This window comes from Dermacentor silvarum, chromosome 1 (assembly GCF_013339745.2).
Source record: "Dermacentor silvarum isolate Dsil-2018 chromosome 1, BIME_Dsil_1.4, whole genome shotgun sequence".
In the NCBI taxonomy this organism is placed as follows: Eukaryota; Metazoa; Arthropoda; class Arachnida; order Ixodida; family Ixodidae; genus Dermacentor; species Dermacentor silvarum.
The window spans coordinates 327,859,419-328,147,776 of NC_051154.1; the positions used below are offsets into that span (position 1 = coordinate 327,859,419).

Here is a 288,358-nt window from a genome sequence, read left to right on the forward strand (position 1 = left end):
ATGGTGTGCGAAGTATCTAACCTTATTACTTCGGAAATGATTGACTCGTGCGGAACTTCCGGACGATTGGAGATTCGATAGAACTACTCCCATACCCGGAACGGACGACCATTCATCATCTTCTTCATACAGGCCTATATCGATTCTATGTACTTCAGTGAAATTGCTTGAACATATTATATTTAAGCACATATCCTCCTTTATTGAGAACAATAACCTACTTGACCATCGGCAACATAGATTTCGTAGAGGAGAATACATGTAAGAATACATGACATTGCTATAGCGTTAGACAGACATAATCTGGTAGACATAATATTTTTGGATATTGAGAATGCCTTCGGCAGGGTATCTCATTCTAAGCTAGTACTAAATTTGAAGCCCATTCTTAAAAACGATCGCCTTCCGGCATGGATCGCGGCATACCTCTCGTCTAGGCGCCAGTGAGTAGTCATTGATGGTATAGCTTCCTCTTCAGCTTCTGTGGCGTCTGGTCTTCCGAAGGGCTCCGTTCTCGGCCCTCTTTTCTTTCTTTTGTTCAATAATGATATTGTCCAGGATGTAGGTGTCCAAATACAACTGTTCGCGGACTACTGCGCATATAGCAGGAAATATCTAGCCCTAATGATCAGGTCTTATTGAACGAAGCATTAAGCACAATGGCGAACTGGTGTGGCACATGGCTGATCACAAGAAATGACCATAACCCGTAAAAATCAACCACTTGAATTCACCTATTACATCAGTTACCAACCTTTAAGCATAGTGGATAGCTACAAGTATTTGGGAGTGATGATAACCTCTGACAGTGCTGGAATGAACATGTGACATTCATTACAAAAGAAAGCGTTCAGAAAATTGCGACACCTCCGGCGCTCGCTGGGTCACACAACAACAGAAATAAAACTTTTTGCGTACAAGACGTTTATTACGCCCATACTGGAGTACGCTGCAGTGGCCTTGGATCGCTGGACAGAAGCAAAGAAACTAAAACTAGATAGCATCCAAAGAAAATCTATTAGGTTCATGTTCAACAGTTATGGCTGGAAAGTATCCCCATCTAACCTCCTACAAAAAGCAGAACTAGAAAAACTTGAAACGAGGTGTTATCATGACAGGTTAAAACTTTTTTATTCGCTATATCACATCCGCTATGAGAGTGAGAGAGAGAGACGCATTCATGGAGCGGGTCTCCTGGAACGCAGTGTCGGTCTTGCAAGCTGCGCTATGGAACGCGCAGTGACGGCCGTAAGTCCAAGACGCGCGAAAAGAAATTATCATCATCATGAGTAATCAGATGCAAAGTTCGCACGCACTTCTGGAAAATGCTGGGCTACGATCGCCCAGTTTCGCTGCTTCAAGCGTTGCGCAGCCGAGTGCTAGGTTTTTTGTGCTTTGCTTGGAGGCATTGACGCGTGTGTGTCCTTTGATGTTTTCTTTTCTTTTGTTATGTGATTTTCTTTTGCTTTAGTGCACTGAGCTTGTATTGAATTGTGTTCCCGTTCCCACTCCTGCCGAAGGCCTCAAAAATGGTCGGCAGTATGTAACAAATACATGAATAAACAAATAAAATAAATAAATCTGCCGTGGTTTATACCATAGAGTTTCTGACTATATTTCCTCGAGAGAAATCTCGAGCTGCTGCGCTGTGGTATCCATGGGAATGCCGGTAAATTGTGACTTCGGATTGGCATCGTTCGTTCTTGGAGAGCCAGGACGCCTTGAAGACGCGCCTAGCTAGCATCGTTCTGCCTGTCGCAATTATTCATTTCCTGCCTAAATAGCACGCAAAAAGCTGTTTTAGCTTTATCATTAAAGAAAGACATGTCTCGTTTTTATTTGAGGACTTATTACTGGATGTATAATATATGAAACGTAAAAAGTATCAGATGGCCGCAAAAGTTGGAGGACAGACGGCAAAATTCTCGCACGCTTTGGAAGAAATTGTCTGTTCTTGCTTTTCTTCGCTTGATTCTGCATTGTAGGTGAGTAAACGTTATTGAGAGATGTAATATGGCTGATTTAAAGCCTTTTATGTAGATTTCATTTTAAGAATGCATTGTTTGTGTTGCCATATCCACGTTTTAGACGAAGCCTCGTAGAACACCAGCCAACACAAGCCTCACCGACACACGTATCCCGTCATTCAAAGGAGGAAAGAAACAAAACAGGAGAGGCCCGGACGTCACGTTTTTGAAGCCTCAAGTGCAGCCATGTTGGTGGGGCATTTTCCTTTGCGCCTCCAATCAGGGGTTCTGCAGCTCGTCGGAGCAGACGGGCGCGAACTTTGAACTTGCATTGTTACGAGCCGCCAAAAGTGTGTGCTTCCGACGTTCGTCAAAACAAAGCCCACGAAACTTCTGTAGTAGTTTTAGTGAAGCAGACGCGCTCCTGTGTTTTTCCGTGGCATGTTCAAGACGACGACGAAGACCCGCGCCGTGACTGCTTGAGTGTATCTGTTGCTGGCTGGCACTCACACTCAAAGACCAAAAACACAACTTTCAAGCCTACACACCACACTCCAAAGCCATGTGTTCTCGCGAACAAAAGGTGCTGCGAGAAAGACACCGGCGGAAAAAATCCAATATCACTTTTCAGAGACCGAGCAGCAGCGAGAGCTTCAGGAGCGTTGTTGCTATGGCAACGTTGACATTTAGGGTACCCGTCTCAGTGCTCCTTTGCGAAATACAGCACCTGACTTCCGCCACACTTTCACCAATACGTCCGTGTTGGCCGGGGCCTCTCCTGGGTTTCCTTCCTCCATGCGTAATCCCATGACGGTACACAGCGCCCTTATGGTGGCTAGATTGATAGGTGTGCCGACCGAGCGTAGTTCACCACTTCTCCGCATCATGACGCAGAAATAGCGCTGCGGACAGTATAACGGTTCAGCTGCACGCAACGTGGGCTGCCCTGTGTAGACAAGCAGCGTGTTTGATTTTAGCTTTGAAGTATGCGTTATAATACCGTTCTGAGCGATGTAGGTCAACAAGCAAGAATGAGGAATTTGTTGTCGTCTAGTCAGAAATACGAAATGCTGAAGTCAGTTTTCTAGCTTCGCGATTGGTCACATTTATTGGTATAAAAGCGGCGTTCCTGCCCATAGCATTAAAGACGTAGAAGCATTTTTTCCATGCATAAATCAATACTGCAGTGGTTTTATACGGTATATGGAAACGTGTTCAAGCGATATTTAGCGAGTGCTAATGTTCCAATTTCAAGAAATTGTGTTTTATTGCTTGGCATGGTAGCATTGATGCATGGCTTCACTGCTTGGCAGGGCAGCATTTTGTCTACTTCCACAAGCAGGGAGCTCACATCTGCAGATTTAATTAACAGTCGTTGCACTACCGTTCCCTGGACAGAAGCATTTGCTTGCACATATGATCACACGCTCTCAGGACAATAAATTATGTGAACGTGATGCTGTGTCTGTTTTTCACGCAAACGGAAAACGCGGCAGCCGTTATAACTTACACTGAATGGCGTGTCCAGCGGCCGTGAGGCAGGACACAAGAGCTTACGATCTAAGCAAGCATAGGGGTAGAAAACTTAAACATGTCGTCGCCATTTACACGGGCTTCATTAACATCTTGTTCCTGAGATCTCTCCGCATTCTCAGAACAGCTTGCTGTCTTAATCACCTGTTGTGATCGCAGTCCCTAAGAATTATTTGTTTTCTTTTTTTGGGGTATCGCTTTTGAGACGTAGGCAGAGCACCTGGCAGAATTGATAGCACTGCATCGCTGGAAAGCCATGAACTCTCCCTTGGAACCAGGTCAACCTCTCCGTTGATCACATGGGTGAAATCGCGCTGAATGGAATGTTCTTTAAAGTGTCGCTCGCACACAGTTGATGTGCACTGCACTTGCTTGATGAAGGGCCATTTGCCATTACCTAAAAAGATCAGGGTCTTTTGGCATCGAAAGCAAGGCTATTTTTATGCCTCTTTCACAGAGATTTGGGAACCGACTCACAGTTCGGAGTGAAGCAGTAAGTGTCCTTGGTGCTCTTCTTTGGTGGAGCAATACCGCCGCTGATCTCGTCGGTCATTTTTCCGACCAGAAACATTCGACATCTCTTAGTAACCTTCAAAAGGTAAGAGAGACCCGGAGCTCTTCACCTTTCAAGCTGACACGAACATACGACATACAACTATTCCAATACGGGCTTTATGTTTGGCGCGCCGTCTGCCACCTGTAGCAGACGACGCGCGCAGCGGGACCGTTATACTCACCGCAGCGCCAGTTTTGCGTCGTGACGCGGAGAATCATCTAGGCACCGTCGCGAGCTGAAAACAAAAGTTGAAAGTCCCACCGGCGCTCCGGTTCTGATTAAGTGGGGATGTTTTCCCGCCTCAGGTGTCTGCTGGACAACACTTGAAAGCAATGTAATAGGTAGTGGCTGCCTTTGAAGGCATCCAAAATGGTAGGCTACTGCCTGGTGCCGCAGCGCCGGACGTACGCAGCGGCGCCCGGTGTCAGCCTTCACACGTAGCCGCAGGCGAAGAAGCTTCGTGTAGCTTGGATTGCGAAAGTTATACCCAGCAAGCAGCCATCGGCTACAACTCGGGTGAGTAGCAAGCCTTCCGCGAGGGAGATTTCTGCTACGGCGTTGGGGCTGCAATATTCGGTGATTAGCAGAAAACGCGCACTGAGAAGCTCGCCCCGCGCGCTGCCTGGTTAATGTCATGAAGACTTCGTCTATGAACCTGGCAATGCTAGATAATTGCAAAGTCACAAGAATGGAATAGGAACGGTAAGAAGCACATTAAAAAAAGGCATGGCATATGCTAATGTTTGTGTTACCACCAAACAATGAATGTACTGGATTAACAAAAAGAAGCACCGGGAAATTCCTCGCTGAGAAGACCGTCAAACATACAGCGTGACGCAACTTGAGAAATAACGATAATGGGATATTGAAACGTCCAAGAATTTAGAATAAAAAATGATTGAATCATCGCGATGGCACATCACGAGTCGCCGTATAGCGTCGAAGTCCCTAGATATAACGAAATTATTTTTGAACAGCTCTTATAGCGTCCACGCAACAATGGTTGCTTATGTTCTGCCAAATGTTCATATTGACACATGTACTTGTTTATCGTTCACTGGTGACCGCATTTCACCGGCGAACAAATGTTAAACTTTATTGCTCGGCGCAGGACGTGCCTGCATGTATCGGAAGTTTCTCGAACGTTATCGGTGCTTCTATCCGTTGTCTGTTGTCATCGACGCTTGTTTAATCTGATTGTATGAGCGACTCGAGCTGTCTAGTACTTTCTGGAAGACACGCGGGAACCGGGGATTACTCTGGAACCTTCGATTACTCATGCATAAAAGCCGATGCCTTTCGCCGCTGATCAGATTTCGACGATCGCCGACTGTGTTCGCCACTATCGTTGTGCTTCGAGTGCTGCAACTTGCTTTTGTGGGCGCCGGTTCGCCTAATAAAAGATCAGTTTCGTAATTCACAGATTTACTACTGTATTCTTCACCGTCACTACTACGTGACATCTGGTGGAGGTACTTTTGTGTTCATGCACCGGACGCCCCCGAAATCCGTCATCCAAGCCCGAACCAGCCCGAACCCCCAAGACTCAACGAATCCCCAAGACAGTGCCAACGCTGTCCCGGACCTTCGAGCTAGCCTCAAGCTACGAAACCAGCCCCCGGAGTGTGGAATTCTTCCAGTGAAGACCAGGAAGTGCACGGCCATGGCCGCATCAATAATGACAGCACCAGTGCCGCCTACACCGATCGTGTTACAGCACCCCCGGGAGCCATCGACATTCCACGGATCAAGATTTCAGGATCCGCAAAGCTGGCTGGAGACGTATCAAAGGGTCGCTGTATTTAACAACTGGAACAGCGACAAAAAGCTGCGCCATGTCTTCTTCTCATTGGAAGATGCCGCCAGCTATAGACGTGGTTCAAAAATCGGGAGTCGACCTTGACTCGCCTGTTCAAGCCTGTTCCGCCACGGCGTGCTGCAGATCTTTACAATCGTCATGCGCAATGAAAGGGCAGAAGTTCTCCTAGAAGCCCGGGTGCAACTGCCCAACGGGAACATCGCGATTTTCACAGAGGAGAGGACTCACCTGTTCAACCACGCCGACCCCAACATGCACCTCATCAACATACCCCTCATCAAGAAGCGAAAGAAGTTCGCTTCTTGATGAGGGGTGTAAAGCAAGAGCTCTTCACCGGATTGATACGCAACCCACCCAAGAGTGTTGCTTCATTTGTTTCCGAGGCCACAACCATTGAGAAGGCGCTCGACATGCGGACAAGGCAATATAACTGCCGGACACTGGCCACGAAAAACACTGACGTTTAAGCATTTTACAGCGACGACCAGCGCGAGACCATCAGAGCAGTCGTTCGCGAGGAACTGCAGGAGCTCTTTCCCAGGTCGCAGCCTAGAGTGGCATCTATGGCCGACATCGTCAAAGAAGGAGTTCAGCGCTCGTTTAGAGGTCCCGATGTGCAGCCACAATCGCTGCAACCCCAGCCGGAATCAATGACATATGGCCCCGTCGCCAGCCATCAAGTCGCCCCTCCGCGCTCGCACCAGGGTGCCCGCACTATTCAGTCTTCAGTGGCCCGTTCGCCGCCAAGTTGAAGAAGGTGAAGACGGCCTCGCCTGATATCCGCACGGCGAGAGGCCACCTAATAACGCCGGCTGGAATATGCACAGCGCGAGTCACGGGTAACAACCGCACTTACCCGGCGAGCTTCGTAATCCTTCAGCACTGCTCCAGGGTTGTCATCCTAGGCATGGACTTTTGAAAATACCATAGTGCAGTCATCGACTTAGGGTCCAAGTCAATAACTCTTTCAACGAACAAAGTGATACCGCCGGAAACAGACATAAGTTACCATGCCTTGAATGTTCTTGAAGAACAAGTCACCGTTTCGCCTCGCTCAAGCGTAATGATATCCGTTGGTGCCGAAGTGCCTGTAGACATGGAAGGCGTCGTCGTGGGCGACCATCACTTCATGACCGTGAGATTTGCGTCGTTAGAGACATAGCTGAGCTACGGGAAGGGAAAGCAAGAGCGATGCTCACAAACTTCAGCCACGAATACAAGCCCATTAACAAAAGGCACCATGGTTGCCTACATCGATCAAATGTAGGCAACCAAGCCGTGTTTTCTCCTTCACGTGCTCTAGAGAACCTGCAGTGACGACTGTAGTACCTGAACCAGCTTTCGACGTCAATCACAACCTTCTCAGGCATAAGAAAGGACAGCTGAAAGCCCTGCTCCTCCAATACAAGGACTACTTCTCGTCGAAATGAAAAAATCGGCAAACCCCTGTTGCCATGCACCACACTCTAACCGACGAATATGTCCGCCCACTCCGCCAGAGCCCGTACCGAGTTCGGGCGCCAAACGCGAGGCAATAAAGCAAAAAATCGACGCAATGCTACGCGACGACATCCTCTAGCCGTCCAAGAGTCCGTGGGCGTCCCCCGTGCTGCTAGTGAAGAAGGATAGAACCCTACGTTTCTGCTTCGATTATTGTCGCCTCAACAAAATCACAAAGAAGGACTATACCCTCTCCCGCGGATAGACGATGCCTTGGATCGACTCTACAACGCAAAGTATTTTTCGTCGATGGACCTCAAAACCGGCTACTTGCAAGTTGAAGTCGACGAGATGAGACCTGGAGAAGACTGCCTTTATAACTTGGTTGCACCAGGACTAGTATAGCCCCACTAGGTCTCGGCAATTTTTTTTTTTGCACCACTCCATGGCTGAAAATGTAGTGGACTGGAGGAGAATTCGAACTTACGACCTTCAGATTAGAGGCCGGGTGCTCTACTTAAAACATGCAAAGCTTTATGTTTCTTTTATTTTGCGCCAAAACATCAAGGCCTGGACGTCAGCTTGACGTCATGTACACCAATGTATTTTTTTCACATTTAGGCTGTTGTGATTCAGCAAAAGATTTTGAAACTTCCAGAGTTCAGTTTTTGGCTATTTTATAATATAATGCAGTCCATTTTCACGGATAATATATTAACTAGGCCTAAGCAGGTGACGGCAAACTCCATGACGACACAGCGAGCTGGTGAGTGAATTTAATCACCAGCCGTCTCTCGTTCTTGCGTCTTTTCCGGCGTACCAAATGTCTTCTCGCCATAACAGTGGATTTTTCGGTATTCTGGAAGAGTCATTTACTAACGCAGCTCAAATAACTTGTATCTTTAGTGTCTCCTTTTGATGTATTAACGAACTGCACCGAACAGCACAAATCCACGCGCCAGCTGAGATTCCTGCGATGGTCGAGCGACTGCTGTGTCAGATTATCCCTAGTAATGTTACCATGAAATTCTAGGGCGCTTCTGTCCTGTTGATTCCACTAAAACGATAACACTAAAACAATATACCGGCTGAAGCTCTCCAACCGAGGTGCACACAGCCCTGGCTTGCAACACGGTGACAACAAGCGCCACTAAGTGTGATATATATATATATATATATATATATATATATGAATGAGAAGAAAGGGAACCGAGGGGCCCGATTTTGAATACGCATATCATAAGAAGCCAACGCAAACGGTTCCGCGGTAGCTCAATGGTGAGAGCATCGCACGGGTAACGCGAAGACGTGGGTTCGTTCCCCACCTGCGGACAGTTGTTTTTTCATCCATTTTCATTTTCCATTAATTGATCATTTCTTTCATTCAATTAATAAGTACAAGTATTTTCCCCTATGTGGTCATCGCTGTTATTATTTGTTGGCTTCTTATGATATGCTTATATATATATATATATATATATATATATATATATATATATATATATATGCAGAATCATTAGTTTATTTACCCAACATTTGCGGTCTGCGGACCCACATTTTTCAGGGGATACAGTAACTTCTCGCGACAGTCTCTTTATATATTTAGGCAGTGCAGTAAAACGCAAAAAGATTGAAGACAAAAGAGAGAGAGAAAAGACGATGCAAGAAGAAAAAGGGGACAATGGAGACAGCCAAAGGCTATATAGAATACTCGTAGGTAACTGGGTTATGCACGGTGCATTCGCGGAGTGACTCCACTGATCAGTGGCAGTGTTCAGGTGTTTTTTTTTAAATAATGGGATTTTACGTGCCAAAACCAGTTCTGATTATGAGGCACGCCGTAGTGGAGGACTCCGGAAATTTGGACCACCTGGGGTTCTTTAACGTGCACCTAAATCTAAGTACACGGGTGTTTTCGCATTTCGCCCCCATCGAAATGCGGCCGCCGTGGCCAGGATTCGATCCCGCGACCTCGTGCTCAGCAGCCCAACACCATAGCCACTGAGCAACCACGGCGGGTGTTCAGGTCTTTGACCCGCTCCCCAGGGCGAGTGTCAAACTGTCAGGGAGTGCGAGTCGATGCGAAAGGGGGAATCCGTTACGCGTTTTTACATGGTCGGTGAACACGCAAACGATTTTGTGGCGTCCTGATCAAACAGAGGCGTTTCGGAATGATTAAAATGTGTACAGGAAAAACAATGTGTCGAGGGCTACAGAGCTTCCTCGTTGGTAACGGTGTTATTCACGGCGCATTCGCGGAATCACTGCCCTAATCATTGGCAGTGTTCAAGCGTTTGACCCGCTCCACAGGGCGAGTGTCAAATGGTCAGGTAGAGAAAGGCGATGGGAAAGGAATTCGTTATGCGTACTTTTACACGGTACACAACCACGCAAGCCATTTTGTGCTGTCCATGATCAAACAAAAGCGTTGCAAAATGAGTAGAATGTGTAGAAAAAAAATCGCAGTTTCGCCCGAAAGGCGAAAGCATCGATTGCAATTGCAAATTAGTAGAGAGCTATACCAACCAAGGATAGTAGTTTAATGGGCCGTATAAAGTTGTAAACATTCGCTTACTAACTGAAACGACAAGCACGGTGTCGCGCACAAAGGTAAACATTAACACATCTCGCTCGATCACCGCGGAAACTCGCTGTGAAATCGTCGGAGTGAGTAAGTGCGCCAGCAGCAGCTGGCAAATTGGCCTTCGCGCTGTTTCTCGCCTCGCTTCAAAGCAAACTAAGCGTCGAAAGCACAGCGCGTACGAAGCTACCGGCATTCGGCGCATGCACTTTGTCCCCATCACGAATTGCATTGAAGATGAGGGCCACGCGGGCGCGCACTCCTCCAACACCGCAGATCGCTTTCAAGATACGGCACCTGCGCGGCCATGCTGTGAGCAGCAGCCGACGAGCGGAATGAACCCCCCCCCCCTCCCTCGCGCGCGAGAGACCCCGCGCTTCCGGCCTGCCTTCCTCCCTCGCGTGCGGTTCATTGAGCCGCGATTGCAGGCTCACCCTCGTACGCTTTCACTCGTACCCACAGCGTATTGCGCGTGGCGACGATTTTACCGCCGTTGGACACTATCTGGCGTCGTCGTCGCCGTTGGCGACGGCGACGACGACGCCAGAAATGCGCTTGGAGTGTCATTACAATTGCTAGTGCAATAAAATTTTATTAATAAATACATTAGTTGAACGTTCTTGCAGGATAGTTGGTTCATACTTGATGGAAGGTTATATTTGCGCGAAAAAATGAGGACAAGCGGAAGAAACGGGATGTATTCTTTGTTCTTTCCGCTTGTCCTCGTATTTTGGCGCTGTTTGAACCTTCGGTTATTAATACAAGTCTATTTTTCACTAAAAATACTAAAATAATATTAAAACACAAAAAGAAAAATAAAGGGACGAGGCAGGGGGCAGAGCCAGTTCCGGGCAATACTAAGAACTGATCGTGGAAGAAAAAAAGAAAAATACGCTAGAAAAAAAGGAATATGGGAGAAAAAAAATGAAATAAGGATAATGTGGCGAAACAAAAATGAAGAGTAAGTCACAGGCCTGCGCGGCACACGCGACACAGTCACAGCGTAAGCTGGTGTAGCCGCTCAAGAGTAACTCTAATTTGGTCACCACGGCACAACAGGGTCTTCGCGGCAGTCTGCTCGCCTCTTTTTGACCAGAACGATCTGAACTGTCCGCCCAGCGTCGACGGCGAGCTGCGGCTTGTAATTCTCTCTGCAGAGCAGTCTGCTGAGCCCGATCAAGCCTTACAACTGCAACTTACATGTCGGGCACGCTGCGTTTGCAGGCACCTTAACTAGATGGCGCAATCATTCTTGCGAGACTGGGGATCGCGTTTTTTTTATTGCGCACTGCGTCTCAATCGCATCTCGTCATCTGCGCCTGCACACGCTGCGTTTGCAGGCGCCTTACCTAGATGGCGCATCATACTGGCGGAGGCTCGGGTCTTCTGCCCCTGCGCGCTTGCCTTCTAGGCCATTTTTCCGCTGCCCGCTAGCAAGCGCTTGCGTGGCTCAGCGGTAGAGTATCTGGCTCCCACGCAGCAGGCGCGGGTTCGATCTCGGCGGGAATCGGGTACTTTCTTCGCATTTCCGGCGATAGCGGTTACGGCGGCGTGCACCGTCGGAGTCGGCATCATCGTGAACCGAAGCCGTTATTGGAATGAGCCCATAACAGTTTACGCTCCAAAACAAGGTACAGTATGTGGACGGGTTGGTCCGCTCCCCCAGAGGAGTAGTGCGCATTCTTTCAGCATCACGCACGTATTGTATTTGCATATGTGGTGACTGACGTATTATTCAGTTACTCTAACCTATGTATTAAGAAGCGAGAGGCTTCCCATGTGTGCGTTTATGCCGTGCGTGATTGTTCTAAATTTGTGAATAAAGTATGACTCTCTTTGTTCCTGTTCACGAGAGGAGCAGAAACCTGACTGGAATAGGGTGACACGTATTTTGTGACATGAATGCTCTCGCAGACTGAGATGTTTTGAAAACGGGAGATGTGATAGCACGCGCACGTGACCTCCGTGGTTATTTAGACGGCGTCTGAAGGCGGTTCTAGTCTGACCCAGTTGGTCTCGGACATCACAATGGAGCATGTAGACCACGTTGGTACTGTCACAATTAAGAGCTTGCTTAATTTTGATTGTAATGTCAGAGAAGGTAGCCTTAGCAAGGCAGGTTGAAATCATATGCTTGCAGACCTTGTGGCATTGTTTACCACATGGTTTGCAGCCTGATTCCACGTTTTGAACCATCGTAGTTCTATCTCTGACGAGGATATCTCTTAGGTTCCTTGTCCGGCGATAGACAATTCGGGGGGACTCTGGGTAAACTGAATACAAACGTGTGCTCTGCTGAATAACATTAAAGTGTTTGGCTAGGACGTTGTTGACGTGTGGTAGTGTGGATGAGTAAGTGAGGACAAGGTTGGTTTGATTTTTAGGATGGCGCGGCTTGGAGCCCGACAAAATTTCATTTCTCTCTAAGGCTTGTGCCCGGCTTATAGCATCACCAGCAATACTTTCCTGGTAGTCCTTCACCACCAGGGCCGTTTTGAGTTACTTTGCGTGACTTTCGAAATCTGTCTCGTCAGAGCAAATGCGGCGGATCAATGAGTTTGTGAAAACCGGTTGGCTTTCTTGCAGTGTCGCGGATTGCTATTTTTGAAATGAAGGTATTGGTGGTGGTCTGTTGGCTTTTTATGTAAGGTTGTGAATATGCGATTATCTTTAATTTGTAGTCTTTTTTTCTCTTTGCTTATTATTTCTCTACCTAAATATATAAACGGACTGTCGCGAGAATTTACTGTATTTCTTGAAGAAGTACGGTCCACCGACCGCAACTGTTGGGTAAATAAACCTAAGATAACCTCAAAGTTGTGCTTCTCATCTTTGTATTGCAACCAGGTCACGAGCTGCGGCGAGCGCGAGCCAGTATTCAGGCAAGGAGAGAAGAAGTTTTTCGTTTTGGGGTCAGCTTGGCTAGTGCTTGTCTCTGCCGGTGCAGTACTTCTTGCTATAAAGGCCTTCTGTTGCACGTGACAAACTGGTGGAAGTGCTGGGTAGTCCCAGCTAATGTCCTACACGCCTCCTGGTAGCCTTGTCCCTGCAGTGACAACACCTGTTCACTGGGCCAGCCGACGAGTCCGAGGATTGCCCCCTGAGCCTGGACTTCTTCCCGAGCGGCATGGAAAGCTCTACTACTGCTGCTCACTATACGCTACAGAAAGTGCAAAAAGTCTTCCATGGTTCCATCCTTGAGGACGTTGAAGACTGCTTGGCTCAGTTCAAACGCGTCGCTGAATACAATGGGTGGACCGATGCGAACAAGCTGAAGAATGTGTACTTTAGCCTGGAGGATGGCGCTCGCACCTGGTACGAGAACCGTGAAACCTTCTCGTTGTGGAGCGACTTTTGTCGTCATCTGCGGGCCAGTTACGCCAATGCTGATGGCTGTTAACTCGCCGAGCGGGCCATTCAGTCGCGCATCCAAATGCCCAACGAAAGAGTGATGATGTACGTGGAGGACATGACGCGCCTCTTTCGACGAGCTGACCCGGACATGGCAGAAGATAGGAAGCTCCACCACTTAATGCGAGGGGTTAAGGAGCAGCTTTTCGCTGGCCTCATTCAGAGTCCCCCGATGACTGTGGCCCAGTTCTTAACGGAAGCCACGACAATGGAAAAAGTGTTTCAGCAGCGGTCAGCAGTGTACGACCGGCAAATCAGCATCGTGTCCTCGATGGATCAGATCGGAGCTGCCCGAGGTAGCATCAACATCGACTCCCTCGGCGACCTCATCCGAGCTGCAAAGAATTCACTGCCCACCTCAATCTACTTCAGGATCTATATCCAGCCTCATCAGGAACGAGGTACAACATGTTCTGAAAGTCCCGCTTGCCAGTGAGGTCACACCACCTGTGCCGACGGAGCTTCGGCGCGCATCATATGCGGAAGCTGCGAGCCGGTATATTCCTGCTTCTCCGCGCTTCGTGCGCCCCACGCCTCACGATACACTTCCATCAGTGCAACCGATCCAGCACTTGGAGAACCGCCAACCACTTCAAAGAAAATCGGACATCTGGCGCACACCGGACAGGCGACCCCTGTGCTATCACTGTGGCGAAGCCGGGCATGTATACCGTGAATGCCCGTATCGCCGTCTTGGACTTCAGGGGTTTGCCGTTGACTCTCCAAGGCCAAGATTCGGCGAAAGACTAAGAGCCATTGAAGAATACCTGTCTCAACAGCGCTTGCCACTTCCCTTGCGACGGCAGTCACGGTCACCATCGCCGAGACGATTTTCTCCAAATTCCCGTAGCTCCCCAGTGGCGGCGCAGGGGCGTTCGCCAAGCCCTAGACGGGAAAACTAAAGACAGCGACCTTCGGGGGCGAGGCCGCTGATAATCGACGCGAGCAAGGCCTCCCAGCGACGCGACCAGGTACAGGCAGTGATTCGACGACAACAACTGAACTCGGAAGCCCACTGTCTTTAGATATACCTGTGGTTCTCGATGGTCAGCGTGAAGTCAGTGCGTTATTGGACACAGGAGCTGATTGCTCGACCGTGAGCGTAAAACTAGCGACACACCTGAAGAAAGTAGTTGCGCCTTGGTACGGAACACAAATTCGTACTGCCGGCGGACATGTAGTCCCCCCACTTGGTATATGCACACTCAAAGTTAGCATTCGTGGACGTACGTTTCTCTCCAGTTGCCTTGTACTTCGTGAATGTTCCCGAGACATCATCCTGGGAATCGACTTTCTACGGGAATATGGCGCTATTATCGACCTGCGGGAGCGCACCGTGACCTTCTCGACAGAGAGAGCAGCAGACAAAACCGACGACAGCCATCTCAGCACGTTTCGCGTTTATGCCGACAACGTCGCGTTACCCCCGCGTTCGAGTGTCCTCATTGATGTCGTGTGCGACGAGTTATGCGGCGGTGAGGCAATCGCTGACGGCAACTTGTCGCTCTTGCTCACACTAGGTCTCTGCGCCGCTCGCAGCCTCGTCACGCTTCGTGACGGACGTTCTACGCTGCTTGTGACGAATTTTAGTAATGAGTACCGTCACCTTTTTTGTCGCACTGCCGTCACTCTCGCCTACCCCATAATGGAGATTGCTGAATGTTTTATGTATGCATCACTGCACCGTTGCTCTCCAATCGAAACCGGGGGCCGCGACTGCATCACTTGGCAAAGTAGACATTAGTTTGACTCTACCGGAGGAACAACGAATAGCGCTGCATAAATTGCTGCTTCTATTCCAAGAATGTTTCGCCTCGTCCTTTAAGGTCCGTCAGACGCCCATCTCGAAACGCCGAATCATTACGTATACCGACGTCTCGCCCATAAAACAACAGCCTTACCGAGTTTCGGCCAAAGAACGGGACGCGATACATACGCAAGTCGAAGAGATGCTTCAGGACGATGTTATAAAGCCTTCGAAAAGTCCCTGGTGATCGCAGGTCGTCCTCGTGAAGACGAAGGACGGAACGCTACGTTTCTGCTTTGACTACAGGCGGCTAAACAGCGTGACTAAAAAAGACGTCTATTCACTGCTCTGCATCGATGATTCACTCGACAGACTGCGAAACGCCAAGTATTTTTCATCTATAGATTTGAAAAGCGGATGCTGGCAGATTGAAGTTGATGAACGAGATCGCGAGAAAACTGCCTTTCTTACACCAGATGGCCTGTATGAATTCAAAGTGCTCCCTTTCGGCTTGTGTTCTGCACCTGCGACATTGCAATGAATGATGGACACTGTTCTCACCGGTCTGAAGTGGCATACTTGCCTCGTTTATCTTGATGACGTCGTCGTATTTTTGGCGATCTTTGAGGAACACCTAATTCGTCTGAAGACTGTGCTGGACGCTCTCCGCGCCGCTAACCTCACGCTGAAACCAGAGAAATGCCACTTCGGTTATGAAGAACTTAAGTTTCTCGGCCTTGTTGTGAGCGCGGATGGCGTTCGGCCTGACCCTGACAAGACCACCACCGTAGCCTTGTTTCCTGTTCCCCATGACAAGAAAGCAGTCCTTCGCTTTCTGGGGCTTTGCGCATAATATCGCCGCTTCATCGCCAATTTTTCTAGGATTGCCGAACCTCTGACTCGCCTCACACGAGAAGATGTACCATTTGTCTGGAATTGAAAGTGAGTAAAAAGATTAGAGGCTGTTAGTATACAGAAGGAGGTCCCGAAGTCAGAGACTGCAATGGGACCAACTGCTTGAAGAGCAGAATGAAGAGCAAGACGCGGCTTTCACCAAGCTGCGGGAGCGTTTGTAGACACCACCAGTTCTTGCTCACTTTGACGAGGACGCTGATACTGAAGTCCATAGCGACGCCAGCAACGTGGGTCTTGGCGCCATCCTGGTCCAACACCAAGAGGGCACAGAGCGCGTGATGGCTTACGCCAGCCGTACTCCTTCGCGCGCAGAAGCAAACTATTCCACCTCAGAGAAAAAGTGCCTTGCAGTTGTATGGGTGACCATGAAGTTTCGGCCTCACCTCTACGGTCGCCCCTTCAAAGTAGTGACCGACCACCATTCATTGTGCTGGTTGACCAATATACGAATCACCGCTGTGCGACTCGCACGATGGAGCCTTCGTCTGCACGAATTCGATCTGACCATCGCATACAAATCAGGCTGCAAGCACGAAGATGCTGATTCGTTGTGGCGTGCAACCAGCGATGTTTGTGATCCGGCCGCTGGGACGACAGCAGATTCCTTGGGGCCCTCACCGCAACGGACTTGACCATACGACAGCGCGAAGATGCCGAAATTCGCGCAATCATCGAAAACCTCGAAGGACGCAACTCTCCCATACCTCGACGCCTTTCTCGCAGTCTCTCGTCCTTCTGCCTTCGAAGTGGTGTCTTGTATAAGAAAAACTCGAACAGCAACGGCAAACGCTACCTTGTCGTCATACCTGCTGACATGCGCGACGACATTCTTCTTGCCTGCCATGACGAGCCCACATCTGGTCACTTAGGCTCCTCACGAACTCTCACCAGAGTTCGACAGGCGTACTACTGGCCCAAATTTTCTACATCTGTAAAGCGCTACGTCAAGAGTTGTCGTAAATGTCAATGCCGCAAATCCCCGCCACTGAAGCCCGTGGGGCTGCTGCAACCGATCGCACCACACAGGGCACCATTCGATCAAATAGGAATGAATTTACCCGGGCCTTTTCCATTATCATCCACGGGGAACAAGTGGATCGCAGTCGCCACAGACTACTTAACCAGATACGCAGAGACAAGGGCTCTACAACGCGCTACGGCTGCCGATGTTGCCCAGTTTTTTATAGACCAGATTGTTCTTCGACATGGAGCCCCGTCGTACGTGATAACTGACAGAGGCACAGCTTTCACGCCCCAGATGATTGACGACGTATTCAAGCTAAGCTACACGAGCCATCGCAAGACCACTGCGTATCATCCGCAGACCAACGGTTTGACGGAACGATTGAACAAAACCATCGCCGACATGTTATCCATGTACGCCGGTGTACAACACAAGACGTGGGATCAGGTTCTACCGTACGTAACATTTGCGCACAACTCCAGGAGACAACGCCGTCCAGGAGACAACGCGATTCACGCCGTTTCGTCTTGTCTATGGACGCGAGGTTCAGACCATGCTGGATGCGATGCTTCCACACGATTACGACGCGTTGCTCACCCCTGACGCTAAGCAATTTACGCAGTACGCCGAAGAAGCTCGCCAATTGGCACGCCTACACATCACGCAACAGCAGAGTGTTGATGCACGCCGCTACAATCTTCGCCATCGCCAAGTGGAATACCACCCTGGCGATAAAGTTTGGGTGTGGACGCCGGTGCGCCGCCAGGGGTTGTCAGAGAAACTGCTCAGTCGCTACTTTGGACCCTACAAAGTGCTGCGGCGCGTTAGTGACGTGAACTACGAGGTTCTCCCGGATAGTGCCATATCGCTCCAGCGTCGAAGGCACCACTCGGAGATTGTGCACGTTGTACGACTCAAACATTATTTCGCGCGATAGTGCGACAACGTCTCAACTTTATGACACCTTTTTTTTCTCTCCCTCACCCCCACTTGTACATACTTTATGTTCGTTCCCTCTTTTTTTCCCCTCTACCTACGTCGACTAGCACAAGAATCGGGACTGCCCGTTTTTTTCACAGGGGGAAAATGCCATCAGGGGCCGTATTCTGTAACGCTTCGGTTTTCGAAGGCTTCGGTTTGCGTGCAGCGATTCGTCGCCGCCTGGGTGACGCCATCGCCTCAGGGCGTGAGACGCATTTTTTGATGACGTCATGCACATGTCAATCACGGGGAAACTGAATTTGTCGTCTGCTACAAAGCGAAGCCGCGCGCGCTGCTTCGGTCTGATCCGAAGCGCGCTGTGCCGTGTGCAGAACCTGTGCGTGCCGTGTGCACGGGCGAGATCGCGGCACTCAGAGCAAAATGGCAGCGTGTCCGGTGTCTGTGGCGCCTGTTCTCGCGCTTTTAGCGAGCCTGTGTGAGAGACAGCGACGACGTCGACACCGACAAGAGGCCTTTGAGATGACGGACGAGGAATTCAGGCGACAATTCCGACTCTCGAAAGAGACAGTGCTCCGCCTGTGCGAGGAACTTGAATGTGTGTTGGGGCCGCAACGCGCTAGTGGCATTGACACTGTGACAAAAGTGCTCTGTGCGTTGCGTTTTTTTGCGACTGGAAGTTTCCAGCAGTCCGTGGCCAACGAGGAAACTGTCGCCCTGTCCCAGCCCTCAGTTAGCCGCATAATTTTTTCCGTTGCTGAAGCCATTTCAACGGTCGGCAAAGCAAAGGGATGGGTGAAGTTTCCGACGGACACAGAAAAGGTGGCGGTCAAGCAACGCTTCCTTGAACGTGGCAAGCTCCCTGGTGTCGTCGGCTGTGTTGACGGAACACTAATTGCCATCGTCCGGCCGCGAAAAATGAGCCCCGCGGAAACGGAGGCGTACTGGAGCCGCAAGGGATTTTACGCTTTGAATTGCATGGTGGTAAGTAAACAATTTCAAACACAGTCCTTGGTCTGAATCGTTAGCGGGTCCATTTAAAGTATACAAAGAGCACCTGTGACGCGAAATTAGTTGCGTGGTGTCGAGTCCCCATGGATGGTGCGAGACGAACGATGTTTCTTAGGCTTGAAAAAGGCGCGGGGAAAATAACCCCCTGTCGCATAGCTAGAAATGTAGCATACCCGAACTTGTTTGCGGTTCAAATGTTGCTGAGATTACGGTCAATGCTATCTAAATAATGCGTTTATGGTCGTGTACGGACGTCAATTCCTGACGAGTAGCTGTGTAGCTTCCGTGGTAGCAGTGTGTAGCCTGTGTGGTATCAGTAACTACATAGTGAAGTGGCATGTGATGCGGCTTGTGCACGTTAATGTGAAAATGATGGATACATGCTTTAGCGTATCTTTACGAATGCGTAGGAATTCCACACAGGCTAGCATATCTGATCACTAGTGTATTTCGGCATTTACTTTGAAATGAACATATCCGTGCAAGCAGCGTTCTCTAAAGCACTCTGTTTATACGTGTTATCATCCTTAAGCAATGGGCAACAGAAGGTGAACGCTGAAGAGACCGTTTGACTCCCTCTCACAGGTGTGTGATGCGGACCTAAGGATCGTAGCCATAGACCCTCGCATGCCAGGATCATGCCACGATTCCTTCGTCTGGAGGCACTCAGCATTGCGCCGCCGCCTGACGTGTGGCCTCCTGAATGACGAGGAGTTTTTGCTTGGTAAGTGTAGCAATGATAGTTCACATTTCCCTTATGTGTTGTGTAGGTTCAATACGAACAGGATTTTTCATATTAATCTACAAATAGGAACTTTATGCCGTGCGGAAGACACACTATTAGTTAGCAATGCGTTTGTTTACCTTTCATTTATACCCTGCATCAGGCAGGCATTTCTGTGCTGCAATACATTTTTTTTCTGTTTGCAGCGGTTCCTATCAAAATTTCGCACAATGAATCATTGACATCTCAAAACATTTTTTGTAAATGCAGGAGATTCGGGGTACCCTCTGGAGCCCTGGCTTCTCACTCCTGTGCCCGGACACCCGACACGGCTGACAGCAGAGGGGCGCTACAATGAAGCACACGCCGTCGTCAGGAATGCGGCTGAAAGATGCATAGGCATCCTAAAAAGCCGTTTTAGGTGCCTGCAGAGGTACCGTACGCTGCACTACTCACCCCGCAAAGCAGCCACCATTGTGGCGGCGTGTGCGGCGCTTCACAACCTCTGTCTCCAGGCAGGGGATCCGCTGCCAGATGATCCTGAAGATGACGACACAAGCTGTACGAGTGATGCAGCAACAAGACAAGTGCAGCCACCACAGGCCCCATCGCTGCCCTTGGCACAATTGGTGCCGCCTCCACGCGCTTTGTTCGAGAGCGCCAAGCAGGCTCGCTCTGCAATAATTAACATGTTCAGGTTGCCTCGCAATCTTCACATTGCATATTTGCAGAGCGTGCGAAGACGGATGCGCCGGCAAATGAGGCGGCGGCAAACATGAATGCACATATTGTTCACGTCTCCAACGGGGTGTGTGCCAATTAGCAATAATATTCCCCCGAGTTTTCTAGGCTTTGTGTTAGCCTTTTGGCAAACATTCATTGACAACATGTGCCACTGGAGAATAATGGAAAGTCTGCGAAATTCAATGTGCTTCGACAATCTCTTTAGCTCTTGTAGATGGTGCCGCTTGCATTGATGTTAGCGAAGAACACTATCCATGCAGGCAACATTTTGCAAATAGAGGTTACATGGCACAGTTGGAGACATTTTTCCTTGGAACTGCCTCGCTCAACATAAACTTGACGCACTCGATCGTGCACATGCCATGTGTTACGACGGAACAACCCTTATGGCATGAAGGTGACTGCGTGACGATGATTGAATAAAGACGAAGGCGTAACAAACAGTAAAATCACTACGACGAAATCAACAGTACCGCGGAGAAGGCACGACGGTGATTCATTGACGATGCAAACGTGGCAGTGGTAGCAAGATGACTCAGTGAATGTTTGTGCATAGCTAACTTTCTCAAAGTCGTGGGCATGACGACAGTGGAATCACTACGAGAGACCGTCACGACAAGACAATGCAGAAATGACCTAAGCGCGTCCTGCAGGACCTAAATAAAGTTTTTCCAGTCTATTCCAAGTCCAATGAAGTGTTTGCTCATCTTGACAACAGACATCGCTCCGAAGACCTGACTAAATCATTCAGTTGGCAGTAGTGACATGCGGTGTCTACGAAGGGCAGGAACGTAATCAACGCGAGCTTATGACTCTCGCTTACTGGGGATACCTCGTTCAAGGGGATCAATTAATTGGAAGACCGTTTGCCAATCACGAAAGAAGTTCCACGGGTTACCCCATCTTTTCAGTTGGATGAAGACGCGTATGTGTCCCCGGACATCTAAAGGCATCACATACCTATTAGTACTGTTTCATGCAGCTTGGGGCGGCTTGTCTAAGAAGGTTGCAAGGTGCCGGTAACCTCACACCTATTTAATAGGCAGCAAGAGTCTCGTAATCGGAATTAACCAGACAAATCGCTCCACCAACTAAGAATGGTCCATGCACCACTACCCACAGAATCAAGGCAACACAGCCAGCAGCACTGGCAGAAAAGTTGAAGGAACCCTCGCTTTAATAACTGGTTCCCGTTTGGCAGGCTCTGCCCACTCGCAATATGCAACAAGTGCTCCCAGTGAATTGCGAACCTAACTCAATTGCATAACTGTCCCCAACTGGCTTGTTGGGTTATGTGGTCACTGACCACCGTGCTACCGTAAGTGGTGGCCGCTGCTGTACTTTCGATGTGTCTGAAGTACACTGAAAGAGATTGAGCATTGTGAAAATATATTGAAGAGCATGGAATGTTGTTCTGTAAACTTTATTGCTTCTTTATTGTACATATAATGGCATAAGACTGATGTATTACAAATAAATTTGCTCTGTTGCAACCACAGCACAGGCCATGGACTGAATACATTATACTCCCACATGAAGCACCCTTGTATTAAGAGTTGGTAAAGCTATAAATCCACATCACAGTCGAGTATGCATCATGTCGTAGGATACCTTGGCAAGAGATATTGAAGTCGTTTCACAGTTGAGTATGAAGCATGCAGTGGGATACTGCAGCAATAGATACTGAAGTCTTATCACAGTCAGATGTAAAACATGAGGTAGGATACCGCAGCAATACATGTCCACGTCGCATCACAGTTGAGTATGAAGCATGCAATGGGATACTGCAGCAATAGATACTGAAGTCTTATCACAGTCAGATGTAAAACATGAGGTAGGATACCGCAGCAATACATGTCCACGTCGCATCACAGTTGAGTATGAAGCATGCAGTGGGATACTGCAGCAATAGATACTGAAGTCTTATCACAGTCAGATGTAAAACATGAGGTAGGATACCGCAGCAATACATGTCCACGTCGCATCACAGTTGAGTATGAAGCATGCAGTGGGATACTGCAGCAATAGATACTGAAGTCTTATCACAGTCAGATGTAAAACATGAGGTAGGATACCGCAGCAACAGTAAGCCCTACACGTCGTCATTGCGAGTTTAAACCTTTGTGACCCCATTACTGTGTGCGGCACATGTTCTCGGCCAACAAAACAATGCAGCTTCGCTTGCACACACTGTCAAGACTAGATGAAAACAAGTTTCCTTTAGGAACAAAAAACTGCTTGGCACACTACATGCCAATGGTACAAAGGCAATGGTACAAGCGAAGAAAGCCATGTGGCTTTACATATTTATGGCGCATTTCTCTCACTGCTGACCACATTTCCAAGCGACTGATGCAACAGTACTAACAATGCTGGGGCCATCCTAGTCAAGGTGCGGAGTTCCTGCAGCATCATGTCATTCTGCTGCACTTGTCGCTCTCCAGCAGTAGCCAGGCGTTCCTGGGCCAGAGTTTGGCGGAGCAAGGTGTCTCCCACCTGAGCGATGTCAGCAGCCTGCTGAGCTATAGCATCGGTGAGCGCCCGGACACCAGTCGCGAGGTCCTGCAGAACCTTTAGTGTAAAAGGTGCAAAGAGTTAAAATATTTGTGAAACAAAAGCCTCACGAATAAATTTTAACGTTTTCTTCACTAAAGTACACATCACATGCACCCATGTGCAGCTACACAATAGCAATACCATGCAAAGCTTAACAAAAAAGTGCTCAAAGATATGCGTAGTTAGACTAAGGCTTGCCTCAACGTTTAAGCGTTCATGTAATGTGGACACACATTTGCGCAATGCAATTTTTGTTTTGAACAGGGCCATTACATTTACTTTCAATGCTCGAAGATCAAGGTTTCCCACGACGTACACCCACGAGCAAAAGTGTACAGGCCAGGGATTCCGCGACACAGCCCGTTTCCTCCTTGTTAGGTTATGCAGGTTAATCAGAGAGAAATTGTAGTTGCTTTCATCGACCGTGTGGTATGTATACTGATGCTAACGGGTCTACGTGCATAATTTGTTTCCCCTGGATGTAATATACAAGGCTGCAGTGCAATGGTCCAGTGCATACATTCGCGCCTAATCATTGCTACACAACCTAGTCGCCCTCTCTGCAATAAAAAAGTTAATAAGGTTTTTTTTCAGTGTAACTGTGAGCATTAAAGTCATATCCACAGTGGAACCGTTATAAGAAAGTTATATGAAATGAATGAAGCATTATTGTTACATTGTTGCCAAAGGTGTTACTGAATTTCGACACCACTGTTAAGTGGAGCAATCACTGCAATAACACAATGCTGTGCATTTTGGAATGTGTATCAGCAGTTCAAATGCAAAGAATGTTTGCACTTTTATCTCTCTACATAAGGTGATCAGTGTGGCAACACATATCAGAAATTGTTCTTACAGTTAGGTTCTGGTCATACAGGTCAACTGAATGACCGTAACTCGCAGACAGATCTGCCACCACCTCATCCATTCTGGGGGACCTGCTTCTGCTTGGGACACCCTGCCGTGGGCCTGTAAAAAAAGTTTGCGGTGACGTCACCAAACTGTACAGTAAAAAAATGGTGTCGCGTAGCCAAAACCATTTACTTTTTCGCTCGTGTGTCTACTTTCCATGAGGCCCATCCTCATTTTAAAGAAATCCTGCTAGCAGTGTCAGCACCTCTTAAGAAGGAATGTGCATTCAATGTCCAAATAAGAAGGAACATAGTCTCTTTCACACGTAAAGGAAAACTCGGAGCACCTTGCAAGGCGCTCCGAGTTTTCCCCTTAGTGTGAAACAGACTGTACATGTTTAAACAAAGCATTAAAGGAGCCCCATAACTAAGACAGAATCCGACATGTTCCAAGCTGTGTGAAAATAAAAGAACGAAGACGGTGTATGGAACCCTCACACTGCACTTCCATACTGCGCCTCTCCACCCCTTCACTTTCGAATCCTGCTGCTATCGCTGCCTGCCGCATGGGACGAATCACATCTCGGGTGGCATGGTTAAACGCATAATTTTAAAATTATTTCAGTAAATTTCTACTATTTCTACTAATCACAAATACAATTTCCTCTGGTATAAATTGGTAACATTTGCATTCCTGTGTCATCAGTACTGAGCTGCACATATTGTACACAAGTGTCATCAGCATGGTGACTTTTAAATTGTGATGTTATTGTAATGCAGGCTGCACGCACCAATTAAGTGTGCCATAAATTATGCACACATAGAGGTTTCACTCACGTTTCCTACTACCGCCATCTTCGCCTTCCGAAGGCGCGGGTCGCTTCACGGGCTGCTGAGGCTGCTGCTGCAGGCGTGCTAGGAAGAACCAAAAGACATTGCGACATAAGGACATCAAAATTAACGCTCAGCATCAAGTACAAACTTGTACAACCATTGTCACGCTAGTTAATTGTACTAAATTCTCTTAACAAATTATTTTACCTTGAATCCCACTCGTACCCGGTTGTTCACCAACGGACACACTACCGCTGGGCCGGCTCTCGGCAGCTCTTGGCTCTTCGCTGACCTGTGCAGATAGCATTGTTTACTTCTCATTGGTGGAAAAAAGCATTAAAACGCATTTCATATGGCTGAAAATGTTGGCTTTACTAAAGCTCCTTTGGCTGCCTGGTACACAGCTTTTCGCCGCACCGATAATTATAACTTCTCACTGTTTTCATGAGCTGTCTGATGTCGCCTAGGGAAAGCGCGTTCAATGTCATTGCTACAATAGTGAAAGCGCGTTCTCGCTTATACAACAATATCAAAATCTTTAAAAATCATAATTAAAACGAATATCACTCGCAATGAACACACTGCTTGATGGCGAAAACGTGCATTGCACCCCTGAATTAAGTGATTACAACGCCTCCGGTGCAATTCTATGCGGCATCTCGCGAACTGTACGGAATTTACTCGGTAAAAGGTCCGAAACAAATGCAACACATTACCTACCTCTTCGGCGTCTTCAAAAAAATTGGGGCATACTCCAATTGCACTGGCTACCCCTACCAGCGAAAGGATACGCCCGCGCAGTCCAGGCAACTTGCCACCCCCAGTGCCCCTGCAAGAAAAGTCGTTAGCGCATTCACTGCTGACCACATTACCCGACCTCACCTGTGCTCTGCGGCGTGAACAGCGGCGTCGTGGCGGGCGTCGTGCGTCTCCTTGTTCCAGAAGGCGCGCCACTGGTGCACAGTTTTCACGGCTGGGCCTTCATTGTTCAGGAGCGAGACGAGTTCCTTCCACAACTCTTCTTTGCGCGCTGCCGTGAGCTCCGGGTTCAGAGCACACGACGGTTTGACGAGGTAGGGGTGACGTTCCATGAACTCCACCAATATCTCCCGCTGGCGAGCAGACACACGTGGTCCGAGGCGGCTGCCTTTGTGCGAGGACATCCCGCTTCAAAGGCCACACGAACGGCGGAAGAAAAAGAAAAAGCCTCACTCCGTCAACACTACGTAGTATACGGCAAACACGCAGTTCGTTTCGAGGCACTCTTATAGTCGCTAGCACGCAGCAAGCAAAAGAAAACGGGGGCACAAAGCTCTTCGTTAAACCACGACGAAAATCATTGACGAAAATGGCTTCTCCGATGGCTCAAAACTTCTGGGAGCAGCGGAACGACAAGTTAGCGTACGACGTCCCACCTAGCGGCAGAAATGGTTAACCGAAGTAAACAAAATTTGCTAAGTCGTTCGCCGCCAGTACAACTCACACACGTTTCATAATGAAAAATGTAAACCTCATCAATACCATCAACAAAACATTTTTTATTTACCACGAAGCGTACGTAATTTGCTATATTTTCCCTCGGTTTGTGACGTTCACTCTCACAAAAAAACCTGCGCGCCGATTGGCGTCTGTCCTTCCACACGTTTTCAGTACGTCAACGGACCGCCCCAATGTGACGCCACCGCCAAACCGAAGCCTTCGAAAACCGAAGCGTTACAGAATACGGCCCCAGGTCACGAGCTGCGGCGAGCGCGAGCCAGCATTCAGGCAAGGAGAGAAGAAGAAGAAGTTTCTCGTTTTGGGGTCAGCCATCATCTTGGCTAGGACAGCGCGCTTCCGTCCATTCGAACGCGTCCATTTTGCTCGCGTTCGAACGCGTCCAGGAATTCTTCTCTCCTTGGCTTGCACTCAGGGCCGGGTTGGTTAAGTACCAGGTAGTTTTCATTAATTTTAGTTGATATCTGTGTTTATTTCTCTTCTTTTCAGTTAGGTTGAAGCAGCCCATTTTCTTCTTTGTGATATGTTTGCGACTGCACTGATGTCCAGGAATTCTCCTGGACAGGGGAGTTCCCCTTGTTCAGCTTCTCTACAGAATGATGATCTACCTTTAGACCTCTTTCTCCGCAGCGGCGTGAGCAGCATTCCAGTCACGTTGGTGCCCTTGGGTGGGGCCTCTATCAGATTGAACAACCCTAACGCTACCCAAGAACAACTACATGCTGTGACTGCCAACTACCAGAGCATCACTGATGTCCGGCAGTTCGGTCGAGGAGGGATAGTATGCAGGTCACCAGACCAGGCATGTGTAGCAGACCTGCTTAAGTGTTCCTCATTTGCTTCCGTCCCGGTGAGTGCGTATATTCCTCCACATCTTGCATGCACAAAGGGCATCCTACGTGGAGTCGACTCGCAACTAAGTCCATCCGAGACCTTGGAGAAGCTCTCTATGGCAGGCGTGGTAGCTGTTTACCGCTGCAATCGCGTTGTGGACAATAGAGTCCCCACTCCAGTGATTGCGACTTTTGCAGGCACTTCTTACCCATTGGAAATTAAAGCGTGGCCTTTAGTATTCAGAGTCGATGCGCTGGCGTCACGTCCTCTACAATGCCGGAATTGCTGGCGATATGGCCATAGTGCTGGTGGATGTAAATCTGGTCTACGATGCTGCACATGTGGTGAGGGTCACTCTAACAGTGATTGTACGTCCCAAGATCAGAAGTGTTGCCTTTGTGATGAATCACACCCTGCTGACTATTCAGACTGTCCAGCTTGAGTGGAAGAAACGCAGGTGTTGGAAATAATTGATAAAAGGAGGTGTTCTAAGAGAGAAGCTATTGCCACTATTAAGGAGAGGACTCACGGGTATGCTGGTGTTACTGCTCGTCATCCTGCTTTCACAGACGCGACTCTTACGCAGGCAATTAACGCCGCAGTTGAAAAAGCAATGGCCAACGCAATGGAGCGATTAGTAGTCAGCATCTCTGAATGCATATCTCAAGTATACAATACCCAGATCGCTAATATTCTGCAGTTAACAACAGCAATGACTCCTGACACCTCTAAACTTCTATCTATTAGAGAAAGGAGAGATATAAATAACGTTGGCGCTCTTCCCTCTGAAAACAGCTATGAAAACTCTGCATCTTCCTCGAATCCTGACCAACATACTCTAGACTTGCACGTCTCTACAGACGTTGACCTGGATGCACGGGCTCAAAAACGCAGCCGGTCCCCGTTGAACCGAGCTTCTATGTCCCCTCAGAACAAGTCCAAAAAGTCTCCGCCCAGTACAGTTCTCAAGGAGAACATTTTGGAGAAGGTTCTTGCTTTTGCAATACTATCTTCAAAATAGGATCCTTGAGAGTATTACAGTGGAACTGTCGTTCGATATTTGCTGCTTATACAGATTTAGATTGTCTTACCGTTCAGTTAAATCCTGATATTATCTTATTGCAAGAAACTTGGCTTACACCAGATAGAAATTTTCATTAAAAATTATCGTTCATTCCGATTAGATCGATCTTCGAGAGGAGGTGGTTTACTGACACTGATATCTTCCAAAGTTTGCCATAAGGCGAAGATAGCTCTAAAGCTACTGTCCTCCGAGTACGAAATACTAGTGTTAGACATAAGCCTTCCATCCTGTCGGCCATTTTTTATAGCCAATGCATATTTTCCCTCAGGTGTTCAGGACACGCGCCCTTTGGATACTTTCATTACTACTTGCGGAAAAGATGTTTTACTAGCTGGGGACATTAACTCCCACCATATTACATGGGGATTAAAAACAGATCAGAGTGGCAATCGCTTATGGAACTAGTCCCAGGACAATAATCTTACGTGCGCAAATTCCGGAAGACCTACTTTCGTCAGAGGACAGGCTGCTTCTGCCTTAGACTTGACTTTTGCAAGCTCAAGCATTTCCCTGGCCGCCTGGTCGACTGTTGATCATGCCACAAATAGCGACCACATACCGATAATTTTTGATATTTTACGTCCAGTTACCTCCTGCCTTTCTAATACGCGTACTTTCATAAACTACAGTAAATTTCAAAATCCCTTGCGATCCGCATTGGCTTCTCTGACTGATGTTAATCTCAAATCGAAAGCGCTGAGCATTTCTTCTGTGTTAAAAGATTCGCGGGAAAAATCTCAATTTGTTATACAATCAGTTAAAACGAATTCTTCCCCTTGGTGGAATGATGACTGTTCGCGTGACTACAGGCGAAGGAAGGCAGCTTGGAAAAAACTGTTACATAATCAATGCCCTCAAAACGGGCTGGATTACAAATTCTATGCAGGTACTTTTAGACGGACAGTCTTGAAGGCTAAAGATGAGTATGACACCCAGCATTTTGCATTTCTTTCTAAATCAAACAATAAATGCGCGCTGTTTAGCTTTCTACGCGCCAAGAAAATGATTCAGCGACCAATAAATGCAGAATCCGCAGTTTTGTCTCCAGAAGAAATAAAGAATTCGTTGGAGGTAATCGCTAGAGGGCTAGAACGTCGCTTTTCTTCCCAACAACCATTAGCTCCATTGCTATCCCCATCTGAGGAAGATTTCACGGAAATTTCGAAGACTGAATTATCAGATGTCTTACAAAGCTTTCGATCAGCGACTCCGGGCCCCGATGGAATCACTTCGACCATGTTAAAAATTTTATATAAAGAATCACAAGAATGTTTATTATACATAATCAATTATTCCGCCAGAAGGGCATGGGTTCCATTGGAGTGAAAAATTGCCAAGGTCATTCCCTTGCTTAAAAATCCGGGTGACGGCTATATATTAGACAATATCAGGCCAATCGCGTTAACTTCAAATTTAGTAAAATTGATTGAAAGAGTTATCAATATTCGTGTCATAAATTTTCTTAATGAACGATCGATTCTGAGTCCGAAACAAATTGGTTTCAGATCACAGTGCTCTATATGGGAGGCCCATATTGACCTTGAAAGCCGTATTCAGTTGTCACGGCGCCAAAGACAGTATGCGGCATTAGTCACTCTAGATATCTCAAAAGCATATGACAGTGTTGAACATGTGATATCGATCAATCAGCTTTAGAAGATTAACCTTGCAAAATACCTTCAAGTATGGATTTCAGAAGTTTTAAGGAACAGAGAATTTTATTGCTTCCAAAGCGGCATTTCTTCGGCTAGGTACGCGCAGTCAAGAGGCGTTCCACAATGGGCAGTAGTTTCTCCAGTCTTATTTAATATTCTAATGAGTTCCATCCCACGTCATGAAGATATACGTACTTATGTGTACGCTGATGACATAGCGTTTTTTTCATCGGCAAATGAAATCCAAAAACTTTATCAAGTATTACAGACATACTTGTCTGCTATAGAGAGATGGCTTGATGCGATGCATCTCTGTCTCAACGTTAACAAATGCTCAGTGCTAGCGTTTCCATTAACGGACCTCATATATATTTCACTCTCTTATCATCTAAATATTATCCCACAAGTAGAGACAGTCAAGTATCTTGGCGTTATATATGACGGTGCACTGTCTTGGAAGGCACACATTGACTATATTGCAACAAAAGGTGTTCGTGCGGTTGGCTTGCTGCGTAGGCTGAGCAATAGTCGATCAGGAGTGCGAAGAGCAACGCTTTTAACAATATACCGCATGTATGTTCGACCGGTATTGAAATTTGGATGCGTACTGTACTCTGGAGCTCCTGCATATAAACTTCGCCCCCTTGTTCTTCAGGAGAGGCAGGCCTTGCGACCATGTTTAGGGCTACCTAAATTTGTAGCAAATGAAGTTTTACATCTGGAAGCTAGGATGCCACCTCTTGTTACGAGGTTTCGATTATTAGCTGTGCAGTCATATTTAAGACTATATGAATCCCCTATAAGGCGTTCACAAATAGTTTTCATCTCCCAGCCGGACTTGTTTTTCGGCTTGTACTGGCCGCGATTCCACACACCCCAACTTATTTTCATTCAAACTCTCCTAGATCAATTAAACATACAAATTCGTGAGGTGAGTCCTGTTGTTTACAATACCAATTCCATTAAAATTTGGTATGATGATATTTTTCCTAAAAATACAAAGGCATTATCTTACCGCATGCTAAGCTCAATATTAAATAATTACTTTTTGCACGTTCCGATCGAGACAGTTATTGCCACTGACGCTTCTCAAAATGAAGAAAAGTGTGGTATTGGAATATTTTCTCCTATTCTTGATTGTTCGTTCTCTCTTCGCCTCCCAGACTTGATACCGATCTTTCTAGCGGAATTTTTAGCTGTCGTTCTAGCCCTCCGTAAACTCAATACATCAACACGTTCCACAGTGATCGTGACAGATTCTTATCTCTGTGCTCCTCCCTCACAGCTTCCGATAATTCCCCGGTTTTGCGAGCTTTCAGATCGTTAGTGCCCCCTCACTTAGCTTTGATTAGATTGGTGTAGGTAACAGGGCATAAGGGCCTATTTCTAAACGAAATGGCAGATTCGTTGGCGAAAGCGTCCCTGAATGGCCCGGTAATTCATATCCTACCGATTTCAGCTTTCATCATAGGGGCTAGATTGCAGAGAAAAATGATGCTGCGTGAATTTCACGCCCATTCTTTAACAAACGCCTCAGATTTTCAGCACTTGTCACATTATTGGAATAGCAAACTCTGTCAAACGCGATCACTTGAAGTCGAACTCACTAGACTACGCTGCAGAATTCCATTTTTAAATTTTTACCTACACAGAGCTGCTCTGGTTCCCTCACCCAACTGTCCCTATTGTGGACAACATGAAACATTAGATCACTTTCTCATTGTCTGTCACAGATATTCTGAATTGCGAAAAAGAACCTTAGAAACACCGTTGCGCCTTCTTAGATTAGAATTAAATGTTCAAAATTTACTATCATTGGGGGCCTCTACCCTTGGGCACAGCGACGGGAAGGTTGTCGATGCCATTCAGTATTACATTACAGGGTCAGAAAGATTTAGATAACAAAATCAGGGCTTAGGGTTACGAAATATTTTTACAAATTTGATGACTAGCTGTCTACTTCTTTTTTTAGTCATCATTTATTCCTTTATTCTATTCAAGTCATTTGATATATTTTAATTATTCATTCTCAGATGCGTATATATTCCCAAATTTACGTTTGTACTGTTTTATACATCTCCTTTCTGATTGTTATTTCAAACTACGCGGTTCTTGGCCAATCCCCCAGAGTGGGTATGTGCCAGTAACTCCAAGGCTCTACCTCTACCTCTATCTTGGGTAGTGCTTGTCTCTGCCGGTGCAGTACTTCTTGCTATAAAGGCCTTCTGTTGCACGTGACAATATATATGGTGGTGTGGAGCGTGCATGACAAATTCCGACACTATCTATTCGGGTGCAGACTCACCGTAGTAACTGATAATTCTGCGTTAACATGGATGTTTTCCAAGCAACAGCTCAAGCACAAATTAGCCCGGTGGATTAGCACGCTTCAAGAATATGATTTCGACGTCCGTCATCGTGCCGGGGTCTTGAATAACAACGCCGATGCCGTATCACGCAACCCCTTCGAACGCTTGGAACGAAACATGCAAACTCACCTCTTTTTTTGCCCAAGTAGACTTGACCAAAGCGCAACAAGGGTACAAAGACTTAGCGACAATTATGGCCTCTATAACGGGCACAAAAACAAACTCGATGTTTGCAACACGTAATGGTGTATTGTACCATCGTCAGTGGCAGAAGGACAGCTCGGAACAACGTTACTTCCTGCCGGTTCCGAAATGTTTTCGCTCAGAGGTACTGCGGGCCATTCATGACACCCCCGAATGAGGGCACATCGGCCAACGATCCACGCTCCGCAAGCTATAAGAACGCTTCTGGTGGCCCCAGATGCAAAGAAATGTGCGCTCCTACGTCGCGTCGCTAGCCGCGAAGCTTGTCAGCAGTTTAGGCGACTGCCGGGGTGCCAGCCTGGACTGTTAGCACCTGTTGAGATACCCGAAGACATCTTTAATACGGTTGGCATCGACTACATAGGGCCGCTACCCACCTCCACTGCTGGAAACCGCTACATCATTGTAGCTGTGCACTATCTGTCCAAATACGTGGAAGTGGCAGCCGTACCATCCCTGGCATCCGCTCATTTAGTCGATTTTCTGTAGCATAGGTTTGAATGGAAGCATGGCTTGCCAAAGAAATTGATATCAGCTCGTGCCACAACATTTCGCAGCTGGGGACTACGAAAGTACCTTTCCACGGCGGGGGTGCAGCATCATTACGCATCCGCATTTCATCCCCAGGCAAACGGCGTTACTGAGTGAACAAACCAGAGCACTCAGGCAAGGCTCGCTCAATATACAAAAGTAGGACAGAAAGAGACTGATTGGGATGTCCACCTTTCGGCAGCTGTCTATGCGGTTAATAAAGCGCTGCATACCTCTGCTGGTGTGACGCCGTATGAAATCGTATGTGGGAAGCTGCCCCAGCTGAAAGCGGTCCTCAGGCGAGATGCTCCCGTTAGTGTCACGCACTCTGACGGTCGCACAGTCGTCTGCCAAAAGATCAGAGCTGTGGCGAAGGAAAAACCCATCTAAGCGCAATAAAAACAGAAGCGGTATTATGACCGCCGCCGTCGACCTGCCCCTGCGTACAACATCGGAGACGAGGTGTGGGTGCAAAGAGGTGGCAACTGTCCGGGCAAGAAACTACTCGCAAACTTTGAGGGGTCCTTTACCATTACCCAGCGCGTAGGAGATGGTGCGTTAGCACCTCGGATCCAAGCTTTGGACTGGACCGGCGGAAAAGAAATAACTTCGCCGTGCATGTGTCGCGCCTCACGAAAAGATGACGCTGAGTGGACTAAACTGTCGTTTGGTTTTTTATTTGCCAGGTCCGCAGTGTGGCCGAGTGTAATGTGGAAGAACGGCACCCGGGCTCGGGGGCTGCTTGCGCGAGGAGTGAAGTATAGGAAGAGGAGGTGGGCAGATAATAGAACAGGTGGGCCAGGGATGGGTGCTGACTCTGTGTCTGCTTGATTTCGGTACAATGTATATATATATATATATTTGTGAATAGGTAAGCCGGTTATGCTCGAAGGTGTTTGTGTGCTATGACTCCAGTGACATGCGATGCCACAGTGAGGAACCCAGGCTGCTAGGAACAGCTATAGAGTGCGGGTATTTACATTCGCCGGCCCACACGTTAACACTGGCGCCAAGGTCGACTTCGTTCAACTCGCGCTATCGTCGCACATTGTGCATGCGGAGACGAGCACGCAAATGTAAACACGCTGCGCCGTTTATGTGACACACGACGCGGGCATGACTTCACCGTGAGGAAGCCACGCCGGTGAGAACCCTTGTGGGCAAGTGTTCTGTGGTATCGCTGACGTCAACGCTGAGCGGGACGTCGCTAAACTGAAGCTTTTGTCCGACTCACACCCAACTCGCCAAACTCGCACGTTGCAGTCTAGGTTGTAGCTGTACAGCGTTAATGTATTTGCATCAAAAGCATAAATAGGGTACGACACAGCGGAAGCCAAGGGCACAAATGAAAGCGCGTCGAAAGCGTCATCCACAAAAACGTGTGCGTCGTCGAGGACTGCTGAAGGGGTGGATCGAAGCGCAGTTTGCAGCATATGCGGCATGTATTCCGCATACGTGAGAGATGGTTGTGGCACAGGTGTCGTTTGAGGTATGTGCGCGTGTTTCACTGCGGTCGTCGCATTAGGCTGATGCTGGAGTATTTAGAGTACACTACTGCGTGAGCTTCCTTCACCTTTTCGGCGGCGTAAATGTTCGCTTACGGCCTGCTGTAAATGTTGCCTACAGCCTGCTGTGAATCCGCTGTTATGGGATATACAGCATGTATGTGGAACATTGTTCAATTATCGCCATGGCGACGTAGCTTCTCACGACGTTTCCTGAATGGGAATCCAATTGTTGCCTACGCGCTTCTCCGAGTAACGATTGTGGACCGTGTTTGCCGCTATCATTGTCCCCTACATTTACTCCCCTGTCTCTGGTTTAATTTAGGGGGATGAATAAACAGTTATATTATCACAAACAGTTATCACCTCGTTCATTGCGGCCTACCTGCGGTTCTCTATACGTTCGTTCTCTTACCTAACAAAAAATTGTCATCCGGCTGGAAATGTCATGATAAAAGGCCATCAGTGCCGTTATGAGCTCGTCCATGCGCATTTTCTGTGCTCATGTATCTGCGTACTTTTCGCCTAGCTCTCATTTGGGCAACGATGGAATATCTAACGACACATCTTGTAGATGTGGACAACGGGCACGCAACGATGCTCTCGACATTTCTTTTTGCAACGTTGCTCTCTCGACATCGAATAGGGCTTGCGCCTGATCTACGCAGCAGACGTTGTGGTTTCGGAATTAGATGGCATGGATCCCGCAGATATTATTGCGCGGCACTGCCCCGGCGCGATGTCCGTAACGTGAAAATCACAAATGGGATGCTTCAGCGATGACTCTATCGAATAAGTTAAACCGAATGGGATAAGCGAGAAAATGATAAATATTTTTCAGGCAAAGTTCCTAGCCATCGATGACATCAGCATCAATTGTGCGTAAAACCAGACTTGCGTCTAGCGAAATATATGAAAGTAATTACTTCTAATCAATCACAATTATTAGTAGTTTTGTAATTGATTGATTGTCAGTACATTTTTTACTCGGCAACGCTCACTGTAATTCAGTTACCTTTTTCGGTAACCAGCTGAATTTAACCAGTTACCTTATTGACGATACAAGCTGTAACAGGCGATGACGCAGCTTTCAGCTGCGGAAGGCTTGAGCTGAAGAAACTGAAAACCCGTGGTCATGTAATGCAGCAGCCTTGCGGATGCACATGTTCAGACAGGCAAATTCGGGTGCTGAATATTCCTCGTCTTAACGCTCCACCAAATGCTGGCCGATGATTTGAACTGGTGCAGCTACGGCTCAATTGAGAAGACCACATCTAACGTTGATGCCAGGAAATCCACTACGGTGATTTCTTTTCGCAGCTTTTCAGTGGACCTACCGAAAGTGTACTCTCCTAATCCCAGCTAAAATGAAGTACTGCGCTTCATAAAGCACCGAGACGGGAGCGTCGCGACAACGAGTGACCGTCATATTGTGCTCAAGGTTACTCGTGCGTTACAAAACCGCCCTTCTCTCCATCGCACCCATCGAGTGAGCTTTCAGTGTCGTTGCCCGGCAGTCTTGAGAATAAAACAAGGGAACCTGATAGAAATAAATATTGAATTTCAGCTTTCATTGAAGATAAACAACGTGTGAAGGGTTACCAAGTACGCACTGAAAGAGCCAGGCCAGCTTGTTCTATTTAGTGTATTCGTATTGTATGCCAGCTATCATGCATTGCTTTAAAAAAGGGGGAAAATGAGCCATTTTACGCGAAGATAACCAAGTGCATATTGTTCACAGTCGAGTAGAGCAGCGGTCAGTAATTTCTTTTTTGAAGCATTCAATTTAAAAATAATTTCTAATAACCCATATTTTATTTACTGCTCTGAATGGCGTGCTTTCAGTGAAGAACTTGTAGACAATTGAGCAAAGTTAAACTTGCATCTTTTCAGCTAGGTACTTTTCGCCCGTTTATTTTTGCCGGGTGATAAACAAAGTCGGCGAATTATAAAAAAAATATTACGTCACTAACCCTCCGCCCACATTAGAGTTACTGTATATGCTCCCTACGGGAGCAGAGTTGCGCATAGGTCTGCCATCTTGCCCGCCGACGCATCCGTGTTAAGCAGGAAAGCCGCTCCTCTTGAATGCAGGATACGGTGCGGCTCAGCTGCCGAGTGTGCTTGCTCTTTCATTTCGCGAAGGCCAGGTGGTGCAGCGGGCGGCACTGCTGGCCATAGAAACTCTATGGTGCAGGCGCTGCTTTCGCTCTAAATGATGTTTTATTGCGATAGCAATTATATGGACACTTCCACCGGATTTATGCCGTCGGCGTCGCCGTCGCCGTGAGGTTCCGTATAGATACAATCTTCGCCGCGCGCCGTATGCCCGAGCGGAAGCGTGCGGGGACGCACGCTGTCACGGTAAGCAAACGCACTCAATCTTCCACGCGCAAGCAAGGAAGCGGGACGCGAGCGCCGGAGGGAGCGTGGGGGGGGGGGGGGGGGGGGGGGGGGGCGCATTTCTACTCTGCCAACAACCGCGCTCGTCGCTCGCTCGCACCGTCTCTTATCTCCACACGGCTCTGACCTTTATGCGCTGTGCATTCGCCGCTCAGTTTCCGTTGATGCGATAGACCGCACGTACCTTCGCCTGCTGCGGCGTATATGCGCTTGCTGCCAGCGTTTTGACAGTCGTTGTCTGCAGTCATTCAGTGTGATCTATTCATGTTTGTTTGTGCGCGCTCACACCACAGTTAGTAATATTCGGGCCACATTTTCCAACGCACGCTACGCATGCAATGCTGCCCGGATCGGCAGTGCAGCGCTACAGGTGTGTCCCTTCGCACGCGCTGCCCACGGGCAGCGCTTCTCAGCAACACCACCGCTTCACACGCGCCTTCTCGTGGTCATCGAGTCTCTCTTCATGTCGGTCTACTTACGCCGCAGCACACCTGCTTACTTAATCAGCTCATGTTTACTACAATTCATATTGCTACCAAAGCCGCTCACCTTACTTCGTATGACATTGCTGTGTTGCTATCGCATTCATTGCTTCGCCCTTAGGGCGAAACCGTGACATTTTTTTTACAGCGAAGCTGTATACCTCTACCAGCCAAGTAAATTTTCGTGTCGGCGTAAGCAAGGAACGCCAGGCTAAAAATTGAATAAAAACTGCCTATCTCCTTTGAAATCAGACGTACAGCATACAGCTAAGCAATCGTTTTCAAAAGAAAAACCACAAAACAAGCATCAAAACCACACGATGGATGATAAGGTGCGTGGGAACAATGGGAACAACCTCCGTCGCGGTCCGGTAAATATTAGGTTTGCAGCTGCTTCGAAAGGGGTTGACGTCATTCAAAACACTCGTGAAACCAGTGTCTCTGGTGTCACTCTTTGTAGAGCCACGTGTCTGAATACAAGTGACCTCACAATGGGTAATTGTTGTGGGTGTCGTTTACAGCGTTCCTTCTCCCGCGTGTGTTTCCCGGTAAAATTTATGGTTGCGTAAGCTACTCCGATGGGAAAAGTACCCAACAGCATAGAAATCATGTAGGGACGTCACCATGGTCGAGCAACTCATTCAGTTCATTCCAGGCTACCATAGGTAGACCACGGAAAGTAAAGACGCCAGAAGAACAGCGTGCATATAATGTCATTGTGAAGCATTAAAGGAAAAGGTTTCGGGTAAGTACATTTCACTTGTCTCTGGTTTCACTCTTTGTAGAGCCACATGTGTGAATTCAAGTCACGTGACAATGGATAATCGTTCAGGGTGTCGTTTACAGCTTCGTTGTCCAACGCTGTCACAGCGTGGATTGGTCCCCACAGCTTTTTTTTGCGCATGTTACAAGATGGCGAATAGGGGCGCGAGCGGCGAGTTCAATCGGACGCGCAACTCTGCTCCCCAAGGGGAGCATATTGACCCTTTTTCCGGCGCTCCCTTGGGCGGTGCAATATTTAATCACGTGGTCACGCTTCCATTGCTTGCCCCAGCTTCCTCCGTGTTTACAATGCAAGCGCGTGACGCCGGTGCGTCGCAGCAAACCTCCGTTTCGACGCATATCGTAGACGGTGACACGAAGCATTGGCCATAGCTTTAGAGGGCATGTAAGTGCTTTCACAGCTCATTACGCTTTGTCCAAGCGGCGCGAGCAGCGTACACGGTGCTTACACTAAAAGCGTGGCTAGAAATGTATTCCAAGTTGTCCAAACTTTCCGCTTATGAATTAAATCTGCATCATTGTGCTCTATTTGGCAAACATTTTGAAGCAGCGGCTTCTCGTGTTTCTGACTCAGTAAAGTTCCTCGGTTCCTCGGTGCGGCCACTATTTGTTTGTTTATTTTCAGCCTAATCGCTCGCGGGTGTGCTCTGCTGCGATAGATTTGTTCTTGCTGCACACAAAGCTTGGAATGAAAATGTTCTGCACTTTGTGATAGCTTGTAGCAAGGACGTATTATCGCTAGTCCCTCGCTTATACTGTGGACCGTCAAGAAACTTTCAGCTTCCAACATTCGCGTCCTGTCGGTGTAGTCGCCGTCACTCATGCATCGGCACATTGATTCAAGTGAGAGACCATTCACTTATTATTAATATGTTGGCGATAGGGTGGGCGTATGTTTGCGTGCGAGTAGGGGTTGATGTGTGTAGATAACGTGCGATAAACTTACCATGCCAGTAAGTTTCGCTGCTTCCTTTTGCAACGAGCAGTACTCACTCTTAAGCGCCGTCGTTCCGGAGTTGAAGTCCTTTCTTTGGAGATTAGCTATACATTGCTGGCGGATGAATTATATTTTGTTTATCCTCGAGGAAAGAAGTGCATTGCGAAGGGTGGGCAATGCAGGCAGTCCTTATGTAGCAGCGGCGACAAAGGTTGATTCCGTTCCTTATATATTCCTTGTATTCGCATTCTTATATGCGAATTACTATTTTGCAGCTACCTACCGCACACGTCTTCTCTTTATCGTTACAAATTTTTCAGCACGAATTGGGCACAGTGTATTAGCGAACACCCAGTTGCATTTCCGACAGCAAAGTAGCACGGAAGAAGCAGTAATGGTTTCGTATTCGTGCGCATTCTCTAAGGCAACTTAGCGTGCGCCGCCGAAAGCGCCATCGCATTCTTCTAGAGCAAACTCCTTTGCGAAAAGGGTCAATACAGTAACTCTAGCCCGCATCAAAAATCAGCGCCCTCAAACACTCTCCACAGGAGTTAGTGGGCGATGTCCCGCGCGGGGAAGTCACGGGCGGGGCGTGCCTGATAAAGCGCCAGCTCAGCCACGACAGCCCCTGTGAGGGCAACTATTTTAGTTAGAAATTCATGCGATGGGGACTACGGCTGTATATAGAACGCACTTACAGATTTTTAGCGTTCTAACTATGTTAGCGACTAAAAGATAATTTCGCAAACCAAATGAAAAACACCTCAAGGTTAATCCGGCGCACATTTCTTGACTCCCACACATGGTGTCCGACGCCGTTTCTTTCCTACTGCATGCCCCTCTTCCTGCGCAAAAATTTATTTTTTGATACTATAAAGAAGAAATGTCTGTCTTCGAATCCGTTTCTGTGCCACGCTTTCGTTCTGTTTTCTTGTTGGTTAGTCTGTCACGACGGAATTGCTATATCATTTAGTAGGGAGCGCACCCATATGCGTGAAATGTCAGATGGCAGCTCAGAATTGACGACGAGAGATAACGATGATGCTTAGTACTACAACTACTTTGGCCTGCTTATCACTTGCCACTAGATAGCGAAGTTACCTGAAATTCACCACGTCTGCAGGACATATACTTAAGCTCGTGCTTTATTTTATAGCCAGACTAATCGTTCTGGTGCCTTGCTGCAGTTTTTTTTTTTTTTTTTTTTGCTTAGGAGAGGAGAAGGTCTTTCCGAACTTTAACAAATGATTGGATTTGAGGACACCTAAACACTTATGTGTTGTGAATGCGAAAGCATTAGTGTCCAATGGAAAACAGCTGAGCGGTCCTTCGAGTTGTGCGCGGGAAGTAATGTATACCATAGCGGTACGTGCAGCTCGAGCCAGAGAGACCGAGGAAGCAGCAGCGGCCATCAAGGCGGGCAGGCGCGCGCAAGCAGCTCAGCCCAGTGGGGATGAGAGAGAGAGAGATACGGAGCCCGCCGGCTTCTGAAAGCTCGAGACGGCGGTACTCACACGCGCGCGTCACGCGACTGCCTCGCCGAAGACAACCTGTCTCGCCCCGCGGCGTCGCATCGCCGTAACTGCTCTGTTCAGCCGCGCTGGTGAGGTGGCGTCGCGGCGATACCCTCTGCCCTCACGCAACACATGGTGCGTTATGGAGGCAGCAGGTGTTCCGATTCGCCCGCTGTGCTCCGCCGAGGTGACGCAGTCAGTGAAAATTTAGGTGCTGTTTTGCTGCTATACAGACGCCGGCTTTTTCGCTCAATGGGTCATTTGATGGTTGCGCATCAAAACGATGGCAGCAGTTAATATGTTGGCGACGATTTTTAGGCCGTGTGACATTCGGCGCACATAAGGCATCACCAAGAAACCTCTTTTCTTTTTTCTTTTGTCATAAGCTAGGGTTCTCATTGTCTCGGTTGACTCATTTAATCAGCTTTTAAGTAGCATATGGCGCGTGTATCTAGGGACACACAATAGTTTAAACGTCCCTTAATCCTTTCTTGTACCGCATGAAGGCAATGCTTTGTCAGCCCTCCGCGGAAAACAGACAAGACTGTGCCAATCTTAATAAGCTTGCAGTTGCCTGACGTGCGGCGCATTGTATGGGTTGAAGCCAACACGCTTGGTGCGGGGTGAACGACAATTTAATGTCGAGGCACGGCCAGTGAATGTTGTCCATGACCGATGTTGAGAAGAGCAAACTATGAAAAGATTAGAGATTTTTGGAGCCTTTTGACTGTCATTTAGCTGCAGTTAGCTGTGGTACATTAAAATCCCCAGGGTATCGTCAGCGTAACTAGAATTGTACAAAAGCAAGTCATAAAAATTTTGCGGAAGTGCTCTATCAGCCTTAGTTAAGTGGAAGACATAGCTTCGATATCCCTATTCAAATAAAAGTTAACACAAAAATTATTTTATGATAAAAGTTTGGCCAATTTGAATTATTTATTGTGCTTAAAAGAAAAAAGGTAAACGTATTTTTTTATTTTGGGCTTGGAGCGTATTGTGAAAGTTCCCCAACACTGCTGACCTAAAAAAATTGTAAGAAGCTTATATACAAGCAAATCTGTATCAAACAAATATTGCAGTTCTGTAAACTACGTGTCTGTTTTAGTATCTTAAGCAGACACATTTTATGTATTAACTTATAGTTTACGTAAGACTGTTACATGCCCATGAGGATTTTGCGAAAGTCGTACTCAGGAATTAGGGTACGTTCAGTTGTGTGTATAATACATACGTTTTGTGCGCTTTAGATGCATTAGTGTGATGACAGGTTCGTTTCTTTAATGGTTTCAGACAAATCTCTGAGGCGGAGCCTCCGAAAACAGTCCTCAATTTGTCCTCAATTCTGTTTCGGCTTTGTCCTCAATTCTGTTTTCGGAGGCTTCGCCTCCGAAAGCAGAATTGAGGACAAAGCCGTTTGTGGGAGAACACACAAACTTTTGATAAAACTAAAAGGAAAAGTAACCCATAAAATAAGCCCTTAAAGAAATATCCCTGCAAAAAAACACAGAGCACACTTATTATATTATTAGCACGTGAGTCCGGGATGAGGTCATGTGTGAGGGCGTGTACTAGTTCGTAGAGGATGGGAAGCGGCGAAACAACAAAAGACGTGTCATTCATCTCACCAAAGGTCGGTGTATTCGACCGTTTGGCAGGCTACCGAGCGCGGCAGCTCTGGCTTGGAGAGAGAAGGCAAGCGTCTTGGCGGCACGGGCAGACGGCGGCGGCGTTATGGCCAGGCAGCTGGGCGTGGAACTCGGGCCCGTAGCCCGACTGGACCCGTTCTGCCCACGGGCGCAGAAGTTCGCCGGCCTCGGGCAGCAATTCACGATCGGGTGGAGTGGCGACGCCCATGGAGCCCGTTCGCAGGAGGCCCCGGTCGGGTGAAGTCCTGGTGGCTCGGGTCTGGAACACGACGGCCCGTCTTCCACTCCCGGTCCGGTGGCCGACCTTCTCCTGGCGTCGCTTCCTGGAACTCTCCCACTTCTGCCAGCACGGCACCTCGCTTTTCTGTCGCTCTGGCCGATTCGTCGTTTGCTCATTGGCCACTCGAAGCTTCGTGTTCTCTTGCGATTGGATGCCTTTTTTGTTTTTGTTTTCCTTCTTGCGCCGTGCGTTCACGTGCCGAACGGTCTTAGACGTTGTCGTCCTTCAACCAGCACGGAATTCGCCTCCGCGCTCGCCCCCTTGTCATCTGCTTCTTGTTGATATCCATTCACCGCACCGTGTCGCGCACTACACACACCACAATAAGTGTTATTTACAGAATTGGGATATCGTTTTTACAAGCGAAGCTTGTCTATGTCAAGCCTGAATGTCCGTGTCTGTTCGCAGAAACTATCATCATCAGCAATGGCTCGAGCGTCGTCGTCTTCCACAGCTTGCACGTTGCTCGTGCCACTGCTCCCGCGTTCGTCGTCGCCGTCTTCCACAACTGGTTCCGTTGCCGCTCATCATTCCAGTGTAGAATTTCACTTCTCTTCTGTCGTCGTAATGGGGACTCCCCGTTTATGGTGGTATGAGGCATTTCTTAAGGGGGTATGAGCTATTCATTGTCTTTCGTGACGGACAGATGTAATTTTGAAGAATCGCAAGCGGCAATGTCAGGAGGATGCTGCTAACCACGCCGCCGAGCAAACTCGAGATATCGAAAGCAAGTGTTTGTGGTTGGACAACAACTTGTTCTCATCAGTGTGATCCGCTCCGACGAACAGCGACACAATGGCTTGGAAGTGTTGAATGAACACTACGTTACTAGTGGGGAAGACCTTGGTGAATTTACAGTTTGACGTATCTGTAAGGAATCTTTAATCAAGGGAAACTACCGGTGTCCAGCACTGTGAACGGGTATATACGTATACTCTCCAGTTATTGTGAGGGTGATAAGTTTCGCTTATCATCCATCTTCATGGAGTGGAAGGGCCGACAAATTTTTTGGTTGCAAACTTCATACTTGTTTGTATTTTGCAATTCTTCAATCATCAACAATTACTACAAATTAAATGCCTAAATATTGTTTTGCCTCCTATAGTCAGCAGACATTAGGTTTTACCTTTAAATGCAAGAAACCTCATCACATTTGCTGCAATGGCTGCGGAGAAAAACTGTTTCTTCATTTATATTTGTTTAGAGAGGTGCCCCTTAGCTAGACCTTCCTCTTAAGATATTGCTGAGCAACGGAGTAATCTCTAGGCCTATTCAGACTGCGATTTGCTGGACGGGAAGTTGGCAGCCATGCGCATAATACTGCATTTGTCAGATTGCGTTTAAATTAAAGGGCCATCAAATGTCTCATAGATGAAAAAAACCCAAATCGGTGGACAAATGTGTCCCTATTCAAAAGATGCAAGTAAGAAATCGCGAAAGCCCTCTCGAAGGGTAGTACGTGCTGAGGAATGCTGCCAGTTCAGAACGTTGAGGAAAGGTCCCGAATTGCGTGCGCCCAACATGCGCACATGGAAACATTTTTCTTACTTAGTAACATTGTTTGCTCATAGCTGCGTTCAATTTATATTTGGAAAGAGACGTATAACAGGGTTCACGGGGAAATCTGGCAGATTATGCGTGAGCAGTTCTTTATTCTTCAATGTATACTACCAGCATAGAAGTTGTTCGTTTTCTATTAAATATTTGTACAAACTATAATAAGTAGTAATTTTTCTAGTACTCACGAGAACAATGAAAGCTTTATTCCATTTACTTCGTCTCACCATCTCTTTTTATTTTCGCTCGTAATATTTATAAGTCATCTGTTTTTATGATATGACAAAATAGTAGTGGAAAGCAAGCTCATGAACTCTCGATGATTACTAAATCAAGTTATATTTTACAATATCAAAGTGGCGTCATGGGTATTATTCACGCGATTTTTTTCATTAAAAAGAGCGATACGCTCTCTGTATACAAGTGACTACGGACGAAGAAATGATAAGTATGTATCTGATAGTAGCGGAAGATATTGAACTTGATCACGCAAATCTTTCATCTGCCCGCAATGGTTTCAATTCAGTGGTTGTCACATTGCACTCTCGCCCGTTGACTACGACGCACACAGCATCCTGCAAAAGAAGTATTAGCACTGAAATACCAAAAAAAACTAATTTGCTTATAAGTCCTAGCAACAGAAAATTCTTTAAAGCCTTTTTTTGTTTTTCCACAAGTGGTCTTTATACCGCCATTCCGGAAAATGCGATCAACATTGCTTAAAATAAAGGTCATGTGATAATGAAGCAGTTGCAACAGCGGCATGCATAGCCTACAGTAATTGCCAGCGTAAGCTTGTTCTACGTCTAAAAATCGTTAAGAACTCCTCGGAGGACGTGCTGAAAGTCAGGCATTCAGACCACTCATGTATTTTAGTTAAACAGCGAATTGGTCGAACTTTCCTGACTAATTGTCTAATTTACACTCCAAGTCATTTTAAATTACATGTCGCTGTGGTAGAAGCACTCCTTAGGAAATTGCCTAATTCTCCCATCTTTAATATTCTTAAGGAATTCCTAACCCATTTTCTGAAACACCCTGTTTGTGTCGTGCGAGTAAGGTAGAATGGTTAGCCAAATAAAAGATAGAATTCATGAGTGCTCACCTGAGTCAAAGGAGGCATAAGGCCCACTTTGCGCCAAAATTTCAACATCAGTGGACTCGTAAGGCGAAGTGTCTCCTTGACGTTACTGTCCGGTCGAGCTGGGTGTAAAATTTAACGTTTTACTGCGCTGCAACTTTATCGTAAAACATCTACATTTTTCTGACATCTATTTGGCCTTCATCGACAAAAGCCACTACAAAGGGTAGCAGTGACCACAGGACCAGTAAACAAGAAAATGCAAGAATTTGGAGTTCAGCGTGAACGTGAAAGATCTGGATCCCATCCAAGTAGGGGGCAGCTTCGCGCGTTTTGTAATAATATCTCGAATTCTTTAAGAATTGCTCATTATTGTTCAACATCTCGCAAAATAATTATATTTAGTGTCTGTGTTGTGCTAAACAAATGCCTGCCTTTGCGTTTTATATATTTTTTTAAAATAGTGTCTTACTTGCGCTAGGAAGGCACCACAAACATTTGCCTCAGCGCACATTATCAACAGTATGTCATGCTTCTTCATGTTAATGCGAGCCATATCAAGTTTGGACATTGACGAGTGGCATGTCCTGTCGCATAGGTCACTATTAGTAAAGCAGTATGCCCAAAAAAGGAAAGTACAGATGGGTAGCTTTTGTTTGCAATAACATTTGTGGATCTGAAACCACCATGCACCATCGATGTTGTTTTCAGGTTATTCATGTAGTTTCAACTGCCGAGGTCATAACAATTGCTTGGTATCTATTCGCGGCTCTACTGTCATTGATCAGTACTGATTTATTGGTAAGAACTGATTCAACTGTTATTGATCAGTATTGATCGATTCACAATGACTGGCATTAACAGATTGGCTATTAATTGATTCGTTGAGTTTGTAGTCCCGAAGCAGCACATCACCTGCGAGAGATGCCCTGTCGGAGGTCCCGGTTTTATTGTGACCATTGGGACTGAATGTGCACCGTAATCTTGATAACCAGGCCTTTTTAAAATGTTGCCTCAAAATAAATCAACACGGCCGCCGCGACCTGCAATTTAATGGAGGAGGCTCATGCGTAGCAGCAGTAGGAAGACAGCCACTTCGAGTGTACCGGTATACAGGTGCATTTGCTGGTCGAGCAGCTGAGAGCACTGGGTGGGATGGGGGCGCAAGAGGGGTTTGGGAGGGTAAGACATACACTAGCAACCCGGTTTCAATTAGAGAAGCGTTGTCCAACATGCCACACCTTTAGGCCACAAGATGTTCGGCGAAGTGGCTGCAACCATGGCCTTCCTAAAGAAATACCGCAGGTTTGTGCAAGTAGGCACACGCTGTTGTGGGTAACCAGACATGGAAGTATCGTGAACGGTACAACACACGATGTTTCTTTTAGGATCACTGGTGCGGTATTGCCTTTGGGAGCGGTTGTGAAAATAAGGCACGTTGGTGGTTATATATAAGCATAGTTTAAGAAAACCACTGGTGATACTTAAAAAAGGATAAGCTGTCCTTCACTACTAAGCCACTCGCAGCCTTGTTTTTCCTTCTGGTCTTGAATAACTTATTCAGTGAATGCACGGTACAACAGCAAGAAATAAAAAAGTAATGATACACACTGGTGTGCTTTCGAAGGCCTCGGAGAAGCAGTTTGTTGACTTACCACACCAAAGGCTTAGTGTCAAACCAAGTAGTACGGTACAACACATGGAGAAGAGGCAGCACCAGTACGGCGACAGGCGGTACAAAAGGAAAACATCCGGCCTATAGATGTGCATCGGGACCATGCGCACAATGGAGCCGGTTGAGTATGAGGAGAGGGAAATAAAGAGAGATTAGACAGCGCATAGACCGGTCGGCTACACTCTGTCGGAGTAAGGGGATAAAGCGAAGTAAAGAATATATAAAGATACACAAGCAAACGAAAAAGAGACAAAAAACAAGCACCTGAAAAAAAGTGCAATTGTGTGCGCTGTAGTGCACGACACTTCCCATAGTCCACGTGATCTCAAGAAGCGCAATAAAGTGTTCCAATCTCGATAAGTCTCAGTTATTCTCGCTTCCGGCAATTGTGGCTTGTCCAGTCCGCCTAATGTGGTTGAGAGTTCTATTTTAGGCGCACTGAAGTGAGGACATTCACAAAGATGCACAATCGTCTCCTCGCAGTCACAGTTGTAGAACGTAAAGTTGTCTGCCATTACGATGAGAAATGAATGGGTTTTTGCGAAGGCCAAGCCAAGCCACAGGCAGCACAGAAGCATTTCTTCAGCTGACGATGTCCCTGGTGGAAGAGGGAGCACTAGATGAGGATCATTATTATGGAGACGAGGGTTTGTATATTTCGTCAAGTTTCGTATATTTCGCCATTTAAGTTCGCACGCTATCGAGGAGAGCGTTGTAGTTGCATTGGTGGGCAGATTGGGTTGCCTCATCCGGACGCTCGGTACCATAGATGCTACAATGGCCAAGTATTCACTGATAAGCTATGTTGTGTTCATCTCTTGCTTGTTGATAGAGTGATCTTATGTTAGTCCCTAATTGTACATTAAGTACGTGATGCAACGGTGACCGAAGACCCTGCGTGATTAGCTGACTTGGAGTTAATATGGACCATGTCTGCGTCGCTTCTTGAATTATGAACTCCAGAGCAGCACGGAAGGTTACCGGTTCTGCCAGCGTCGATAACGCCCAAGGACGTCTCTTCAACTTGATGGTGATGGATCTCGCGGCAATGACCGCTGCACCTGCTGAACTTGCAGAAACCTAACATCCTTGTAAACGTGACGGCGTCAACTGTGTTGTAATGCGATTAGCATTATTAGGGCACTTAACGTATTTTTCGGGGTTTTATTTTTCTGTCTGTCTCTCTCACGTAGTTTTGCCGTCAATTTGGGTTACTGCGGAGTCTATGGTCTAATAGAGTATCGGGGCTGCTGTGATGAGAAAACCGGGTTTGAAAGCTGTCGTCGGACCAACTTGGGTTGCTGTGTATGTGGCACAGTGTACATACGTGCCACTCTTCAACGAACGTATTTGACGCCGACACGGACACTGGGAATGCGGTACTGGGCCTGTGGCCCTGGCTATGTAGCGCTCTTCAATGAACCTCTCTGGCGCCGACTTGGAGCCCAGAGTATGTGGCCTTCGGTCTGGGCTGCCCTTCAATTAATCTCTTTGATGTGAATTTGGGTCACTAGGTATGTTTAACTGGGTATGTGCCATTCTTCAGTGAAACTTTTAAACACCAACTTGGGTCACTGGGCATGTGCCACTGGGTATGTGCCACTGTTCAATGACAAAAATTATTTACATTTCTCAGGTGTTGAGCGGAATCGAACTCATGCCATAAATATTCAGACACTTGTCTGAAGATAGTGTCGCACACGCGCCACGCGGGCGCACGCGCGTGCAGGTGGCACAGCATGTCCTGAAGCAAGCGCGAGATGTCATTATGGCAGCATGCGCGCCTCATACCTGACGTGTTCCAGCGGTAGCAGCAATAGGGTGTGTCGGTACATTACTTCAACGCTAATCGCAGAAACGTTGACATTCATTGTGAGATGGCTTCTGTCGGATTTTCTTACACGGGATAGCTAATGTGGCCTGTGGCAGGGCTAAAGATGACAACTTGCTTTTCTTTTTTACGCCAGGAATGCAAGGGCTTGCAGAGGGCACAGACACATGAGCGATACTCATGTAGATCAGGCAAACAGGCAAGAAAGGTAGGCTGGTTAACATATGGTAAACATGCTAACAAGTCGTGAAGTTCAACGGCAGAGTTGCATGATTTGCTACAGTAATATCGCTCAATGCAGTACGTGGTCTTGCCGCATGAAGCGAGACTAGATGGTGTAATGATTGCCGAGCAAAGTGGCTGGCTTCATCCTTAAAGCGTTGACGCGAATGTGTGTTGTAAATGGGCAAGCATACCACAGTCGCCACCGAAGAAGCACATCGCGGAAGGCGAGGACATATTCGCAGAGCTGGAAATTGCACTGTCTGGAGGTCACTGATGTTCGTTTTACAAGTCCTACGCAGCACAGATAAGCTGTAATGCAGAGAAACCAGGAAATGTGTGGTGTAGACTTGAAGAAGTGATCGCACAGATGCACCTCACAGCTTTCTCATTAAAAATCTTAGGACGTGCGTGATCCATATGTACAAACATTGTCTTCGGCAAGCCTGGCTTGTGTCTGGCCGGCTCTAGTTCTGACTGAATTCTGAAATGCACTGCGGTGAATAAAACTGTCTATTTCAGCAATTTGCTGATGTAGTTTCGACAAAAAAAGTATTGAAAAGCCCGAGAATCAATGTTACAAAAGACATCTTTTTCGTTTTTATTTTATTTCGCGCAGTCAGTAGTTCAAATTGAGGAGGCTGTGACGTTGCCCCATAAAACGTGAACAAAACAATCTCAGAATGAAATGCTCAATTCCATAAATGCCTGTAGGTCCCATACTCATCTCCTTATTAGAAGATATTGCGATCCCTTTAAATGGCGCTAAGTTGTTACTGCGGTAACAACGCCCATTTTAGAAGGTCGACCCTGAACATTTCTTCCATGAAACGCTGATAAATTCCTCTACAACACGCACATAGCTCTGCAGTAGCATTACGATTATGTTTGGAGGTAGATACATTTTTGTGGAAATGATATCGATGACGCATCTAAAATGCTTTTGTCGTAATAATCAGCTTTTATGCGAAATAGTGATAATAAGCGCAGGTGAACTGGCAACGAAAGGCTACTTTACAGCTGAACTTTGTACCATACAAATTGTGCCGAAGGAAAAAAAAGCTTATAGTAAGTATTCGCCGAGAACATAGGAGTTAAAAGGATTCACACTTCAGCTGAAATGGCCACTTCAATGTGAGCGCAAAATAATGAAACAAAATCAAGATCAATGTACTGTGCGCTAGCATCAGTTTAAGAAACACGGGTGCTCAAATGTTAACACAGGTTCTTCTACTAAATATTCATGAGATGTCGTTGTGCTGACATTCCAATTTTCAGAGCTCTATTGCAACAAACTAATTCTTGTTGGGCTCTTCGATGCTTTTCAAGAATATCTGAATGGCAGGCCTAGCATCAGACTTATAAGTAAATAAATTTTGAGGTTTTACACGCCAGAAGTCACGATGTGATTATGAGGCACGCCGTAGTGGGGGACTGTGGATTCATTTTGACCACCTGGGGTTCTTTAACGTGCACTGAATGCACGGTACACATGCGCTTTTGCATACGGCTCCCATCGAAATGCGGCGGCCATGGCCGGGATTTGATCCCGTCCCCTCGGCCTTAGCAGCGCAACACAAAAGCCACTACGTCACCACGGCCGGGTAGTAGATGTTTTCAAGCTGAGGCATTGCACAATAATTATGAACATTCTTGTAACCGAGGGCGTTCCCCCCCCCCCTCAGTCTGGGGACTTGTCTTTTGTTTTCTACGACACCAATTTAATAAGAGAACCAACGGTACCATCCCACATACATGCCTTTGTTGTATTCTTATTCGGTTGTATTTAGGCATCTGGGCCTTACCATTCCATCTAGCCGATTCACGCAAGCTATAACCGCTGCTTACGTGAACACTGTAAATCTCTGTTCTGCAAAAAAATACCGTCAGTAGCCGTCTAAAGCTGCACAGTAGGCGATATGCTGTTTACAATGGCACCCTTTGTTGCTTCACGCTTACAAATTTTTTTCAAAGTATCTTCCCCAACACCTTGAGAACACTTTTTATCCAGAGTAATAGTAATATTCATTGTATTCGTTTTATATGACTACTAAAATGAAGATATATATAAAATAAGTGTTAGGGTCACTGAACTGGCTTTCGCATTCTCGTGTGAGCTCGAGGCAGACATGTCTAATGAGTGTTTAAACCGTTATTCTCGTTTGTGCATGCAAATTCTTCGATGAGTGCCCTGTTTGATGGTGATGCAGAAACGGCGGTACTGCTTTACATGAAGCCTTGCTAATCAAAATGCTTCTTTAGCGCCTCCCGTGCTTGCCACGTGCAGTATTGCTTTTGATTGAAGGAGATTTCTGAAACATAACCTGGTTTTCTTTCACTGAACTAGGGAACCCTATAGACATTATAGTCTTCTAACGCAATCTTCCTTGAATTTAGTAGCGCCAAAATGTTAAAAGTGTGACAGTCGTTTCCCTTCGGGCGACTGCGGACAGCAAGCTTGAATGCGCAGTCAAGTCTAGTCTGCAACCAGCGTCGCATACGCGGAGAAAACCGAGCTAGGTTGCTGTTATGAACAGTGCCCTTAGAATTAATGTGCACTGGCATCCCACTCTCTCTAATTCCCTTTCCACGTATTTGTTTGCTTATTAAGAGTGTAACGCATCATAGCAGTTATTTCATCTGACCAGCTTGACGTGGCGTTGAGGTCACCTAATTGTCCGAAACCAGTCATTACTGACCGTATTCGGAGTGTTGTGCAGTCTCCTCAAAAAGGCACTCGAGACATTGCGATCCTAACTGATCTTATTCTAACAGTGTCGATGTCTGCTCGTATGAAAACTGATCACCTTACCTGCCACCCTCTGCAAGTAGCGTCAATGAGGTGCCGTTGAATGTTGATTTGTTGGAACATCTGTCCAAGCTGTACTGCATCGAGGCAGGTACAATTTTGGACACGAATCGACCAGCGGTTTGCCATATTTGGACAAGGAAGACACCCACTGCCGCCAAAGTCGTGCCCTGTGGAGAGGTCGTGGTTAACAAATCTCTTAGCACAAAAACACTTTTTGAACACGGTAAACAACGTTCCTTTTCTGCAGACTGCAGACTGTTCCTGTTCTCTAACTGTATACAATAAGAATCCAGCAAAAGATGGCTACAAATACTAGTTAGTGGTGTTAGTAATATAAAAGGCTAAAAATATAAAGGTGTATATAAACAGCGCTTCTCTAAGAACAGTACATACATTAAGATGAGCCAATATGTGCTTTGTATATGTGAGCGGAGAAGCGGATCGTGTCACTTATATATAGTCTTTTCATGGTCCGCAGGTACTGCTTGCTGCAGATCCTGCGGAGGACACAATCGTTCCCTGGGTCCCAGGTGCTAAGGCACCCAACCAGAACAGCGTCCACCGTCAGCCGCTGGAACCGCCGGAGGAGATGTTGTATGGGAGCGTACTTCTCCTCCTTGGCCTGGAACGCCTGCAACCGGTTTTCGAATGGACAGCAGACGTCAAGGATGAGCGCTTCTTCACGGGCCAGTACAAGGTCGGGCTTGAGAGAGGTGCTGCCGACGACCTGGTTTTCCGCTATCATGGTGAACTTCACCACGGCAGCCTTTTTCACTCGGTCAACGATGGTGTAATGGCGCTCCGTCATAGCCCGGCTTTGTCTCATCCAATGTCAGAGGACATGTGGTAGTGTCTCCTCCCCATACCCGCAGCGCCTACATCGCTTGTCTGCTGCGGGGGCCCATATTCGTGTAGCACTCAGGGGGAGGAGATTGAGCCGGGCTCGATGATCGGATGATACGATCGGATCTTACCCCAAAAGGCCGACCCGCGTCGGCCATGTCTACGTTCGCACCGCCCTCTCTTTGTTGGCGTTCGAAGCGCTTGCGTGCCTAGTTTCCTGCCGCTCTCCCGAGGCGGCGCCACCGTCGCGCGTGTATATAAGACAAAGTGCCGTTCTCCACTTTGCATTTCACTAGTCTCGTCATAATGGGGATGCCGCGTATAGTGCACACTCCCGGCGACGATTGCATTCTGAGCTCCGTTCCTGCCGTCGATCGTCGTAGGCACGTTGCTCCTCGGGAATCCGGACTATTCGCGGCGTCCCCGTTCCGTGTCACCTCTATGTCGTGTGCTAAACAGCGTCGCTGTCATCCACTTTCACCGAGTGGAATGGCTCATGATTTTTTTTTCAGATGAATACCTCGAAGGATAATCATTGCGCACCGCAGAAAAAAAAAGTTGCAGTGGCTTAGCTCGGCTATGCCAGGATATACGTAGCGTTAGCAAAGGTTCAGCTGATTATTCTTAGCTTTCCTGGTTGTCTAGATTGTCAAGGATTAGCTTGAGTGTCATGCTTACTGCTGCTCCAATGACACACACGCGGTATACATATTATGTGGCACATGTATATAGCCTTCTTCTGTTCATTCCTCCTACGCTCAACCGCTAATTGCCAGGCAACTACTTCGGGATCCGATGAGTCAAGCTTCTCCGTTCTTCTGCGCTGTTGAGCAGCATTTGCGCTCTCCTTCTCCATGGCTATACCACACTGGCAAACGCCAGTCAGAAGCGCAGCGGCTCCAGCGCAGTGTCAGACGGCGACTGCACAGCGAGCGCGCGCCGGCGCCAGTGCGTCTACCCCGGCTACGACGTCACTCCTCTGGAATGCGCAGACCGGCGGCGGTGAGTCGCGCGCGGCGGCGGCGGCGGAGTGCGCGAGAGGTGCCGGCTCCGGTGGCTCCGGTGCGCAAGCCGTGTGACATCACTGATCCTTGCGCATGCGCAGCACGGCTCTTGATGTGCCGCGCGAAACGGGCTTGGCTAGGCCAGTGTAGCTAACGCTACAGAAGGAGCGGTAGGCAGGTGACTGCTATCGTCGCGGCGCCAGTGATTACAGCCCATGAGCTGATGCATAATGAGGAAAGCAAACATTGCGCTCATTATATCATTCTTCATACTAGGCATTTTTCAAAATTTCCTTCATATTATATTCATTGAAAAGCCATCGCATTCGTACAGCGTATTTTTGAGGTTATGAAATAAAGCCCTTCAGTGCCCCATGGATGACAGCAGTCATGTCTGCTTAAAAGAAAGCAACCTGTCGAATAAATTGCACGGCCGGAGCTTCGACCAAGCTGTTTTGCTTCGCACAAAAGCTGGCTCAGATGAATATGTTGCAAAATGAACAAACATGCCTCAGCGGCACTTATAATGAGCTTAGTTCCCGGGTTTCGGACTTAAAGTTATTCGTCTAAGAAACAAAGCTGCATCTATGAGAACGAAGATTTCGATAGCAACGCTATCGCATCCTGATAGTGCAACGCTTTGCACACTGTGCACTAGATTTTATAGGAGGAGTAAAAACATTTATTTAAAAAAACAAGCAGGCGTCTTCCTGCTTGTGTTGGGAGGTGCCCTCAGTCCAAGGCTCCTGCGGCTCTTGCTGTCTCCCGGGCCCGCCGCACCAGTAGCTGGTCACGAGGGTCCGAGCTAGTCAGCACGGCCTCCCACTGCTCGGGTGTGGGGTTGGGTATATGCGGGGCTACCTGTATTTTGGGGCATGCCCATGTGGTGTGATATAGGGAAGCGTAGTCGTCACAAAGGGGGCATTTGTACGAGTACAGTGCAGGGTTTATTGCTTGTAATCTGCTTAAATAGGGGTAGGTGTTGGTTTGTAAATGTCATCATGCTACTGCGTCTTGGCGTGAGAGGGTCTTGTGTGGGGGTGGGTATTGTCGTCTGTTCAATCTCTGGTGTTGTAACATGGCGCTGTATTGTAAAGGTACAGGCTCCATAGATGCGGCCGTATCCCTCTTTTGTGGCACCCGGGTGGCATGAGATCGGGCTACAGCGTGCGCACGCTGATTTCCATGGAGGGACTCGTGTCCTGTAGTCCATACTATTTCAACGTCGGGTAATTGAGAGGCTTGTTTGAGGAGTAGGGCGGCGATGGAAGATATTCTGCCTCTGGTATAGCTACGGCAAGCTGCTTGGGAGTCGGTAATAATTGTAACGTGTTCTTTGGTTTGACTAGAGGTGATGGCTAAGGTGATGGCTGTCTCCCCCGCTTCGAGGGCGTTGGCAGTGCGGACCGTCATCGAGACCACCTCTTCAAGGTTATGGTGAACAACGCTGACTGCCATGGCTGCTTTTCGGGGGTACTGTGCGGCATCTGTGTATAGTATGGTGGGGAGGTTACCGTATCTTGTTTGAAGAGTCTTTGCACGAGCTTTGCGACGACCGGCATGATGTTCCGGGTGCATGCTTCTGGGGATGGCGGCTACCTTGATATGCTCCCGGATGTTGGGGGCCAGATAGATTAATTTTTCGTGGCCTCGGCCCTGTGTTGGGTAGCCTAGGTGCGCTAGGAGCTTATTGCCTCTTGGAGTGAGGGCTAGGCGTTGTCGTTGGCTTGTTAGGTGGGCGTCTATGATTTTTCTAACTGTGTTATGGAGTCCTAGGGCTTCGAGCTTGAGTGTGGCTATTCCCGGTGGTAGGCCGAGTGCTTGCTTGTATGCTTTCCGCAGAAGTATGTCTAGTTGATCTTTCTCTTTGAGAGTGAGGGGAAGGTACGGGGCAGCGTAGGCGATGCGGCTGATTATCAGGGCCTGGACGAGCTGGGTCACGTCTTCTTTCAAGCCGTGTTGTATGGTAGTGATGCGGCTGACCATCCGCATGACTTGGAAAGTGGTCTGCTTGAGACGTTGGATGGTGTATGTGCCTCCGCCGTCCTGTTGTATGCGCAGACCGAGGATGCGGACGCGATTTGCTGTGGGTATTTCTTTGCCGTCGAGGGTGAGTGTAATGTGGGGTATTTCATTGAGTTTTCTACGGGATTTCTGTCGAACGACTAATAGTTCCGACTTCTCGGGGGAGCATCAGAGACCGCTGCTTCTTGCATAATGCTGGACGACGTCGGTCGCTTGTTGGAGTGCGTCTTGTTTTAGATGGGAAGCAGCTTATGGTCGGGGCTATGTCACTCCCTCCCTCCATCCATGCATCCGCCGTGTGGCGTCCACACCCGCACTGCTCATGCGCATCCTCCTCCCCTCCTCTCACGTCCACACCCGCACTGCGCATGCGCATTCTCCTCCCCGTTCTCTCCTTGTCTCATCTCCTCTCCTCTCGGCATTCCTCCTCTCCTCTCCGACGCTCCTCTCCTCTCCGGATTGCGCAACGAATGGCAAAAATGCGAAGCACGCGCGATAATGCGAAGCAGCTTAGGTTAGAGGCGCGACGGTAGGCGCTGCATACTCCGCTGTGGGGCGCCACTGTAGCTCGCGGTATAATGACGCGAGCGCGCGCTCCGCTCCTCTCATTCTCCTGCCGCAACGACGCGATGAGTGCCACGGACAGCGCCAGCGTCTACACCAGTGTCAGCGCCGTGGACAGCGCTGCGGAGAAGAGGGCTCGATCCGCTGCCACGAAACGGAAGCGGGGACAGGCCGATCCCGAACTTCGGGCTCGCGAAGCCGGTAGCTACGTATCTCAACCTAACGGAAACGACCAACTGAAAACTAATGGGAATTTGAGTCGACCCCATGGCTGCTTCGCATATTACTCAGGGTTCTCTTACGGGAAGATGGTGTAATTTTTTCTCCTTCAGAACCAGTGGTGGTCCAGATAGTGATATCATCGGCGTATACTGCGTGCCTGATTCCTGGTATTGCATTGAGTTTATCAGGTAGCTGCATCATAGCAACGTTAAAAAGGGTGGCTGATAGAACGGCACCTTGTGGGGTTCCTTTGTTGCGAATAGGTAACGTCGGGTTTCTGAGTGAGCCAATGCCTACTGTGGCTGTGCGGTTGGTTAGAAAGGCGCCTCCGTATTTGTAAGTATTACGACCACAGTTGGTAAGGCTTAGGTTTGTAAGGATGGTATTGTGAGAAACATTGTCGAAAGCGCCTTTAAGGTGGTCGCTCCAGTGCTGTGTGGTGAAATGTGTTCAAGCACTTTTTCCTTCAGCTGGGGGAGAATGTCGTGGATAGAAAGGTGGGGCCGGAATCCGAACATCGTTTCGGGCCGCAAGTCGCTGGATTCTAGGTAAGGTTGAAGTCGGTTCAGAATGACGTGCTACAGAAGCTTACCTAGACATGAAGTCAGTGATATTGGTCTAAGAGTTTCTAAGCTGGAGGGTTTGCCTGACTTTGGAATGAGGATGATGTCCGCGTGCTTCCAATCCGCTGGTAGCGTACCCGCCTCCCAATGATGATTAAATAAGTCAGTAAGAGATTGAATGTGGCGTCATCCAGATTGCGCAGGAGCTTGTTATTTATTTTGTCCTTGCCTGGGGTGGTGTTTCGTGTGAGTGCATGGATTGCTTGTTGCACCTCAGAGATGGTGACCGGCATGTACAGGTCGTGGTTGTCGCCTCCGCTGTACGTGGGAGGTTGTCTCTGTGTGGATTTGAAATCTCCTATGTACCGCACCCTCAACTCTTCCAGGATGTCGTCGTCAGAACCCGGATGGTTGTGGAGGAGACGTTTAATTGTTTGCTGGCTGACTGCTTTGCTTTGCGTGAGGTCAAGAAGATGGCGTAGTAGCGACCATGTTTTGGCAGTGCAAAGAGTGCCCTGCTTGTTCGACGCTGGCTGAGGGACTCCAAGGCAAAGTCGAATACCTTTTCTGTGGATGGCTTCTAAGCGCTCGAATTGGCTATCTGAGGGTGACATCAGGGGTAGCTGGTATAGGATCCGACTGGTAACGAACGCTGTATGTAGCCGTAGCATCGACGGCGGGTGGTTGCCCCAGCGTATGCCAGCGAATCGCTTGAGCCCATGTAGCCTCTGTGACGATGATGCCACAACGTGGTCAACAGTGCGGCGCCAGAGTAGCCTGTGGTCCAAGGTAACGCCAAGAAATCGGACGTTGGTGACTTGTCGAATGTGGTATCCATCCATATTCAGCTTCAAGCATGTAGATTTTCTTTTAACTCCAGGAAATAGTACGAATGATGATTTCTCTGCTGATAGTGATAGTCCAAGCGTTGCCAAGTGGCCCTGAATGGCATTTACTGCTCCCTGGGCTATTCGTGCGAGGAGCCGATGCTGGTAGCCGGAGACCCATATCCAGATATCATCGGCATATACAGATATCTTCACTGGTGTTCGATGGTTTAGTACTCTTGGGAGGCTAGCCATGGCGATTTTAAACAATAAGGGAGATAAAACACTCCCCTGTGGCACGCCGCGAAATATATCTATTTCATCGCTCAAAGTGTTACCAAGACGGACTCTGATGCGGCGATCATTGAGAAAAGTATGTATGAAGTGCAAGAGATGACCCGTGACACCTATAACTTGTAACTGGCTGATGATGGCTGTTGGAGACGCGTAGTCGTAAGCCTTGGAAATATCCATAAAAACAGCAAGTGTCGACAGGCCATCCGCACTGTAATGTTCTATGTGGCTTAGCAGGTCTAGCACATTGTCTTGAGCACTTAGACACTGGCGAAACCCAGTCATGCACGGCGGTAGTTTTCGACCCTGCTTGACAAACCAAGTGAGTCTTGTGCACGCCATCTTCTCCATTAGCTTCGCTGCACAGGAGGTCAGCGATACCGGTCTGTATGAGTCCAGAGCTGCAGGATTCTTTCCAGGCTTCAGAGTCGGTACCACCCATGCTACCTTCCATAAAAGTGGTATATCCCCTCTAGCCCACACTTTGTTAAAAAATGCCAGCAAGTCACGTCGTTGCTCAATCGGTAGGTTCGTCAGCATCTGATTACTGATGCGGTCAGGTCCCACCGCACAGCGACGTCGGAGGCTGCTCATAGCTAGTTCCATCTCTCTCAGTGTAAAAGGAGCATCCATCGAAGACAATGATAGCGGCGGAGGCGGGTTGGTTGTGCCGGTTGACCTTCCAGAAGAGTATACTTGGGCAAAGGCATTCCCAAGACAATCGAGCGTCTTGCCTAACTTCAATGCTAGGGCTTCAAATGTCTTGTTTGGTCGAAAGTTTCCAGCAAGGTTATTAACGACCCACCATATCCTTGGAACTGGCGTGAAGACCGATAGGCTTGCACAAAATGCTGCCCATTGATCTCTTCTTAGTTTCTCCGCGTTAATTCTGTTGTATACTGTCTTCATTGCTGGGTCGCCCTTCGTCCTCATCAGCCTCAGTTCTGCTCTTCTACGAGCAGCGCACAGATTTTTTAGCTTTAGATCCGGAGCGGGAAAGTGGTCGGGTAGCTTCAGCTCAGCGGTAGCTAATCTCTTGCTACGTAGCATGTCGGCGAACAAGTCTCCAGATGATTCACTTAGCCCGTCCCTGTATGTATCCCAATGCGTCACAGGACAGGATTTTCGGCCGTTGGTTCTATATCCAGCAATGTTGACGAAGATAGGAAAATGGTCACTACCCATTCTATCTTTACTCGTCGTTGACGATGCGAGGATGTCTGCTGAGTATAATGTCAACTCAATGACATTGTAAAAGGCCGGTGGTCGAAAAAACGTTGGTTGTTTGTCATTCGCCACGCAGAGTCCCTCAGTGTCTAATGCACTAACAATTTGCTTCCCACGTGCATCAGTCACCTTGTCGCCCCAAAGAGTATGGTGTGCGTTAAAGTCCCCACATATAATCCTCTGAGCCGGGCAGCGGCTGCAGAGGTCTCTTATGATTTCTCCCATCGAGACCTTCTGGCGAGAGCTCACATATACGGACGCCACGCTGAGGCTTCGGTTTCCCAGCCGCACTTGTACAGCAGTGACCTCCAAAGCACTGCTGCAAAGGTCTTTAACTGGGAGAACGTAATGCGGTACTTCACGTCTGACATATAGCGTGGTGCTTCCATTCGGAAATGTCGGAATACTTTGGTTTCCATGAGCGACATAACCAGCAATTGATCTGGAACTTGGAAGACCAGCCTCGGACAGGGCCAATATTGGCACAGGCATGTTGCGTAAGAAAAGCGACAGTTCAGGTAAATGGCACGCAAGACCCGCACAGTTCCATTGCATAATAAGTGGCACCTTTGGGCTAGATGGGGAATGTTGTGTCCTGACCACATCCATATTGTTAGGTGCTTTAAGAAGAGGCAGAGCTTAGAATCACCGACTCGAGAGCCAGGACTACTTCGAGCATGTCCTTCATCGAGCTCGCCGGCATCTTCTGTATGTGTGATCGCAGGGCGTTGAAGAGAGCACGTAGCACCTGTTGGCAGTCCTCCTGTGGTGTTTTTTCATCGAAACGCGATTGGGGTCACTGCCGTGCAGACACATAGCTTCAGTGTTCCGGTTGTTCAGCAGTCTTCTCTTCTATGGGGTCTCTGTTCACTGATTTGACTGCTTTAGCCGGTCCGCTGCGCGATGGCACCACTGTGTCCTGGGTTCCTGAAGGAGGCTTCAGGCTTGGGAAATCAGTTTCACTCCATTTGATGTCGTCTGACTCTCCGCGACTCTCCGTCTTTTTCTTCGTCTTATTCTTCTCATCCTTTGCTGTTGGCCCCAAGATAAACGTTTTCTTTCGCTTTATTCCCGCTGCCCGCGTAAGACACTTGCTATAACTACCTGGATGACCACCACTACAGTTTGCACAAAGAAAGTTCTCCCTGCAGGTGCATGTTTTGAAATCATGCGGTCCTCCACATCTCTTGCACCGCTGATCACCACGGCAGTACTTGGCCACATGTCCATAGCGCTGACACTTGAAGCACCGCGGTGGTGTCTCAACGTAGTCAATGGTCTCGTGTCTCGTGAAGCCCAAGTTGATCTCCTCTGGGCGGTCTGTGTTTGAAGCGAACGTTAGAACCACGGTGCTGGTTTGCCTGGACTCCCATTCGGATTCGGAAGTTTGGACGCGTCACGTGACTCTCCTTGCATGATAAACACCTTGTGGTTTTAGGTAGTTCAACAGTTCCTCGTCAGTCTACCACTTCGGCACTGCTCAATATTACAAGTGTTTTGTAGGTACGAATTGGGCACTCGTGCTGAGATTGCAGTCCCTGAGATTGACTTGCAACTGAGAAGGGCGTTCACATGTTCTTCTGTCTGTACATCTAGGAGTAGCGCCCCTTGAGCAGTAAATCGGCTCCTAACTGGCGATGCGCCAAGAATTTCTTCAATTTCCGTAGACAGAGCAATGGGATTCACCTTTTTCAGGTCGGCTCCTTCTGTGACAGGTGTAATAATCACTGGGATTCCGACGGTCCTCTCCTTGCGTTGACGCACAAGCCTGAAGCCTTCATTGTCCAGATCTTCATAGTCCATCGCAGTCCAGATCTGCGATGTCAGCTATGTCACAGTCATCAATAAGCGTAGACTCGTCGTCTGTTTCTGTAGCCTTATATCTCTTACATTCACGGTTGCTCTCAGGGTCAGTTGGTTGCCACTGTCCCGGTGTCAGGTCAGGCGTAGTCATGACGGAGCTCACGTTGCTACCAGATCGGGCTCTTCTGCAGGCTCCTATCGAAGCGGCGGGAGGCGAAGGCGCCGCCGGCTCCGGTAGAGAAGGTATCTTGGCGAGTCGTCCGGCGTCATCGACAATTCTGGTTGACGAAACGTCGAAAAAATGCAAAAACACTAGGGAGCGAGACAGCAGTGCAACTGTGTCGAACCAAACTTCTTCCTCCTCCTGTCTCATCCTAAATACATATTCTCGCCTTCCTTGCTTCTTTTTGGTAGGGGTGCTGGGTAACGCCATGGCAGCACGGAACTCCGCAGTGGACTCCTCATGCGTCCTATCGCAACTGGACTACTAAATAATCAACCTGAGTCATCTGCTGTTGCTTCGCCGACTGCAACACCATCGGACATCTTAGCGTAAGTTTGTGACCCCGGTACATTTAGCGGAACTGGCAGTGTCGGCGTAGAAGACTGGTTGAACTGGTACGAACGCGTCAGTGCCTCCATCCGCTGGAACCCGACATTGATGCAGGCAAACCCTATATTCTACCTGCAAGGCACTGCGCGTGTGAGGTACGACACGCACGAAGCGGAGCTCACAAGCTCGGACCTTTGCAAGCAGAAGCTTCGGGATCTTTTCGGGCAGCCAGATGGTTGTCAAGGTGCCGCGAAACAAGAACTCGTCACTCCGGTGCTGACAACTACCGAGTCCTACATCGCTACATTCAGGACATTTTGGCCCTTTGTCGGAAGATCGATGACAAGAAGTCGGAATCGGACAAGGTTGGTCACATATGGAAAGGTATCGCTGACGATGCTTTTAACTTACTCGTCTTTGAGAACTGCACCACAGTAGCTGACGTTACTGTAAAGTGTCGGTGGTTTGAGCAAGCGAAGAGTCGCCGAATCCAGTCGAGGTTCGTCCGATTGCCTGACACCGCCGCTACTTCTTCTTGCAAGGATCTCCCGCGGCCTCGCCAAGGTTCTCCAACAGAAGACTTTATGCGCATCGTGCGACGCGAGATAGAAGCCGCTTCACCTATTGCATTTTATAGCCGCAACCACGAATCTCGAGCAAGCATTGCGCTAATTCAAGCGCTTGTGCGCCAGGAGTTGGAGGACGCTTGGGTTAGGCCTGTTTGCACACTCAGTCGTGCGGTTGTGGCCCCGTCGCCCATTCGACCACGGGAGCCCACATGCGGCCGATATCGCGGCCCGGCAGAGTGGCGTATACATGATGACAGGCCGATCTACTTCAACTTCAGAGGGATTGGCCACATTGCTAGCCACTGCCGCAATCGGGCACATCCGCTGTATCAGTCCTTCTTGAACACCACTGCCAGAAGTCCCAATACCCAACATTTAGGAAGAGATCTCAATTGCATCATAATTGACTAATTGCACGAGTTCCAGTCGTTCCCCGTCACCACGTAATCGCCGATCATGCTCCCCAATTATTCGTCGGCCCTGGTCGCCCAATTCTTCCGGACACTTCACGGAAAACTAAAAGGTCGAGCACCCGGAGGTGCCGCTGCAACGCCTGCCCTACCCGAAAATCCTATTATGGCCGTGCCCACAGCTGGAAACATCATATGAGTAATGAGTCCGAACCTTCGTCATTGTCTCCGCAAAGTGCTCACGCCTGCTACTTCGATTGCCGTACGAGTCGCCGACTGCAGTACACCTCCCGTCGTTAGAATGTGCACCGCCGATGTGAGCATCGCTGGACACAATGCTAGTTTTGTTCGCCGTCTTGGACCAGTGTCATTAATAACTAATCCTTGGAAATGATTTCCTGTCATCCCACTCAGCCCTCATCGACTGTCCCACCTGATTCCTACAGTTGGAACTCCTTCTGCTCCAAGATGCAGCCAATAAACCAGTCGCACACTTGTGTTCCGTCGAATTTGTTCGGCTCACGCTGACAGCCTCTACGTACGTTATTTTGCCACCGAACCCTCGGGTGCCTGACGGCGACAATACGGGCTATCACCGACGCTATGCGTGATCCTTACGCGCAACGTAGCCCTGCCGCATACAGTTGCGACGGTTGCTCTTTTGAACTTTCTTACCATTTCACAAATCTTACCACAAGGCATCAGACTGGCCAGTGTATCCACCCTTAAAGAACCCACCCAGTTACCCAATTTGCTATTGTTATTAATTCCGCCTTGCCGTTTCCTTGCACCAAGACACCGGCCAAGCCAACCGACAACATAGATAGAATGATAGCACCTGACCTTAATATGTCGAAATTTCAGGATCTACGCCACTTGCTAACGTCATACCGCGACATATTGATTTTGACGGCAGACCATTGGGCCAAACCTCTCTAGTAGCACACCGGACAACACTGGTGATGCTAGCCCAATTCATCGGTGTCCTTATCGAGTGTCCATGACAGAATGTCACGTCGTTCAGAAAGAAGTCGACAAGATGCTCAAAAAAGAGATCATTGACCCTTCGTGCAGCCCTTGGGCTTCCCCTGTTGTCCTCGTAAGAAAGAACGATAACCGTTGGTGTTTCTGCATCGACTATCGCCACCTTAACATGGTCACTAAAATGATGTTTATTCATTGCTACGAATTGGCGACCTGCTTGACAGTCCCCACGGAGCTACGTAATTTTACTCGATTGTCCTCTGTTCGGGCTTTTGGCAAAATGCAGTGGACGACAATGATCGGGAAAAGACCGCGTTCGTAACACCAGATGGTCTGTGCAATGTCCTAGCGACATTCGAACACATGATGGCCTCCCTTCATCGGGGCTTGAAATGGTCAACTTGCCTATGCTACCTCAACAATGCCGTCGTGTTTTCCCCTACTTTTTCAAGTCACTTGCAGCATCTGTAAGTGGTTCTCGGTGTGTTTCGGAGAGCTGGCCTGCACTTGAATTCCTCTAAATGCAATATTGGTCGCCATGAAATTACAATTCTTGGGCACCTTGTTGACGTTGCAGGTATCAGGGCATACCCCGACAAGGTTCGGGTAGTGGTCGATTTCCCCCTACCACGGTTAATCGAAGACGTTCGCAACTTTGTTTGCCTCTGCTCCTGTTTTCGTCGTTTCGTGAAATCTTTTGCCACTATCGCCCAGCCACTTGCCGACCTTCTTAGGAAAGACTTGCATTTCTCCTGGGGTCCATCACAAGCTTCAGCTTTTACCACGCTGATCACCCTGCTTACGAACTGCTTATTCTGACTCACTTTGATCACTCAGCCCCTATAGCGGTCCGCACCGATGCAAGGCCATGGCATAGACGCTCTTTTAGCACAACAGCAGCATGGACACGACCAAGTGATAGTTTACGGTAGCCGTCTTTCGAGATACAAGCAGAACTTCTCGCGTCGGCTTGCTTGGTCATTTCCCAGTGCCTTACTCTGGGAACAAATAGGTCGCCGTAGCAACAGATTACGTCACATTGTACGCGCTCACGCTCGCCCTCCCTACAAGCTGTGCAACTGACGTCGCCAACTTTTTTGTTGCGCGATGTTATACTTCATCACGGTGCACCTAAACAACTTCTTATAGACAGCGACCCACATTTCCTCTCAAAAGTAATCGCCGACATTTTTACATTGTGCGCTATCCGACATAAGCTCACCACAGCTTATCATCCTCACACTAATGGTCTAACAGAACGTTTAAATCGCACGCTCACGGACATGTTGTCGATGTACGTTTCCTCGAATCACAGCGATTGGGACTTTAACCTTCCAATCGTGACGTTCGTTAACAATCATGCCATGATGTCACCGTGTTCTCTCCATTTTATTTGCTGCTCGGCCGGGGTCCAGTTTTACCCATGGATACCCTGGTGCCATCTGATCAGCCTACCACCACTGAATATGCCCACGACGCCCTTCTCGGAAAGAGAAGGTGCTCTTCTCGGAAAGGCAAGGTGGTCCTGGGAATCTACATATGATAAAGTCTACGCAGAGCTCACTGCACAAACCAGAAGAGCGCCGACAAAGAAACCACAATCAGCACTTGACATGCTGAAAATATCGACAATTCAACTCCTTTCCCCTTGGGTTCTTAGCTTTCATAATCAAACAAGATCCGTTCCAGGGACCAATTCAAACGTTTATCAAGCGCTTGTGCCTTACGGAAAAATTCTTTTAGCCAGGTATTCAATTTCCTGGTCAGCTGCCTTTGATGAGACGCCGCGTTTTGTGAAGGCATTCGCGGCACATAATATGGACGGGCTTATGACAGCACACATTAAAAATATAAAGTTGATTGTGCTTCATGCTTGCTTCAGAAAACAAGTCTACTACACTCTTGGGACCACAACAAGATACCAAGTGCAGTCAGAAAGGCTCCATTCTGCTGAGTAACCAATTTCTGCAAACCAATAAGGTGCTCCTTAAAGTGTTGCTTCATACACCGCCCTAATCACCGCCCCAGAGTGATTACCCCAGCAGTCCAATCCGCCACCTGTGAATTCATAGAAAACCGCCCAGCCTTGCTAGCGCGCAAGCAAGCATCGCGGTAAGAGGTTATTGAATGCAACGCAAGTAACGAAGCGATTTTGTCAGATAGCACTCACCTTAGCATTTGCCCAGGGTAAAAGAAATGCAAGAATGATGATTCCTGCAAATGGTCCCGAAGCAGCGGCATACAGTGCAATAAAAAACTGTGTCGAAGAAAAATGGGAAAAAAACAAAGCAATGAATAAGTCTAATTTTCGGAATAAACAAAAATACTCAGCATATGAGTGAAAGAGAAACAACGGACCATTAATAAAATGGAAGCGTTCTTGCGTATAGTGAATTAACTTAACAGTCGACACACACTACGTTCTCTTCGCAACAGTAAAGCACTGTTTCGCATGAATAACTACGGTAAAAAATGTCACAGTTTCGCCCTAAGGGCGAAGCAATGAATGCGATAGCAACACACCAATGTCATACGAAGTAAGGTGAGCGGCTTTGGTAGCAATATGAATTGTAGTAAACATGAGCTGATTAAGGAAGCAGGTGTGCTGCGGCGTAAGTAGACCGACATGAAGAGAGACTCGATGACCACGAGAAGGCGCGTGTGAAACGGTGGTGTTGATGAGAAGCGCTTCCCGTGGGCAGCGCGTGCGAAGGGACACACCTGTAGCGCTGCACTGCCGATCCGGGCAGAATTGCATGTGTAGCGTGCGTTGGAAAATGTGGCCCGACTATTACTAACTGAATGAACAAGCGTGGTGTGAGCGCGAACAAACAAACATGAATAGATCACACTGAATGACTGCAGACAACGACCGTCAAAAGTCTGGCAGCAAGCGGATACGCCGCAGCGGCGAAGGTACGTGCGGTCTATCGCATCAACGGAAACTGAGCGGCGAATGCACGGCGCATAAAGGTCAGAGCCGTGTGGAGATAAGAGACGGTGCGGCGAGTGACGAGCGCGGTTGTTGGCAGAGTAAAAGTGCGCCCCCCCCTCCCTCCGGCGCTCGCTTCCCGCTTCCTTGCTTGCGCGTGGGAGAGATAAGAGACGGTGCGGTCGAGCGACGAGCGCGGTTGTTGGCAGAGTATAAATGTGTCCCCCCCCCCACTCCCTCCGGCGCTGGCTTCCCGCTTCCTTGCTTGCGCGTGGAAGATTGAGTGTGTTCGCTCTCCGTGGTAGCGCGCGTCCCCGCACGCTTCCGCTCGGGCATACGGCGCGCGGTGAAGATTTTATCTATACGGAACCTCACGGCGACGGCGACGCCGACGGCAGAAATCCGGTTGAAGTGTCCATATAATTGCTATCGCAATAAAATTTATCGTCGAGGCGTTAGTACGTGGATTAGCTGTACGCTAACGGGAAAGTCCACGTGCTATCAACACGCCTTGCTCAAGGTATAAACTTCTAACAATAAGTAAATTTCTTCAACAAGCAGCAACAAGAGGACTGCAAAGAATGCCGGGGACTGACACGAAGGGTATAAGTTCAGTAGTAAAGGAAGTAGTTTTGGCAGCTGAGGCCATTTTTTCTTTTTTTCTTCTTTCTTTTTTGTGCTGGAGAAGTGCTGCGTTCACCGTGGATGTCCACGAGCTGCTTTTTGTTTTTTACGTATGTCGAGTCATCCTTGAAATATGGAAGCAGCCTGGCTGTGTCAGCGTGTTCAATGCGAATATACAGAGATGCGCTGATACCATCATTGCTGCCGAAATGTCAGTGTCATGAATTCGGTTTCGCATTATCTCTCTAGGAAAAGGTAAGTGCGGATGCAGCCAGTTGCTGTTCGAGCTATGAACCTAAGCGCCTTGTCTGTAATACTTATAGTATAGACAAAATGTGCTGTTTGAGGCGCATCAGGCATTTTCTAATCCAGGTTCACGATGATAACAGTAGTAAGACTGTCATAGTTACTATAGAAGCCTCGCAGGCCACAGAAAGAAACGTGCAGACTGCTAAGGCGAAATCTCCGCTTTACGCGTCCAAGGTACGGTTTCGCTTTGGTCCGCCATGGTCAACCTACCCTGTAAAGTGTTTAAACTCTTACAAGGGAACAACAGTGTAAACGTGTCTAACTCACACCTTCACGCCCTTTTTAGGTGTGAGGATGTGAGTTATGGGTCGACTGACACCATTATTAGTGTTTAATAATGTAAATTACTTTACAGTACACACGTGTAATACCGTGTTCATTGACCCATATGCCTTTCATTAGCTCGAAGGCACTGCTATGACAGTGACAGCTGTCACTGCCGAGCCACAGCTCGTAACTGTACAGAGACCCTGTCATTAAAAATTGATTGCAGCGTCAAATGCTCCTCAACAATTCACACACCGTGCACAAGCATTGTGACAATAAGCCTGTCCATTTACATGTCCCGTAGGGTTAAAACGGAGATACGAGAATGACAGAGCAGCGTCTGTAGGTAAATAGTGATCGTGAGGGGAGAGGCGGCTGTAGCTTTCTCACAGCACCCTCAGAAGTTCCTGACACAATTCACTCACAGCTTGATCTCATTAGACTTACGTGGGGAACGGCGCGTGCCTGTTATATCGCTGGTACGTGCAGTTCATGCCCAACGGGGTGAACTCCATGGCCTAAAGCTCCTGCCCTTGCGCCCTAGTATACACTATCGTAAATGAAACGTATGGTCGCACATTCAGTATAGCAATGAGGCTCGTTGTCTAAATTAGCCATGGTAGCAACATGGCGAAGTTCAAATGAATGCTGTTGAAACTTGCATCCTCCAAGCTCTGTCATATACAACACTGCCTCTCATGACACTGCTGGCGATCAGGGAAGTTCCAGCGTTTCTTACGCTAAATTAGTAGTAGTAGTATTCTTGAATACGCAAATAATGAGGCCGCGAGACCGTGTGAGCACGTTTGGCATGCGCTCGAATTGTTCGTAAGCTTTTGCTCTTGACTGCAATCTAATGAGTAGATTGGGCACACCATATGGCATAACTCTACCACCACGGCACACACTCAGTTTGCGGCACCAGGGGGGGGGGGGGGGGGGGGTCTAATCACGGGAATTATAACGCAGTGCTCAGCCATGCTCAAGAAATACGAGGGCCGCTATAATGTAAGGACTCCTTTCGCTCGTTTCTATTCCTTCCTTAACGTTCACGGCCGAGTTATCCCGGTGATGAGGTGGGTGGAAAAGCGCTCGGTTTACCACTGGGGAAGCACAAGAAGGATGGCATTGGCATAAAATGAATCATTACTATATATCGCCCAAGTTTACTAAATGCTTGGCCATCTCCGTGTCACATTTTTTTCGCTTGCAGCACAGCCTGAGAATATCAGTTTGGCAGAAGTACTGAGATACAGGCTTCTGCTATTAGACAGTTTTAGCAGAGCGTTCACGGTCCGCTCCGCTCAGAGCGTCGTGTCCGAACGATTCGCGCAGAGCGGCTCAGCGGAACGCTAGCGGGAAACGCTAATGCGCGTGCGCACAACGCTCATATCGGCAGCGGAACGAAGAACGCTGCCCACGGTCCGCTACGAAGCCATTTGAGCGGAGCGTTATGGTGCGTCTACTGGTTGCTTTGCCGTTTTACAGCCGCGCTTAGCGCGCGTTGCCGGCGTCTCTGGCAGACGCGCTTGTCAAAGAAGCCAAATCAACGCAGTTTATGCAGCCAGCCGTGTGCGTGAAACGTTAGCGGAGCGGAGCGTAAGCAATGTTTCTGCACGTGAACTCGGAAAACGCGCTACACTCTTAAAAATAGTTCGGAGAAGTTGCTACCTAGTGTAGCACCATTTCCTACCTTACCATAACTGTAGTTGGTAACGATAGAGTTAGTAACATAACTGATTAAACAAGGTAGTTGCCGGTACCAATGGGCCTCAGCTACAATATTCCGAACGCAGTTAGTACTAGAGCACTGCACGGGCTGATTTTTTTCTACCCGGGCCCGGCCCGGGCCCGTTTTTCCGTTGGGCTGCCCGCCTAAGCCCGACCAAAAGTTTTATGGTGAGACATAATCTACGTTACCCGCCCGGCCCGGCCCGCCACCCCTTTACCTTAGGCCCAGCCCGGCCTGAGCCCGGCTCGAAGCCGGCCCGAACCCGACTGGAGACCTACAAAGGCATTGAGCGTCAAGAATTGCTACGTGATGTGCGAAACTGCGCTCTACTGGGAACACTAATATATTTCCAATATACGAGGCGACCCGGGGCTCCGGAAACGAGGGGGGGGGGGGGGGGGGGGGGCTTTGAGCGCATCCTGGTCTTGTAACGGTTAGACAAGTCATGGCTAAAAAAACAAACGCTGACTGTAGTTGTCCAGAGCTCAAGGCTCAATGCATTTGAGTCGTTTTGCCCGAGCACATGTGCCGCCTGCCAAGGCTATTCGTTATTTATTTCCTTGCTACGGACACCTTACGATCATTGGAGTTTTGCTGTTTCTGTATGGGGAGTAAATGATTTCCTTGAATTTACTTCCCATAATTTTATTCACGACGTCGATTATATAACACGTGAAGGCGCTTGCAAGTGAATTTCGAGTGCCACGCAGAGAGTACCATTTCTCTTCCCCAACCCAAAAAATATTAGCCCTAATTATTTCATTATGTCGGATGTTTGAAGTGGTCAAAAAGCAGTTACCTAAATCTTTAATCATTGATTAAGATTCAGTTGTAATCTGTGGCAACGATGACCTTGTCGATAACAAATATTTACAACTCTGCACACACATAGATGTATTGAATTCCAGATCAAACAACAAAACTCAACATAATGAGCAATTATATAAGGATAAAAGCTAGAAAGATAAAGAAGTTTTAAACCATATACATATGGCTTAAAACGGGAGCAACATTGAACAACAGGGGATCCAGCATAGGCGTTTTCCGTAAGCTATGCAAATCAATTAGGAAAAAAATGACTACATGTTTTTAAGGAGGAAAACAAGGTTATCCAGTGAATCGGGATTTAAACATGTTCTTCTTTCGGTCATGATGTAGCCAACAGCGTTAAATTTTCGTTCACTGCTTGCACTTGTTGCGGGAATGCACAAGACTTTTCGCCAGGAAAGCAAGACGTGGCAACGTCTTGCTCTGAGAGTTCCAGCATTGTAGCACATGCATTCCATCACCGTCGGATAGAGCCTCCAGATTGAAGATACGTGTCCAGCTCGTCGAATTCAACCACTACCTCGTCATCATCATACCACTCCTGGAAATCAAGAAGCCTTCGCTTCGCTGGCTGGGCACTGGTCGTTTCTCCAAGGTCGCAGTTTTCTTGAGGTGGCACCACGAGCATGGCCACCATCGTCTCGCGCACAGTGCTGTGAAATGAACGTCTTTCTGCCTCAGTGAGGGCTCTGAGGTGCCGGAAAGGCGGCCTCAAAAACGTGGCGACGTAGTGCAAACCTTCAATTTGCTGCTTGTTCTCCAAAAACAGAGCTGCTCTTTTCTGCAATTTTGTAATCAACGATGTGCCTCCAGGAGTAACAGTTAGATGTCCCTTCAGCCGCCGGTAGTAGAGCAGTGCCAGTGGCAGTGTCGGCAGCTTCTCTTGTTGAAGCTTGTCACTGGCCCCCCTGAACGGTTCCAGGAAATTCACGATATCCTTGAGAGTGGCACTGTCAACGCTCTCCATAAGCGTGCCTGGTTTTAAGAACATATTCAATCTCATCGTACTGCCCTACTAGGGACCTTATCATGACTAGCCATGAATTCCATCTCATGCTTACTTCTTGGCACACGCCATGTGGTAGCTGGTTGGAGAGTCCACTCTGCTTTAGGAACGTCACAATCGTTTTTAGCTTATTAAGTTGTTTGGATAACTCCGGAAGGTGCTGAAAGAGGAACACGTTGTCAAAAGTGGGCCAGAGGATGGTGTTCAGTATGTGGGCCGTGCAATTCATTCTGGGGAAAGTACGTAAAGCACTAATAACGTTCGCCCCTTGGTCAGCTACGAACACTACCTTTTTCAACATGGCCTCCTCGTATCCTAGCTTTGCACACCTGAGTACGATCTCTTTTCTCATGTTCTCTCCAGTTTTCTTCTCGGGAGGGAAATCAGAGGCGAAAAGGACAGAAAAGGACAAGGCTGATCAGCCGCCACTTTTTGTTAATGTAGTGAACAGTGACCCTTGCGTACGCCACCTTCTTATAATCGTCAGTCCACATGTCCACCGTTCAAGCACAACGCCTTGCTTCCATTGCCTGATGTACGCGTATATCTGGCTTCAACGATTCCCTGAGCGCACCAGCCACCTTGCGAAGAACTGTTGTAGGGTGTGGAAAGACATCTTTCGCGGGTACGGTCCAATCAGTTCGTCCAATAAGCCTAGCCAACCAACAGCAATCAGTTCGTCGGCTAGGCTCAAGAACCCTGTGTCGCATACAACGTCTAAAGGCCTCATATCCTTCGCGCCCCGACGAACGCAAGCAGTACCAATAGTTTCCTTCACGCTAGCAGTTGCACTGGGTTTCTTCAGTTGAAAAAACTACATTATGGCAGCGCAGTCGGGAGCCAATCTTACATTTGTGGCGTCTCAGATGGGATGGACCCGTCTTGACACTATCATAGGTGAGGAAGCTTTTGCAGTTCCTACACTGCACGTGTGCTACAGGCGTTAGTGTTTCGGAGTCAACAAGTTCAAAAAATCTTTTCCACACATCACTTTTTCCACTCTATTTCGAGATGAGCGCCAGCTTCCCGGATTCGATGTCTTTCTTTAAGCTCGCGACGTCCATTGTAGCAGATGACACTTAGGCATCGCAGCAGCGGTCTGAAATGAAACAGCAATTGTCAGGCTTCAGCAGAGGAAAGTTGAATAACGGACGCAGCACAGGGTGTCTAACAAGTTGACATTTTCAAGTTCCCCGAGATTTACATGTTCTCCCTGAGTCTTTTGCTAAATTCCCTGAATGACACACAACTTTCTTTTATGGCAAGACGGGCAGACACCATGTCACAGGATGATGTCACTCTCTAACAAGCATGTTAAAAAATGGCGATATAATACAGTTTGAATTGTACGGCGTAATGTTTATTTCATTCAAAACGAAAACAGTAGAGATTATTAAAACGCACAGCGAATTAAATATCTTCCAAAAAAGTGGTAAAACCCATTTCGCAGCGAGTCATATTTTCACATACGAATAATAAAAAGAAGGTACATACAGAAGAAAATATTTTCCAATGCGAGATATTTCAATCTCCTAATAGCAAACTTATTAATTTAGGGTCAAAACTTTGTCACGAATTCGAAACATGCCGTCTTCCTGGAGTTGGTATAGACACCCTGGCAGCGGCATTACCTTCGCAGGCCTTCTTCGACGATTCGGTGTAGGTACGGCGCACACCACAGGGCCCACACAGGAGTTGGAGCCTGGCCGCGGTGGCTGGATGAATGGTTACTGGATGGCCTACGCTCGAGGTTTACGATGATGCTGGTACTGCCCAGGCTTTGGTCGTTGATGCTCTTGAAGAACAGGCGTCCAACGCGAACTTCGCGCTAGCGTTGGCCGCTTGTGACTCGCAAGTCGCCTCGCAGGGAAAAAGAAAAAAAAATCAAAGCCTCCGGCGGCGGCAAGACTCGACCATTTTTATTGGTAGATTTTAAGAGTTGAAACTTTCCATATGTCGCGGGGCCCGCCGAGTGTCGCTGCGATTCTGCGCAGCGTAAAGTCCCTATATAAGAAAAGTACCGCCATCCTTTGATCAACGCCGCTTCGCTTTCTCCTGTACCTCTGATTGGACGATGATAGCGCGCGCTTTGAATTCTTTATTTTTTTTTTCGCCTCAGAGCCATGTTGAAAGTCACTCTGCGCAGCCGCCGTCTAAGCGGGTGGTGGAGCGCGCCCGGCCTGAAAGTTTCAACGTGGACTTTCTAGGGCCGCCACCGTCGACTTGCTTTCGCAAGCAAAAAATGAAGAAAAAAAGCAAGCGCTTTAGGAGAAGGGGCGGCGGGGAAAAAAGCAGATGGCGGTACTTTTACTATTTAGGGACATTAGCGCAGCGAAACGGTGAAACTGAAGTAGAGTGTATTGGACAATGGCCGAGTGGGCACTGGGCCGAACGGCGCTCTCCCTCTGAGGCGCCGGATGTGGAAAAATCGTGCGAGGGAGCTGCCAGCGAACTGAGATTAGGTCGAAGACGCGCTCCGCGGCATATTCAACGTACTTTCGCTGCCGGCGCCGTGGCCGATTGCGCATCGTACGCGCTTAGAATAGTGCTTTACTTCAACTGAAAATATAAAATTACACCATTTTGCCAAAGATATATATTTGAGGCACGGATTATACAACGCGATTATAAAGCGCGTCGTCTGCTAGCGAGCGCGCGTTCGCTACGCGGACGCTGGCGGACGCCCAGATTTTCTTGCAGAACGCCTGTGCAGTACATTTTTTTCATATTTTAGTTGCTTTGGTGCGCCCATGACTCTTGACGGCCGGTACCAAATGTAGTTTTAGCCAGGTGAACTGCTGTTTTTACCACTGTCTTCTAAAAGTAATTGGTATCGCTGAAACATTAAGCTACGTAAGAAAAATTATTATTGATATCGTGTCATTTTACACGCGCTTCTTGTTGGATATTGATCAGGGACAATGATCGAAGAAAACAATATTACACTGAAACAAACCCAGTTTATTACTGCGTGGCGTGAAGAATGACCAATGTATTTCTAGGTAATTAAATCAAAGGGTACATAGACATATATATTCAAGATATATATGTAAGGGAAAAAATAAAAAAATATATCCTAAATGCACTAATTGAGAAAGTGAAAACTTCTGACCGGAATAAGGGCACGTGCTTGCAATAACACACTTATAGCTGAATACTGCACATAGAGCATTAATTGCATTGGTTTCGGTAAGGAATACAATGGCATCCTTTGATTTAAGGCGACTTCGGTCTTTCTGGACTTTTACATTCTGTTCAAACAGCGCAAAATACGACGGAAGAAGAAAAGGGAAGTACACAGGAGTAGCCGCGCCGGGGCAACAGGTTTTTCAGAGTCGAGACGCGTGAGGATAACTCGCTGCACGTTACGTGCACCACCAGAAAGTCGGAGCCCGGCCTGGGCCTACGTGAAAAAACCCGAGCCCGGCCCGGGTCTGGGTCAAAAAGCACATGCCGTGCCCGAGCCCGTGAAAAATTGCCCTACCCGACCCGGCCCGGCCCAACCCATGCAGCGCTCTAGTTAGCACCACCAGATTCCAAATTTCTATAATGTAAGACATATATCGGACCCATCGTGGAATACGTCGCAGCTGGTCCTATATATGCAACAGAGGTGAGAATCTTTGCATCAGGTGTTGCTAACTGCGTTTGGAAATGGCAGCTGAGACCCATTAGCAACAATGACTACCTTGTTTAGTCAGTTATGTTACTAACTTTACCGTTGTGAACTGCAGTTATACTAAGGTAGCAAATGGGGTGACACTAGGTAGTAACTACTATGACCTTTTTTTAGTAGTGTACTGCTCTTGGAAGAGAGGTCCTTCGGTATCTGGGAGACGATTGCCTTTTCTCTGTGCGGTGCATAAAAATTCACATTGCTGCCATTGCATGAGCATAAAAACAAACGCAGTATTATGCGACGCATTAATATAAATAGAATTTACTTGACCACTTCGCTAAAGCTTCGCCTGTCATCGATTCCAACATGGTTACTTTTGTTTTTGTGTGTTTGTTTCTTTATATACGAAGTGTAGAATTGTGTCCTTTAAAATATTTTCGGTCACTTTCAATGCGCACAAAAATTGATATTCATTGGCTTGACATTGAAGCTGGTGCCTACTTACAAAAAATAGGCATTAAGCTGCGGCCCTACGTCTGCCTGTCTGCGCATGGCATTCCTCTGTTCTGTGTAGCTTTATAAAGAATATGAGGTTTGTTCTGCAAGAAGCACAAACATTAAGACGTAGAATCATTTGTATTCTACGGAATACTTTGCCAGATATTTTGAATGACGCAATAGCTGGGGCTGCACCATTAGAGAGTCGCCGGCGCCGGATAGAGGGACCGCGTGGTGCTGTATCTATATGTATATGGCGTTCTTTTGCTGAGCACAAGGTTGCACGATTGATTCCCCGCTGCGGATCCCACATTCCTATGAGAGTGCAATGCAGAGGGGCTCGTGTACGGTGTTTTTGGTGCTCGTTCAAAACTCGAGGTGGTCCAAAATTTATCTGGAGCACACCCCAAGCCCACTATGTACGGCGCCTCCCATAGCCTGTGTGCCACTTATGGGGTGCTAAAAAACAATCACTTTTTATAAAGGCAACACCACGCCACCAAGCTGCCTCACCAAATAACAATTCAAAAATAGATAGGACTCGGAGCCTGTGATACTTGCCTTTGCAGCAGAGCTGACGTAAGGAAGCAAGAGACCACTCAAGGTCATGATGGTGCCACTTCCTGCTGCTATGGAGAGAATGTGCAATGGCGAAGTATATTAAGAAGGCTAGCAGAGTAGCATTCCGCCGAGGAGAGATGCAGTTTATTTTAACTAATTTCATACAAATTGCAGATAGTTGAGTTAAATGTGCCTAAATTATTATTATTATTATTATTATTATTATTATTATTATTATTATTATTATTATTATTATTATTAGTATTATTCGACGCGAAAACAGACATAAAAAAGACAGAGCGAAATAGGAAGAGAGTAGGCTGACAACTGATACCGATAGGTGCACAACGCCTGCCTACTCTTTAGGAAGGAGGTGATGAAAACAAAAGTTAGAGATGTAAATAGGAAGAAGGAAGTGACGAAAGTACAAAACAATAAACAAGGCAAGGCTTACCTAGAGCAACTATCACAAGGGCAGATTTATTTTCCGGTATGCGGAAGTTCGGTGACAGGACGTCAATATACAGAACAGCTGCATTGGAGTTTACTACGGAGGATACTGTGCTGAAATAATAAGATCAATGACCTATGAAGCAACGATGAACACCGGATGTAAATTTGCAACAAAGTTCACTTGCAGACTCCGCTTTCAAAACATTAATTATGCGCACTGTCAAAAATTGCAAAGTGAGATCAGCGATAAGCACTGATTATTTCCTTCATCACCCCATATCTCTAACCTTTTTTTATTTTTTTAACCGCAGAAGATTTTCCTGGCTACGCACCCCACAGTTTCCTATTCGGTGGAAACTACGTCATCGCCCGACATGGGGGTGTCCAGCCTGCCGGCTTCAGCCAAGCAGGTAGTTATTTCTGACTCACGGAAAGTTAACGGTGTTTTATACTTTCGCTACATTTGATCTCACATCAGCAGCAAAGTTCGGGCGTTTCCGTGGCGGTATTCTTGAAATTGTTTTGATGGTACGGTATGAAAGCCTAGCGTGCAATAACACCCAGCCCATTATGTCACTGGCTTTGATATGCAGGGCTTCAAGCGGCATGCGCTCTTCTTTCTTCGCGGTAGCTCGCTACATGAAAAGATGGAAACGTTCAATGACGTACACAAACGTACGAAGGCCTCAGAACGGCTAATTTAGTAGATGCTATGGGGAAAAGTACACCATAAATAGATGTCTCCCATTCTACGCGCTATAAATAAATACTAACTAACCGAATCAGCACTATTGCAAAAAGCCTAAAGATTTAGACACGGAACCCATGAACAATTCTGTCGTTTTTGGATCTCATTTGGTAGCAGAAGCTCACGTATCGAGACTGTTGAAACGCTCATCCATCGGCACGAATGCATCAGTGTGTTCCAGCTCCTCCATACATCTCTCTCGACTTCTAAACGCACCCTTGTTGATCGGCTCTGATCACGTGAAAGCTGAAGCTCGGGTCTCAGAGTTTCAGTTCCGATTCGTGATTTCGAAGTCGCTAACGGGCACATGGCCTGGTAGCGTTTCAAGGCAACACGCCATGCATCCATGGCGAGTAAGTGCAGCATCAATGGCAAACGCACCGAGTTATGTAACACTGGCCCTTCGAGACGAGTGATAAACGCTTTGATGACTGCCCGAGTTGCGCAGGCTGGGACTATATCACTAACCACGTGCTCTACTTGCATAGCTCTTGGTTCACTTCACTTGTTCATCCAGCGTTCCCTCGGCATCAACCTCTGCGGTAACCTACCTTGGCTGCGAAGTCCGAATTGCCCCGATTTTTTTAGCATCCAAAAACCGTCGTAGACTTACAGATTACATCACAGCTGAGAGTTTAAAGAGTCGACGCAGTATGACAGACGGCAAAAACCGACGGTAAATTAGAAACACAGCTTTCTACAGACATCAATTCGCCATAATCAGTATTTAGAATAAATGGCTGCCATAAACCAGCGCAATACACAGTAAAAATTTTTACACCCAAAAGGGTGTAACAAGGGTGTATTCTTATTTTCACGCCCTTGGGTACACTCTTTAACACCCTTCTCCCATTATTTTACAATACTACACCCGATCAGTAGGGTGCATACATCTTTAGCACCCTCCGATTGACACCAAGGGTGTTTCTTTACGCTCAAGAAGGTTGTAAGTGACACACAAATACGTATATGTACACATATGTGTAGGCATGGGTCTTTTACAAAGGCTGTATACAACATGCCCAGAGCATTGGTGATAATAAAGGCGCTTTATTTCGTAATACAGTATTCAAGGCAATTCATCTCAAGTGTATCTATCCTATAGCACTCAATACGTACTCCATATGTACTTATCGCAATCGGCTAGCTTTTATTTTCAATTTAAAGAGCATGCGGTAATTCCAAATTCAAGTCAGCCTGTACGCAAAATGTACCCAGTAAATGCGAATTTGGTGAGCGACACGTTTTTAAGATATTCCTTCAGAAAGAGCTTGCTATGATGTTTTCCTTTCTATCTTTCGAGAAAAACTTTCTGGTGGATGTATCTGGAACAATAATGCATGAAGCCACACTATTTCGGTGTATATTTTGCTAGGCTGCCGCCGCTGACAGCATTTATGTGAGATGGCTAAACTTCACATATTGTCTGGCTTCAATTTTGAAATAACAATATGCCCTATCAAAATCTCAATGAAAAGTAATTGTTTTATTGAATAGTCTTCCTAAAATATACGTTTCATGGCCGCGACCATTAATTATTTATGGTCGTGGCCTTGAACTGTATCACTTGTTATCTTCACGGTGCTGTTTTTTTTTTCTCTTTATATCACTGGCAAAATGCCTGATATATACAGAGTAAGTTCGACAGATATTCCCTTTTAAGAATCGTGTTAGCCAACATGAACATGATTCTACAAGAGCCCACCAGCTGTTCTAGCTTTTAGCCACCGAACTATGCAAATTACCAGTAAGTTGAATACATTTTTATTCCTTTTTCACTCTTTACTTTCTTGAGTACACTGCGAACGAAGATCAACAAATTATTGAAGAATTGCACTACAATAGAGAATTTGTTTTCACTAGTATCATTTGATCACAATAAATAAATACGCAATCCAATTACAAAACACAGACACCACCAGTAATCCCACTGAACAGACACATCGCACGACAACCACGCAATTTTAAGATAGTTCTGGGTGAGAAAAACCAAGCTTGCCATTTGACATGAATAAATGAGAATTAGTAAGCCAAACGCAGTCAATTTATCTTTAGAACAAGGAATGGCGTGCGCTTATAACACGGCGCCCCATGTGCTTATGTATGTACAGTGGCTCTGTTGCAAATTCTGAAAATGAGGTTATAACTATGTACTTGTCAGTTGTGCTCACAACAAACACATGGAAGTGTTCATCGAAGCGAACAGTCTCAAGTAGCTCAAGCATGTTCAAAAGAACTTTGTCCACATAAAACAGTCCGCAAACATGCACAAACTAAGGCAAGCTGTCATCTGGAACAATAAGCTGCATCCTATGCGGCATATATGATCTTCCATAAGTTCGCGAACATGCATCGATATGCACGGTGTGCCGACTACGCGATGGTGACCGAAGATGAGGGACCTAGTACTGTGGGTACTAAAAAGAAAAAAAAAGAAAAGAAAAAACGCCCAATGCCGTGTTGACCTAGCGATTCAACCTTTATTTCTGTTTTTACCCTACATGCAACACCATTTCTTGCATGAGCTTTATTCTAACATTGAGAAAAATTTATGACACAACTCATTATTTACCCGTTCATTACATGCACCAACCAACCCAAATTAGCAATACACTAAACGCATTGCCGTCCACAGCATTGCAACACTGGCGCACTGGGGTTTGCCATCCCCAGTAGGAAATCGGACGCTCGTCTGATTGACCTGCCTGCCTTTCCTATCCTTGCTTTCTCTATCTCTTTCTACAAACTGCGCTCCCTTGTTGAAGAGGAAGCGTTATCCTCTTTCAGAGTTAAATTATTTGTCGAGCTATAATTTTACTGTTCCAGCAACTACAGCATAAACTGGAAAACGGAACCGATTCCGATTTGTTCTCCGTGCTCACAGCGCGCGGCACCAGGTGGCACAATGCGCAGCGCTTCCGATCTCGAAGGATCCAAGAAGCGGTTGATGCAGCTGCAAATGTGTAGTCAGTCGGCTTTTACCGTTTTATGTTGTCCAGATTGCTAGTTCACCGTAAATATGTTTTGATTTGTACTCAAGAGTGGAGCAAGGCCCCAAGGAACAGAAATTGACGCATCGGGAGCGAAGAACGGAAGCGATGGATGGTTACGCTGCTTGACTCTCGGCATGTTCAAAATGGCGAAATTCCGAATTTGTCGCTGTGTGATGTGCGCGTGTGTGCTCGTGATGTGCCATCATAGCGCGGAAATATTTGTGCTGAATGTGTTTCACTTCGTCTACAAAACTCTGCACGCAATGGCATCGAAGACGTCGTGTGTTCAGGTGCACGTATGTGCTTGGATGCGGATAGCCTGCCCTCAACGGTAGCGCTGAGCTCAGCCATGTTGGCTCAGCGGAGTCACCGCTACCCCCTCAACGGATGTTCAACAGTCTACGCGCTCGTAACTTGCTCACGAGGTAAGCCCGTTGTCATTTTATTTGTTTTCTTTGCGTAGCGTAGGACCGTAGGTGTTAAAATGATATGTGGTGAGCCGGCGTCGCGATCAGAAATATTTTTTTCGAAAATGCCAATAAACGGCGTCTTACGGCAAAAAGGACGCGTGAATGGGAAAAAGGATTACGTTCGAGGTAGATTACTCGTTGGCGTAACCTGTTCTCGCACGGGCGTGGTACGTCGCATGGACATACTCACGCCTGCGACGCTCGTGCTGTATCAGTCATGCCGGATTATACCTTTCTCGCGCCTCTACCTTCAAAATAACATCACTGATTTTCCCGGGGGAGCCGTAGGGGCCGTAGTGGAGACCGGGGCTGCTGTCCTGGAGCAGTATTTTCGCTCATGCCCGGCTTTTCGTGTGCTGCTCGCTGTGACTTTTCAAAATATACTAACTCAAAGAAAATGCTCAAACAAAATGCCCCTACTGCTCCCCCGGGAAACTCAGTGATGGCATTTTGAAGGTAGAGCGCCTTAAGTCTTGAGAAAGGTATAATCTGGCATGGCTGACCCACAGCCGAGACAATGTCTGTCTGACATACCGCGGCTGTGCTCAAAAAATAGGTTACGCCAACGAGGCATTTATCACGTTTGATCTACATGGTAGTGCGGTCGGCTCGATCGCGATCGAAATTTTCCGTGTGATGATTATAACCTCTTATTGTGATTGTGATTTTCAACCATTTCAGAAAACGGATATTGTTGAATCAAAGGTAAACAAAGCTATTACAAGCAAGAAATAACGAGAATTTTGTACAAGTGTATTGCACATGTCTGTCTGATCATTGAAGCTAACACGAATTGTAATCCTTTTACAGACCTCCTTGCTGTTGCAACTCAAGATAATTGCTTCAATTGGGAAGGAAAAAACAGCAGTGCCAGCGCTATTTGTGCTTGAGAACGTAAGTTCTTTCACATATTCATTAATGAAATTGGATCTAAACAATGCCGTAATTCCTCAAATGGCTTTGATTGTGGAAACAGTGTAGCTACTGTATAAAGACCCAGATGCTTTTTGTTTAATGTGAACTGCGGTCCTACTTCATTTCACCAGCTATTTATTCGTTTTTATTTATTCTTGTTGCCCTAAAGGCCCTCACAGGGAGGGTATTACATAGGGGGGGGGGGGTGATACAATCATTAATAAGTGCTGTACGTATTAGGAAGAACAACAATACATGTAGCAATAATGGGAAAACAATTAAATCATAAATCAATATACAAAAGGTAAGGGTGAACAAACGAGCAATCTTTAACTGCTCTTGCACTCAATGTGAGGAGCATCTATGCTGCAAAAATGACCTTGCTTGCATTACACAGGTTATTAGAATAATGCTGGGTTGTGTTAAGCTTCTCTACAGCCTAAATTGTTTGCAGTTGAGGCTGCATTACTACATTATACTGGCTTGCTTAAGCATAGCAACCCCTTTATAACGTGCTTACACATGCAAAAGCATGAATATACTTTCATGATCAGTAAGCTTTCTTTGTTGTCATTGCAGGACGTGAGGGTTCCGCACTCCCCCTGTGTGGTGTATTCTGGCCACAACCTGGAACACGCAGAGTTTCTCCACCTCTGTGTCAAAAAGGAGCGGCTGTTCATGGTCAGAAATGCGAAGGAAGGGGTCGTCGCAATCATGAGTGTATTTTTTGTACTGAACATAGTACATGGGCCTAAATCCTTCAACACCAGTGCAGTACTGGAACGATTGTTTTTTGGTTTGAATATAACAATGCCAAGAGTGGTTGTTACAAAGTTTGTGAACAGAGTTGTGCAGGCAATGAGACGCCGAGGTTCATGTACAGAGGGGTCCGCTGTTAAAGGGAACACCGGAACGTGTGGCGTCTGATCGGCGACACCGCCGGTCGGCGGCCGTAACGAGTGTCGCGCAAGCGCAGTGACGGCTGTGGGCGGTGCTCTTTCGGCGTCTGCTACGGTGAGCTGCCGCGCTTCGTATCGTCGCGAAGCAACCAGCTCGCGTAATTCGTGTTTGAACGCAGCCACTTTCCTTCCAGTGGAAAGGAAAGTGGCTGGATTGATGCATAATCAGATAAATGCCCTTATCATCAGCAGCAATGACCGTGCCATCTTTTGTTCGCCTTATCATTTCATAAAGATTTTTGCCCACCTCAAAAATGTTTAGTGTGCACGTCGATACCCATGATTCAACGATAACTCGTGTGATACCTTTTTACAAATTAATATGTTCGTTAAAGGCGCTTGTGCATTCTTTGTGCAGCCTATGCACTGCAGCGACTCGAATATGCAGTAGTAGAAATGAGATGGGCACTACACACGGAGAAGTATTCTCTAATATAGCCGTGTCACAAAGAGACATCCGTAAAAAAAAGATCAAACTTGTCTTGTAAGCTGAAACGGCAAAAATATCTGCTTGTTCATATTTTGCATCGTCCAATTTTCCTTCAGCTTTGCAATGGCTGGCTATCAGTGTTTGGCCATGCACTCACCGACCACCATTAAAAAGGCGTGATCGGCCTGCTTCTCTACTATCCGAAGTGCGGCAGCAGACGGTAGCAGACGACAAAAGAACACCGCCCACAGCGCTCACTGCGCCTGCGCGAAACTTGGTGCAGCCACCGGCCAGTGGTGGCACCGAGCTCCACCGCCCGGTGGAGCTCAGTGTTCCCTTTAACAGTGGACCCCTCTGTACATTAACATATGAATGCTAGCCTGACAATTTTGTGCATTAGCTTGAGCAATAGTTTTGTGCAATTTTAATGTAACATTTTCTTTCTTTTTTATCACGATAATAGCATCATCCTGTAACTTTCTTCCGCTGCCTCTGTGCCAACCACATTATCTATAGACTGCACCTTTTTTTAATGACTTGGCAGACAATGTAATAGTGCCCAGATGTATAGGTCAGCTAAAAAGAAACGTAGTGTGCTGTAGTCTGCACGGATTTATCAAAAACGTTGCTGGGTGTGGCTATGTACTGATCAGAAGAGCACTATACGTCTCGTTCTTATTAGGTCTGCCTTAACATTAATGTGTGTGAAACAATTGTCAGCAGTATTGTACAAATATTATAGCTTGCTTGCTCGTCCGAAACATAGTTTGTTTATGAAACTTATTTGCCAGCCAGGAGCCACGGAACAATGTCCCATCTTAAATGCACTGCATAGTACAACTGTAACGTGTGTATTCACTTATAGGGCACATGAACGCTGGTAGCCAGTGCTTAACGTTCGTAGCACACTGCTTGGTTAATAGTTTGTATTTTGCGGATGTGTTTCATAGTGCAACCTGCCCAATACAAGTGAAAGTTTTTGTGGTTTGACTGTCCTTTTATGAACAAAGTTTTATGTTGTGTATCACTTTATTTAGCAGCTGAGAGCTGACATACTAGTCGAAACGTAACAGAATATCCAGTTTTTGCAAGGTTTTCCAAGGTTTTTACAAAGTTTGGATGAAAAATATTGCGTGGAACAATTATCAGGCTGAAGTACTGTTACACTGTCATGGATATCGGCAGCCTTTGGTTAACTTTTATGAATCTGCTGACAGGCTGCAGTATCTTTAGCTCGTTTATTTTTTGTGCATGTGTTGCCAAATGCCTCATCCGAGTGAAAGCAAGTCTCTTTATATACTATATATACTGATGTTGCTACAATGAATTTACGTAATAATTAAAAATAGCCATTCTGAAGTATAAGGACGTTTTTTTAGAAGACATGCTGTCAGCGGTACCGACCATGGGTGGATGGGTGATATGTGGTAATTAGTTGCTAATTAACAAAAATCAAATATGTTTTACTTTTAGTTTCAGCGGACTCATTGTAACTGGGAGATTACAGCAAGCTCTCTGCACACGACATGTCAACTTTTGGTTCTGGAAAAATGTGATTACCCGCAGGAACTGTGGCATGATGAATTTTTGCTGTTGGAGCATGCAAAACTGAAACTGAGATGCTGCTCAAACTAAAGGTAACATTCTGCGTACGTCGCCCAGCAGCAGGCAACCAGTGCGCTGCACGGAGCCCCATTGCTGCCCACTGTTGGGTGATGTCAGCAGAACGTCACCTCGAAGGGCGTGTCTTTGTGCTCAGTGCAGCCTTGGGTACAGTTTTGCGTGCTGTGATAGCGGAAGTTCATCGTGCCACAATTGTGCGGGTAATTGCACTTTTTTCCGGATTCTAAAGTCTATGTGTCTTGTGCAGAGAGCTTGTTTCAATTTCCCAATTACGGCGAGTCCACTCAAACTAAAATATATTTTATTTTTGTTAATTAGGAACTAATTCTCATTTATCACCCATCACCTCATGGTCCACACTGTTGACGGCATGCCTCCGAAGGAACCATTGTTTTATTTCGGAACGGCTGTTTTTACATATCAGCATAAGTCTTTGTAGAAACACCCTTATAGAGTTGTGTGATATTACTGTTGAACAAATCTTATTGTGTACACAGGTGAAACATGCACAGATGATGAAGGGCAGATATATACGTGGTGTTACCTCTGTTAATGTACCATAATTTTTTGTCTGAAGGCCACCACACTATTTTTTGCAAATGGCTGCTCTGCTTTTACTCACTCGTACTCAGTATATGTTATACCACAGATATACTGTGATCCATGTGAATTACTGGGATCAGTTGCAAACTATACTCTTAACAGCAGTGATACTTTACAAATGGCGTTTGTATTTTATTGCTTCTTGTATGAATACAATAAAGTTTATTTACATTTTGCTTTCAAATCGTAACATATAGGTCTCATAATTTAGTTACGCTTTGCATTTTTGTACAAATGCAGCAGTGACTACTATTGCATGCACATGGAGATCAGCAGAATACATATTCTACAGCTCTAAGACTTGCTATATAAACTTGATGTTTTTGCGTGTGTATAGTGCATGCGTATACATAACTTGTGTTTGAGTTGTGTAACTTGAACCAGACTTTAAAAACGGCGATACACCTCAGATGACTGAGACCATGATGCATATTGTTGAACTCCCGCATGTGACCACATGCACTTTTCAAAGCACGGCTCATGGAATAATATTTTAAATTTCTCCATGCATATACATATATATTGTTTAACTATAATTTAGCTTGAAAAAGCGTTGAAGTTCAGGCAATTGTAAGCAATATGCCATAGGTCACATTCATCCATAAAGTGTTGCACTTTAAAATTCGGTTCAAGCTATTTCACACGTGGGTTGGTATTTTGTAGCGATGCTTTATGCTTTATTCTAGTCTTATCATCCACCGCTCACGGCAGGCTGATCCCATTGATAATGAGAGCGGACCGTCGCTCTGACCACTGACCAATGGCGAAAGGGCATTAGCATCGGAAAGGCATCGCTACAATATACCGGCCCTGATACAGGGGCTGTAAACCCATCTGGAACCCTTCACAGTGGGTGTTGAATAAGGAAAATAATTGAAGGGTGTAGGCGCCACCCTTTGGTTGGGGTGTTTTCACAACACCCTACAGTAGTTTCTTTACATAGGCACCCTTGTTGTAGGGTGTGCCAAAAAGGCACCTTGTAAAATAGGTGCTAACTTACACCCTTAGGGTGTCTTCTCTGCGACAAGCCTATTTAGACCCTTTTGGGTGTAAAAACTTTTGCTGTGTACGTATTCAAACTGAACACTGTTACGTTGACTATGTTAAATATTTAAAGCAATACTGATCTAGAAAACACTTACAAGATACCGTTACAAAACATTAGTGTGAATTAGAAGCGGATTGCTCATGGATACTCAAATAATTGCATAAAGAGAGTCCTAGGGAATTTTTCAAAATGTATCACCAATAGAGATCAGCGGTGTTTCCTTTTTCCGACGGTGCTCCACATAACGCTCTCAGCACTAAGTGAACTAAGGAGACAACGTTGAAGTTAATGCAGCTTATTAAATGGCAGGATTGATATTTATACAGGCCAGACGAGTTTCATACTGTCTCTAGTGAATGCAAATGCCTTACCGGCAACGACGCTATCCAAAGAATAAATAAAAATTAATTCATCCTAATTATTAACACGCAAGTCTAGAAAAACGTTGCCGGAATTTTCCAACAAGCCCTGCGACATGAAGGTTGCAGGCAATGGCGAAAAAAAAAACTAGAACATGACTGACAAGAAATACACGAGCGCCCATGTTAGGCTTGGTGTTCCCGACCATATTGTCTTTGGTGGGGTCAATTCGCGGCCGTGCAGTTCGCATTTCGATGAGAACAAAGAGCAAATATCTTCCCCAGCGGTGTCTCTTAGATCCCCTGTGTTGCCTAGACACGTCAAACCTTATGAAACAGTCCCTACCTTTAATGGCACCATTCCATCCAAACTACTAACGACGAACAGGTACAACAATGTTTGTTCACCTGTGTGAACATGTTTTATTTACTTTGAATCATTTTAACAGCGAAGCTGTTTAAGCCAGCCGTAATTTTCGGTGCGTATCAAGAAACTGCCAAGAAAAAAAGAAACTGTCTTGCAAGGAGGGATTGGAACCCCTGGTTCTAAAGCGAGCGTGGTAACCTCTGGCTATAAAACCACGCTTGCACAACATGCATTTATGCAAACAATATGAGCTGTCGTCTTCATCCACAGCTGGCGCGTTGATACGCTCGTGCTCTGCGTGGTGAAGAGGTTTTGCGCGCTATGAGAGCGAGAGAGAGAGAGACGCATTCATGAAGCGGGCCTCCTGGAACGCGGTGTCGGTGTTGCAAGCTGCGCTATGCAACGCGCATTGACGGCCGTAAGTCCGAGACGCGCGAAAAGAAGTTATCTTCATCATGAGTAATAAGATGAAAAGTTCGCGCAAACTTCCGGAAAATGCTGGGCTACGATCGCCCAGCTTCGCTGTTTCAAGCGTTGCGCGGCCGAGTGCAAGTTTTTTTTTTATGTAAAAATTCAATTTGTGTAATGGAAGCAGCAGGAGTTCGATTACATAAAAATGAAATTTTAGCATTGCATGACACCAGCACTGGCTTTGAAATGAAACTTCTAACCCGTGCTCAAACGCTTCATTCATAGAGGCTAAACAATAAAATATCGCATATAATTCATGTTGACAGAAACGTTTCACATGGCAGTGTAGCATGAGTACACGTTGAGAACCTATATTCACCTTATGGAAGCGCTTACGACTCCAGCCAAAAATAGACCTCGGATGCCCCATGCTGCACCAGCGCTTTGGCTAATGTAGTAAGGTACCATCTGGAAGCAGGAAATAAAATTGCTCTATACAACAAGTTGTATTTGCAAAGATAGATGGAATTTGGCTCGTTTCTGGTAAGGACCTCAATGAATTACGTAAGTTGGGGTGGAATTCTGTGTGAGAATAATCAGTGCAATAAAGAAAGAAAGAAAGAAAGAAAGAAAGAAAGAAATAAAGAACGAGTTAGGTGCATATGAAAGATCATTATAAGAAGGTACTCAAATCGCAAGACATAAACAACTATAAACCACTCAGTGGCAATCTGAAACACAAATGGCAAATCTAGATATGGTATCCTCTTGCGAATAATTCTAACGTAACAGCTTTCTAAGGGCCTTGAGAGATGTTTGGTTTGTCGGGTGAACTGTTACATTTTTCACAGAATTTAATGCGGTCTGTGTATTTCACAATGCAGCTGGGTAAGCTGTTAGAATATACATCACATGGCTACTTATTTCGTCGATTCTTCTCTCCTACAGATGCAAAACTAAAAGCAATCATTCCCGTAAGCGGTGAGATCAGGCGCGGATCCAGGGGGGATGTCCGGATGTCCTGACCCCCCCCCCTCAGATTTCTGCATCGCCCCCTCGCTGACAGGGGGATGGCCCTGTCGCAAAAAATATGGCCACCAGCATTCTTCAAAAGTATTTTTCGCGAGTACCAGTGATATCAGCCACGTAGAAGTAAAGCTAGCTCGCTCACAAGCTTATTTGTATACCGTCGGGGTGTGGTGTCGCGAAGTTGCTGTAGTTATTTTTTGTCATGAACACCTTGGACCTCCTGGCGCCGGCGGTGCCTTACTCGTCCCGTCGGTGGCGTCGAATGAACGAGGGGACGTCCCTTTTGCCAAGCACGCCGATTTCCGCGCGAGCGCCTTCGCGCCTGATCAACTTAGTTGCCCCTTGGGGTGTCATCGGTTGCCTCATTGGCTGTCATCGGTTCCGCGACCAACCTGCTTAATGAATAAGATCACTTGCTGAAGTGTTCATATACAGGGTTTGTCCGAAAAGTAATGTGAGTGATTGCATTGTGAAGCGACTATACGTCGCAGCGCGCTAAGACCAGTTGGGATTGGTGAAGGGGGAAGTTAGCTTACGCAGGCGTGGTCGCTCAGTCATCTGCGACCATCTGGAGCGTAAGGACAAGGTTTTTCGTCAACTCATTTTCATTTACCGTGCAAGCCGTAATGCAGCGCTCGTTGGAACAGAGGATTGCCATCGAGTTTTGTGTGAAACTCGGCAAGTCTGCAGCGGAAAGTTTCCCTATGATAAAGACAACTTTTGGTGATAACAGTTTGTCAGAACGTCAAGTTTACCGGGGGCACAAGGTCTTTTAAGCAGGTTGTGAAGAGGCCAACGATGAAGCACGCGCTGTACCGCCATCAACGACCATCACCGACGGAAATGTGACGCGCGCGAGAGATCTTTTGTACTCAGACCCTCGTTTGAGTGTCCGTTTAGTGACATAGACAGTAAACATTCCAAAAAGTACCGTTCACGAGATTGTGACGAATAATTTTCAGATGCGAAAAGTGTGCGCGAAGATCTTGCGCAAAATGTTAATCGACGACCAACAATCGAGCAGAGTTGAAACGTGCCAGGAGGTTTGGGACTTGTGCGAAAGTGACCCCCCCCCCCCCCCCGTTTTGGACAATGTCATCACAGGTGACAAGACTTGGGTGTTTGAATAAGACCCCGAAACAAAAAGGCAAAGTGCCAAGTGGCACAGCTCAGCGTCCCCTCGCCCCAAGAAGCCCAGAATTAGCAAGTCAAAGGTCAAGACCATGCTCATTGTGTTCTTTGACATCAGTGGCCTTGTCCACCATGAATTTGTACCCTATGGTACAACCATGAACGCCAAATTCTACGTTAAAGTGCTCAAGCGACTCAAACGAACGATTCTTCGCACCCGGCCCGATATCGGGGGCGATTGGAAACTTCATCATGAGAACGCACCATGCAGCCTGCACCGCCTTCCTCGTGGCCCACTTCCTGGCTGATTGAAAGATGCCAACGGCTCCCCAGCCGGCCTACAGTCCTGACGTGGCTCTCCCAGGCTTCTTTTTTCTGCCCTTGAAAATTCCCATGAAAGGACATCATTTTGCGACAGTTGGCAAAGTCGAAGAGGATTGCACCAAGGCTCTAAAGGACATTCCTAAGGAGGCCTACCGTGACGCCTTCGATGGTTGGAAATCTCGCTAGAAGCGATGTAACGACGCAGGAGGAGCCTATATTGAAACATTTTATTGTGTTGTACCGATCTGATCAATAATTTCTTTTCAATCGACTCACTGACATTACTTTTCGGACAAACCCTGTATAAATAATAACAACTAACAGCTAAACTAAGAACTACGCATGGGCAACTATTTTTTAAACTGTAGCACTCATTGTGATCACAGTTACACATTGACAATATCCAGTACGAGCATAGTACCATTCGTACGCTACAAGTTTTTCCTTGTAACTTCGCAGTTTTATTGCCGTACATTAAGCATAGGAGGGTCAAAGCCGCTGGATCCGTTTATCTGAGTCGGCGTTCTCGCGGAGCGGGGTGAAGTCTCGAGCAGCGGCTGCGAAGTGGGGGAGCGTGACGTCAGCGGCCAACGCCAGTGCGCGGGCCAAGGATGGCGTCGTGTAGTTAGAGAAACGGGAGCAGATGTGCGCCTTGTGTAAAAGGATAGCGTCACGTGGGAAACAAAAGATGAAGGCGCTGGTTCGTGCTCTCGGCTACGACACTACATCGTTCTTCTTGTAGGTGGTGTCGTGAGTCTTCATACGCGGTCATTCCCATATCGTAAACAACCAGCGTAGTGGTTGCCGCGTTGGAGCTCCAAAGCAAACGAAGGTGTCTCAGCCGAACACAAATAATCTCCTTAAGGAAAACAAGGTGTCCCAACAGAACTCCAAAGACGGACCCGTGCTTACGCATTTATAACGAACCTGCAACAGATCATCCCAAGTTTTATTTTAAGAAGCAATACAGGCTAGATATACCGGGTGTTCAATATTAAGATTTATGGTTTTCTTAAAATTAGGCACTGGGAGGCACGTGAAGACCACCTGTGCAAATAAGTTATGTGGCCAGGGGGCACAAAGTGAAATGATAATTAACGCTGTCAGCATCCGAATTGACTCAAATTGAATACTTAACTTTTTATTGAATGCATTAAGGAACGCGACTGCCTCTAAGTTTTCAATACAAACATACCCACTTACTGCAGTCGACAAAAATAATTGTTCAACTTTAGTTAGTTGGGCTGCTCACAGCGATTGTTATGATCTCACTTTCTGCCCCCCTGGCTACATAACTTATTTGCACTGGTGGTCCTCGCGTGCCTCCCAGTGCCTAACTTTAAGAAAAACATAAAGCTTAGTTTTCAACACCTTGTATTATCAGGCACAGCCGCCAAGCAAATGGCTGTATTGAGTAACGTCCTTTACCTATAAGCTCGGAGAAACCGATATCTGGCTTCGCTACAGGTCTTCTGCCTCTTTCTGGGGTTTACGTGCCAAAACCAGTTCTGATTATGAGGCACGCCGCAGTAGAAGGCTGCGGATTAATTTTGACCACCTGGGGTTCTTTAACGCGCACTACAACGCAAGCACACGGGCGTTTTGGCATTTCGCCTCCATCGAAATGCGGCCGCCGTGGCAGGGATTCGATCCCGCCATCTCGTGCTCAGCAGCGCAACGCCCGAGCTGACTGAGCCACCATGGTTGGCTACAGGTGTTGCTCTAGACGTATAAAACGCGGGTTTATCATGAGCAGAAACGGTGAATTTCGGTAAATAAGAAAGGCTACTATCATCATCATCATAATTGACAGAAGCTGACCCCCCCCCCCCTCAGAAAAAACCTGGATCCGCCCCTGGGTGAGATTACGAGAGCCTAATTTTTTATAGTAATACAAGGTGAAATTAGGCGTGAAAAACTGTTAAATGATGAAACAGCAAAGAACCCAATGAAACAGCGAAGTTGTATTTTAATAGCGCGCGTGGATAGCCGCGCACACTTAAAATTTAGGGCTGCGGGGCAAGACTTTAGTGCCTTTCTAAGAGCATTATACTCCATAAAAACACATCAACAGTTTCGCATGCACCTCCGTTGCCTCACTTCACCGCGCTCAATGAAGCAAAGAAGACCAGGTCAACAGCGTCATATTTTCGTTATCTTAACTTGTGCTTCTTTACAAAGTGCTAAATGGATGCCATGAAATGCCATGACATCAGTTTTGCGCGGAAAGCTTGACAATTTCTCGCAATAATCATGAGATGTGGGGTCCTGCTGCATGGTTCAAATTCGTTTGACTATTTTAAATTACTGTTCGTAGTGTGACGTGAAACTGTTATAAAGTATAATCATGTTAGGGCAGGGTCACAAAGAATGGGACCAACCGCTCGAGCTGAATGTTTCACCAGTTCATTAGTATGGAAAGTAGACCTCCTAGGTAGTGTGGCAAATTGAAAGACCATACTCTGAAGACACAGCTCATGATGTTTTAAGAGAAGTCGCTCTTTCCATTGAGGGCCACAGCTTCCTTCAATGTAGGACTGGCTGGAGATATTTCCTGGTAGTGATCATATTACATCCGTATTAAAGAAGCCGCAGTTTGCCCGAAAGACGCTGCACCAATTGCGATAGCATAGAGAGAGACAGAAGAAATGGCAAAGGCAGGAAGGTTAACCACATCGAAAGATCCGGTTTGCTACCTGACATGTCGCGCTAGAAGAAGACGACAACGAAGTGCGCGCTGAATGCACGGAACGAGATGGCTCGAGCGCGAGCTTGGCATCGAACGCTAGCTAGTAGTTGACTCCAACGCCTAAGCTATGCCGATTAACGTGTTCCTGTTCCCTTGTTTGTAATAAATCGTCGGCAGCTACAACCTGCTGCACAGACGTAACTCTACCTTACGCTGGGGAGAGAGGGGAGCGGGAGTTAAAGTGACAGCAAAGTATAGATAAAGAAAGTAAGACGCACAGACAAAATCATAATCGGTCAAAGGTGACACAGCACAGTAGCACTTGCAGAACTATAAACATCTGCCCAGGCTACAGCCGCTTGTCCAAGTCTGTTGCCCTTAAAAACTGCAACAGTGCCCTCGTCGCCCTCCGCTGCGATGGCTTGTGATGTCGGGATTCTCAAATAAGTTCCTCTGTTAGAGGTCTTTGGTCAAAACGCGCTATCGCGTGTACGAGTGATCGTCCCTGTAAATTGTAGCGAGGGCAGTCACAGACAAGGTGCTGAAGAGTCTCCTCGCTACCACAGTCATCACATGAGGCGTTGTCGGCCCATCCGATTCTGAATGCAAAATACTTAGTAAGTAGCTATACGGGAGTAAGGATAGCAGCTTTATCGGCTGCATAAACATGGATACACTCGCTTACTAACTGAATTAACAAGCGTGCTGTCAGTGCGCACATGCAAACATGAATAGATCACACTCGATGACCGCAGACAACCGCTGTCAAAACTATGGCGCAAACGAGCGCGGCCGCCGCAGCGAGCGAAGGTTCGTGCGGTCCATCACTTCAACGGAAACAGAGTGGCGAAAGCACAGCGCATACAAAGGTCAAAGCCGTCTGGAGATCGCTTTCAAGATACGGTCAATATCAAAACAGTGATGCGCTTATTTAGGAATATCATCGTTTCTCTCTCGCACCCGCTTTTCCTCGCGCCACCGAGAGAGAAACGATGGCATTCCTAAATAAACGCATCACTGTTTAGATGATCCAAATATAATCTCACTATCAGGGAGGGAGCAGTCTACCTGACTGGAGCAGTATTCTTCTTAACGACCGCGGCTTCGCGTCGGCGAACGGCACCGCGGCTTCCACCGCGGCCCCGGGGTACAAATGCGAACAGTATCCGCTTGTTTACACCACCACAGTTCACCGAGATCAAAAGCCGTTATGGCGCACCACCACTACTGCAAGGATTTCCGCCACTAGAACAAACGCTAGAATAATAAAGCTCGGCCGGCGTGGCCCAGACACCGCCTGACACTCAACGCGCCCTAAACGATTTGCTTCCTACGCACGTAGGAGCTGCGCTCGGCAATGTCGCTGCGCCGGGTCTCGGAGATAGGAGAGCCACGCTCAGTAACTAGCAGTTGCCGCGCGGCCGTGTAGACCAGTGCCTCAAAAGTCCCTAAGCGATTATGTCCCTAGGCACCCAGGAGCTCCATCATTGCCATGACAACACGTGTTCAGCGGAAGCCACGTGGCCCGCAGTGCCACACCCCCGCTGTACCTACTAGCAATTGTAAAACCGCCGCCCGGTCGCGTATACAGAAAACATATCCCACGCAGAAGGGGGGCGCAGAGCTGCATGCCTTTTGGCTCTCGCCGCAGGCCACTTCCGCCAGCATGGCGGCGCCTAGCGCAACGTTGGCTTCCGAGACTTTTAGTTTGTTTACGCGACGCTGGTCCGGCGACGCGCGCTGGAGAGCGGCCGCTGTATCACCTGTAGCAGACGATTAGTCGTCCGGCCGCCGACGATGAGAGCGTCCGCTCTTGCGCAAGCGGATACAAGCGGATACTGCTCCCGTTTCTGCCCGATACTGCTCCCGTTGGGGTGTTGCTACGCTGCGCTCCGCAACACCCCAACGACCACCGCTTTGCGTTGGCGCACGGCAGACCGGGGCGCAAACGAGAGCAGTATCCGCTTGCGGAAGAACGGAAACTCGCGTAGCGTAAACCAAACCACAAGTCTCGGAAGCCAGCATTTCGCTGGGCGCCGCCATGCCGGCGGAAGTGGCCTGCGGCGACAACCAATAGGCATGCAGCTCTGCGCCCCCCTTCTGCGTGGGATATGTTTTCCGTATACGCCGCCCAGTCGCAAGATATTAATTTGGTGCCGCAGCTGAACGTCGCCTCTCCTCCATCCCTCCCATCTCCCCACGGCTCTTCGCCCGACGGAAGACGTGGTGTTTGCTCCCCGCCGTGAATTCGCTCTCCGTAAAAGCGTGCGTCCCACGCGCGCTTTCACTCGCACTTACAGCATACGGCGTGAGGGGACGAATTTATCGCCGTTGGGCTTTATACGGAACCTCACGGCGACGGCGACGCCGACAGCAGACATCTGCTTGGAGTGTCCTTAAAATTTATATCGCAATAATATGTAGACCTTCCGCAGCGCTATCGCACTGTTATGTCTCAAAAGAAAGCACTCTTCCTATTGTTTGCCACTGCTCCTGTCAAAATTAGACAGGCTAGCCTGCGTTCGGACTACCCTTGGTGTACGCTCTTAGTCGCACATATCATATTCAAATACTACAATGAAGAGCCCGATTACAACGCTTTCAAAGTGTATCTGAACTAGCGTACAGAGCTGGTAAGCTGAGCAATAATTTATTTCTACGACGCTAAGACAACTCCAAGAAGGGATGTTTTTCATGGATCTTAATAGAGGTTTTGTAGCATAGGTAAAAAAACACAGGAACCGTATAGAAAGATGTAGGAGAAACTACAATAAGCTAAACAATTCCGATGGCAAAGACGCGGAACTATTACGCTAAATTTCGCATGTATACATAATCAAGGCATGAAGGCCTTGCACAGGTCCCCAAAAAATACGTAGAATAGACGCAGTTCCACGTAATTATCCCGGTACCATGGCAGATCATGATGAAATATGCCCTTACCTGATCATACCGAGACATTGCACCAGAAAGAACGGGATCGCAATCACGGAACCAGTAGATAATAGCCAGAGCTGTCAATCCAATGATGGCGTAAAATAGGGACACAAGGAATACACCAAAAAAGGCCACTCTGAAACAGGGTTAAGTGCAAATGCATATAATAAATGCAACCGACACTTCTGAAATAACAATTTTGCTTACATCTGTGGACAAGAGTTGTGAGCTCCTCATCAAGCTATTAACAAGTGTTCGTCAGCACCTTATCTGTCGTATAGCTGACCACTGTGAGTAGTTATTGCACCGTTGATCCTAAAACATTACCTTTAGTTGCCGCGAAGATTACTTATGAGATGAACGCAAGATTTGTTACTAATAATAGATTATTTCTTTCACACGCAAAACCAAATGACATTACAAGCTAGTCCGCTCGAGCGCGCTTCACGGCATGCCAACACCGCGTGGAGGTTGTAAACGCTCTTATCCATGCGCATGACCCAGTGTAGCCATTCCGGGAAGTAATGCATGCACTACATCGTGGGCCTGCTGTCATTGCTTTTTTTAGTAGCAAAATATAAATAAAGCGCTTCTAGCGCTTTGAACCACGACGTCAGACAACACCAGCCCTACTGTTTTTCTCACGCCTTCTGTGTCTCTGCTTGAGTTGTGCGTTAGAATCTCAGCAGACACTGTTATCGTATTCATAAATCTCCATGTTGAATTAATTAATTATGGTGTTTTACGTGCCGAAACCACGATTTGATTATGAGGCACGCCATAGTGGGGGATTCCAGAAATTTGGACGACCTGGGGTTCTTTACCATGCACCTAAATCTAAGTACACGGGTGTTTTCGCATTTCGCCCCCATCGAAATGCGGCCGCCTTGGCCGAGATTCAATCCCACGACCTCGTGCTCAGCAGCCCAACACCCATGTGTGAATTATGATTAATCATTTACACATATAGAAATAGCACGCATACACTGAGAGAAATATTAGCCGGCAAGCTGTTGGCTCTTGTGTGAATGTTTTCCAGGTCTGTCAGCATAGGCAGTAACTTACGTCCTGGCCTCCGGCAAGGATCTTGCTGCCAAAAACCGTTGCGTGATCATCTGGTCCAAGCCAATTCGCGTGAGCTGGAAAGGAAAGGCTGCTAAAGAAGCCGCCCAGACGGTTTCGTCGGTGGTGAGGTCCATGTCAGTTCTGAAAGTAAGCAAGGAAGTAAACAACAAATACATTGGCGTACCTCCAAATAACGGTATTAGATTTCATCTATTGGAATTCATTTTGCCTCCAGCAATGGCGGTACAGCAAATGTGACCATTATATGTGCCAGCGCCTATGTTTTGTTATTACGTTATGAAAACATGAAAAATAAACGGTCCGCTGATCAGCTAAAGAGATGATGACCCAACAACATCAAAACCACGAGACGAAAAAAGAGAACACATGAGAAGAAGGTCCCCATCAGTAGCGCATCCAGGATCTCTGCCAGGGGGGGGGGGGGGGGGGGGTGACAGTTTGCCTTAGGTTGCCAATACCATCTAAACATAACTAACTTCAATTTCTTCACGGGAAATTGTCAAAAATGCGCTTTTTGTGCAAGTTTGCGAGTGTACAGACGATTGCGCGTCTTACATCTTAGTTGCAGTACTCAAAGGCGCAAGGAAAGAAAAGGGGTTCAACAAAGGGGGTTTAACCCTGCCTGAGGGGGGGGGGGGGGTTACAACACCAGAACCCCCCCCTCCCCCCGTCAGGGCGCCACTGGTCACCATAGATGAGAAGTTTAGCGGAATATACATTAAAACTTTAATGGAGACAGCAATATGAAAGTTCACTCTTATAGTTTAGCAAAATTAAAGTGGCACCATGAGGAGGCCCCGTCCTCACAGTGAAAAGCATAAGAAAAAGCAAGCAGACCGTTGGGATTCCTCCGCCTCTGAATTCGTCTACTATGAAATCAGTAGGCTGTCACAGCAGATACCGCCATCTCCTTACGAACTTACTTGCGGTGCCCACAATATCGTCCTTGTCCGCTGCAGTATTTCCTGCTATGGCGTTCAAGATATCAGGTATTCTTTTAGCTGCACCAAAATTTTAAAAACCACCTGTGGCATATAGCACAATTGTAACCCTTATACTAAATTAATCGATCAGGCATCATTATTTCTACTAGAAATGATAATGCATGTTCGGCTAATGACCAAATTTAAAAGTGCACCTTTTAGTTAAAACTTTGCATCACATATTGCCATTTAGGAATTGAAGTCGCTGAGTTGGAACGAATTCGCAGGGCGACACTAGTTTCGTGTTACTAATTTTCAAATTCAGGGAAAACACGGGGAAAGCGGCAGATCGAAATTGAAGACGATGATCAATACGAGAACAAGGTGAAAGCAGAAGCCATTATTCTTCTTTCGACAAGCGAACTTGTCTTTTTTAAAGAGAAATGTGCTCTCCTGGGCACAGTATATATAGGTACAGTTTTTCTAAAGGGAAGAGAGGGTAAGACGGGTGGACGAGGCAAGGACCGATATTGTGTTCGCGGCGAGGTTGTGAAATTGAAAATAAATGTGTGCTACTGAACATCGGTGGAGGAATGCGAGGTAGCACCGTGCGTCAGCCGGTTGACGTATGACTGTAGGTTCCTCTTTTCGTGGAAGGGGCCTGGGCAACGCGGGTTGGAGGGGCTCCGAGCTTTATCTCTCCCTTGACGTCACGGACAAGCTGCGCCTCTACAGTTGCCGGGTCGTGGTTGGTGGAAGCCTGCCGAGCCGCTGCCAGAGGCGCCTGCTGCAGTCACGGTCACCACGCTTGCGTTCGGCGCGAACGCGGGGAAACGGGGAAACGCAGAGCGTCGGCAGCAGCTCTGCGCGTAACCTCGTTGGTGTTGCTCCAACTTCATTCTCTTTCTCTCGCTCTCATTTTCTCTTTCTCTCTCTCGAGCATCGCACGCGCCGCGCGCATGCTCTCCGTCTCTTTCCTTAACGTCTCATGTCAAAGCAACATGTGCACGGCATGGAGAGGAGCGAAGCACACGCCGCTCCGCGAGGTGGTTGCCAGGTAACGCGCGGTGACGTCATCACCAGGAGCAGTTTTTGTTCGCGACACACGGACTGACGGTCGGCTTAAACAGCTCCGCGGTTAAAAATGGCTAAATATACTCGTATAATTAAAAACACCGCATATCCACTGGGTGAATGATGATGAGTGGGCGAAGCTCCGGAGGGAATCATCGGTAAACCGTGAATCTTCCGTGTAATTCGCCCAGTCTCGCCGCACTAAATCGAACGATTGACTTCCACCAATGACACGCGCCATATGGGACGTCATTCCTATTTTATAACAGCGCCCTTCATTATAATTGCACCATCTCCCGCTTAAGGGGACGCTAGCACAAACGCGTTAGAAACGTGCAGTACTCTAAGGGGAAGAGGCCACAGCGTCTTACGCAGCCGTTTACACATGCCGGAACGTCCACCGCGTTTGCCGACACCATCAGCGTTTATGAATACGGGGGTAAGGCGGAGAGGCCACAGCGTCTTACACCAGCTTCTTGCACGGGCCGTAACGCGCTAGCACAAACGCGTTAGAAACGCGCAGTCTTTTGTTAATGTTGGGTATTTATTGCCATCGTGGTGCGTCTGTCCATGTGCGCTTCGTGGCGTAGTGGTTAGCGCCACGCGTTCAGAAGCGAGGGGTCCCTAGTTCGATTCCGCCACGGCCACAACTCTCGGAATTTTTTTCTCATAAAAGTAGACGTGGCTACCTACTACGACGACTACTACTACTACAAAGGAGGGACAGACCCACACCCTAAGGAGCTTCGCCCCCAAAAAATTAAAGGTATGACAAGGAAGTCTAGCACGGCTGTGGATGGCACGAAGGACGCCGACAGGAAGACACAACAGCGTAGGTTTCGCCAGGCGCACCAGGAACAGCGTTGAGCACGAGCCCCACTACAGTAGCACTGGCGATTCAGCTGCGAAGCTCTACACGACGCACTTCTTCCTTACATCTTCCCCCCTCGCTGAAAACGGAGCCGCACAGGAGGCCTAAGGCGTCGTGAGGACGAAGGGCTCGTGATACGGCTTGAGCCGATCGGCGTGGACAGTTTCGCGGCCTCGGCGACGCAGGTCCGTAGGGGGCGTCAGAGGTTCGATGACGTAGTTCACCGGAGAAGTTTGCTGCAGAACCCGGTAGGGTCCATGGTATCGGGATACAAACTTGGAGGAGACACCTGATGTCGAAGTAGGAGGCACCCACAACCAAACGAGAGCGTCAGGCGAAAACTAGGTGTGGGGGCTCCCGTGGTCATGACGATATTTCTGTGGCGCTTGTTCTTGCGTTGTAAGGGAGCGAGCTAGTTGCCGACATTCTTCTGCATAACGGGCGGCTTCTGAAACCGGTGTACCCTCTGATAAGTCGGGACGGTAAGGAAAAATAGTGTCAATGGGAAATGACGGTTCTCGGCCATACAGAAGAAAGAAGGGAGAAAAGCCCGTCGTTGCCTGGGGTGCCGTATTGTAGGCGTACGTGACATAGGGAAGTATGATGTCCCAGTTGGTGTGGTTGGAGGCGACATACATCGAAAGCATGTCGCCAAGAGTTCGGTTAAAGCGTTCTGTCAAACCATTTGTTTGCGGGTGATATGCGGTGGTACAGCAATGAATAATGCGGCACTCAGTGAGAAGTTCTTGAAGGACATCGGCGAGAAAGACGCGGCCGCGGTCGCTCAGTAGTTCGCGGGGAGCGCCGTGACGTAGAACGAAGCGTTGAAGCAGGAAGGAGGCAACGCCACGAGCCGTCGCGGCTGGTAGAGCGGCCGTTTCGGCATACCTCGTGAGGTGGTCTATAGCTACAATGACCCAGCGATTTCCAGCAGCTGTGTATGGAAGAGGCCCGTATAGGTCTATTCCAACCCGGTCAAAGGGTCGTGACGGGCACAGCAAAGGTTGCATTGGTCCAGAATAGCGGCAAGGATCAGACTTATCCCGGCCATGGCGGCCGCATTTCGATGGGGGCGAAATGCGAAAACAACCCTGTACTTTGATTTAGGTGCACGTTAAAGAACCCCAGGTGGTCCAAATGTCCGGAATCCCCCACTACGGCGTGCCTCATAATCAACACTGGTTTTGGCACGTAAAACCCCATAATTTAATTTTTAAGGATCAGGCTTGCGGCGTTGACATTCTGTGCAAGAGCGAATGTACTTTTGCACAAATGTGTACATACAGCGCCAATAAAACCTATGACGTAGTCTGGTGTAGGTCTTGAGGAGACCAGCGTGTGCACACTGAGGGATGGCGTGGAAAGCGGCGCATACATCGGTGCGGAGCTGCCGGGGTATTACAAGCAGCCATTTGCGGCCGTCGGAACTGTAGTTACGGCGATAGACGATGCCGTCGCGGATGGCGAAGTGCGAAGCTTGCCGGCGTAGTGCTCGGGATGGTGGGCGTTCCGGTGAATCAGAGATGTAATCTACCAAAGATGAAATACAGGAGTCCTTGCGCTGCTCCAAAGCCATGTCGACAGAAGCGAATGGGGGAAGTGGGTCGTCTAGGACGGAGACACTGACAATGTCGGTGTGGACAGGCGAGCGCGAAAGAGCATCGGCATCGGCGTGCTTCTTGCCTGAGCAGTAGACAACCCGGATGTCGTACTCTTGGAGCCTCAGCGCCCACCGGGCTTGGCGGCCGCAGGGATCCTTGAGGGACGACAACCAGCAAAGTGCGTGGTGATCGGTGACGACATCGAAGGACCGGCCGTACAGGTATGAACGAAATTTTGTAATGGCCCAGATGATCGCTAGACATTCTTTCTCCGTGACTGAATAATTTGCTTCGGCTTTCGTAAGAGTGCGGCTCGCGTAAGCAACAACATATTTTTGGTAGCCGGGCTTTCGCTGGGCCAGCACAGCGCCAAGACCAACGCCGCTAGCATCCGTATAGATTTCCGTGGGATCAGTTGGATCAAAATGGCGCAGTATCGGTGGTGTTGTAAGCAGGCGACGTAGCGTCGCGAAGGCCTCGTCGCAAGCCGGGGACCACGCGGAAAGATTGGTATCTCCCTTAAGTAGGTCTCTCAGTGGTGCCATAATCGAAGCGATATTTCGAATGAAGCGGCGGAAGTACGAGCAGAGGCCAATGAAACTACGCAAGTCTTTTAGAGACGTTGGCCTTGGGAATTCTTTAATAGCATGGAGCTTTGCGGCATCAGGGAGAACGCCGTCCCTCGACACGACATGTCCGAGAATTGTCAGCTTCCGTGCCCCAAAGTGACCTTTTTTCAGGTTGAGTTGGAGGCCAGCGTCACTGAGACAGCGTAAAACCTGCTCCAAACGATCAAGGTGAGTAGGAAAATCTGGTGCAAACACTACTACATCGTCCAAATAACACAAGCACGTGTTCCATTTGAGGCCTCGAAGAATAGTATCCATCATCCGCTCAAAAGTCTCGGGCGCGTTGCAAAGGCCTAATGGCATCATACGAAATTCATATAAGCCATCTGGTGTGATGAAAGCTGTTTTAGGCTTATCGTCTGCAGCCATAGGCGCCTGCCAATAACCAGAGCGTAGATCGAGGGAGGAAAAGAACTCTGCACCTTGTAAGCAGTCTAAGGCGTCATCAATCCGTGGCAATGAATAAACATCCTTTCGGGTTATTTTGTTTAGGCGACGGTAGTCCACGCAAAAGCGGACCGAGCCATCCTTCTTTTTAACTAAAACAACTTGCGATGCCCAGGGACTGTCGGATGGTTCAATGACGCCACGCTTGAGCATTTCACCTACTTGCTCATCAATGACACGTCGTTCTGTCGAAGATACGCGGTATGGTCGCTGCCGTAGCGGTGAGTGAGCACCGGTGTCAATCCGGTGGCATACAGTCGTCGTTCGACCCAGAGAAGTGCTGTGGCTGTCAAAAGCAGGGCGAAATTTGTCGAGGAGACGGAGGAGGTCATGGCGCTGCTTGGGGTTTAAGGCGTTGTCGATGACGTGACTGAAAACGTCTTCAGGCGATGTGGCAGGTACGGGACAACCGGAGAGGGTGCTGACCTCGGACGATCCATTAGGAAGTTCCAACGCGGTAATGGTGTCGTAAGGCTCCACAGTGCCAAGAGATTCACCGCGAAGCAACGTAATCGGGAATGGGAAGAGGTTGTAGACAGGAAGGTGAGTCGCACATGCTTGAAGGCCAAGCAGCGCGGTTGGGAGTGGTGAGATGTGGCGACGAACGAAAGCAGTGGAAGGTGTGAAGACTACGGTAGAGTCGGAGGCAATGGAACAGGATACAGGTGCCAGAACGGATGCGTGCGGAGGTATCTGGATGTCGTCAGTGAGGGAAAACTTGGTGCAGGAATGCGAAACGTCGTCAGATATGGCATGGCCAAGCGAAGAGAAGGCGACTTCTGCACGGGAGCAATCAATCACAGCGTGGTGACGAGAGAGAAAATCCCAACCTAAAATAATATCGTGGGAACAGTGGGGAAGAACGACGAACTCGACGATGTAGAGCACTCCTTGAATTTCAAGTCTGGCGGTGCACGCAGCCACCGGCTGGACGTGCTGTGCTGCGGCCGTGCGGAGTAATGGACCGAAGAAAGGCGTCGTAACTTTTCGTATTGAGCGGCATAGTTTTTCGGCAATCACAGATATGGCGGCACCTGTGTCAATGAGGGCAAGCACAGAGACACCTTCAACAGCGACATCAATAACGTTGGGCGGCGAAAGAAGAGGGCTTGAGCGTTGCGACGATGACGCAGTTCTTGCCTCGGGAACTGCGCCACTTAGTTTTCCGTGTCAGCGGTAGAGGGACGTCGACGCATCGGGGAGAGCTAGCGACGACGAGAAGGAGAACGGCGGTCAGAAACTGGGCGAAGGCTAGGGCGGGGAAGAGGTAAATCGCGGTCTGGAGCGTAAGACAACGGATGGTCGTACGCTGCTGTGCGTGGGTCGTCACGTGGATGAAGTGGACGGCGGCGATCGCGGTCTGGAGCGTAAGACAACGGATGGTCGTACGCTGCTGTGCGTGGGTCGTCACGTGGATGAAGTGGACGGCGGCGGCACAGGCGTGCAACGTGTCCGGGAATGCCACACGAATAGCAGATGGGCCGATTGTCCGCTGTGCGCCCGCGATTAATTGCTCGATGGACTGCAGGTCATGGTGGCGGGGAAGCAAAAACAGGGCTAGGCATCGGAGGCGGAGCCCGGAACGTCGGTGGGCGTGGTCGTGCGACGGCGTCGGCGTAAGTCAGGGGGGCGGTGAGTTGAGGCGCCCGCTCCAGAGGAAGGACCTCGGACACTTGTTCTTCTATGACGTGTCGTAGGGTCGGACTAAGGGACAAACTGGACTCCGGCGGGTTGGAGATAAGGGAGAGCTGGCGAGCAACTTCTTCTGGACGAAAGCCTTGATCTGCGAGAGGAGGTTTGAATCGTGAAGAGGAGAGGTCAAGCCGGACAACGATTCCTAATGGGGAACAGAACGGCGGGTGAGGAGGCGTTGACGACGGAGCTCGTCATAGCTTTGGCAGAGTTCAATAACTTGGCCAACAGTCGAGGGGCTCTTTGAAATCAGCATCTGAAACGCATCCTCGTCGATGCCCTTCCGGATATGCTTGATTTTATTGCCCTCAGTCATGGATGCATCGACGCGTTTGCAGAGAGCGATGACATCTTCGATGTAGCTCGTAAAGGTCTCACCAGGCTGCTGAGAGCGCGACTGCAGACGCTGTTCGGCACGAAGTTTTTGAACAGCTTCGGGCGGCCGAAGACCTCGCTTAACTTTGTCTTGAACACAGTCCAGCTTGGGGCTTCGCTTTCGTGGTTGCGAAACCACAAGTGGGCAATTCCGGTAAGGTTAAAAGGGACGGTGGTCAATTTCGTGGTGTCATCCCATGTGTTGTTAAGACTGACACGTTCGTATGATGATAGCCAGTCATCAACGTCGTGGTCATCAGCACCGCTAATGATGGGAGGGTCCCGCTGACGGAGTGTGCCGGGGCATACGGAGGACTGGGGAGCAGGTGGTGGTACGCTCGTGGCGCTTGCGGAGTTCATGATGGCAGGGAGGATCCGGCTGCGCAATTCCAGGATTACAGGAGACCCAGCAAACATCCACCAATTATGACAAGGAAGTCTAGCACGGCTGTTGACGGCACGAAGGACGCCGACAGGAAAACACAACAGCGTAGGTTTCGCCAGGCGCACCAGGAACAGCGTCGAGCACGAGCCCCACTACAGTAGCGCTGGCGATTCGGCTGCGGAGCTCTACACGACGCACTTCTTCTTCTTTACAAAGCAATTATTGAAAGGAAAGGAAGGTGGGGAGTTTGAAATGTTATTGACAAGCCAGTAACAAAAAAAAACTAAGCAACCCAATGAAAATAAAGTGCCGTTGCCTATATAGTTTGAAATTTAGCACAGTGAATAGATTCTAAAGCTCTCTTTGAAAGTTTATCCCTCATTGGTTACGGTGGCTTGAACTTATGAATGAAACTTATGAGATATGATTCTCTGTATTTTCTGTCTTGCGGAGAATGGAAATTTGACTGTAGGACGTAGAGTTTGTGTTAATAAACATTATGACCGGGTTGGTTGAAATGCTCGGGGATGGCATGGGAAGCTTTACAGCTGTGTCCGCGCGATGTCCGTTTGACTTGACGTTCATTTATTGTCCCGTTTCACCGATATATTGTTGCTTACAGAAGGATCATTCAAGCATATAAATTACATCAACTTTTTTCAAATTGTGCGATGAAGTACACTGGTATTCCAGTTTCTTACGTGCTTGAATTTATAAAACAGCGTTTTCTTATAACAGTAAGTGCAACAGCAGTTCATTTTTAACGTAGGTTTGGCGGCGAATATCTCGAAACAAGTGCCGTCCTCCGAATTTGTTGCAAGTCGGAATTCTTTGCAAATTCAGTTGCTACAAATTTGTAAATTGCTATATGTGATGTAAAATAGATGTAAAATAAATTTTTAAAAACGTTAAGTGAGATTTTGTTAATTAGTTGAATACCCAATTGAATGCTCGTGGGAGTAATGTCTGCCTGACTCAGGTATATTGTGCAAGGGTTAAAATTGTGCTTTCTGCGACAGGTGATTTTGAAAAGTTTGGTGCTGCTAGAAAACCGCATATATGGTGTTTTCTCTCCGCGCCCCCCCCCCCCTCTCAGCGTCTGTGCCGAATGGCAAACCCCGCAATCATTTTGCAGAGCCAGAACTGAGGCATAAGAGCCGGCTGTCGAGAACGACGCATAGGAAGCGAACACTGGAGACAAGCCGGATTAAATTATCTCCCCAGATCAGCTCTAGCCTCGTTGTCTTTCGTTTTCCGTCCAGGAAAATGCGCAAAAGATGACTTCCCTACTGCTATAGACAGACTAAGTGTAGACAAATGGATTCTATTCTAACTTGAGAATCTGATCATTCGGCTATACATGCGAGGTGCTTTTGAGTGTATCATGAGACCCATGTACAGTTGTCTGCGTATATTGACATTGAGCGCAGTGGTTAGCGCATCCGGCTCCCACATATAGATTGCCGCAGGCACAAGATTTGGAAGTACAGTAGTGGTGGTAAGCAAAACCTTTTTTTTTTCATCCTAAGGTGAGGGGTGAAGCTCAAAATGATGGGTTGGCCTGAAGACGACATGATAAGTACGAGTTGAAAATGACTACCGTCATCGTCACCGAAGCGGACAGGACAAACTAAGCCAACTCAGTTTCGAGTTTTAACAGTTCTCGCCCATCACTTCTGTCTTGTGCTTAATGCAAGGAGTTAACTGTTGTTTAACTGCTGTCGAAGGCACTGAGAACGACGTATTTAACCATGAAATTCAGCACTGGAAACACCAGCGGCATTTGAAGGAATGAACACTTACACATCACCAATATGAAACATATCAATGCTACATTATTTGCACTCAAAGACGTCAGCAAGAATGCAATGGGAAGATGCAAAACAAGAAACACGTTGAGATGACCAATATTAGGCTGCTGCGCATAACAAGGTTACCAAACACTGAGTGCTTCATTTTACCCTAGTATATCGGCACAATGAGCCGTTATTACGTTGAAAAGAAGTTTAGAACGTCTGTTACAACGTCCACACAGTCGATCGCTAACAAAAGTGTAAATGGCACACAAACATTCGCGACGACGAAAAGGATCCGACGCACAAAGGCGCACTCTCAACTGAAAATCACAAACGTAAAACACCGTCTTTTATACAAGCAATGGTCACATGATTTCTCTGCGTGCGCACCCTAGGATATGACCACCAAAGGAAAGGACATGAACGAACAAGGTGACATACGTGGTAGAAAGATTACCAGTGTCTCGTAGCCCCAACATTCGAACAGAAGATCAAATTCGCTCTTGTAGAGAGATACGGATGCAGCACCCATACAAATATCTGAAAGGCCCTGTATGTTAAATGACTCAATTTCTCGTGGCAACTGACCACAGCGCTTCATTGTGACCTCGGTAACATTGTGCAAATGATTACAAAAGCGCCTACGGCAATGAATCGCCAAGTTTTGAATTGCGGCCCCTGTCAACGACAAAAAAAAACGTTTTCGTAAGAGAAAGCTTTATACACGGGGCCAACTCCAACTTCTGAATTCAAGTATGTGTAAAACAAAAAAAATCCTTTGGCGAGACAGCCGCTAGACCAATTTCAATAAAATGACTTGCATTAAAGAGAGAATATTAGTTTCTAATTGCTGTAGAAAGTAAAATATTGATCTAGGACCTGGAAATTCTTGCAAAAGTAATTAAAATTGGTAACTTTCAAAACACTGATACACAAAACTTATAGATGCGTTACTCTGCCCCTAAAGCATGTGTAGCAGTTTAGTCCACTGCATCTGAGGAGTTTTTTTCGAAATTAGCTAAATCCAGAAACCGAAAATAGCTCAAATATTGCTCCATTGGCAAGTACATTCTTTCAACTTTCCTCTAAAAGAGTTATCGGAACGAAGTGGGTCAAATACCAACAGCTACGTGTGCTCACAGATCTCGTTTCAAAACGAAATTGAGCCAGATCCATGTGCTGTACGGATCTAAATGAGTCAAATCCAGTATGCCAATAGCAGAGCACTTCAGCGATCACGTGATTCAGCAAACATGGCAGCCTCCGTGCGATTTCCCGCCTGACTGCTCTGCCCGTTTCCTGGTGTTTTTGCAAGTTTTTTCCACTTTTCGGTGCTGGATTATCATGGATTCTGATGGAAGTGAAGAGGTCGGCGAGAGATCTGTCCCCAGACGTCGACGACAACGTGAACAGAAGCAATGTCGACGCCGGCGAAGCAAGAATGTGCCGCTGCCGGGATGTAAACACGCCAAAAAAAACTCTACGGTGCGCGCTTGTGACAGAGGCATCTGTGAAGTGTTTCAAGGAGAAGTTCAATGAATTGTGCAGGGTGGAACAAGAGGCGTTCGTTTTGATGTACTGTACATCGTCAGCAGTAAAACGCAGGAGAGGAAAGGAACTGGATCCTCGTCGAAGCCTTGCCGCTGTTTATAAGGTACGCCTTGAAAACGGGAGAGAGATTCGTGTTTGTCGCGATATGTTTTGCGCGGTGCTTGATGTGAGTCACAGCACAGTTGCTCGCTATATTAAGCATAAGCATGAAAAGGGCGAATTGAAGACCGACAGGCGGGGCGGTGATCAGAAGCTCAAGCGCTACTAGAGAAAGCGATTAGCTGTTGTGGGGTTTATTCAGCGACTTCGCGCAAGAGAGTCCCATTACAATCGGAAGAAGACAAAAAACTTATACCTTCCAGTTGAGTTGAAGAGCATCCGAAACTTGTGGAACATTTATAACCAACAATGATGCGCGGGTTAAGTATGGCTTCTTTCCCCACATTTTTTGAACTAAGTTCAATCTTTCGCTCAGAACATCAAGAACAGACGCTTGCTCTGTATGTCTGAAAAATGCGTATGAAATGAAAACTTGTAAAGATGCTTCGCAGAAACAGCGTATCATTACCGAGCAACGTGTGCACAGGTTGAAGTATGAGGCTTTTTACTCATTGCTACGTGAGAAGAGGGAAGACTTGAAAACTTTCTCATTTGATTGCCAACCGAATCAAGTCCTCCCCAAAGTTCCGGACCAGGAAGCCTACTACAGCGGCCAGCTGTATCAATACCACCTCTGCGTGGTGGAACACCAGGTGGATGGATCATTGCCTAAAGAAGCCGTGCATTCGTACACATGGAGCGAAGATGAAAGCTCCAAAGGAAGCAACCAAGTTGCGAGTGCAGTGCATAATACACTTCGAAGCGCAAAATTTGAAGGAATAAGGGAGGTGCGGTTAGTAGCGGATGGCTCTGCTGGACAGAATAAGAACAGTACTGTGCTTTGCATGCTTCTTTGGTGGCTTCAAAATGAGGCTCCATCAGAGATATCAGTAGTTCCTCTTGTGTTTCCTGTCACAGGGCACAGCTTTTTACCCCCAGACAGGGTATTTGGCCGGATTGAAAAGGATGTGAGAAAACACGAAGAAATCCTGAATTCGCAGAGCTACCAAATGATTTTTTCGAATCACGGAACAGTGTTAGAGCTTGGAAAGCATTGGTACGTGTATGACTGGAAAGCCTACTGTACCGCAGTAATGAAGTCGACGCCCAGCTTTCCGTTCAAAATAACAGAAACGAAGGTCTTCTACATTCAAATAAATTCACCTTGTAGAAGTCCTAAAATTAGAGCGGAACCCCACTACAAGGTTTCTGTATGAAACTTTGTGCCAGTCCTAAAGAGGGGAAAGTCCCTCGCCCAAGCACCCGCACAATGCGCACTTTACACCCACCATGTCAACTAAATGAAACTGAGAGATGTGACAAGCCTTCTTTTGAAGCATTTCGGCAATTCATGGCAAGATGATGAAGAGCTTGCTTATTTCGTGAATGTCCTCAGGCGTGCTCAAGAAAATAATGATCATTCAGAAGAATTTGAAGACAGCTGCTTGTGCTGCGAAGAAGACTCGCCTACTCTTCGTGTATAGTTATAGCGCTCTTGAAGCACTGTTGCCTATATTTAATGACTTTTCTGTCAAAACTCCATCCTATCACTCTTGAAAGTCAATTTCAATAAAGCTTTTTCAAGAATACCGCATTTAATTCAATGTCTCAATTCAATATGAGCTAAATTTAAAGTTATCATGCTAATAATGGTGAAAACCGCTGCATATTTTTCAATTGATTGTGGCCGTAAATTTCGCCTAGCCGACATGTAAAACATATCGTAAAATAGCTTTGACAGCGTTGTATTTAGTATGCCTAGCAAATTTTCGCCGTTTTCTCAAATTCTGTTTAGATGGATTTGACTCATTTCGAAAGACACTCCACATCTGTTGATCATATAAAGCGGACAGGTTTGATATATGACTTTACAGTTTTTGTAAAATTGTTACAAAGTTCACGAGAAATTCACAACAGCCCTGCTCACAAATTAGTGCGATATTTAAGATCAGTGTATAATACACATATTTTCATCGCTTTAGATGTAGATGTGTAGTTCATCAAATTGGATCAATGTATTTATTGCCACTTATGTGACCAACGTAAATGATGGTACTGAGCTAAAGTTAATGTCACAAATGCTTCATAAGTACGTCTGCAACCCCATGATGACAATACCCCTTGGTGGCGGGTGGCACTCCGGCTGCTCGACAGTGCACTCTTTCCCTGAGTTTACTGTGTAACATGCTTTGAACGTACCTGTTTGTTGAGCGGCCAAACCATAGAGCGCCTTTATTGATTATTTATCCATTGCGTTTAAATTGAGGAGTACGTTCGAACGTTCTTCTCGGTTGCGAAGATGGATTGCAGGTACAAGAATATTATTCAAGCACATGAATGATGGCAGCTCCCTCGGTAAAATAATTTAGTGGTTTTACCCTACATATCGTATTAGGAACATAAATCAGCTTGTACTCGGTTCAAGGAATACGTTGCGGGAGGCGTAGCAGTGAATGTTTATTTTATTTCTTCGTGGCATATGACAACGAAACGTAGAAGGCTGTGTATATATTTATCTACCACAGCAGCCCAAAGCAACGAAATCGAGACAAATGCGCATCCAATGTCCCGCACCTGCTTCTGTGGGTACTCAAAAATAAGCTATCGGGGGTAGTTTTCGGTCAATTCTCTGCGGCCCCCGTGAAGACCCCGGTGTGACCAATTCTCATTTGATAAAACTGCATCTGCTCTCTCTCGAAAGAGGTGCCCCTGGTCTACCCGGAGCATTCCGAGCAACAGCACTGCCACCTCATATGTCCAAATTACATTATAAAATGCTGAGTACACACATTCAATTACGCGTGCATCGAAGCGAACCACTACAGAGGTATTTCAGGTGACCGTCCTGACAACAATGCGTTCAAATATCGGTTCACCTTGGCGATACGGCATAACATATGTAGACCAACGAAGTGTAGCCGCTTACCGGAGAAAATAGGCTGTAATATTCAGATCATTCAGAGACCGTGGTGGCTCGACGCTAGTGGTAGAATCGTAGATAATCTTCCCGATGATGACCAGTGGCGATACGGTCATGATAACTGCTTGCACGCAGTCGGCCCATACGACGCTCCGGAGGCCTCCCTGATGAAGTGAACGAAATGGTCACGTGCACTCTTCAAGCTAGCCAACAGGCGTTTAATCACCAAGCTTCCTTCAGCAAGACTGCCACCTTCGAACTGGCTGAGATCGCCACACAACGATAGCCGAACTATTGCAATATTTTAATGCAAAAACATTATATGCCCCATTACGCGAAAATCGGTCGGCGTGACTGAAATATGGTACAAGAATGGCTGACGCCGCAGCGAGTAAAAACACGTCGAAAAATTCTCAGAATGACGTCACATATTTCCTGTATGCAGAGGTTCCTCTATACAAAGAAATAATGGCTTTGAAAAGAAAACTTGGTACATTTCGCTGAGTAGCGTAGCCAGACATTTTGTTCGGGTGGGGGGGGGGGGGGGGGGCGGAGGGAGCTCACGTTGTAGTGCGGCTCCTCCTTATAGAATTTGTCGTGGGATCAAATACAGTAATAATAATTGCATTGCCATTGCCAATGCCATTGAATATTAGATGCTGCAAACAAATTATGGAACGCCACGCACTGTCAAGTGAAATATGTATTTTTTCATAAAATAATTATTATATTCGTATGTCCCAAAAATTATGGCAGAAATAACTCATATCAATGCTTCAGCGACCCGTCGCGGTGGTTCAATCTGCTAAGGCGTTGCTGAGCACGAGATCGCGGGATCGAATCCCGGCCGCGGCGGCCGCATTTCGATGGAGGCGAAATGCAAAAACGCCCGTGTGCTTGCGTTTTATTGCGATAGCAATTATATGGACACTCCAAAGCAGATTTCTGCCGTCGGCGTCGCCGTCGCCGTTGCCGTCGCCGTGAGGTTCCGTATGACGTCAATGGAGATGAAATCGTCGCCGCGCGCCACCGAACGCTGTATGTGCGAGTGAAAGGGCGCGAGGGACGCGCTCTTTCACGGGGAGTGAACGCACGGCGGAGAACAAACGCGCGTTCTGCGCCGTGCTCCCTTAAGGGCTGCAAAAGTAGGCGTCTCTTTCCTCCTTTGTAATCACCTATATGTAGAGCAAACGCGCCTTCTTCCGACGCGTGAAAGGCCGTCGGGGGGGGGGGGGGTGGAGGGGGGTAAGGGAGGCGACGTTTAGCTGCGGCACCAAGTGCCTATTTATATCAGAGGCTCCGGCAGCAGTCACCAACGCCGCACGCATTTTGAGCGAACGCGGGCAAAACGCCGACGGCGTCGACAACAGTTCTGCGTGTTGCCGGTGCTGCTGCATGTCCAAGTTTATACAGCTGATAAAGCTAGTATCATTGCTCCGTATAGCTCTCTACAAATTTGCTATCGCAATTGATGCTTCGCCTTTCAGGTGAAACTGCGACAACTTTTAGTGCACGTTAAAGAACCCCAGGTGGTCAAAATTAATTCGGAGCCCTCCTCTATGGCGTGCCTCATAATCAGAACTGGTTTTTACACGTGAAATCCCCGAAAAAAGAAGAATGCTTCCGCGTTTTTTTTGTCTATTTCATAAGTAAACAAAATATCATCCGAACTTTAGAACTATATCAGTTCGAAACCAGCAAATCAGTGCAAGCAGCTGATATGAAAAACGTAAAGGCCATGAAATGAACAAGTTGATGACAAACATTTTGATCAATCTTTGTCATTCAAGAACCTTGTTTACATTATTGTACATATGCAACGGCCAGGGAAAAACCTCGATGACGCTGTCCTTCGTTGCAATAGATTGCGCAGGAGCAGTTGTTCCCGGTCGTGTATTGTAATTACTAGAGACCGGATTTTAGGCAAATGCCTTTTTGTTTCTTGCGCTTCTACCGCCCCACTTTGATTTATGAGTATGAATTAGAGGTTAAGAAGGGCTTTAATAGCGATTTTATAGTGCCTATAAATGCCTATTTTCGAGTTTGTGCCTAAATGTCTATAAATGCCTATTTTCAATATTGGCGCCTATATTAACACTATTTACCCTCGAGTGTCACTTTCAAGTGCCGTTAGAGACCGTTATTCATGTTACCGGGCAACATTGACTGTCCGGAACTCTATGGGGTTTAACCTAGTCCTCTAGTTCAACCAACTCCTGGAAAACAACCGCTAGCAGCAGTGAAATTGGAGGCGTCGGCCAGCATACGCCGCCGCGCTGACATGGCGCGAGCGATTGGCGAATGCGAAACCGCGGAGAGCCGCCAGGGGAAAGGAGAGTGAAGAGCAAAATAAGGAAGAAAAATGTTATGAGCAGGCGGCTTTTGTTTTGTTTGTAATTTACTTTTTAAGGTGTTCACCACCACTGAGCGTTCCTTCTCAGCGTACTAGATCATTCTCAGTGACAAGCGGCATAATTTTGAATCCAAAAATCTGGAGATGGTGGTAATTAGCTATTCTTTCCACAGTCTTCACAGTGATTCTTAGACTACGTTCCGCTTGCTCTCTAAACAGATTTCTTCAAACATGTGCACTTCTAATGGGCGGAAGTGTATTTGACAGCGTTGGGACGTTTTGCCTGTACAATTCGGATAATCTCATTGTGTGTGAGAAAATTGCCAGAGTTGTGCCTAACAGTCCTCAAGTAAGAACATGTTAATTTCTTAATAAATCGTAGTCTCTCTTGCATTTAATATTTATCTGTTATTGTTGTGTCTTAAATTATTGCGTCAGGCAGACATAAAGTACCGCATTTTTAATCAGTATTCCCAACTTTCAAGTATTATTTTTCATGCATGTTTCACTATATGCGACGCTCGAGTACAGTGGCCGTTGAACATGAATATGAGCAGTGTGCTTGTTGAATTAGGCCAATTGATCGTCAATAGTCCAGCAGTTTTATGGGGCAACTGCACGGCTATGTTCAACTGTTGGCGCATTTGTCCAATCATACACAATAACATTTCTAGTGTTTTTTTGTGTTTTTTTTTTGTCGTAGATACAGGTCACGCACGTCTTCGTTTGAAATAATTTGCATTTATGTAAAGATTTATTGTGCCTATATTTACGACGTTGGAAGCCTAAAACGTTGTATTGCCTGCCCATTTTTGGCGCCTAAAACGCGCTTTTTTAATGTCCGAAGATCCGGCCTCTAGTAATTACACCGATATTATAGTCGCAACAGTGAGTACATATAAAAAGCAGGAGTTATGCAACATATACATTAGAAATGCGAAGATAGAATGGAATATACAAATGCGAAGATACAACTTGATAAAGGGCAAAAAGTGTCGCTGCAGAAACAAAGTTCATTGCTTGTATACACAAAACCGCACAAGATATTTAAGTATACAAGCAAATCTCCAATTATTCTACATATCTAAGCAAACGTCACTGTATATAATGCGTGAAACAAGACCAATAAACATGTTGCGCAGTCAGAGATAGTAAACTTTACGCATAAAAAGACAGACGATCCAGGCAAGAACAAAGCTATCGCGATATGTACTTGTGCCATGCGGTGGTCAGGGCAGCACCGTATGGGTAGAATAATAGAGGAATATTGCAGACATCAGTACGAAAATGTGCGATTTAGCTGCCTGCAGAGCGGCAACAAATATTTTGCACCCAATTTTAAAGAAGGGTATTGCTTCGGTTCAAAAAAGAAGTAAAAGCAGGTACCTAATAAGGAAAGAAAAGGCCAAACGAAAGCCACAAATTACGCGGCAAGTTTTATTGCCCTATATCCGTGTGTGTTTCTTGGGAAACGTCACGAGGGCCGGGCTTTCAGTGAGCAAGGTCGGTCAAAATTGGTTTTTTATGTCCTCGTAATTTTCGTACTCGCATGATAATTTTGATCATGATGCTAACTGTTAGAATAAACGGCGAAATATTCTGCGGTTTTAAAAGCTAATGAACAGTCAACGTTTTCATAATTACGAGTTTATGGGCGTAAAGGAACAGAGCTTTTTACTTGCATTGATTTTTGCTGCTTCGCTCTCTAAAGATAAACTTCACTGGGTGGGGAAGTGTAGCGAAGCGGTCAATGGCCTCGGACACGTTGATTCCGACGTCTCTGTGGGCATATAGAAGCGCCAGCCTAACTATGCGTTTCACAGACATTGTAGAGCGCAAGTAGTTTTTAGCAATGTTATGTTAAAAAATATTATTGCGATAGCAATTATATGGAGACTTCAAGCGGAATTCTGCTGTCGCCGTTAGGTTCCGTATGAAGTCCAAGGGTGATAAAATCGCCGCTGCGCGCCGTATGTGCAAGTGAAAGCGCGCGGGGGACGCGCGCCTTCACGGAGAGCGAACGCACAGCGGTTAGAAAACGCGACTCCCGTCGTGTGAAAGGGCGTGGGGGTATGGGAGGGAGGGAGGGGGGGGACACTGTGCTTCGGCACCAAATGCGTATCTTGCACCGGGCGCAAGGGTAACTGGCGACGCAATCTCCCACGCGAAGGAAGGCACCGCGGCAAGAAGGGAGGGGGGGCTTCTACTGTGCCAACAAATGCGTTCTTGTAGAGTGTACTAGAATAGGGTCGAGTGGGACGAGCGGCTGGGGCGGCGCATATTTTGCAGTGAGGCGCCCGATGTGGCAAAATACTGTGGCGGCGCTGCGATCGAAGTGGAGTGGGCCGCATCAAGGTCGCGCCGTTGGAAACTGCTGGCGATACAGCTCGGCAGGGTCATTCGTGCTACTTCGCGCGCTGATATTTGCGTTCAGACCGCTCAAATGGTGTTCATAATTGCATATGACATGTATTTATGCCTTAAGAATTCCTTGCTTTCTCTTCTTTATTTTATTTTATGTTTAACGCCGCTCGGTGATGCGCGTGCATTGCGGCCGCAGTGTCGGCTTTCATTCTACTATGGTATACGGTTCCCTTTGGTAAACAAATATTTTTCTCGTTCTTCAAGCAGCATGTATCTCTCGTGTGTATTGTTGCGCATATAGTTTTCCATCGGTAGGTGTTGCGAAACGCAGACGAAGAAACACATGTAACCTTCCTGCTTGTCCCTTCTAACAAGTATACAGCACATGTGCCCCATCCGGCACCTTGTACTCAGACTTACGGAAAGCATTGTTATAGATAAAAAAGTGTAAACTGCAGCGCAACATTCCATTCAAGTTTCCGCCTTCCTCGGGTAACAGAACGAGGAGTAATTGGTACAGCGTCATTCATTGCGGTAGGACCTCGAGCGCCGAAAACAGTTTTAGTTTGTCATTTTATATGCTTATGTTTGGCCGTATAAGCCGAACTTGGAAAATTTTTTCCCTGGCAACACTGCAAAAAGAAAAAGAAAGAAGGAAAGAAAGAAAGGTGCCGTGGTAGTCTTATTAGTGGCTATGTAGTGGATACGGCGTTGGGCTGCTAAAATCTATGGAACTTGCGGGTTCAATCCAGATTTCAGAATTCGACGGGAGGGAAATCGAAAAACACTCATGTACTTCGACTTAGGCGCGCGTTAAAGAAGCGCAGAGAGTGAGAACTAAACCTTATAATCATATCGTGGTTTTGCCACGTAAACCCAAGAATTTATTTAATTTAAAGAAGAGTGAGAAAAGCATGTGGTTGCGTTCTTCGGCTTTTTTCTAGGGGTGTAAACAAAATAGTTGTAAATTATTCTCGAGTCTGATTTCCGTGAAAAACAGGTTACGCTTATCCTATATTTCATACATAAATGTAATGACGTTCCCAAATGTATGACCGCTCAACTCACCAGCTTATATATTGTAAACGGCTGCTTTCAGTTATCCGGTGCACTATCATAACGACCATAATGAAACAATTAAAGGAATGACATACCTCACGTACACGTAGAGATATGTGCAGATCTCTTGTGTTCGTTGAAGATGAGTGCGGTACCACATGGGCAACTCAGTTTTAATGGGTTGCAATCATGATGAGACTGTCAAAAATTCTTGTCTGAGTCAAGTTGGCCGATTTACAGGCTGCGCCCAAACGGGGCCGTTTATATTGAATGATAGCTAAGAACTTCTTAAGCAGGACTTATTAACACCCATGCGTTGATTCTCTCAGGAACTGCGCCTCTGTGCAACAGCCACGACTCTCCAGCAGCACAGTCATTCGGAATAACAGTCCTCAGTTGCATCGGTCACTCACTTTTGAGACTTCAATGGTGCTGTTATGCGTTACATTCGAATGGAAACGAATATTCGGTGTCGTGCAGTATATCAATTACACTTGTGTAAATATATACAGGGTGTTTCAGCGAACACTTTCAAAATTTATTTAAGGTGGCCTGTGGCAGATAGCCCAATTCTAGCTAATGAGCTGGTCTGCTCGAAGAGGCGCACATACACAAGAAATTGAAATACATGATAGAATAATTAACAGAAGTTCACTAATTAAGTTTTTAACTAATTACCTGATAGCCCATATTGCAATTTACAAATTGTAGCTGTGGAGTTCGCAAGGCGGATCAACTTGGAACGAATTCTCGGGATGGCACCATTTTCGAGATATGAATTCCCGAACTTTGCGAAGAAATGCATGAAACACCCTATATATATATATATATATATATATATATATATATATATAAGATGGTTTTGCCTGCTATGAATATTATGCCTGCGAATGAGAGTTTTATGTGCAGTATTCACTAATAAGTGTGTTTGTTCTGCAAACACGTGCGCTTATTCCGGTCGGGAGTTCTCACTTTTTCAATTAGTGCATCTCGATGATGATGATGATGATATTTGGTGTTTTGTGGCGCAAGGGCCAAATGTGGTTAGTGCATTTCGAATATTTGTTATTTTTTCCCTTACACATATATCATGAATATACACATCTATGTACATTTTGACTTAATTGCCTAGAAATACATGTATTCGCCATTCTTCGCGCCACGCAAATAATAAACCTGGTTTATTTCACTCTAATATTGTTTACTTCGATCATTGTCCCTGATCAATAACCACCAACAAGAAGCGCGCGTAAAATGACACGATATCAATAATAAAATGTTCTTACGTAGCTTAACGTTGCAGAGATACCGATTACTTTTAGAAGATAGTGGTAAAAACAGCAGTTCACCTGGCTAAAGCTACATTTGGTACCAGCCGTCAAGAGTTATTGGCGCACCAAAGCAACTAAAACATTTAAAAAATGTACTGCACAGACAGGGCGTCCGCCAGTGGCCGCGTAGCGAACGTGCGCTCCCGAGCAGACGACGCGCTTGACAACGACAGCAAAATTGAAGACGTCGCGTTGTATAATCCATGCTTCAAATATAGGTATGTTTGGCAAAATGGTGTAAACACAATTTTGCAGTTGAAATAAAGCAATATTTTAAGAGCGTACTATGCGCAATCGGCCTCGGCGCCTGCAGCGAAAGTACGTTGAATATGCCGCGGAGCGCGTCTCCGCCCTAAGGCAGTTCGCTCACAGCGCCCTCGCACAATTTTTCCATACGCGGCACCTCAGCGGGAGAGCGCCGTTAGGCACACTCGACCATTGTCAAGTACACTATAGTTCTTGTACTTTGGGCCTGTGCCGGCTGTCAGTGTAGTCGCGCGCACCGTATCTTGAAAGCGATCTCCACACGGCTCTGACTACACTCTAGCTCTGACCTTTGTATGCGCTGTGCTTACGCCGCTCAGTTTCCGTTGAAGCGAGAGACCGCACGAACCTTCGCTCGCTGTGGTGGGCGCGCTTCCCCACGCCCGCGTTTTCACAGTGGTTTTCTGCGGTCATCCAGTCTATTCATGTTTGCTTGTGCGCGCTGGCACCAGGCTTGTTAATTCAGTTAGTAAGCGAATGTGTCAAGTTTATGAAGCCGATAATACTATTATCAATACTCCTTATAGCTCTCCACTACTTTGATATTGCAATTGATTCTTCGCCTTTCGAGCAAAACTGCGACGTTTTTTTCTCTCTGCGCTGGCAGTGGTCACTGGAAGGGTCACTAGAATCTGCAGCAGTTTGTACACATTTACATAGAACCTGCAGTCGCAATGAGAGTGGGCATCAATTGCGGTGCTAAAACCTAAAAACGCTCCTTCGATGTCGTTGGTATCGTTGTATAGGTACCTTGCACAAACAGTAAGCTGTTCGATTCCGTCGTTTCGTCAGCAACTATGGAGAAGCAGCCTTCAGCGTTTACTTATGCATCTAGGCATTTTCATAATTTCACCACAAAATTGTATAATTTGGATTTGTACATCTGGCCTTAAATACGAGGCATTAGTGCGGTAACTTTCCAAATGGTTCTTATGTATCTCCACAATCAGCTCGCATGCAAAGTGCTCTGAAAATATACCAGCATTTTCAGCGGGAGCTTTGCTTAAATCCACAGGACCACTGTCCCTATGGCCACGGAGAGCCAGACCTTGTCGCCCGCAAAAAAGAACTGCCTCAATAATAGGCCGTTAGCTTCTGTTTTCTTTTATATTTCTTTGCGTGCCGTGGTCCAGCTGATCGATCACATTGGGCGCGCTTCCTGAAAACGTTTGGAGAAAATTATTAGCTGCCAGCTGACAGTCACGGTGATATTTAGTATTTTCGTGTGTGTGGAAGATTGCGAGTGCGTGCTTCCATTTCTGGAACAGCTTGGATACGAGGGCTCCAGTGCGTGCATGTTGCCGAAGTTTATAAGAACATTAAACCCATAAGGTTCCTTAATTGAAACTCTAAAGCACATCTTTAGAACGGTCAGTGCACCTTGCGCGTCAAAAGTTTATGAGAACTTTATACCCATAAAGTTTCGGAATTTAAATCCATGCGCTCCGTAGATTCCGCGGCCGCTGTGAGATGCCGTAACACGCCCGCTCACTATCGAAAAGCCCATGAAAGTTTGTGCTCGGATGGGGCTCCGTGCGTTATGTGACTCCAGGTGCAAGGGTGTTGCCACAAAGTCCAGCCTGAGTTCGCAATGTTCGTGCCGAAATGTCTTTTCGAGTGTCACAAAGACATTGTAGACAAAATTGCGGGGGGGGGGGGGGGGGGGGGCTGATAAATATTCATACGAGACCGCAGATGCAGTGATTCTGATTTGCAATGCTAACATTTTAAAACAAAATCATTGCATATGCTTCAGTTTTAGGAATGAACTCGCTGCGAAGTATCAGAACTCTTTTTCCCGCAAAAATTTCAATAGGTAACCCGTAAAATAGCGAGGGATTGTGAGATGCGCTGTCTGCTAGCTGCTTCCGGTTCGAGTCAGCGCAGCCGCCGCCACCGCTTCGCCGTTCAATTCCATTGATGCGCTTGCAGTCCGTTCTTCTTTCTTTGGTTTTACGTGCCAAAACCAGTTCTGTGTATGAGGCACGCCGTAGTGAAGGGCTCCGGATTAATTTTGACCACCTGGGGTTCTTTAACATGCACTGCAACGCAAGCACACGGGCGTTTTCGCATTTCGCCTCCATCGAAATGCGGCCCCCGCGGCCGGGCTTCGATCCCGCGAGCCCGTGCTCAGCAGCGTAACGCCTTAGCTGGCTGAGCCACTTGCGTTTGCAGTCCGGCTTTGTCCCACTCGAAGATTACCCTGTTGCAGGTGCCTAAGCAAAACCATCGTCAGCTGTTCAGCCGTTGGCTGCTTAAATTCAAGCGTTAAAGGTGAACACATGTAACTACTGCCTTGCAGCAACCCTTGCTGAGTCAGCTGTGCACAAGCAACAGAGGAATGGCTGCCACTTCCAAAAGTGTAACAAGGCAGAGACCATCCGTGAACAAAAAGAAAATGAACGTACAGTGCCACTTATCAGGCGGCGATTAGCTGTGTGAGGGCCGAAACGGAATGATTCCCCAAGATATTTCTTTCTCTAACATTGACTCAGACAACCAGAACTATGTCAGTACTCGCATGCACATATAGAGATATTTTGAAACCAGATTTTACGGCGCGAATTTAAGCGGGACACATCGAGATACATACATAATACTCGTAACCAACTAGGCCTCCTTAGCTCATTTAGCACAGATAGAGATAATGCACAGCCGTAATATGACGGCGATACGGCCATTGTTGACAAAAAAAGCGAGAATGTCTAACTACGTACCACTTCAAATGAACCTAGAGTTTCTACGAAGAAATGCCGTTGACAGCGCGCAAAGTTATCATTTTCAGCACTAGCAGTGTCGTTATACCGACGATATCGGTTTCTAGCTGCGATCACAGAACAGCATGCACCGCTGTAGCCATCGCCTCAGCACCCGATTTTCTAAGTAATGCTACCATACGCTTGATAAATTATAGGATAAAGATGGCTTTTTCACCTGTCTGACTGACCCGCAGGCAGAGCAGTCAGTGACGGTGCGTCCAAGCAACGGCAAATGTCGTGCAGCTAAACCTGGCAGAAAAAAAAAGGCCGCCGAAATGAAAACCAGAGTTCCTTTATGAATAAAAGCGTATCCTTGTCTTGGCTCGTCATCATCGCGCCCAGAATGAACTGAAACCTAGAAATCAGCTGCATGAATGGTACGACATTGCTGGTCGACAAAGCGGACGGAAAGATTCGCACGACTGACAGTTGAAACCGCGTTAAAAAACACGTGCGCCGGCCATGCGGCCGATGCCGCCGCGTTGTCCGTCGTACCGGAAGCTGCTAGCAGACGGCGCGCCCCACAATTCCCTGCGATTGCTCGTTTTACGGGTCACCTGTTGAAACTAATACGCATGTCACGGGTGCATGGTCATAGCTGGAGTACTACCGCATTAGAATAACATTTATTAGAGAGAAAGCAAACTGTTTTGAAATTGTCAAATACGTACATCAAAGTTGACGCGCGTACATGACTATTTAAATAAATAACCATGGGGCATGACATTATGTCACGCCCCAGTTTCCATGTGCAAGAGATCCATATAAAAATGTGTTTCTCAAGATCCCCAGTTTGAAAATAGCGCCGCGTGCTGTCGTTTTGATATCCTTCTTTGTCATTTTAGCGCTATTTGGTATCTCAGTATTACAGACTAACAACCCCGAATTACCAGCCTGGCTAACTAAGATGTTTTGCTTCAGTGAACATTTGTCATAATTCGCAAACTTCAATGTTTTAGTCATCCTGGCTACGTTGGATCACTTAGTTGTTGCCTACAGCACATAAGGTCAAGTGACAACTACAAATAACTTCCCGTCTGCAATGCAACCGTCTCGCCGTGGTCTACCCTAGAGCGGTATTTAGGCCCCTATTTTGCTACATTTAAATCACTAATATGGTGGTCTCTGTCTACGATGCTAATATATGTATGCTGACCACATTAGTATATTCTTGAGAGCTGACAACATTGCTTCACTGATTGACCTATAAAGCTGTCTACTAGAGTAATTAAAACTGTGTACGTCAATTACTGCGCTCCATGTTATTAGCGCAAAGAAAAAAGTTGTCATTCATAGGTCTCGAAACAAACAAGCGAACATTGCAAAAATAGATTCGGGCAAGAGTCATTGACATAGCTCAAATATTTAAAACATTAGACACAATAATACTTAATGACCAGATAACTTTAGATGATCACATAACTCTTTTCGTTGTTTACAAGCACTATTTTTTCTCTTCTTTATGAGCATCGCTATCTAGCATTAGTGTCATTATGGAATGCTGATAATATGCAGTACATTGTTCCCTCTTAACCTACTGTAACCTCATATACTGTACAACGTCACAAGAAATTGTATTAAATGATATTTGTTAGAGTTTTTTATTGTTCAAGAGCTCGCACAAACACTACACTCAAGAATTCTTTAAAGCAGAATATACTTGAATTGCCTTAAATATATATTTATTGCGTATGTCGTATTTTAAAAATGAATGCGCTAAAAAATTTACGATTTGTTCAAAAGTACGTCACAAAACCTGACACAAGGAATTTTAAATATTAAACGAGAAATGCATATTAATTGAATATAAAAATGTTTCACACCACACAGGGTTTACAAAAACTAAATAATCTTCCACCTAGGTACCTAAATAGGCTTCCAGAAAATACGAAATCCGACGATATACGGAAAATAATATATCAGGCAATTACTTTCTGGATTGAATGAGCCTTTCCTTCTGACTGAAGCCAAACCAAGAACTGTTTTTTGGCCAACCTATTTATTGTGGAATTCATACTGTATTTTCTATAGAGTGTTTATTGTATTTTCTATAGAGTGTTTATAGATCAAATCCCGGCCGCGGCGGCCGCATTTCGATGGAGGCGAAATGAAAAACGCCCGTGTGCTTGCGTTGTAGTGCACGTTAAAGATCCCCAGGTGGTCAAAATTAATCCTGAGCCCTCCACCACGGCGTGCCTCATAATCAGAACTGGTTTTGGCACGTTAAACCCCACAAAGAAGAAGAAGAATATAGAGTGTTTATTATCCTATATTTTCGTTGCTCAGTATTTCCAGGCATAGATTTTGTGAATTTGTTATACCACTTTTTTCCGAAGATGGTAATGTTGATCTACAGGAGTATTTTCATGGCAAGATGTGTTCTTTTTCGTCAAAATGTCACGGCATTTAGTATTATGTTACCTTTGTCGTGTGCGTCTAAACCGAATACCATTTTCACATTCCTATTTCTATTGATTGCGGCGACATCGGCTCTTCCTGCCATGAGGCCTTCATTACTTGTCAAGCTGTCAGTATGACAGCTTTTACTCCGGAGCCCAACCATCATGTATGGCGTGTTGGAAACGAACATTGCATCATATTACAAGTAGGAAAAGCAGGGGTTTGGTTCTAGCATGAAACAGAATACCGCACTTTTACTCGTGCTTCATAGGCTGTAGATTTCATTTCGTTCTCAAAACAATTAGCACACATGGTCGCATGGCTGCAATGTCTGTTCCATTGTCGGTATCGCACGAAACCACTTATGTGGTTCATCTGGTTTATGCGAAACTTGGAACAAGGACGCACGCTCCGCACAGGTGTATATACAGATTTCATAGTCGAGACAAAACACTTCTTACCCACTTTGAACCAGTTCATGGTATAGCATGCAATACCACGTCCTAGCCGTTTACAAAAACCGGTTAAGGCAGATGCACCAACAGGCAAAACGCAACGCCTTGCACCACCGACTCTGGCTAATGTATATTTGAGTACGGTGAAGCGCGATTGACGGGAAAAAAGTAAGTCAATACAGGCGGGGCAAGCGCTACTGACATCTGTGAACGAATAAACGTTCACAGTTTTCAGTAGCGTTCATCCCATCGGTCTCACCTTACTTTGTCCCGTCTATCCCGCTTACCGTACTCAAATATGCATCACCAACTGGCCCGAAATTCTACTCTTCCGACTAATGTGTTCGTCAGTAGCATGTATTAGTTTCTGACCGCTTTTAAGATACGCCCTCTCATCGCCCGTATCGCAACGACGCCTGTAGCTTCACGCCACTGCATTTATGGAAGAGAGAAAGAAAGAATAAAAGTGAGTGCTATGGGACCATCTTGAAGCCTACACATAAAAATATACAGGAAATGCTCATGGAAAATATGGCCTCCTTGCATTTAGGCAAGCGTAAATATATAGTCGCCGAGAGCGAGGAGCTTTATTAGCGAACTCTCCCGAATTTTGCTCGCCGTGGCTGCTGCTGGGTGCTGGTTTCATCCGAATAGCTGCCAAATAGCTCACACACACCACAGCACATATAAGAAACCTGTATACCTCCATCGATACTATCGCTCCATCTATGCTGATCTTGCAGATGTGCTGGTTGTCGGCCCTGTTCCCTACCGAATTACTCAATGAAACGACAAATGGTGCATTGATGTTCTCGTTGAAAGAAATATAAGTTTCAAGCACATACTTTCTTTATTAAAACAGAGCTTTCTAGGCCTTCGTTCTCGTCGTCTGGCGCGTGTGATCTGTCGGTTCTTGCCGAGTAAGGTGGTTGTATCGTAGAGATAGGGAAATAGTAAACTGGGCTGACACCGGAGACAGTGTTTGTCCGCGGTCGCGTGTACCACGTGATGGGCGTTTCGCGTCTAGCTAATTTGCCAGGCAAGCGCGTAAGCACTATGATGCAAAGCTCGTTGCAAGAATGTAAGCACTTTTAGAGCATTTATTTAGGCACCTCACTTCTTTCACTTCACATAGGTTCCAAAACTGGCGTTGGATCTGCATAATTTTTTATTATGTCATGCCCTCGCAAACGCGATTATGTTTCAATTTTGCCCTGGTACAAGTGGCCACGACAGGCCGCATTTTGTAGGCATTGTAGGTGTTGCGGAACAGTGCCACATTTGTTCCAAAGATCTCAATGGAATTCTGTAGTTTTGCATGCTATAACAACGATCTGAATATGAAGCACAAATATCTGGAACGTTAACTTACGAGAGCAGTGTACGTAGTTCCAGCGATGCCAACGATAACGCAAGAGATCGTCAATGGAACTTGAAGCACTGCAAAAAGAGTGAAAAGCAAATCCTCACTGACGTAAGCGTAGGGCACAGAATGCCACCCTGATAAATTATTTACATGCAGATGTTAAGGCGAAAGCCATAAATGGTTCATGGGTCAAAAAATTGACCGTCCGGCGCTATGACACCAAAATTCAATGACATAAACAGTGATGGTGCCACGATTGATGGTTAAACCCACGACCACTGGTGGGAGTCGAAGCCACGTCCTTTGGTGTTAATTAGGACGAAGAAAATTAAGGCACTGTTAATTAGGGTAGACTTCATTAAAGCACTCGAACCCACGACCTTTGGAGGGAAAGAAGTAATAGGTAACAACCCATTTGAATGAGAATGGCAATTAATTTACTGAACGTGTCGTGAGCACGCAGGCTTTCGCCTTCATCCTCATTAGCGTATGCTACTTACTGTCAACTTATTGCTTGAAACGCTACGTTTGTGTAAAACTGACTTAATATTGCGCTTCGTTGCAAATAGGTTTCTGCGAAGGGTACTAAAAAGCAAGAGTGAACCAGTTTAGACTTGTAAAGAATCCCTTGAAACTATTTTCATTTATGTGACTGAATGAGCTTAAAAGTGGAGAAAATATTCCCCAGGTCGTTGAAGGAAGCCGACCGAAACGGAAGGGTGTTACTAAAATATAACACCGTCCTTTCTATTAGTGCCAAACAGGATAAAAAAACTTTTTTTGTGCCAGTGCCCATCTGATCATATTGCCAAGCACTTATTCATTATGGGACAACATGACAGATTTTGCAGACCTCTTGTTGTATGTCCATGTTCCGTGATCTTATTACAGCTTAGAAGCGCCGGTTCGTGTCATGTAGCGATGTCGATGTAGTTCCTAGAATACACAGGAAAACCTTTACGTAAAGTTAATATTTTGTTATATTCCCCACTGCGCGTATGCCGTCTGAACGTCCAGACCAACTCAAGCGAAATGAGTAACCCATATTTCACGTGGCGTCATGTCCAACTCCGCATAAAGATGAGATGAGATAGATGTTGTTATTAACGAAAAGCTGTAGATGTTTGCCTGGCTGACTGCCTCAAGATTTTCATTGAAGAATATTAAAAACACGAAAACACACAATGACGTCACATGTAACTACGAAGGCACGCACACTAGAGACTTTCACAAGGTTTCATAGCCAAGACTAGCATGTGGCCTGTTTCGTTATCTGGCTTCAAGCGAAACTGAAAAAAAATCATTCTAAATGCATTTTTGGATGCAAAGCATTCTTTACCTAGCTCATTCCAGGCACTTTGCGGGAGAGGCACTTCGGTATGTATATCCTTTCTCGCAACACTTGGAGCCTTTGTAAAAGAAAGTAATGCCGGCCCGACAGATCTTCGAAGATCGAAGATCTTCCTTCGAACACAGCAGCCCATTGTTGTAACCATGATAGCTTTTTGGCTTTATTGCTTTTTTTACTGAACAAACAGCCACACAATGTTAAAATGCATCAGCCTTATTGTGGCAGACACGTATTAAAACTGACGCTAGGCCACGATCGTTTTTTTTTTCTTGCTTTTTATACTCCACGAACAATTACACAATGTTAAAATGCAACAGCCTGATTGAAGCAGACATGTATTAAAGCTGCCACTAGGCAACGATCGCTTTTTTATTTCTTTATTGCCTTTTTTACAGCACCAACAACTACACAATGTTCAAATGCATCAGCCTTATCGTGGCAGACACGTATTAAACTGCCACTACACCACCATCGCATGCATACTTCTGTCGCGCCAAAACTGAGAAGCTCGTTGAGACGTGTGGAACGTGCGTCACTTGCCAGCTTCTCGATCTCCTTCCTCGGGACAGCTCTAGACGCAGTGTTAGACTGCACCGCCTCCGGGACCGCCCCACATTTCCCAGTGATATCCTCGTCGCACCTAACGCTACGTAGAAACTGCTACGCTGTACCGGTTTCATTATCGCAGCTGTCATCGTTGTTTACACAGACATCACATGACATAGCCGTAGGTACAGTCAACCACAAAAGCTTACGGACCACGAGATCTCAGAAATCGTTTATCTCAGAGCAGCCCGTAACAGGAAATCATTAAAACCGGACATCACAATGTTACTCACATATACTGGTGGAGGCTGTAAATGCGAATAATAGGCTGCGTTGGGCGAGCCTACGCAGATATTTGGCTTTTTCTCAGATCTCGTGTTCCGTAGGATTTTGTGGTTGACTGTACGTACAGTTTTATAACGCGTAGCCTATGATGACGACCGAATCCGTGTTTTTCTCGCTTACGACCACGTCCAGTAGCAATGCAGCACACTGCAATCGACATGTCATATCAACGGCTGGAGTAGAAATCATGCCGTTCATGTCACATGATCGTCATCGACATCGTTCATGTCACATCAGTGAGTCGACATGAATGAGTGTTTCTATGAATTTAGGTGAGCATGCGTAAATATGAATTGAGCACATGACCAAGAGAGCGTGCCTGAGTTTGATTATGGCTAGTCGGTATCAGAGTGATTCTGGCGGGGCCTCATTCTTGGTCTTTGAGAAGGAGTGAGCTTGCCTAGGTCTTCTTTCTGGTTAGTCTTAGTCCCAGTGAGCCACGCTTCTCATGAAGGTTGGACAGTGATCCAGAAGGCTATAGTTACGTAAGCCTTCTGGATCACTGTCCAACCTTCGACTCTCAACGGTATGCTCTGCGTACTAGTCGTAGCCGCTTAGACGATAGATTTATCTCGGTATCTAAAATCCTGGTAGCTTGGCCGCAGACGTCTATTATGCATAAGGCCATCAAAGCGCTAAGCTTCTTGACTACCACACGACTACACGAGTGCTACTGTCTATATACCTAAGTGAACATTAAGAAGAGGGCGTGCGCACAATAACTCTCATTCTTTCATACTTTTATTTCCCCTTTGCTTTTCCCTACGAGTAGGGTAGCCAACCGGGCGAGACCTTGGTTAACCCTGCCGCCTTTCCTACTTATTTATCTCTCTCTGATCCAGCAGTATGTTGAGCTTGAGTGAAGCTTCAAGATATTTTTTACAGTGACTCTGTGTGAGCTATAATTATTAGAGCGCAGCTCTTAGGCGCCCCTTCCTGCGGCGAGCGTCGGCGTCCTATCTCGTAATAGAACGAACGAGCACAGCGAAAAATGAGAGCGAACGCGGAGCGCACCGGGATATGAAAAAAAGCGCTGAGAGCGAAGAGAGCGCGAGGAGGAGGCTGCAGCGGAACCATGAAGCGTAAAGTGTAGGAGGGTATGGTGAAATGGTGAGAAGCAAAGCGTAGTGCCGCGCACAAGGGGCTTTGCGGCGACCATGGCTACGAGATGGCGCCAGAGTAGCGCGCGTAGTTTGCATGGAAACAAAACGCTTCATGAGCGGAGGTTGTCTGTGGCGGCTGCTGTGAATCGCGTCCACGCGTCACCCACGCACTTCCTCTCGCGATCACCCCATTAGCCAGGCCGTCGCGCAAGACTTCGCTCCGTTTGCAAGTACCGCACGAGACAGATTGGCCTCGTCAGTCAATATATCGTGAAATGAAAACACGTATACAGCTGCGCTCAAATTTCGCATTAGGGAGTATCATAACCGTCGCTGTATTTTAGATGCGAAGCAGCTTATGGTCGGGCTATGTCACTCCCTCCCTCCAGCCATCCGCAGTGTGGCGTCCACACTGGCACTGCACATGCGCATCCCCCTTCCCCCTCCTCTCCTTGTCTCATCTCCTCTCGGCATTCCTTTGCTCATCTCCGCCGCTCCTCTGCTCTCCGGATTGCGCAACGAATGGCAGCACCTGCGGCTCCGCGCGCGATATTGCGAAGCAGCTAAGGTTAGAGGCGCGACGGTAGGCGCTGCATACTCCGCTGGGAGGCGCCCCTGTAGCTCGCGGTATAATGACGCGCGCGTGCGCTCCACTCCTCTCATTCTCCTCCCGCAACGCCGCGATGAGTGCCACGGACAGCGCCAGCGTCAACGCCAGTGTCAGCGCCGTGGACAGCGCCACGGGGAAAAGGGCTCGAGCCGCTGCCACGAAACGGCAGCGGTGACAGGCCGATCTGAAAACTAATGGGAACTTGAGTCGACTCCATGGCTGCTTCGCCTACTACTCAGGGTTCCCCTACGGGAAGATGGTGTAATATTTTTTTGCTTACACAGGGATACTACAATAAAATAAGGGCATCGATCGCACCAATCGACAACGTTGTTTTCGATGAAAACAGTGCGTCGTTGATGGCACGGTACAAAAACAATCGTCCACGCATTTAATTCCTAAAGAATTCCTGAAGAAGAACGTTCCCCATCCCTCATCACAAGGTAAAAAGAGCACAGTTTTATGATCGGCTGAGAATTCGAACGCTCAAAGTGTAGGATACATCACCGCGCGCTTTCCCGTGACGAGAGGCTATTATCACCTTCCTGGAAATTCGGATCCCTCAGGTGTCGGAATCATGCCCGCGCGTTTTCCCGTGACGAGATAATCGCCTTCATCCCCGAGAAAGCGTCACTCCTCTACGATCTGAGCAGACGCGAAGGCGAGCCCCCAAAGGAGAAGGCACGAAGTGAAAGAGGTTGTCCACTTGACAACCTGATAAACGCACTGACACTTCCGCAAATTCCCCAGGGAGACATCGGCTACCACAAGACCGCGAGGGGTTAATTAAGGCCGTCCTGGCCCCCGTGTCAGACAGAACCGCTCGAGACTTGGATAGAGTCACAACCATGTACCAATGAAGTGAGTACAGTCTTTTCTATTTCTTCCCTCATCACTAAGCCCGCCTTCGTCACCGTCTCCTGATTTTTGCGGTGACAACCCACCTCACGCGGTCGAGATCGTATCAGCTGGTTCGCAGCAATGGGATACTCCACCCTTCGTCCTGGCTTCAGCAGAATGGTAAGCGCTTGACTTTCATTGAGAATTTGCCAGGTTTTAGCTGGTGTGTTCTCTAAAACAGCGCATTAGATTCTGTACGTTCAGGCTCCTGCTAAAAGCTTCCTCGTGTCACAGCAGAGTAAGAAAGTCCCCGTTCGGGATTGACCATGGATTTGAGCAAAAGGATAATGCCAGAGTTGTTATTACTTTGTGAAGAACTGGGAATTCAGGTAGGGAAAAGTCAGAGAAAGCGGCAGTTTACTGAGGTGATTGAGAAGTGCGGGGCTCTTGAGGACGAAATTTCAGAAGCATGAGAAGAGAGAGAGAAACGAGCTGAGAAAGCTGAACCAAACCCTGCACAAGAAAGGGAAAGCGTTGAGAAAGCTGAACAAAAGGAGCTTGAAGCCGCGGAAAGAAAGGAAGGAGAAGAACAAAGAGCTCACGAAATAAGGCTAAAAGAACTAGACGTGCAGAGGGATCAGGCCAGGCAATCAGCAAATCAGTTCTATGGGTACTTGAGCGAAGAGATACGCCTTTGGATTCAAGATAGCTCGGGCGAAAAGGGATTGGAACGTGCTGCAGTGCTAGCAGATGAATTCGCCGCATGTCACGAATCCGAAAAAACACGCGTCAGGCCATTCACTAAATTCAGCAAAGAGAAAAACAAGCGCCCCTTTCCCAAAGAGAAAGCTGGAGGTGGGACCAAAGACACGGCGACCGATAATTCCGGACAGAATAAAACCGCAGTGAAAGACGAAAGAAAAACAGAAAAGGTTTTTGAGGCTAGAAAACCGGTCGTCTGTTTCCGTTGCCAGGAGCCTGCACACCTTGTGATCGGCTGTAGAAAGCCTAGAATTGTTTTTTTCTTTCGTGAAGGACGACGACAACTTGGTGCTCTTAGAACCCTACCTTCGCGACCTCGCAGTGAACGGAACGCCATGTAGAGTACTTAGGGACTCGGCTGCGTGACAATCCACATCGTCCACCCTGAGTATGTGCAACCTGAGGATTTCACCGCGGAACATGCGTGGATCCTGCAGGTAGTTGAGGAGAATAGTGTTTGCTTGCCCATAGCCAGCGTGAAGATCGAACGGCCGTTTGGACTACTGCTGACTGAAGCCGCAGTACCGCAAAATCTGTCCAAACAATACCCCTACTTATTTTCAAATCGCTCGGAGATGCTGTTGAGGAAAAAGGCGTAAGTTTTGGCGACCATACAGTCCAAGCTCTCCGGCGTTCCAAGGCTCAGGAGATCGCGGCTGGGATCGAACACGGCATAGATACTAAGGCAGCACAGCCTCTAGCTAGTGAAAGCAGTGAAACAGGCCCTAGCGAGAAGGCATCCAGTTCGGTGGGAATACCGCAGCAAGGGCTGGCAGAGGAATTATAAACTAATTTGGAGCTACCACATTCGGAGGGCTATTTAGACCTTCTGAAGGTTGATAAAGAAAAAATCGCGGTAGACGAGAGATAGAGGGAGAATTAACTTTATTAAAGGTCCTGAAGGGGCCTGGGAACCCCTTACGGGGGCCGGCCCGGTGGCTCCGCCCATGTGGGGACTGGGAGTCGGAGCTCGCCAGCCACCTGTTGGGCCTTCTGTACGGCCTGGTGTTGAAGGGCCCTGTCGGGGCTCCTGAGGTGGTTGATCCAGTCGTCCTCGGTGGCAGGAGACCCGAAGCAAGCGTTTAACGCGGGACACTGCCACAGCATGTGATTTAAGTCGCACTTTAGATTTTTGCATTTAGGGCATTCTGGCCTTATATCTGGGAGGTATTTGCGGCATATATAGGGGTTGGGGTAACTGTGCGTTTGCAGCAATCTAAGCGTTAATTGTTGTGCTTTATTTAGTGTTGGGTGAGGTGAGGGGAATTCCTTTCTCGATAACTTCTGGTGCGAGCGAATCTCGTGATAGATGAGGAGTGGCTCCGGGTGCGTGTTGGGGCTCCTGGTCGGTGAGCCGGCCCGCGTCCCCGCGCGGCGCGTAAGATCTCGCGCGAGGTAATGGGCCAGCTCATTACCGTTGGGGACCCCTGGTTGAACGTTGAGGCCTTCATGCCCGGAAACCAGTGTATGTGCTTGTCTTCGTTTATTTGAGCGGATGCTAGAATGCTTAAGGCCGCCTGGCATAGTGTACCGCGGCGGTATGCCAGTGCAGCGGGTTTGGAGTCGGGAAATATTGTGTCGCGCTGAGGGAGGGCTAGAGCAAGGGCAATGGCCACTTGTTCGGCCTCGCAGGCTTTCTTTGTTTGTATGGTAATAGCATTGAGGGCTGTCCCGTCTGGGGCGACCGCCGCAGCCGCAAAGTAGGGTTTGTCTGCGTATTTAGCGGCATCTACGAAAGCCACGTCTGTCGCGTGTAGGGTGGCCGCTTTTAGTAAGGCTTTAGCGCGTGCCCTTCCTTCTTCGAGTATGATTATGCACCGGGTACATATTCCTGGGGAAGGGTAGTACTGTGATTTTAGCACGAAGGTGTTGCGGTAATGGTGTTGGATCATTGACTTGAGTTGGGATAGGAAGACATGTGTGAGAGGAGTTCCCGGCCCGCAGCTGTCGAGGACAGGCGTATGAGCTGGGACATTCTTTGTGCTTCTGTGATTTCTTTGAATGCATTGTGTACCCCAAGGCCTAGCAGGCGCTGCGTGCTTGCCGTCATGGGTAGACCAAGTATTCGTTTCGTGCACTTTCGGATGAGGTTGTCCACTTTAGTTTCATCGCCTTTGCTCCACAGGTGAGCGCAGACAACGTAGTGAACGTGGCACATTAAGAACGCGTGAAATGTGCGTAGTAAGCTCTCTTCTGTGAGTCCCGCGTGTCTATTAGCGACGCGTCGGGCGAGGTAAATGACTGCCTCAGCTTTTTTGGTGAGATGTGTGACTGTTAAGTTGTCTTTGCCATTCTCCTGCAGGGTAACGCCTAGAATTCGAACCGACGACACTATCGAGATATCCGAGCCGTCCGTTGTGGATAGGTATATAGTTGGTTCGCTGTTGTTGCGGCCGTGTTGCGGTGGCATAAGCAGCAACTCGGACTTAGCTGCCGAGAGTTTGAGGCCCATGGGCTTTAAAAAGTTTTGTACTGTATTAATTGTTTCCTGAAGGCATGCTTCGATTTGTCCGTCGCTGCGTGCATTGCGCCAAATAGTAATATCATCGGAGTAGAACGCGTGCTCTACGCCTTCGATATGTTTCAGCTTTTGCGACAGTTGTCTGAGGGCTAAATTGAAAACAAAAGGTGAGAGCACCGACCCTTGCAGGGCGCCGCGCGGGCCTAGGTTGTAGATGTGTGAGTTGAGATCTCCAACTTTAAGTGTAGCCGTTCTGGCTCTTAGGAAAGAGCGGACGTATTCGTAGAAGCGGCGACCTAGGCCTGCCTCCTGAACCTCGTGTAGTATATGACCGTGGCTTACGGTATCGAAAGCTTTCTCTAAGTCGAGAGCTGGAATTGCTTTGTGGTCTTTGCTTCTTACTCTAAGTAACGTCTCCTGCAGCATGAGGAGTACGTCCTGCGTGGCCATAGCCGGCCTGAACCCGACTTGATTGAATGGGAAGAGGTGCTCTTGCTCTGCATGTTTTGTTACTCGGCGGAGAATTACGTGCTTCATGACCTTACCCACAGAAGATGTGAGGGAAATGGGTCGTAGAGAGTCAAGCTCCAGGGGTCTGTTCGTTTTGGGAATGAGAATGACGGTCGCGGCCCTCCATTCTGGCGGGACGCTCCCTTGCTTCCAAACCTCATTCAAGTGGGTGGTTAGTGATTCAATGTCATTGTCAGCCAGGTTGCGAAGTAGCTTGTTGGTGACTCCGTCAGGACCCGGGGCTGACTTAGTGTTGAGCTCTGCTATTACCGCGCGTATTTCAGCGCTGGTTATAGCCTCCTCAAATGGGTTGTGAGTGACCCCCGCGTAAGGTGGGTAGTCTTCATGTGAGCTAGGTTCTGTACATAGATACCGGGCTGCTGTAGCTTCTAAAATATGCGCATCTGTAAGTTGCTGCCCTCGCGCTTGGTGTAACAGTCTATCTAGGGTTAGTCGTTGCTCTGACTTGATGGGCTTGTCTCCGAGCAGGTGCTTGAGAAGGTCCCATTTTAGACCTTTTCTCATGCGTGCGTCGAGCGAATTGCACACCTCATTCCACTGTTGGCGTGTTAGTGTCGGGTTGTCGTCTTCGATTTGTCGTTTAAGCAATGCGATTCTTTTTCGTAGCCTACAATTGTGCTTTTGCGTTCTCCACCATCTTTGAAGACTTTTGTGAGCCTCCAGGACATGTGCGAGGTGGCTGTCCATGTGGTCGATGTTGCGTGTTGTAGAGGTGTTTTTGGTAGCTTGTTTTACGTCCCGCTGTAGTCTCGTAAAGTGTTCAGCGAGGGAAGAGTAATGGTCGGTGTCTTGTTTTCGAATTTGCCTAAAGAAGTCCCAGTCTACCAGTTTAAAGTGTCTGGGCTCGGGGCTGCTTATATTGAGTGTAGTGCTACAGATAAAGTGATCGCTACATAGGTTAGCTTGCAGGTTAACCCATGTGAGATTCGATACGTTGCGTACTAGGGTCAGATCAGGGGATGAGTCCCGTGACACTGAGTTACCTATGTGTGGGGGGGGGGGGGGGTAGAGACGTCGTTAAGTAACACTAGATTGTGTTGAGTGATGTGCGTTTGTAAGCGGCGTCCTTTCTGTGTTGTGCGATTGTATCGCCAGTCTACGTGGGGGGCGTTGAAGTCCCCCGCGATGATGAGGGGATGGTTGCCTGCTATCTGCGTCGCTTTAGTTACTAGTGTGGTGAATGTTTCTGTACTGTGCGAAGGTGAACTGTACACGTTAAGGATAAATATAGACTGCTTAATGTGAGCGTCGGGGATGATTTCTATCATCTGATGCTCTATTTTGAGGACTGGGCGTATCGCATGTGTCGTGTAAGCGTAAGGCTTAGCCACACAGGTGGCTATGCCTCGAGCTTTGTTCCCACAGACGGCCTCGACTCTATATCCGCGAAGAGCGAATTGGTCGATACGCGTTTCCTGCAGGAGAATGACGGCTGGTCGTTGGGTTATAGAGCCAATGAATTGTTGTAACGTTTCTCTCCGCGTGCGGAGGGTACTAGTGTTCCATTGCCAAATTGTGAATGATTGTGACGACGCCATTTTAAGGCCTAGGTATTAGCCCAGCGCGCTTTCCACGTGCCAGGTCCTCCTCCAACACCTTAGTCCTCGCGTCAATTTGTGCTGGTCATGTAGCCAGCTCGTTAAGTTGTTTCTGCATGCTCTCGAGTTTAGCGTTGAAAGCGCCATACTCAGTCATGGTCTCTGCGCGGTACTTTTCTAGTATGGCGTATATGTTAGCTGTAAACCATTCAAGCTCGGATTGCTCTTCGGCCTGAGGCGTCAGGCCTGCTCGTTTCTTAGCGCCGCGTATCGAGACGGGGCCGCTGCTAATGCTGCCCTCGCGCGATGAGGGGGCCTGTTGTTTTGCTAGCTCTTCTTTAAGCGATTGGATTTCTTTAGCCCGCTCCGCATACATGCGTTTTAGCTGCGCTAGTTCTGGGTCAGGTTGCTGTGGCAAGTGTCCCTGACGCTGCGCTGCGCGGGTCTCACCTTTGCCTGCCACCTTGTCGGCCCAGGTAGGCTTGTCAGTGGGGGTAGGAGTTCGTTGGTCTGGGAGAGGTCCTTGGGTTTCGATAGTCTTGACAGGAACCGGGCTGGGTCCTGGGGTGGGTGTTTGCTGCTGGTCTTGCGGTAGACGAGAGCAAGTATGCCGCGAAGGTAGAAACAGTGACTATTCCGGAGGACATTCCTTGCGGTGACAAGGCTTGTTTCAGCAGCTCTAAAAAGGTCAAGGAGGCGCTGAAAAACTCCCTTGTGCCTACGCATTTGGGCAATGTTCCGGAATTGTCCAAAGGAAAGGAGACTGCCATGGCGGCGTAGCAGGGCAGGAACCCGACGCTCAGGGATTTTAGAAGCACATTCGGTGACTGCCTGGCGAGGCAAATATTTTTCAGACGGCGCAAATGAGCGAAGTATTTAGCGCAGCGCAAATTCGAGAAAGACGCCATACCACAGCCTGTAAGCCAAGGGAACAGGCCATCACGCAGAACTTCAAAGGGCTCGTTATGGTGGTTGTGAAAACAGACGTCACCAAAGGCGGATGAATACAGAACAGGGCGCGTCTCCACGAGTAGGAATGCGGCTGAAAGGGTCAACCTGGCTGAGGTATGCGCGCACACACAGTGCCAGTCAAACAGTCAATGAGGGGGTATGCCCGCCAGAGCGAGGACAACGGAATATATAATAGCGATTCTTCTCGCGTTTACGGCCTCCCTCTCCGAGACGAGAAAGAAACCTGCGGCCACACAAACGGTCAGGTGACGGGAGGGGGCCGTGTATCTCTGGCGCCCTTTGTTGCCCCTGGCGAGGCCCAATGACTTTCAGATTATGACCTGGTCGAGCGCGCCTTAAGAGGAAGTAATTGTCGAATTGGGCGCATCCATAGGGTTCTTGTTCTTAAATTTGTAAATAGAGCGGCGATGCATATTTTTTCTTTCGTTAGTTATTACGAACTTATATTTTTTTATTTTATTTCAAAGGTTTCGCATTGAGCTCGGTGTTTCGTTGCATTGATTGTTATGCGAGCCAGTTACGCGAATAAAACCACGAAGCAGGTTTTGCGACGGTGGTGGCTCGTGGATGCGCTGATATTGCAGGTAGGCATTGGCCCATTGCAAGTTTGTAGAAACAAACCATTTTGGCTAAGTCAATGCATACAGGGTAGGTGCGTTTATCGGTTACCATTGTAGAATTTTGATTTCCTAAAGCGCGTTCAGAGAAGAAATTTTTTTTCACGGTGTTGCGTGTAGATAGAGTATGGCCTTTTGTTTTCTAGCTTTAAAGATGCCACTTTATGAATCAGTTTAATTTGGAGTTTAAGCGATCATCACAGCCCAGTACGCTTTGCATTAGAAGCGCTGGTACTGGCAGGTAGCATTGACCAAACGGGTAACTCACTGCGCAGCATTTATCACTTTGATCGTTTTCAATGCGCTCTCAGTCTCTCAATCAACGTGGGTTTTTCGGGCAAGAGAAACAAAAAAACATTAGGTATTGGATTAGTTAAAATACGCATTGAAGTCTAGTTTTCTCCTTTTGTTAATTCTCGAGGATCTCGAGCGAGGGCTGCAAGTATGAGTTCGATAAGGTTTTATGTGAAGAACGTGTGAACCTGGCAGTTCTAATGGTTAGTTGGGTGCTCTCTGTTGCTGTACCTAGGGCTTGGTGTCGCCTATTTCCAGAAGGTGTCACCTGGCCTAACTTAGAACGACCGGTGAAACGAAGCAGAGGCACGGGGTCTACCAGTCTCTTCGAGGTGCTTGGATGCTGCAACCCCTTCGACACCTTCTGTGGCGGCGGACGGGCTGTTATGATCGGCTTGAAATTCGACCGCTCAAAGTGTGGGATACATCCTGCGTGCTTTCCCATGACGAGAGGCTTTTATCACCTTCCTGAAACCTCGAATCTCTAAGGTGTGATAATCATGCCCACGCGCTTTCCCATGAAGCGAGGCTCTTATCTTCCTGGAAACTCGCATCCTTCAGTTGTGGGAATCATGCCCGCGCGTTTTTCCGTGACGAGATAATCGCCTTCATACCCGAGAAAGCGTCACCCCTCCACGCTCTGAGCAGACGCAAAGGCAAGCACCCAAAGGAGAAGGTACGAAGGGAAAAAGGTCGTCCACTTGACAACCTGATAAACGCACTGACACTTCCACAAGTTCCCCAGGGAGATATCGGCTACCACAAGACCACGAGGGGATATTTAAGGCCGTCCTGACCACCGTGTTAGACAGAACCACTCGAGACTCGGATAGAGTCACAACCATGTACCAATGAAGTGAACACAGTATTTTCAATTTTTTTCCTCATTACTATACCCACCTTCGTCACGTTCTCCTGATTGTTGCGGTGACGACCCACCTCACCCGGTCGAGATCGTATTAAGAGGAAACCTACCTTCGCCTGTTACAAACACGTACCCCGCACTAACACGTTACCACAGGACCTACCAAGACATCTACCCTAGTAACACTTGCAGGCAGCATCGCTTCCCCACATGCTATGGAAATGTAAACACCAATATCTGACCATTTATACTGTGACCCTCTCGTCGAGATGGCACGCCGCCCTGCGCAGCTCCCACCTCGACGACCAACTCTGGGCAACCCAGCAAGCCTGCGAGGCGGCGAAGAGGCCAGACCTCGACGTCCCTACGTGCGAGGCCTAGGCCCAGCCAACTAAACTGCTGGTTTCAATAAAGGTTTGTTCCTCCTCCTCCTCTAGCACACGAAAATCTTCCAGAAATGTTTGTTCTCCCCTTAAAGAAAATAATTTCAACAAGGGCAAGCATTTGACCTGACAGGCACTTCCATTAATAAGCGCAACGGATTGATAATATCTAATTATCTAAGATTTCTAAAGCTTTTTTATTACTTAAGAATGCATTTTGCGTCCGAATGTGCTGTTATGCTTCGTAACGAAATATAAAGCTGCGCTGAATACACTCCGACTTCATTATTTGTGCTGGAATCATGGTCTCGATGCATCATAAACTCAGCTGACATTTTAGTAACATTATTGAGGACTTAAGCAGATCTTTCTTGCAGTGGCTATTACGCATATCTAGTGGTGATGGCGCGTGGGCCTGCTCCGACTCTTCCTCATTTTTTTAGTACTGTTAATTGGTAAGCAGTTTTGGCTACATCCCTTTATTTCCCTAGGCTTTTGAGCAGCCCTGAATGGTGCCCCTTTATTTTTGTCTGAAATGAAAGAACTTGGCTAAATGCTTTTCACATCAACTTATAGTCCAGGTCACATTCAGGCAGTAAATAAAGACAACATGCGTTTGAATGAAGTTCATTGAGGTTTTTAAATAGCACAATGGTAGCACAAAGCATGAAGTGCTATATTTGGGCAGGATACATTCACATGTTTACGGAGCCAAATTTCTAAATGAATTCATCGAATTACATTTCAAACATAACTGTGGCTATTTTTGGAAGCTTGTGACATAATAATTGACTTTGTTTTACGACTTCCACCTGCTCGTTGTTAGACCTATTATTCCTCCAAATCATTGCTACGAAACCAAAATGTTCGCCTGGAAGTTATTTTATACAAAAAAATGAAAAACAACTTATGTTTGCAATATGTTTGCAGAAAGCTACAACGGTAATTATGAAAGACTTCCGAACTGGTATTGAGATAAGAGGTAGAATGTTAAATACGTTTTAGTCCTTGAAAAACTAATTCAATGTCTTAGTCATTAAAGAGGACAGCCTATGAAGGATCACCTGCTGCATGGTGGTAGTACAAAAAAAACTGCAACATACAAAGAACCACAAAATTCACGGTCACTCAGTTGTAGGTTTACAGTTCATCATGTGTATCTTTTTCTGCGTATGTTGTAGCCGCCTTTGTGCTGCCACAATAAGAACTTTAAAGAAGTTTCCGAATTTTAGATCTCACTGACTGCCAAAAGTTGTCCAGTTGCTTACTTGTGGTCATGGCGACAGCAGCAGCGTAGATGGTAACAGCGCCTAAAGTTTGCTGCAGTAAAAAATAAACAAGTTATTAGCTATTATGCGCAAATTCAAATAACAGACCGAAATAAGAGCATCCAATTTCTCAATTAAAATTTTTCCATTTCTGCCCACTTTGTATTATGGTGCAACTACCACTTCAGAGAACATTATTAGGCTACTTTTGTTACAGGAGCGAGTTATTCGAATTATTTCCAAAATTTATTGCCACTGCAATGCCACGACGTCCGTTCAAAAAAAGTATTGTCAATGTCAAGTCACTATATGATTTTAGTCTCTGTCGGGTTTACAAGTCCGCTATATGCTAAGAAGGATCCAACCCTAATTGACATCGCAAAGTTTACAGAGAAAGTATCAAAGAATAAACACGTCATAATAAGCGTTGGCATGTTAGTACCTGCCTCACAATTTACGGCACACAAATGCTCAGTTTACGGTACGCGCACTTCTAAATGAGTTTGGACCAAAATTTGCAAGAGATCCCGAATTCAGTGCCTTTAATGGTATTCGTTAAGTATACGGGAACAAGTATACACGTTAAGCACTGGCAGTTTCCGCTTGGAGTAGCTTGTATATTCATTTCAGGGGTCCTATGCAGGATGCGTCGAGTTTGGCGAAACTCGGGATCTTCCCGAACTCTGGAGATGCCCCAAGATGAAAGAACTAATGGTAACAAGACAAAGTTTGTCCGTCGGCACGCCTCCAGTTTCATTGGTTTATCTAGTTCACTCTGGGTGGCTATCATCCCTTGCTATTCGCCATATGGGCGGTCGACAAACTGGGGCTCACGTGATCATACGGTCGGTGCATGGTCGTGCCTACTTTCACTTGTTTGCCGTTCCACCGAGTGCATTACAGGCACAAGCAAGTTCTAAAATAAATGCATTTAGTACAATAATATTAGTCACATTAACCTGGGGTATAAGCATTTTAAAGTTTACAAGATGTACAATGTGTATTAAGCTAATTTGTAGTTTAATACCTTTTCCGTTACACCACGAAGCGACGCTCGCCCTCCTCTTTTTTTCCTCTGGATTAGATTAGCATGGCTCGCAACGTGCTTGCGCTCGCATTTCCGAGCACAGATTCGTGTGCGCTTGGTTTTCGCACTGGGTTTTCAACAGATCGCTCGTTGCTCCCTCTCTTTCCTCTGGATTGAATTGGTGCGGCTCGCTACGTGCTTGCGCTCCCATTTTCAAACACAGATTGGTGTGCTCCTGGTTTTCACACTGGGCTTCAACAGATCGCTCGTTGCTCCCGCTGTAGCAAGGCTGCGAGACGAAGTGAGCGTCGGCTAGCGCAGAAGTGGTTTGCCGCGCACTTACCGTGTAAGCACTCAGGAATTCCGGAAAGCACTCATACAAGGGCCCGAAAATTACGGTTTATTTTCTTTTACTTTGTGATGCACCTTCATACTGGCTAGCGCCGAGCGATGGCTGCTAACAACCGCAGGAAAGAGTCTTCATACTGGGTAGCCCCGAGCGATCCGTGGCTTCTAACAAACGCAAGAAAGGGTCTTGCGTTTGTTATAACCTGGGATGGATGGAACCTGGGATAAATGTGATGGCAGTCAACGGCCACACACGTGGCCGTTGACTGCCATCACATCCATCCCAGGTGGGACTCAAGCATCGGTGCAGTTACCCTGTACCCATCGCTGACGAGGTGGCGCTTCACTTTTTGACATTAACTTTTTATTTTTTGTGTGTGAACGCCCGTGATGGGCTCCACAACGTTCACGCTGCGGAGACTGTCTTCCCATGCATATTGAGGCACAGCCCTGTTAGCATCCACTAAATTTGGGATACAGTGGTAAAGGGTTAATTCTTTACTATGAATAATGGTCCCCCGGGGCCGTTGAACATTGGCTGCCATAATGGCACCTAGCGTCGCCGCCTTTCGTCAGACGACCTTGAAAAGCCGCAGCACCCCTCTGGTCGCAGAGACCGTGCCGAAGGCCCATGGGCTCGGAAAGCATAATTTTCCCGCCCCGCTGTCTCCACCTTCAACACCGCCGTAGTTTTGTCGGCTCGGCGGACTGTTGTCGCCCGTCATTAGGCGGCCTCGATTGTACTTTTGCTCGCCGCGAAGAAGGCACTCGTCAATTTGCGCTATCTTCCCGGGGCCACCGAGTAGAGGTCGCGCCAGCAGCTCGTCCTTCGCGACCTCACGGGGGTAGTTCCTCCAGTCGGCGATGGCGTGCTCCGATAGAGGAAACAAGTCGCCGGTCATCTCCTTCAACATTCATATGTCTACGCTTTTACTCACGCAGTACGTGAGCGAAATCATTTGCCGCCTGAAGAGGTGGTCGCTCGGACGGCCGAGGCGGTCGGTGTTGACGAAGTAACTTCCTTCGCCTCTCTGCCCGTGCAGTGCAGCGGTACCGTGTAACTGCGAAAACTGCTTTCGGCACCTGTTGCACCAGAAGGTAGCCCAGCGTCCATTCTAAGTCTTCCTTTATAATGTGACCACTTCGCCTTCGCAGGTTGGTTGGTCCGGGTTGAAGGCCAGGTGCTCGCAGGTGCCCCAGTACTCCGATGACGACGCCGGAGCTTGGCTGGGGCGCGGTGGACAAAGTGCGGTTGAAGCCGGAGAGAGCCGAAGCGATCGCACGAACTTTTCCTCTGCAGCTCAGTCACACCATTCTGTGCTCGGAAAGCATAATTTGCCCGCCACGCTGTCTCCTCCGACGAGGGCCATCGCCTAAGTCGTCACACAGCCAGCGCACTGACGTTTTGGAAAGGCAAAAAATGAGGCTGAAACACTACGTTGGTCATGTAGGTGAAGGAGTCCAGACGGTCATATTGACGCTTGCTGCCTCTGGATGCGATGACACAGGCTGATTCTGCCGCCACCATGTTCGCGAGTTCAACTCGAGGAGAGCTTCGCGATATGTACGAGTTTGGCACGAGTTCACCTTTCATACAAAACCATATGTTACGCCCCGCGCGAGGAATGTAACTCATGTGCGCGCGCCCACCATGGTTGGGCCACGCCCACTTATTTTTCGGCAACAGTGACGTGGTGCGGAACTGAGAGCCATCAACAATCTTGACCATCGAAATAAAACACGCACAACGCACAGTCATGGGTGATGTACTGAGCACCACTATCAAAAACAAAGCGTCGACTTTCGCTGGCCTATGCAGATATCTTCTTACGCTGTGATCGCCCCACAACACGGTTCATTGTCTGCATTGTGGCGACGTATAGCGTACAGCGAATAATTATCGGCACGCCACTGTAGCTGCTTGCAAGGCGTCGATGCGCGGTGGTGGACGACGATGCTGAGCAGTGCGTAGTGTTTTTCAACGACAACGTATCGCAGCTGTCGTTTGATATGGCTGCTCTGTCATCGTTGATGTATCGGAACCGCAGTGTTGCACACACGGTCAGCGAAGGGAAACGCTCACTTTTCTAGACCCAGTGCGATGTCATTTCTTCATCACAAGCGTGGCACACTAAACAGTTGCAACACCTGCCTGCGTTCGAAGTCTAATTTCCTAACTGCACACAAGAGCCCTCACCCGTCAAAATGCGATTGCTGCGCTGTCGTTATGATATCCACCTGCGATCGCTGTTAGCTGAGCAGCAGAGGCAATCGGCAAGGGCATTGGAGTGCACAACACACTCAAATTCTGCGTACATGCGCACAGAGGCACCTTCACTGGGCAAGCAATGACAAGCGATGAAATGTGTCGCTGGCCAGCACGCTCTTCTTCGCAATCCATCGCGGAGGCTTCGCGCACGCAGATAAACGTATATTTCCACTGTACTACGTCACTACGGACACTAGAATACCGCACAGCCATTTTGCAGCGACAGCCGTTGCTCCCGTTTCTATGGGCACCGTTCACTGTTCAGATGGCGCTACGACATTTCATGTTTCGCCCCAGTATTGCCCACGCCGGCCGCAAGAGAGGCGATGAAAATGATACAACGGCTTCCTTATCGTCGCTCGTTTGAGACATATGCCCTGCGCTTTGACGATATCAAGCTCACAATTGTTCCCGCTGCTCATATCGATTGCGAACATGTGCTATCATACGCAGAGCATGCGCACTTTCATATTTTCACAACTCGAACAGTCTTCTTTCGGGATAAGCGATCCAAAGTATCACGGCGAATGTGTACAGCGTCTCTCCAGTTTTGCTGGTTTTGACACTGGCCGTCCCAAAGCTTCACTTGTAGTGGCGCATAGATCGCGCGCAAACTGCAATGCACGGTGCCTATGGCTAGAGTGTCGTTTTTAGTCGGTAAAGCGGCGGCCTTAATAGCCACCTCAGTGAAGCACCTGCGGTGAACAGCTATGCCGCAGCGCAGCGTTGCCATTCCCCTAATAGACAGAGAATGGACTGACTTTATGCGTCATTATCGCATTTATTTTATCGAGAATATCCCTGCAGCACCCCTGGCGACTGCTCACCGTATGAACTCGCTCGTGCGTGCGACCCTCTAGAATGTATCCGCGTGTAAGCTTTTCCCTCAAGGCTCGTTCACACCGGAGGCGGAGCGGCAAAGCGGCCAAGCGGGCTTTTCAAAGCGGCGAGGCGGCGACCGCGCGGGCCTGTTCAGACCAGACGGCTTGCCTGGCTGCCCGCGCCGCCGAGGAGGCGGAGCATCGAGCGCTTTCGCGGGGGACGTGTCGCCATCTCGTGGCACCGGTCGACCGCCCGTGCCCAGATCTCGCGCCGAGATACACCAGCGCCACCGTCGTCTGGCGTTCTGATTGGCTGCGGCAAAGCGGCGAGCTTGGGCGGGCGGCAAAAAATCGGTCCGGGGGCGATCGGACTAGCCTCCTCGTTTTCCGCCCGCTTTCGCCGCCTGGAGAGGAGGTTTTCCCCACTTTGCCGCTTGGCCGCTTGTCCGCTTTGCCGCTCCGCCTCCGGTGTGAACGAGCCTTCACTGTCGCCACTCGCGGCAAAAAAAGTGCAAAATTTAATAATTCGCGCGATCTCTGTTTGTCATCACAAATTTAAAGCATTCAAAACGAAAAACCAATACTTTAAGAAATGAAATGCTCGTTATTGTATTTGTTGTATTTCAAAGTATTCGATTGAGGGAAAGTGTAGCTGCAAGTCTGCACTGCATGTGCCCTGTTCGCATTCGATCGGAGATAGAAAGATAATGCTCGTAAGAGGAAGCAGGCCGTTGACGCGCCTGAGAAAGGCGTGGCAAGCAGCTCACGGCAAGTGTGCAGATAGACAGCGGGATAGTGCCGGTATTGCTAAATGGTGATAATACTTTGATAACATTGAGCGGCGCTGGCGCGTTTTGTTGCGCAGTCTTCTGTGCTTGAAGCGCGGAAGCACTGTGCTGCGGAGGGTGCGCTCATGTTGTCATACGCGGCTTTATCTCGACATTTCTTTCTGCCTGCTGTTTTTGCACGTTCCTTGCTATCTCCGTTCACTGACTGCCATCGAGCAAACTCGGGTAAAACTCGTGCGAACGAGAAACTCGGCGCATCCTGCATAGCACCCCAGGCCAGATCTCTTGAATGGTATTGTGTCACTGTCGTGTCTGCCCTGTATCATCATCATCAACAGCCTCTCCATGTCATCTCCAATTACCCCTGCCTTGCGCTAGCTGATTCCAACTTCCTGTATATAGATATATAAATTGTAACAGATGTAGCTCACATTTCTGTCACCTATAACTTGCTGTTCTTGCTGCGTGCCTATACGGATGTAGGTTGTATTTGTTGCAGTGTCCTTTTCTGACTATTTAAGTGCTATTGAATGCCATCGTTACGATAACACAATTATTCTGTTCACTGCCATGAGAACTTGGGGGGGGGGGGGGGGCAGCCGCCCTATCAAGGTGCTGTACGGAGCTGCTTTTATGCGGTTGCTCCTTTTTGATGACGGAAAACAAACTACATTTTACTACAGATATCTCTGGTTCTCCATAAATAGAGCGCATAATGTAATATACAATAAACACTATCAGGCACCAGAACACTACTAACAGCAATCAAACTATATTGGACCATAGGTCACTTAACTATGAAAATGTGGCAGAACACATGTCACGATGAATGTCTACCATAAAGCGATTAGCATTCAAGTAATGCTGCGACTCACCGTATTGCTGAAGTCACGTTTATTTGATATATGTAGTGATCATTGTGATATTTCTGCTGCTTCGGCTATATGCGGCATACATTGTCTCCGGTATCGGTCGACTTTGCTGTGATACTTGCTTGTCAAGGTCACCCATGAGCATGGTGGTATGACGCCGACTGTATGAAGACGCCGCAGTGACGACGATAGAATCACGAAAGAGTGACGTCAATCAAGTGACAAAGGCGGTATGACAACGAAGGCATATGACGATATTGAGATGACGATTACTAAATGATGATCATGGGATGACGACGGCGGTGTGGGGAGAATGGGATGACGACGAGTATATGACGATGTCGTGACGATGGTGGTATGACGACAGCCAGATGACGAAGCTGGAATTGCGATGGTGGCACGACCAGGACGACACGACGATATGACACAGGACGCATGATAGCGACTGCCTTGCGACGACGCCACGACCCCGATGGCATGACAACGGCGGCATATAATCAATGCCGACACTATACGAATCACGAAAAATGAATGACGTCGATCGAACGACGAAGGTGGTATGGCGATGAGGGCATGATGGTGATGAGATGATTTCTGAAGTGATGAAGATGAAAACAAAGACTGCATGACAACGACGGCATAATGACGATGGTATAGCGATAAGTGTGTGACGACTGAGGCGCGACGACAATGGCATGACTAGAGTCGGATGACGTAGTTAGAATGATGACGATGGAACGACCGCGACGCCATCATGATGAGTATATGACAACACATCATAGGAACTGTATGACGGCGACATAATGACGACGATTTCATAACAGCGTTGACGAAGAGTGCATGACGGCGATGGCGTGATGACTCTATCACGAAGACTAAAACGACCATGGTTTGAAAACGCTGGTATGACGGCGACGGCAAGGCGTGAGTCAGCTGACGAAGCTGGAGTGACCGCGATTGAGTGGTCACGACGGCATCACGACGATGGTATGACAACGAATGCATGACGACTGTATTACGACGAAGCTGTAACGACGATGGCCTGACGAGAGCCTAATGACGAAGCTGTAATGACAAAGATACAGCGACCACGTCGGCATCATTATCGCAAGCACATACCTGGTGGCCCCAGTGACCCCAGTAACTTGGGCCATCGGATCTGCGTAGAAGGGGTGACGACGACAGTATGAATAGAGTCACATGACGAAGCTGCAATGATGACGATGGAAGGACCATGACGCCATCACGGCCTCGAGCAAGTACCTAGCCGCCAAAGCCCTCAGACAACTTGGACCACTGGGTCAGCGTAACGGGACAGACAGACAGACTCAAAATGTCCGAAGTATGCAAAAAATGGTAATCGCATTAAAATGTTGTGACTTGTATGCATGTATTCACTTGTATGCACTCGATGCATAGATTTAAACTACCGTATAAGGAGTACCTGGAGGAATAACCATTCCGTGCTGCTAGGATAACGTCTTAAAAAAGTTTCTAATAAATGTCTACGCAATGCGCTCTCACATTCCGTCACAGAAACTGATTTGGCCTAGTCCATGATCCACAAAGTGTCGCACGAACAACATCGGAGAAAAATAGGCGCGATAAAGATCAAGTACGTGGAGGATATCTCTGCATGAACATTTGGTCCGTGTGGCAATAGAATATTACAGAGCAAGAAAACCACGGCAAAATCACTGCCTAAATTCGCTGCATGTCATTGCCCTTTCTAACAACAAACAGTTGTAGAACATTATTGGCATAAATATTTCATCACCTCCTGTTTTTCTTATCGTTCGAGCTGCTACACGGCATTAAAATTGAAGTAAATGCCTGTACAAAAAGAACTTCATGAGCAAGCCAATGGGGTCTGCTAAATATTAGTTTTGGCGCAAATGGAGATAACTGAAAGAAGGACGCGCGCAAAATTTCCACAAACCGCCAACTACTATATCATTTAATGCTGCAACCGACACACACATCAAAGGCGAAACGAAAGTCGCACAACGTGACAACTCAAGTGAATCTATAATTGAACATTTTTACCTTAAACAGATACATCTCTGGAGAATGTAAGGTAATAGAAATGTCACTGCCACACGTAGGACCTTTATTTTGGTTAACGTCAGCCTCCATGCGCTCACAGGCTGTTTCGCAACAACTCTTATCAAGATTCTCAACTCTAGAAACTCACGGCTCACATGAGCAGGCCTTGCAATGCACGTTAACATTCACACCACCCAATGCATCTAAAGCGGACATGTTTGATATATGACTTTACGGCTCATGGCGAAATCGTTATACTTGTTTACAGCAATTTTGGAAAAGACCTATTCACAAATTAGTGGCCCATTTCAGAGCGGTGTATAGTGAACCGATTTTATCGCTTGCCATGTAATAAAGCAAAGGTTTCTTGCGAGACACTTGAGTACCGTATAGTATCCTGCTTTCCAAGCGCAGCGCCCGTCGCTACTGAAGGCCTATACTCTTATAGTCCAAGTCGCTGCGCTTCTCGATACGACCAGGCTCATCACACTCTACTTAACTTCCTACAAAAATCTGATTTGGCATCCCGCTTGTAGACAGTTTCTTTCTTTTTTTTTGCAAGGGATGAACTAATTTTCTTTCGTTTCGTTTTTACGTTCTTTTGTAATTAGTATGTCACGTGTGTTTTCTTTCTCTGCTTTTGCGTGTTTTTCTGTTTCTTTCTGGCGTACTCTATTCTTTGTCGTTGCTTTACTTTAATCTTTCTGGCCTGCCATCTTGTTTCTTTCGTTGCCCTTTCCTTCCTTCCGTCCAATCTTAAATTTCGATCGCGTCCTTCCTAAAGAGTAGGCGAGATATTGTGCCTCTCTAGGCGGCAATTGCCAGCCGGCTATCCCCGTATTTTCTACTTTGCAGAATGTATATGTGTGTTTTCATATAAAATGATAACTATTGTTATTATTATGATTTCTTTGTGAACACTTCCGGACTTTTGTGGCCCTTGCTACCGCTCGGTGCTACTGCTGACCTGCCGAATAGCTCAAACTTGAGAATTTAACTACAACGTTCCCGATGGTGTTGCGTACAAACATTTTAGTGAAATGTACGCGCGGCCTCCCCGTACGCCACAACAGCTACACGCTAATCATCTTCACGTTATCATGGAAAAGGCACCACATAATATTACATGAAATAAGGCCAACTTTATCAAATAAAAAACTATGAAGAACAAGCCTGGGCTCCGAGCCTAAGATTTTACGAAAGCGCGTTCTCATCGTATTCTACCTTCATCGTATCGCTCGTTCACCTCACCATTAACAATAAAACCACGACTGAATAGCTCAGCAGCGATACCGGCTAGGGCACAATTACATAGCAGCAAATTCGTGTGGCAATATCTGTAAAACCACATATAGGTGCTGGAAAGTGCGACTAGTGCACGGAGAACTGAGCTACACTGAGTGATGTAATGCGGCTACCAGCTGTTTTTTATCACTGTTTCGAAGCTTGCCTTCCGACAAGTGACAATCTATAACAAACTATACTACCAAAGAGAAAAAAAAACAAGAAAAAAAAAACAAAAGGTAAGCACATGTTATGTTTACCCAGCGAAGAATTTTTAGAGCACAGCTGCGATTACTAGTATTTTTTGTATCCATGTTCGCACTTTCCCGCTACGCTGGTGGGGAACAATGTGCTCTAATTTATCTTTGTGTGGAACGGTGTTTGGACTTTGTGGGGTTAATTGCGCGCGAGGTTCGTTGTCATATATCCGCACAAGTAGGAGCCAAAAGCACAATGGGAATCTGAAGTGCTTTTTTTTTTTTGCCCTCGTCCTCCTAGGGTTTTTCTCTCCCTTGTTCCCTTCCCTTGCACAGTAGCATGTTAGCGAATATTTCTACCCTCTCTGCTTTTAAACAAAAAGTGCTCTCTCTCTCTACCTTCGTTGACGCCTGAACGATACCACGCTGAACGTTCGATTAACCGCGGGGCGCCCGCTCTCGCAGATTGCGTACATATTATAAAACGTGATAAAAATGTACTGGACGTAATGACACCGGTACTATTGCATGCTTTAACCTTTAAATTATACGGCGGTCTTATTACAGCGCTTGTTTGCGAGCAATTAACGATACTCGAGCAGGACAACGGGCTCGACACCTCCTTTGTTATGCCCCATGTAACGTCGCATGCGTTAAACGCAGTCTTGCCTTCGATGAGACACCCACGGGCTCATTTGGGAAAACCATGGATTGTGCCAAGGGACACCAAATACTTGTAATCACCCGTTTGCTCCCGATGCGCCTGCTTCCTTAACCTCCCATTCAGCTCTATACCCGTCATATTGCTTTATTAACCTCCCATTCAGCTCTATACCCGTCATATTCAGCTTTATACCCGCGATTACTAGTATTTTTGCTGCGATTACTAGTATTTTTTGTATCCATGTTCGCACTTTCCCGCTACGCTGGTGGGGAACAATGTGCTCTAATTTATCTTTGTGTGGAACGGTGTTTGGACTTTGTGGGGTTAATTGCGCGCGTCCTTGGTTAACCTCCCTACCTTTCCCTTCTCGTTTCTCTCTCTCTTTATACCCGTCATATTGAACTGGAAAGTTCCATAGAACAGGAATAGAGCGCAAGCAGCTAATGGGGCTAGCAATTGCGAATAGCGCACGTGAAATTGAGCCGTACTGAGTGAAGTAATGCGGCTACTAATTGTTGCCTATCAGTGATTCGTACTTGTGGACAAGCTAGAAATTTCGCCTAGGCATTACACCTCATAAACTCAACATGGCGGCACGAAGCCAGAAATACGTTCTGCTTTCATCACAATTTATGAAAATTCTATCTCGCCACAGCCAACTAAGGCTCGCCCACGCAAAAAAAAACAAAAATCCTGGCGTATAAAGCTTGGTATGCGGAAACTTGGGAAAAGCTCTTCGGTGCACGTTGAGCTCTGCTGGGCTTCTGTACTTTGTATGAACGATGTAACATTTGTACCAGCCCCAAAGCCCTCTCTTCACAGTGAGGGCGATTGAGTCAAGTGATTGAGAATGCTTCACAATACTGAAAGGCACATGTACAACATCTGTCGGTATATCGCCCGTTTTCAAGCAGCAGTTACAGTGCAATCTTCACAGAGGCAACATGTAGGAAATCCTCGATTGTTTATCGTTTTCCCGCGTTGTTTAAACAAAACAAATTGTATGTGCGTAAGTGGATGTTTAAAATCTCATTGTACCCGAATTTCAGTTTACTTGGTGTTTAAATTATAAGAAAAGATGTGCTTACGTAAGACTTCATTTGTGCGACGCTGTATTACTATTTTCTCTTGGTCCAATCTCAATCACACTTATCTAGAGTCGTCATTCGGCCGATTTGGCCGCCCTCTTTTACGCATACACAGACACACAAAACAAACAAGAAAAAGCACAGGCCGGCCGCGCAGTGAGTACACGCATCGTATGCCCATGCGCTGTAAGACAAACATAAGTGCAACCTGGCACCTATACCACAAGGAAGCACATGCGGATGCTAGCGCAGTCGGCTAGCGGCCACTCGGCCACTCTAGGCAAGTAAGATTCTAACTGTACGTGGACACAAATAAGTTGTCGAGGACAATGACACGTTGCGCGCAAGCGCTCATAAAAACGTACCCAATGCCTTGGTTAGAACAAGCCATTCGTTGTCCCTACCATCACCTTAGCTGGCATCATCGACAAGATATACATGCTGGTGCATTCCGAACGTTTTATTCTACTAAATAATCTAAATACGCTGCTGCTGTCAATATGTACTTACGCTTAGCACAAAGTAAATCAAAGACGATGCAAGTCCAACGCTCTTTCCATACCGCATGCGAAGATACTGTAAAACAATGTGAAATGTAAAGGCAAGATTAACAAGCACTGCACAAGGTTTCCACAGTTGTTGTTTTTCACTTGCTAGAAAGATGTTTCAATCCTACAGATACTTTCAATGAAAAGCTCTCGTACAGCGTATTTGTTTGTGCAGCGCTCAGAGTGTTTTCTACGTAGCTTCACATTCTAAGCATCAAGCACGCTTTAGGTGTCATTCTTGTAAAGGAAGATGCTGAAGCTTTCGACCATTCTGCGAGAGAAAAGTTTTTGAGCCATGGTGCCATGTGTCGCAGGCTGACAACGCAGTGCGGCTATTACATAACGTTATAAGATCGACTGATCTCAGTGAACGATTGTATGCCTGAGGCGCAGCCGTATACGTGTTCGCACTGCTAGCGCTTTCCTACGCCTACTTTTTATGCCTTAATCCCCTTCTCCCTGCGAAGGGAAGCAAACCAAACACACGTCTGATTGAGCTTCATGCGTCTCTTTTCTGTCGCTCTTCCTCCTCTCCTTTACTAGCATTTATGTAACGCCTCTCAGTGCATTGAGAATGTATTCCAGCCCAAATGCTATTCTTACTAGAATATGAGAATCTTTTGAAGTAGGTGTGATAAAAGTACCATAAAAAACGCTTCTGCTATTATTCTTGCCTCAAGAAACAGTTGCACACAGCACATCTCAGATGTATTTTAAAACATCTTGTAGTAATTTCTTGGTATCTGTGGAGTTCGCGTCTTCATGGGAAGGTTGATAGGCCAACTTACACCGTCGACATCATTTGAATGGCAGCGGAACATTTCTTTAAATCACTCATCTTTCGATAAAGTGCTAAATTACCTAGAAGTTATCAAAACTAATGCAAGGCTTCCCATTATGGCCTACCTCCTCAACCAGCAGCAGCTTCACCACGAAGAGCAAATTCACGTATTAGGAATAGTTGTTTGTTAGAGACGAGGCTGCGAGCAGCATATTTCTGGCTGCGTACTATCATAACGAACGTGATTCGTTAATGTTTATCACTTATAGGAAAAAGCAGGAGGCCAACGAAGTAATCTGTTCCTATAACCATAACGTATTTAATGCCTCTCTGATATTATTTTATGGAAATCGCCTTGCATTTCTGCTATGCGCGACCTCAAAAGGTTTAGTCTGTTTTAAAGGCAAGCAAGGTACTAGTGGACAATTTAAGTGAAAACTATACCTTCCTAGATCTTATGAAGATACACGAGAGAAGATAAATTATTTTTCTTGGCATCTAGTACATCTAATTTGATCATGTTTGTTGCATTAAAAAACTTTAAATTTAATGACTGCAAGAACTGGGCTTTTATTTACGTCGTCAATTTTCTTAGAAAAATGGCTGAAAATTGCAAAATTCAGAAAAACGTTGCTGGACCAAGAGTACGACTACAACTGAGCAACATGCAAATGTACGGAATTGTCTAAAGTTCCCATAGTGAGTCATCGAAAACGGACAGATTTGGTGTATTGTACACAGCTTTCAAATATACCACTAACTTTTGAGTTCCAAACCTTCCAAAGCTAATCAGGACCCCCTCCCACCTGCCCCCTTGGGGGGTGATAAGTGTGGCAGTAAACTAAACTGAACAGCCAGAACAATCTGACTGCCAACTGGAGGCTGTGGGACCCACGAAGTTTCGTTGAAAATCAACACACTTTAAGGCTTAGCCATAAAAAAGACTTGTTTCACCGGAGAAATGGTGGTGTTTCACATTCGTGTTGGTTGTGTTTGCCAAAGCTTTGCAGCATGTATCGATAGTTCCGAGATGTGCTTGTCCAGTCATGGCAACATAAATGGAAATCTCACTTAGAAAGGCAAGTTGCTGCATGTTAAACGTATTGTTCAAAGTGTGCAAACACACAAAAAAACGTAAAAAAGCAAAGCGACAAAAGTTCTGCAACCGCTGCCCCCCCCCCGCCCCTCCTCTCTTCCCGCTTCCAGAACGAGAGTCTGGATCCGCCCCTTGTGTGTGGTCTTCGGAATGTGAACCTGCATTTAACCAGCTGAAGTGCCGCTCTCACATGTGAATCCGGTTTTCGTCATTTTTAGGAAGCCATACTTACCTTGGCCCACGGACCCTACGGGCCACGGCATTGGTGCTGTCTTCCTGTAGCGTGACAACTCTTCGCGTGAGAGAGGGGTCGTTTACGCCAGCCGTCCACTCACCGGTGCAGAGAACTATACAATCAGTGAGAAGGAATGTCTAACTGTTGTTTGATCAGTACAAATGTTTCAACCTTATCTTCACAGGCGCCATTTTACACTCGATATGAACCATCACGCCTTATGCTGACTTTGCACGCTATAAAACTGGCCTTGACGCCTCTGTCCCTGGATTCGTTTTCTTCAAGTATACAACCTACATATCTACAAATCTGCGAAATAAATCACCGCGTCAAAGGCACCCTTTCTCGATGCCCACTTCCTATTCTTTATATTGCCCACGGTGTGTGCAAGACTAAGGGCGAACCCAGATGACTGGTGGCCTAATTCTCACTGTCGTCCCACGTGCTTAGCGTTGCAGGTCTCGCAATCTAAGTTTCAGAGACCCGCTCAAGTGAGCGGCAGCACGAAGTTTTTGTTCCCCGCTGCCGGCGCTTTTCATCACGCCAGCGTTCTAACAGCGAGTGCCCGCGCTCATCGAGTGCAATCTATTCATGTTTGCCTGTGCGCATGTGACACCATGATTGTTAACCTAATTAGTATGCGACTGTGCTATTTACCCGGCCGACAATTCTACGAACCTAACTTCGTGTGATTTTCTAGTACAGTGGACTCTCTTTAAGCGAAACCTTAATGGGACAGGGAAATAGGTTCCCTTTATAAGGAGTTTCATTTAGCTAGACATGGAGCTGTAGGGTAGAGAAGACGGTTTCTTCAAAGGGCAAAATACTTTATTGCCAACACCAGATAACAGGTGTTACAGGTATGATTGCCAATCTTTTTAGTGTAAACTCTCTACTTGCACGCGAGCGCTGACTAGGGCTAGCATTACAAAACACATTTCCCAAAAGAAAAAAATATAATATTGGGAAAACGCCTTTTTAGTGACACAATTACTTTACAAGACATCCATAACTTTGATCTTGATCTCCAGCGTGGAGCGTTTTGCGAGCGCTTTTGTGTCGCCATCGGAGACGCTAAACACTCACAGCTCACCAACAGTGCCAACACCAAAAACCACAGCCAGCCTCAATCACGGGGGAGTCACACTAACGACGGGACGGCAACAACAAAAGTCGCCTTGACGACAACGTGGAGAACTGTAAAGGCGAAAACGCTGATAGTTATCGCGATGTCCCTCATATGATCGTTCAATTTCGTTTTCTGCCTTACTTTTAGTTCAATTTAACCAGAGTTAGAAAAGATGTGGTTCCGTTTCACGAACGTTTTGAATGCTATTACCATTCTCTACCGATTTCCCCCAGTTAGGGTTGTCTCTGTATCCACATTTATGTATCTACTATGTCCGTCCTAACCTCTTTCCCACCAACTTGGGTCCCCAGGTACTAAATTGTCAAATCGATAGAGCACCGGGCTGCTTTGCTGGGGAAACCGCGTTCAATACCAACCTTAGGACCAGCAGGTGTCACTGGGTATGTAACTAATTTTGGTATGGGATGCTCATCACTGAACCTAATTCATGGCACCTATTGTCACTGGGTATATGGCACCACACGTCAGCTGTTATAGCGGCAAAGACTGCATTATGTCGACAAATTGGTCTAACGTACTCAAATATGTGTTCATCGAGTAAAGAGAGATCTGAATAGAGACAGCTCCCATGAAATCCCTATAGGAGCCGCTACAATCCACGCTAGTTCCAAGGGAGCGCAAGTGAACACCTGCTCGAAAGCGCGAGGCAAGCGACGTACAACCTGCCGTTCCTGTTGCGTGAACTTGTTATAACCGTCCAAAACACGTGTTCTCTGACTGGCCAGATGCAAGCTGTAAAAGTTTGAACATATGTTTACACCTTCGCAGAGCTGGAAGTCGCAGTGTTTTTGTCATAATTGATTATAGTTGGCCCCCACCACAGCTGCACATTTCATTCCGATAATTTATTATTGTAAGTCTAAACGGAGACTAATTGCTTTCGCCCATGGCAAAAGCAACCATGCCACATACAAATCGTCATTTCTCGTACAGATGTGGAAGCATACAATGAAGTATTGTTCTGTTTGTAGACGGGTGCTGCCCGCATTATATCATGCCGATGTCGCTTTTGAGAACTCAAATATACGCAGCAGCGCCATAATTTATCCGCCCACGTACAACTGCTACAAAGAGATCAGAACACTAACTCTACTTTCTGGAGATGCACTAGCTTTCATCGACTGTGTCTGTCTGAAGGAGACAGCAGAAAATGCGACAGCGAGTTCAGCCAAGGTGTGCGGAACTATAGCCAATATTCACAAAAAAAGCTCCTAAGACAAAACTGTTCCTAAGGCTAGACAACAAACCAATCGTTAAGTCGGACAAAATATAGCCAAGGCGGCTGGTAATTTGCAAGCTGCACTTACGAAGAAAAAGCTCTGTGAATTTGGCACCTGGGCATGTATTCGTGTACGTTTGCGCTAGAACTTTTCGTGAGAACAGGTCGTAGGCAATTGCGATGTCACATATGTTATCGAAGCCGACAAGCGAATGGCAAACGTCACTTACGAACGAAAAGCTTTGAAAATCAGGTCCCTGTTTCTAGTGAGAATATTATGAACATAGCGTTTATAGAGATGCAAACTGCTCAAGAACTTTAGAGGCATGAAATAGACCACGGAAAAAAAGATTTTTTTAACTTGGGAATAATTGGAGAAACATTGTAAACTATTTAACATACAGCAGTAAAATTAACTGCAGCTGACATTCCGTGCAAGGAGATGTTTTATTTTATTACGGCAAGATGGTGACACGCACACAATTATCACAGGTTTCCAGCAACAATTGAGGGCAAGAGGGAAGCCATTGCAGCGAAAATTAATACTGGACTCTAACCGCCAGTATGTGTGGCAAACGTTCGTGTTCTAAGAATTGTGATTTGCACTGTCCAAGTTCAACTTCCCTTCGCTCTGCTGTTCCTTCCCACACCTAGAAGGTAGGTCGTACGTGTTTGTTCTACATAAGACATTTTCAATATCTACGCTTATGTTACTTAGAGACTTATGCTGGCTTTTTATTTCGTTTTTACCGCCTTGAAAGCTGTTCTGTTTTTCTGCTCAGCGAGGGGAAGCTGGTATACTGTGAGTACCCTTGCGTCAGCTTAGTTTATCGGTGCATTTTGGGGGAATGTAGTTGTTCCTACTTAAAAGTCAATTTCATGTTGCAGGTTCGTCCTGGTAAGAGCGAAGTGAAATGTATTGGTGCCTTTGCACGTACACTCTAATGCAAAGAACTATCCATCAGTAGACTCTGCTTTGCCATGTGCTGACAATTTCCCAGATTAAGATGTCCAGATTGTCCGCCTAGATAATTTTTGGGATTCCAAAGACCAGCCTGTAGCATAATCTTCAAAATATGACTATGAAAATCTGTCAGTTCGTGTTGGGCAGCCAGACGGCATGCCAGCGGTAGAGTACAGCCTAAATGCTTCTAGCGTAATTCAGCAGGAAAAAGTGGATTCGTGGGACTCAATTTATGTTAGTAACAACCATAAAAGGAACAGACAATGAAGCCAGAAAAAGCATAGGTGAAGGTAATTGCATGTTTAATTGAAATTTAGAAATAATCAGATAAAAGGAAAATTAAGGTGGACGAAAAGATAACTTGCATTAAGTGGGAACCAAACCCACATCCTAGGCATTACACATGCAGAGTTTTACCTCTGGCTTTATGGCCTGTTACTTTGTATAGTCCAGGGTAATTGTGAGCCACAGACTGCAAAAAAAAAATTATGTTCGGCCTCACCCACCCCCTCCCCCCCATCCTGGCTAGGATAAACTCGAAAACAAATTTGAGGTTTCTTTTTGGCAAAAAACAACTGCTCGCGAACTTTTTTTCAGTCGTTCTGCGTCCGCTTTTCTGCCATCATGGCGACAGCAAACGTTAGAACACAGCACTTGCTTTTACGCCTAGAAATGTTTGTACAGCGCAGCTGTTGAAGCATGCTGCACAAATTCGCCAGTCTCACGGCTCGCGTGGGCTTTCCAGTCACTTAGGACAAAAGGTAGTTGTGTTCTGCGTGTGCAAACCCGTCCTCAGTGTATGTGAACGGGCTTAGTTGTGTCGTACAGCTGCCACCTTCATCAGTCCCGCGGCTAAAATAAAATTAAAATAACATTTGGCCATTGTTTCGTCACCTCGAATATGGAAGTGACTTTGAGCTCGTACAGCACAGGCAGGTATAAGTAGGTGACGATGAGTCCCACTGGCACGAAAACAGGTATGGCCCAGAGCGTATGGAAGCCATGACTGTAATAGTGAGCGACGAATGCAATAATTCCCGCTGCCGTGATGCTTGATGCCAGCATGGACAGTGCTAGAGGAAGCACTCGTATGCTTCGGTTTCCCAGGAAGGCCTCATCTCTGCTCCTCGGTGCGTGTCGTTTTCGCACAGACATATACAGTCCAGTTCCTGCAAGAACATTGTGGATGAGTGACTATTTGAATCGCAAGGTTGACAGCGAGATGAAGCCATAGTGTTTGTGAGACGGGCACATGTGCCTGTTGGAAAGCAACTTTGCAAGATGTAATTATACGGCCGATTGTCACAGAATGTTGAAATCTCTTGTTCCATGATTCACATTGCATCCACACGTTTCACTTTCATTTTAGGAACAATCCCTCTGAAACAAGGATCAACCATTTTTTTCTAATTACGCCACCCATGCATTAAACAAGTAATAATTTTCGCCGACTGTTTTGGTTCACTAACACTTTCTGTAGCGTTCGCGGTGAATAAGAACTGCTGGTATTGCTGGAAAAATATTACTACCAAACAGTGAACCTCCACCGGCTCGTTTCTCCAAATAAAATGACCATTGCGCCATGCGAGATACACTCAGAACACCTCCAACTTATCCGTAAAACATGGAGTAACTGGCGTGCAAAAGTGATCCACTACGTCACATCAGGCTATTCTCTTTATGTCAGAAATTAAGCATGGAGGTGCTACCACGCTCCTTAGCCTCGAAGCAACCTCCACGTGACACTTCAGATAAACTATAACGTTAACACTAACAAGAAACATTATGTTAAGCTGTATTAGTGAATTACACATGTGCCATAGAAAAGCGGCACTCTTCCTTAAGAGAAGGCATCGTGAGCCCAAAAAGAGCCACGAACGAAATACGGCTAACGGCACCAGTCTGATGTTTCCTCTCTAGATTGTCGTGTCGTCATAGATTTTGACTGCGTCCTCTTGGGATTAGCTAATTGTTTGCCGGAAAAATTGTACGTGGCGTTCTATAGGTACGGAAGACCGAATCTAGAAAGTTTCGAAAAGAAATTTGTGTTGAAATGGCCCAAATGCGAGAAGATCTCTTGAAATATGTAGCGCTACAGTAAACCTAAAGGCGCTTAGCGTACTTGCTAGCCTGTGAACTTCTAAATTCGCAAAATCCTCCGGACACGACACCAAACACCGAGGGGTGGAGGGGGGTGAAAAGCTTGCCCTGAACGGATGCTTTTACGGCGTTGTGTACGTGGTTTATTAACGAGAATTTAGGTTTAGGCGCAGCCCAAAAGCAGCAGCGAATTTGGCACAGCGAATGCTAACAAGCAAACATTGTTTTGAACGTCGAAACGATTTCGCTGTTACCAATTTTGCCTGCTTCAGGAACTTGCCCGAATAAGCCTGCTCGAAGCAATTATCCCGCGTTTGTCCTTTCATCATCAAAAGTTTATCAACGAAAAGTTCCGAGCCTGTCTCACGAGACTTTACGCGAACGTTAGTTTCTGGAAAACCTGAGGCCACATTCGTAAAATCGCAAATGAAGCCCTAGTTTCTAAACATTACAAAAATTAGGAAGAGCTCTCAAGCATGCGCTTAGGTGCCGCCGCGAAATTAGAGAAATGGCGGTAGTCTGGCCTGAATTTTCTCCAGTAATAATCAAGCGCTATTTCCGCTCAATATGTGAATGAATTGTTTAAATAACAATTTCAAGGAAAACTTTATTAGCCCTTTACGCGCCGCGATAAGTTGAGCGAGATTTTTTTACTAAACCTCATGACAATAATGATACTGCTGTCACTGTTATACTTCAGTATATTGCCGCATTTTCGTGAAATAACAACCTCAGCAGAGAGGCTTGGAGAACAAAGCATTCATAATGCACTCTGGCCTCTTTAGGAAGCTACAAAAAGCGTTGACCCTGCCACATTTAAGTTGGATGGCATAAACTGACTGCTACTATGTGCAATGTGTGGCACACCACGACCCTAGAACTGTCGTCCGCATTTTCTCTTCTATTTCGTAGGTAACAGTGATCTTCGCTGAAGTTCAAAAGCATTTCTGCCCACTTCTGATTCCTTTCAACTGTATGAAATGAAGAGTGGGCAGCTGAAAATAAAGCGATAAACAAACTCAAAAACTGACGCGAATTTCATTAGATTATTCAGTAATTATCAAAAGTTTGGTTTTCCTAAATTTCCGACCTCTAAAGGCAAAATTATGTTGAATGAGTGAGACGGAAATCTGAACGCTCGCCCGGTTATCATCACCTACAGTTTTTTCTCTTCTTTCAATAAAACTATTTGTGTATAAACTGCATGTCGCTACCTTGACCACCGCTTCCACAGTGTATGGCGAGTTACCTGGAGGTCCCGAAGCGCAAGGGTTGTGAAGCGATCTTGTCTGGACATTTTTTCGCAAAAACTTCGGTCACATGGTAATGTCATGATGCTATTTTTATGCGTTTTTATAAGCATTTCGTTGTTAATTTCGTGTTAGAAGTCCTGATGTTATTGTTCAGTGTCCTAGTGGCCATGGTTCGAGAATGGCTTAATTTGGGGAGTACCGGGCTATCGCTAATGAAACGATGAGTCATGGCGTCACAGCCGCTGCACAGCTGTGCGACAACAGACTTCTGAGTCAAACCAGCGAAACGGAGAATGCGGTGAATGGATGTCAAACACAGCGCCTAGACCCATTATTTCTGGAATGTTATTAGCTTCAAATGCGAGGGCGGGAACAAGGTCGGTGATAAGTGCTGAACCTCATGGACAGATTCAACAAGCACGCCCGACACTTCCAAGGATGAAGCATGCTGCATGACTCGGGTGTGAATCATTTTAGACAAAATCAGAATAAAGGCAGTGTATTTCAGGAACGGTAAAACACTTTGTACGAGCGGTACAAAGTGTTCTACCGCTCGTATCGAAAAAGTGTAACATAAAAGTGATTATCAACTTGATCGCATAACCTCTTATTGATCCTCACAGTGCTGGTCTTACAAAACTGCGTTTAAATCCGGAACTAAAGGTCATGCTGAAAGCGCGGTTGTTCAAATTTACAACACGTCACCTAAATCTTTCACGACGGAAAATTGACAGCCATAGCCTCAATTAAAAAATACCAGCTAGAAAGAAGTTTGAATACCTTAAGCCTCTCCCAGAAACGATCGCACCTGTGGCTTACGTGTGTATAGACCCAAGTCAAAACATTTTGTTGCCACTGAGCGTGTGTTTATATAAACGGCCATACACTTTTTCGAAAACATCTATTAGGGAATCGAGCACGGACTCGTATCAAGGTGTCATTAAAAATACAAATTTTGAAGAAATAGAAGAGTATTCATGAAAAGTATCCGAGAATGCACCCGCACGCTTTCAACGATTATTTTTTTCGGCATATATTTTTGGAACTGTAGGTCAAATGAGGTTTTCGCCTCAGTGCTTAGGAAACTCAGCCGACTTCGTAGCATTGCAAGGTATGACGAGAGAATGCACACAATGTAATAACTTTGTCAAACTTTATGAAGTTTGTAACAACTGTCAACCTGTTATAACAACAGTCAACTTGCAGTAAACTCCTTTGTGGTCAGATTTCTGCTTTAATCATGTGAAGTCCGCCTCGATCCTAATTACAGTTTTGTGTCCCGTGCGTCCTCTCACAATGCACCCTTTTTAACACGTATCTAGATTGAGATAGCCATTTTAAAGACTTACTCCAATTTCAACAGTGGCTGTGGCATTTGTGGATTCACCGAAGCTGTTGAACACGTCTTTTAGTGTTCTCAATTTAACCAAGAAATTTTATCACTCGTCATCACATAGCACCAACCTGGGAACTCGTCCGCTTACAGAAACGCGTATTCTTTGACAATGTCCCATCACAGCGGCTATAAAGGCGGTGCGGCGTTATATAAAAAAATTGTGGGACTCTTACCCCCGTATTCACAAACGCACCTCGACTCGACCCTCCACTCGAAATGTTCCTTGAGGTCGGCTTTTCATTTCACAAATCGCCCTCCACTCGAAACGCGCCTAATTGAGTGAAGGAAAGCTCAAGCGTTTTACTCGAGAATGTCAAGGTAGCCCCGCAGCTACCTTGAATCGCTCCTTGAGTGAAGTTAGTGCGCAAACATGGCTGCGTTGTGATTTGTCGCTCGCCTCGTCGGCTTTTTCAGATGGACGCCAGTTGCCTCCGCAGCTTTTGTTTCGTTAACGATGCTGCGCATCTTCAAGGGCATCGTTTTACGGACCGGTGCAATTCTCTGGAGCGCTTCGGCAACGGAGTAATTCTACTGTGGCACCGAGACAGACCGGCCGTCCTGTCAAGAAGACTGCCAGCTAGTGCAGTGACCTGTCGTCTTATTCCGTGCATGAGCCAGTTGATAACCTGCATACGTGTATTCTTCGTGCGAGTGCTCCGAAACTACTATCAGCGCCAGTGCCCTGTTTATCGCGGGTGATCATACAAAGCAGCATCATTTGAAACGCGGCACGATACATAACTGCGGCGGACTTCGAACCTATGAAAAGAAAACAACTGCGAAGATTCCTGCCATTAGTGGGTGTATTGCCTGTGTGCTCGATTGCTGGATGCAGGTCTGGCTGCGCGAGCGCCGGAATTCGCTCCGCCTGAGCGGTTTGTACCCGGGTGCATCACTTACTACGCTATTCCAAGGACGGCGAAGCGCACCACAGCAAGGCGAGCTTCTCTAAAAACGACCAGGTGCGTTCACTTTTCTGTTTCTCTATAATTTCATGCAGTTAGATGCTCTAGGAAAAACAAAAAGTATACTGTAATTTTGCGTGGGACATGTGGCAGTAGCTGCTATTTACAGTCGTTAGCAATAATTGCGTGAGCCTTGCTTCAAAATATTCAGTTTAATTAACTTATGCTTATGGACATCCAAGCCCAACGAGGAAGTGAGCAACCATGAAATGGTTTCATAATTATACCTGCACGTATACAGAGGGAATGTAATGTTTTATTCCAATACAAAACATTGAATAACAATACAAGAGAGGATAGGTTTTGTACATCACATTGTCTTTATTGTGATAAAAAAAGCTGTAGCAGTTGACCCAGCTCCTAATACAGAAAACGCTAGCAAGTGGTAGCAGATATATGTCAAATATATTTGTTGCGCACATTCCAGCTATTAGTGAGTGCATTATGTCAGTGTTAGATTGCTGCATGTCGGTCTGGCTGTGCAAACGCCAGACCAGCTTAAAACTGTATCTTTGCAAATATGAATGAAAACAGTCCGAGCTTATCAATGTAAAAAAAAATCGGCTTCCTGAACACAATGAAAATCTTTAACGAATATATTTATTCGAAAAGTAAACTGATGAAAACGAATACTGTACCTAAGCTAGTTTTTATGTGCGTTAACATCATTGTATGTTTATAACCAACCCCTTCTCTTATGCAGGAACCAGGCTGCCAACGGAACCACGAAGAGCAACTGCCTTTTCAAGGTTGCTGCGCTTGCGTTGGTGTGCAAGCGGAGAAGAGTGGAGCTCCATCCAGTGAATGTGTCCTGCTGCACTGTAGTCGTTGTCGCACTATTTTGGCTAAAACCTCTATCTTCTTTCTGACATCCTAACAGCTCAAACATCAACACTAAAGACATTTTGCATGCATCTGCCTTCATAGGCACCTAGCAGCTTAAGTCTGTATTTTTCATCCAGGTTTCTTTTCTTAAGCCATATTTAATAAAGCAGTCTGTATCACTGAATTATTTCTTGTCAGTCCAAGTGTCAATTTCTGAAACAATACATTAAAATTATCCTCGTCTTATTGTGCTCTGATAGGATTGCAAAAAGAGCGTGGACTCTGATCCTACAAACACAAGCAGTAGTACTACTGACAAAGCTATTCTATAATAAAACACCACCCGTGTTCTAGACAGTAGACTAGCAGTGTTCTAGACCATAGCATACCGTCGGGTGTGGCCACCCAACGGTATGCAGCGGTAAACCCTTACAGAGTATACGCTGTTTCAGCTCCGTTTCTACCTTCAGCTTAAGATTAATTATGAAGGCCGGAACAATGAATTTGTTCCATTCGATGAGGATCACAGTTGGCTTCCATGGGGCTTGCAGAAGTTCAGTAATTGACCGAGGAACAGAGCGTGTCTTGTGGGATCCCACAACAGGCTGCTGAAAAATACAGTATAGAGCGCATTACTACCATGAGTTCAGCAAAGCTAAGATCAAGCATTAAAATTATGGTATATTTCTTGATGTACACTTGCTCATGCAAAAGTAGCTTCAACATTCCACTAAATACTTAAGTGCTGCGTTACAAATTGTGGGCAGTAAAAAGCTCACGTCTCAACCGTAACACATTATGGGCAACTCATGACTTCGCAGATCATAATCATGACTATGCTATTCAAAACAATTATATATGACTGTTAAAGAGGAATGAAATATGAGTTTGATTTCATTACGGCATATCTGTTTCATGTTTGCGGTTTTAAATAACACGGCGTGCATTTCACCATTTTGTCAATGTGGCCAGACATAACATCAATATTATTAATGATAAGTATGAAAAATAAGCACAGACTAACTACCGGGCTGATCAGTCAAGTGCTTCCGCATCACCTAAGTTCTTTCAGGGAAGCGAGATGGTGCATTTCCAACAGGCAGACACCGTATCTATCGATGCTTTCCCGTCAATCACATGTCTTACCGTGCAAAACAGACGTTGATTTTTTTCCGTCAGCTGGTCTTTCCAAGGCCCACATCCTGCAGCAGAATGCCAAAAATGGTATGTACATAGGGCGTTCGCAAGCTAAGTTCAGTGCAGCTAAGCAACTGAAACGAAAAGACAGCACAACTAAAAAAAATCTGGGCGTTGCGTGAACTTGAAAGCACAGTTTATGGTAAGTGCAGGAGATGCTACGACATAGCACATTGAAAAAGGTAAGACGAAAAAACACTAATGCTGGTAATGAACTACTGACAAGTGAATTTTCGTAAAAATAAAAGATTGCGTAGCGTATATGTGAAGTGAAGCAGCACTGGAAATGCAGGCACCAGTGCTGGTTCATTGACTATTTGTGCTACAATTTGAACAAACAGACTAGCCAACACGGCTTCTAAAACAAAGTACAGGACTAAAAAACATTTGTTTCCTTAAAACTGCTGGAGTTACGCACTCAACCATATGCATTCAGCCGCATGTATACTACTGCTTCTTCTCTACTGAAAAATTTATTACGCGATACTGGAATGATCATCGGACACAGACGCGGAGCGGTACCTTGTGCATTTATGTTTAAACAGCTGAACCAATAACAGATTGTCGCGCTCAACCTCCCACAAACTCCAATTAAAAAAAACGTCTCGCGCAATCTTATGGTGCCTCGAATAGTATGCTTCGGGTGCTAATGCCCGCAGCCTACGCAACTGGAACCAGTCATGCTTGGATAAATCGGACTCGCTGAACTGATAACGCGGCGGCAACTTCACGAAAACCGCAACAGCGTAATATGCTTCCATGCATAAACTGCTCACTCACCCTTATTTTCTGTCGTGTTGTTGTTTTCAGAAGGCTTTCAGCAGCACTCGATCTTGAAGTTAAACAAAGCTGCCCATCGGCCGTTCCATCCGTTGCCTCCTTCGAAGTCAATCCAGCTCGGTCACAATACACACACGGACAATATCATCCATAATAACAACGTTTAACAACTGCAACGTGAATCACAAATTAAGCCCAAGGAAACAATGAGCCGCACACAAATGCGGGCGCAAAATTTCTTGTTGTTTCTCAGCCATGCGCCATGCTCAGCTGTTGGGGTGCGAAAGTTGCCAGACCTCAAACACAGCTCCCGCTTGATCTATCAGTCGAACGCTAACAGTGGCAGCGCCGGCGAGCTAAAGTTGTGCAGTGGGCCATGGTGTCGTTTGATAACGAAGCCAAATTAACGGAAACACATATCTGTCCTAAATAATTGGGCGTTTGCTCAGCGTATTTAAGAATAACCTCGATATCAGACGCTTTCTTCGGTCGGCGCACTTCACTCGAGTCAAGGGCGCATTTTCAAGGCGTTCCTTGGCGGAGGAAATCTGAAGTAGTGTTCATGAAAGGCAACGGCGCCTTGAGTGAAGGAAAGCTCGTCGCCTCGACTTGGCTGAGTAAAGGAGAAGCGTCGAGTGAAGGCGTGTTTAAGAATACGGGGGTTAAGCTTCGCCTTATCTAGCCCCGTTCGCATCGCATTTTTTTAGTACTCTTCACTGGAACACAATGTGGGAAAGGCAGCTTACAACCTAGCTTACACCGATCCCGCTAAAATCGGCTCCATTTTTAAACAGAAATGCATTGCTGGGAAGACGTTTTTCCAGGGGCAATATAAGTCGTCTTCTATTAAAATATGAAGGCCCCAGCATCTTTTTCATATTTTATTTGTTTGATATTACCCCGACACGCGCGCGTGTCCAAAACGCATTAGGCAGGCGAATGCTCAATTTGACCTACCGAGGATGCAAGCGCCATGTGTATATGCATTTCGCAACTAACCTATCCGAGCGCACCGCTGTTGGTATGGTAGAAATGCTGGAAAAGGGGTTTGTGCTTGAGTTTCCTCATAACAGAATTATGTTTTCTCGCACATTCAAATTACAATCCGACGCCACCATGTCTGTAGGTTGTGCTTAAGTCGTACTTCACCATTTTTTGGCGGATTTCACTGTGAGAAATTCAATTTTTGTTCACTAACACCTTGCCCTACGTGGAGGGCCTGGGCGGTCTGGGTGGTTCGGGATGATTTTCTCCTTCGTTAACACCTTGCGCCACGCGGAGGGCCTGCGCGGTCGGGGTGGTTGGAGATAATTTTCTCCGCCACGGATGCCGGCATCCATGCCGACGCCGGCGCTGGATTTTCTGTGGCATGGGGTCCTTAACGCTCTCGCATTAATACCGAATTGTGTGACTAATTGTTGCTGCCCAAGGAAAACAAGGCGGAATGCGGGAAACGGAAATTCAAGACGATGAGCAACACGAGAACAAAGCAAGAGCAGGAGTCAACGTTTCGACAAGTGGAGTTGTCTTTTTCAAGGCGACATATGCTCTCCTCGGCACAGTATACAGTATATATATATATATATATATATATATATATATGTGTGTACGGTTCTTCTGAAGGGGAGAGAAAGCAAGGTGGGTGGTATTGTATCTTGTACATAGTTCTTGCAGTTTCGGTTTCAGTGTTAAGGTTGGCAACACTGTGTCCTTGTGCTTGTATATATTTGTGGAACGTCTATTAAAGGGGCAGTATTCAAAACGCTACTCGTGTGTGCGAGTGTCCGGTGTGTCCTCGCATCGTATTCGGGAACGTCTTCTGTTAGAAGGGTCTTCGATTTCGCTCAACAAGGCAGTTGCTCTCGCGAGTCAAATCGAACAGGCAGCAGCGGAAATGAAGGAATTTTCCATTATTGTGCAACCAGTATCTGCAAAATCTGGCACAGTCTATAGTTGCCGTCACCGCATTCACGGCCGCGTGCTTGCACTTTCGGTCAACACGATAAGGCAGCTACGCATGGGAACCGCCCCCCATCTCGAGACCACTGTCCATCGAATTTGCAGCAACACGCGAATTCTTCCCATTGCTTCAGATGTGGCTCTAAGCAGCATCGTGCATCATGGCCACGCTGCCCAGCTAAAGGGAAAAAGTGCTTCTTTTGTGGCCGTATTGGATATTTCGAAAATTTTTGCAACCAGAAGCGGTCGCAAGCGGCTGTCCGCCAAGTTTCAGTAGATAGCCAGTCGCAAGATGAAACCGTCGACGTTCTTGTGGTTCAACAGCCTCTTGAATCTGGAATTGACGTTAACGTTCAAGTCGGGCAGGTCGCTTTAAAACTGTTGGTCGATTCTGGCTCTTCTGCTTCCATTCTTTCAGGAAATATATTTGACCAACATTTTCCTGGTGTGCCGCTTCTTCCCGTTCCTCGCGTGGCCCTTCTAGATTATTCCAAAAGACCAATTTTGGTTCGAGGGTGCTTCTTTTCTGACGTATTTTTCGAGACTCGCAGCGCACCACTTTTGTTTTATGTCGTCGAACAGGGCACTTCTCTCATTGGCTTGGATTGTATTAAGGCATTAAAGCTGCGCATTGAAGGGTCGGCACTGCAGTGCTTTCAAACCAGCACGCTACCGAATGCCGAAGTAGCTCTGACATGCCCCATAGAGCCGTCCACACAGCTGCCACCAGCACTTCAGCAAACGTTTTGCTCACTCTTTACAAATGACCTGGGTCTTGCAAAAGGCATTGTCCACAGGATTAAGACACGTGCGGGTGTTCAGCCAGTAGCATCAAAACTTCGCCGTCTTCCTTTGATGTTGCGGCCACGCCTGTCTTCTGAACTGCAGCGCTTGGAATGCTTGGACATCATTGAGCGTGTCAATGCGTCGGAATGGGTGTCCCCTATTGTAGTAATTCAGAAGAAAGATGGAAGTATTAGGCTCTGTGTAGACTTACGCGAACCTAACAAGGCGATCGTTCCGGATAGCTTTTCGCTGCCGCACATGGATGAATTGCTTCATGCTTTGGTGGATGCTACGCACTTTTCGAAGCTAGACTTGGCGTCTGCTTATCACCAAGTTCTCTAGGATCCTGAGAGTAGGTACTTGACAGCTTTTATTACACATGAAGGGCTATACCGGTTCAAACGCGTATGTTTTGGGCTAGCCTCAGCACCTGCAGCTTTCCAGAGCATGACTCTCATTCTTCGCAATTGTACTGGTGTCCTCTTTTACATTGACGACGTCATTGTTTTTGGTAAATCGTCTGAGGAGCACCTAAAGAATCTGGAGGCTGTGCTACAGCGTATCAAAGACGCAGGTGTGAAGCTAAACAGTAAATGTGTGTTTGGAGTTCAGGAACTCGAATTCTTGGGCCTTTTTCGCATTTCGCCTTTGCCAGGGAAAGTAGACGCGATTCTGGAAACCCTAGTTCCAAACAATGTCCATGAACTCCGTTCTTTTCTTGGGTTCGTGGAATACTACGCAGAGTATGTGCCACATTTAGCTGAGATGGTAGAACCAATGAGAGCTCTCCTTAGGAAAGGCCAAAGCTTCACCTGGTCTGCTGAGGTGGAAACAGTTTTCGCGCAGTAAAGTCAGTATTATCCTCAGATCTTGTCTTGCACATGTTAGACCCTGTGCTTCCAATCATCATTTCTACTGATGCATCCGAATGTGGACTAGGAGCAGTTCTCCAGCAGCGCGCCGGTCATACACTTCGTACTGTCGCTTTTGCATCACGCACGCTGTCTCCGGCTGAAAGAAAGTATGCAGTTGGCGAGAGGGAAGCACTTGCATGCATTTGGGCATGCGAACATTGGCATGCATACCTGTGGGGACGGAGCTTCACTCTCCGAACAGACCATCAGGCGCTCGTTTCACTGCTTTCATCGCAGGGATCAGGCCCACGCCCACTCAGAATCGCACGTTGGTGCGCCAGGCTACTCCGTTACAATTTCATTGTGGACTACCAGAAAGGCTCGTCAAACAGAGTAGCCGATGCTCTTTTGCGGTTACCCGTCCATATGGCAGATACCGAGCTTACTTTTGAGGAAGAAATTGTTTGCATGGTTCAACCAACTTGCCTGACGAAAGAGCAGTTCGAACAAGCGGTTCTCGCTGACGCCACTCTTCAAAAGGTGAAGGCATACGTAAATTGGTATTGGCTCTCGCACAGCCACTTGCCTGACGATCTGAAACCATATTTCAGAGTTCGAGAGGAATTGTGAGCAGTGGGAGAATCGTTGTTGCGTGCAGAGAGGCTCGTAGTTCCTTCATCTCTCGTGGCTCAACTTGTAGCAACAGCGCATGAAACCCACCAGGGTATCGTACGCACCAAAGCAAGACTTAGGGAGCAGTTCTGGTGGCCCCGCATGGACAGTCACGTGGAAGACGCAGTCCACAGTTGTAGCATTTGTCAAGAGGCAGATAAATCGCCGAAGACTTCACCTGCCCCTCTGCAACCTGTCGAGCTACCAGGGAGACCGTGGCAGAAACTTGCGATGGATATCGTGGGCCCCCTGGAGAGGGCACCTCCAGATTGCAGATTTGTCCTAACCCTGGTGGACTACTACTCAAAATGGCCAGAAGTACAGTTTTTCAGGGAAATTTATACAAGAACCGTGACAGAGTTCCTGCTCAATGCATTTGCACGGGAAGGATATCCGGAAGAGATAGTCTGCGATAATGGGCCCCAATTCACCTCAAAGCAATTCATCAACTTCCTACAAGAACGAGTAATCCATCTGTCGCATTCTTCTGTTCATTACCCGCAGGCAAACGGACAGATCGAGCGGTTCAACCGCAAGTTCAAGACTTACCTTCAACTGGCCCGTCTGGAACAATGTCCACAGCGAACTGCTGTACGAGATTATCTCGCCGTACACAGTTGCACACCACACGCCACAACGGGAGTGGCTCCTGCGGTACTGCTACATGGAAGGCTGCCAAGAACAAAGCTTGGCATCTTCGGCTTATCGCCCGAGTCGCTCTCAAAGACACCCCACCAGGAACTGGCCAGGCTACGGTAGCGCGTCAAGCGCCAGCAAGAGTACAGCAAAGGCTACACAGACAGGAGGTGAGCGGCAAAGCCGATAATGGTGGCGGTAGGAGACATGGTGCGGGTGAAGAAACCATCAGTTTCATTCAAGGGTGACAGTTCTTTCTCAAAGCCAAGGAAAGTAATCGGGCAACGTGGTCCTGCGACCTTCACTCTCGACGACGGCAAGATATGGAACGCGGCAAAGCTGTGCAAGGTGCCTGCTCGGCGCTCTGGCCACAATGGCCTTCAGCAAGATTCCGCATCGCGTGACTCGTCAGCTCGTCACGACTCCTTCGATGCGACACTTCTCCTGCAACGTGGCAGCCAGCGGTTGCCGAGGAAAGTGTTCCCGCAGCGCAACCAGTGCCTAGTACAGAATGCGTCCCCGGTTCACCGACGACGTCAGTCGCAGAACAGTTTCCAGCATCGGAAACTGCACCACGCCCTCCCGTGAACAATACAGATGGAACTGTGGTGTCGTTCCCACCTGACCGCCGCATTCAGCCGCACCGAGAGAGACGGTGACCGGACATATATGGATACTGAGAATGTATAAATATTCCTTAGGTCGTGCGCCTATTTTCTTTTGTATTCGTTGATATTCTTTTTGTATAGGTATTTCAGTGTATATATTGATGTGTATTTCTTGCTGCGTATGTTTCTTGTCATGTAAACGGTGCGCGATTAGCCATACTAACGTACTAACACATTGACAAAAAAATTGAGGGAGGGACAATGTTGTATCCTGTACATAGTTCTTGCAGTTCCGGTTTCAGTGTTTAGGTTGGCAATACTGTGTCCTTGTGCTTGTACATATTTGTGGAACGTCTATTAAAGAGGAAGTGTGCAAAATGCTACTGGTGTGTGCGAGTCACGTCACTCCTTCATTAAAGGTGGGCGAGCTATTGAGAGTGTGCTAGCGGCGAGGGTGTAGAATTGAAAAGAAAGATAATGCGCTACTGAGAGTCAGTGGAGGAATTTGAGGCAGCGCCGTGTGTTAGCTGGTTGACGTGTCATTGTAGGTTCCCCTTTTTGGGGAAGGGGCCCGGACGACGGAGAGGGTGGGGGGTTGTGCTGCGCTGGAGGTCAGTGAACTATCGGGCTTGAAAGAGAGAATAAAATTAGGGGCAGAAAAATGGTGCTCGTGGAAAAAAAGGCGGGGTAATTATATAAATAAAAGAAGCAAAGGAGTGAGTGAAAGCAAAGAGAGGTTGGAATATTATTGACAATCTAATAAAAAAGAAAAATTAAGCAGCTCAACGAAACATAACTAAGCGCTGTTGCCTATACATTGAAGTTTAGCATAGCGAATTGTTACTGTGTAACATAGCGCACTGTGAGATGTAATATATCTGTGTATGCGATGCTGTGCATGACTTATCCCCTTTTCCAGCACTGAGTAGCCAACCGGAGATATCGTCCCGTTTACCTCCCTGTCTTTTTTTATAGTTTTCTCTCTCTCTCTCTCTTCATCAGTTGTCAAAATTCTCTGAGATTGAAAAAAAGATGTAATAGAATTCAGCAGAGTATTATGGCATTTTAGCAGAAATGAGCTGTGTACATATAAGTTATAACTCGAAATTTTCACAAGTTACGTATTATCATTTAACCAAACTTACTATCAGCACGCATATGTCTGAGCTTCTGTGCACCCTACGGTAGCCACAAACAAAACACAGGCACAATATTTCTTCGTTAAGTTCTCAAACAAAGGAACACAATCAAACGACATGGAAAGCCCAACAAATGTGAACCGATAAACTTAAGTACAAGGTATTAACCAGGCAACAAGAAAAAAAAGGTAATTCCTGAACGAATGTAGTAAACCATGTTGCCCAACTTGTAATAATGGAAGCCCTTAAACTTGAAATACAGACAGTGCACCATTGAGTCACACATAATATCTCTAGCTCTCGATATTACAGATTAGGTTGATTGAACAGAATAAACTCTATTTTAAGTTTTTTTATCATGAAAAATTTAAGTAGTGCCAGCTTTTTCTTCTTTTTAGAATTCTTGAACACCTTGGCGACCACAAAGTGCCGCATTTAAAATACGGACCACAATTTTACGGTCTGACTTGATATGTACCTATAAAACGCAATTTGTACTAGATGCATCAACGGAAACGTGTTCTTTTCAGTTTCGAACGTCGTAGTACGTGATAACTCTTGAATGCATATTATAGAGCATAAGCATTACAGCACGTAATTTAGTGCAGAATGCTTTAATGTTTACTTCACAAATATATGAATAGGCTGAGAGAACAATTATTATGTGTAAAACTGTCTACTATGCCCCTCAAATTTTGTAGGCTATCATTTATGTTTTTGTTGAGGTATCGTAGGTCGGCCGTCACTGTGCACCAATAAACATAAGCCACTTTGAAACGTTTCGAAACTTGCTCGGAATTAAACGTTTATGATTTTTACGATCAGCAGAACAGAATCTTACTTAAGTCCGCTGCCAGTGAAGGTGTTCGCCCAGCGATTAAATGAACATATTTTCCGTTCACCAAAACCACTATATTTGCGCAAATTTAAATAAAGTTTATAACATCCGCCCGAATTCACAAAAAAAACGTATTACGCTAGAATTGTTCGTAAGAAAAAATTTCAGCCCATCTGGATGAAAGACATATTGTTATCTATGGCGGCTGGCCAATGGCAAAGAGCACTTACGAAAGAAAAGCTTTGTGAATCTGGCCCATGTTTCTTATCAATTTATGGAGGCTGCCATCGGCTGTGGTAGGCTACGGACGCCATGAGACTCAAGGCATGCACCTAAGCCCGTATCCCCCCCTCCCACTAAACAAAAGGGGTCTTACGCTTGGACTGTTCCAAAGAATAACTGCCAGGCCAATCATGATACTGGACCTATTATTAGCGAATTCCGTCGGCCAATGGAAAATGCACTTACGAAAAGCTTTGGAAATACGGGTCCTGTGCTGGGATAATTTACCAATCCTGTTCCAGCGATATTCTTGTTCACGCTCTGACAGTGGTCCGAGCGACGTACCAGGATCGGCCAGCCTGTAAACGGTGCATGAAAAACCAGGACTAGAATCGTATTATCGAAGGGATTGCATCACGACATTATACCGACCCGGGTCCACATTAACTAAACATATGTTACATAAGAGAGTGTTTCCCTATTAGCGTGTGACAGACGCCATTCACAATAGTAACGAGCGTGTTGACGAGTGACCGGCGCGTCTCTAACCAAGAAGATGTCTTATAATTCGGTTGTGCTTTAATCTCTCGTAGATCCGCAGTGGGCTAGGGGCGCCGTAGTGGGGGGCTCAAGTTTCATTATGACACCCTGGGGTTCTTTCACGAGTACCTCAATACCAGAACGCGAGCGTTTGCCCCATAGAAATACAGCTGCCACGAATGAAACTCGAGACCCAGAGCTTAGCAGCATAACGTTCTACCTACCGAGCCACTGAGGAGAAAGAGAAATGTTGAGGATGCGTGCCCTGAATCGGCACTCGGCAATACCAGGTAGCTTCCTCTAGAAGTGGTGAGCAATCACGTGCTTAGCTTAAGTGATCTGACGAGAACTGGTGTACATTTCGCAGTATATAAAATAATATATATTGATAAGGCGATTTATTAATGGAAAGCGACAGGCGAACAACCAACGCAGCTCCAATGGACCAACGGTCTCGGCGCCAACAGCTCGTGATCTGTGCTCGCGTCCTACCTCGATGATAACGCGCCTCTACTGCTTAAGGTGATGAAATGATGAGAGGGTCGTTATGCGGCTTGAGGCGGCTGACGTGAACCGTGTCGCGGCCAAGACGGCGTTTGTCCGAGGAGGGGTTGACTGGCTCAATGACATAAGTGACGGGAGACCGGCACTCGATGACGCGGTATGGCATTTGGTACTTGGCAGCAAACTTGGGAGTGAGGCCAGGAGAGTTGAATGATTGTCTAAGCCAGACGACGGATCCAACGGCAAAACTCTGCACATGATGATCGTTGTCGCGGCGATCGTTCTGGAAGGCTTGGCTGTCGGACGTGAACGAGCGGGCCAGCGGACGACACTCTTCTGCATGCTCTGCGAAGTAAGAAATCGGACTGAATTTGGAGGCGTCAGGGCGGTACGATATTATTGTGTCAAGTGTAGAGGACGGTTCAGGGCCATATAAAAGAAAAAAATGGTGAAAAGCCTGTCGTAGACTGTGTCACGGTGTTATATGCGTAAGTCACGAAGGGGAGAACGACGTCCCATTTCGAGTGGTCAGAATCGATGTACATCGAGAGCATATCTCCCAGCGTGCGGTTGAAACGTTCCGTGAGGCCATTGCTTTGTGGGTGGTAGGCAGTAGATGTGCGATGAACAATACGGCACGAGCGGAGGAGCTCTTGTATGACGTTGGACAAAAACACACGGCCTCTCTCGCTAAGCAGTTCCCGTGGTGTACCATGAGGGAGCATAAACTGGCGCAATATAAAGGAAGCGACGTCACGAGCACCAGCCGCAAGGAGTCGACCTTTTTCGGCGTATCGCGTGAGATGGCTGACCGCGACAATTAACCAGCGATTGCCAGCAACAGAGCTCGGAAGCGGTCCATAAAGGCCGATCCCAATGCGTTCAAAAGGGCGGGCAGGACATGGTAAAGGCTGCAGCTGACCGGGTGTATGGCGAAACGTCTTCTGTTGTTGGCATGCGGGACAGGACGAACATATTTACGGACAAATGTTTACATCCCACGCCAGTAGTAGGGTTGGCGCAGCCGCTGATACGTTTTCAGCCCGCCAGCATGGGCATGTCGCGTATCAGCATGGAAGTATGCACACACATCGGTTCGCAAGTGCTTGGGTATGACTAGGAGCCATTTACGTCCGTCCGCCTGATATAGTTGCGGCGGTTAAAAGTGCATCGCGTATTGCGAAATGCATGGCTTGGCGACGAAGGGCACGGGGTTGGTTAGCGGGTGAAGAGGCACAGAGAACTTTCAAATGGAATGCGATCCCCGGGTCTTTGCGATGTTCCGAAGGCATGTCTGTGATGGGGAGGGCATCCAGGAAAAAGGCGGCCGCTGAAGGTGGGCCTTCGTGAGATTGCACGGGTGATCGAGAGAGCGCACCCGCGTCAGAATGCTTGCGCCCGGATCGGTAAACAACGTGAATGTCAAATTATTGTATACGAGGAGCCCAACGACCGAGGCGACCAGAGGGATCTTTTAGGGAGGTCAACCAGCAGAGTGCGTGATGGTCGGTTACAACGTCGAAAGGCCTGCCGTAAAAATAGGGGCGAGATTATCCTAACGCCCATACAATCGTGAGGCACTCTTTTTCGGTGACGGAATAATTTAATTTTATTTAATAATAATTTAATGTCTGTCTACTCACTTCGTCCCGTCCTAGCGCTGTTTGTTCCCTTACCAATTCCACCTTGGTGAGGGCGCAGTTTGCATATGCCACGACATACTCAGGGAAGCCGGGCTTGCGCTGCGCGAGGACTGCACCAAGACCGATACCACTCGCGTCTGTATGTATTTCGGTTGACGCAGCAAGGTCGTAATGGCGTAGCACGGGTGGCGAAGTAAGTAGGTGGCGCAGTGTCGCAAAGGCGACGTCGCAGGCCGGTGTCCAGAGAGAGAAAAAGGTCGCTGGTGCTGACGAGGAGCTTCGTAAGCGTTGCTCTGAAGCCCTGAAGTGACATTTCTTCAGGTTGAGTTGAAGGTGTGCGTTTGTAAGGCAGCAGAGACATGTGCGTAACCAAGCGAGATGTGAGGTGAAATCTGGGGAGAACACAACGACGTCATCGAGATAGCAAAGGCATATCTTCCATTTCAGACCGCGTAAAATTCCGTCCATCATCCGCTCGAATGTTGCGGGCGCATTGCAAAGCCCGAAAGGCATCACTGTAAATTCATACAGGCCATCCGGTGTGACGAACGCCGTCTCTGGACGATGACACTCCGCCATAGGGACCAGCCAAAATCCCGATCGCAAGTCGAGGGAAGAAAAAAATTCGGCACCTTGAAGGAAATCGAGGGCGTCGTCTATTTGAGGGAGAGGATAAACGTCTTTGCGAGTAATCTTGTTGAGGCGCCGGTAGTCCACACAGAATCTAATAGAGCCATCTTTCTTTTTGACCAGTACAAGAGAGGACCAGGGCCTGCAAGAAGGCGTGATGACTCCGCGCTGAATCATGTCGTCAACTTGTTCTGTAATGACACGACGCTCCGCAGGTGACTCATGGTAGGGCTGTTGTCGCAAAGGAGCGTGAGTCCCAGTTTCAATCGTGTGAACAACCGCATTAGTTCGGCCTAGTGACGCTTACGGTACATCAAACGAAGTGTGGAACTCGTGTAGAAGAGCGAGAAGCTCCGTCCGTTCAGCCGGAGCGAGGTCGCTGTCGATAGAACGGCGCAACGTATCCGAGGGTACGGCGTCGGACGCAAGGTCACGTGTCAGGGCGTTCAGCTGATGTTTTGTCTGAGACTCGGAGGGATCGAGGGGCACGATAGCATCCGCGTCAACAGGCTGCACGTAGCCAAGCGTTTCATTACGGTAAAAAGTCAGAGGGCCTGAGTTGGGGTTGCAAACAAGAAGTCCGGGATTATCCTGTTGAAGCGTGATGATGGCAAATGGCAGTGACGTATTGTGGCGGCGACGAAATATCTCAGATGGCGTGAACAGAACGGTGGCATCGGTATGGGCAGCACAGGAAACGGGAACAATGATGGCAATGTAAGGCGGCAGGTCAGTATCGGCGGTGACGACAAGCTTGCTATCACCAAGAGCGGGCACACGGGCGGAAGGCGTCTCGCAAAATACAGAGAGCTCTACGTGAGCACGAGCGCAGTCGATAACGGCGTGATAACGCCGCGGTACCTCCCCCACTTTGATACAGGGATTCATTAACGGAAATCGACAAGCGAAAAATCAACGCAGCTCCAAGGGAACAATGGTCTCGGCGCCAACAGCTCGTGATCTGTGTTCGTGTCCTACCTCGATGATAACGCCCCTCTACTGCTTGCTTCGTGTTCGTCTTCTTAATTATAATATATATTATATATATATATATATATATATATATATATATAAAGTTGCAGTTTCGCCCGAAAGGCGCAGCATCGATTGGGATAGCAAATTAGTAGACAGCTATACGAAGCGAGGATAGTAGTTTAATGGTCCGTATAAAGTTGAAAACATTCGCTTACTAACTAAATAGACAAGCATGGTGTCACGCGTGCACAGGTAAACATGAACACCTCTCGCTCGATGACCGCGGAAACTCGCTGTGAAAACTCCGGAGTGAGAAAGCGCGCCAGCAGCAGCCGCAAATTGTTCTTTGTGCTGTCTCTCGTCTCGCTTCAACTCAACCTAAATGTCGAAAGCACAGCGCATACGAAGCTACCGGCACTCGGCGCCTGCAAGTTGTCCCCATCGCACATCGCCTTGAAGATGAGTCCCGCGCGGGCGCGCACTTCTCCCACATCGCAGATTGCTTTCAAGATACAGCGCCCGCGCGGCGGCTCTGTGAGCAGCAGCTGACCGAGTGGAATGCACCTGGCCCTTCCCACCTCCTCTCCGTCGCCTTGCCCCCGTGCCTCGCGCGCGAAACACCGTGCGCTTCCGGCCTACCTTCCTCCCTCGCATGCGCTACATTGAGCCGCGATTGCCGGTTCACCCTAGTACGCTTTCACTCGCACACACAGCCTACGGCGCGCGTCGACGATTTTATATGGCGCTGAGCCGTGCTCTCTCAAGGGCTGCAGAAGACAGCGCCAACCTTTCCTTTTCTCATAACAAACCGCTTAGTAGACGATTTTATGAACGTTGCACTTGATACGGAACCTCACGGTGACGACGATGACATGCGCTTGGAGTGTCCATATAATTGCTATCGCAATAAAAAAGTAGCAGCTCACTAATGCGACATTTCTTGACACACGTACAAAAATTTTCAGAAGTAAGAAATGTTTAAAAGACCTCCGAGACTGCATGGTATGTCAGGGCCCGTCACCATTGCCTATACGTATAGCAATACTTTCGCGCTAACTCTTTCAGTCTGCCGGTATAACCTCATGAGTTATAACACATTCTTTTCTATCAATACGATACAGGAGGCCAAAAAAAAGCTCAAACAGCTTGGAGACGTTCTCACAGGTTGAGCATCAGGCAACCGTAGGAACGAAGCAATCGCATCGCGAGAACACAATGTTTACTCTGCGAAGCAATATTCTTGCACGCGCATTAATTGAGAAGACCGACGCAGCCCGACACCTAAAGAGCTTGCGTATATAAGGGGGCTAGCAACCATGACATCGGTCACACGACGTTCTTTGTTCACTGTAGAAATCGCCCACAGGTTTTTACATAATTTGGTCAAGTAAAAACGACTCATTTGCTTAAAACGTACATGCTCTTAGAGGAGTTCTATTTCATAATTTCGTAGTGTCCAGCCAGGATCTCAAGTTACTGTACGTCGGCAGTTCCTTAAAGCAAATAAACAAACGAGCACATTGTGCAGCTCGGCGTTGTACGTGCAGGAAGTCACTTAGACGAACAACATGGCGTGTGCTTTGCGATAGACAAGAGCCTGATGATGTACAGACAGAAACACTACGCGTGACACTGAAAAAGCTTATTTTTTGTGTGCGTAGCCACATTTCTCTTGTTAAGAATAATAAACTTTTAACACTTGTCAGATGGAATGTCAGTGAATTAGCTGTCTCTGCACATTGAAATATAGTGCCAATACTTTGTAAATTACATAAACGCTTTAAGTAATCCTTGATTAAAGCATTTATCAAAGTAGTAATGTGGCTTCGAAGCGGTTATCTCCATTGCAGCTCGTTTGCATTAAAAAAGGAACAGTCATGTAGTTTCTAGTTTTTAAACACTTTGATATGGCTATTTTGAAATCTTGAAAGCAAGATTTGTGAATGGCGGTGGAAGCACCTATTCTCGAGCGTCACTGAGATAGTGACGAGACGCATGCAACCTTCATGCTCTAATATTTCCGCAAGGACATCGCACACGATAATGTAGGTCATTAGCTATCACCGGGAATATCACCCACATTGTTCTCAGACAAGGAACCTTCGCTGGAGAGCTTCTGCAGAAACATAACCCAGCTAGTAGCACCTGTCTTGCGTTCACTAAGAAAGTAATTCAACTAGCTGAAGCAACTACTAACCACGGGTAACAATGCTGACACGCCCGCTGCCTCCTGCATGGCTGACTCCGCTAAGGGCTCTCCTATGCAGTCACTCGAAAGTGGGGCGGCTGTCCCGTGAAGCCGCTCTGAATTTGATTGTGCCTTGTGCGCATCGAAATGAAGTATAGATTCTGCAGCACGGACTCGTAATGCAGAGTCTGTCCTAGAGAACTTTACCCGAGTCTACCATTACAGTCTCCACGTTAATTGAGTGCCGGTGCGGGCATTTAGGAGGCATAATTTAGGGGACATCAAAGGGGAAATTAGTAAGGCGATGATATTAAGCTTTAGTACGCTATAATATATTAAGCTTTATCTATAAACTACGATTCTACGTTAACAAAACGGCCACTCTTACCACGCGAGGATCATTGGAAAGTCATAAAGGGGGCGAAATGGGAGCGAAATGCAGAAAACGCCCCTGTGCCGTGCATCGGGTGCACGTCCAAAAAACCTAGGTGATCGAAATTAATCTGGGGTCACGCACTACGGCATGCCTCATAATTACATTCTGGTTTCGGCATGTAAATCACAAGAATTCAACTAATTAAATTGCACTGTTTGGAATGCGAGTTCTATAGCGTACGCTGAAGCCCTCTGTGTAGCGTTAGTATAGTCGAGGTCGATGTCGCTTACCGAGGCTGAGTGCTGTCAGGGATACAAATATTATATAGTCAGAAGCGTGTACGCTTGCCGAACTTGTTGGCGGGTCCATCGGTCTCGCAGCAGAATCAGACGTAAACAGACAGAGTGTCTCGGGAACGCGAGCCGATATGGCACTCTCACTTCACACCTGCGACCAGCGCGATGTACACTCTTGGCCCGTCATGCAGAATCCACCTGTTTGCCAACACTCTCGTGTCTTTTTTTCTATTTCATTCGACAGCGTAACAGCTCATTGGGAACCGAGGCAGGACAAACTTTTGCAGGTGCGCATAAGTGAGCGCGCGTCTTTTTATTGTTGCCCACGTAGTGCGGAGAGCATTGGAGGAGTGCACTGATTCACCAGCTGCAACTCAAAACTAGTTCGAAAGTGGCAGAAAAAATGCCGCACGCATTTGTTCATGTTCTTTCAAAATTATAGCGAAGGTTCCAACTTCTTACGTCCACAAATGAGAAAATGGCTCGTACACCACGTATATATAGCGCAATCTTTTTCCAATGTTAAAAGCTATAACGAGCACCTTTCTTCGTTTTTTTATCACCCTTGGCAAACAGCGTTAGGTTGCCTCTTCAGGTTTATTACTTGAACATGCGTATAATACTTTCACCGCAAATCTAAATGTTCAGTTAGCTCATCAGCAAATGTTTCGGTCCCAGTCTTCGTCATCATTGAATTAAGGATACATGTTGAAAATGCAAAAATTAATCGTGAAACTAGTGAAGTAATGTCTGCAATCATCATCCTCAGCGCATTTCTTGTACACTGAAGGACGAAGGCCTTTCCTGGTGATGTCTAAAACCTTTGTGCTACGCCAGCTGACACCAACCTATAACTTCAAATTTCCTAGTCTCGTCACAGAACTTAATGCACTGCCGTTATCGAATGCGTCCTTCTTTCATTGGCACCTATTCCGTTGCAGCAATGGGCTACCGGTGATCTGTGCTACACTTGGCGCTCGGTGCCAACTACAGCACATGTGCTGTAGAAGAAACGCTCAAGCATTTCGTGTGTCATTGCCCAACATACGAAGATGAGAGGATAGCTCTTCGGACCACTTTAGGGCACTTAGAGGAGAGGCATTTCACAGAAAAAAAAAACATATTGGCGCTATGGCCTTGCGCGTCTGCTGATGCACAAAGCCACTAAAGCGCTGCGGCGTTTCTTGAAATGCACCAGCCTATGTGACCGCTTGTGATTGACGCAGCGATGAACGCTTGATTTTGTGTGCACCAGTGCAAAGTTCGAACTTCTCTCTTCCATCTCATCTTTCAAAACCCTTTCCCCAGTGCAGGATAGCCTACCGGGCTCAGCCTGGTTAACCTCCTGCATTTCTTTGCGATTTTTTAACAGCGGAGCTGTTTAAGACGGGCGTAATGTGTCAACTGCGAACAGAAAACGTGGGCCGATCCTGGCGGCAGTACAGAAACGGTCAAAGCGCAATGGCCCATACCCCTGCGTTCTAGCGAAGCTGAGCCTGGCTAAATCTAGCTAAGCATGGTTGGGACTACTTAAGCTTAGTCAGTCATCGATAGCCAATCAATAGCTAATTGATAATTGATAAATAATCAATAAATTCTGGAAAATTTTAGGGATGCCTTGGTAGTGCTTAGCCTAGCCCAAATACGTGGCCAATACCATGCGATAGCCAATCGATAGCCAATCAATAGCTAATCGATAATCGATCAATCATCAATAAATTCTGAAAAATGCTGGGGATGACTTAGTAGTGCTTAGGCTAGCCCAAAAGCCAGGACTACCTAGGTGTCCATCAGCTCCGCTGTCGCGCCTCCAGTGCAAGCTACGCTTTCTCTCTCTCTCTCTCTCTCTCTGACATCTGTGCTAACTAGGTGGCTGAAGCAATGGACAACTCTAACCTTGCCGACAAACTTGGAGCCGTCTAATTTGAAAAACTTCGAGTTGTCTAAAAATTTACCCTGACCCTGCGATCTCCTAGCCTCCTGGTTAGCACAGATGGTATAGTGACCGCGCGGAAAAGGTGTCGGTTCCGAATCCGATTCCGGGAAAGAATACGAATATTTCTGCGCATACTAAGAAAAAATTTGTGTCCTTCTGATAAACTCGTATGGCGTTTCCTTTGTAGCTTCATGCTCCTCTAGTAATTTTTCATTTTCATGTAACTGCGTTCACCTTGCAAGTTTCCGCAAAACGTATTTCTTAAAATACCGTCTTTGAATTCAACTTCCCATTCCGCCACTACGCGGCATACGACAAGTTTTGTTGCCTCTACAACGACTACTGGGTCCGTCTTGACAAAGCTGCTCGTATGCTAGAAATGTTCGTAAAAGGCGTCAGCTCGTCGCGACAGATACAGTATTCCTAGCAAAGGTGGAAGACAAAATGGTTTTACAAAGGAAACCCCTTGTCAATTTGGCCACAGGATTTAAGATTCTAAGGATAACACAATGTCATAAATATATTTAATGTGGGCTAAAGTGGGAACTGGATTTGCTACATAGCTAGGTAATAACAGCCCAGTGCCAGAATCAAAAGAGTGAATGAAATCTGCAGTAGTCGACAGTGCTCGGCTGGTGCTCGCATGATTTGCTTTGGTTGTTGAAAGGTTTACATGTATCTTGTGGGGAGGGGCTCAAATTTCTGCACGGCACTACCGCTTAGTGGCGTTTGTGACTAGGCATTGGCGAAAGCCTTCGTTTTATCGTCTGTATGGTGGCATGCGGCCGTTGGAGGTGCCGGTTGGCAACATAAAAAAATTATGGGGTTTTACGTGCTAAAACCACCATCTGATTATGAGCCATGCGGTAGTTTGGGACTCCGCAATAATTTGGACCACCTGGGTTTCTTTAAGGTGCACCTAAATCAGAGTATACGGGTGTTTTAGCATTTCGCCCCCATCTAAATGCGGCCGCCGTGGCCGGGATTTGATTTCGCGACCTCGTGCTCAGCAGCCCAACACCATAGCCACAACGATGGGTGTCAACATCAAGAATGTCTGTCCTCTTCCTCCCTTGAAGAGAGGTCGTACCTTTTGGCGCTCCAGTTGTAATTATAAAAAAGTCATCCAGACTATGCAGCCCCGAGTGCGCTAAGCAGCTGGAATGCCATTGCCTCCTCCGTGTGACTCATCAAGCCAATTATACAACCGGGCGAATATTTACATAATCAGTGCTTGGTCTTCGCTTGAAAGCCACTCTGCACACCTCTACAACCGTTCTCGGTTTCTGTTTCTGCACGCGGGCAAATTCATCCCGCAGGTGGCAATTCTGCGTATTGGTGACATAGCGACTATTGAATTCAATTTCAATTCAATTCAATTAATTCACAACACACATACAAACTTGTTCTGAAGGCTCCCTTAGAAAAAAAGCTGTAAGCATACAGCTTCACGGAGGCCACGGGGGCCAATAATCGGCAGCAGTGTCAATGCATTGGTAATAGCGTTAAATGACAATACATGAAGACGCATCAATAAAATCCTATACCTATACTATAAGCAACAGTCACAGCAATAAATACCTACACCTACACTATAAGCGATACATCAATATATATATACTATGCATATCAAGATATGCATCCACTACCTACTAGAGGCACTAATAACACATGCAAGTAATACTCGTATATAAGACAAGATAAATACATTGGATCAATAAAATTCATCAAATACAAACATATTGCGCAATCGCCCTCGTGAAAACCCAACATCTTTATTTAAACGTTTTTCATGTTTATTCAGTAGCACTGGTACATTACGAGTTACAGGTTGCAGAAGGTAATTGGTTCTAGGGCACGGTACCAACCACCTTTCGCGTTCCCTTGTCATACGAATACTGGAACGTTCTACAGGATTAGATACGCACTTTAGCAATTCAGCAGTTTTTGTTTCTGCAAAATGAAGCTGATGCAAAAGACGGTAGTTGTATGAGTGCTCGGTATTAACTATCCTGTTTCTCTGAAATAGGTTAGGTTTTTCTTGGGGGAAAATAGTCGACAAGGCTTGCACAGCGAATGGCCTTCTTTTCTAAAAGCCAGAGCCTATTATTATTACTTTTTGTTCTTTTGCCACATATTAATAAGCAGTAGTTTAAATGCGATCGAAGGAGTGAATGATAAAGTTGGAAGAGGATTCGAGAGGGGAACATGTGTCGACACCTGAACAACACGCCAATTGCTGAGGACAACTTTTTTATAACCATGTCGATGTGTGAATTCCACTGCAAATGGTTCGAAAATGTGACGCCTTGCACCTTGTGTTCTGGCACTACTTCATAAAGATGGGGCCCCATAGTTAAGTTTATGGTAGTAACGGCTTTGTTTTTGGCAGTGAAAATGATGCCCTTAGATTTTTTGGTGTTTATGTGAAGGTAGTTACTAAGCGACCATTCATGTAATTTTGAGAGAACAGAATTGATGCGTACTACTAAGTCGATGTCGCTATCAGCAGTAACAAAAAGACTAGTGTCATCCGCGTATAAAATAAATGTCGTCTCATTGTCAATTTTATTTACATCATTAACATATACGTTAAATAAAAAGGGGCCTAAGATGCTGCCCTGAGGAACTCCAGTCGGTAAATTTTTAGGTGTTGATACAAAACCGTTAATCGCCACGCTGTGTTGCCGATTAGTGAGATAAGAATCCAAGAGCGAGTGCGTCACTCCACAGATACCGTATTGTTGTAGTTTAGCTAACAGTATAGCATGATGGAGTGAGTCAAAAGCTTTACTGTAGTCTATGAAAATGCCAAGTGTTATTTGACCCCTTTCGATGCCCTGTAGAATTATTTCCTTTTGCACTAAAAGCGCAGACTCAGTGGACTATGTACCTCGATTTTGTTTTTGCCTGTCTTATTTGCGGCAATCATGTTTTTCAACAACCGCCAGTTAGTCCAAGGCGTAATTCTCTTGAAATAATGAAATACCTAGTTTTGGGAGGCAAGCTTCACGAGCGATGGTGCGTGATCCATAGGCGTAATAGCGCTTTAGTCGATCTACATATGATATCGGGAGTCCCAGTTAATTTGCACGAAGATTTAAAAAAGCCAAGAGGACCTAGAGAAATCGTGCCGACTGCATAGCAGCCATAGTCGTGTGTACTTACTGCCAGTATTTTTTTTTCATAACGAAATCATAATTATATAATTAATGAGTTGCTTTTATTTAGTGAACTTTTTAATTATGCCTTGAATCGTAAACATGTGAATTACAGTTTTACGGCACCTGAAATAACCTCCGAATCGAGCATTTATTTCCTGCTGAAGTTTGCCTGGTTTTTTTTTCCAAGAAAACACAAATGGTCCGCGAAATATGAAATAGATGCGCACTCGCGCGCCGTTACTCAAGTGCCTCCAAGCAACCTTTGAAAGATACACGGCTGCATTCGTTTATCGCCGCATCGTACCTGGCTTCGTCATGTAGGATGGCTCGAGATGTTTCGCGACCTAACTAGCGTGGTGCGATAGCGTCAGCATCTGCGGACGCAAGAATGTTGTGCTCGATCATGAGGCACTCGGGATAGCTTTAACCTTCGCGTGTCATGAAACAAAGCTAGAAAAAAAACTCAACCAATGTTAAAAAAACAGTCCCAAGTGCGCCGTCATGGTTTGGCGGCTTCGGAATGGTTTTCCGGCGAATAATTTTGTGGCAGAAATAAATTGTGAGGAATCACTTCAGCCAACGACACAACGTCACGGATTTCCACTTGTCGCGGAACCGTTGGTATATCACAGCGGATCTTTTATACGGTAGTTTCCAGCGGATCGATGGGTGCGTAGACCGAGCGCGTAGGCCCCTAAACCACTTCCGATATTTTTAAAGATTTCAAGTAAACACGCGCATCGAGTTCGGAATGACGTCACAATCAACGATGGCAAATGCTGCAGCGCTACGCGCCGCGGGCACGCCACAAAACAAAAAAAAAAACAATGGCGTGCTCCGCTGCGGGCCTTTCCGCTATCGCTAGCGGTCGTCATGATGTCACCAGGGTGCATCTGGTAATGTCAACCGGGGCGACGATGTGGATTGGTCGAGCAAGAACCTACGACTTCCGGTTAGTCAGCAGGCAGGTACTATCGTGAGCAATATGAGCGCGAACACGGGAGCGCGTGGAAAATAGCCTCAAACCCTAGATAGCATCATACGTGGATTGCGCTGCCGAAACCGGAGGGGAAAGGAGGGGCGCTCTTCCGCTAACTGTTGGCACTCCCGCTTCGCTAGCGTAAAAAAAAAAAAAAAAAAAAAAAAAAAAAAAAAGTGGCGTATCCGAACGCTCAGCCAACACCGCCTAGATTTAATACAAGCATGACCTGTGCATTATGGCAGTCTACGTCACAGCCGATATCTCAGCAGATGCATAGCTTGATGGGTCATTTGATGTAGCTGTGCGCGTTGATGTAAATTCATATCACCGCTAGCGGCCAGTGACATGCTACAAACTACCATTTTGCAGCAATGATATCGAGGCGGGAGTGTGAACAGCCAGCGGAAGAGCGGCGCCCTTTCCAATTTGTTTCCAAAAGCGGCCGCTGCGAATCGGCCGATGTAGGGTTCGAGGCTATTTTCCACGCGCTCGCGTGTTCGAGCTCATATTGCTCACGATAGTACGTGGGCTCCCTGCTCTTCCTCGTCGTGTTGCTCGTTTGTGCACACTGGCGAATCGGTCCTTACAGCCCGCAACGCAAGTGCCAAATCGGTCACGTTCCAACACAGTCCTGCTTAGCGGTCTGATTAGCTGCGCGAAGAGAGGGCGACAGTGTTCGCCTTTGTAGACGTGCGCGCAACACAGGGCCCATAGCGGCACGCTTCGCATGAGCACGGGCCGGCACGGCAGCAACAGCGGGTAGCCGAGAAGCCCTGAGTCACGGGCATGGTGATAAATACTCTAATAGATGGGGACACCATAGAGTAACATATACAAGGATAAGAGAGGACACTTCCATAGGCCCCTGCGGCTGATTCGTTACCCCCGTATTCTTAAACACGCCTTCACTCAACGCTTCTCCTCGACTCAGCCAAGTCAAGGCGACGAGCGTTCCTTCACTCAAAGCGCCGTTGCGTTTCATGAACACTACTTCACTTATTCTCCGCCAAGGAACGCCTTGAAAATGCGCCCTTGACTCGAGTGAAGTGCACCGACCGAGAAAAGCGTCTGATATCGAGGCTATTCTTAAATGCGCTTAGCAAAAGCCCAACTATTTAAGACAGATATGTGTTTCCGTTAATTTGGCTTTGTTATCAAATGATAACACGGCGCAATGCACAAATTTAGCTCGGCAACGCTGCCACTGTTAGCGTTCGACTGATAGATCAAGCGGGAGCTGTGTTTGAGGTCTTGCAACGATCGCACCCCAGCAGCTGAGCAGCTGAGCATGGCTGAGAAATAAGAAAATTTGTGCCCGCATTTGTCGGCTGCTCATTGTTTCCGTGTGCTTATTTTGCGGTTCACGTTGCAGTTGCTATACGTGGTTATTATGAATGATGTTTTCCGTGTGTGTACTGTGATCGAGCTGGATTGACTTCGAAGGAGGCAACGCATGGAACGGCCGATGGGCAGCTTTGTTTAACTTCAGGGCCATGTGCTGCTGAAAGCTTTCTGAAAGCAGCAGGACAAAAAATAAGGGTGAGTGAGCAGTTTATGCATGGAAGCACATTACGCTGTTGCTGTTCTCGTGAAGTTGCCGAAGCGCTATCAAAAAAACGTGTCCGATGTATCCAAGCATGATTGGCTCCAATTGCTCATGCTGCGCGCATTAGCACCCGAAGCCTACTATTCTTCTTCTCCTTCTTTCTGGGGTTTTACGTGCCAAAACCAGTTCTAATTATGAGGCACGCCGTAGTGGAGGGCTCCGGATTAATTTTGACCACCTGGGGTTCTTTAACGAAGCATACTATTCGAGGCAGCATAAGATTGCCCGAGACGTTCCTTTTTTTTTGTCCTTTTTTGCATTGGAGCTTGTGGCAGATTCGGCGCGACAATCTGTTATCGGTTCAGTTGTTTAAACATAAATGCACAAGGCACCACTCTGCGACTGTGTCCGCTGATCATTCCTCTATCGCGTAAGAAATCTTTCAGTAGAGAAGAAGCAGTTTCATTTCATTTCATTTATTGTTGTAGTATAGATGTGGCAGAATGGATATGGTTGAGTGCATAGCTCCGGCAGTTTTAAGGAAACAAATGTTTTTCAATCCTGTACTTTATATCAGAAGCCGTGGTGGTTAGTCGGTTTGTTCAAAATGTAGCACATATCGTCAGTGAACCAGCACTGGTGCCTGCATTTCCAGTGCTGCTTCACTTCGCATATACGCTACGCAATCTTTTATTCTTCCGAAAATTCACGTCTCAGTAGTTCATTACCAGCATTAGTGTTTTTTCGTCTTACCGTTTTCAATGTGCTATGTCGTAGCACCTCCTGCACGTTTCATAAACTGTGCTTTCAAGTTCACGCGACGCCCACATTTTTTTTTTTTAGTTGTGCTATGTCTTTTCATTTCAGTTACTTAGCTGCACTGAACTTTGCGTTCGAACGCCCGATGCAGTGGCGCACCGACGGGGGGGGGGGGGGGGGGGTTGTAACCCCTCCCCCCCCCTTTTTTTTAACCCATTTTCTTTCTTTGCGTATTTGAGTACTGTAACTACGATGTAAGACGCGCAATCGTCTCCACACTAGCAGAAAGCGCATTTTTTGACAATTTCCCGCGAACAAATCGAAATTAGTGCTGTTTAGATGTTATTGGCAAACTGTCAACCCCACCCTGGCAGAGATCCTGGGTGCGCTACTGGCCCGATGTACATATCATTTTTGGCATTCTGCTGCAGGATGTGGGCCTTGGAAAGACCAGCTGATGGAAAAAAATCAACGTCTGTGTTGCACGGTAAGACATGTGACTGACGTGAAAGCATCGATAGATACGGTGTCTGCCTGTTAGAAATGCACCATCTCGCTTTTCTGAAAGAACTTAGGTGTTGCGGAAGTACTTGACTGATCAGCCCGGTAGTTAGTCCGTGCTTATTTTTCATGCTTATCATTAATAATATTGATGTTATGTCTGGTCACATTGAGAAAATGGTGAAATGCACGCCGTGTTATTTAAAACCACAAACATGAAACAGCTATGCCGGAACGAAATCAAACTCATATTTCATTCCTCTTCAACAGTCATATATTATTGTTTTGAAGAGCATGGTCATGATTATGATGTGCCAAGTCATGAGTTGCCCGTATTGTGTTATGGTTGAGACGTGAACTTTTTTACTACCCACAATTTGTAATGCAGCACTTTAGTATTTAGTGGAATGTTGAAGCTCCTTTTGCATGAGCAAGTGTACATCAAGAAATATACCATAATTTTAATGGTTGATCTCAGCTTTGCTGAACTCATGGTAGTAATGCGCTCTATACTGTATTTTTCAGCAACGCCATTGTGACAGTCTGCATCACCATTTGGCCTGTTGTGGGATCCCACAAGACACGCTCTGTTCCTCGGTCAATTACTGAGCCCCATGGAAGCCAACTATGATCCGCATCGAATAGAACCCCCCCCCCCCCAATTCATCGTTCCGGCCTTCATAATTAATCTTCAGCTGAAGTTAGAAACGGAGCTGAAACAGCGTATATTCTGTAAGGATTTACCACTGCATACCGTCGGGTGTAGGCTACTGTCTAGAACACTGCTGTCTACTGCCTAGAACACGGATGGTGCTTTATTCTAGAATAGCTTCGTCAGTAGTACTAGTGCTTTTCTTTGTAAGATGCTCTTTTTGCAATCCTATCAGAACACAAAAAGACGAGGATAATTTTAATATATTGTTTCGCAGATTGACACTTGGACTGACAAGAAATAATTCAGTGATACAGACTGCTCTATTAAATATGGCTTAAGGAAAGAAACCTCGATGAAAAATACAAACTTAAGCTGCAAGGTGCCTATGAAGGCAGATGTATGCAAAATGCCTTTAGTGGTGATGTTTGAGCTTTTATGATGTCAGACAGAAGGTAGAGGTTTTAGCCAAAATAGTGCGACGACTATAGGGCAGCAGGACACATTAACTGGAGCTCCACTCTTCTCCGCTTACACACCAACGCAAGCGCAGCACCCTTGAAAAGGCAGTTGCTCTGCGCGCTTGCGTTGGCAGCCTGGTTCCTGCATAAGAGAAGGGGTTGATGATGTATAGTGTTTACTGGCGCAAGGGCCAAGTATGGCCAAAGAGTGCCAAGAAATGGTAAAGAGTGATCGATGGATGATTAGCGCTGAGTAGATGTATCACGGCGGTATAGGGGCCTAAAGCTGGTCGCTGTATAGATGCGTAAAACATGTACTTGAGATAAAACTATGACAGTGACTATTGTGAGGTGCGCTATGTGTATAAATGACATAAATTTAAAACAATCAGTTATTGGTAATTTCCAAGCAGCACTACTGCCTCACCAGGACCCTTGTGCGCAAGGGCCTGGAGGCGTCTGCTATACATACTAATGCCGCAACATAGGCCTCTATTGCGAGGCCGTGCTACGGATCACATGGGTGTATAACATTTAGTATATGAATATCATTTAAACAACCTAGCAATGATTTTGTGCCAAAGAGCGGGTCTTTGCCAAGGAATAATGCCGGGTGTAATGGAATATGTTGTTTGTATGCTAAAGGAAAGAACTTTTTTCTTTGCTCTTCTACCTCCCGGCATTCAAGCAAGACGTGGAGCACAGTTAGCGTCTCTCCACATTTCCCACACGCAGGGGGCTCACTGTTTGTTAGAAGATAAGAATGTGTGCCATACGTGTGGCCTATTTGAAGTCGACAGAGAGTGACCTCTGTTCGTCGTGTTTTTGTTGTAGGTGACCAACTTCCTAAATAAGGTTTTATTAGATGAAGCTTGTTTGACTGTTTTGTGTCCCACAAACATTGCCAATAGCCCCTGAGTTTTTTCCGCAGAAATGGTTTCAAATCTATGGCAGGGATAGCGATGGAGGTGTTATTAGCACTTGGTTCTGTGGATGTGGCCATGTTGTCGGCAAGCATGTTGCCTTCAATGCCTCTATGCCCAGGGACCCAACATATTGTGATATGTTGGGAAGAGTAAGGTTTGCATAGAGCCCAGTAAAGTTCTGCAATTACGGGATTTTTATGTTTCTGTGACGACGAAAGGGCTTTAACTACACTTAAAGAGTCAGTATAAATGACTGCATTGCGAATCTGTGTATTATCGATGTGCTTTACAGCCAAGAGTAGCGCATAAGCCTCAGCTGTAAAAATACTTGTTTCTGGGTGTAGAGCGACGGATTCCGCAAACGATGGGCCCACCGCTGCACTACAGACACCGGCATGCGACTTTGAGGCATCCGTGTAGAATTCTGGGCAAGAGTATTTTGCCTGAATTTCTAGGAAGTGCATTCGGATATGTGTGTCGGGGGCATGTTTTGTGACTTCTACAAAAGACAAGTCACAATCTATCTGCCGCCACTGCCACGGCGGTAATAGCTTTGTTGGGGCCATTAAGTTATGTTCAAGCAGTGGGACACTCATTTCATCCCTGAGGTTCCTCACGCGCAGAGAAAAAGGCTGTTTCATTGCAGGTCGGTTGTGGAAAAGGGTGGTACTGGTCATATCGTTTATTGTTAAATAAGTTGGATGTTCCTTGTTCGCATGTGTTTTGAGAAAATACATGAAACTAATGTACGACCTTTGGAGATGCAGTGACCATTCATTAGACTCTACGTAGAGGCTCTCTACAGGACTTGTCCTGAAGGCGCCGGTCGCCAAACGGATACGTAGATGGTGAACAGGGTCAAGCATCTTCAAGGCGCTTGGGCTGGCAGATTGATACGCTATGACCCCATAGTCTAAGCGTGTACGTATAAGACTTTTGTACACGTTCATCAGGCACTTCCTGTCACTGCCCCATGTTTTATGTGACAAAATTTTAACCAGGTTCATTGTTTTTAGGCATTTCTCTTTGAGGCGCTTTATGTGTGGAATGAAGGTTAGTTTCGATTCTAATATGACGCCTAAAAATTTGTTGCGTGGAAACTGGTATGTGTTGTCTGTGTAGTTACATTGGGCTCTGCAAATAGACCTCTTTTTTGTGTGAAAAGGACACAGGAGCTTTTAAGGGGATTGAGTTTAAAGCCATTTTCGTCTGCCCATTTACACACTTTGTTCAAGCCGAGCTGGACATGCCGCTCACAAATTGCAAGGTTACATGACTTGAAACCTAACTGCACATCATCTACGTATACTGAATAAAACATACCTTGCGGTATAGATAAGCTCAAGGAATTCATTTTGACAATAAAAAGGGTACAGCTTAGTACCCCACCTTGCGGCACCCCAGTTTCTTGTGTAAATGGCCTGGATAGAGCGTTGCCAACCCTAATACGAAAAGTACGGTGTGATAAGTAACTTTCAATTACACTAAGCATATTGCCTCGAACACCCATTTCCGATAGGTCCCGCAAATTCCCATATCGCCAAGTTGTGTCATATGCCTTTTCCATGTCTAGGAAAACAGAAAGAAAGAACTGCTTATGGACAAAGGCGTCTCGAATGTTTGCCTCAATGCGCACGAGATGGTCAGCAGTCGACCGACCCTCTCTTGAAGCCACATTGATAAGGGTCAAGAATTTTCTTCGATTCAAGGAAATGTAAAATACGACGGTTTATCATTTTCTCGAAGAGTTTGCATGAGCAACTTGTGAGGGCTATTGGACGGTAACTTGAAACGTCGGATGGGTCTTTACCCTGTTTCAAGACCGGGACTACGATGGATTCTTTCCATGAAGATGGGAGATATCCGGCAGCCCAAATAGATTTGAAAAGCGCCAGAAGTGTCATCTGTGTGTCGGTGTGTAGGTGTTTGATAATTTCATACATGATTCTGTCAAATCCTAGTGCGGAGCTCATACATGTGCTCAAGGCAGCTCTAAGCTCGGCAATATTAAATGGACAGTTGTAGAGAAGATTTGGTCTGCATTTACGGTCTATTGGCTTACGTTCTGCTACTTTCTTGTATTTAAGGAATAGAGAGAGAGAGAGATAAGTTTAATGATGCGAAATGCAGAGAGGTCGGCCTGAGGTAAATTCCTCTAGCCAGCTACTCTGCGTTGGGGGAAGGGGAAGAGGGAAAGAAAGAGGGAAGAAAGAGGGAAGAAAGAGGCGCATGATGGGTGACGATGATGAGAGAAGGAGGATATGAAACATATGGCAAGCATGATTCTGAGTAATTTAGGGAGCTTGATACACGCTCGAAGTGTAAGCCAAGGGCGTCGGCCTGGTTTTCCAAGGTATGCCCTTGGTCATCGACCAAAGGTAATTGGTTGATCTGCTGCCCTTTTAGCCTTCTCAGCCCATTCCAAACTTTAGCCTCCTGGGTGTAGGAATTGATGCCTGAGAGAAACCTCTCCCAGCTTGCTCTCCTAGCCTGCCGTCTCGTGCGCCTTCCTTGTGACTTTATATGTTTAAATGCAATGAGATTTTCCGCCGTTGGATATCGGCGCAGTCTACCCCATGCCTTATTTTGTCTCTTTCGTGCATCTCTGCAGTCTTCATTCGACCAAGGAACACGTCTCTTACATGATTGGCCGTTTGTTTGTGGAATAAACTTTTCCGCTGCACCAATAATAAAAGCAGTAAAATATGATACGGCATCATCTATGCTAAATTCACGTATAAAATCGTGTGATAAGTAAGCAGATTCTTTAAAATGCTTCCAATTAGCCGAGTTAAGTTTCCAACAAGGGACAAGTGGTGGAATGTCGTGTTGTGTTAGTAGGTTAAGAGTAACCGGGAAGTGGTCACTCCCAAACGGATTTTGTATTACATTCCATTCTAAGTAAGGAAGAATTGTGGAAGATCCAAGCGCTAAATCTATCGATGAATATGAATTATGCGGAACGTTATAGTAAGTAGGTGCTTTCTTATTAAATAGGCATACACCAGAAGTCACAAGAAAGCTTTCGATAAGTCGACTCCTCAAATCAGTCCGGGAATCTCCCCAAAGACTGTTATGAGCATTAAAGTCTCCGACGACAAGAAAGGGTTCAGGAAGTTGTTTAATAAGGCCATAAAATTCTGTTTTGCTCAGGTGATAATTCGGAGGTATGTAGATGGAGCAGACGGCAACCAATTTGTTAAAAAAAATTGCTCGCACTGCAACTGCCTCGAGGGACGTCCGGAGGGGCAAGTTTTGGCAAGCAACAGTCTTGTCGACAATTATAGCTACACCACCGGATGAGGTGTTAGCCTCGTCACGGTCTTTGCGAAAAATAGCATATGACCGGAGAAAATTTGTCTCTGTAGCTTTTAAATGTGTTTCCTGTGCACACAGTACCTTTGGGTTAAGGTTGTGTAAGAGTTCTGTTATGTCATCAAGATTGTGGAGAAAACCTCTCACATTCCACTGTATAATTTGTGTACCCATTTTGAGAGAGTTACGTACTGTGTGTTCTGGAAAGGAAAGATTAGCTCACAGGACCCTTTCCGGTAGCCGTGATGCGCGTTTTGCTTTTGGAGCGGTCACGAGGATCGCGGCGCTCCTGAGGCGCTGACTGCGCCGTCTGGATCGGAGTTGTGTGCATCGACTCCTGGGAGCCGCTGGACTTCCGCTCACTTGAGCGGGGTGTTTTCGGGGCAGGCCTTGCCTCGAAAAACAGAGCCTTGGAGGCCACCAACCCAGAGGTCGATGGGCCCTCCTTCAGAGACGGCGCAGCAGCACTGGCTGCTGTCGCCTGGGGGGCTGGTGGCACAGCCGTGGCCACACTCGTTGTGGGCCCGGCCGATGCCGGAGTCTGCGGCAGCGTTGCCCCCTTTCGCGCCGCACCAGCATACCCTGCACTATGAAGAAACGCGCTTGCGCGCTTCTCGGAAGGAAATGTTCTCCTTTAATTTGATAATCACAATCTCTTTTTCCTTTTTCCATGTCGGACAAGAGTGGGAATACGCGGCGTGTTCGCCGTCGCAGTTCACGCAATGGAGTGCAAGGTTACAGTTATCTGAGGGATGATCTTGTTCACCACACTTGGCACAGGTTTGTCGGCCTCGGCAGCTTTGCGAACCGTGACCATACCTTTGACATTTGAAGCATCTTCGTGGGTTAGGGATGTACGCCCTTACTCGTATCTTTACATATCCAGCCTCGATTATCTCGGGAAGTTCACTTGTGCCAAAAGTCAGTACCAGGTGTTTGGTTGGAATTTCTTTGTTCTCCCGTTTAATCTTTATTCTATGTACTTGGATGACGTTCTGGTCTTTCAAGCCCTCAAGAAGTTCTTCTTCACTCAAGTTCATTAGGTCATCGTCTGATATCACTCCCTTGCACGTATTCAGTGATCGATGTGGTGTCACCGTGATTTGAGCATCACCAAATGCAACCAGACTTGAAATCTTTCCATACTGCAGCTTATCACGTACCTCAAGCAGGAGGTCGCCGCTAGGCATTTTTGTCACTTTGTAGCCACTACCCATTGCGTCCGTGAGGCATTTGGCAACAATGAATGGTGAGATGGTTCTGGCAGTCTTTGCAGCGTTCTCAGTATGTATAACATGGTAACATGGTACAAAAACTATCCTCTCTTGTATTGTTATTCAATGTTTTGTATTGGAATAAAACATTACATTCCCTCGATATAGGTGCAAGTATAATTATGAAAACCATTTCATGGTTGCTCACTTCCTCGTTGGGCTTGGATTTTCATAAGCATAACCTAATTAAACTGAATGTTTTGAATGTTGAATGTTACAGTTATCTGAGGGATGATCTTGTTCACCACACTTGGCACAGGTTTGTCGGCCTCGGCAGCTTTGCGAACCGTGACCATACCTTTGACATTTGAAGCATCTGCGTGGGTTAGGGATGTACGCCCTTACTCGTATCTTTACATATCCAGCCTCGATTATCTCGGGAAGTTCACTTGTGCCAAAAGTCAGTACCAGGTGTTTGGTTGGAATTTCTTTGTTCTCCCGTTTAATCTTTATTCTATGTACTTGGATGACGTTCTGGTCTTTCAAGCCCTCAAGAAGTTCTTCTTCACTCAAGTTCATTAGGTCATCGTCTGATATCACTCCCTTGCACGTATTCAGTGATCGATGTGGTGTCACCGTGATTTGAGCATCACCAAATGCAACCAGACTTGAAATCTTTCCATACTGCAGCTTATCACGTACCTCAAGCAGGAGGTCGCCGCTAGGCATTTTTGTCACTTTGTAGCCACTACCCATTGCGTCCGTGAGGCATTTGGCAACAATGAATGGTGAGATGGTTCTGGCAGTCTTTGCAGCGTTCTCAGTATGTATAACATGGTAACATGGTACAAAAACTATCCTCTCTTGTATTGTTATTCAATGTTTTGTATTGGAATAAAACATTACATTCCCTCTGTATAGGTGCAAGTATAATTATGAAAACCATTTCATGGTTGCTCACTTCCTCGTTGGGCTTGGATTTTCATAAGCATAACCTAATTAAACTGAATGTTTTGAAGCAAGGCTCACGTAATTATTGCTAACGACTGTAAATAGCAGCTACTGCCACACGTCCCACGCAAAAATACAGTATACTTTTTGTTTTCCCTAGAGCAACTAACTGCATGAAATTATAGAGAAATAGAAAAGTGAACGCACCTGGTCGTTTTTAGAGAAGCTTGCGTTGCGTTGCGGTGGTGCGCTTCGCCGTCCTTGGAAATTGCGTAGTAAGTGATGCACCCGAGTACAAACCTCTCAGGCGGAGTGAATTCCGGCCCTCGATCGCGCAGCCATACCCGTATCCAGCAATCGAGCACACAGGCAATACACCCACTAACGGCAGGAACCTTCGCAGTTGTTTTCTTTTTATAGGTTCGAAGTCCGCCGCAGTTATGTATCGTGCCGCGCTTCAAATGATGCTGCTTTGTATGATAACCCGCGAGAAACACGGCACTGGCGCTGATAGTAGTTTTAGAGCACTTGCACGAAGAATACACGTATGCAGGTTATCAACTGGCTCATGCACGGAATAAGACGACAGGTCACTGCACTAGCTGGCAGTCTTCTTGACAGGACGGACGATCTGTCTCGGTGCCACAGTAGAATTACTCCGTTGCCGAAGCGCTCCAGAGGATTGCACCGGTTCGTAAAACGATGCCCTTGAGGATGCGCAGCGTCGTTAAGGAAAGAAAAGCTGCGGAGGCAACTGGCGTCCATCTGAAAAAGCCGACGAGGCGAGTGACAGATCACAACGCAGCCATGTTTGCGCACTAACTTCACTCAAGGAGCGATTCAAGGTACCTGCCGGGCTACCTTGAGATTCTCGAGTAAAACGCTCGAGCTTTCCTTCGCTCAAGGCGCGTTTCGACTGGAGGGAGATTTGTGAATTGAAAAGCCGCCCTCAAGGAGCATTTCGAGTGGAGGGTCGAGTCGAGGTGCGTTTGGGAATACGGGGGTAAAGCCCCTAAATATAGAAAGTAGCGAAACTCTCCTCCACTCCCGTGCTCTCCTCCTTGATATCCTCGCTCAGCCGGCTGCGCGTTCTGCGCACGGCAGGCGAAGAAGGCCGCCGTGCGGGCGACGGCCCCGTCCGTTGGCTGGCGCCCGCGAGCGCCCCTAAGTTAACGTTTTTTGACGTCCTACTATAAAACAAGAACGCGAGAAAGTAGTGGGACATGCTTGACACTACCATGAGCGCCCTAATCATCTCGTTTGCGCAGTGAAAGCGTTAAGCTTGAACGCTTGTAGCATGAACAATAACAGCGTAGTATTATAGCCCACATAGGCTTTAGCATTTTAATACTGGTCGTATTAATAACGCACAGTTTTAATGGTAGAATATTTGCGTTATATATTTGTACATTCCTGAATATTTTTCAGCCCACTGACGTTATGCTAAATGCACATTTTATCTAGTACAGGATTTTCGCAGAAATGCTGTTGTTTATGAAGCTGCTCCCGAGTAGTTTTAGAGGCAGGATAGTTTCTTGGTGCCTTGGAGTTAGTTCCATGCCACGGCTTTATTACTTCTTCAATAAAAAAAACACAGCTGCTTGAAAGACTAACATTTTTATTTCATGATCACAGAGATTTCATTCAGAGACAACCTTACCGACTATTTGGAGACGTGGCCTGGCCAAGGGGTTTGACTTGAAATCTCTGGATGATTATTCGCACCAACGGATAATTAGATTAAGTTATAGAAATATTACGTTCTCTGGATCAAGCATCTAGGCTAGTCCCTCGATGGCACTTTAGGAGACCTTCACATACCCGTGTCGAAACAACCTGGAAATACCTGGAAATATTTTTCAACATATATCTCATTGTATATATGTATAACTCAGTTCACCTGTGAAGGAAACCAGCAGTCGGCGAAACCAAGGCAAGCATAGGGGAGTGTTTCTACTTTTTTCTTAAGTTGTGGTGATAAATTCTTCTAAATTGATTGTATAATCATTTATAAAAGAAATAATTGACTAGAAGGTTCCACCATGGTCCACGTGACACCCGCAGTAATACAGGACGCACTACGACCGTCGCTATGGCGGAGGGTGGCGCTCGTCAACACTCTCAAGATTAGCTTACACTACACATAAATACCAGAAAAGTTGAAGATTGGACAGCCATCGCCGTAGCTCAGTTGGCAGTGCACTGGACGCGAAATTCGGAAGTCGTGGGTCGGATCCCACCGGCGGCGCATGGTTGTTTTTTATTGCAATAGCAATTATATGCACACTTCAACCGGATTTCTGCCGTCGGCGTCGCCGTCGCCGTCGCCGCGAGGTTCCGTATAAAGTCCAAGGGCGATAAAATCGTCGCCGCGAGCCGTATGCGCGAGTGAAAGCGCGCGGGGGACGCGCTCTATCGCGGAGTGCGAACGCACGGCGGAAAGCAAACTCGACCGCCGCGCGAAAGGCCGTGGGGGTATGGGAGGGAGGGAGGGAGGCGGGACGATGCTGTGATGCTTCACCAAATGCTTATCTTGCAACCGGGCGCAAGGAGAACTGGCCACTTAATCTCCCACGCGAAAGCAAGAAAGCGGGAAGGCAGCGCGGGAGGGAGGGGGTGCAGCTTTTCCTCTGCCAACAACTTCTCCTCTGCACAACTCCTCTGCACTTTGCCCGGCGGTGGCGGTCGCCGACACCGTCTCTTATCTCCACACGGCTCTGACCTTTCTATGCGATGTGCATTCGCCACTCAGTTTCCGTTGAACCGATGACCGCGCGAACCTTCGCCCGCTGCGGCGGCTGCGCTAGCTGCCACCGTTTTGACAGTCGTTGTCTGCAGTCATTCAGTGTGATCTATTCATGTTTGCTTGTGCGCTGACACCACGCTTGTTAATTAAGTTAGTAAGCGAATGTGCCCAAGTTTATGCAGCCGATCAAACTACTATCCCTACTCCGAATAGCTCTCTACTAATTTGCTATCGCAATTCATGCTTCACCTTTCGGGCGATACTGCGACATTTTTTCTTCTACTTTCTAATGAATTATTTCTTTCATGAATGATTAGACAATCAATTTCGAAGTATTTAACACCACAACTTAATAAGAAAAAAACTCCCCTATGATTGCCTTGGTTTCGCCGACGGACGGTTTCCTTCACGTGCATATCATCAGGAGAGCCTTAGATCCCTCCCCTTGTTTGTAGATCACCTGTACAGAGTGAAGGCTCGCGTGAAAAGGCATTCCTCTGACTCCATCCTCACATGACGCTAAAAATCATAAGAGCGCTAGCGTTTTGGTAGTGCTAGCTTGGATCGCAACAGAGGGAGGCGGCCTGCTAATGGCGCCGACGAAAAATGAAAACACAAGCAAAGTGTCATTTCGCCCGCGTTTCCCGGGCAACGGCCCGAGGGGCCAATCATCGCTCAGAAAAGCACCGATTCGAGAAGCGGAAGAGGAGGGTGTGCGAGGGTTTTTGGCGCGGCGGCAGAGTTCACAGAATGTCGGTACTTTCAAATTATCAAGGGACTTTAGCTGATTCGTGTTAGCAGCACACCTAGCGGGTGTGTGGAATCTACACACACTCAGAGATTGGGACCGCAGGAAAACTAATCTCGAAAGCTATTTTCTGGCATGGCATGGCAAGAACTTTATTTTGGTCCAGGGAAACTAGTGTCCGAGGGCAAAAGCCCCCCGGCTAAGTCGGTGGCTCCACCCACGTAGGCACCGGTAGGCCAAAGGCTTTCGCGATGTCGTGGCCTCTCCGGACGGCCAGGAGTTGATCTTGGAGGACTTCGCTTGATATGCGTCGACTCCAGTGAGTAGAAAAATTACACGGTCTCCAAGATTGCTTCAATGCGAGTGCTCGTCCCGGAGGCTATATTTTGATTTTTTTAACGCGTTGCTTGCATGCATCGAGAAGCTTCGTGTAAACTGTACCGCCAGAGCAGCAGGCACGCGAGGACGCTTTGTGTTTATGAAAACATTTTAAATAAACGTGACAAGTGTTCGAAGAGACGAAACTTTATTTTCAAGTCATATTCTTAATAACCACATGCACACTTTCTTTTTCGCAACGTTCGATGAACGCAAGCACAAAAAGATGGGTGCACTGCACAATCAAATTATGCCAATACAGCTGCCATATGTTGAGAATAAATTTCACAGAAGGAATAAAGAGGCATTATATTATGAAAAACACCACAAAACAGTAAATGTCATTAAACATCGTCATTCATGTGCTACTGAGGCAGAAGTGTTTATTCAGGATACGTCGTAGCCACAGCTTACAAACGTTCTTATCAATTCACAAGTTGTCTCTAATTGCGCTCGTAACAAAGGCTTCAAGCAATCTGCGAAGGCCACAAATAACGATCATAAGCATAACTGCATTTTTCACACAATTGCACACACATGCCTTGAATTCAGACTACGTGTACCGGCGTGTGCCGACTCACTTTCTCGCGCCAAGAAACAATTCTCTCGCAAACGTGCTGAGCAGCATTCCAAATTGCTGTTTCTTACTTAATGTTAAGCAATCCACGAACATCATGCGCGAAGTGAAGAACACAAAAAAAGCTCTCTGCGCCGAACAGCACAATGCGGCAAATGTCAACTTACGGCTGAAGTGACAAATACATAAGCAATTTGCAAGTAACAAAGAGAAAAAAAGAACTTAATGAAAGCGTTTTTACCAAGCAGCAGCCAAGCAGACAGATTTTCAGGCCGACGAACCCAGCGAAGACCACGGAGACGTTATCGCACATCATTCATAGCGTCGCCTTGTCTGATCACACCATGGCCGGTACTTTGTAGCGATGCGTTATGCTTCATTCTATACTAGCATTACCATCCGCCGCTCACGGCCGGCTGATCCCGTTGATAACGTCTAAGTCTACAGCCACATAGACAAGTAGACGTATAGTGCACCAGAAAAGTTACTACAGTAGATAAGTAGTATGCGCGTTCCCTTGGAGCCAGGGAGTGTTGTATTGCCCTCTAGCGGGCGGCATGAAGCTGCGTATAGCTCCGCTGCTTTTAGGCTTTTAGGCTCGGCTTGCTTGCGAGCCGCGATTGATCAGTTAAAGCAGCGACGGCGCGCGTCTGTCAGCCCAGTGACCGCAGCGGATACCTATCGGCGGAACGACGCACCTTCATTTAGAACGCAGGCGGAGAGCTTGCACGGATAAGGAACGCGCTCATGCCCTCCCCCCACGCTGTCCCCTCAACCCCGTGACCTACTTTCGGGCGCCACTCAATACTTTCGGATTTCCTGCGAAGCGGCGGTTCCTACACCAACGGGAGATTCAACCAATAAAAACCTTTCCTGTCTTGAAGTTGCGTCGTACAGCCGATAGGTATCCGCTGCCGTCACTGGGCTGATCGGCGCGCGCCTTTCCTACTTTATCTGGTCGATCGCGTCACGCGAGTGCCCTCATCTAAAGTGTATATATCTTTCACCGTGGTCGCGGGTAAGGCCCGTCGACGTTACCAGCACGGTAACTCGCCGCACGTCGTTTGCCATTCGCGGGCCGCCGTTCGACGGCGGTTTTGCTCGCGAACGGCGAGATTTCCTTGCCGTACAGTAGAGCTGAGACCGGGACGCGACTTTACAGTTGCTAGTAGGTACAGCGGGGGCGTGGCACTGCGGGTCACGTGCCTTCCGCTTAACACGTGTTGTCATGGCAGTCGTGGAGCACCTAGGTGAGAAGGGACATAATCGCTTACGCACTGTTGAGGCACTGCATGGTCTGTGCAGCCGCGCGTCGACTGCTAGTTACTGAGCGTTGCTCTCTTATCTCCGGGATCGGGCGCAGCGACCTTGCCGAGCGCAGCTCCTACTTCCGTAGGAAGCGAATCGGTTAGGGCTCGTTGAATGTCTGGCGGTGTCTGGCCCACGCCGGCCACGCTTTATTATTGTAGCGTTTGTTCTAGTGGCGGAAATCCTTGCAGTACTGGTGGTGCGGCATGATGGCTTTTGATCTCGGTGAACTGTGGCGGTGTAAACAAGCGGATACTGTTCGCGTTTGTTGCCCGGTGCCGTGGCGGAAGCCGCGGTGCCGGGTGCCGATGCGCAGCGGCGGTCGTTGGGGTGTTGCTGAGCGCCGCGTAGCAACACCCCAAATAAAAAAATACTGCTCCAGTCAGCTGCTCCCTCCCTGATAGTGAGATATATTTCGATCATCAAAACAGTGATGCGTTTATTTAGGAATACCATCGTTTCTCTCTTGAAGGCGCGAGGACAAGCGATGGTATTCCTAAATAAACGCATCACTGTTTTGATGATCCCAATATAATCTCACTATGAAGAAGGGAGCAGTCTACCTGACTGGATCAGTATTTTTTTATTCAGGGTGTTGCTACGCTGCGCTGCGCAACACCCCAATGACCACCGCTTCGCGTCGGCGCCCGGCACCGCGGCTTCCGCCGCGGCACCGGGGTACAAACGCGAGCATGTTTCCGCTTGCGCAAGAGCGGGACCAATTTTATCTCTCGCACCCGATTGTCCTCGCGCCTGCGGACAAATGACTGGCGGTCACTCCAAAAACCGTCTCGTGGCAGACCAGTGCTTCCAAAGTCCCTAAGCAATAATGTCCCTAGGCACCTAGGAGCCCCACGATTAACATGAGAACACGTGTTAAGCGCAAGTCACGTGACCCGCAGTGCCACGCCCACGCTGAACCTACTAGCAATTGTAACGTCGCGACCGGGACCCATTTGTGCGGCAGCCTCACCACCGCTGATCGCTCGACGGCGCCGTTATCGTCGCTAGGCTTTCTCCGGTTCACTTCAAAGCTAAAGCGGATGGCGCTTCGGAATGAATCGCCGATGCTCAGAAGCCGCAGTATGTTCTCAGCGTTGTTGTCGCTCTTTGTAATAATTTTACTCAAAGAAAATACGCAGATGTCAGCGGCGCCATCGGCTGCGATGTGAGCACAGCCGAGACGGTCGTCTGCCGTCGGTAGCCGTGCACTGCAGCTCAGCTCGACAAGTGTCGGAGCTCTCGTTTCTATTTAATGTTAGACTGCGTAAATATCGTTTTACAGCGCTATGATGGGCTCATTCTAATATCCGTTTCGGTTCGCGATGGTGTCCGCCACCGCCGCCGCCTCCGTCGCCGCCGTTGGGGACCGTAACCAGGCGGTGGACAGTGGCGCTAGTTTCGGTATTGGCTATAAAGCATCGCCATGACGCTGGTAGCCAAAAGAAAATTCAGTAACTTCTGCATATGTGGCTCTATCTTTTCAACCAACATAGCAATAAAGTAAACTGATCCATTTGTATGTTGAAATTAAATGTGTTTAGGCTATTTTTAGCATGCTATATCTTTATTTAGTCGCTTCACTTGTTGCCCCAACGGGCGGCGATTTCGCTATCACCGCTTCGGCTGCCATTCCGTTGGTCTGCTCCTGCCGCTCTCTGCTCCTCTGCACACGTGCACGCCTTTGCATTCTGCTGTGCGCGGCAACATTTTATTTCTGTGTAGGTCAGTGGCTCCAGCGATGCAGGAAAAACAGAAGAAAGGCCACAAGATGTTCCGCGCGGCTCTGTGGTTTACCAGCACGGGAAGGAACAGCAGCGCCACTTTTTTTCCGCTTCCAAGAGAATGAAAGGTAATCACGCTTTTTATAGAGTTGTTATAGCGAATAGCCGCTAACCTTGTCGAAACGGCTGTAAGACGAAAGGAAGGGTATTCCGTACGTGGTACATTTCTCTGTGGTGTCTAAATACATTGAAGCTACCTATTGACAGCAGCTCCTGAAACGAGTGAGTACAAGCTGACCCGCTGACGGAAATTGCGTTTGATTAAATCTCGGCGACTGCTGTTCGCTTTATGGAATAAAGTGGTAACTTTGCTGAAGATCCTTGAATGCTTGCTGCACGGACGAAGGGGTTAATACCCCTGACACAGGGACACTCTAAAGTCCTTTAGGTAAGGGGACATCTACCGGAAAGGCGTTCAAGCGCAGTGATACACGACAAAGGAGCATATGGCAAAGTTCCTTTGCGGGAGATCGGGCATCTACTTTTCGAGCGGAAAGGTGTACTCTCGCATACAGCGTGCCCAACTCATCAATGGAAGTTGAAGCCTGTTACAAAATTATGGTGCGCTGTAAGTATTTTTTAACCTTGGAAAATGTTTTAATTTTAGCGGTAATGTGATTTGTCCAACAGTGAAGATTTACTCTAGCTATACTCTCAAACACTCGCACATCGTCGCTAGCGCCGCCATGTTCAATTCCGAATATATACATTTATAAGCCATCAAAATCATAAAAAAATTTTAAGTCCTACAGTCACTAAATGTAATCTACATACGCAGCTTTTTCTAAATGTTTTCTATCTTGCTGCTATAACGAACAGCGCTTTTTTGCGGCATTCATTTGAGGAACCACCTAAAAAAGTTAGTGCGAAGCCGTGTGTCATCGGCGTGTCATCGGCGCAAAAGGGTCCTTCGGGGTAACAAAAGGGGTTTCCTGCAAAGGACTTTACTTTTGCCCGTGTGTCAGGGGTATTAGATAGAGACTTGCCTGTTCTTGGTTAGACATTGTAAGTCTCCTAGAGCTTCACAAGGTGCGGAAACCAATTGAAGGAGCGCAGCGCTAGCGCAGAAAGCACTCCAAGCTCTGTTTTCTTCGCGTTGACTGCAACGACGCCGGGCGCATTTTACGCTGTGCGGCGAAACGTGTCGCGGAAAGAAAAGAAAAGAAAAAGAAAACGCCTGCTTGTCTGTTCTTAATTATCGAACATTCATCTGCGATGTGCATTGTTCGCGGTTGTTAACTGAGAACTAATCGGACGAGCAGATTTTGTTCAGATCGAAGAAATTTACCTTCGGGTCAAGTCGCGCTGGCACGCAATGTGTACGAAGGTGCTTACGTAGGCGCTGAGCGAGCCACGCGCTCCGGTGTTCCCGCAATGTATTGTTCCCCCTGTGCAAAACAAATTCTTATATAGTAAACGAAATCCTCATAGACCGTTGACTAGTGGCTTACAACTTTTGGAAGATCGTCTTCCAGTAATAGGCATTCTGCAGAACTAGGAAGACAAGGAGTATACCAAAAGGTTGAACGAACTAATGCCTGTACCTTATTGACAAGTGAATAATAAATTCAGTGATCAATATAATTTAGCTGTAAGAAACTGATCAGTGTTTCAGACAGCTGTTGAAAAAGTAGCATTACCAAATCTGTTACTTCAATATAGTAGCAGCTAAAATAAACATTTGGATTGTTAAAGTTTTGTGCCATATTTTTAGCATAAATCCCACAACAAAATATAATATGAGCTGACGTACATGAATTAAAAACACTGTTTTATGGAAACAGTGCTGAAATTTGTTCCTGCAATTGCGGTGTGTGTAAGCATAAAACTTATATTATTTCCAATTTTTCCAGACCACAGCTCCAGCACGGACAACTCCACCTCGCCTGTGTTTGAGTATGCGAAATGTGCTGCCTTCAGTATTTCAACCGGTCTCGCTTAATGATATTTTTTTTCCATGAGTAATCACAGATAACTGCTGCGACAAATGATTTGCGTTGGTAAGATTGTCTCATGCGAAGTAAAAAATATGCCTTTTGCTATTCAGAAATTCTAAGAAGCTTTATTTATATGCGCCTATAGATTGTGCACTTTGTACTGTAGATGCGAAATACTCAGGTCTGCAATATTCGTTTGGGTATTGTATCTATTGCTGTACAAAAGTTGCGAATAAAATTGCAAAATAAAGCACATTTCACTGCCCGTTACACTCCTAGCGAAACGCAGTAGCCACGCGCTATGGATAAGTGGGATGGCCGTCTCCCCCTGCACATCAGTAAAACCGTTGTCATAACAGCAGGCTTTATTTTTTACATTGTTTTATCAGAAGCATGGCCTACCAAGCACCAGGGGAGAAACTGGCGCTCGTGATGCAATTCCCGTTTACCTAGGGGGTATTGGGGGCGAGCTCTACCACTGGAAAAGCTGGCGCTACCGTCGGCGTGACGTGGTATGGGGGATCACGTGGGCACAGCGACCGCGCCGTCTGTTTCGGAAGAGCCGAAGCGAGGTGAAAGCAAAAGTTTTGTCCCACCTGCGCTACGGTTCTGATTAATTCAATGGGGATGTTTTCACGCTTAGGGTGTCTGCTTGACAACACTTGAAAGCACTATAATAGGTAGTGGCTGCCTTTGAAGGCATTCGACATGGTAGGGTATTGCTCGGTACCGCAGTGCCGGACGCGCACGCAACGGAGCGCCCTGTTAGCCTTCACACGTACCCGAAGGCCAAAAAGCTGCGTATAGCTTGGATTGCGAAACTAAGAACCAGCAAGCAGCCATAGGCTACAACTCGGGTGCGTAGTAAGCACTTTCGCGAGGAAGATTTCTGCTACGGCGTTGGGGCTGCGATGTTCGGTGAGTAGCAGAAAGCGCGCACTGAGAAGCTCGCCCGCGCGCTGCCCGGTTAATGTCATGAAGATTTGGTCTATGAACTTGTTGATGCTAGACACTGGCATGTTCACCAGAATGGAAAGGGAACAGCAAGAAGCACATTAAAAAAAGCATGACATATGGTCATGTTTGTGTTAGCACCAAACAATAAATGCACTGGATTAACAAAAATAAGCAGCGGGAAATTCCTCGCTGAGAAGCCCGATAAACATACACTGCCTGACAACTTGAGAAATAACGATATTGAAACGTCCAAGAAATTAGAAGAAAAAAATGATTGAATCGTCGCGATAGCGCCTCACAAGTCGCCGTATAGCGTCGAAGTCCCTAGTTATAACGAAATATTTTTGAACAGCTCTGAAAGCGTCCACGCAACAATGGTTGCTTGTGTACTGTGAAATGTTCATATACTGCGGCCTAAAGCTCACGGCACCAGTCGAAAACGCGCTCGCATGCAGACGCGCAGTCGGTCGCTACGAAATAGTGCAATCGTTGCATTGAGGCTTCATTCTGTCATGCTCCATTTGGTTATACAGACAACACACTATAAGAACATATTTCACATAGTCAGCTCTCAGCGATTGCCTACCTTTCACGCAAGAAGCTCCTTCGGGGGACTCCATCGCGTCGACCGCGCGCAATGGGCGTTCACATTACGCGTTCGGTAAAGAGCTAGAGATCGCCTGTAAACTATTCTGCGCCTTCTGTTTGCCCAAGATTATTATTTTAACAGTAAGAAACTTCCCTCGTTTGGAGAGTATAGACGTTTTCACGAGGGTGCTACTGATGGTCTCGCGTCGAGAGTATGTGTCAGTCTTGCCTGTTTGGTCTGGACTGCATGTGAACTTGCCTTGCGCTTGCGTTGCGGAGTGGTAGCTATCCTTCGATGTTTCCGTATATTTTTGTCGCGAATAACTATCGCTCGTAAATAATGGCACATACTCAAAAAAAGTCTACAGACCAGCACTGTGCAGTTTATGAGTGCACAAACAACCAGCGGAAAAGAACGATTTTGAGGACTATAGTGTGTCCACAACAAAGCACTCCGCGAGAGCACTGCCGATGTGGTATGTTCACGCTTCACCAGTTTCCTGCATCGTCTGAGAACTTAGCATTTCAGTCTCATATGAATCAATGCACACATCAGTTAAACAACGCATTTTGGTAAACCCTTCTCGGCACACTCCCCAATAGGTTGCGAGAATTGTCAGCTATTCGATGCAATTTTTTCTCGTATGTAGTGGCAGAGGCTACATTTGCTATTCTTTCAAACACGACTTCATTCCAGTGCCTAATACGGGGGGGGGGGGGGGGGTCACAAGGCACACTTTTGATCGTGATCGATCCCGATCTAGATCGAATTTCTCGGTAGCAATGGGCTTATTTGCTCAATCTGCGGAAGGGAGCCAACCGCGGTCCAATATTCCGATTGTGGCCGCGTGACCGCGTGATTCCGAAAGTGGCCGCGTGACCCAGGTATAAGAGAAATTTAAGCAATCTGCGAGAGAACTAGTCGGCTAATACACTTCACAACGATCTCGAAAAATCGTGTCCTATGAAAGATGTATGCAGCCCCTGTGTCCACTAAAACATTGTCTCGGCTTTCACACGGGCCCTGCGCGGCCCTGCACATAAAGGTAATTTCGAAATATAGTACCTGGGCAGTATCGGTTGCGCTGGCATCTGTCGCGCGTCGGTTCACTGCAGGCACCGCGCTGCTCGAGTGCCACGCTTATGATTTGACATTTGGTTATAAGCACCCTGCGCTGCACCAGATTCAATAAATTTTGCATGATTGAGCTGTTGATTTGTGTCAGAAGCTTATAGAGTAACCACCACATATCTACCAACCACTGACACGCGCCGGTGGGCCGCCGGCGCCTGGTTCTACGTCTACATGCGCGCTTGCTTTCGCTAAATCAGGTAACCCTCAACCGCGAAACGTAATGGTGATCAGATTCAATCGACGGCTACAATCACATGTGCCCCGCAATAACAATGAAAAATACCACTGATTAGCACGGAAGGTCTTGACGACGACGAAACGCGGCATCCACTGGATGGGCTTGCTGTTGCCATTGTACTTCACACTGAGCGCTCACGCGAGCACGTGCAACATGTCACAAGTCAAGCGGCACAAGGCAAGCGAAGCGGAAGAAAACAATCGAAATAATGCTCGGTGAAGATCACACAACCGAAGAGCGGACGGCCTGCTCTGGCAAAGGCTCACAGTCCAAAATGGCGGCATAACTTATTCTGACCCTAGACGTCGTCCGTGTCGTGCAATGGCGCTACTCAAACGTCGGTTTGTGAAAAGGTCTATACTTACAGAAATGGCCAGGAGAGCTCCCGCATGATGTTTTTTTATTTAGCGCCGACAGCCAAACCTATGAGGAGCGCACCGCGTTATGCCTCTTACTACGCAAGCGAGGCGTTTCCGACAGATGGCGACTCCATAACTCTTCGCCCCCAATACCAGCTGACATAGCCGTGCCATAACCGCTATCACCGGAAATGCGAAAAAAGTTATCGGTTCCCGCCGGGATCGAAACCGCGCCCGCTGCGTGGAAGCCAGATAATCTACCACTGAGCCACGCAAGCGCTTGCTATCGGGCAGCCGAAAAATGCTCTATAAACGCTCGCTAGGCCGGCGCGCAAGCGCAGACGAGCCGAGCCTCTGCCTGTACGGTGGCGCCATCTAGGTAAGGCGCCTGCAAACGCAACGTGCGCAGGCGCAGACGACGAAATGCGATTAAGACGAGGCGCGCAATAAAACAACGCGATCCCCAGCCTCCGTTAGTATGGCGGTGCCATCTAGTTAAGGTGCCTGCAAACGCATCATGCGTAGGCGCAGACGACGAGATGTGATTCAGACGAGGCGCGCAATCAACGCGATTTCAATGTGAGATGTGCGCCACGTATTCTGGATACCTCTTCGGTACACGTTATGGCGTCTCCTCGCATGGTACGAACCACTGCTGAAAAAACGAATCGTAGAGCTACGTGCGCGGCTACAACTAGGCATCATCGGGCTCAACTGACTGCTGTGCAGAAACCATTACAAGCCGCAGCTCGCCGTCGACGCCGGGCGGACAGTTCAGATCGTTCTCGTCGAAACTAGGCGAAGACAGAGAGAAACAACTTTATTGAAAATAAAGATCGTGCTTGGTTACTGTGGGTGGAACCCCTCTTCCAGGGCCCCACTGGCAATTGCGGCTCCCCGGGCATGGTCGAGGGTCGCCAATTGGCTTCCAAAGTCCGGTTCGGAGAGTCGCGCCTTACACGACCAATTGCTAAGTGTATCGATCGTTAAGTAGCAGCGATACGGCGTCTGCCGGACACTGCGTGCATTGGTAAGTGATGTGTTCTAGTGTCGGGGTGGAGTCGCACCATGGATATCTGTCGCTGTGTTTGTTGGGAAATATTTTGTGGAGTCTGTAAGTGTGGGTAGGTGTTTGTATTTGGCGCCAGTCCCTCGCCTGTCGCCTGTTGAGCTTGGGGTTTGGTGGAGCTTTGGTTCGTCGTTCTTAGTCGTTGTGCCTCAAGTATGTCTCTCGGTGTGCTGCCAGGTGTCGGAGAGGCTTCCGTTCGAGCGGTATGTATCGCGGCTCGGCCTGCTATACCTCGGGCCAGACGATCTGCCCGATCGTTGCCTTCCACTCCGGTGTGCGCGGACACCAGGTTATCCCGCGGTCCATTTGGAGGCTTGGTCCTAGTATGCGAGGGTCCCCGGCCGGTAGAACTCCCTGAAGGAAGATCCGGCAGGCGTCTCTGCGAGTCTGTGAGTATATAAGCCGACTGGATCTTGGCCTCAGCGTCTCGGATGGCTAGGGCTATGGCCGCGGATTTGTCACCTTCTACTTGGTTGGGAGCCGGAGAGTTGCGTACGTGCGCTACTCTCGATGGAGGAGACACGACTGGCAGCACAGCAAACAAGGATTTAATATGTACAGGGACGGTAAAAGCACGCGGAACACTAAACTAAAATTATAATTCAACAAAAGTCTTCACTCGAACTCAAACAACAAACTCAGATTAACTACAAACTACTTAAACAGAACTATCTCAGTTTCGGAGCCTAGCTCCGCCTTAAAGTCTCTCAGTCAGTCCTAGCGCTGACTCGTCAGAGTCTGGCCACCCTGGATTCGGCCTAACTGCGTCGCAATCAGGGAAGTGCGGATTCTTACGTCGGTTTGAAGTTCTTGTAGAGTCCACGTCGATCTCGTCGGAAGCGTTGCGGGTGCCGCAGCTGCCGAGGCCTCGCGGTTCCGTCGACCTGGCCGAGAACGTGGCTGGTGCCCCGGTAGCCGCCGCTGACGTGTCACTCGCCGGGTTAGGCCTCGCGTCTTGCTCGTTCGGGTTGTCGCTGATGCCATAAATTGCCGACGACTCGCGGTTCCGTTGACCTGGCCGAGTGCGTGGCTTGAGCTCCGGAAGCCGCCGCTTATGTGTCACTTGCCTAATGAAGTGTTCTTCACCCTCTGACGTTCTGCGAGGCGGCCCGGTGCCCCGGTGATTATCGGTTGAACGGGCTTGGCCGAGGAAGAAGGATTCTCGAGAAGAAGACCGGAACCACCGTGAGCAGCAGTGGCCGGTCCCAGGAGCTTCGTCCGGACGTCTCCGAGGACTATGGCTACACCTGGGCCTTGCCAGTCTCACGACTTCGTGGCCGGGTCCTCCGCTCTCCCGTCGTCAGAGCATAGCTGACGAGGCAACCTTCCAGCTCAAGAGCCACGTCGATAATACCGCTTTGATCTGCGTACAGAAATACAAGACTAACTAAATACAACACTACTGAAAAAGAACTATCATTTCCGGAACCTGGCTCCGCCTTATAAGTCTCTAAGTCAGTCCTAGCCTTTACTCGCCAAAGTCTGGCCACCCTGGCCCCGGCCTAACTGCGTCGCAAAGCGGAAACGTGGACTCTTACAGATCGTCGTCTTGAAGTTCTTGTCGAATCCGTGTCGGGCTCGTCCGATGCGTTGAGGGTGCCGTAGATGCCGACGCCTCGCGGTTCCGTCGACCAGGCCGAGTACGTGGCTGGTGCCCCGGTAGCCGCCGCTGACGTGTCACTCGCTGGGTTAGGCCTCGCGACGCGTTCTTCGCCTTACGTCGTTCGGCATGGCGACCAGGTAGCACGGTGATTATCAGTTGAACGGGCTTGGCTGAGGAAGAGGGATTTTCGAGAAGAAGACCGGAACCACCATGAGCAGCAGCAGCCGTTCCCAGGAGCTTCGCCCGGACGTCTCCGAGGACTACCGCTACGCCTGGGCCTTGCTAGCGTCACGACTTCATGGCCGGGTCCTCCGCTCTCCCGTCGTCAGAGCATGGCTAACGAGACGACCTTCCAGCTCAAGAGCCACGTCGATAATGAAGTTCCGTCGCTTCTCCCTCGCGGATTACGCCTCGGTTCGCGTGCCTCGAGCGCTCGCGCCGTTCGGAACGCTCCGCGAACTTCGTCGTCGTCTCTTTTGTATACCGCCAACGTCCGACTCATGACAGGATTCCACCGTGGCGCTTGAAGTCGTGCGTACGGACGCTGCTACGATCGGTCTCCCCCGGTTTGTCGCGACAGACACATAAGTAGGAGTCGCTGCCTCACCTCAGGGGTATAAGCCCGCGTCAGTAAAGTATGTGTCTGCGTCCTCCTGCCTTTTGCGCCGGATGGCTGCTCGGTCTTGTCGCCGTTTCACGTGAAAGTGAGGGTTCATATGACGTGGGATGGGGTTCACATGGATTCTTGCTCGTAGATCAGGTGGCATAAGTGTGGTCTCGTCTCCGCAGAACTGTGGCGTTAGGGGGTATCGTAGTCGTGTTAGCACGGAGCGCCCCTGGGGTGTTGCGTTTAGTCTATCGCGCTTGAACATGAGTGTGGCCGCGGCGAGTTCTTCGTATGTATTTATCATGCCCAGCTCGCTAAGACGGTCAGTGGTCGTGTTTTCGGGCAGGTCGAGTGCCGCCTTGCAGGCAATCCGGAGCTGTCGATTTGCTTCGTCGATGTCAGTTTGTCGGGTGGCTTGGAAAGGAAGAGCGTAAGTGATTCTAGGCGAACAGACTTTGTCGCGAAGACCCTGTTGTGCGTGGTGCCGAAATTGGAGCTACTCTTGAGCCGCTTCCCCAGCTTACGCTGTGACTGTGCTGCGTGTGCCACGCAGGCCTTTGACTTTTTCTTAAAATGTCGAATTTATGCATCACTTCATGTAGCGGAAATTATTTTTCTTGGAACAAAAGCTGCAACCGATGTTTGCGTCACCAGTGGCGCAAGCGCGCTGCTTCGCGGTCTTCGATTGGCCCGTCGATCGTGCTGCAGGCAGTGCGCTGGTCTTCTCGCGTGGCAGACGTTCTACGGCGCTGGAGGCCGGTTCGCCGTCGGTATATTTGCCGCTAGGCTGGACGTGCCTTAACCGGAAGTGGACATTGTTTTGAGAAGCGCGTTGGCGATGACGTATGTCACGTGACATTTGGAGGAGCACTCGGCAAGGAGGAGAGACCAGCCGATGAGGAGTAGGGAAGGAAAGAGCGAAACGAGCGAGGGCCGTGTTTCGATCATCAAAGCGTGTAACTCCGCTATTACGGCACCATTTGGAAAAATTCTCGCGGCTACGTGTTCGTTGTGGACTCGTGCACGAATGCAACACCACAGCTAAATTTTGACCTCTGGGTGGTTTAGAGGCCCTCTAAAAACGCCGTAGCCTCGATACAAAGCAAACGCGTATCGCCGGTGTGCCCCGGCTGCTTTTAATAGTCAATAGGTGTGTCTCTTTGACTCGTGACTTTACGCGCTGCAAAGGCACGTTATCTCAGTTGCGTTCCGGCCGTGTATCGCGTATTGTGCGGACCGAGGAAGAACAGCATGCCTATACGAAGAACGACGGCATAAGCAGAAGCGGGAATGCGCGCTAAGGCGGCGGGAGGCTGCTAACGCCTCCCGCAGCCTTCGCGCCCATTCCCGCTCGAGCATCGTTACAGAACCCATGGCTGTCTGCCATAGAGACCACAAAGCTATAGTCACCGTAGTGACAAAATAATTATGACGGTAGAAAATGACAATTCGTATCGTATGTGTCTTTATTTAAATCAATATAGTTTGTCACTATATAGGGTGCTCATTTTTATGTTTTACAGAATTTTTTGAAATTTCCCGTGGCAGGTAGTACAATTCATACCACCGAGCTCAGTTATTCGATGAGTTGGACATTAGCAGCATGAGAAATCGCAGCACACATTCAATTAATTAACACAAATAACTAATTATGTTTTCAGTTAATTACTAGACGACACATATCGCAATTAACAAATTGTAGCCGGTGAGCTTCTCAGGCGTATACACTTGGAATGAATTTCCGGAATGACACCAGTTTCGAGATATGAGCCGTCAAACTCACCGTAAAAATACGCTGTTGTTCCACTTACTTTTTTACCGAAATGTTGTTTTCTACATTGAAGCACAAAAGTAACTGGAACGCCCATGTATTTCGTCCCAAACTTTGGGAAATAATATCTCGATACTTAACAGAGCGTTTCATTCGCTCATGTCTGTTTAGGAGACACGATGATGTTAAAGTTGATTGGGCGAAAACAAAAGATAAGCATCTAGATCACCGGCCACGAGACATCGTTCTTTCTTCCTTATCTTTTTTTGTATCTTAATCTATTTATGCATCTGCCAGATGCCTTAACCTGCAAACGATACAGCATACCGAAAACTATATCGTTAAATAGCGGACGCTTCCAAAGAACGTTGCGAGGTTCCTACGACTTTCAGCGCACCCAGCAGCTGGAGAGAAAAACTGTCAGCCCTTCCACTGGGGTGAAGATGGAAGACCAGCGAAGCTGTACTATGGTGGCATTTACGTATTTCCAATTATGACTATTAAGATGTGATGGTGTAATTGGTTATTTGAACTATTTAAGAATGAGGAATATATATCATCCGGTGGCTTTCATTTATTTAGTGACCACAGGGAAAATGGACTTATAGTGGCTACGGTACACCGCCATAGGGTGTACGGCAAAAGTTGGCGTGTTCTTCATAAACACGTCACCAACGCCTCATGCGTTCGGTGCGAACGCGGGCAAACCGTCGCCGCCGTCGACAACAGTTGTGCGCGTTGTTTGTGTGACCGTACACAACCGCTGTCAACACGCTGGCTACGTGACGGAACCACAGAACACCCATACAAACTTAGAGAAGGGAAACTGTACCTTCCACAGTGCAACGAAAATAAGCGTAGCGGTGGCGTTGTGAACTAAAGTATGCGACCGAGAGATGGCGCTGGCACAATCGAAACTAATATCATCATCATTACGTAGTGAGCAATATGGCCGCTACGGTAGCGGTTCGTAGGGCTGGTCGCGCTGCTCGCTCGCTGGTTTGGGGCGTTTTGTTACCGCTTTCGGGGAGGTATTCGTGTGTACTGTACTCTAACATGACTACAGATATATTCATTATGTCGCCAGGTGACCGAGAGGCCTCAACTGGCAATAAAACACTTCAAACAAGTAAGCTCACATTGTTTATTGTCAATGGTGAATGAGGCAGTACATGATCACAATTTTCGTACAGCTCAGGTGGACTTAATGTTGTCCTTCACTGAGTTTACAACATACAGAAACACAGATAACCATCTATTTATTGGGACCCAAAGCTGAAATCGAGCGAAGTTTTCTCTTCGTGTTCGGCGTGCCGTAAAGCAGGGAGAACGAAGGTTCAGACAGTGATGTTTATGCTGAGCTGCCCTCGTACTTGGATTGCGTACAGTGCTGCTTGACGTTTTATATTCTCTGCGTTCGACGATTTCAGCTAGATTAAAGGAAGAAACATAAAAACTTTCTCGACAAGAATGTACTGTCAGCAAGATAAGTTCGAGCTGCAATGTCGCATTGCTCTGATAACACATTGGCGAGAGGCACGAAGTGTAGGAGGGGGGCGTTATGCTAAATTTTACATCACATTTTCTGCTCTTGATATTTTTCTGCTGCACATTTAGTGTTCAGGTGCGGCAGCAAAGGCTTTGACACAAGTGGAGTACTTGTAAAGACACCAAGGAACGTTATGGAGACAGCAGTGCTTACAAGGACTTCTGGAAATATTGTGTGAATCAACATATAAGCAAGCCCAATTAATGCTCACAGATCCTTGGAAAATAGAATTTGTGGTTTCGTGTTGAAAAAGAATCTCGGTATATGTATTCAAACACAGCAAGGAGGTTGCAAGGAGATGAACACTTCAGTTGAGCAAGAGGTGATCAAGAGAAGCCTCAGCTTGGAGCCAGCGTTTCACCAAGCAAACATATTTGTGAGGGCCGAGACGAAGACAAGTTCCCACGCTGAGGTTTCCCTTGCTCGTTCACTGTTGATTAGCTAAATGTTAAGCTGAACTTATTCTACGAGTACATTTCAAAATATTTTTGGGAGCACACTGTGCGCAGGTTTTGTCATCTGCTGTTTGAAGAGAAAGAAAATTTGCTTTTAGTGATTTCTCAAGTTTGTGAAATGTGAAATAGGCTGGCCAGTTGTGTGAGCTTGCCTTTTCTAGCTATCTCTTATGGTGCAGTACTAGCCTAGTTATTGATTTCATGAAAACTGTATATGAGCCTCTTGTAGTAAACAAATGTAAAATCATGCGCATTTCCAGATCTAATTCTAATCCTAGCACCTGCCATGCTAACGTTCCCTTAGATTTTGTCATGTCATATAAATAACTTAAATTGGAGCAATAATATAGAGTACGTCATTAGCAGTGCTAATCACATGCTCGGGTACTTATGGCACAACTTTTCCAAAGCACTGTCTACTTTAGAACTACAGCTTTACAAGACTAATTCGCTGGAAACTTGAATGTGCATCTGCAATACGGGATCCCAGTCGCGTTAATCTTATTACTTCACTTGAACTAGTACAAAATAACTATACTCGCTTCATTATTTCTAATTATAACCGTACCGCGAGTATAACTTCAATGTAAACTGGCCTATATAGCACTCATTCCGCTAGCTAATCGCCGCAAAGTCGGCCATCTTTTGCTATTTCATAAAATTTTCTATTACACCACACTTCATGACGACTTCATACTGCGGCCTCAGTGCATTTCAAACTGCGTCGATCATCGCAGTAAGGCAGGAATTGATTCATGTAAAACAGTCTTTCTTTCATACCCCGTACATCTCAGAAATGGAACCACCAAGTATCGTAGCCATCTCAGATAACAAACTTTTTTGCAAAACATTAGCTAACATTGTATAATCAGGAGAATCATTATGTTACAAGAACTCACTGCACTTGTTTGTTTTACTCTACTACTTTGTAACCACTCCCCTCTTTAATGCCTGTGGCCCTGAGGGTACTTTAAGCAAAAAATAAAATGAGTTTCAGTCAACATGAAGTGGCATTTACTTAAAATTGCATTAAGCGCTTTTGATCATTTTAAAATTCTTTGCATTTTCATGTACCAAATTATCGTTGTGAGCGAGCATGTGATACTTCGTGGTACTAATGCCCGTCAAATTGATTTGCAAAGAGCAGATGACAGAGTTTGTGCATTAGCAAGTAGGAGGTTGCTACATTGTTTCTGTTCTGGTCGTCATGGCTATAGTGACTGCAAAAGAAACAAGTTGGGACTCAACATGTTACTTCTCCTATTGTAATAAAGCGCCCTTAAAAGCAACTAAGCTTGTATGTCAAATTTCTCATTGCCGCTCAGTATGATACAGAACTGTAGACTGCTGTTTTCCTAATAGGGCTCACGCCTCTCTATCTGGTAAACTTCCAAACATTTCATAGTGAGGCACGTAGTTCAAAAGGACCTGTTGTCATTGTGGTGACAGTTGAGCATCTTGTAGCTTAGCGTGGACAGCTTGCAGACCAATAATCTCTCTTTTGTCCGTCTTCCTGAAGAGAGAAATGACAAAGCCATGACATACATGCAAGCAAAAAATGGTGAAGCAAACGTTAGTCCCATAAATGAAGAAAAATCACGGTTCTAGTTGAAGTGTTCAGAAACATACCCTGTGAGGATTCTGGCCCTTGATGTTACTTCCAGAGGAGACACGTTCACTGTTGACTTTTATGTCCAGAGACAATAGAGTCCAAAGGGATGAGTCCAAATATGAGCAGTGTCTTGGAGGCTGGAGTCGAAAGAAAAAAGAGCCTCAATTACTATGGTGGAAGTGTGCGTGAGTTTGTGATTCATGTATGACAGAGAACAGTGCACGAAACGCTGCATGACAGAAAAACGCACAAACACACACACACAACACTGTTTTGAGTGTGCATTTCTTTCAGTGGCGTCCTTGTGTGGGCTGTGCTTAGTCAAGTCTCGATTAGATGACAATTGTTTCTGCCAGATACTAGTAATAAACACAGTCATTTTATTATGTCTCAAATTCAGTTAATCTAACCGTATCACCGGAAGTACACTTGTCACTAATGTGCAGTGAATTTATCGCGGTGTATCATTTATGCAGAAACAGCCAAAACTTTATTATTTATGCTGTACTCATGTTAGCAATTTTAGCAACTTGGCAAAGTAGCAAGAGCCTCGTTTGAATTGCTTTGGAAGGGCAATAACTTTATAATTATTACCATTTTCTACTTTTAAGAAATGACGACAGGAATCTGCTTTATCCGCCTCACACGCAAAGAAATTCAAAGTTGAAAATGCGAAGCACTGCTTTTTTACTCACCGGCGCACAAGCCCAGGGGCTGCAAGGTTAATCCGCTTTCGTGGGTAGTCTTCAAGCAGACTGTGCTCGGTTCCAGCGATAAATGTTCGTGCTGGCCAGCACTTTTTTTTTTCGAGAAACCAGACGCAACGCGGCCAGACGCGGCAGATCACAAACGGCGGAAGCCGTGCATGCAGCCGCCAGTTAAACGCCGCAGCTGATAAAGTTCACCGTCTTTAAACACGTTCGCTTGGTGGCAGCTATCGAATGTTGGACACATAAACTGGCTGAGGTATTATTGATATCTAATTAAAATGAACCTGCGTGATGCGGCTCAAAGGAAACGACCACCCCGTTCGCAAATATAACCGCCGTACAATTTGAATCGATAAATGGCACGGACTGCAATCGATACCAGTAGGCTGCCGCTGATCACATGTCAGTGAGTCCTCAAAACCTTTATTCAAGTAACAAAGCACGGACTTTAATAACAGAAGTCCAATAAAAACAATAGACTGCTTATTTTGTAAAAAATGACACTGTATCTGTGTTTGTCGGTTATTAAATGTACATTAATAGCTCAAATATTGAGTCGTGTTGAGCGCCCCTAGCAGAAAAAATACAAACTAAAGTATTCGACCAAATTACAGTAGCTCCACTTGCGCGCTTATGCTGGAACGCGCCGCGGTTGATTCTTCGCCCTCTGTGGCCATTTGATGAACTCGAGAGTTTCCGGGGCCTGACGGAACGGCTAAACGCCGTTGTCAACACTGTCAGGGGGAGAGGCGGGCGAGAGCCCAGAGGGAGTCCGCGGCAGAGGCGGCAGGGCTGAGTGCATGCGCCGCAGTGGGAGAGCGGGCACGCACAAGCACAGACTAGGGTGCCTCGATACACTCCTCGCCCACCACTCCCCTTCAACTGGGAAGTCGCGTTTCCTCTCCGCCGTGCGTTCGCTCCCCGTGAAAGCGCACGTCCCTCACCCTCGCGCGCTTTCACTCGCACATACAGCATACGGCCAATGAGAGTTTTTTTTTTCTATTGCCGAACGTGACCATCGAAGAGTGCACCCTTAACAGCTTCGCTGGAAAAGCGTATTTTGTAATAGTTCATTTTCTTTCGTCGCCACTTGGCGAGAACTCTAGGCAGACCACAAGTCTACGACCAACCCGACCTGAACATAATCCTTAACGGAATCGAAATACCACGAGTGGAGTCTTCACCAATCCTCTGCCTTGTCATACATAAAGACGGGTCGGGATCCTCAAAACTTCCCAAACTTCAAACATCGCTGACCCGAGTGAAGCACCTCTTTCAGAGAGTTGCAAACTAAAGACACGGCCTCAAAGAACGAGACACGCTGCGTATCGTACACGCGCTCATCACAAGCCCGATCGCGAATGGCACCCCCTATGTGACTCTGAAGAAGGCAGAAATGAAAAACTAAACATCATGATTAGGAATGCTGCCAAAATTGCATTGGGTATTCCCGAAAAAGCATCTACGGCACCATCGCTCAAACTCGGCCTTTACAACACGTTGGAGGAACTGTCACTGAGAAGCGTACAGAACAAGCCCGATTGGAAGACTCAGATTGACTCCCACTGGCAGAAGGGTCCTACTTCGGCTCGGTTATGTGCAGAGACAACTGCGAGATTGGATGCCAAATCGAGACTCCCAACGCACATACGAGACTGAATCTCAGTGGCACCAGTGCCCCACAATATGCACCCAAACATTCATAAGGAAAGAACACAGTCAAGAGCACGAGAACTCCGCAAGAAATTATCTGCAGACCCTAACACAAGATACACAGATGCGGCAAATTATCTAAGGATACCTGCTTTCGCAATGACCGCAATTAATACCCAAGGAGAGAAAATGCTGCTGCCACGATGCTCGCAAGAGATCCGAACACTTCGGAAGAGATGGCGATAGCACTGGCCATCTCCAGGTGCACAGAATGCCGTGATAATGAGCTACTGGCAATCCACGTGTCGGAATTTCCAAAACGGTAGGATATCTATGCAAGCTTTGCAAATCCTGCAAGAAAACTCGAAGCACGCAGGTCCCCGAGACCTACGTCGTCCGAAATTCCGAAATCAGAACGGCGTACATGATACTGCAATTAAAAGAAATAACAATTCCTAGATTTTACGTGTCAAAAACACGATATGATCATGCGGCACAGCATAGCGGGAGACTCCGGATAAGGTTTGAGCACCTGGGATTCTTCAACACGCACCCAGTGCACGCTGCACAGGCGTTTTTGGACGTTTATGCATTTCACCCCCATTGAAACGCAGCCGCCGCGGCAGACGTGCGCCCAGTCGTTTTTTCATCCACTTTCATTTCCATTAATTTATCATTCCTTTAATTCAATTAATAAGCACAAGTAATTCCCCCTATGCTGTCCTTTCTGTCCTTGTTTGTTGGCTTCATATGATATAACTGATAAAAATGGGGCCCTTGGTTTTGTTTCACTGAATCTTGTTCATTACTCAACGAGGTCTCCAATCCGGCAGTTTTAATGCCTCCAGATAGCATGGGTGGTTTTATTAACCAGTTGCCTTCCCCCAAAAAGATCACGTACACGTGATGCCTGCGACAAAAAAGGATGTTCCACACCCGCCGTCAAGGCTGGGAGTGGTGGCGCTGGCTAACACGCATTCTACTAGATAGACATAAATACCCAAGAAAGCGGATGGGAAGATGGCACCGTGGTAGCTCAATTGGTAAGAGCATCGCAGGCGTAATGAGAAGACGTGGGTTCATGCTGCAGTAGTTTTTTCCTTCAAATCCATTTCCATTTATTTGTCATTGCTTTAATTCACTTAGTAAATGCAAGTTATTCCCTTATGCTTTCGTTGGTGTCCTTGTTTGCTGGCTTCGTATGATATCACAACGGGAACAGTAATTTTGTAAATACGTAAAAATTTGGCCAGAAACGTTTTCTTTCTCTTTTTACATAGTGCGACTGCAACGAAGACATGTTTTACAGCGTAAGCTGTTATGGGCTCATTCCAATAGCCGTTTCTGTCCCGATGATGCCGCCACCGCCCCCGTAGCCGCTGTCGACGAAAATGCGAAAAAGTACCCGCTCTCCGCCGGGATCGAACCCAGGCCCGCTGCGTGGGAGTCGGATACTTTACCACTGAGCCACGCAAGCGCTTGCTGTCAGCTCGCTGCGACGCCATATTGTGTCACAGCGAGCCGTTGCGATTGCTTGGTGCCGGTGCTGAGTTCGAGGCACAGTGCGCGCGGATGCTTCGCGGACGCTTCTACTTGCTAGACAGTGTTCAGCCGCATGACTGACAAGCTATCAAGTGCATCGTGTCGACATGACGGGCTGTTGTGTTCCCAAGTGCGCCGGATCGACGCGTAAAGGACTGCGTTGTTTTCGCTTCCCCCGGGACCCAGAGCGACGGAAGAGATGGGAAGCCCAAGTAAAGCGCGATCATTGGAAGGCAACGGATAACTCCTGCATTTGCGAGGTAAGTGTCAAGAATGTTTAGAATACCGCACCGTGTTTTTCATTTAAATAAGAAAGTATTCTCTGATCCTCGCTCACGTACCTACGTTCGCTCACGAACTAAGTAAGCACTGCACCGATGCTGTCTGAGTAGCGTATGGTTTGCGAGCGCGCGTCGCATAGGCTTTTTTCGTTTTGATGGGCGCAGTCTGTACCCTTATTTTAAGGACTGACGAAGATGCTTAGCCGCGAAACAGTCTTACATTAGCTACGAATCGTCACGTAAGCCACCTATTTTCCTTTTTCACGGGAAGCACACATCGTGTGTGTCTCTTGTTTCTTTTTTTTTTTTTTTCTTTTTTCGGTACTGGTTATTTGGGACTAAAGAACGCAGTGCTTCGTCTGGGGAGAGCGGCTGTCTTGTACGTGGTAAGCGAAACACTGTGATTTTCTCTGATTTCTCAGGAGATATCTTGCGGACCTCAGGGTGTTACGTTAAATAGCTGATTTTTAGACTTGTACAAGTTGTACATATTTGTAGCGTGGTGATCGTAAGCCGATGGTCATTCGTGCTCATTCCCGATCGTAGTGGGTACTGTGACGGTCTTTAAATGCCTGTGCACGGTATGCCCAGGTGTAGTAGAGTTAAGGGGCATCATGGGACCAAAATGTTTCGGCGCTTTCTGGCATGGTGTCTGTTGTAGCCTGTGCATTTCTTCGAAACGTGTGAAGCGAGGTAATACAGCATTGCTTCTGCTAAAATTTATTTTTAAGCACTGTAATGGGTTCTCTGTATTTACAAGGCAACTTTTCATATCAATAATCACTTTTGTTGTTTTACCTGTACTTAGAAACACTTTGAAGAGGACCAGTACGAGGGAAATCGACAGGATGGGCGCCGTCTGTTAAAGTCAACAGCCCTACATCATCATGGACTATATTTTCGAAGTGAAAAACATTGCTAATCTGTATTTGACTGTCTTAGTTTCATTTACGGTTATTGTACGTGATATGTATGCAGTGTTGTTTATTTTTTCAATGTAGTTATCAGTGTTCTAATGGTTATTTATAAAATGTTCTGTACTCGCCATCGATGTGTTTGGCTGATGCGACGTATTCGATGGTAGCTGATGTATGTATTCTGGCTGGATATCTGGCTGGATATCTTGATTAATATTACCCGCGGTTGCGTTTTCTTGTTTGCATTCTTGTTTTCGATTTATATTGTGTGTAATAAGGTTGATGTACTCACTTGAAACCCCCCCCCTCCATGTAATGAATAAATAAAAAAAAACTCTCTCTATACCGAATTGTGTGTCGAGCCTACCTTGCGAATTAATTTTTTTATCTCGTCTTTCAACATAACCTTCAGGCGCCACACAGTACATATAATTTTTCATGTACATATCTCTTTCATGATTGATTGTGCTAGACATTATAAGTAAATGTATTTTGTGCATCGTTTGATTTCTTGTGTGTACTACGCAAGATTGACAGAGACAAGTTACGTTACATTTTTCTCTACAGCAATAACTAAACCTTATTTTCACATCGCAGTTATTTTTACACCAGCTTAATCCGGTCAGCACACAGTTTTGTGGGCAAAAAAAGCAAAAATTGCGCGTAGATATCGTCAAATAATTGCAACGAACGCGAAGAGCACGCGCAACGCAAGGGAAACTAACCGCCGTGCGCGAGTGGCTGGCTACGGTAAAGGAGGCGTGACGTAGAAGACAAATTCCCTTTATAGGCAGGCGCGCAGGCGCAGACAACCCGAGCCTCCGCCAGTATGGTGGCGCCATCTAGTTAACGTGCCTGCAACCGCCGCGTGCAACGAGATGCGATTTAGACGCGATGCGATTCAGACGAGGCGCGCAATCAACGCTATCCCGATGTTAGATGGGCGCCACGTATTCTGGATACCTCTTCGGTACACTTTATGGCGTCTCCTCGCAAGGTACGAACCGCTCCTGAAGAAGCGAATCGTAGAGCTACGTGCGCGGCTACAACCAGGCATCATCGGGCTCAGCAGACTGCGGTGCAGAGAGCATTAGAAGCCGCAGCTTGCCGTCGACGCCGACGCCGGGCGGACAGTTCAGATCGTTCTCGTCAAAATCGAGGCGAAGACACTTTGCAGCGAAGACCTTGTTGTGCGTGGTGCCGAAATTGGGCCTACTCTTGCGCCGCTCAACCAGCTTACGCTGTGACTGTGCTGCGTGGCCTGTGACTTTTTTTATTTCTTTTCTGAGCTCACATTTCTTTCTTGATATTAATTCTACTTCCAATGTTGTACCAGGCACTAACTGACGTATTCACAAAGATTTGCTAGTGACACCAGTAGTAGTAAAGTTCTGGCCTTAGAGTTGATTAATCCCGACAAAGGACCTTCAAAACGAGTCATCGCGCTTGAAAAGCATGCAGCCTTTAACACAGCAAACGCCTCTTCACCTGCGTTGAGGAGCAAGTTACATTTAGAAAAAACCGTACATTATTACATTTACAAGAAAAACTGAACCTAAAAAGGGGTTTAAGGAGACTTCACATTAGAAGGTCTTCTTTGATGCCACGCTGCAATCAAGTTGGAGCGTGGTCTTTACTGACCTGAACGTTATCCCACTTAACAATGAAGGCAAATAAATGTGACAGTGTTGCGCCAAACCAGCGAAAATAAACATGATGCTCAAAAAATATTGGACTGATATATATTTAAACGGTAGATATCTGAACGGCCTCAAGTAAAAAAAGGATTAGTATAAGCTAAATTCCTGCGAATAAAACGTCCCATAAAGCTATGCGTTTTGCTAGATAAATCTAGCCTGCATAGGCGAGTGGGAGGGAAGGGGGGGGGGGGGGGCTGATAGTACTAAGGTCAGTTTATGTAGATTCTTTGAATTCCACGACATGCATTAACTTCTTATACAGAAAGGAAGTCGCACACATCAGAAAGAAGAAAAAGTAAAAGCATCATCTAATGAACCTTACTTTTCTGCGCTATCACATAATTATGGTTAACTTTTAAACATTACAAATAATATTTTTTCCGAATTCTTACTTTCAATAAAATAGGCTCTTTTATACGGCCATACCCCTAACAAACAGCCGTATAACCACGGGGTTCTTGTCCTGTCGCCGTTGTGGGTGAACGCAAATATTTCAGCAAGAAGTAGGCAACCAAAAATAATGTGGTCGTCTTCGCAGTGGGAGAATGCTGGTGTCGCAATAAGTAAGTTCAGAGCCGGAGGAATTGCTCAATCTTTTTACCCACCGCCACCCACTCACATCGTGAACATGGAAACACAAATTTCCAGGAGTGACTCCTGGGTGCTTAGCGAGCTTGCACTGTACCAGTTACCATGAATAGGATTCTAGGTTTTTGGATCCAGAGCAACTTGAAAGCCTCCCACACCATCCAAACCCTAAGCTCCACCACCAACCAGATCTCGCGGATTATCAAATTAATAACAAGAAGCCGCAAGCGCATGCTAGAAGAGGACACGCTCCGCCTCGTCCAGGCTCTGGTGATCAGCAGAGTAACGTATAGCATGACGTATCACTACGACTCGCTAAACCAACGCGACCAAGAACAAGTCGATGCCATCATCAGAGGAGCGTGCAAAACGGCCCTGGGTTTCCCTGTTACCACGTCAAACGAGAACTTAGTGGCTCTCGGGATCCACAACACCTTCGCTGAGCTGTCGGACGCGGTTATGACTTCGCAAAAAGCCAGACTACAGAACACGGCGGCGGGCAGAGCCATCCACCACCGGACCGGAACGGCAACGGAGCTTCGTGCCCTCGATGGGCAACGATCACTCCCGCCCGAGGTCAGAAGCAAGATCAAGCCGAACCCCATACCAAAGCACATGAGTCACGAACTCCATGAAGGACGACGCAAGGCGCGGGTCGACACACAGCGCCGACAATTCAAGGATGACCCGTACGTAACGTACGTGGACGTCGTGGCGTACCCTGCAGGGGGCCTCTTCGCGGTAGCCGCCGTGAACGGGAGAGACAACTACTTGACCCTCGCCACCTCCGTCAGGGCAGAGACCCCAGCTGCGGCTGAGAGCATAGCCGCGGCGCTAGTAATAAAGCAACATGACAGGGTGGGCAGGGAAGTTCATGTCGTGACCGACTCGCAACAGGCCTGCCTTAACTTTACCAAAGGACGAACACCAGTGCTGGTGGGTAAGATTTTAGACCCGAGGCTGCAAGAATGCCATCAAATCACGTGGACGCCGGGCCACGCGGGACTGTAGGGGAACGAAAGGGCGAACGCCTTAGCTCGAGCGCTAATCAACGGAGCGGGGCAAAACCAATCGTCTCATCAATCCCCACCCTTTACCTTTGTGCCCCTGCCATCAAATTACTGCGACCGACTCGAGATCCAGCGACTAAACCGCTGGATTTATCCTCCCCCTCAAAAAAGCTCAGCACTGAAGAGGCAATAGCCCTCAGACTTATCCAAACAAACACATTCCCAAACCTACACAGACACAACAAAATATGCCCACAAACATATCGCGGCATCTGCCCCTGGTGCGGCGACACACGCCCTACACTCTTTCAGATGTCGTGGGGGTGCGGGGGCAAACCTCAACATTTAAAGACGCCTAACATGTAATTTGAGCGCTGGGAGGTACAGCTGACCGGCGATACCCTGGCGGGACAAGAAGCTCTCGTCCAGCAAGTACGTCTAGCAGCCATGGCCAGTGGAGTCCTGGAATGAGGTCACCACCCACTCGTCCTCAAGATCAACGACCTCGATGGTCTAAACAAATGTGTTTTTTTTTCTCTTTCTCTCTCTCTTGGAGTTAGCAAATTCTAACAGTCATCACTATTATGTAGTTTGTACGGAAAACCTCTTAGTGATAGATTACACAGTGAACCATCTAAAATATCCCTCAACCGAATGGTAAAAATAAAACGGAAAGGAAATCCAAAACCACGAAGCTTTTTTTTTAATTTTGGCATTTGCGCAGTTAAGCCTGGCTTTATTTCAACACGTGCTTCATTGAAAAAAAATCATATGCGAGTAAACGCGTGTACTGTCATCTGTTCTTCCTTGCGTGTGGCTCTGCACTCGATTCATAAATAATCCAGGGTGAAGTTGAAGAAAACCATATTTAGCATGCGCAGAACATTCGTTGTCCCGGAAGAAGAGGTACAGAACGTGATGGGCAGTGTAATGGTCGATACTGGCCTTGCCATCTTTTTCAGCACGGACGTAAGTCCGCAGGTGCTCCAGCGACGCATATAATAAAGCGGTAAAGTGGCAGCTTGTGTGGCTGACGAAAACTCAGTCATACCACGTATGGTAGATTAATCTAATTGTTGACTTATGTCCAGATTCGAGTTATTCCACCTCCCATAGAAAATCGCGTGACCGCACAACCATGGTAATCATATTCAAAATTGGTTGCACAATACTTGTTTTTACTCCACCGCTTGGCACTTTCCAGTCGTACATTTCAACCTACTAGAAAACCAGGATCTCTCAACGCCTATCTGTGGGCCCACTTGCTCATTATGGCTGTGATAATTGAGGCTTACCGAAAGAGTGATGCCGATGTATTTGAGCTTGTTGGCATGGGCTAACTCGTGCACTTGTTTGCCCTTAAAATACAGAGACTGTCATTTATTAATAAGCGTCATTACTACAGTTTTCTTGACGTTGTTTTGTATGTGCGTGCTATTTGATACCCGATTAACAAAAAACAGCTTATTCAACGTGTTTTCGACAAGCCAGCAACGTTAGAGTAAACGACACGATGCAATAATCGGAGCACAAACGAAGCTTAACACGGGTGTTTTCGACAGTTTCAATTTATCAATAATAAAGCTAGACAGTAAGATAAGTACCCGCCGCGGTAGCTTAGTGGCTATGGCGTCGCGGGGATAAGCTCGTGGTCGTAGGCTCTGTCCCGGCCGCTCCAGCCGCGTTTCTCTCGCGTACTTAGATTCAGGTGCACGTTAAACAATGCCATATGGTCAGTATTAATCCGGAGCACCCCACTAAGCCGTGACTCAAAAAAAGATCATAGTTTTGGCCAGCAAAACGCCAGAGTTTACCTAAATATTTTTCTTCCAGCAATGTATGTCTAAGAACTCAACCATGCGGCACAGAAGAGCGTGCGTCGACAAAATAAGTCTGTGCAAAATTTAACTGAGAACGCATCACTATAGTTTAGTACTGCTCTGAATTCTTGAGAAACGGGCCATCGTCTTTTGCGACGAGACGAGATGCTAGCCTCACAGGTGGCACATTTCCAGCCCTGTGCGACACGGCGTTCCTTCGTGTACCACTCCACGTGCATGACCACAAACAAGACGACCATTTTACACATAAGACACACACTGAGGACTCATCAACGATATACAAGTTTAATTCGTCCCGATTTAACTTAGTTGGCACATACCATACCCTATGAGCGATAATTTTCTTCCATTCTTGCCCTATTCATTTATTCATTTATAGCTTTCTTGCTATCGGCTTTCCACCCAAAGTTTAAACTAATTGACGTCAATCCCGTTCATTTATTTTTTATTGGGCTACTACTTTCATTCTGCCGTGCAGAGGGTTAAATCGTGCATTTTGTTTTATTATCTTATTGTCTCAACTTAGCTTCCTTCTTATCATGCCACACTAAAGAGCGCCCGGAGCACGACAGTGACCGCTGTCGGCGCACATTTCGCCACGCGTTATTGGCGACGCGGATACACGTGTTCAATTTCATTCCAACCCATTAGTCCAGAAACAATCTAGAGGAGGCATACCGCTCTAAAAGCTACAAATAGTAGCTTGAGCTGAGAAAGCTTCTCCGGTGGTCTACACTGTAGACATCACAAATAATTGCAGTTAGGCACCTTTGAAATCATAGTGGCGAACTGACTTACGTCGCGAGACGTGCGCCGCTTTTCTAGGCCACCAGGGCTCTGCGAGACGTCAACCTTGTGCTCTGAACAGCGTCCTGTATATAAAATATTAACGATTTATAAAATTTTTACAATTAATGGAGAGAATTTTGCTGACGTGGTGCAATAAACTGGCATTATTACGGTTTATATATATAAGTTACATCTTTCGCAGCGTTTCGTCTTTTAAGCTCGCAGGTATTATTTGCTACTAAACTTATTTTTACATCAAATAATATAGCCGCGCTTCAATCCTACTCGTCAAGTTTCTGCGTCAGGCAACCAGTTGCCAACTGCTTTATGGTCTAAGTTGCACGACCTGTGTGAATCCATGCTTAGCATCTTCCTCAAGATCTTCCTCAAAGCGTTCGCAGCCTTCCTGTGGTTGACACAAGTGTTTTAGACCAGCACGCTTTACTAATGAGCCACGTTCCACATTCCCTCGCAAAAAAGCAAGAGTGAATCACATAATCTACTCTCTAGTAAATTCCATTCGATATCGTCATTACGTTCTTCAAAGTAAGTACACGGCTCAGGCCCAGCAAACGTGATCGCTGGATTGCCCTAGAGATAAGAGCCGCTTGTTTTCCGACTGATACGCCGTTGAAATATGCTACAGTGGGATGCGGAAGTTTTCGCAAACAGACGAAGGGTGACAACCATAGCTGCGTGATATCGAGCACATCCCCGAGAAATGTGAGCAATAAAACTTCCCGAAGGTGCATGACGTGGAAGTAACGTGAATAAGACCGGAGGTGTGCGCTGTCGTATATCACTCACTTTGACAGCTCGCGTTTGAAAGTCTGATTACGTCGCTGGCGTGGTTTTAAATGGGTGACTGCATGGTCCCTTCGTGTTGTAAAGCTGAGCGAAACAAAATTGAACCGAGTACTTTCGAACGGCTGTTGCTAAGCGCATTATCTCAAGGATAAAGCGGTTTAAATAGACTATTTAGACGTTTATAAACTGCGCAAAAAAAACGAAGACACAAGAAAGAAAACACACACGACACCACGAGCGCAGTCTTCGTTTTTTGCGCAGTTTATAAACGTCTAAAAGGTATGAACCAACTAGCCCGCCAGAACGTCACCACGACACACACGACACCACGAGCGCAATCTTCGTTTTTTTGCGCAGTTTCTAAACGTCTAAAAGCAATGAACCAACTAGCCCGCCAGAACGTCCTACTAAATAGACTAGGGCGTCACGTATAATCGCCATGCTTCTATGCTAATGTGTTTTAAAGAAAGACGTTATTTGCTGCTTGACATCTTTTGCTTATAGCGCAAAGGGACACGAACCAAGACTAGAAGCAGACAGGACGAGCGCTAACTCTTCACTAAATCTTTATTTAAACGATCACCAATATATAGGTGATTGCAAGAACCTAAGAAACATCACATGGTATAAAAAATTTGTAAAACCGACGAACATATCAGAAGTGCTGAAGCCATAAAAACTGATATCTGTTTTGCTGGTATATGTTACCGTGGAAACTCGTTGAACTATAAATTAATTAAATTAAGGGGTTTTACGTGCCAAAACCACGATCTGAATATGAGGCACGCTGTAGGAGGGACTCCGGAAAATTTGGACCACCTGGTGTTATTTAACGTGCACCTTAATCTAAGTACACGGGTGTTTTCGCATTTCGCCCCCATCGAAATGCGGCCGCCGTGGCCGGGATTCGATCCCGTGACCTCGTGCTTAGCAGCCCAACACCATAGCCACTAAGCAACCACGGCAGGTATCGCCCACCTTTTCATCCTTTTGCTGCTTCACTCTGCGTCCTCTCAAGCGCGGAATCCGCCATTCAAGCAAAATCCTTAGAATTCCACAAAAAAAATCTCATGAGAACCCAAAGGAAAGTCAGTAAAACTTCACACGGTCATGCATTCAGTGGAAAGATGAGGTAGCTTCGCATGTTGGTAGTACTGAGCATCGAACTCAGGCCGCGGTGCACACTTGTAGGTGAAATTCTGTACATACAATGGGTACTAAGCTATAGCATTTCTCCAATTTTTATTTCGAAGAGCATTCTTGGCATTGTCAGACCAGTTGTCTTATTTCCGTCTATTAAACTATTCCTCCAGAAATATGGACCGATCACGAAGGTAGCGCAGGCTAAACGTGGTGCCCCAGCTGGTTCATGCCGGTCTTTGATTAAAAAAGAAATTCCTTCAAACTTCTCTGATGGTGTGGGGAAACAAACCCCAGTCCCACGGGTTCCTGAAGCACAGCAGCCCGATGGTTTAGCGCTCTGCGGAATGAATGCCCTCAGTGAGTGTCACAGCTCTCCCCGATTTGTCGTCGACGCGAAGTCGATCGACGGGGTAGACAAGCCGGTTGGTCGTTCCGTACGCAAGCGAGCACAGTGAAAAGAGTCAGAGTCGGGAGCAAACAAAAAAACAAGATATTTATCGACTGATAAATATACACAAGTTAATAAAATAAAATAATAAGAAAAACACAAAACAGACTAACACACCTGGACTTAATATCACACAATGATGAAGACAAATAAATGCGAGTAATTAACAGTACATATACATATGAAACAGTGCGAGGATCAAATACACAAGAATACACTAAACAGTATTTCACTAAAGCAAATTTTAAAAGAAGTCAAAGTTCAAAGGAAAACAAATGGTGTCATACGCATGGCCGGGCAGCAGCAGCAAGTCCATAAACTGTGGAAGTCGGTGCTCAAAGCTTTCCCGAAGAATGCTGGCGGTCCTATCTTGTCGAGGTGGATGCGAATTGCTGAGCTGGGTTTCCCGGGAGTCTAGATTTGACGTCTTCTCTCAAGCAGGTTGAGCTAACTTGAGGTGAACTACCGTGAGCTTCGTTGCAGACGCTGTTTTGACGTCTCGTACGTCAACAAGTTCCTCAGAGTTCCAACGTGGCCAGGCGGCCCAGGCGATGCTGGACGGTACTAGCCCCCCAACGGCTTCTCAGCGGCGCATAGGTTCAGCTTCTAGACTAATCAGCAGGGCCCAAAACCTGCGCTTAAATAGCCTCTCCTTTCCCTAGTTCCCTATGTAGAGAAACTGCCGCTATGTAGAGTTCTCCGAATTCAGGGCTCTTTGCTCCCAACAATCTTGGCCGCGTCCCTTTCACCATGGACGAAGAACCGCAGATTCTCCTCTTTCCCAATGTCAAGGACCAAGGTGGAACCCGGCATACCACGCAGACGTACACGCACACTTCTGGGTCCGTAATCGGCGTGTCGCGTCTGGAATAGAGATAACAGCCCGAGCGGCCACGACGCTTTTGACCCCCGTAATTCGGCGTGTCGATGTCGAATAAATTATACGCTGCACAGTCAGGAGCCCACGTTTTTGACGCTCGTAATTCGGCGTGTCGTTAATCAGCGTCCAAACCATTCGAAAATATGCCGCTCCGTGACACAGCCCCCCACTTTCAGAATATTATCACATAATATTCACTTACACGAGTGGCATTTTCGAAAACAAAAACAAGAAAAAGAAGACCGCTCCATGTATACATAACATTATACATCTAATAACCACGTGTACCATGCAAAAAAATCGAACACAACACCAAACGTCCAGGCTCACAACAACAACATTCTCCAACTCGACTGCACAATGACCGCAAATAAATGGTACTGGAAATAAAATATGCAGCACAACCGCCATGAATAGTCTGCTCACACTCCACATCAGTTTTAATGCACGTACTAGTGCAACTGAGAAAAAAAAATCCTGCGCAAACCACGCGCCCAAGACTACGAGAACACTCGCGCTTATTGCAAAGCAAAATGCTGTCGTCTTCCGAATACACGTGCGAGACACGCGCCAACGCTTTGCTTCCCTTTGTGTTCGCTCCAGACACGCTTTCAAGGCACGGTACACACACTTTCCAAAAGGCAAGGCCACACAACGGCTCCTTCAAATAAGGTGACCCACTCTCAAAGAAAGAGAAAAAAATTTTGCGAACACTTCCGTAAAGTGAACTGATACAGCGTATCACCCCAAAACAAGCCTGCCTGCTGAGGTTGCCAGTTTGCTTAAACTGAATCATTAATTGTAACAACCGTATTTCGCGCTCTACAGCTGCCTTCGCCGCCACTCGCTCTTTCTCCCTTTTCTCTCGGGCCAACGCCCGCTCTTTCTCATTTTTCTCTCGGGCCAACGCCCGCTCCAGCTGTTCCGCAACCCATGTCCTCAGCTCATCGCCCTCTAGGCCGAACAGTTTGCCTATTTCTATCCACTTTTCAGATTCCATTCCCTCCAAAATGCGGCTACACCAACAAAAACCGTGCGCTCACAATTCGCATGCACGCGCGTTCGACACTGCACAAGAATGTGTCAGTAGCACTACTCGATCAATATCCACGGTCATCGTTCTCCGTTCACCGCGCTGCCTTTTGTATGGAACGTCCTGTTCGCGGACGCCAGTTTATGCCACAGCTGTCCCCGATTTGTCGTCGGCGCGAAGTCGATCGACGGGGTAGACAAGCCGGTTGGTCGTTCCGTACGCAAGCGAGCACAGTGAAAAGAGTCAGAGTCGGGAGTAAACAAAAAAACAAGATATTTATCGACTGATAAATATACACAAGTTAATAAAATAAAATAATAAGAAAAACACAAAACAGACTAACACACCTGGACTTAATATCACACAATGATGAAGACAAATAAATGCGAGTAATTAACAGTACATATACATATGAAACAGTGCGAGGATAAAATACACAAGAATACACTAAACAGTATTTCACTAAAGCAAAGTTCAAAAGAAGTCAAAGTTCAAAGGAAAACAAATGGTGTCATACGCATGGCCGGGCAGCAGCAGCAAGTCCATAAACCGTGGAAGTCGGTGCTCAAAGCTTTCCCGAAGAATGCTGGCGGTCCGATCTTGTCGAGGTGGATGCGAATTGCTGAGCTGGGTTTCCCGGGAGTCTAGATTTGACGTCTTCTCTCAAGCAGGTTGAGCTAACTTGAGGTGAACTACCGTGAGCTTCGTTGCAGACGCTGGTTTGACGTCTCGTACGTCAACAAGTTCCTCGGAGTTCCAACGTGGCCAGGCGGCCCAGGCGATGTTGGACGGCACTAGCCCCCCAACGGCTTCTCAGCGGCGCATAGGTTCAGCTTCTAGACTAATCAGCAGGGCCCAAAACCTGCGCTTAAATAGCCTCTCCTTTCCCTAGTTCCCTATGTAGGGAAACTGCCGCTATGTAGAGTTCTCCGAATTCAGGGCTCTTTGCTCCCAGCAATCTTGGCCGCGTCCCTTTCACCATGGACGAAGAACCGCAGATTCTCCTCTCTCCCGATGTCAAGGGCCAAGGTGGGACCCGGCATACCACGCAGACGTACACGCACACTTCTGGGTCCGTAATCGGCGTGTCGCGTCTGGAATAGATATGGCAGCCCGAGCGGCCACGACGCTTTTGACGCCCGTAATTCGGCGTGTCGATGTCGAATAAATTATACGCTGCACAGTCAGGAGCCCACGTTTTTGACGCTCGTAATTCGGCGTGTCGTTAATCAGCGTCCAAACCATTCGAAAATACGCCGCTCCGTGACAGTGAGAGAGGGAATAATTCTCAGTGCTTGCACCACGGTGGAAGAATATGAGAGGTGTATGAACTGGCCTCCAAACGAGAGAGATTATTCGCTAATGTTGCGTGCTTTCAGCGACAGATGGCGGGGGAGAGCGGGGGAAAGAATGGATCCATTCATCCATCCGTCGGGGTTCCGCCTACTCACGTATGTGCATTATAATAAGTAGTAAAACGCGCTCCTAAGCTTATTTTCGTGCATCTTCTTTCATTTAGAGTGCAGGTTATGGACTGCTTTTGCTGAGACGTTAGGTACGTAAAAATGGGCATCGAAAAAAAAAAGAAAACGTATACGTATCCAGGCCGCTGCTCCGCTCGGTGGTTTGTAGTACATTAAATGTTTTTCGGAGCCAAAGACTGTCGGCTGAAGGAATCGGTCCTTCCTCACGACTGCACGCGCACTATTCAGACGATCATCGTCTTTTGGCGCAAAAAACAAAAAAAAAATTTCTTGCTCGACCTGTAGCACGTATTCAAAACGTGACAAAAGTTTCTTCCCCGTTATGCACCAAAAAGCGCCATACATTGATGGGAAAGCGAACGCAAAACGAACGTGTGATCTCGTTTTCCCATTACGTCAACGTTAAGAAGCCCCCTCCCCCGCGAGCCTCGCACGGCTCGCGCTATCTACGGGCTGAGCACCAGAAACTAGCAAGAGTTGCGGTACCAGTGTAGTTGCGGAGACGCTCCCTCAACGGCGCTGCCACGCAGTTCGTGCTAAAGCCAGGCCCCGCACACTCTCGAGTTGCCGAAATGGACACAGAGGGCGAAAAATCAACCCCGGCGCGTTCCAGCATGAAGCGCGAAGGTGCAGATACTGTAATTTGACCCGCTATTCTGTCAATTCCGCCATGTTCTTCGAGGCGTGACGTAGGCGCGACGCTTACAAAATGCCGCTGATGGCCCCGATTTGCTTTCGTAACGTGACGCAAATTTGACGTTTCGCCTAAGAAACTGTAATGTAGGCATTGAACCTAGCGTTCTCGATAAAGCAAAGCAGTTTGCCTCCCCAGTAAAAATAAAGCAACTAGCTCGAACCGTACCATTATTCCCTCAAAATCGCTTTTCGCTTCCATCGTTTGCATGCGCACAAGCTGTCGTCCGCTTCATTAGCTAGGATGCGTGTCCTCGGAAAACGGAATGAGTCATCGTATATTGGCGCCCATGCGCTTGCTTTCTACCTTGAGACAACATACTCGACCTACTAGTGATGATGAGCGCACGCTCTAGGGCGCGTTATCGCTATCTCGTGAAACGCAAGTGACTCAGCCCGACTCGTCTGGCTCAGAAGCGGCCGAATTTCATCGATAGCATTGCGCGCGCCAAAGGTATCCGCTTGCGTGACGCAAGCGCCTGCGCCAGGTGGGTGAATCTTCCTATACCTCCCATTGGTTCTCCTATAGCAGACGCTCAGTAGACGCTAGCGCCAAGGCGCACTGCAGTTAGGCCCTAGCGGATGGATGACCGTACTACGGTGGCGAAAAAAGAAAAAAAAAGAAAAGCGGCGCGATTTTTTTCACCCTCCCCCTTTCGCTATAGCACTTTTTTTCTTCCTATTTTATGATAACGTTGTTCCGCTCGTTTCCCCTTTTCCTCTTGACTTTCCTATCCCTCTCCCATGCTTCGCCTCACCCTCCCCTCATGCCTCGCGCAATGCTTTTTTTTATTACTTTAGCTGCCCGCGGACGTTATCAGACACACACCCGGACCGAAGCGCGCGCTCCGCGCTCCTCTCCAGTCAGCCGTGCCATTCGTGCTGCGTGCTTGTGCGCAGTGGATTCTTTTTGCGTTTTCATGCACGCAATCGCGTTCATTATTACAATCAAGCAAGCATGTGCCCAAATTGTATTAAATATAATTCCACTTACAACACAACAGTTCTTTGGACTCACTTTATTGTGTTCGTTTGCGAAAACCAGGGGCTGTATTCTGTAACGCTTCGGTTTTCGAAGGATTCGGTTTGGCGGTGGCATCACATTGGGGCGGTCCGTTGCCGTAGTGAAAACAAGTGGAAGGACAGAGGCCAATCGGCGTGCAGGTTTTTCTTTTTTTTTTGTGGCAGTGAACATCACAAACCGAGTAAAAATATAGCAATTTACGAGCGCTTCTTGGTAAATAAAAATATTTTGTTCATGGTATTGATGAGGTTTACGTTTTTCATCATGAAACGTGTGTGAGTTGTACTGGCGGTGAGTGACTTAACGAATTTTGTTTACTTCGGTTGACCCATTTATGCCGCTAGGTGGGACGTCGTACGCTAACTTCGCGTTGCGGCCAAAATACGCACTCAAGTTCCTGGCACAGTCAGAGCGCTGTCTCTTTTGAGAATCTGAATTGTCGCCTGAATTCCTCGTCTGTCATCTCAAAGGCGTTTTGTCGACGTCGAGGTCGTCGCTGTCTGTCACGGAGGCTCCCTAAAAGCACTATAACCGGCGCCACAGGCACCGCACACGCCGTCATTTTGCTCCGAGTGCCGCGATCTCCCCCGTGCACACGGCACGCACAGGCTCTGCACACGGCACACCACGCTTCGGATCAGACCGAAGCAGCGCGCGCGGCTTCTCTTCGTAGCACACGACAAATTCCAGTCAGTCCTCAAACTAATTGAGGAAGAAAGGATACGCGTCGAAGCTGTTCGATTAGCGGAACTTGCTGCAGCTAAGCAATATTACGAAGAGAGGAAGCAGCCCCAAGAGAAAGAACTCAAGATACTGCGAGCAGAACTGCATCACATGAGAAAGATGCCCGAAGTTGGCAGATTCGATAGCGCCCGTGACGGCCTAGAGAAGCGCACCACTGAGGAGGCCTTGATGCAGGGTGACGAGGATAAGAGGATGGTCGACATCCCGATCAAGGTTTGCGTAAACAAGGAGGAGAGCACAGCAGAGAAAGAGGTAGCTTCACCTCAGAACAAGAGTGAGTCTGTCATCGCAAATGATACCAGTGATCGCCAGGCAGCAGACATAACGAGGCATTTAGATTCCAAGAAACAGAGTAATGAGAAAGCCAGAAGATACCCGAAGCGTCCCAGATGTAAGGCAACGTGTAAGGGCACAAAGAACTTGCACAGAATGCCTAAGGGCAGGAAGAAGTGGGTGACAATGAGAAAGTCCAAGAAGCCAGAGTTCTACCAAAGCCATTCCAAGCCGTGCGAGCAATCTATAGCCGAAGGAAAGAGAAGGAAACAGGCTGGAAATAGGCAAGCATGGGAGTTCCGAAAAAGGCGGAAAAAAAGTGCATATACAACAGGTAGAATAAAAAGGAATAATATTTAGGAATTCCCTCGGACAATTGAATGGTCAGTTTTCACAAATGTGTGCAGAGAACAAGTTTATTCATGTAAAGTGTTTGGAACATTGAGTTAGTCCACATTGCGAACAGTGGAGTGCAGTGCATTACGTGGTATAAAGTGAAATTACCGGACCCTAAGAAAGAACTCACTGACGAACGGACGAACTCCGCACTCTGTGTTTTGTGTTACGCATATTTAGTCGACGCGTCCTACCTCACCGCCGCGTCGTTCTTGAACAGGGGGGAAGTGTGGTAGGAGGACGCCAGTTAATGTTTGTGCTCGGTGTGCGGGGCCGAGAGATGAAATGCGCGGGCTTTTCCGTGCTTGTGTTCGGCGTGCGGGGCCGAAAAGCGCGGAAGTGAGCGTCGCTGGTGCGCGTGGTCGGTGCGCGTGCCGGGAGAGACCATCTGGAACGACGGGGCATCCAGGCTGACAGAACGGGCAGTGCAGCGAGATGGAGCGGACCGAACGCCGGCCCACGTCCCGGCATCCCGGTCCTGCACCACGAACCGGGCGCCGCCCCGGCTTCTACCATCGTCGCGGGTCCTGTTGAGCTGGGCCTCGTCCCGGCTCGCACGACCGCTGCCGTGTTTCCAGGCTCGGGCCACGACCCAGAGCCCTGGTCCTGTTCTCCAAACCGGGCGTCGACCCGGCTTCTGCCACCGTCGTGGGTCTTGCGGAGCTGGGCCTCGTCCCCGCTCGCACGACCGCTGCCGTGTTCCAGGCTCGGGCTACGTCCCGGAGTCCTGGTCCTGTTCCGCAAACCGGGCGCCGCCCCGGCTTCTACCCCACGGCTGTGCTGGGCTTCGTCCCGGCTCTTTTCCCACCACTACGGTGCCGAGCTCGGGCTATAACCCAGAGCTAACGCTCCGGAACCGGACTACGTCCCGGAGCCATCCTGAGCTTCAACCGCCGCCAGTACTCACCGCCGTCAGAGCAAGACCGCCGAGCCGTCGCCACAAGGCCGGACTCCTGATTAGAACTGTGAGTGCTCGCCAGTGACAGTTAACCCAGTTTATCTGTATAGTTCGTGTTCCCGTATTCGTCCCATGTGCCGTTCGTGTCACAAATACGTCTCTTTGTGTCTCTGGTTGCCTTCTTGTGCGTCTGGCTAACCTGCGCCCACAACCTAATCATCACAGTTTGATTGCTCGTTGACAAAGCTGGTGACGAAACCGACTCGCGTCCAAGGGTCATCATGTTCAGTGCTCAACCTTGCTTTTGTGTCTAGATCCTTAACACCAAAAATAAGCATCGAAGGTTTATTTGACCACAACCTCATTCTTCTATTATTTCATGGCCTGGGTAGCCGGGTATCGCATGCTGGTCCAACAACACGTATATCAGTCAAAAACTATAGCAAAGCGAACGACGAAAGTGTTATAGACTTCCTTGAAGCATTGCAGGATGATTTCTTTAACAAATCGTCCGATGTTGTTGTTCTATGGCGGAAACTCAAAAAAGGAATTGTGCATTGCGAATTAACCTTTGTACCCTCTAGGTTTAAAAAAACTAATCGAAAAACACCATTGATTATGAGAAGTATAATCCACCTCAATAGAAAAGTACAGAGGATGCGCAAAAACAAAAACCTATCCATTCTCTTCAACGAGCTTTCACGCCAGTAAAAACACAAATAAAGACTGCTAGAGAGAACTTTTTTTTTCAAACACATTGAAAGACTTTATGACAAATCGACCGCGCAAATTCTGGAAATATTTATCCAAACCAGATAGCCTAGTGACTAAAATGGAAAGTTCAGGTAGTTTCGTTGAAGATGCTCGTACTATTGCAAATGCCTTTAACACTTACTTCCAGTCAGTCTTTACACGTACGCAGCCTACCACCAACAAACAAATCCCAGATGCCAGACGTAACAATATCAGAAGCTGGTGTTCTTAATCTGCTTCTACAACTTGACGTTAAAAAGTCACATGGCCCGGATGAAATCTCAAACGTATTCCTTAGATGCTATACTGCTCACTTATCCCCTTTCCTACAACACATATTCACCTTTTCATTGGAAACAGCTGTGTTGCCTGCTGACTGCTTGTGTGCGAAAGTTATACCTATCCATAAAAGCGGTAACAAACAGCTGATAGACACCTACAGACCCATATCTTTAACAAGCACATGTTGTAAGTTAATGGAGCATATCATAAATAAAGCGCTCATAAATCACTTGGAGGATAACAACTTGCTTTAGCCCAACCAACATGGTTTTAGAAGGGGGCTTTCGAGCACTTCGCAGCTTCTAGAAATCACTCATGACTTTGCTACAGCTATTAATTCTCGACAGCAAACAGATGCAATATTTATTGATTTCTCTTAGGCATTCGACCACGTCCTACACTCTTTACTGATAGAAAAACTAGAATCATTTGGTGTCAATTCAAAAATTGTCTCTTGGATTGCCGCTTATCTCGCCAACCGCATGCAACATGTCAGCTTTAATAACGCTGAATCTGACCAGGTTAAGGTATTTTCTGGTGTACCACAGGGATCTGTTCTAGGACCAACACTATTCCTAATTTACATTAACGACATTTATACTTGCATGGAACCAGGTGGTACAATGAGGCTCTTTCTCTGTGTGATATACACAGATGACTGTGTGATATACACTCTGGCTTATTAGCGGAGGACCAAGGAAAGCTTAACAAAACCTTAGAGAATATGGGCCACTGGTGTAATAGACATGGCATGCAAATCAACACCGATAAAACAATGTGCATTATGGTTACTCATAGAAAAACACCTCTCCATTATCAGTACACGCTTTTCAGTACAGACATCAAACGGGTGAATACCGTAAAGTACTTGAGGGTCACATTAACGCAGTCTTTAAAGTAGGATGTCCATATCGATCAAATTTCTAGAGGAGTATTCAAGCAACCAGGTTTTTTAAGGAGAAAGCTGGTTAGTACGTCCCCCGAAGTGAAACTAACAGCGTACAAAACACTTATTAGACCTATCTCAGAATATGCAGCAATAGTCTGGAACCCACACCAAAAACACTTGACCAACATGTTAGAAAAAATCCAAAACAGGGCACTTAGATTTGTTTATTCAAAGTATGCCAGAATAGAGAGTGTTACTGCGCTCCGTATGCAAGCCGGTATCGCAGCTCTGGCTAGCCAGCGTAAGCTAGCCTCCCTAAAGTTTATTCTCCTTCTTTCGCAAAATTTAGTAAATATAAATAAGGACGAATACTTGAAATCTCCGACAGGTCACTCGAGTAGAAATAACCACGAGAAATGTATACGCCCCTTTCTCCCACGCGGTAATACGTTCATTCTTTCCTTTAGCTATCGAAATGTGGAATGGCCTGCCGAATCAGGTTGTCAATGCTGAATCAGTTGACACATTTTTGTCACTTGCAGAATCTTATTTTGACTTACTGCATTAAGACTTACTGCATTCTAGTTGACATTAAGCGGAAGAAATGGAGCTGGGCAGGCCATGTAATGCGTAGGATGGACAACCGGTGGACCATTAGGGTTACAGAATGGATACCAAGAGAAGGGAAGTGCAGTCGAGGTCGGCAGAAAACCAGATGGGATGATGAAGTTAGGAAATTTGCAGGCGCAAGTTGGAATACGCTAGCGCAAGACAGGGGTAATTGGAGATCGCAGGGAGAGGCCTTCGTCCTGCAGTGGACATAAAATATAGGCTGATGATGATGATGATGATGATGATGATGATGATGATGATGATGATGATGATGATGATGATGATGATGATGATTAAGACGATAGTGTTCGGTGCGCAAAGAGAAGCGAAAACAATGCATCGTGCATTTTTCACTGTGGTTTTCCAAGCACAGATGTAGCACATTGTTTACATAAAATCCGCACGTATCACTTCTACCTTGTGCGTGTCGCTCCGTAGTCTTTAATTTGGAACTGCAGTATGCAAACAAGGCTCCACTTTACTGCATTTTTGTGTTGTAGGCCCCCCGTAAGAACTCTGCGATCTCCACGACCTCTTGCTTAGCAGCAGAACCCCACATCCATGGAGCCACCATAAGGGGTTCACAATTATATTTTGCCTAGTGCATTACTTCCCAAGCTCAAGGCATATTGAATTTCAATGAGCAGTTTGCATCGACCCAAAGTTACAGTTCATTATCAGCAGATAATTGAGAAAGCAGTGGAAATGAACAATTTCAAGGTGAAGCCGAATTCTACACTTATGGCACATGCCTTACTGATGCATGCTTGCTACAAGACAATCCTTTTACGTAAAAAATTATGAAAATAGTTACCAGTACTTCAGAGCTCCTATACCTTCATGGTTGTTTGGACCCGCAAACACAAAACCGAAAAGAACAGTCTGAACGAGACAATGAATGCAAGTTCTTCATTGGCGCTTCATTGGCGCATTGGCGTTCTTCAAGTTCTTCATTGGCGATTTCAAGCAATGATGAACCTATACCAACAGGCCCGGTTATGCACTTTCCTGCTATAGCTTCTGTTTAATAAGAATGGGGGCAGCACATGTGTAGATAGCAAACATAATGGCAAGCTTCCAAGATTAACTGCAAGAAAACCTAGTCCATCATGAAATTTACTCATGAAAGTTGCAGTTTTACGGGCATCTTTGCAGTCATAGTATTAAGACTATGGCTAAGGTACTATCGACCAAAAAAGTTTATGGACCACGGACTCTCAGAAAACGCTTAATATCCAAGCAGCCTTTAAAAGTAGCCAGAAAAACCACACATCACTATGTTATTCACATATACCAGTAGAGGCTGGAAATGGGAATACCAGGCTGCCTTCTGTTGAGGCTATGGAGCTTTTTGTCAGGTCCCTTGGTCTGTAAACTTTTTGGTCCATAGTACATTGTGGTGTGCTCAAAAGGCCACTACTTTCGTTGTTTGAAGCGTTAGGCATATCAGAAATGGCCACAAGAGATATTTTCTATGACTAACCTTTCAAACAATGCATGAACCCTTACCAGCTTGGTCAGCTTTCTGTTCTTAATTGCATTGTTTTGCTTGCATCAGGACTAAATCTGGTCCCACGGCCCTACTAAGCACCAAAAATGATGCAAAATTAATGCATGTGAGCCCATTACTCCATGGTGGCAACACTCATGGATGCGCTTATGTTCTTGCTGTAAACGTAAGAGAGTTTTAGATTAAAGGACGCAAGCGCCACTGCACACCTGGAGGACCTAACGTGCTCGGTTCTTTAGGGTGGCCGACTTAGACGAAACATTGCTGAAACGTTGCAAACCGAGATGAAGCAAGCCAAGACATACTTTCAGAAAGCAATCAGCGCTGAACAGGCCGACATGATCAGATTTTTCAATCTCATGACAGCATTTCACAATGCATATTGACGTATCTTCAGAGAAATGAAGGCGCGACAAAATGCTGGTGATAATAAATTGGATCACTATAGTGCACTTCCACAGCAAACATCCTGTGCCAGGCGGCAAAATTTCTACCCTTTGGGATTGGTTTGGCTCATCTTTAATTGCCACCTATGCATGTATACATTGCTTGCTTCCTGTCAAAGATCTTTAGCATGAGTTAATTTTCTTCTCCAGGTCTTCCAGGCGGACGATTCTTGAGAGAGTCCTCGTAGCCATCCGGTGACATTTTGCACTCAGGGAGGCCAACTTAGGAATACATTGGTTTATTGTAGGACAAAGTAGCATACATTGACGAGCGGTGGCCGATTATCGGCTCGCTTCTTCCCTCTTCATCTCTACACCCTCTTTTAAATACCCTTGCGAATTGGGGTGGTACCCTTGTTTTAAGTCTCCTCGCTCACATTCTACCAATCGGTTCTTTTCAAAGTAGGCGGGATCATCAACAATACACGCTGTACCCGTCCCATTTTCCAGTCCGGTTTTTGGAACACACAGACCAACATCACTTAAACGGACGCCACATGGCTCTCTTGCTCGAGGTTCACACGCCTCGGTGCAACGGCATGCCCCGTGAACACATAAATCGCCCCGCGAGCCACTAACCCTGGACATGCTGCAGAATAGTACTCGAGTACAACATTGCCGCAAGGTCTCCCATTACATACGTAAGGTCGACGGCGTAAACTATGTGTCTCCCACACCGAAACGGGAATGCCGCCATCCCTGGCAGTGCCTGTGTTAGCCCCAAAGAACGTGCCTATATGCCGCTGAGTGACCAGCCCGCGGTGAGGCAGCTGCTTGGTTTCTCATTACGTACACTTCTCCATTAAATGTCCGTATACCTTTGGCACCGCAGTGGAAGTGCGCTATCCCCAGCGGTCCTGCCTCGAAAAGCAGTGCTGTTCTAAGAACCCAAATGACGTCGGCTGTGAAAGAATAAACAACCTACACGGGTGTCATGCATGTGGCCCCTGGGCTACAACTTGGGTGACGTTCAATGCATGCAAGGCTGATTGTATCAGCCAACTTAACAGCATGTAAATTAACTATGTTCATGAAAAGAATTGTCTTCTTATTTGCGATTCTATGGTTAGCTTTACATATTAAAAATGCTACCACCACCTTGACTACATGCTGCGAGTGCATGCAACTTGCATTTAGGGACGCAAACCTATAATGCTTTTTTGCTTGAGCATGCAACCACAGACATACTAAGCGCTAGGGGGTCCTGAATGCTTTGATACACCTATCTAAAGCTCTCAATAATGTACTGCATCATCTTATTCATGACATGTACTATCACAATGGCATAACATGTGAAGAGCAAAGCACATGGGGCTTTTGATACATGCTGCACATGCGCAGATAAGTTATAGTGTTTGCGGCTTTGGCACCACAGCACCTGACAAAGGTGTCCTTCACAGGACACATTCAGGACACATTAAGGACACAGGACACATTCAGACCAACAAGGTGACAGTAGCAGGGTGGGCCATCATGCTAGCTGGGAGCACTTTGGTCCGACGATGACTTGGCGTGAATGGGTACAGGATTTGCAGCTCCAGTTAGTGCCCTGGTCATGGATGGTGGCTCTGCAAGCCAGCATGTGGCGCCGCACCCAGTGTGTGTAAGGCACTCCTGGGCAAGGTGCTCGGCGGATCTGTTTGGCAGGACACATGTATTGTAACGGTGGCGAAATGGTTGAGCGTCTGCCTCATATACGGGGAGGTACTTGGATAGAATCCCAGTGCCACTGGGAACCTATCAGATTCTTTATTGGGTAGAGATGTCCCCCGGCCTGGCGCTCAGTTGTTTGTAGGAGTTTTCATGTCGAAAGGGCCCTATAGAAATTTTAAAGGTGCCCCTTGTCTGACCCAGACAAGCATTTGCCGCTGCTGTGGGAGGCTGAGTAGCGCTGCCGCCTGGTACCCACCGGTAAAATAGGTATAGCTGTGCTTCCGGTCAGGTGCTCAGTCATTATAGGATGCTTGGAAAGGGCTTTCTTCCCAATCCAAGGGCGTCCCCACCTAACAGCTGCATTAGGATGCTACACAGGAAACTGCTGCCATGGAAGCAGACCAGACCCATTTTCTTTAACCCTTTGTTGTCCGTTGTCGGGCTGTCCGACAACAAAACACGGCCGTAGCTGTCCGCTGTCGGGCACCGCCTGACGAGGGTGTTCGGGGGTTAAATTTCACGGTTTTTCTCAATGCAATTCGTGCGCATTCTTTATATACATGATGTGCCATCTCTTGAGGAATAAATAAACTTTGTTTGTTTAAGTTTACTTCTTTTTGCACTATGGTGCAGCACAATGTTCAGCACGGCTTCTGGATACCTGAGCGTTCTCACTTGAGCGTGGAATCGCACGATTCGTGGGCATTCTTTGTATACATGATGCGCCATCTCTTGAGGGATAAATAAACTTTGTTTGTTGAAGTTTACTTCTTTTTATACTAGGGTACATCACAATATTCAGCATGGCTTCTGGATACCAGAGCGTTCTCACTTGCGCGCGCAACATCACGTTCGCGCGGTTCGCTGAGAAGCATGACCACATTTTCACCGCGTGCGTTTAACGGTGGTGCATTTAGTGAAAGTTTCTGGGGGTTTCCATTATCAATAGCTTTATTTTTATTCGCACACAGCTGCAGAATCATGGTGAGAAAGAACAGCGACACCTGCAGTACTGCCGCAACCTCATCCTACAGCCAGTGGATGACGTGAGGGCTAGAGCCAAAAAGCAAGGCCCGTCTGCGCGGAAGGAGTGCGAGAAAAGGCTAGATGGGAGGAGCCATTTCATCTACAAGACCCCAGGCCGAAGCAGCAAGGGCTGTGCCGCTTGTAGCGATCGAAAAACAAACGGAGGCCGAAGGAAAACTGTGTTTTTCTGCAAAACCTGCAGTAACAACCCTGGCCTGCACCCAGGAGAATGCTACGAGCGGTATCACACACTGCTCAAATATCGGTAGAGGAGTTGCCTGCGAATGCAAGAGAAAAAATAAATATCCTGTGAGTTTTTCTTCCACCGTTGGTGGTTTTGTTAGCGGCGCCACAAACTGGCAAAATAGTTTCGGACCAGAACAGCCGGAAAGTGGGTAAAAGTGTCGGACCGCAAAGGGTTAATCCCTAGTGGGCCCCTTGCGAGATGAGAACCCATACAAGGAGCCGAGCACTGGGCCAGGGGACATCTATATCCATTAGAACTTGCCAGTAGCGCAACCAGGATCTCTCCCAGGAGGGAGGGTGGGGGGGTACTCTTTATGGTGGTGGGAGGGGGGGCAAGCACTTTGCATAATATACAATTTTCTTGCTTTAGCCAGAGGAATCCGACAGCAAATAAAATGCCTAATAATTATAATAATATAATGGCACCAAGGATGATGACGATGTTTATTTCTTCAGCGTTCTACTCAAAGTAATTTAAGAGTGAATGAATAAACACAAGACAGTGATAGAGTGTTTTTGTTAGTCAGAAAAATTCTACCTTAAGCCACCTCCTGAATTGTAATGACAATGTGAACAGAGCAGTGAAGGTACACGTTGGACTCGTGGGGCTGGACGCGTCGAGGGGAGGGGGGGGGGGTTACAACACCCGAAACCCCCCTCGGTGCGCCACTGGAACTGGTGAATTTCTGGCGGTGAACAGCGGATGATAAGAGTGGCATAGAGTTGAACGGAAGGAATAATCTATATTATACTGGCCCAGGGGGGGGGGGGTATTCTTTAAGAGTCCACCTAGTGGACAGTTGGACGCTTAGAGAATAACCCCCCCCCCCAGATCTCAGTTCATGTGAACATATCAGCAACACGGATTCTTTATTAGAGACAGGTTTGACCGTCAGGTTTACCACTAGTGTCGTTGCTGACACAAATGAATTGTGTCATACATATCTTGAAACACTTATCATTGGAATTGTGTGGCAATTTTGAATAACATGTGCAAACTGTTTCAGGAAAATTAGTGGGAAGGTAGACGGTTGGGTGTTCTTGCTAGGTGCCAGTATGTTGCATGTAGCGGGTTCACATTCATGGTTTTTCCCAATGTCATGCACCAAGCACAATTTAAAATATAAATATATATTCTACATCCATGCTAATTCTAAGGGAACTCGCGTTGGGCCAAAGGTAACGAATATAAAGCAATGAACAAGACGGCCACGCCATTTAAGGTGTCAAAACACTGCTTAAATAAAAATGCGCTGAGATTTTCCTGCATTCTGTTTTGTTTTCCGCAGCCCCAACACTGCAAGATCTTGCATCTGAAATATGTTGGACTAATTTAGCGATAAACTAAGGCACAATATTGCACTTATTTAAAAAAAGAATAAAGAAATGAGAAGTTGCTCACTTCCCATTTAAGATCAAAGTAGAGACAAGCAAGCTTGCTTTATTGAATTCGTCTTCATGTGGCCTTCACTCAATGCTATGCACATTTCATTGGTTATACTGACAGACTGAGCCACAATTCTATAGCACTGCCTTTTCGCGTTCATGTGTGGTCAGAGCAACAATCTGACCACTCACGAATGCAAAAAGCCATTAGTACTGGAAAAGGAATCACTGCAAAATCTTCACCCTTAACTGTAAATACTGCCACATGCCTGAGATTCTGCAGCACATTTTTTGCGACATCCCTTACTAGTTGCGAGAGCAGCAGATGGTGCCTTCTGTGCTCGCAAGCAACAAAGGCAAAGATTATTAGAAGCTGAAATTCTGGGTGCTTACCGCGACAGCATTGCAGCAAGAAATAGCTACAAGCGCTGTTGTAGACTATTTGCAGAACACAGGACTACACTTGAGGCTTAAAGAGACCACAGCGTTATGTGATTATTGTGCACATGTGATCCTTTTTCCCTCAACATCTTTCAAGACTTTTTTTTTTCTTTCCACCTTCCCTTTAGCAGAGTAGCGGGCATGAACATACTAGTTCAGGCTCACCTCTGCTTTTCATTCCTACGAAACAAATTTTCCCTCTCGCTTGTCAGCTATGAAAACATGGTTGTTTGGTACAAGTATCTGCGCCTCTGTAGCAGCTGCTGTTCATGATCAATTTGGGTGCGAGATTATTAACTGTCGTCTTGTAACATATTACATTTAATATCAACTATTGCTGCATACATTTCTGGCTCGTAAGGCGCTGTGACGAGGGCAGGTGTAATAGATTATGAAAACTAATCAGCCAGTATTTTTTATTTTCAAGTGCTCGTAAGATCGTATATGAAGTAATTCAGACTTTACAAAGGTCATATGTGTCTGAATGAAATCAATGACCAAGGTAAAAAGTAAATCGTTCAATGCAGCGTGCATAAATCAGCGGCGTATACACCTCCGCATTGTTTACGTGTCATTTAAGACACGAACTTGTGCTCACATCAAGAGATGCGCTAGCACTGGCAAATTTGAAAACATATTACCTCGCGACGATTGGGTGTCGCAGAAGATAACAATACGAGGGCCATGAAGTCGCGATCGCAGTCTCTACTTCAATCGGATGCCATAAAAAAAAGGTACGGGTCACATGCACGCGCATTGGCAGCGTGAATGAGCGATGGTTTTTTCCAACTCACCATTTGCGTCGGCATTTTCAGGGTCGAAGCACCTCACGTATCTTGAAAGTGAAATGGCAGCGCTCACGTTGCGCTACAGCTGAAGGAGCAAGGCCTAATTTTTTTTAATGAAAATGCGTCGCCGCTTTATGTCACAAGTTGCAGTTTCGGTAGATGTACCTTGAGGTCGCAGTCATTCGTTGGTCGGTGGTAGTGCGGTCGACGACGTTCTCATCGCGAATTTTGGGCGGCGGCGTCTCGTATGCGGCCGCTCTCGCGCAACATGCAGCTTGTGTTGGGCCATAGCCTCCTCTATACTTAGAGGAGGCTATGGTTGGGCCAGCGGATGCTTCTAGGCACACAGGGACTGGGGACATGGCAGGCATGCCCGCGGAATCATTCCCTAGCTACTTTCGCGCCTATCTAGGGGCAGGGAGTACCTTCCTGACCCCACGTGATATCCGGTTTCGACCCAAACCGGGTACAGCCGCGCTGCGGCGAGACGCTTCTGATCATTCGGGTAGAGTGTACTAGAACTTGGAGAGTGCCCAGAACGGCTGCATTTTCAATGCATTGAAAGTGAAGCCAAACCACGACCTCCTCTATAAATTGGCGACCTGCCCCTACGGCGGCGCTCCTGCGCGCCGATTTTGGTTTGCTTCTTTATTTTATTTTAGTTGTGTTGTGTTAGCTGCCACCGCGAAACGTGGCGCCACAACTTACCCCCATGCCCGATCGCTCGGCGTGTAATTGTATGGGTGTTCTGTGGTGTAGATGTATGTTGTTGTTCGTCTGCCATTTTCCACGTGTTTTTCAGTCGTGTTCTTAATTGCTACAAAGTGTGCTCGCGCAGCTTAAACAGCGCTTGCGAAAGCACTGGTCGCAACAGCGATGGTTTACTGTTGCATGCCGTTTTGTAAATCGAGCGAACTGACATCTGCTGGCATCTCATTTCACGAGCTTCCTGTCACTGATGTGCGCGTACTTTGGCGGAAGAAGATATCTCGCCAAGGCGAAGGTAAGTTATAGTAAAATAAGCTCTGGGTGCTCTTAAAGGATATCGGCCGGTAATAGCATGTATGTCATTCCGAGCAATATTGTCAAAACAGTAGTCTCTATGACTAAAGAGGTCTATGACTAAAGAGTCTATGACTAATTCGTTCATTGTAATTCGTTCGATGCTCGCGGCTTTACTACTCTGAGCAACACCAAGCCAAAGTCTCGAAAGGTGCTGAAAGTTTGAGCTTGAACCAATAAAACGTAGAGTAGAATCGTTTTAAGCAGGCGAACAACATATATTCATCGAAATAAAGCACTTCTGCCGCGCGTGCCCATAAAAGCGACTTAGCGACAGCAAAGCGAGCGAAAAAGTGGCCCCCAGAACAGGTGCGGCCCCTTGCGGCAGCAGCGTGCGTAGAGTCACACTAAGCACGGCCGCCTGGATCGGCGCGCGCGGCGGGGTTGCTACGGCCATCCCATTCGACGCGCGCCCCATTGAAAACATGTAATTGAGGAAGTTGCCCCGCGTGCCGTGAGGCGGCGCTGTGCTCCCACCCCTCTGCTGACGGCGTCGCGGCCGTAGAGATGCTTGGAGAGATGCGCATTTGACATCGTGCACGTGGCGAAGATGGGTTGATTGTTGGCCCAAAGTGGACTGACAGCTGCAAGAAACTGCACGAGAATCAAGGCACGTGGTGATAGATTCTTAAGCCGGCTTTACACAGCGAGGGTGTTTCTTTGTAGCATAATACGATAGAGATGCAGCTAACGCATATGCAGGGTGTTCACGCGACTTTGTGTGGCGCATTGCATGCGCCTTGAGACGTATTCTCGCGAGTGAGTTGCCGCTGTGCCTAAGCGCTTCCCCTGACCATCCTCGTGATTCTTTTCTTGCGCTCGCTTTTCCCTTCCAAAAGAAACGTATTTCATCATCGTGGTCACTGTATGGCTACGTTCTCGGGTCGAGCGCTGTGTTCACAGAAGTCTTCATATACAGAAATCGCGGTGGTAATAATAATTTTGCAGTACATTTTCTCCAGCCTGATGTACCGGCCGAATTAATTATTCGGGGCCCTTGCATGCGCGTCGCATTTACATTGTAAAGTTCCCACGATACATCAGTGGTGCTGAAGCGGCTTTTCCTTCAAGCCTCGAACTTGTTAGTTACTTGGAAGTGTTTCTGCTGAAGGCCCTGTGTAACTAGCATATATGCTTTCATATGCATTTCACATTGTTGTACCACATTTAATTGAGGCAAGTGATTTGTTTTTATAATCTCGCCTAAAATTCTGCGTGTAATTTACTGTATTTTTCAAAAAAAACATGCCGTACTCCTGCTTGCGATGCTGCAAGTCGAGCACCAAGAAAAAGCTTGGTCTAAATTTTCACGCATTTCCAATGGAGGAAACTGGAGCAGTGGAGCTTTAATTTGTCCTCACTTAGAGAGCTGCCCTCTTTTTGCTTGCCAGGTAAACGAAAAGCAGGCATCAGCAATTTCTTCATGAATAGACCCCTTTCGTAAAAGGGCGCCTCTAGCGCCGCGCACGCGAACTACGAGCAGCCGCCATGTTTAGGTCACCGTAGCAGACGACGCAGCCTGCGACTGCCAGTGCGCGACGTTTTGCCAGCGCGGTAGCCAGCTCTCGCGTTGTGAATTCAACCAAAAACGTGTTGCGAAGGATGGTTGAAACGTGCTGTGTCCCGCTGTGCCACCAACGAGGCTACCGCGACGAGAACGGAAAGGTATGCCACAGACATTAGAAAATTACCGATGTAAATAAACACACGTGCGCGAAACCAACGTGTCAATTATGCCATTATAGTCGCGGAAGCGCTAGGTCTTGTAGGTGTGTTGTGGATTTTTAACACGCTGCAATATACTTGTCTCTCCTCCCCCGCTTAATTTATTTACTTTTTGTTGCGACGCTAAAGCTACGTAACAAGCGCGTGCGCTGAAAAGGGCAGCGCTTCATCACGTGAAAGCGTAGCAGCAAGCTTTGTCCCGAAGCTAACAAAGGTAAACAGGCCGATCGGCGATTGAAAGCGCGCAGCGTAGAGAAAGGTAATAGCGATAATGCCTTGTTTACGACGCCCCTTCAACTTGCCTGGCTACAGAAAGCAGCCGCATTTTGTCAGCACTACCCGGAAACGCTAGTTGTGAGATGTGTAAACGATATATCGGAACTAAGCTTCAAGCAGCAGGGGCCGTTCGTTCGTGTCACATACAAATGTGAGCATAAGCAACGTTCGTTAAATGAACAATAACCGTGATTTCACATTTTACAGAATAACTCCACACGCATGTACTGATAGGTATGACGCACGAAAAACGCGGCAATGATGTTACATGTGTTTTTTGCAGTTTATTTACCGCTGGTTAAAAACATTGCTGCTCCAGGTCACATTCCACAAGTTCCCTACAGACAAGACACTGCGTCGCAAGTGGATCCATGTCATTAGGAGGGACCCCGGAATAAATTTCACCCTAGGACAAACAACAAAAGTGTGCTCCAAGCATTTCACGCCTGATGACTTTGTACCAAATGTGGCAAGTGGGAGGCGGTATTTGAAGGACAGTGCTGTGCCTTCAGTTTTCCCTTTCTCAAAGGTTGTTTCCCGGCCCCGTCCTACAAAACATTTGCAAGAAAGAAACCTCCGAGGCAATAGTCAGCTCGTTTACACGCATCTTGCACCTTCAGGTGATGATGTAGAAAATGCAGACCGCCAGTGTCCCAGCTCACCAATGGACAATGCAGCACCCGAAAACACTTGCATGTTGCAAGAAAAAGTCTGTTGCTCCTGTCGACAAGAACTTCTTCAAGTTCAACAGCAACTGAAAGAAGCAACAGCAGAGCTTCTTCAACTGAGAAAACAATCCGAAGAACACGAGAACTGCAGCGCCATGCTAATTAAAATAAAGAGTGAAGTCCAGCAGAAGAGCGATGAATTTGCAAAGCAGTGCCAAGAGCTGCAAAACTGCACCAACATGCTAGCCAAAACACAGATGGACCTTGCACGAGCAAAGGAACAAATTGTTTCTCTCACACGTATGAGTGAGCAACGAATGACAGAGTACGTGGCTACAGTTGAGGAGCTGAAGAGCAAGTTGTCACGTGCAAATGAGCAGAAATGGAAATTTTGCATCGAGAGATTTCAAGGTGATGACAGCAGCATTCAGTTTTATACCGGGTTGCCAAATTATGGGCGCTTCAAGGAACTGCTACGGCTTGTAGCGCCAAAAAGTGAGAATACCAGCCCATGCATTCCCACAAAAGTGCGGGGCCGCCGACACAAGCTATCTCAAGAAAACCAACTGTTCTTGACTCTTGTCAAGCTGCGGGTAGGCCTCTTCCACATGCACTTGGCACATATTTTTGACATTTCTCCAAGCACAGTGTCCAGAATATTTACAACCTGGATTAATCAACTGTACGAAATGTTGACAGACATGCCATGGTGGCCAGCACGGGATGTTGTCGATTCAACTATGCCTGAAGAATTCAAGCAAAAATATCCCAAAACACGTGTAATTATTGACGCAACTGAAATCCGATGTGAGGCATCAAGTTCTCTAGTTCTGCAATCAGGAACCTACTCGTCATACAAATCAGCCAACACTTTCAAGGGACTCATAGGAATTTCACCTAATGGACTGGTTAGCTTTGTCTCTGAACTCTACATGGGATCTATCTCAGACAGAGAACTGGTAATTAAAAGTGGCTTTTTAAAGAGAAACTTCGATGCAGGAGACACTGTGATGGCAGACAAAGGCTTCAAAATCAAGGACTTGCTGGAAAAAATTGGTGTTGGACTGAACTTGCCACCATTTCTGACAAAAGAGCAATTCAGTGTTGCAGAAGTACAAGAAACAGCTGATATTGCATCTCTGCGCATTCACGTCGAGAGGAGAATACAGCGCATCAAGACTTACCATATCTTCGACAAAATAATTCCACTCTCTCTCGGCCCTATAATCAACCAGATCTGGTCAGTGTGTGCTCTGTTGAGCAACCTACAGACCACAATAGTGAGAGACTATGAATGAGGCAAGGGGAAGCAAATGTGAAATTTCTTTAATGCAAGACACCAGAATTATTTATCTTATAGTAGATGCATCAAACAAAAATCTGTTTTTCCATACAAATGCATGTTGCTGAGTTCATTTGAAGCCCCCTGAAAATAAACTTTTTTTTTTCCTTTTCTGTCACATGCACTTAAACATTCTGTTATGGTGTTAGTATTGTGGAGTTTAAGCTGATTTTAAAAGTATGATGGACTTGGCAATATACCTTGAATCATTGCAGCTTGTGAAATGATCAAACAATACGCTAGTTGTCGTGAAGGGCATGCCAAGTCACGGTTATTTGAGTTGTTGGATCAGTGTGATTGCCAAGCACCGTCTGAATCAGTTTATATGCTGCTGCACCCTACCATTCATTTTAAGATGTTCAAGAAAAGTGCATAGCTGGCTCACAATATTCTTGAACCCTTTCTGCAGGCAGTGCATTACACAGACATAAGCGCTGTGGATACCCAATTTTGCTGCGATTCACTTCTGCTACTATTTTATTCGCTCTCAAAATTTACTATATGTACTACTGGGCAAAGAGACTACATTTTCTTGCCATAGTATGGCAGAAGGGTCATAAAGTAAAATTCATCTAGCTTGACTCTCATTTGTTCCCAAACATTCTCCTCAAACTTGATTCTTTGCACACACACGAAGTTATCCGAATAAATGACAAAATCTGCCCATGTTAACTCTGTTACACCCATTTGACCTATCACTTGGGCAAAGTATGGATGCTCTATCTTTAAAGAAGGGTGCTGCAGATTGTCGAAATCTACACAAGTGTCCCTGGCAGTCAAAAGTTTCTCAGAGTCAGCATCCTTTAAGCTATACGGGAACTTCACTTCGACGCATCCCCATGGTGGATCTTCAGATGGATCGTAGACATTGGCATCTGGTGATGCGCCAAGCCATGGATACTCGGGGTTAACAAAAAGCCCGGTGCACTGAAGTTGGACATCCCGGCCTGTGTTTCTCAATGCTTCTTCGTACCGCTGTAATGCCTTTGCCTCGTTGGCTATGCCATACCTGCACATGATAGACATACAGCACATAACAGGAAAAGTTGATTCCTTTCTACATAGAACAAAACATTTAAGAAGTCACGACTGTATAATTTGTTCAGTATTAGAAACATCATGCTGATCTCGCACAATCACAATCAGTGCTAGAGAAGCTTTTACAAGCCGGCAAGAGAAAATGACTCATCATGAAATGAGAGATGTAGCGGATGTTTGTGACAAATGCGTGCCCAAATTGTCACTGTTACAAATGGGGGTGGACCCAGTCACATTAAGCACACGAAATGACAAGCTGGACCATGCAATGCAACACAGCACCTTAAATTTTATGCACCGCACCACCTTGTGTGGACACACCCCGAGTTGCAAGTGTCCTCTGATATCTTCTTCGTCTTTCTGGGGTTTTACGTGCCAAAACCAGTTCTGATTATGAGGCACACCTCCACTCACGTCACCTGCACCATGTGGACTTTTATCGCAACCAGCCACCAGACGCCCTGCTGGACTCATGGTTAATGGAAGGAGACAGGACTTCCCAATTAGCGTTTCAAAAATCTGACTATGAATAACAGATGGCACAGCTACAAGGGCTTGTTTATCAGGCAAAAAATTATTTTCATTGTCAGTTAAAAGAGCACGAGCTCTCAAATTTATAAGTACATTGTTGCTATATCATTCAAAGCACGCGTCAAAGCTGATAAAGGTGCTATTTGGCATTTATTTCCTTATAAGCCTACATTCATGGCCAAAAGGGTATAGCATCAGGTTGCTTCGCTGTGAGAATCGCATTTGAGACTATTCCGAAAATTTTATGAAGCAACAGCTTCTACTGAGTGAGGCAGATGACCATGACAGGCCAAGTCACGAGGAGGTAGGCAAAGGAAATTTTGCTTTATTAAGTTTCTAATAATAAGAATAATAATAATAAAAAGCAAGTGGATGAATGAGGCATAACATATAATTTTTTATATGCGCATCAGTCGCTTAGTATCTCGGCCAAGCCTTACAGACCGGACATCTATAAATCCTGAACTTTATGTACAATTTCTTTATTATAAGTGAAAATAATGTATGACAAAAGTTAGCCTCAATGTTAGAAGTTGGTCAAAATTGTAAGCAATATGTCCAAGATGAGATACTGTTTATCTAGAGAAATCACCTCTGGTATTGCTCAAGGCGGAAATGTTCAATATGCCAAATCACAGAAGTATATATGAGTGATTCACCTGACAGCAGGAACCCTGGATAGGTCCTTTGATGAAGTTAGGTGGCCAAGACCTTTATATGTCCATTGTCTCCGCAATAGTACGGTGCCAAAGTTAGATGCTGTGAGCCGGTACTTCCTTTCTTGGCACCAAGTCAAGCTTTTCCGTTGCCTTCGGGAGTTCCTCTCCAACAACTGTGCTTCAACAGATGTGAGCACAATTTTCTGCGAAAAAGAAAATGTTCATACTACTTACTACACGTGGTGCAAGATAGCTTTCAGACTAGCGTTGGTTGGCTTCAGCAAGCAGGTTATTCAGGCTCTGTTTTGTATCTACTGCAGGTTCTTTACTGAAAACCATCAAGAGATCCGGGCGCAGCAAAGAGCCGCGGGGATCTGAAAACAGGGGAAGTAGAAAAACTGCTGTAATACCGTACTTTGATTACATCTCCAATTGTGTAAAAAAGATGCGAGGCCATGTCGGGGTAAAAGTAGTTCATCCGGCACCCCACAAGCTGTGCAAGGTATCACGGCCCAGCTATGTGCAAAGAACCGCTGGAACCAGTACATGGAATGCGCAGAGAAGGTTGTGCACGAGATTCCGCTTACACGCGGAAAGAGGCTTGCAATGCCAGGATAGTGGTTGTCAGCGAATGTCCAATAACTGCACAGTTGTCGCCAGGCATAAGAATCAGACATGAGATCATGGAGGTGGCCGAGATTAATCTCCTGGGTGGAAACAGTGTCAGTGTGGCTTTGTCGGGGCTATCACAGAAAGAGCTTCTTTATCTTACTGAGGCTGTGTCATGCACAGTTAGGCTATAGGTGCGTGTGATATTGATTTGGTCTTTATATTTTCTTTCTTCTTTTTGTCACGTGTTCTGTAACATTAAAAATTAAGCACCATTTCAGGCGAAAAACATGTACTATCTATCCTGACGGCAAGATAAAGAGACACAAAGGTTGGTCATTCGAGTACACAAATTAGACTGCAGTCTATAAATTCACTTGTTTGTGTCAGAGAGGTAGCTGGACAAACATTCAGCAAGTGTTCTCCAAACACAGTGTGCTGACAGTTCTACAACACTTTAGACCTTCGGCAGGTGAGTGCTATTACAGTAAGTGAGCTCATACTTACATGTGATTCATTAATATCTATAAAGATAAAGAAATCAATGTACCTTCAAGATGAGCTGTTTATTTTCATCGAAGTCACCTGGGATAGCCCATGATGTGCTGTCAGTGAATGATACCATCTCTTCAGGCAGGCGCGGGGGCACACTTGAGTTAAAGCCTCTTTCAAGTGTCTTGCATAGAAAAACTCTAAATCCATGTGGAGCAAGAGGATGGTGGTATGCCAGTGGTGACCCATGAAAAACTGTCCCACACTTAGTAATGCACATTGGTGCACGGTCTGCAGCAGATAGCACTGCTACCAATGCACTGTCCGCTCCAACCTTGGCCAAGCCACATGCAAAAAGCAGGGCATCACTCCTCTTCTCGTCTGCACTGCGCTGTTTGAATTTTTCTATGTATAATCGACATGGCAAGGGCATGTCTCGGCCACCCTCATCCACTCTTCTCCAGTCCACACTTTGGAGGCTGCTTGCTTTCACATGTTGTGTGCGAGGCCGTCTCCAAACTTGCGGCAAATCTGTGCACGACAAGTGGGCTGGAGCTTCCTGGAAGCCCTTTTCTTGCAGCAAAAGAATTACTTGCAGGACAGCTTGTAAGTGGCTGCAGGCTTTTCTTCCTGCTGGACATTCACAGTGGCCGCCAAGAACCCTACCGTCTCTACTCATTGTCACGTGAACAAGATATGGCGCCTGGGTTTTCTTCTGGCTCCGGAAGCATCTCGCCCGTATGAAGAACATGGACTGCCTACAAAACAAGACAGGCCATAAGCAATCAAAGCGATAAGGCAGGCTGGTTGGTTGCTGGTACTTGCTTTCATGGCTGCTGTGCAAACTCAACACACACACACACACATAGACTGCATGAGCACTACGTCCATCCAGTCCAGTGCTTGTCCGGTCTACTTGTTTTCTGCATGTGTGTGTATTAAGTTCGCACTGCAACCATTCACGCAACCTCCAGGTCATAGGCACTTTAGTATGGTGCATTCATGGAACACCTTAGAAAAATGTTGTGCTAGCTTTGGAATACATTGGGCAATATATTTCTCTTTCCTTCGTTTTTATCGATATATTACATGTAGATTGCCTTCAGACTAAATTGTCCAATAATCATTTTATATCGCTTTATTTCTGGCTAAACTGTGTAACGTGCTAGCACAGTGCTACAGTACAAGGGTGAACACGCGACGAGTTTCCTTTTATGCTCGGATGGTGAGAGATCCAACTCCGGCTTTATCGCGTCGCCAGCAATGTTCGTTTGCCTTTTCAAATTTGCACACTTGAAACTCTGGTTCACGGCGTCTCTGCTTGTGGCGGTAGCGCCTGTATGTTTAAGCACTCTCAAGAGCATTGAAAGCTGACTGAGTGTATCGTCGCCACTCGCGTACGTCAGAAAAAGCACGTCCCTCTTCCTGGGCCAGCTCGCACAGAATATTTGTTTGCGGTGAACCTAGAGTAAACTGGGCTTACCACAAACAAACACTCCGTGCGAGCTAGACTTGAGCTTTAGCGATTAGGCCGGGAAGATTAATCTATCTATTGGGATTTAGTCTCATAATTACAGAAGTGTTGTTTGTAGGAGCTACGTCTACGCAGGCGATTAAGCGCACGGAAAAGTGTAAGGTTGCCGCCTCTTCGTCAGCGCTTGCATAATGCAAAGCGTCTACAACGACGGCAAGCTTCACGCACATATTAGAAAACGGACACAACTGATCGTAGCTACTCACATTTCTTGGTCGTAGCAGGCACTTATAGTTGAGGCTACGACGTAACTTTCCGTCAGCAGCTTGTAGCTCCGACGAGCTTTATTCTTCGACCCCGAGGACGACGCCAGCCGATTCAACTCGGAGTTCAACAGCCGCGGCAGCCGCGCCAAATCGTTCGTCCATCCCGTCGAAGGGTAATTGACGCCGCTCATTACGGCGCCGAAATCAGTTGCACTGTCTTTGCAAAGCAAGGCACGATCGCATACATTTACGGGGCTTCCGGAGACAGCGAGATTGCAGCCGGCTGGCACCACGCACGGATACACTACACGGACACACGCACGGACTCACAACCGCATGACCTAAACATGGCGGCTTATATCCCAGAATCCTTTGCAAATCGAAACTGACGAAAAGCCCACCGTCAGGTGGCGTATTTATGAAAGGGGTCTATTGCAAGCGAATTTATAAAGCCCCTACTCTCAAATATTGGCGCAGTCGTTACGGACACAGCGGCTTACCGCAAAAAACTAATGAGTAAGCCACTGAGCCGAAAAGTTCACCGCGTTTGAAGGAGTACTGCGAGTGCACAAGCGCTGTGTGTTTGCTATCGTAAATAAATTGTAGGTATTGTGTCATGCTGGTAATTTCGCCATAAATACAAACATGGCATTCAATTATTTACTGATGGCTGAGAAAGTTGCTGAAAAATGCCTGTCCGTGGCTGTCAACTCAGGTAAGCAGCTTGATACTTCGTGCAGGAAGACGCACGATGAGTTCGCTTATTTTACACAATAAACAGCGCATTCGCATGTAAAGATGCAAGACTGCCGTGACTTCACCTCTCCATTTAAAAGCACCGAGTCATATCGCTCGCTTTTCAAGGCGTATTTTGACAGTCAATTGGTCAAGCTGGAGAAAATGCAAGTCATAAAAGTTTGCGGGCTGCGGATTCGCGAAAAAAAAATATTGGTTTCCTCGTCAGTCAGCTGGCATTCCTTCTAGCAGATAGAGCTCGAATGCCTTCTCGCGCGTGCAGGCTTTCCATTGGCATGCTGCGCTTGAGCTCGCGGAAATCATTTTCCCGCAAAACTTTGGCTTACGAGTGTACGCGTTTCGGGCAGCATCATCCTGACAGAGGCTGGAGTGCAAAGAAGAAAAAAAAATAGCGTCAAGGGACATCGGTGCTTCTGTGTGCCTATTTGTTCGGCACAACTTCTCGCGGTTTCTTATAAGGCGATATTTTTATTATAGCGCAAATCGTCTCGCGCGCAGCCGTAGCAACGGAGTTGAGGGGTGGGAGGCCCGCGCCACGGTGCGGCGAAAGCAGCGGCCACACCCCTTTCCACAATTACACCCTCTCCGTCCGAATGGGACGGCCAGAGCAACCCTGCCGCGCGCGTCGATCAAGGCGGCCGGTGGGGGTACGGTGGCTAGATGGGTAGGTGTGCCGACCGAGCGTAGTTCACCACTTCTCTGCATCATGACGCAAAATTGGCGCTGCGGACAGTAGAACGGTTCAGCGGCGCGCAACGGCGGCTGCGCTGTGTAGACGAGCTGCGTGTCTGATAGTATCGCTTGCCTCTGATTGTATCTTTGAAGTGCGCGTTATAATACCGTTCTGAGCAGTGTAGGCCAAGCCAGAATGAGGAACTTGTTGTCGTCTAGTCAGAAAAAACGAAATGCTGAAGTAAATTTTCTAGCTTGGCAATCGGTCACATTTATTGATATAAACGCGGCGCTCCAGCCCATTGCATTAAAGACGTAAATGCATTTTTTCCATGCATAAAACAATACTGCAATGGTTTTATACGGTATGTGGAACCATGTGTACATGATATTTAGCGAGTTCTAATGTTTCAATTTCGAGAAATCCAGTTATTGTTTTATTGCTGCGTCAGTTACGGTATCTAAATTGGTGCGAGAAGAATTGTGCATATGGTTCACTGTTTCATTGTAATAAAATAGAGTAATACGTCTTGTGCTAAATTCGTGAATATATTTAAAATACAAGAAACGCTCTCGTAACTTGAGTCAGCAAACGCACCAACATAAATAGCCGAGCGCCAGCAAGGCCGCAACGTTGGTCCACCACATCATAACATTATTCACAGCACACGCCTCCACTTCAGGTCATTCTTCTTCTCCCTGTTGCTTTCGCGCGCCATGTTATTGCCCTTGACAAGAAAGTAAACTCGTATAATTGAATAGAACTTCACAACATCGTTTGTGAGCTCTTTCTTGTGCCGCTTACAGCCGATCAAATACTGGGGAATTCAGCTGCAGAAAGGATGCAAAGTCGGCGATACTCTGTTCCTTCGTAACTCATTTAAATTGAAGCACAGCTTGAAGGCGTCTTCCAGCGATGCTACCAGTTTTTTTACTGCTTCAGAAGGGAGCAACAGCCCTAACCTACTCATTCTGTTGAATTTAGTAATGTCCCTGAGCAATCGGAGCACTTGGTTCTTTGCAGGAACTTCCTTGCTACATAGCCTGCTATATAGAATATCAGCCTAGAATCACTTTTCTTTTCCCTGTAGCAGCGCAGCGGTGCTCGATGTCGCAGGCGCTGAGCACCTCATGTGCGGCTTGAAAATTTCCAACGTCGAGGAGCTCATGGACGTACGCTTTTCGGTGTACCGCTTGCTCATTAACGTCGCCGATACAATCTAGCCACCGTACCGACACTGAGCAAGCTACTGAGCAGCTCCGGGTGAACATTTCCGCTGTCAGATAGTGGAACAATTCCGCTGTCTTTGTCACAAATTTAGAGCCCGACTTGCAGTTCGGAGCGAAGCAGTAGGTCTCCTTGGTGGTCTTGATTGGTGGAGCAACGCCGCCGCTAATCTCGCCGGTCATTTTTCCGACCTGGAACATTCCACATCGCTTAGGAACTTACAAACAGTACGAGAGATGCGGAGCTCTTCACCTTTGAAACTGACACGACCAGACGACATACAACTATTGCAATACGGGCTTTTTTTTTTTTTTTTTTTTTTTTTGCTCGCCGCCAGTCTGCCAGCCCCCTGTAGCAGACGACGCGCGCTGCGGAACCGTTCTACTGACCGCAGCGCCAATTTTGCGTCATGACGCGGAGAAGCGGTGAACTACGCTCGAGAGGCGCCGGTCGGCACACCTACTCATCTCGCCACCGTACTATACTGCCTAGAATATATTGGCTAGTGTGCCGACCGCGGCCTTTCGGGTGGCACCGTTTGCAATGAATGTCAGCGGCTGTCGCTAGGAGCGCTGCAGTGCGGGTGTGTGCCGCGGCGCCACCCGCTCTTCATAGACCGCCGTGTTTTCACATAGGGCTGCTGCGCTTTTTGTATTTATAAAGCCGTAGGAGCAGTAAATTTCCCATGTGGGAAGGTAATTTCTAATTTAGGGTTTCTTTTGGCTATAAGAAGGCTTATTTTACTGCTTGCTGCCTGCGTTTGAACTTACGTACTAGCTAGCTCTGTTTCGAGTGTCGAACCTCCGGTGGTTCAATTCAGGCAAAGAAAGCCCTACATTCGTTTTCAAAGGCAGTCCAGCTCATTGTCACGTAGGATTTTTAAAGTATACATATTCGGCGACTTATTACTAATAGAGAATAAGAATGCTTAATTTATGGACCAGTGAAACTGACTATATATACAGGATGTTTTTTTAGACAATACATATTTTAATTTTTAAACGTAATCAATGAAGCTGACCTGATGTTTTCGCAGACGAGTTCATAAGCGAGGCGGACATGAGCCTCGGAAGCCTAATTAGCAAAAATTTAATGATTACATTTTTTATTCGTGCCTTGGGGACCGAGTCTAAATGGCAAAGTAGGAGGCAGTTGCATTTTCATCCACACGCATCTTTTTACGATCTGGAGAATCGCACCTAATTCGAGATATTCCAGATGTGTGCGGCGAAGTTCGAATGACGGCATACCGCGGCAAATCCTAACCCGACACAAGCCGCACATGCTTGCCAGGCAAAGCTACTTTCTCGCGCTTGTAATCACGGTGTTTCGGTCTGATACGACAGCGCGCGGTCGCCTTTCTGCGCTTCAGCGGATTGCCTGAATTGACCTTTGAAGTTCGATGATAAATATCTCGAATTAAGTGCGGCTTTCAAGGTAAAAAAAATAAGGTGCGTTAAAATGTGAGTGCCTTCATATTCTCCAGTTCAATAACTGTATAAAAAAGGTAATTATTAATTTTTGTTAATTTGTCTTCCGAACCTCACGTAATTAGCGGCAATGTATTTCCGCCTCGCCTCGGAACCCATCTGCAAGACAACGCCATGTTCGCTGCTCTTATATAGCCTCTTTGTGTAAAATCTCGATTGTCTATAAAAACACCCTTTATATGACTTCTCTTCGATGATGCTCGTATATGTGCTTCGCATGTTCATCATCATACCTCTTACAAACTCACCATTGTATCGCATGCCGTGATGCGACTTACGTCGTGCAACCAGAGCTGCTCTTTCAGGGCAAAATATTAACTTTTGCTTCACTTGCCAGAATTTTCCTATATGGAATTACTATACTCCTATTGATTGTTCGTTTTCGCTATACTTTCCTGCACTTTCGCTTTTCTGCAAAAGGAATTGTGTGGACACTCCAGGCGAATTTCCACCGTCGCCGTGATGTTCCGTATATAAAATCCAAGTGCAATATAATATTGGAGCCGCACGCCGTATTTTCTATAGGTGCGAGCGAAAGCTTGCGAGGGTGAGCTGAGAAGGATGGTTGCTTGATTAGTAGATGAGAACTATTTGGTACATGCAGAAAACACGTACAATGTTCCCCGTACGTTGCACGTGTTTTCATAAGATCTAACACACATTCTTCAGCGAGAACCATGCCTCTATAGTACTGCTCCTTTGAAGCAGGCTTTAATTAAACTGCGTCGATCATAAACAAGCTGGAACTGATAAGTACTTTCTTGATCAAGGATTACACGTACCTCATCAAAAGTTGTGCGACATGTTTTGTCTTCTGTCATCATCACAGCACTCAGAACACTACCATTTTCCTTACATAAAGGTGGCAAGTAAATTATTTTAAGTTATTCATTTCACCTTCTCAAAAGGCATAAGCTAATGATTCCACTGGCCCAGATAGCACATTCATATACGCGACTGGAATAGAGATCGAGATTTCATTTCATTTATTTATCTTGAAGACCCCCCGAGGGCGTATTGCAGTACAGATGGCGACTTTCGCTAGTGGTTTGCGGACGTTGTGCACCATCATTTTGCAATCCACCAGCGCTCGCGGCTTTGAAACTACAGCGTTGGGCGCACTCTTCTGATACAGAAGTTTTGCGGTGGACACCAGATCCTTCGATCGAAGTTCTCTGATACGGCGCTCTCAACGGCTGAGCCCAACAATTAAGCAGGCCACCGACTGGGTGCGCCTGCGCGACTTTGACGTAAATTCTTTCACATATTTATATATTTTGTCTCTTTTAATTTTCTGCTTTGAGATACAAGGTGTGTAGAATACTTATGAAATATCGTACGTATCGCATCGATTTCACACGCGATTTATTGCGGCGAAGATCGTTGAAAACACCATTCACCATAATAGAGAACGTGCGTTCGATGAACCAACTTTTTAAATACTTTTCACACACCACAGCAGTTGGCGTCAGCGTTTTGTCGTTTCTTTTTATCCTTCGTTCCCCTTCTGCGAGCCGTGTGCTATCACATGGTGCAGTAAACACGAATACAAGCCCTTTGCTCGAGCAGTAATTACTCCAGCACAACCACGCAACGCTTCACTGTCGCTGTGGTTTCAACATTCTTTCAGCGCCGTCACATAGTTCTCCTACTCACATACACGGGAGCAGAAGCACAAACTCACTCGAAGCTTTTATGATGCAAGAATAAACACGCAACACTGTAATGAGACTGAAAAGGCAAACACAGAAATCGACGCAACCACTGCGAAACTGCTCTAGCCAAGCACACGACACGCGCAGTCTCCACCCACCTGTATAGCTGCGACCCCTAACGGCCACCGTGGGCATTCATTGCAGATGGCGCCACGCTCCTCCGGGCAGTAATTACGCTCCTCCGGGCAGTAATTACCCGAGCAGTAATTACTCCGGCTGTGCCGGAGTAATTACTGCTCGAGCAAAGGGCTTGTATTCGTGTTTACTGCACCATCTGATGGCACACGGCTCGCAGAAGGTGAACGAAGGATAAAAAGAAACGACAAAACGCTGACGCCAACTGCTGTGGTGAGTTAAAACTATTTAAAAGCCGTTTCATCGAACGCACGTTCACTATCATCGTGAACGGCGTTTTCAACAATCTTCGCCGCAATAAATCGCGTGTGAAATTGATGCGATACGTACGATATTCCATAAGTATCCTACACACCTTGTTTCTCAAAGCAGAAAATGAAAAGAGACAAAATATATATGTGTGCGAAAGAATTTCCATCAAAGTGGCACAGGCGCACCCAGTCGGTGGCCTCCTTAATTGTTGTGCTCAGCCATTGAGAGCGCCGAATCGGAGAACTTCAATCGAAGGATCTGGTGTCCGCCGCAAAGCTTCTGTATCAGAAGAGTGCGCCCAACGCCGTAATTTCAAAGCTGCGAGCGCTGGTGGATTGCCAAATGATGGTGCACAACGGCCGCCAACCACTAGCGAAAGTCGCCATCTGTACTGCAATACGCCCTCGTGGCGTCTTTAAGATAAATAAATGAAATCTCGATCTCTATTCCAGTCGCGTGGATGAATGTGCCATCTGGGCCACTGAAATCATTAGCTTATGCCTATTGAGAAGGTGAACTGAATAACTTAAAATAATTTACTTGCCATCTTTATTTAAGGAAAATCGTAGTGTTCTGAATGCTGTAATGAAGACAGAAGACAAAACAGGTCGCACAACTTGTGATGAGGTACGTATAATCCCTGATCAAGAAAGTTCCCTTAATTATGAGCTCCAGCTTGTTTATGCATGGTCGACGCAGTTTAATTAATTAAAGCCTGCTTCAAAGAATCAGTACTATAGAGACATGGTTCTCGCTGAAGAATGTTTGTTAGATCTTATGAAAACACGTACAATGTCCGGGGAACATTGTACGTGTTTTCTGCATGTAGCAAATAGTTCTCATATACTAATCAAGCAACCATCCTTCTCGGCTCACCCTCGCAAGCTTTCGCTCGCACCTATAGACATAATACGGCGTGTGGCCGCAATATTAAATCGCACTTGGATTTTATATGCGGAACATCGCGGCGACGGTGGAAATTCGCCTGGAGTGTCCATACAATTGCTATTGCAAAAAAGCAAAAGTGCAGGAAAGTATAGCGAAAACGAACAATCAATAGGAGTATAATTCCATATAGGAAAATTCTGGCAAATGAAGCAAAAGTTAATATTTTGCCCTGAAAGAGCAGCTCTTGACGTAAGTCGCATATCACGGCATGCTATACAACGGTGAGTTTGTAAAATGTATGATGATGAACATGCGAAGCACATATACGAGCATCATCGAAGAGAAGTCATATATAGGGTGTTTTTATAGACAATCGAGATTTTACACAAAGAGGCTATATAAGAGCAGCGAACATGGCGTTGTCTTGCAGATGGGTTCTGAGGCGAGGCGCAAATACATTGCCGCTAATAACGTGAGGTTTAGAAAACAAATTAACAAAAATTATTAATTACATTTTTATACAGTTGTTGAACTGGAGAATATGAAGGCACGCACATTTTAACGCACCTTATTTTTTTACCTTGAAAGTCGCATTTCATTCGAGGTATTTATCATCGAACTTCAAAAGTCAATTCAGGCAATCCGCTGGAGCGCAGAAAAGGCGACCGCGCGCTGTCGTGTCTGACCGAAACACCGTGACGAGAAGCGCGAGAAAGTAGCAATCCGAACGTCTCGGCTGTAGTCGCGGCAGCTACTGATGTGTGGTGGCTGGCCCCCATATATGATGTGTCACATACACGCTTTGCCCGGCAAGCATGTGCGGCTGTGTGTAGCGTTAGGATTTGCCTGGGTATGCTGTCATATGAACTTCACCGCACACTTCTTGAATATCTCGAATTAGGTGCGATTCTCTAGGTCGTTAAAAGATGCGTGTGGATGAAAATGTAACTGCCTCCTAATTTGCCATTTAGACAACCGTCACCAAGGCACGAATAAAAAATGTAATCAATAAATTTTTGCTAATTAGTCTTCTGAGGCTCACGTCCGCCTCGCTTATGAACTCGTTTGCGAAAACAACAGGCCCGCTTCGTTCTTTACTTTTTAAAAATAAAAATCTGTATTGTACAAAAAAAACATCCTATATATATATATATATATATATATATATATAGTCAGTTTCACAGGTCCGTATAAATTAGGCATTTTTATTCTCTATTAGTAAGAAGTCGCCGAACAAGTATACTTTAAAAATCCTACGTTGCAATGAGCTGGACTGTCTTAGAAAACGAATGTAGTGCTTCCTTTTCCTGAATTGAACCACCGGAGGTTCGACACTCGAAACAGAGCTAGCTAGTACGTAAGCTCAAACGCAGGCAGCAAGCAGTAAATCTAATCAAATCAAATCAAATCAAGCTTTATTTCCTTTTGAGAGAGGAGAAGGTGGGACTTATAAGCCTTCTTATAGTCAAAAGACACCCTAAATTAGAAATCACCTTCCCACATCAGAAATTTACTGCTCCTACGGCTTTATAAATACAAAAAGCGCAGCAGCCCTTATGTGAAAACACGGCGGTCTACGAAGAGCGGGTGGCGCCGCGGCACCCAACCGCACTGCAGCGCTCCTTGCGGCAGCCGCCGACATTCATTGCAAACGGTGCCACCCGAAAGGCCGCGGTCGGCACACTAGCCAGTATATTCTAGGCACTATAACCGTACCCACGGTACGGTGGCTAGATGGGTACCCACGGCAAGACGCCGAAAGCGTTCTCCGGAAGCCGGAAGATGGCTTCCGGTTCCGGCTTCCAGAAGACTGAGCGTGGCGTACATATACTATACATATACACATATATAGATATATATATATATATATATATATATATATATATATATATATATATATATATGTATATACATATATATACTGTACTTGTGTACAGTATATACAGCGCTTATATAGCCCTTGTGCACCAGAGCGCGCCTAGGTACGAACGAGAGAGAGAGCGCGCGTCGGCAACGAGAAAAAGAAAGAGCACAGCTGCGCATCGGCCGCCACTGCTGCGACCGGGTCGCAGCAGACAAAAGATGCCCAAATCGTCTGCTGCGACCCATGACGTCACGTCCGCTATAACCCATGATGTCACATCCGTTTATTTTCATGGCGGCTGTTTTTCGCGCGAGACTAAATACCGACCACAACATCGCCCAAAGTTAGCGGTATAGAAAACATCATGCTGGCAACTCTGGGCTGCTCACCAAAACTAGAGTGTACTAGAATATGGTCGAGTGGGACGAGCGGCTGGGGCGGCTGGGGCGGCGCATGCTTTGCAGTGAGGCGCCCGACGTGGAAAAATACTGGGGCGGCGCTGCGGTCCAAGTGGATTGGGCCGCATCAAGGTCGCGCCGTTGGAAACTGCTGGCGATATTGCTCGGCAGGGTCATTCGTACTACTTCGCGCGCTGGTATTTGCGTTCAGGCCGATCAAATGAGATTCATAATTGCATATGACATGTATTTATGCCTTAAGAATAGATTCCTTTCCTTTTATATATTTTATATTATTTTTTAATGCCGCTCGGTGATTGCGCGTGCATTGCGGCCGCAGTGTCGGCTTTCATTCTACTATGTTATTGTACGGTTCCCTTTGGAGAAAAAATATTTTTCTCGTTTTTCAAGCAACATGTATCTCTCGTGTGTATTGTTGCGCATATAGTTTTCTATCAGTAGGTCTTGCGAAACGCAGACGAAGCAACATATGTAACCTTCCTGCTTGCCGCTTCGAACAAGTAAAGCATACCTGCCCCATCCGGCGCCTTGTACTTAGATTTACGGGAAGCATTGGTATAGATTTTTTAAAAAAAAGAGTAAACTGCAGTGCAACATTCCATTCAGATTTCCGCCTTTCTCGCGTAACATAATTCGGAGTAATTGGTACGGGGTCATTTATTGCAGTCGGACCTCGAGCGCCGAAAACGGTTTTAGTTAGCCATTCTATATGCTAATCTTTGGCCGTAAGCCGTACGTGGAATTTTTTTCCAGTCGATACTTCAAAATAGAAAAAAAAAGGGGGGGGGGGGGGAAGCAGGCCTGCGCGGTAGCCTAATTAGTGCCTATATTGTGGATACGGCATTGCGCTGCTAGTTCTGGAGCTCGCGGATTCAGTCCAGGTCGCGGAATTCGATGGGAACGAAATGGAAAAAAGACTCGTGTACTTCTATTTAGGTGCGCGTTAAAGAACCCCAGGTGGAAAAAACTAAACCGGGTGCCTCATAATAATATCGTGGTATTGCCACGTGAAACCCAAGAATTTGCTCATGTTAAAAAAAGAAAAAAGCATGTGGCTGCGTTCTTCGGCTTATTTCTGGGGGTGTAAACAACATAAATTATTCTCGAGTCTGATTTCCGAGAAAAACATGCTACGCTTATCCTATATTTCATGCGTAAATGTAATGCCGTTCCCAAATGTATGACCGCTCAACTCTACAGCTTGTATATTACAAACGGCTGCGTTCAGTTATCCGGTGTACTATCATAACGACTATAATGAAACAATTAAAGGAACGGCATGTCTCAGATACACGTAGAGATACGTGCAGATCTGTTGCGTTCGTTGAAGAAGATAAGTGTGGTACCCCATTGGGCACTCAGTTTTCATGGGTTGCAAACATGGTGAGACTGTCAAAAATTCTTGTCTGAGTCAAGTTAGCAGATTTACAGGCTGCCCCAAAACGGGGCGTTTATATTGAATGACAGCTAGGAACTTGTTAATCAGGACTTATTAACACCCGGCCGTTAATTCTCTCAGGAACTGCGCCTCTGCGCAACAGCCACGACTCTCCGGCAGCAAAATCATTCGGCATAACATTCCTCACTTGCATGCAGTCAATCACCTTTGAGATTTCAATAGTGCTGTTTTGCGTTACATTCGAACGGAAATGACTATTCGGCGTCGTACAGTATAATAAGAACACTTGCACACACACACACACACACACACACACACACGCACACACACACACGCACACACACACACACACACACACACATATATATATATATATATATATATATAAAAGATGGTTTTGCCTGCAGTGAACATTGTTTCTGCGGATGCGAGTTTTATTTCCAGTATTCACTAATAAGTGTGTTTGTTACTGCAAACACGTGCGCTTATTCCGGTCGGGAGTTCTCACTATTTACATTATGGCATTTAGAATATTTGTATTTTTTCCCTTATATATATATATATATATATATATATATATATATATCGTAAATATATATGTCTATGTACCGTTTGATTTAATTACCTAGAAATACATTGGTCATTCTTCGCGCCTCGCATTTAATAAACCTCGTTTAATTCACTCTAATATTGTTTTCTTCGATCATTGTCCCTGATCAATATCCACCAACAAGAAGCGCGTGTAAAATGACACGATATCAATAATAAAATTTTCTTACGTAGCCTTCATGGTGCGGAGATACCAGTTACTTTTAGAGGACAGTGGTAAAAACAGCATTTCACCTGGCTAAACTACATTTGGCACATTCCGTCAAGAGTCATGGGCGCACCAAAGCAACTAAAACATTTAAAAAATGTACTGCACAGAGGTTCTGCGAGAAAAAATTGGCGTGCGTCAGCGTCCGCGTAGCGAACGCGCGCAAGCTAGCAGACGACGCGCTTGACAACGACAGCAAAATTGAAGACGTCGCGTTGTATAATCTATGCCTCAAATATATATGTTTGGCAAAATGGTGTAAACATAAATTTGCAGTTGAAATAATGCGCTATTTTAAGAGCGTACTATGCGCAATCGGCCTCGGCGCCCGCAGCGAAAGTACGTTGAATATGCCGCGGAGCGCGTCTCCGCCCCAATCCAGTTCGCTCGCAGCGCCCTCGCACTATTTTTCCACACGCGGCGCCTCAGCGGCAGAGCGCCGTTCGGCCCACTCGACCATTGTCTCGTACACTCTACCAAAACTAGCTCTTTCATGTACCCAGAATGGAGGCCGAAATTCTCTAGTCAAGTCGACCAGTTGAACAGGCGAAGTGAAACTCGCTGTGCATATTTTTTCGCTGCTGCCCATATGATTAATGATGGACCCGCCAATGCGAATTGTTCTGTTTATAATATTTTCTGTGTTTGTTTGTTTTAGCCAGGATTGCGTTATTTCGCGAGCGCTCACATGAATTCACGCGTAGATTGTTAAGACTGTCAACAACTTCATCTTCGGCGATGCCTTATGTCTTGTGTGGCTTGTGCGATAATTTGGATGAATCGTCTTGGTGGCGACGATTGTTGACCCTTTTTGTCTATGTAAGTGGTCGATTGTGCGTGACAAGGAATCAGTTAGTCGCATTAACCTGTGTGTGTGTTTATTTGACCAGAAATTTAGTTCGCTCCGCCGTAATGCTTCAGGCTCTTTCTATGTTCTCAAATTGCGCAATCTGTTCACATCTGTGCGCCCACTAACCTCATGATTCCAAAAAGTCACATTAGAAACATGAACTTTCCGTTTTCTTGAACCAGTAAGCTGTTGCCGGTTAGAGCTACGGGAAGTCCGCGTGGCAGGTCGAAAAAGTAAGGCGACTGTTGCAATGCACCTGTAGATCGTGAGCGCGTTTGTCAACGCAGATTATAGGCTGACTTTATTTGAACTTGTGAATCGATAAGTCGCGCAGTGTGTGCTGCTATGAGATGCAGAATATGCAAAGGCAAAAACGGAACCGAGATCGAGTTTTCTCAGACGTGCAAAATTTTTACAATAATCGGTTCAGGTCAGCCTGCTAGCTGGAACCATGCAGTGCTGATGACATGCTGATTGCAAAATAAACTGCACAACAATAAGCTTAGCAACTGCCTTGCGGAATAGATAGCATTACATTTGCTAAATGTTTTGAGCATCGACAAGATCGAACTACCTACAGAACGCTGATTTACGCACAGCAAGATATGTCAAGGACGGGTGGGCTGGGCCAGGGAAGAAACCGCCACAACAACATTGATTCGGGGGTTGTAACCCCCCCCCCCCCCTGAGGCCGACTTAACCCCCTTTTGTTTAACCCCTTTTATTTCCTTACGCATTTGAGTGCTGCAACTTAGATGTAAGACGCGCAATCGGCTGCACACTCGCAAAAAGCGCATTTTTTGACAATTTCCCGTGAAGAAATCGAAATTAGTGCTGTTTAGATGGTATTGGCAAACTGTCAACCCCCCCCCCCCCCCCCCTGGCAGAGATCCTGGGTGCGCTACTGCTCTGTCCCATCTCACTAACGGCCGCGCTTCATAAGTCTTGACTTCCTTATTTTAGCCACGCTGTTATTGACTCCTAAGAATTGAAAAAAAAAAATAGTTTGCTCCAAGCTTTGCTGACGCTCCCCTTTGGTACCTCTAAAGCTTAGTCTTGGGCAACACGCCATCATTTTTTTTTTTGTAGCACGAGGGAAATAATGTCGGCTCGTATGATGGTGCTGAGCTATCGAGCTCTTTTCGTTCCTAACAAAGTGGACACTGCAAATGTGCGTCTGATTCCGCACCGGCCGCCAGTGCTCGCCATTCGGGCTGGAAAAGAGAAATTAATTGTTCATACATGAGTACAAAAGGCAAAAATAAGCACATTAAAGTTAGATCGTTCATGGACGAAGTCCGAGGCGTTGTTTATCTTGCGCGCCGCACAGCCATGATCCAACGTTGTCTTCTTTCAGTTTCGTACGATTTCCAGAACCGGTACAATTTTACAGGCAGTTCTTTTCCAACAGTGTTCCTATAGCTATTATGGCAGCCATACACGCAGCGGTACGGAGAAGTGCCGGACTTTCGCGACTTTTTCGCGTCCTTTTGGCGAGCTGCCATGCTGCTCTAACGTGACTGCGCGCCTGGGAGCAACTAACAGCCAACCTAACTTTACCGCCGCCTACGGCAGGTGGCGCTAGCAGCTCAGCTGGAAACACCAGCGCACTAGCCCTATAAAGCTATAAAGCTGATACTCCGTCAGGATCGTTAGTATTCGTGTACAGAACCATCCAGTAGTGTGGTTCAGTGAATGATGCGTGAAAAAAAGAGGACGCAAGAAAATCCTGGCATGTTGAGCTGTTCCGCCAGATCGTGTTAAATCGCGTTTTTGCGCGAGATGGTCGAACAGCATTGCTACTGCTTTTCTACAGCTTTGCTGCATTTCATTTAATCATCACCTGCATTCTTTTTAATAAGACAAATGGCATTACTGCGCGAAAGAGCGTCTCGAAGTTTCCCAACAACAGTCAATGCCGCCGTGCCTGTTGCATGCACGCTTACGTACCAGCTACACGCTGTCCTGATGCAGTTAGAACGATTATGACGCAGTATCAGCCTGCTACTGCGGGATGCAGAATCACTATGACAATACAATTAAAGTAACTAAATAAATTAATGCAATAAGTGCCAAGCATGATAAGCGTTCAAACGTTGCCAAGCATGATAAGCGGACCTGCCTCGTAAGATGCGTTGAATGAATCGGCTTCCTAAAGTCAGCTTCGCCGCAGTAGACGTGTTACGCGGTGAAGCTTACCCAAAAATTATTGCAGTGAAGCATACCAAATGTGAAATGGGGCCGCTATCACGGGACATGTATATGTTCCCTATGTACGCACGCACTCGCCTTCACCCATCACATTACGCGCACCGAGGAGCGTAATGAGTGTATGGCAGCTGTACTCACATATATGAAAACTGCCAAGAAAAGCTGGTTAAGGCAAGCTCTCTTGTCGAAACGTTTGCACTAGCCTGTTCGACCACTGTTATATCACCGAAGTTTGTGTATTGCGGTGAAGCATACCGATAGTGGGTAGGGGTCACGCGAATCGGGAGTGTAGGGTTTCAGCCAGCGACTAACCCTACCAGTCTCAACGTTCTAGTCTCAACAAAGCATATTTTTGCGCCAGGATGATGTTTCGACAACTTTTGTTGGCTGTTGGTGATGACACAACTCTTTTACAGATAACATTCTCTAGGCCTTTTGAAATCACAGGGAGCACTGACACCGGCCGATAATTTAACATGTCATTTCTGTCCCCTGATTTAAACAGTGCAGTCAGCTTCGCCTGTTGCATTTTTGTAGGGTAAACGCCAGTAGACAAGCAAACATTGAATACGTGGGTGAAAACAGGTACTTTGCTTTGTTGTGTACCTGTCATACTGCTATTAAATTTTCCTTTCCTTTTAAAGTGCTTACGTACATCACAACGCAAGGAGTCACTGTGTAATTAGTGGCCTTGTCATGTTAAAAAACCACGCTCTTCTCAAGAGCGGTTGGGGTTAAGTACCTGTGAAATTTTTTAGAGGGGTAGTTTTCTGAGAAGAAAAGATGCCAGAAACAGACCTGTGGTATCCTGGGTTTGAGTATTTAACAGTGGAAAGGATACAAAATACATTATATTTCTTGTCTGAAACCAACAAGTAAGTGAAATATGTAAATATATTAAATAGCGTCCATGGAGCAACTACAAGCTGTGCACACCTAGACCCAAAACGCACTTCTCTTGCTCCAGTCCATGCAGGCTGTCAGCTGCTTTGTTGAAGCCTCTAGTACATTCTCAGTGGTGCAGTAATTTTTGTCTGCATTTTGCTCAAGTGTGCTCTAGACGTAATTGAGTGATTTGCAGTTGCAACTGGACTGCAGCCTCAGCTTGGGAGACCAGTGGTAGAGCACATTTTGTAAAAATAAGCTACACATAGCATTACCAGTCTGAGCAGAGACCTGTTTATATATGCGTCACCTTTAGCATCTAGATTTTTTACCATGAATTCAGAAAAATCTCCAGCACTTTCGAGTCCCTAGATTTGAAATGCTGTATAAGTTGTCTTCTTGTTCATTGCGGTTGCGCTTAAATTCTGTCCAAATGGGAGAGCACTTCTGCATAGCGCATCAAGGACCATTCTTATTAACATGCCTTCCTTTTATTTATCTTACCTACAATCAAGAGCAAACGTATATAGCACATGAATGTGCTGTGCTTGAACTTGACTTACACTGCCATGTTTAGTAGCACAGTGCACATAGTTGGTGTTGGTTCATTCAAGCTAAGCATTACTACAACCATAAACCGTAGGTATTATGGTGTGAGAGCAGAGAAATGGATATGCAAAGACAGTTGGGCACGTTAAGACATCTTTTTGAGTGTGAAAAGGTGAAATATACACAAAATGGGATAGCACATGTGCACTTTCATCTTTTCTCACAAAAAAAAAAAAAAACGTCGGAGCATAAGGTTTCTTCACTGTGCCATAGAAACTATACGTTTGCTCTCAAATGTAATTCTGATTCGTTGGATTTGTTCTTGTTCTGTTTGTTTTCTTGAGTGTGCTTTACTTTTTACACATCAACGTTTCAAACTCGTTTTTATTTTTGACAGACTGAACATCCCATGTCTTGGTTTGACTTCCTGGTACAGGATACTTGCAGTTGGCATGGAGTGGTGAAGCAGCATGGTGTACTTTTATTAAAAGCATAGATTTCACCAGTATAGAAGCAGTCCATCAAAAAAACATGTGTGCTGAAAATAAAGTGTTCCTACCCACATTCCTCAGTGTCTAATTATGCTTGCATCCCTGTATTCTCTTCAGCAAAACCACTTATATGGGGAATTGATTGTGATAAGTGCTTGTGAGAGTTTTCAGGAAGAGCTTTGGACCCTTTTTACTGGTGCACAGGTAAAATGTGCACATGCTGTAAAATTGAAACACCAGGTGGAGTAGCAAACACCAATGCTTGATGTGGCATTTGTCGGGCTTGTGTGTCGGCACATTTTCCATACAACAATGTACTCTAGGACAGAGCACGCTAGCACTACAAAGCACCCATCTTTTATGTTAGGTATACATTACTACAAGCTCTTTAAAGATGGTCACAAGAGAAATGCTGGCTTTAATTCAAAACTAAAGGTGAAGGAAGCTGTGCAAATGTATCGAGAAATTAAGCAATCTGTGGCGTTTACTCAGTTCAGATAATGTCCGAACGTGCCAGAAGGCCTTGATAGCTGAAACCTGAGTAACAACTGGTAATGCAATTAAAGAATCTTGCTACACATCTAAAAATGAGGTAGTGAAATTAAATTAGTGTCATAATTCCTTTTTGTTAGTACTTCGTTTGGGTTGAATATACTGATTGTAACAACACAAAGTGGAGGGGGTGATGCACATGAGAGAAATGCTAGTCTATTTTTATATTCCACCTTCTCTACATTCAAAGTGCAGTAAAGTTACCATGGAAAGCTACAGTGAAGCCATTGGTTGAGTCTGTATGGTGGCAATCACCAACCTAACTGGTTGGGTTTAGAGTGCCTTACTTGTACATACGTATTTAAGGGTTGAGCTATTTGACCATTGATTAAGGTAACCAACATATGAAGAAGTAGTTTACTGAGTAAATTACGTGGGGAAGGGCAGAAAGATAGGACAGAGCACAGGGGGTGTATTCTGCAAGTGTCAACCAAACGGACATAACCATTTCAACTGGTGCTTAAGTTCTGATTGGCTGGGCTGGGGCACACGTGAGAGGGAGACAGGTGCCCCAGTCAATCAACACTTCAGCGACAGATGAAATGGACGTGTCCACGAGATGAATACTTTCAGAACCCCCCCTCCCCCGCAGTTCTGTCTGTGACCAACATGTCTGGTATGGCACCCTTGCTTTCAATATCCGTCTTTATCAGCAAAAGTGTGAAAGAACCACGTTTGTGCATGAAAAGTTTTCCTGAGGTTGTCTGCCTTGAAGCCCATGGTGGTAATCACAGGAAACAGGGCGGATCCAGAGTAGCACCAAAGGAGAAGCCTTTATCAAAACAAATATGAAGGGGGGTTACTGCATACTCAAATTTATGAGCTCACAAGTTTGCCAAGGCCGTGTCGTGTCAGTAGTTGATGAAGCCTACATGAGAGAGAGAGAGATAAATGAGATGCGAAAGGCAGGGAGGTTAACAGGAAGGTAACTATCCATTAATATGGTTAATTAATAACCACATAGGCTAAAATATTTAGGTGCTGTTTATGAGGACTACATATTTGCTGGAAATCTCTGAAAATAATTGTGCAAGCGCAGAATAACACCCTCCACTAGTGGTGACGTCCTTGAAAGAATGAATATGTATCAGTTGTACCTGTGTGGTGAATAAAGTTACATAAAAAAAACTTGGCAATGGAAACAAAATTCAGAGTAGTACTGCAAATACATTGCCTCTTCTTTAGGACTAGATGAATGCAATTAATTATAATAATCAATTGAAAATTGAATGCCAACCACAAAAATAAAAATATTAAATGTTTCAGCTCCTACCTGAGAGCCATGATTGTGAACAAAGCTCCAGTTGAAACATCTCTAATTTTTCATTTTTAATTGTTTGCATTTAAACTACTTACCATGCCTCTTTCGACCAGACCAGACGCGCTTCCGTCAAACTCTTCACTACTTCAATGCAAATAATTAGAGGTTGGCAAATGTAAATTTTTTCTAATTGGAATAGTAAGTGTCGAATAGTCGAATACAGATGAATACATTTACAGCAGGCATATTTATCTTGATATAATTAAGCACCGTGCTTGTACTGACTAGAGCACTGCACGGGCCGATTTTTTCAGCCCATGCCCGGCCCGGGCCCGTTTTTACATTGGGCGGCCCGCCCGAGCCCAATCAAAACTTTTATGGCGAGACCCAGGCCCGGCCTGGGCCCGGAAATAATCTACGTTACCCGCCCGGCCCGGCCGGCGACCCCTTTACCTTAGGCCCGAGCCCGGCCCGAGACCAAAAAATAATGTTTTTCAGAGTTGAGACGCCCGAGAATAACTCGCTGCACGTCACATGCACACCACCAGAAAGCACGAGCCCAGCCCGGGCCCGCGTCAAAAAACCCGAGCCCGGCCCGGGCCCGGAACAAAAAGCACACGCCGTGCCCAAGCCCGTAAAAAACTGTTCTACCCCGCCCGGCCCGGCCCGTGGGCTGGGCCGTGCCCGGGCTTTCGGGTAAGCCCGAGCCCGTGCAGTGCTCTAGTACTGACTACAAAAAAAGAAAAACACTGATCAACAAACTCAACTCGTTAATATTTAACTTAGAACACGTCCACAAGAACGTCGACACAATGCACCACGCAGAAATACACGAAGCACCGCATGAACACCTAGCTTGGGATGGCTTGCATCTGAACCCCACAGGAATTCATCTAGCTTCCGAAAACATCAAATCCTTTATTAAGGACAAGTACAGAAAAACACTCTGTAAATCTAACCCTACCGACACTGCCACCCCGCACAACACAACTGCAACAGTCACTTCGGGCACACAGACAACTCATTGTGAAACGAGCCACCGCGCACATGTTATTCCAAAGACGAAATCAACGGCAGTGCAAACAGACACAACTGTTACAGGCAACACGAAATCCACAACCGACGCATTCACACAGACACACACACGCTCGCCTGCACACGCAACGGCAATACAAACAGACACAACTGTTACAGACAACACAAAATCCGTAACCGAAGCATTCACACAGACACCCACACGTTCGCCTGCACACGCAATGGCAGTACAAACAGGCACAACTGTCACAGACAACACAAAATCCATAACCGAAACGTTCACACAGACACCAACACGCTCGCCTGCACACGCAAAGACTCAAACAGAAACAGAGGTGGAACTAAGTGAGGCATGCGGAAACAAACCTGCTAAACAGAAGCAAACGACACGCAAATCTACCCGCCAAAAGGCAAATAAATGACAGTCATTGAAAGTTAATAACCACTCTCAGCCACGCAGTACAGAATTTCTGCAGGCCAGAAAACTTACCAAGAAACGTGTGAGTTACACTTTTCATCTGAAAACGTACACAGACTGCACACAGAACAATATAATCCCCAAGGGACTAACCCTGAAGGCTATACCAGCTCTAGGAACACTCCCACCCCATCATCGTGCAAACTGCCAGACAACATTAAACAATGCCTCCTTCTCACTTTTGAATATACTCACGGAACACTGCGAAGAACAACTGGAAAGTTTTAACCATAGACTTCAGAACATAGCTCTGACACCAGATGAGACGAAAGATTTAGAACAGTACCACGAAGCACAGTCTCGAAAACTGGTTCAAAAACGGAGGAAGAAAGCAAACTTCAATCAGAAAACAACCTTCCAGGCAAACGGCTACCTCACGCCAACAAAAGGGAGCTCGAATCTACAAATAGCAGACGTGGCTGAAGGCTCCCCAAAATTAAATCCGTCTAATGTTGTAGATATTTCAAAAACATTAAGTAGGGAAGAAATAGACGTACTTAGCAAGGGCCTAAACTTTTGTCCCACGAACAACACAATAAATGAATTTGAGCTTCACAAGGATCTTTCGGAATTTTCCCGACGAATGCGGATAAGACATTTTTTCGCCGACAAAAACGCACCAGACACCGGGACGACCCCACTTAGAGCCCAATCTACTTGGACTCCTGAACCAGAACAAGCCATAGAACTCGACCTATACCTCAAAACTGTTACTAAAGAAATTATAAGCCAATCAAAGACAGCTAAGCGACCTAAAAACATAACCTCATCAGAGAATTGTATCATTTCAAATCTTAGTTGCCGGAACGACATTGTCATTAAGGAAGCAGATAAGGGTGGAAGTATAGTTATTTGGCCGATAGATAAGTACAAGCACGAGGCTTACAGACAGCTAAACAACCCTGAACATTACCGTAAGCTAGACAATGATCCGACGTTACCATACACACTGAAAATTACCAACAGGCTGAAATCACTTTTGGATGATGAATTGATAACACCGTCAGAATTCAAATTTCTTAAACCAAGCAACAAAGCTGCAGGACGCTTCTACCTCCTTCCGAAAATTCATAAAATTCCACCCACTGAACTTCACACCGCTAATATCCCAGGGCGTCCGATAGTATCGAACAACAACACCCCGACAGAAAGCCTCTCTACATTTCTTAACCACTTCCTTGGTGACTTTCCGAAAACACTTGCGTCATTTGTACAAGATACCCCCCATCTACTCAGAATTATAGAAGACATTAATACAAAAGGCACACTACCGCAAAACATAATTCTCGCAACACTAGACGTCACGGCCCTGTACACCAACATTCCAATCCCTGATGGTTTAAACTCGATAAAAGAAACGCTGTCCAAGCACAATGCACAACACTCTATTGAAGTATACTTGTCTCTTCTTGAACTAGTTCTGACGTATAATTACTTCGAATTTGAGGAAAATTACTATCTACAAATACATGGGACAAGTATGGGCACACCTTTTGCACCAACCTACGCCAACATATTTATGGGTACTCTAGAAACGGATTTCCTATCTCGTTGCACGCACAAGCCCCACACATACCTACGATACATAGACGATATATTCATAATATGGGAACATGGTCAGGAAAGTTTAGATAAATTTGTAACTTTCCTAAATTCTTTTCACACAACAATAAAATTCACATCGGAATCTTCAAATGAGCGCATAAACTTTCTAGACACAACAATATATATTGATAATGGGACACTAAAGACAACGCTGTATAGAAAACCTTTTGATAAACAACAGTACCTAGACTATACAAGCCACCATCCCAGACATTGCAAAGAAGGTATCTTTAAAGGCCAAGCCACACGACTTCGTCGCATTTGCGTTGAAAACCATGACTACATAGACAGACTCGATCACCTTAAGGAAACCCTATCAAGCAGGAACTACCCGAACACTGCCCTTCAGAAAGCCTACACCGCTGCAACCAAGCTTGATCGAGTCAAGGTCCTCAAACCCCGCCCTAAGATCACAAGGACAACAACGCCTCTTCTTACTACTAAATTCTCAAACGCACTCCCCAACGTGAACAATATCCTCAGGAAATACCACCCAATTCTCACCAGCAACCAGAAACTTAATAAGATCTTTCCCGACCCGCCCAGAGTAGCCTACAGACGGAACAGTAATTTCAAGGACATTCTTGTACACGCCAAACTAAGGACAAAGACGAAGCCAACATCCGGTCCCTGTGGCCGCTCCAGGTGTTCCACATGCAAACATATTCAATCTACTACTACAGTAAAAAGTACAGCGTCAGATTACATTCACAAGGTAACTGCGAATTTCACCTGCACGTCAAGCAACGTAGTCTACTGTCTAGAATGTGCCACTTGTAACAAGCAATACATAGGTGAGACTGGACAAGAAATGCACACGCGACTCAACGGCCATCGCGCAGATACAAAACACAATTTACCTAAAGCAGTAGCCAGCCACTTCAATGAGCACGGCCATATATTTGATGAAGCAAGACTCTATATACTACAAACAAATTTTCGTTCACCTCGCGAGAGAAAATATACAGAATCATACCTCATACACAAGTTTAAATGCCTGCACCCCACGGGGATGAATTTATCGCGTGGCAACTTAGAATCGCTAAAAGCAGTAACATAAACCTTAAATTGTTATACCATTAACAAAGGCGCAAAACAAGTTAAACCTCCAGCTAATCTCGATGCTCAACCTCACCTATTCTTCCATTTCCAGTTCTTCACTGCATCTCCCCTACCACTCAATTTATTATCCTCCTCCATGCTTTTACTCATTGATAAACCATACGAACGCTTTTCCAGGTACACCTGTCCCCTCAGTGTTCATGTTTCAAATTATATTTCTTCCGCTGTCACTCACCTGTGCGGGGTTTTTTTTTTCTCCTTTTTTTTCTCCTTTTTTTTTCCCTCAACCTCACCTATTCTTCCATTTCCAGTTCTTCCCTGCATCTCCGCTACCACTCAATTGATTATCGTCCTCCATGCTTTTACGCATTGATCAACCATACGAGCGCTTTTCCAAGTACACCTGTCTCCCCCCCAGGTTTAAATTTCTAATTATATTTTTTCTACACTGTCACCCTCCTGCGCCGTTTTTTTTTTTTCTGCCTCAAACGCGCGTTTTCCTTTTTTTTTTCTTCTCTCCACACGAGATCCACACCGAGACAGTCCAAAATCCCAGACGCCAGGATACCTTTTTCGGCGCCTTGACCACTCAAGGTCTCGCCAATTCTGTATACCGCCGCGACGACGCCTAGGGCGAACTAGTGAGGCTAACGTCCCTCGACGGACCAAGCTGCTCCCTGTCAACCACAAAATTACCCGATGCCTTGATGCTACGCTACTCAAGTCATGCTTTCAACTCGTATTGTGACCTGCACACTGACCGGCTCTTCAGGGACCCCAAACGCACGCCAACCACGACTCCTCCGAACGCTCACTCGCCTCTCGCTCCCCCAACCCCCTCTGACGGTGGTTTTCTTTTTATATATATATATATATATATATAATTTTTTTGTCACTTTCTCGCTCTCCCGCTCTTGTCCCCTCGTCTTAGAAACCGCGCCTAGCCAGTCAAGCGCCGGCGCTCATTCTCTTTTCAGTCTCCCCCTTTACAGACAGCCACAGCGGACATCGACGTGACGTCACTCCACTAACCCTTTAAAACTAACCCGCCGAGGATGACGAGGCCGCCTTTGACGAAGATAGGTCCTCCTATCGAAACGTTGGCCAGCCTTTCTGAGGCACCTTATCCCTGTTTATAATCCTTATTCCTTGCTAACTATCAGGGAAGATTAGGATTACTTTTAAACACAAGTTCACTAACTGCGATTTAAAAAACTGAATAAACACCTCTCAAAATCTATAGAGCGTGGTGGCAAACAAGCGTTCTAAGAATAAATAGCTGCTGTATGACTAGCTGTAAAAAAGTACTAAATAAATGGTTGCCGAAAAAAAAAACGGTAGACAAAAGCTGCAGAAAGACTATTTTGCTGTAAAGACATGTAAAAGGACAGGTTGCAAGAAAAAAATCACTGGTTATAAAAAATTTACATGCTTAGACCGTCAATAAACTTAAATGATAGGCTATAATCAAAAATCAGGAGTTGTCATGTAGCCTTCCATCATGAAACCAAAAACACAGTTTGCATTACCAATTTTGTTTCTGTATTGCTTCGAAAACTTTTGTTGTTTCACTTGTGATAATTTGTGATACTTTGTTAGGAGATGGTGAACACTAACAACTTTAACACTCGGTTACTGCGAAGTATTTGGCTAGTTTTACTTAATCAAAATGCTGAATAGTTCATTATTTTAGAATACCAATAGTTAGCATGTAATGTTCGACTCAAATCCAAAGCTTCAAATATTCTTCCACCCCTACAAATAATACTTCCTTTACCAGTGTTCATGCCAAAGCCCCCCCCCTCCCCCCTCCTTAATATGTACTCGGCATCCACCTCTACAATCCTGAGGCATACTGACATTATGCCGTGTGGCAACCCAAGCAAATAAAAAAGAAATCCTGAGGCATGATTAGATCTGCATTGTGTGGTAAGTACCAGTCTGCAATAGTTTGGATCTGTCTGCTGTGCTGAGTAATTGTACATCACATACTTGTAACAGTCAAGTAGTGCTTATCAAGAATCGTGTTCGAACTGCACACACTAAAACATAAGCTGGGATATTCAAAAGACGTGTTTTGCTTGCCAATCAACGTTTAGTGTGCTCATTTATGTTAGGTGTTCTGTTAAACGAATATTGTAATTTGCAAATGCAAAGAAAAAACAAGCCAGTATCTCTTGCTTTATAAATATATGCACTGAACCAAGAAAGTAATTAACGAAGAACATCAGAAATAAACACAAGTATGTGTGCACTTACCGGCATGAAATAATTCTGAATGCAATATTTCATTGAGGCATGCAACTTGAATTAAAGCCAGGTCACAGGCTTTCCAAAGCATTCCCTAACTTGTATGTGTTGCTCAGCAACATTCAAGAAGCTTTCACCAGGTTGATTTTTCCTTTGAATAACTTAGACAATTCTGTCTCGTAATAGGTCATGCAGATGACTTCATTTTTTGAAGTCACATGTCAAGAAATCAGTGCTAGAAGAGAGTATAGCATTATGCACAGCTGCATATTTAAGGCACTTTCTAAAGACACACCGATTCATGATCATTCACTGTGTTAATAACTATACTCCTACTGAAGCAGACTGAGAACACATCTGGGCTCAGTGGCGCACCCAGAATCTCTGCCGGGGGGTGGGGAGGGGTTGAATTTTTAGGGTGGGGGGAGAGCAAGCACTTTGCATAATGTGCAATTGCCTTGCTTTAGCCAAAGGAATCCCACAGCGAATAAAATGCCTAATAATTATAATTATAATTACACCAAGGATGATGACGATCTTTATTCCATCAGCATTTTACTCAATGTAAATTAAGTGTGAATGAATAAAGACGACAATGATAGAGTGTTTTTTTTAATCAGGAAAATTAGACGTCAAGCCACCTCCTGAATTGTAATGACAATGTGAACAGAGCACTAAAGGTACACGTTGGACTGGCGGGGCTGGACGCGTCGGGGGGGGGGGGGGGGGATAACTTGGCCTCAGGGGGGCGTTACAACTACCGGACACCCGGTAGTTGTAACCACATGTAGCCACATGTCAGTTTATCAGAGTAAATGAAAGGGAAGCCATGAGGGTAAGTCATAGAGAAGACGGATACCTAGGTTCAATGATAAAAGAAAACGCCAAAATGGAACTATTGGGCAGTCCAGAGGATCAGCAAAACTGACATAGATTGGAAAAACTGGAAAGATGCATCATGGTGTGTATTTATGTTATACAGGTCCCAGTCAAGTTGAAAGATTTTTACTTTCTAATAAACTTAGACAATACATGACCAGCAATACTGTATATGGAACTGAAACGATTTTAATAAAGTAGTCTAGAAGTCAGGACAGAGAAGTGACTGAAGTGAGGATGCTAAAGTGGATGAAGTGGAAGCAGAATGTGAAGATACGTCTTAAAATATGACATCCAACACACGCATAAAGGTGGCAAAGATTGGACTCAATGTTGAAAAAAAATTATGGGGTTTTACGTGCCAAAACCAGTTCTGATTATGAGGCACTCAATGTTCAAGAAGAAGTTGGATATGATAATTTATTAGAATACATACATGAGAGGGCAGCAGCAATACAGCCGAGATAACTGTCATGCAAGAGGAAAGGATGCTAGTCTAAACAGTAACAGTTGATCAGAAAATGATTAAGCATGGGTGCAGGCTTATGTAGAATTCCGTATGGTATGCACGATGTGAGAGTTGAATCTCATAAAGAACCGTGGCCTTACACGCCTCAAATATAAAATGATGTGGGCTAAGATGAGTGTATAATCAAGGAAAGCATCAAGAGGGGGCCTCCTCCAAAAAAGAGAACAAGAGGGAGAGAGATTTCGACGTAGCAGATACAAGTCATACGTGTCACAATTAACTCCAACATGTCTCGGGGAAGACACAAACTGAATCTGCCAATGGTGTAGGCAAAATGGTGTGTGTGTATATATATATATATATATATATATATATATATATATATACACATACACATATATACACATGCATACGTACATACATACATACATACTTACATATATATTCCGGTGTGATAGGCATAAAGTACTATATTTTTTTCATACTGTGTTACCCTTTGAACTTGGGCCATTGCTGTTTTAATATAGCAGTTGCCAACTGGCAGATAAAACGTAAATCTGTGCAACTAAGTCTACGACTGGAATATAATAATATAGCCATTTGCTGCTTGTAATTAATAACCACCTCTTTCTTTTTGCACGTAAATAGTACGCTGATATTCCCAAAAGAGCATCATACAGTAGCTTATTTGTGTTTGTTAAATAGGGCACAACATGCTTTACTCAAATCTGCATACTATATGTGTTTACATGATTGATTAGTTGGTGAACTTGTCGATAAGGACTTTATATTTACTGTTGCAGCAAGATACTGGCAATATTACATGACTGCAATGTTGCGATCTCACTCAGTATTACACCGTGCTCAGTATATACATGGCCCCTTCATACATGAATAATGGTGCACTGTCAATAAATGTGTTGAAGTCAGATAATTTTATTCCATGGAGCTGGATAATCTCTTTAAAGGATGCAGAGAAGTCAGGAATATCCTTTGTTGCATTGTTTAGGGAGTCCTTGTTTAATAAGGAGTAATAAAATTTTGGCTTGATGTACAGTCAGTATAATGCCACATGTTTTCATAAAAGATTTAAATTACTGGCCCAAACCACATGAACAAGTTAATTAAAAGCTGCAGGCATAACAAGAATCAAGGAAAAACTGCTACTTCACTATAGCTGACACAACACAGCATTGAACATGTGCGGAAAAGTGCCTTTGTGCGGTCCCTTTAGTAAAGCTATGATGTGTAGCAGTACAGTACTATCATATGTATCATGTGTAGCAGTAGTGGGAGGTCTTAAATAAGAAAAATGAAGCACCTAAACACTCAGCCTAATGGCATGCCAGAAGTTACAAAAAACAGATTTGTGAATTGGAGTTGTAAACATATACAAATTGTACTTGGTCACGAAGTAAGCATTCAGTGCATTTTAGTAATTGCAATCAATCAATATTAATTTCACTTAACTTCAGGAGAAGGGGTCAGTGGCACAATGTATTATACGTTCGAAAGCTAAAAGGATACATTCAACGCAAGAACCAAGTATAAGAGTGGAGATCAAGTTAGTGAACATGACAGTAGTTATGTTTTGCATGAGAGAGAAGGTCCTTATGGCAATTATGTTGATATTGGCTGAAGAATACGTTTTGTTACTCAATTAAGGATTACTGTGGAGCTTGAAATAAGTGATGTGGTGGTGGGTCGTAGCAGCAGGGAAGCTTGGCCTGGTGATCAAGGCCAGCAATTGCTCTGCCCGAGTGTCTCCTACGATATTAATGCGGTACGTCACCACATGCATTCTGTTCTAGAACCTTAAAGGCAATGCTGATCAGGGTGATTGACCTGTCGAATGCCTACTACAGTATGATGATGCCAGTGTCACAACGATCGTATGATTGATGATGGGATCACAATTCTTGAGTCACGACGACTGATCAAGGCATAATGACCGTGGGATGACGGACGGCTGCATGCGTGACAACGACTGCGTGATCCATGACACAGCGTGATGGCCATGTCAAAGGGGTGATATTGCGATGAATTCGAAATGACAACACAATGCCAACCACAGTGTGAAGACAGTAATCGGTGACGGTGAACGATGACGCGTCCGAGGACATGTCCAATTGAATGTCGCTGAGCAGTCCTTCGAATTTTGCACTGTGAGTAATGTACCATAGTGGTATGTGCTGCCTGAGCCAGCAAGCAGCAGCAACAGCTTGCGATGCCAATGCCATATGCCACTAACGTCCTGCATGTCGACAGACCGAGGAAGTAGCAGCGGTCACCAAGGCCGGCAGGCGCGCGCCGCCGCTAAGCCAAGTTACAGTGTACTAGAAGGTACCCCCACTTGGCTACAGTGTACCCTTCTAGTACACTGTAGCCAAGTGGGGTTGAGAAAGAGAGAGATATGGACCGCGCGCCGACTTGCGAGAGGGAGGATGACGTGGTGTCGCGGCGATACCCTCTCCTCTCCCGCAATACCTGAGGCCCTAGCGAGCAGCAGGTGTTCCCTTTCGCCGGGCCCGCTCTACTCAGTCGAGGCGCGTTTGTGACGTGGCATCCCCAGCCAATGAGAATTTAGATGCCGTTTCGCCGAGACGACAGATGCCGGCTTTTTCGCTCAATGGGCTATTTGATGCTTTCGCATCAATCATCGCAACAGAATAACGACGACGGCGTGTTTATGTAGAGCTCACGTACGTTCGCGCTTCGTCTGCGCGCGCCGTCCGACCCGCATACTTTCGGTACCGCTGCTAATTCTGTACCGTGCAAGGCACGCAGCCATAGAGTACCCGCAAAGACCAGGTGATAGGCAAAATAAGCTGAGCTTTAATAATGCACCCATGGATCGAGCGCCCCAATATTGCAATCAGCCTATTCGCGCACAGCGAAGCGTCCGCATGGCCGCGTTTGCCACGTAGCCGTGTTACGCGGGTGTGTGGCTGATCGTAATATAATGAGTAATCGAAAGA

General features: G+C 46.6%; 4 protein-coding genes and 1 non-coding gene across 5 annotated transcripts; 1 reads left to right on the plus strand and 4 right to left on the minus strand.

The window, feature by feature from the left end:
- Positions 1 to 8,576: 8,576 nt before the first annotated feature.
- Positions 8,577 to 8,648, plus strand: Trnat-ggu (transfer RNA threonine (anticodon GGU)). Its single transcript has one exon. It is a non-coding gene; the product is annotated as a tRNA-Thr (tRNA).
- Positions 8,649 to 20,552: 11,904 nt separating this feature from the next.
- Positions 20,553 to 25,755, minus strand: LOC125943240 (uncharacterized). The gene is made up of 7 exons (XM_049662007.1): positions 25,475 to 25,755; positions 25,313 to 25,421; positions 24,800 to 24,884; positions 24,596 to 24,673; positions 23,764 to 23,876; positions 22,679 to 22,922; positions 20,553 to 20,599 (listed from the first exon to the last, which is right to left on the minus strand). Exons 1-7 carry the CDS (start codon positions 25,753 to 25,755, stop codon positions 20,553 to 20,555), a joined length of 957 nt encoding a protein of 318 aa, XP_049517964.1.
- An 18,302-nt stretch (positions 25,756 to 44,057) lies between these two features.
- On the minus strand, positions 44,058 to 65,634 carry LOC119453445 (uncharacterized). The gene is made up of 5 exons (XM_037715479.2): positions 65,553 to 65,634; positions 51,495 to 51,661; positions 46,610 to 46,710; positions 44,979 to 45,076; positions 44,058 to 44,448 (listed from the first exon to the last, which is right to left on the minus strand). The coding sequence occupies exons 2-5, from the start codon at positions 51,572 to 51,574 to the stop codon at positions 44,359 to 44,361; spliced, it is 369 nt and encodes a 122-aa protein (XP_037571407.1). The 5' UTR covers positions 51,575 to 51,661; positions 65,553 to 65,634; the 3' UTR covers positions 44,058 to 44,358.
- Positions 65,635 to 71,131: 5,497 nt separating this feature from the next.
- On the minus strand, positions 71,132 to 180,421 carry LOC119443035 (sodium-coupled monocarboxylate transporter 2-like). The gene is made up of 13 exons (XM_037708164.2): positions 180,307 to 180,421; positions 157,825 to 158,099; positions 151,448 to 151,513; positions 139,534 to 139,585; positions 125,054 to 125,121; positions 110,703 to 110,860; positions 96,313 to 96,453; positions 95,254 to 95,383; positions 87,517 to 87,605; positions 76,213 to 76,322; positions 75,711 to 75,826; positions 72,712 to 72,875; positions 71,132 to 71,177 (listed from the first exon to the last, which is right to left on the minus strand). The coding sequence occupies exons 1-13, from the start codon at positions 180,383 to 180,385 to the stop codon at positions 71,132 to 71,134; spliced, it is 1,494 nt and encodes a 497-aa protein (XP_037564092.1). The 5' UTR covers positions 180,386 to 180,421.
- A 73,806-nt stretch (positions 180,422 to 254,227) lies between these two features.
- Positions 254,228 to 259,595, minus strand: LOC119443042 (uncharacterized). Its single transcript, XM_037708177.2, has 4 exons — positions 259,169 to 259,595; positions 257,487 to 258,186; positions 256,328 to 256,530; positions 254,228 to 255,108 (listed from the first exon to the last, which is right to left on the minus strand). The coding sequence occupies exons 1-4, from the start codon at positions 259,357 to 259,359 to the stop codon at positions 254,622 to 254,624; spliced, it is 1,581 nt and encodes a 526-aa protein (XP_037564105.2). The 5' UTR covers positions 259,360 to 259,595; the 3' UTR covers positions 254,228 to 254,621.
- Between the last annotated feature and the right edge of the window lie 28,763 nt (positions 259,596 to 288,358).

Coding starts and splice junctions, on each gene's coding strand:
- LOC125943240 (XM_049662007.1), bottom strand. CDS start 25,755: ATGTCCTCGCACAAAGGCAGCCGCCTCGGACCACGTGTGTCTGCTCGC. Junction 25,422..25,474: donor GTTCACGCCGCAGAGCACAG/GTGAGGTCGGGT, acceptor CTTTTCTTGCAG/GGGCACTGGGGGTGGCAAGT. Junction 24,674..24,799: donor GGGTACGAGTGGGATTCAAG/GTAAAATAATTT, acceptor GGTTCTTCCTAG/CACGCCTGCAGCAGCAGCCT.
- LOC119453445 (XM_037715479.2), bottom strand. CDS start 51,574: ATGCAGTACAGCTTGGACAGATGTTCCAACAAATCAACATTCAACGGC. Junction 46,711..51,494: donor CTACTTGCAGAGGGTGGCAG/GTAAGGTGATCA, acceptor GCACATCTATAG/GCCGGATGTTTTCCTTTTGT. Junction 44,449..44,978: donor TTATGCCTCCTTTGACTCAG/GTGAGCACTCAT, acceptor CTTCTTTTGCAG/GATGCTGTGTGCGTCGTAGT.
- LOC119443035 (XM_037708164.2), bottom strand. CDS start 180,385: ATGGACCCGCCAACAAGTTCGGCAAGCGTACACGCTTCTGACTATATA. Junction 139,586..151,447: donor TGATTTACTTTGTGCTAAGC/GTAAGTACATAT, acceptor TTTTTACTGCAG/CAAACTTTAGGCGCTGTTAC. Junction 95,384..96,312: donor TCCTTGCCGGAGGCCAGGAC/GTAAGTTACTGC, acceptor ACCCTGTTTCAG/AGTGGCCTTTTTTGGTGTAT.
- LOC119443042 (XM_037708177.2), bottom strand. CDS start 259,359: ATGAGCGGCGTCAATTACCCTTCGACGGGATGGACGAACGATTTGGCG. Junction 258,187..259,168: donor GCCTGCTACGACCAAGAAAT/GTGAGTAGCTAC, acceptor CTTGTTTTGTAG/GCAGTCCATGTTCTTCATAC. Junction 255,109..256,327: donor TCCAGGGTTCCTGCTGTCAG/GTGAATCACTCA, acceptor TATCATGTGCAG/GTATGGCATAGCCAACGAGG.